The sequence below is a fragment of the Nycticebus coucang genome, chromosome 6 (genome assembly GCF_027406575.1).
Source record: "Nycticebus coucang isolate mNycCou1 chromosome 6, mNycCou1.pri, whole genome shotgun sequence".
Lineage (NCBI taxonomy): Eukaryota > Metazoa > Chordata > Mammalia > Primates > Lorisidae > Nycticebus > Nycticebus coucang.
This window is the reverse complement of record NC_069785.1, coordinates 13,481,796-13,770,153: the sequence shown is the minus strand read 5'-3', so window position 1 is coordinate 13,770,153 and position 288,358 is coordinate 13,481,796. Positions and strand designations below refer to the sequence as shown.

At 36.9% G+C, this 288,358-nt stretch overlaps 1 protein-coding gene across 2 annotated transcripts; it reads left to right on the top strand.

The window, feature by feature from the left end:
- The first annotated feature begins 55,096 nt into the window (after nt 1–55,096).
- Nucleotides 55,097–284,294, top strand: LRFN5 (leucine rich repeat and fibronectin type III domain containing 5). 2 transcript variants are annotated; one of them, XM_053595822.1, is made up of 6 exons: nt 55,097–56,742; nt 174,393–174,569; nt 267,173–268,577; nt 271,191–271,900; nt 278,350–278,393; nt 283,897–284,294. In XM_053595822.1, the coding sequence occupies exons 3-6, from the start codon at nt 267,193–267,195 to the stop codon at nt 283,912–283,914; spliced, it is 2,157 nt and encodes a 718-aa protein (XP_053451797.1). In that variant the 5' UTR covers nt 55,097–56,742; nt 174,393–174,569; nt 267,173–267,192; the 3' UTR covers nt 283,915–284,294. The 2 variants fall into 2 exon arrangements, with proteins under 2 accessions (XP_053451797.1, XP_053451798.1); XM_053595823.1 differs by lacking the exon at nt 174,393–174,569.
- Nucleotides 284,295–288,358: the final 4,064 nt, after the last annotated feature.

Sequence of the window (288,358 nt, the reverse complement as noted above, 5' to 3'; positions counted from 1 at the left end):
CATCGTGATCAAAACAGCATGGTACTGGCACAAAAGCAGAGAAGTAGATGTCTGGAACAGAATAGAGAACGAAGAGATGGATCCAGCTACTTACCGTTATTTGATCTTTGACAAGCCAATTAAAAACATTCAGTGAGGAAAAGATTCCCTATTTAACAAATGGTGCTGGGTAAACTGGCTGGCAACCTGTAGAATATTGAAACTGGACCCACACCTTTCACCATTAACTAAGATAGACTCTCACTGGATAAAAGATTTAAACTTAAGACATGAAACTATAAAAATACTTGAAGAAAGTGCAGGGAAAACTCTTGAAGGAATCAGCCTGGGTGAATATTTTATGAGGAGGACTCCCCAGGCAATTGAAGCAGTATCAAAAATACACTACTGGGACCTGATCAAACTAAAAAGCTTCTGCACAGCCAAGAACATAGTGAGTAAAGCAAGCAGACAGCCCTCAGAATGGGAGAAAATATTTGCAGGTTATACCTCCGATAAAGGCTTAATAACCAGAATCCACAGAGAACTCAAACGTATTAACAAGAAAAGAACAAGTGATCCCATCTCAGGGTGGGCAAAGGACTTGAGGAGAAACTTCTCTAAAGAAGACCGACGCAAGATCTACAAACACATGAAAAAAAGCTCATCATCCTTAATCATCAGACAAATGCGAATCAAAACTACTCTGAGATATCACCTAACCCCAGTAAGAGTAGCCCACATAAAAAAATCCCAAAACCAGAAATGTTGGCGTCGATGTGGAGGAAAGGGCACACTTCTACACTGCTGGTGGGAATGCCCACTGATACGTTCCTTCTGGAAGGATGTTTCGGGAATACTTAGAGACCTAAAAATAGACCTGCCATTCGATCCTATAATTCCTTTACTAGGTTTATGCCCAGAAGACCAAAAGTCACAATATAACAAAGACATCTGTACCAGAATGTTTATTGCAGCCCAATTCATAATTGCTAAGTCATGGAAGAAGCCCAAGTGCCCATCGACCCTCGAATGGACTAGCAAATTGTGGCACATGTATACAATGGAATACTATGCAGCCTTAAAGAAAGATGGAGACTTTACCTCTTTCATGTTTACATGGATGGAGCTGGAACATATTCTTCTTAGCAGAGTATCTCAGGAATGGAAGAAAAAGTATCCAATGTACTCAGCACTACTGTGAAGCTAAATTATAGCTTTCACATGAAGACTGTAACCCAACTATAGCACAAGACTATGGGGAAAGGGCCAAGGAAGGGGAAGGGAGGGGAGAGGTTTTGGTGGAGGGAGGGTAATGGGTGGGGCCACATCTATGGTGCATCTTAGAATGGGTACAGGCGATTGCACTAATGTACACAGCTATTATTTAACAATAAAAAAAGAGTAAAAAAATAAAAATGATCAAAGTAAAAAACAAACAAAAAAAAAACCCACTCTCATAGTAACTTTACCTGGCATGTCGAGCCTACAGAACTGTGAGAAAATACATTTTTTTTTGTTATTTAAGCCACCCAATCAGTGGTATTTTGTTATAGCATCCTGGGCTGCCTAATACACTATTATTCCCATTTTATTAAGGCAGAAATGGGAGGATAGAGTAAGCCATTTTGCTAGTAAGTACAGATCTGAAATTCAAACTGTTTGACCACAAAGGCTGGACTTTCAACCAATCTGCTGAGCCCTCGTGGTAAGTAGGGGCTACCAACCGTCCTTCTGAGACTTCAGTGAAAGCACTTGAGCATGAGCTGATCAACAGCTTGGCAGGAAGCATCATATCTGAGAAAGTTATTTGAATAAGGTAGAGACCCTCAACTCTAAAGTTTTATCTTCAGGAATCTACATCGAGGTATGCAGATAACAGACTGGGTAATGATAAAAGACATATAGAGGAAGCAAGAAACATATTGTCTACAAAATATACTTTTACTTATAAAAACAATACAAGAGACTCATTGGAAAATAGTCCGTAATATAAAGACTGAAAGTGAACATTCTTTCTTATGTTGTCTTAGGCCTCAGAGTCAGTCATGCTTAAGTTTGATACAATTTCATAGCACTTTAATACCTGTCAGTTCATTAATTGTTTCTACTGAATTGGATTCCATTTGCTGTCTTTGCACAGCAATCTATTACAAACACTATTGCAACATTCCTTATTTAAACCTGCCAGATATTTTGTGAGCTGCTGTCTTGCATTGCATGTATTACATTATGTGATGTAATTTACTTAACCTGATCTCTCTCAATGGGCTTTCAGACTGTTTTCAATTTTTCCTGTTTTTTTTTTTTTTTTGTAGAGACAGAGTCTCACTTTATGGCCCTCAGTAGAGTGCCGTGGCCTCACACAGCTCACAGCAACCTCCAACTCCTGGGGCTTAAGTGATCCTCTTGCCTCAGCCTCCCGAGTAGCTGGGACTACAGCACCCGCCACAACGCCCCGCTATTTTTTGGTTGCAGTTTGGCCGGGGCCGGGTTTGAACCCGCCACCCTCGGTATATGGGGCTGGCGCCTTACCGACTGAGCCACAGGCGCTGCCCAATTTTTCCTTTTTTAAATTGATAAAACAAACTCTGGCTTTTAAGAACAATAAAGTACCTTTTAAAGTGTATGTACAAATCCATGCACACGTTTGCAAAATTCTATAGGGAATTTCGTGAAGATTTCAAAGTATAGGTTGTAGAGGGCCAAATGTTATACATACTTCAAATTGAGCTAGGAATTACCAAATCACCATCTAGAAACAAATCAATATTATGGCTCATTAACGGTGACTAAAGTGATGGTTTTCCTGGGCACCACTAAGTTGCATCAACCTTTTACATTTCCCAGTCTGTAGTAAGACAAGGACCATTTGCAAGAATGTATAATTGAAATAATTATTCTACTTTTTATTACAACTAAATTGACCTTTGTTTATAAAAAGGGGGGCATGAAGTGGAAAGTAAACCAAACCTCCTCTCCGAATTAATCTCTACTCATGGTCTTGACAGTCCCGTGTAACAAATGATCCTACCAGATGCTTTTCTACTTAGGATCCCCAGAACCACTTTAAACAGTGAAGGAGTAGTCAAATGAATAGATTTACAACATTGCATTCTACCACTTTTATATTGGTTGAATATAAAATATTTAGTTTCCGTTGTTTTCTCTTTTTTTCAAAACCATAATAAATATTCTTGTATACAACCACTTAGAGCACGTCTACAGAATAATGAGAGATTTTGAATGGGCAAATAAAGAAGGGCCCAGTGACTACAAACATAGAAATGTGCCACAATTAGACTCCACAAGTGTAAGGTTAGAAAATAATTAAGAACAAATGGACGGAAAACTGTGGTTGGTGCATGGCACGTGGAAAGTGGAACTTTGTTTGGCACCATGAGCTACAAAATGTGTCATTGTATTTTTTTCCTGAAAACAAGCTTTCAAGTGACTGGACGTCATTTCTCCTTTTTAGAGAATGTGGTTAAAGAAACTCATGAAAGAAAAACTGTGTTTTCGCAGACATTTCCACTTGTATGTATGACTGTCACTCAGATTGCCTGCACAGCATGCCAGAGGCTGACAGTTCTGCCTTGGATCACAGGCGAACTTTAGTGGAGCGAGTTTTGCATCCAGGCTGGCCAAGCCCAGAGCCTGCCCTCTTTGGCCTCATACTACACTACACTCAAGTGGAAAAATTGTCAACAAGGGAGACGATATTCTTAGAAGGTCTAACATTCTAACTGAACAAGCGTTGGTGAAAAGGCGGAAGCCCAGGTGTGCGAACCTGGGAGGATTCTTCCTACCCAGCTCCATCATGATGTCCTTTGATATGGAATTCCAGAGAACTGGACCTAAACATGGAACTCAAGAGGCCCATGAAAATATAGCAAATATTACATTTGCTGAATGTACGCAAAACTCTGAAAGCGCTATTCTGATCTGGAGAAGAAGGAGCATTACAAAAATTTTTAATAAATGTAGGACTACAATGCTATAAGTAAATTTATCCAATTAAAATTGGTCAAGTTTTACACATTCAATACATAGTCACTGAAATTTTGTTTTATCATTTTAAAAGGCTGTATGCATTTTATAACACTAAAGTAACAGTAGGAGTGGAGGACATTTTATTAATTTACTGGGAACTATACAATTTCCGGGATTGCTATCCTAAAAGAATAATACATAGAAACTTGAAAACAATTTAACACATAATTAGACCCCCAAATGAGGATATTTAAATATGGCTGTTGTTGATGAAACTAAACTAGACTAAACAAAAATCATTTAATGAAGAAATACTCCTTAGTCCACATAACATTCTGATCAATCACAGAATTGTTTTTAAATTTTTTTATTCAACCAAATCGAGTTCTTAATTATTGACTGTGCTTTAAGCACTCGCTGTGTGCTAGACATGCATTTTATTTGATAGAGCATACAATTACTAATTCCAAGTCTGCTACATTCCATCAAGTGAGGAGAGGAGAGGAGACTCATTCCAAGGGGGAAATGAGCATTAGGCGGCAGTACACACAGAAACATGACTGCAGATCTTTCACAGGCTCTCGGTGAAACGCACGTAACTGTATTTCATCTCAATGACTTTCCATAGGTGAATATCCAGTCCTACAAACCAATTCATAACATGATGCCACACTGTCGTTTTGCAAAGAAATGTATCGTAAAATTCATTTAAAGAAATGCACTCGCTAATGCATTTTAAAAAACAATTTATTTTAGAGACAGAGTGTCATTCTGTCGCCCTCAGTAGAATGCCGTGGCATCATGGCATCACAGCTCACAGCAACCTCCAACTGTTAGGCTTAGGCGATTCTCTTGCCTCAGCCTCCTGAGGAGCTGGGACTACAGGCACCCGCCACAATGCCGGCTATTTTTTGTTGCAGTTTAGCCGGGCGGGGTTTGAACCTGCCACCCTCAGGATATGGGGTCGGTGCCCTATTCCCTGAGCCATAAAGTGCTATTTTTTAAAGCACATAAAAAAGTAAGCAGAGTGGAATTGATGGGGCAGTTGAAAGCAAATCATGGTATTAATATAATGGTCTTTACTATATCTATCAAGCCAATTCTACAAACTGCCAGTCAGGAATAGGATTTCCATAAGCCTATAGAAGAAAATCTGTAATTTCAAGATAAGAAATGAATACCTTCTCCTTCTGCGAAATGATCAGAAGAAAGAGTTCTTTCTCCATGTTATAACTGTGAAATCATTCCTCTGGGTCCAGAGGCTATAAGCTTTCATCAGGAAATACTGTTTTATTTATTTTAGTTCCATCAAAATGTAGTGGAGTCCCGAGAAGCTGGTCTGTCTGTCATTTGACAGTGGTTGAGAACACAGATGTCAGCCTGCAGGGTCTGGGATCAGACACTTCATCAGCTGTGTGACTTCAGCAAATTCTTAGGAATTCGGTTCTTTTATCTGTTCTTCTCTTTCCTCACTATAATATATGGGTTGATGCTAATATTAATAAAAAATTCCTTCAAAGCCTTATGAAGATTATGAGTTAACCAATGCAAAGCTCCTAAAATAGCATCTAGAAGACGGTTGGTGCTGTAGGAAGACCAGCTGTTGTTATTAGTACTTTTTAAATATATAAAGAACAATTTTTCTGCTCTGCAAGCTCCAGGTCTAACACATGTTAGACTAGAAAGTACCAGGGAGAAGTATTTTGCAGCAGGGTCAGTGTTAGGATGGAGGTAGCTTCTGAGTGCCTCCTATCCTGTTTCACAGGCAGAGTGCTGGGCATCGCCGGGGATGTGTACGTGTGTGTGTTCTAAACCTTACAGACCTCCTCGTGCACATACTTGATTGCATTTCAGTTAGAGACATTTCCTAGTCGAAGTAATTTGCCCTTTACATTTTCTCTGTCTTAGATTTGATTAAACTTTGTTTTTCAAGGCTTTGGAAAGTTCCACATATAAAGCACTTACAGAATGCATACAGTCATCAGCTACCCATGGCTATCTAGCTGATTTAAAATGTGAACCTGGCAGAGATCGATACCCGTCTTTTGCCTTCCAATGTTAAAACATTATTTTTTTTATTACCATTGCCATCCATCTACAGACTTTCTGCAATCTACAAAAGATAAATACTTATAACATTTAATGTTAGAGACAATATTCATAAAAACCAAAATCTAACTGGCATTTTCAAAGTATTTGCTAGGAAGGCCACAATTGTACTAGACACAATTAACCTAATTTCTTTTTTTTTTTTTAATTAAATCATAGCTGTGTACATTGATATGATCATGGGGCATCATTCACTAGCTTCACAGACCGTTTGACACACTTTCATCACACTGGTTAACATAGCCTTCCTGGCATTCTCTCAGTTACTGTGCCAAGACACTTACATTCCACATTTACCAAGTTTCACATGTACCCTTGTAAGATGCACCGCTGGTGTAATACAATTAACCTAATTTCAAAAACTGTCTGGCATTTCATTAATAACTTTATAGTAGAGCAGTTGGTTAGATATTTAGGAGTGAGCTTGCCTCTGGATAAGTATCTCTGCTCTTGCTTTTAATTTTTATTTCATTCTAGAAAATAGAAATATTCATATTATTAAAATACACAACAGATAATGTATAGTGTTATTCAAAATTCTTAGGGTTTCAGGTTAGATATAGAGTACATCTAAAAATCTCAGATTAAAAATTATAAGGCACAAGTGCTATTCTGGCCAAGTATTCTCTCTCTAAACCCTTTGCAATCAAAATAATTTTTTTCTTTTTTGCAGTTTTTGGCTGGGGCTGGGCTTGAACCCACCACCCCTGGTATATAGGGCCAGCACCCTACTTCTTGAGCCACAGTCGCTGCCCACAATCAAAATAATTTTTATAGTCAATTACTTATCCTTCCTTTTAAATTGTCCTATTCTTTCTTTAGTAATAAAATCAACTCAGGCCCTGGCCATCAGACTCTCACAACACTGAAGACAGTTTTAACTGCTCCTAGACGTTAAAATTTCTCAATCTTTGAAAGAGTTGTGAGTGTAGAATACAGCAAATATCCATATCCATGAACATAGTGTAATTGCAGTTAAAACCAGAATCATGCCTAAAAATACAGTTAGCATGGAACCACACCATGCCCTTTGATAAATATAAGAGTGATAATTTTTATTATTTATTTATATATTTTGCAGTTTTGGGGGCTGGGTTTGAACCCACCACCTCTGGCATCTAAGGCCAGTGCCCTACTCCTTTGAGCCATAGGCACTGCCCCGATAATTATTTTTAAATTAAGAGATAAGTTTTTTAAAGTTTTTTTTTTTTTTTTCAATAATTATGATGGACTAGCTAGGAAATGACTCAAGAAGCACAAAGATGTGGGACCATACACTTAAACCAAATTCTCAGATCCGGTTCTCAGGTTGCTAAAGAGCAGATATTCATGCAGCTCCGAAGAGGTGAACAGTACCTGAGAAAAACTCTGGAGGAAAGATAAATTTCTAAATATAAAGGAATTAAAAGTTCTCTGTGCTTTAGAACTTGTAGAGATAGATTTATTTCACAGTTAATATTGACTTCTAAATTTTCTCCATATATCACTTTCAAAGAAAATGCCATAAGATAAAATATGGTATATATCCAGAAATGGAAGTTCAGGAATTGCATGGTCTTTATTCTGCAATAAAAACCATCCCACATCAACTCAGAACCTGGCTGCAGAGACATTAGGTATATCACCATTCTGCGTATCCCACAAGTGCTATGGAGAATAATAACAATTTTTTTTTTCAGCAGAAAACGCAAGAGTAAATAAAAATATTTTCCAGGAGAGTATAAAAAATATTTCTTCTTTATAGAATCTATATCCAAATATTTCTAGATGAGTGTGTGTGTGTATATATATATATATATAATTACACAACTTTAAACTGAAATGGTTATATATATATTGATCTTTATATATATTCCCAAAAATCTTGTTTAAACATAATATTTCTACAAGCTCAAAGTTCACAATTATGCATAATTGTATAAGGTGCATCCTTCTTTTGACCTGGAAGAATAGTAGAACAGAAAGATAATGGATTCTAAAGTCAAGGCAGACAGGTGCTCCTGTTCAGTTATTTAATTTTCTGAATGTTTTCTTTATTATACATGTATGTATTTATGTGTAACAGTATATAAGGCACTCATTGAGCACTAACTAACATACCATGTGCTATACCAAATGATATAGAGACATTTTATTCTTTTTTAAATTTTTTTAGAGACAGAGTCAATCTCACTTTATCGCCCTCGGTAGAGTGCTGTGACATCACAGCTCACAGCAAACTCCAACTCCTGGGCTTAGGCGATTCTCTTGCCTCAGCCTCCCGAGTAGCTGGGACTACAGGCTCCCACCACAACACCCAGCTACTTTTGGTTGCAGTTTGGCCAGGGCCGGTTCAAACCTGCCACCCTCAGTATATGGGTCCAGCACCCTACCCACTGAGCCACAGGTGCCACCCGATTTAAAGACATTTTTTAATGTTCACGGTAATCCAAAGAGATAGATACTATTATTACATCTGGCAGTAATGGATGGAGACAGGACCTGTGACGGGCAGATCGACACCAGAGTTCACGTGCTTAAGCAATGTGAGATTCTGCCTTCCTAAAACATAAAGGAAAGACCTTAAATTATAGAGGATTCCTGCTTTGTGGAGTCTTGAAGGCAGAGTTCAAATTGCATTCTGCTATTTATGTCTGTTCATTTTAATTCTTAAAACGGGTCTACATATTAGGTATTTTTCCCCATATGTTTTTACAGATGGAGGAATGAGACTTAGAGAAAGTAAGTAACTAACTTGGTGAAAAGCACATAACTAATTAAGCAAGTGGTTAACACCAGTGTCATCGGGAATGTTTTTGACTCCAAAGCCTGTGTTTGTTTCAATGCATTTTGTTGTCACTCATTTCATTATTTGATTTTCCTAACAATAATACATACTAGTCCTATTATATATTATTTATGCTCATCTATATTCTAAAATTAGTTCCTTATGACAAGCCATTGTCATTGGGACATCCTTGTGAACTAGCTGCCCTCACTTTGATATTTTTGACACATTAAGATAGTATTGATCTTAACCTTTCTTATCTGATCCTGTCTGCAGGTAGAGGAACATCAAGGTCAGACTTAATGGTTCTATAGCAGTCATTTGTTTTCCTAATCCTTATCCGAATGATACTTGGAAAACGTGAATGACTTAGGCAATGCCAAAAATGATGGCATTGCTATATGTTATTTGGAAGTATTTTTATTAGAAAAGGGTCTACACCATTTGAGATTTTTTAAGTGAGTTGGAGATTCATTTTAAATTAAAAAAATATGTATTTTAATTATTTATATGTTTCCCTTTTCCACCAAGGAATTATTTAAGACGACTTCAGAATGCTATTTTATATCTGTTAATAGACGATTTCTAGACTATATCTCCTTTCAAAAGTTGAATCAGTGATAACTAAAGCTGCCTTTTATTTAGGCATGGAATTACTCATGGCACTAACAGAAAAGAGATGGCCGACTCAAACAGGATCTTTTAAGGAGGACTTATTTGCAAACTACTAATTGCAAAGGCATGAGAAGAGTATGGGACAGGGGCTAAAACATTAATCTGATGCCCTCAGCACTCCCAGGCCTGAGTGGATAAAGGAGCATAGAGGTTACTGGAACAGGAAGGGTCAAGGGTTGTGTAGAAAATGGCACCTTTCATCTCTGGACACACTGGTCTAAGGTGACTGCAGAGGACATGGACAATGGGGAATTAATAATCTTTCCATTCTCCCCTTCTGCCTTTTAATATTATTTCAGTGTCTCATGTCACTGCTGTGAGTCCAGCTGTAAGTCAGAGGCCGGGGAGCCCACTGAGGTCAGCGCTATAGGTCAGCCTCGCACGGCAGAAAGCAAGACAGAGAAGGCTGGAGAGCAGTTCTACAGTCCAAATGGAAACAACCAATATACAAATTAACTAATTATATATTTTATATGCACTTTATAAAATCAACTAGAGTACTTCTCTATGCTGCTACAGAATATAAAAATTTTAGAATGGCGATAATTATGATTGATAATGGCTAATTATAACTATATGAACATATCATCTCCCAGTAAGAAAACAAGAGAGACTAAATTTTTTAAAAACTTGAAAGTCTACATTCATCTCATGTTAAAGTCATCCATCGAATGTGTAGTCTTGAACAATCAGATAACCTCTCGTTGCTTCAGTTCCTATTTAGAAAGGAAAGAAGAAAGTAGCAAATTGAATTAGGTCATCTGGCAAACCATGTTAAGTTCTGTGTTCTTTGTTTTTTTTAATGAAAATTTTTCCTAAGAAATTACTTCTATACAAACTTTTGTTAAGAAATTATTTCTATACATTGTGTTTCTAAGCACAGCAATTGTCTGCTTTCTGAATAACTGACAATCCTCTGTGTCATAAGCAACCATCATTATCCAACACCCAGAAATGTGGATACTACCCAAGCAGTTACCATGTCTTAATCACCTAATTCATTGCAAACTTCATTATTTGCTGCTCCTTGTCTCCAGGCTAACATTTTCTATCTACTCTTCTCAGTATTAATGGCGTAACCTTCTAAAATGAAACTGTGATCAGTTACTTTTCTACTTAAAGCCTTTTAATATCTTCCTAACAGATTGTACCCGGGCACGGGTGGCATGATTTGCCTTTTCTCACTTACTTCTTACCTCATCCCTCCTGTCACAGTCCTCAGCAAACACAGACCCCAGCTGTTCCCAAGCCGTTACTTAACACCTTGATGCTGCTGGGGCTTCTTGTGTTGGGTCTAACTGTGCCCTTCCCAGGGAATAGTTTTCTTTCTCTCCACCTCATCCCCATCTGGCAAATACAATAAAAAAGTCCCAAGTGTTCACCAGCTCCATGGATGCTCCTCCCCTTCTGTGGTATTATATTCTAGCATATTTTTTGTTAGTGTCTTTTCTGTTACTGGAATGTTAAACTCCTTAAGATCAGCAATTGTGACTGAGTATTCCTAGTGTGCATTAAAGAAGGTTAAAAAATATATATTGAATGGCAGAATTCCTAAAGGAACAAAATTCCATTAGGATAATTTTCTACTGTTTCCAACCTTTCGGTGTAGTCCTGAATCGGTCTTCATAAACATCATTGTTTTTGATACAATGAGAAGAGTATAAATGTTGAAAATAGAATAAATAATTGGTTGACTAATAGTGACATAGTTCTGACCTCATATACTGTTGTCCAACATTAAAAAAAATTAACATAAAATAACAGCACCTCTGATTCACCTCAGGCCATGTTTGTTTTCAGAATAAGATCAGGGTTTTGTCCATAATTTTACCATGTAACTGTTCTTTCACATTGACTAGCTGCCTCAAAGTTATTAGCTATTTGGGACAATAAATGCCCTTTTATGTTTAATAGGATGAAAGAATTTTTTTTTTGGGGGGCAATTTTTGGCCTGGGCTGGATTTGAACCCCCCACCTCTGGCATATGGGTCGGCACCCTACTCCACTGAGTCACAAGTGCCACCCACAATGAAAGAATTCTTTACTAACACTGTTCTATGCTACAATAACATAAGAATTAAAATACATAATTTGTGTTCACGATCTAAAAATTCATATTAAAAAAATCAAAATACGTGCTAGTTCAGTCTTTTAAATCTAGAGTCATTTAAAAAAATCAGCACTCAGTGAGAGGTAGCCTTTATCACCTCAAGTCATAATCCTTTTCCAACTAGAATTTTTTTCAGATTTTTGACTTAAAGATAGAATTTTGTGAACATTATATTCATTAATGTTCTTTTATTAAGTCCATCTTCCTTCAACCATGTATTTTGAAAGTAAAATGTGAAATCTATGCTGTTCTCATGGAGGGTTTTCTAAAAAAAAATGAAAGTATAATCATAACATTCACTTCACCCTAGAGAAAGGATTCTATAACAAGAAGTACAGCAAGCCGCCTTTACAATTCTTAAAGTTCAAGTATTTGCACAAGTTTGAAAAGAAACAAACGTGAAGAGAACTCTCTAGAGTATGAAAACTTGGAGAGGGCCCTACTTTAAAGCTGAGTGTTGAGGCCTTCTAACATAAACTGCGAATTAGTTTCAATTTTTATGTGGTCCATAATAGAAAGCATTGACCTGACTGATACACTGGAGAACAGCCCAGTTCAGAGAATGGAGTCACAAGGAAATGAGGGAATGTAGGCAGCAAAGCTGGGGAAAGGTCTTGTTCGAAACAGGAAGGGTTTTCCTTTCAGCCCTGATAGCAACGTATCGGCTATGACGCGATCTGGTGTGTTAATTTTGGGGGACAGAAGGCAAACAAAGTTTATTCACCTGTCTGATATCATACAGGAAATTTTATTGATTCAAGAGAGAGGTAAACCTTCCTACCTTCCTTCTATCACATCACATCTATTCATAAGGTGTGTCCCAAGACACATCATGTGTGAACGCGAAGGCACACACACCTGTTTAAGCAATTGACTGGGCATCCACGGCTAGCATGAGCCTTAGGGCAGACGCACAGTCAGCACTCAAACTCTCTGCTTTAAGACTATTTTTTAGAAAGGTGATCTTTGCTGCTCTCTGCACATTTATCTGGTTCACAACTTTAAAAAAAGGTTATATTAACATTAGAAAAAATATTAGTCCTGGTGTTAATCCTTATGTATACTGTAACTTATATGTAAAATAGAGATGCCCCCCTGAGGTTGGTTATTAGTGTTCTCCGGAATCTACACTGCTCACCAACAGCCCAAGATCTCAGGATCAGCTGAGGATGTAAACAAGGCTGGCGAGCAGGCAGCTCTTTGCTGGGAGCCGTCCACCTCCTCACATGGTTTGGCTTCTGAACTATTTCTCCCAGTCTCCATCAGACATTCCATTTCTTACTGAGCACAGTAGGTCCGAGTTGGGCCCTGCATTTTCATGTTATACAGTGACCATGAGTCTGCTAGTAATCGTTGTCTAGATCAGGGAGCTAAACGCAGATTCCACTGTTCCTGCCCAAACTCTGAGGCCCACCCCACAACTGGCATCAGCCCACCTGTGGGTATAAGCCTAAATGTTGCCGGGAGGACCCACACCACCACAGCAGTCCTGTCTCCCGTTCTGACACCCCTGTCCCCTTTGTCTGCCCTCAGTCACCTGCGTTACTCACATATCTAACCTAAGCACAGCTGTATCCATCTTCTCCCTTCCTTGTTTGGTACTCAGCTTCCCCTTATTTTCCATGGCCACAAACCACATTAAAATTTGTATTCTTTGCTTCTTTCTCTTGAGATATTACCTAACACAGATCCATTACTCAGCAAATACGTGTATTGGTGTCTGTCATTATTATTTTACTCTCATCTATTCCAAACCCCGGGAAGGCCCAGGGCTAGGATTTTCTCTGACATTAATTGCAGGTCCCGTGTAGCCTAGCTCAAGTTATTCTCCTAACATGAGAGTGTTGGAGTCGGGGAGGAAGGCTGACCTTGACCTTTTGTTTAAAAATTCTGATGATTTAATACTTATATGGAATTATCACTGGCATGGGAAGGTGCCATCCAGATGGTTCCTATAGATCCTGTGTTCTTTGTGAGCTGTTTGCCTTCCAGCATGATTTTCTATTCTTTACACAACTTCTAAAAACCTTTCATACATATTCCAAGCCCCAATGTTATTTTTCTTTGGGCTCCTAAAAATGCTTCACTCATATCGTCCCACACATGATGTGAGAGTGAAGAGAAACTTCCTCTTTCCCCACAAAAGTTCCCTGAAAAGTCAAGTGACAATTAAGGCAGATTAATAAGATGAAGAGATTTTCCCATGTGCCTGGGGAGAATCACAGAGCAATTATCTAATATTCCAAAGACATCTAGAAATTTTCATATCCTCCTTTTAGAGGGATGGGGGCAGTGATGAATAAAGGTAATTCTGTTTAAGGGCAATAAATGGTTACTAGAGAGAATGAATGGAAGGAAGAAAACAGATTTGCCTATAAATCAGGAGTGTCTAAACTTTTGGCTTCTCTAGGCCACATTGGAAGAAGAAGAATGGTCTTGGGCCACACATGAAGTATAGAAGCTAAGGAGGAAGGAAAAAGCTCCCTGCTTACTCTTCATGTTAACTGCTACCACACAGAAAGGAAACAAAGAGCTCGCCTAATAATCGTAATTACCCAGTGGCCTGTTCAAAGAGTCTTTTAAAAATTGTCGAGCAGGTCCCAAGTTTGTGATCACTAATACAGGAAATAGATGTACCTAAGTAATAAGGTGGGTTTGGGTTCTTTTGATTTTTTTTTTCTTGTAAAAGTGGGCAACATGAAACTAGTGGAATATTTGAGAAATTAATGCATCAATATCTGGTTCGATGGAAGTAGTTGCAATAATCAGTGAGTTCTCATGGTGCTCATCATATATTTTAGTTCTAATTTTACTCTTAATGTGCTTCATTCTTGAAGATAGTAGCAAAAGTAAATGCTGACAAAAAATGATAACATGAATAAGCAATGATTGTGAAGTAAAGAATTTATGTCTCTGTAAAAGTCCAGTAAAGAGTCACGATCAAATTTTCTTTAAGTTGAATGTCAGATTGCAGCCCTATGAATTCCATTTGAAAACTGGCAGGTAACACAATTATGTTGACCTAAAATGGAGTCACAAAAGTACCCGCATATTGATTATTCTCCCAGAAATCTTGAAATGTCTTTTTAAATTCTTGTAACAAATCAAAAAACAAGGCTGTGTATTTTGCGCTCTTCCTTGGACTGTGCTTACCCAATGTGTGTCAAAATGCATAAAATTGTTTGCCTTAATTTGGGCTTGCCATTAGTTTAGTTTCATTTGGAACATTGCTATGGTTTGAAACATTGTATTGATAAGTTGGTTTTCACTTAGATGCACACTTAATTAAATGAACAGTTAAATCTACTAAAAATTATAAATCTATAAGCCAGTTTTCTTCATCAAGTTCCAGCACAAATTTGGCTTTTGATACAATGAACAACTTGATAACATGTTGCAGATAATAAAATCTTTTTTAATATTTTGCCTCAACTTTGCCACCTTATTTCCAAAAGGGAAGTGATGTTTCCATAGTCAGCCTTGATACTTTTAAGAAATTCTTGGATCTGGCAATGATTCAATTTCCTCAGCCCTTGTGAAATTCAGTCTTTATCACAATTTGCATGATGTTATTCACTTTAAACTTCTGCACATAAATTTTCTCGATACAGTGAAATTTCAACAAACATGAGTTTTGGGCGGAATTGCATCATCTTCTGTTAATTTTACAGGTCTCTCTCTTTACCTACCCTAACTGGGGCATTATCAGCAATTATACCAGATATGTTGAAAATGGAGGAAGAAAATTGCTTTAATATATTTCTTACTACTTCATATAAATCTCTTGATTTACTTATGACTTTTAATGGCATTCAAGAAGCCAATTCTTCAGTGATATTAGATTCATTATCAATACTTTTAATACAAATGACAAGTTGAGTTGTAACCATGGCATAAATACTGTCACCCATCCCAAAGCATACAATTTAAAATTAACAGCTTTACTCTCAAAACTTCTTACTGTAGATTTTCCAGTTTTTTTTCCCATTTGCCTGGCTATAGTTCAGTAAGGCTAACTGATTTTAGAAATAGCTTTCTCTTTTCAGGGCAAATTATACTTGCCATGCTTTCCATATGTTGTTGAATAAACTCAACATCAGTAAATGGTTTTAATTTTTTTACTATTAAATATATTACCACATAATTAGCTTTTACAATGGAATATGTCTGAGTTGTAACATTTATTATTTTATTTTATTTTTACTTATTTATTTATTATTGTTAAATCATAGCTGTGTACATTAGTGCAATCAAGGGGTACAATGTGCCGGTTTCATACACAATCCGAAATATTCCCATCAAACTGTTCAACTTAACCTTCATGGCTTTTTCTTAGTTACTGTATGTAGACATTTGTATTCTGCATTTAGTAAGTTTCACCTGTACCCATTTTAAGATGCACCGTAGGTGTGGCCCCACCCATTACTCTCCCTCCACCATGACCTCCCCCCTCCCTTCCCCTTCCTTGGCCCTTTCCCCATATTCTTGTGCTATAGTTGGGTTATAGCCTTCATGTGAAAGCCATAATTTAGCTTCATAGTAGGGCTGAGTATATTGGATAATTTTTCTTCCATTCCTGAGATACTTTACTAAGAAGAATATGTTCCAGCTCCATCCATGTAAACATGAAAGAGGTAAAGTCTCCATCTTTCTTTAAGGCTGCATAATATTCCATGGTATACATGTACCACAATTTGCTGGTCCATTCGTGAGTCTATGGGCACTTGGGCTTCTTCCATGACTTGGCAATTATGAATTGGGCTGCAATAAACATTCTGGTACAGATGTCTTTGTTATATTGTGATTTTTGGTCTTCTGGGTATATATATATATATATATATATATATATATATATATATATATACACCTAGTAAAGGAATTATAGGATCAACTGGCAGGTCTATTTTTAGATCTCTAAGTATTCTCCAAGCATCCTTCCAAAAGGAATGTATTAGTGGGCATTCCCACCAGCAGTGTAGAAGTGTGCCCTTTTCTCCACATCCACGCCAACATCTCTGGTTTTGGGATTTTGTTATGTGGGCTACTCTTACTGGGGTTAGGTGATATCTCAAAGTGGTTTTGATTTGCATTTCTCTGATGATTAAGGGTGATGAGCTTTTTTTTCATATGTCTGTAGATCATGCGTCTGTCTTCTTTAGAGAAGTTTCTCTTCAAGTCCCTTGCCCAACCTGAGATGGGATTACTTGTTCTTTTCTTGCTAATACATTTGAGTTCTCTGTGGATTCTGGTTATTAAACCTTTATCAGAGGTATAACCTGCAAATATTTTCTCCCATTCTGAGGGCTGTCTGCTTGCTTTACTTACTATGTTCTTGGCTGTGCAGAAGCTTTTTAGTTTGATCAGGTCCCAGTAATGTATTTTTGATACTGCTTCAATTGCCTGGGGAGTCCTCCTCATAAAATATTCACCCAGGCTGATTCCTTCAAGATTTTTTCCTACACTTTCTTCAAGTATTTTTATAGTTTCATGTCTTAAGTTTAAATCTTTTATCCAGTGAGAGTCTATCTTAGTTAATGGTGAAAAGTGTGGGTCCAGTTTCAGTCCTTTATAGATTGCCAGCCAGTTTACCCAGCACCATTTGTTAAATAGGGAATCTTTTCCCCACTGAATGTTTTTAATTGGCTTGTCAAAGATCAAATGATGGTAAGTAGCTAGATTCATCTCTTGGTTCTCTATTCTGTTCCAGACATCTACTTCTCTGTTTTTGTGCAAATACCATGCTGTTTTGATCACTATCGATTTATAGTACAGTCTCAAGTCTGGTAGGGTGATTCCTCCGGCTTTGTTTTCATTTCTGAGTAATGTTTTGGCTATTTGAGGTTTTTTCTGATTCCATATAAAATGAAGTATTATTTTTTTCAAGATCTTTAAAATATGATGATGGAGCTTTAATAGGAATTGCGTTAAAATTATATATTACTTTGGGTAGTATAGACATTGTAACAATGTTGATTCTTCCCAGCCATGAGCATGGTATGTTTTTCCATTTGTTAACGTCTTTAGCTATTTCTTTTCTTAAAGTTTCATAGTTCTCTTTATAAAGATCTTTCATGTCCTTTGTTAGATAAACTCCCAAATATTTCATCTTCTTTGGCACTACTATGAAAAGAATAGAGTGCTTGACTGTTTTTCTGGCTTGGCTGTTGTTGGTATGTATGTGTTGCTGGATTCTGTTTGTTAGGATCTTTTTTTTGTTTGTTTGTTTTTTGGCCGGGGCTGGGTTTGAACCCACCACCTCTGGCATATAGGACCGGTGCCCTACTCCTATTGAATATTTTTGCATCAATATTCATTAGTGATATTGGTCTATAATTTTCTTTTCTTGTTGGGTCTTTCCCTGGTTTAGGGATCAAGGTGATGTTTGCTTCATAGAATGTGTTGGGTAATATTCCTTCTTCTTTTTTTTTTTTTTTTTTTGTAGAGACAGAGTCTCACTGTACCGCCCTCGGGTCGAGTGCCGTGGCGTCACACGGCTCACAGCAACCTCTAACTCTTGGGCTTATGCGATTCTCTTGCCTCAGCCTCCCGAGCAGCTGGGACTACAGGCGCCAGCCACAACGCCCGGCTACCTTCTTTTTCTGTATTTTGGAAGAGGTTTAGTAATGTAGGTAGTAGATCTTCTTTAAAGGTTTGGTAGAATTCTGACGTAAAGCCATCTGGTCCTGGGCTTTCTTTTTAGGGAGATTTTGTATAGTTGATGCTTTTTCAGAAGGCCTGTTCAACATTTCCACTTCGTTCTGGCTAAGTATTGGTAGGTGGTGTACTTCCAAGTATTGGTCGATTTTTTTTCAGATTTTCATATTTCTGAGAGTAAAGTTTCTTGTAATATTTGTTAAGGATTTTTTTAATTTCTGAGAGGTCTGTTCTTATTTCATCTTTACCATTTCTGATTGATGAAATTAGAGAGTTTACTCTTTTTTTTTCCCTGGTTAGGTTGGCCAAAGGTTTATCTATTTTATTGACCTTTTCAAAAAACCAACTTTTGCATTTATTGATCTGTTGTATAATTCTTTTGTTTTCAATTTCATTTAATTCTGCTCTGATTTTGGTTATTTCTTTTCTTCTGCTGGATTTGGGGATGGAATGTTCTTCCTTCTCCAGTTGCTTGAGATGTCCCATTAAATTTTTAGCTGCCTCTCTTTCCGTTTTCTTGAGGAAGGCTTGCAATGCGATAAATTTCCCTCTTAGGACTGCCTTTGCAGTATCCCAGAGGTTCTGATAATTCGTGTCTTCATTGTTGTTTTGTTCCAAAAATTTGGTGATTTCCTTCTTAATCTTGTCTATAACACATCTATCCTTCAGCATAAGTTTGTTTAGCTTCTGTGTTCTTGTATGGGTATGCAGATTCCTATTGTTATTGAGTTCAGCTTTTATTCTATGATGGTCTGAGAAGATACAAAGAATAATTTCTATTTTTTTAAATTTGCTAAAGTTAGATTTGTGACCTAGGATGTGGTCGATTTTGGAGTATGTTTCATGGGTTGATGAGAAGAATGTGTATTCAGTTTTGTTGGTATGAAATGTTCTGTAGATGTCTGTTAAGTCCACATGTTGAATGGTTAAGTTTAAATCTAAAATTTCTCTGCTTAGCTTCTTTTTGGAGGATCTATCCAGCACTGCTAAAAGGGTGTTAAAATCTCCAGCTACTATGGAACTGGAGGAAATCGAGTTGTTCATGTCTGTTAGAGTTTCTCTTATAAATTGATGTGCGTTCTGGTTGGGTGCATAAATATTAATAATTGAAATCTCATCATATTGAGTATTACCTTTAACAAATATGAAGTGCAATCCTTATCCTTCCTTATTTTGGTTGGTTTAAAGCCTATTGTGTCTGCAAATAGTATTGCAATGCCTGCTTTTTTCTGCTTTCCATTTGCCTGGAGTATAGATGACCATCCCTTCACCTTGAGTCTATATTTGTCTTTTAATGTAAGATGTGATTCTTGTATGCAGCAGATATCTGGCTTGAGTTTTTGTATCCAGTCAGCCAACCTGTGCCTCTTAGAGGACGATTTAAACCATTCACATTAATTGAGAATATTGATAAGCCTTTCGAGAGTCCAGTGGACATTTTTAATTCTTTTGTAACTGTAGAAGTTGGAATTTGATTAAAATTTTCTGGGTGGGTTTACTTTTGTGGTTGAGGATTATGCTGGTGTTTATGGAGGATAAGTCTGAGAATATCCTGCAGAGTTGGTTTATTTGTGGCAAATTTCTTCATGTGAATGTCATTAAAGTATTTAATTTCTCCATCATAAATGAAACTCAGTTTAGCTGGGTACAGGATCCTGGGTTGAAAGTTATTTTGTTTTAGGAGATTAAAAGTTGATGACCATCCTCTTCTAGCTTGAAAGGTTTCAGCAGAGAGATCTGCAGTTATTCTAATATTCTTGCCCTTGTAGGTGATGGTTTTCTTTTGTCTGGCTGCTTTTAGAATTTTCTCCTTTATATTAACTTTAGTGAAATTGATTATGATGTGTCTGGGGGATGTCTTATTTGGGTTGAGTCATGCTGGAGTTCTGAAACTGTCTGCTATCTGAGTTTCAGAATCTCTTGGCATGTCTGGAAAGTTCTCCTTCATAATCTCACAGAGAAGAGACTCTGTGCCTTGTGAAGCCACTTCGTCACTTTCAGGGATCTCTATAAGACAAATATTGGTTTGTTTGTTTTTTTTTTAATTATCTTAGAGCTTTCTGAGAGAGTGATCTGTTTTTGCATTCCATTTCTCTTCCTCTCTGAGAGTTTGGGAGCGTTCTAATGCTTTGTCTTGGATGTCAGAAATCCTTTCTTCTTCTTGCTCCATGAGGGATTCTACTGTGTTTCTCAGATCTTTGAGGGCTGCAACTTCTTGTCTCAGTGTGTCAAAATCTTTGGTCATTTGTTCTTTGAATTTGTTGAATTCTTGAGACATCTTTTGGGTTACTGCTTGGAATTCTAATTCGGTCTTATTTGCTATCCAGATTCTGAATTTGATTTCTGATATCTCAGCTATTTGTTTGTGCATGGGATCTTGTGCTGTGTCTGCCCTATTGATCCTTGGGGGAGTTGATCTAATCTGATTATTCATATTGCCAGAGTTTTTCTGTTGATTTTGCCTCATGATTATTTTTCACCATTGCCTCTGGCCATCCTCAGAGTTGGGGAGGTGTCTCTCCAAGATTAGACCCCAGTGAGATCACTCTATTGTTGCTGGATTTTTGTAGGGAGTGACCCTGTGAAGTTCCCCTGGGGCTGACCCAGCCAGAGAGTTTTGGTTGTGGGAGCAGCTCCGGTGTGCGACACCCCGGATCCAGCAAGGGCGGGGGATGGTGCACATAGTTCTGTGCCTGGAGCCCAGTGTCTTTGGCACAGAGGGCCCAAGGCTCTAGCAGTCTCTGGCCAGGAGAAGGGCTCCATGCAGAGGCAGGGAGAGCTCCAGAGGGCACGTGGCTACCAGAGTCCCTGGCCAGACAAGCGGGCAGGTGTGGAGGCAGGGAGGGTATAAGAGGGAGGATGCAGGGTTGCATGGCTCCTGGACTTCCTGGTCAGGACATGGGGAGGCCCTGCAGTGAGGTATCTGGTCCTGGTGCAGCTCTTACTGGGGTCCAGGGGGGCGGGCCCAACTCTTCCGGAGGTCTGGGAGGGTGCCAATTGCGGGTCCCGGCACAGCTCTGAGTTGTAACATTTAAAAAAACAATTCATTGAGAAGATGTTTTTCCAGTCCTGCTCTTTTGTTCGTGTGACACATTCCTTCGTATTCATAAAATTTGGCAGCATATTTTTGCATATCATATATGTTTAAAACATAGCCTTTGAAAACTTGCACAAACTCTCTAACAAATTAAACAAAGTGCTTTACTATTTGCCTTGACAAAAAGGTAATCATCTCTTTTCATTGAACAATATTCCTTTCTCAGTGATTTTTCTTTTGGGGAAGGGGGTTCTGTTTACTTCTCAGATGTTATATAAGCTATGCTAGGGATAAAAATAATAAGAGAGAAGGGACTATATTTTCTGAAAATTAATTGATAGGAACATAGAAAGCAAGGTTTGGGCCTTTCTCTACCTTGGCTGCCAGCGTGAAGTGGAGTGGAGTGGAGTGGAGCGGAGGGCTGGTTGTAAGGCATGGTAGTGAGTGACGTGAGAGGTTAGCTGAGGTGTGGAACTAATATGAATAAGAATAATTGATAATTTACCTGACTTCAGCATAACATTAAATGCCAAACATTGCCATGATAGTTTGAAATATTATTGGTAATCACTGCCTTGCCAAGTCACCATGAGTACATGGAACATATGATGGTGTCAGTGCACCTACCTGCACTTGGGAGATAACACAGCTGAAGCCACACTCCACTTTACAAGTGAAGCCAGGCAGCACCTGTGACTCAGTGAGTAGGGTGCCAGCCCCATCTACTGAGGGTGGCGGGTTCAAACCCGGCCCTGGCCAAACTGCAACCAAAAAATAGCCAGGCATTGTGGTGGGTCCCGGTAGTCCCAGCTACTCGGGAGGCTGAGGCAAGAGAATCGCCTAAGCCCAGGATCTGGAGGTTGCTGTGAACTGTGACTCCATAGCACTCTACCAAGGGCGATAAAGTGAGACTTTTCTCTACAAAAATAATAATAATAAATAAATGAATAAAAAATAAAAGTGAAGTCATGCATTTGTACAGAGTGTGAGCATGTGCAAGTGTTTATTTTACATAACATTGTAACACAATGCCATCTACAGAGTTCATTTTGGAGACCTGCATAATCAAGTTGCATTAAAAAAAATCAGAAAAACTTATCATGTTTTAAGTAAGTTTATGCTTTTGTGTTGGGCCACACTGATAGCCATCCTGGGCCACATGTAGCCTGCCGGTCGTGGGTTGGACACCCCTATGTAAATTAACCTGAGAGACAAGTATTATGTTTAAAATGGTCCAGGTCTGGTTATATTCTTCTTTCTTGCAAGATATTGAGATAACAGGGAGGGGAATGGAAGTCAATTGTTCTTTTGATGGGTCCATCTGGTTTCATGAAAATAGAGGGAAAAATCCCCTTGCAATACCTGTTGGACTCTAAGGACGTTTGATTCTAAACACTCTTCATAGGCCGGGTGCCGTGGTTCATGCCTGTAACCCTAGCACTCTGGGAGGCCAAGGCAGGTGAATCGCTACAGCTCTGGAGTTTGAGACCAGCCACAGGAAGAGTAAGACCCTGCCTCTACTAAAAATAGGAAAAACTAGCTCAGTATCATGGTGTGGTGGCCTGTAGTCTCAGCTACTCATGAGGCTGAGGCATGAGGATCACTCCAAACAGGAAGTTTGAGGCTGCTGTGAGCTATGACGCCACAGCACATTGCCCAGGACAACAGAGTGAGACTCTGTCTCAAACAAACAAAAACATACTTTTCATACCAAGAGTCGTATTTGGGGGTAAATTTCCTGAGGTCCTTCAGTGTTCGCCACTTTTGTGTCTGCCTTGGTCCCTAATTTTATTAGTTTCCTTGAGGACCTAGTCTATCTTTTATTTATTTATTTATTTATTTTTTTTTTTTATTGTTGGGGATTCATTGAGGGTACAGTAAGCCAGGTTACACTGATTGCAATTGTTAGGCAAAGTCCCTCTTGCAATCATGTCTTGCCCCCATAAAGTGTGACACACACCAAGGCCCCACCCCCCTCCCTCCTTCCCTCTTTCTGTTTCCCCCCCCATAACCATAATTGTCATTAATTGTCCTCATATCAAAATTAAGTACATAGGATTCATGCTTCTCCATTCTTGTGATGCTTTACTAAGAATAATGTCTTCCACTTCCATCCAGGTTAATACGAAGGATGTAAAGTCTCCATTTTTTTTAATGGCTGAATAGTATTCCATGGTATACATATACCACAGCTTGTTAATCCATTCCTGGGTTGGTGGGCATTTAGGCTGTTTCCACATTTTGGCGATTGTAAATTGAGCTGCAATAAACAGTCTAGTACAAGTGTCCTTATGATAAAAGGATTTCTTTCCTTCTGGGTAGATGCCCAGTAATGGGATTGCAGGATCAAATGGGAGGTCTAGCTTGAGTGCTTTGAGGTTTCTCCATACTTCCTTCCAGAAAGGTTGTACTAGTTTGCAGTCCCACCAGCAGTGTAAAAGTGTTCCCTTCTCTCCACATCCACGCCAGCATCTGCAGTTTTGAGATTTTGTGATGTGGGCCATTCTCACTGGGGTTAGATGATATCTCAGGGTTGTTTTGATTTTCATTTCTCTAATATATAGAGATGATGAACATTTTTTCATGTGTTAGCCATTAATCTGTCATCTTTAGAGAAAGTTCTATTCATATCTCTTGCCCATTGATATATGGGATTGTTGGCTTTTTTCATGTGGATTAATTTGAATTCTCTATAGATCCTAGTTATCAAGCTTTTGTCTGATTGAAAATATGCAAATATCCTTTCCCATTGTGTAGGTTGTCTCTTTGCTTTGGTTATTGTCTCCTTAGCTGTACAGAAGGTTTTCCATTTAATGAAGTCCCATTTGTTTATTTTTGTTGTTGTTGCAATTGCCATGGCAGTCTTCTTCATGAAGTCTTTCCACAGGCCAATCAATATCTTCCAGTGTTTTTCCTATGCTTTCTTGGAGGATTTTTATTGTTTCATGCCTTAAATTTAAGTCCTTTATCCATCTTGAATCAGTTTTTGTGAGTGGGGAAAGGTGTGGGTCCAGTTTCAGTCTTTTTCATGTAGATATCCAGTTCTCCCAACACCATTTATTGAATAGGGAGTCTTTCCCCCAAGGTATGTTCTTGTTTGGTTTATCAAAGATTAGGTGGTTGTAAAATGTTAGTTTCATTTCTTGGTTTTCAATTCAATTCCAAGTGTCTATGTCTCTGTTTTTGTGCCAGTACCATGCTGTCTTGACCACTATGGCTTTGTAGTACAGACTAAAATCTGGTATGCTGATGCCCCCAGCTTTATTTTTGTTACAGAGAACTGCCTTAGCTATATGGGGTTTTTTCCAGTTCCATACAAAACGCAGAATCATTTTTTCCAAATCTTGAAAGTACAATGTTGGTATTTTGATAGGAATGGCATTGAATAGGTAGATTGCTTTGGGAAGTATAGACATTTTAATGTTGATTCTTTCCATCCATGAGCATGGTATGTTCTTCCATTTGTTAATATCCTCTGCTATTTCCTTTCTGAGGATTTCATAGTTTTCTTTATAGAGGTCTTTCACCTCCTTCGTTAGGTATATTCCTAGGTATTTCATTTTCTTTGAAACTATGGTGAAGGGAGTTGTGTCCTTAATTAGCTTCTCATCTTGACTATTATTGGTGTACACAAAGGCTACTGACTTGTGGACATTGATTTTATATCCTGAAACATTACTGTATTTTTTGATGACTTCTAGGAGTCTTGTGGTTGAGTCTTTGGGGTTCTCTAAGTATAAGATCATGTCGTCAGCAAAGAGGGAGAGTTTGACCTCCTGTGCTCCCATTTGGATTCCCTTTATTTCCTTGTCTTGCCTAATTGTATTGGCTAGAACTTCCAGCACTACGTTGAATAGTAAAGGTGACAGAGGACAACCTTGTCTGCTTCCAGTTCTAAGAGGAAAAGCTTTCAGTTTTACTCCATTCAGTAAAATATTGGCTGTGGGTTTGTCATAGATAGCTTCAATCAGTTTTAGAAATGTGCCACCTATGCCTATACTCTTCAGTGTTCTAATTAGAAAAGGATGCTGGATTTTATCAAATGCTTTTTCTGCATCTATTGAGAGGATCACATGATCTTTATTTTTGCCTCTGTTAATATGGTGGATAACGTTTATAGACTTGCATATATTACACCAGCCTTGCATCCCTGGGATGAAGCCTACTTGATCATGATGAATGACTTTTTTGATGATAAGCTGTAATCTATTGGCTAGGATTTTGTTGAGAATTTTTGCATGTATGTTCATGAATGAGATTGGTCTGAAATTCTCCTTTTTGTTTGGGTCTTTTCCTGGTTTTGGTATCAGGGTGATGTTTGCTTCATAGAATGTGTTGGGGAAGATTCCTTCTTCCTCAATTTTTTGGAATAATTTCTGCAGTACAGGAATAAGCTCTTTCTTGAAGGTTTGATAGAATTCTGGAGTGAAGCCATCTGGACCAGGGCATTTTTTGGTTGCAAGATTTTTTATTGTTTATTTGATCTCAGTGCTTGAAATTGGTCTGTTCAGGAGCTCTATTCTTCCTGGTTGAGTCTAGGGAGAGGGTGTGATTCCAAATATTGATCCATTTCCTTCACATTGTCAAATTTCTGGGCATAGAGTTTCTGGTAGTATTCAGAGATGATCTCTTGTATCTCTGTGGGATCAGTTGTTATTTCCCCTTTATCATTTCTGATTGAGGTTACTAGAGATTTTACTTTTCTATTCCTCGTTAGTCTGGCCGATGGTTTATCTATTTTATTTATTTTTTCAAAAAACCAACTCCTTGTTTCATTAATTTTCTGAATGATTCTTTTGTTTTCAATTTCATTGATCTCTGATTTGATTTTGGATATTTCTTTTCTTCTACCGAGTTTAGGCTTAGATTGTTCTTCTTTTTCCAATTCCATAAGATCTCTTGTGAGATTGTTGATGTGCTTTCTTTCTGTTTTTCGAATGTAGGCATCTAAAGCGATGAATTTTCCTCTCAAAACTGCTTTTGCAGTATCCCACAGGTTTTGGTAGCTTGTGTCTTCATTGTTGTTATGCTCAAGGAAGTTAATGATTTCCTGTTTTATTTCTTCCTGCACCCATCTGTTATTCAACAGAAGATTGTTTAATTTCCATGCCTTTGGGTGGGGTCGAGCATTTTTGTTAGAGTTGAGTTCCAACTTTAGTGCCTTATGGTCTGAGAAGATACAAGGTAAAATTTCAATTTGATTGAAATTGATTCTGTTGATATTTCTTTTGTGTCCCAGGATATGATCAATTTTGGAGAATGTTCCATGGGGTGATGAGAAGAATGTATATTCTTTATCTTTGGGATGGCGTGTTCTATATGCATCTATCAAGCACAGTTGTTCTAGGGTCTCATTTAAATCTCTTATATCCTTGTTTAATTTCTGTTTAGAAGATCTGTCCAGCTCTGTAAGAGGAGTGTTAAGGTCCCCTGTTATTATGGTATTATCAGATATCATATTGCTCAGACTGAGTAAGGTCTGTTTCAAGAATCTGGGAGCATTTAAATTGGGTGCATAAATATTTAGAATTGAAATGTCTTCTTGTTGTATTTTTCCCTTGACCAATATAAAGTGACCATCTTTGTCTTTTTTGACTTTAGTTGCTTTAAATCCACATGTATCTGAAAATAAGATTGCAACTCCTCTTTTCTTCTGAATTCCATTTGCCTGAAAAATTGTCTTCCAACCCTTTGCTCGGAGCTTTAATTTGTCTTTTGAAGCCAGATGTGTTTCTTGCAGACAGCAAATAGATGTGTTGTGTTTTTTAATCCAGTCAACCAATCTATGTCTCTTCAGTGGGGAATTCAAGCCATTAACATTTATTGAGATAATTGATAAGTGTGGTAGTATTCTATTCGTCTTATTTGTTGAGAGTCCATTGCTTAGTTTTATCTTTTGCATCAGTGTGGAGGTTAGGTTCTGTCGTTTAATTTCTGAGTTCTTACTTTGCTGCTGATCCATTGTGGTGGTCAGTGTGCAGAACAGGTTGAAGTATTTCCTGTAGAGCTGGTCTTGTTGTGGCAAATTTCCTTAATGTTTGTATATCCATAAATGATTTGATTTCTTGGTCAATTTTGAAGCTTAGCTTAGCAGAGTACAGAATTCTGGGCTGGAAATTGTTCTGTTCAAGTAGATTAAAGGTAGATGACCATTGTCTTCTTGCTTGGAAAGTTTCATTAGAGAAGTCTGTGGTCACTCTGATGGATTTGCCCCTGTAGGTCAACTGGCGCTTACTCCTGGCAGCTTGCAGAATCTTTTCTTTTGTCTTTGGACAGGTTCATCACAATGTGTCTTGGAGAAGCTCGGTTAGAGTTGAGGCGACCTGGGGTTCGATAGCCCTCTGAAAGCAGTGTGTCAGAATCTTTGGTGATATTTGGGAAATTTTCTTTTATAATGTTCTCTAGTATGGCTTCCATTCCTCTGGGGCATTCTTCTTCCCCTTCTGGAATTCCTATAACTCATATGTTGGAACGCTTCATAAAGTCCCATAATTCTGACAGTGAACGTTCTGCTTTCTCTCTCTTCTTTTCTGCCTCTTTTACTATCTGAGTTATCTCAAAAACTTTGTCTTCTACCTCTGAAATTCTTTCTTCTGCATGGTCTAACCTGTTGCTGATACTTTCCATTGCATCTTTAAGTTCCCTAATTGACTGTTTCAGTTCCTTCAGCTCTGCTATATCCTTTTTATATTCTTCATATCATTCATCTCTTATTTGATTCTGTTTTTGGATTTCCTTTTGGTTATTTTCCACTTTATTTGCAGTTTCCTTCATTGTTTCCATCATTCGTTTCATTGTTTTCAACAGGTGTATTCTAAATTCCCCTTCTGTCATTCCTAACATTTCTTTATAGGTGGAATCATCTGCAGCAGCTACCTCATGGTCCCTTGGCGGGGTTGTTCTGGACTGGTTCTTCATGTTGCCTGGAGTTTTCTGCTGATTCTTCCTCATGAGTGATTTCTTTTATCTGTTTCCTTGCCCTAATTTTCCGTTCGCTTCCTCCTGCTCTTTAAGTTCTCATGCCTGTGGAAGTTGCGGGTGGGTTTAGACAGATTGAACACACGCGACCACTTGCCATTTTTCCACTGTTTTAGTCCTCCTCTTGGGGTCCAGAAGTCTCTCGCTGACTCCCTGTATCCTCTCAGGGGTGATGATAGGCAGATCCCACCAGCCAGTGATGCCTGGAGTCCTATCTCCCCAGACTCATGGTGCCCAGATGCAAGGAAGCTGTTACTCGGCTGCCATCTTGCTCCGCCTCCCCGACCTAATCTATCTTAAGAGATGAGAGTACATATCACACACATAAATACACATACTCATGTTTTCTTATTCATGAATGGGAATTTTTCTTTAAGTCAGAATACCTAGACAGAATATAAGTTAACACTCTATAGTAGGTTAAGTTAGATGAATAAACAAAGCCCAAAACTTAAAACTATATTAAAATAAAACCTTGCACGTTCATAAAAAATTTCTTCCAGCATAAGAACTGTTCAATTAAACTTTTTGATGGTAAAATTTATTCTTAGTGAAACCTCACCTACACGCTGTCTTTCCTACACATGCATTGGAGATAGCTATGCAGATAGCTATGCACCTGTTGAGTTATACAGAAAACCTGCAGGAAACAGAGTGCAAGTGCATGCAATTAAATACAAAAGATTAAAATAAAAAGTTTAGGCAGCTGTGGTTTCTGCTGTGATTTTACCCTTCCATGCTCCTGTACATCATATAACATGAGTGGGCAAAAATCGCATAATAGCCAATCATTAGCCTTATGCCTAAACTTAGATGATATACAATACGTGAACATCTGTGGCTATTCTGAACATACAGAATGATTAAGCCAAATGGAAAGATTATCACGTCATGTTTATGCATTTTGATAACTAGTGGCCTTGTGTTAGGCATGTCTGTGTCTCTGGAGAGCAGGTTCAGGCTCAGCCTTGTGGCAGCTCCTGCAGGTGCCAATCAGGAGAGCTGCTGGGACTAAAACTGCAGGGAAGCTGCAGCTGCTGGGAGATGATTTACATTATAGCTGCCTGTGGTGGCAGAACGGAATACAGACTGGATCGTAGATACAATATGTGACACTGGCAAGGCACCTGGACACCGTATTCATAATTTTCTTATGGTGGCACTGAGTCTTTTCATTCTAAATGGAAATAAAATCTTTAAATAATTAGTGACATGAAATTCACCCTATAACAAACTGGCTCATGGTGAACATTTCCACATTTCTTTGTAAATAGTGGTTACAATATGTATGTTGATTTGTCCTTAAATATAGATGTGCTCAGCATTTAAAATTAAGTAGTACTGCTCTGGGCAAAAACTAGAGGATAATTTTGAATTGTGTTTATGACAATGTGGATAAATGTTTGCTGCTTTTTTTCTGTTACCGTGTGTATATGGTCATGTTATTTAATTATAGTGAAGTAAATTTAAAGCCATTGATAAAACATTTTGTTTCATTTAAAGGTAAAAGTTAATCTCGTCTTGACATCATATATATATATGTATGTATGTGTATATATATAAATATATGTATATGTGTATATACATATATATATATCATAGCAGGAATGGTCTGAAAAAGGGTAGAAGTGTTTTATATTCTGTCTCTATAAAATTTTCCTCATTCTCTTTTTGGATTAAAACCTACATCCACTGTCTCAGGCCAGTGATCAGGAGGGGCAGGGAATGTCCTTTGTTCTTTGTATCACAGGCGATGGCTCAGTGGAACAATCCAGGCTGATGTCATGAGATTGTCTTTGCTGGAGATGAGATTGATAACAACCATCAACTGTAGTTAAGTAACAATACCCTGCAGCTGAAATCCTTCCCTTTACAAGCTCTATACTTCTGTTACAGAGAGGACCTTGGTAGTTTACAATAGGAGTCTGTCATTCTCCTTATTTGTTGTTAGAATAATAAAACCCTTTCCTTCTCTCCACACCAAGCATTCTCATTCTTCTGAAGTGGCCTTAGGGACAAGTGCTAAGTTTTTAGTTATGTACATATGTAACCCCACTTTGAGATTTTCCAATTTTTTGCTAAACCAATAGATACCTGTATGGCTTTACATGTAATTCCTGTCTCCTTGAAATGTATAAAACCAAATTATAACACAGCCACAGCAAGCCCAATAGATCAAGGCTTTTCGGATGTATTTTCAAGCCACAATCCAAATACTTGGCTCAGAATAAACCACTTTTAAATTATTTTATACAGTCGTGGTCTTTTCTATTGACATTATTGTTAGAGTATAAATTATAGATGATAATAAAATAATCTATCAAAGGAATTATTTCTTCATTAAGATAAATTTCGTCCTTAGAAATTAGGCTGATAATACAGACACGCGGTGTTATTTTCCAAGGGAAAGTGAGGAAGACCATGCAATACTGGTATTTGCCCCCAGGCTAAAAGAATTTCCTTTTCCTCTCCTTTGCTATATGTCAACAAATGTATTATTTCTTTAATCACCTATATATTATATTTTATTTTTTAAAATAAGTTAAAGTGTATTTAAGAAATAATGGGGAGGGCGGCGCCTGTGGCTCAGTCGGTAAGGTGCCGGCCCCATATACCGAGGGTGGCGGGTTCAAACCCGGCCCTGGCCAAACTGCAACCAAAAAATAGCCGGGCGTTGTGGCGGGCGCCTATAGTCCCAGCTACTCGGGAGGCTGAGGCAAGAGAATCGCTTAAGCCCCGGACTTGGAGGTTGCTGTGAGCTGTGTGAGGCCACGGCACTCTACTGAGGGCCATAAAGTGAGACTCTGTCTCTACAAAAAAAAGAAAAAAGAAATAATGGGGAAATATCCTAGTCCAAGACTATCTCGTGCCATCTGGCCTTCAAGCTCTTCCCTACCTTGTTGGATATTCTTCCTAAGTCTTTGAGACTAGCTGTTGAGAGTTTATAATTATGCAACATCTTCGACAGATACTATGTGTATAATAATTATTAGTATCGTGAATGTTTCTAGTTTCTATTACTGTCACTGAAAGGAAGTCAACCTCTGGTCCTCATCAGACTGTGGTCCAAAACACAGAAAATCTAAATGTATGACAGATTTTTAACCCATGCCTATTAATAAATATACCTGAAAATTCATGGTTGCTGACAAAAAAAAAAAAAGATTGTTGTTAACAGGATATATTTAGAATAATGTCTTTTAGATAATCAAGTTCCTGTTTTAGTTATTAAAATCTAATGTCATTAAGTTTTTGAGCACCAAAAGTAAAAATGAAATCAACCCCAGAATTTATGAAAGGAAGATTCCATTCTGCCAACTCGTGTAGCTGAGAGCACTCCTATCACAGACCATGTGAGCACCTTTACATGGTCATCAAACACAGAAATTCACTTCAGGTAGTAGAAGTATGAGGGAGGCATGAAATCTGCAAAGAAGAAAACAAAGAAATGGTACTGATTAAGAATGTGAAGCTGCCAGAAAGCTCTAGAGCTTGTCTCTATCCCTCCCTGAAGTTGCAACTTCTGCTTAAACAGCTGCCAAACAATAAGTTCTGAATGTATTTGTATTATGCGAAAGTGTGTGGCTAAGAAGTGAGTGCGAACCCATGGGTTATTCAGTTCAATGGTTGCTTAAATTCCTCTAGAATCTTAGTCATTATGTCAACTCTCCCATTTAAATTTGAGAATAAATTCCTTTATCTTGAATACATGGTGCATAGTTATTGCCCCCAAATTACTGCTCTTCCAGTTCCAGGAACACATCGTTGTTATGAAGAGCTGTGTGTCATTATGCAATTTCCTGCTCCAGTTTGTCCTTCTGAACATCACATTTGCTCCAGATTTTATTCCTCTCCCTTCGATTCTTAACATGGGTTCAATCCAGGTGCGTTATTGTATAACCTGAAGCAGGATTATGAACTAAATGTTTCATAGTTTAAAATCATTCGCTTCTCGGCTGAGACAAAGGGAGAAAGTCGCATGAGAATGTAGGATTCTATAAGACAAGCTGTTCATGCACTATATCCCAAAATATACCTGATAATAGCTGCATGTTCTATACATTCTTAACATGAGATTTTTATAAAAATGCGTACTTACAGATTGTTTCCTAAAGCTGTATTTGAGTTCTGTAAGTGCCGTTTTCTATATAAATATGTACAAGAAGGTGAATGGCTTTGCATATGTGTGCTCACATTCTAATTTGAACTATGTGAAAAGAAAATCATTTCTTAAGCTGAATGAATGTGTCCATTTTTTGGAGATTGTAAATAGTACTCTATGAATAGGAAGAGTTATAACAAGAATTGTGAAATTTTATGAAAATAGACACTCAAGCTCTGACACACTATGTTCACCTAGGGCTGAACTCGGACCCCATTTCATGAACCCAAACAGTCTCATAAACCAGCTTGATCACATGTTCCATCTAAGCTGCCACTCCCAGGGAGGGGTGGAATGCCCCACACAGGACTGCTTTCCTACACCAGGGCACTTTTAAAATTAAATTCTGCCCACAAGGCCCTGGTGCCACATGGCTGGGAGCTATTTTAGACATACCCTCCATCTCTCATAACTCCCCAACCCACAGCGTATATAAAAAGCTGTATATAAAACCCTAGACAGCCAAAATAGGCTGGCCCCTGGGGACACCCCCTCTCTTATCTCTGATGAAATCTGTCCTGTCACTGCCTCATGGTGGTCAGTGAACCCATTCCTCAAACATCCGAGACCAGAGAGAGTCTGGTAACAATACCAACTGCACAGTTTTTAATTCTTCATAAGTTATAACTTAAATTACACAATCTATTACATTTATCAATACTGCTGTAAGTAGAGTTTCTTACATACCCATGAATATATCCATGTTTTCTGCCTTAGAACCCATGATAGAGATAAATTACAGTCACTAGTAAACTTCAAATTCAATTTTCTGACTTATGTGCTGACTTATTTATTTAAAGAAAACAAATGTTTCCCATACCTGTTCCTTTATACATGCCTTAGTAAAAGTTTTAACCATAAACATATGACATGTAAGTTTCAACAGGACATGGAAAAGCTAAAAATGAAACTGCTTGGGAAGATGTTACATACTTGGGCGCAGGTTAAAAGTGAAAGTGTTCCATTTTTATGTACTTACTCTCTGCTGAAAGCACTAACTTCTGTGCATATGTAATAGCTGTAATATTCCAAGTTCAAAAATAAATGGTTTTCTTATAGATAGGTGACCAGCAATGCTTGTCAGTATGTTTGAACATTGAGAACAAAGAAAGAGGCTTCAAGGGAGGTGGGAGAAATCCCCGTCTGCTGAGTGAGGAAGTCTGGGGGCCAATAGAGACATTCTGGGGACGCTGAGCCAGCACTCAGCAGTTCTTGACAAAAAAGGGGAAAATATATAGCTATGAGGTAACCTAGGTAATCATTGACCCATGGATAAGGATGAACGTCCCTGGGGGCACAGAAAAACCAATGAAAGACTCACAGACAATTTCAAATAGAGAGAAAAAAGATATTTATCTCTTTACACTGCCTTTGGTCTCCATTTCTCTCTCCTCCCTTGGGAGAGGAACCCACTTCCTGCTTTCAAGCTTTCCTGTTGTTCTTAAATAAAATGCAGTTTTTGTTTGCTACTCTTTTCTTCTATCTGGTTTAACACACAATTGCATAAAGAAATGTTTTACAAACCTTTTAGTAGGTTCATAATGTATCAAACGTAGTTTGTGTAAAAATTGTATAAAAGAGAAGACATTACAACACATTGTTTTACACACTGTTGAAATTAATTCGGTTTATGTGATGTAGATTGTTTTTTAGTTGAGATAATATCATTACCAAGGTAATCACTAAGAAATGACTCAAAAATATGTAGTAAAAGAAATACCCAAAGTGTTAAAATATGAAAGATAAAAATGGCACAATTTAAACGACTAGATCTGGCTTGGCGCCTGTAGCACGGTGGTCACGGTGCCAGCCACATGCACTGAGAGTGGGCAGTTCGAACCCGGCCAGCTAAACAGCAATGACAACTGCAATAAGAAAAAAATAGCTGGACGTTGTGGCAGGTGCCTGTAGTCCCAGGTACTTGGGAGGCTGAGGCAAGAGAATCACTTAACTCCAAGAGTTTGAGGTTACTGTGAGTTGTGATGCCAAGGCACTCTATGGAGGGTGACATGGTGAGACTGTCTCCAAAAAAAAAAAAAAACAAAAACAAAAAAAAACTAGATCAATAATAACTGATTTAAAGTTCAACTGTAATAACAATGCTGTGAAATAATCACTTTACTATGTTATGTTTACTTTTTGATCTTAAAGCTTCACACAAGTTTCACAAAAGTTCACAGTTTTTACTACAATGTTAAAATAAATACGTGTACATAAATAAGTGCACACATTTATTTTAATTTAACATTGTATTAAAAACTGCTTTCGTCTCAAGTTTGGATTTAAAGTACAAGGTGGAAAATTTTTAAATGTTTTCTGGGTACAGTCATATTTTAGACATATGTAAACTGTTATTTTTTACTTTTTATATACAGTGAAAGATGTAGATGGATTCATAGCATGTGTTCATATATGTAAAACATATAAAATATTTTAAAATAATTGCTTATGATTTCATATTCAGCGAAAGTTAAAATCAAATCCAGTCATAAATATTTGCATACTCATGTGATTTAAAAAATCTATCAGTAATAAACATGATAATTCTTATTTTTTTAATCACCTTTTACTAATCTGAAAGCAGTTTAAAGAATTCTTTAACTGCAGAGTCTTACAAAGTATATTAATAAGCAAAAGTTGATGTACTTCAAGATACATTCCCCGTATGAAATGCTTTTGGTTTGTGGGCACACGCAAATTGTTTGGCGAAGTTATTCTCTCAGCACTCCCCTCACGCGGGGATTTGGGCAATGTTTGTTTTCACTAACAAGGAGAAAAATGAAAAAGCTATTTCAGAACCTGATTTGATTGCTTTGAAAATAAACACAAAGTGCTTTATTTTTTTGTGGCTTTGGGCTAATTACTCTTCCCTTCAAATACCTGTGTGTGTGTTTTTCCTTTTTCTATTTTCAGGGTAGATTTAATGGCTTATGGGGAAAAACTTGCTTAATTTACTTTTTCCTCGGGAAAGAAGTTTTCTGTACATCTTGTCTTACTTTCTGAAGTCTCGTTTTACTCTTTTCATGTTCAGGAATGAATAATGCATGTGACTTTTTTTTTCTTTATTCCTATGACTTTTTATTTTCTCAATAGTTTGTAACTTTCAAATGGTAGTGTGTAAGATCTGATTCCAGATGTGCTCCATCCTTAATGCAATTCTGCCTCTAAGAAAAACCGTCATTTCTGGAAAGCCATTACATAGGCTTATCCATTTATGATCAATTTCCTAACCTATAAAATAGAGAAGGAGGAAAGCCCTTTATTGATGAAAGCACTTTGAGTTAAAAAAAAAAAAGTTAAGGAATTTACATCAATAATTATAATGCCTTGAAAATAAAACATAGATACTTTCATACCATCAATAACTGTTAACTTTAACTTGGAAATATTTGTGTTCAAGTGATTTCATAAGTTATGTTTTTAAACAAAAGTAATAGTTAATGTTAATTGAACATTTGCTATATATCAAAAACCAATCTAGGCCCTTTGCATGTGACAATTTATTTAATACGTATAATGATCTCTTGTTAGTATTATCACTGTACATTACAGAAGAAGATAACTAAGGAAGAGAGGGTTTAAATAACCTCTTCTAGAATTTGAAACTCAAGCAACTTGATAGCAGAGCCTATAATTTAAATGTCTATGTTATTGTCAAATATAAAAAGTTTATCAATGAGAGGATTTCCTTTAGGATGAGTGTCAGCTAATGTTTGTCCTATACACAAAAGATAAGACCCATACTTAGCATTATAAATCATAATAAAGATACAGACATTTGCTTAGAATAATTGACTTTAGTGGAAGCCAGTGTTTCTCTAATTATTAAAGCTCTATTCATCATAAAGTAGTATTTGGGGCCATCATTCAGAAACAGATACTTTTTCAAACTTATTCTTATGGCTGGTTTATCCAAAAGTGGATATTAGAGACCTAAATATGAATTTTTTTTAAGTATTTACTTGGTGATTTAAATGCAAGGTAATCTAATCTTAAACAACTAAAAAGCAATGATTTTAAAGGCCTCAAGAAAATTTTAACACTATTGGGTTTTAATGAAAGCATGAAAAGTATCATTCTGTCAGATATATTAATAAAATAATACTGTGGTTGGTTTGGAAACCTTTCTGACTAAAGGGATAGTTTTAAACTATGAATAAATCTATACTTGTCCTAAAGGTTGTTTGAATAAAAATAACAACCAAGAGCCAAACACTTGACAATTAAGTTTGTGAACTTTCTACCTGCACGTATGTTGGCAACACTGTACCAACAACTTGGCGAAATTTCCCAGCCTTGGCTGATCCGTGTCTCACAGCTGCGTCCATGCGACTCTAGAGTCGAAGTGAAATTAGCACCGTGTTAGTCCAAGTTTATGGGGATAATGCTATGAAGAAAAGGGCAGAGTACACATGGATTAAATGTTTTTCTTAGGGGAGAGAAGCAAAACACCCCTAAATTGTGCACCAAAATTGTAAGCTGACTGTGAGAAGCATAGCAGACCAAGTAAACATCAATTGTGACTATTTTATATACGCATACACAAGGTATCATTACCCTGAACACCTTGGATAGATGTAATTTTCATTGGTCAACTTCATGTCATTGTAACTGTGGAGGAACACACAGGCGCTCACACATGAAGCTTTGCTTTATTTGTCCATAAAATGGATGAGTAAATATATATTTAATATTTACATTATCCTATGTGATTAACTTCCCATGTTAGATTTCTAGTACTCAGTAGACGTTTCAGACAGAACATCAAGGGAAAACACTGAGCCTTCCTTGAAAGCACTATTGTCATGCTCAGGGATGCAGGGAGAACATTTAAAAAATATAAATAAATTATACATAAAGATCAACATGATGGTCAGCCACTTTCCATCACTATGAGAGACCAAAAACTAACATTCTTATCACATTTCTTGACTACTATTTTCCTTCATATCATCTTCAAGAATTTTAAGTTACGTAATAGGTAGATGCTATTTATTCTCCCCATAGTTTTGAACACATAAGAGATCAACATTCATGGAACATTTTGATTATTGCTAGTTAACTGGATAACTTTTAGGTAATAATGCATACACCTTAATTTGTTAAACTATAGATTGGGGCACTAATATTCACTTTTCCTGCTTCAGAGAGTGTCTACTGATTCCAAGATAAAGCCAGAGAAAAATGGTTGTGTTCTGCAGAGAGTCTTTCTTCTTCACCTGTTTTCCCCGACGTACAACATGAGGTAATCACCAAAGTTCTTTGGGTAACAAATTCTCTTATATATGTAAGATGTGATTGGCCACCCATGGCTAGGTTTTCAACCTAGTTTAGAAAGACTTTGGGTTGGGTGGTATCTGTGGCTCAGTGAGTAGGGTGCCAGCCCCATATACCAAGGATGGCGGGTTCAAACCCAGCCCCGGCCAAACTGCAACAAAAAAACCCCAGGTGTTGTGGTGGGTGCCTGTAGTCCCAGCTACTCAGGAGGCTGAGGCAAGAGAATTGCTTAAGCCCAGGAGTTTGAGGTTGCTGTGAGCTGTGATGTCACCACACTCTAATGAGGGCGACAAAGTGAGACTCTGTCTTTAAAAAAGAAAGACAGACTTTGGGTTATAATGTATGTGACATCATTATTTTTGTTTCTCTCAAAATTTCCTATTGCATGATTAACATTTTAAGGAGTCTCGGTGTATGAAACACCTTTTGGGGGCAAGACACAATTCTAAGAGGCACTTTATCTAACAAATGCAATCAGTGTAACCTGGTTTCTTGCATTCTCAATGAATCCCCAACAATAAAAAAATTTAAAAAAAATGCCATTTCTGTTTCCCCAACTTGGATTGACTCAAGGTTAAGTTTGTGATGCGTCCTTCTTTTTCTCACTTACCCATAACAGGGATTAAGAGATTTGTTAAATCTATCAGGGCTTTTAAGGGGAGCATAACTAACAACAGAACACTTATTTTTAAAGAAACATTTTTAGTGCTATTCAGATACACACACTCCCTCTTATAAAGTCCAATAAATGTTAGTCTAAAAAGAGGATATTAAATAATATGTGTTGACATGGGGTGTCCCTAAAGTTCGCGTGCAATTTCAAATTTTATAGAAAGAATTGATACCTTACCTTAAGTGTATTACTAGTAAACCAAGATTTTATAGTTGTAGTAAATGAAGCACTTCTACAGACCTATTTCCACTAGACCCTAACCTTAGTTAAACTGTCATTTACAAAGGCTTGGGTCATCATTTTTACTACAAACAGCTTTAATCAAAGGAAAATGCTTGGAGGAACAGATTGGCCAGCGTTTTGTGTAATGCAACAGCTCCCCCATCTTACAGACAAAAGAATATAAACTGGAATTCTTTTTTTGATAAATAGTATTAACAATGACTATATGATTTTAGTCAATTATATTTATTTTCTAAACTTTTAGAAAGATAAGAAACCTTGCCGTGGATATATCCATTCCAAAATTATCCATTATGTCCATGTGATCTTTTAAGAAGGTAAGAATCCTTACAGGACACTGAAATAATATCTTAGTGACTAGGACATTTAAAACGCATCTTCTAAAGATGAATGAGTACATTACCATGGATATGCTAAGTTTATTAAATATGTTCTGGGAAAAAAATCCCTTTATAACACACTCAAATTCTACTTCCTGACAAGCCAACCCTGAGCCCTGACTAGAAATTTTAAAATTGCGTTTATCTGCTTAAATACGTTAAAGTGAGGTGGTTCAATTCAGTCTGGTTTAAAATTCTTATCTTTTGATCATTTTATAATGGAATTCAGAATTTGCCCTAAGATTAGTTTGATTCTATACTCAAACAAATATTTCTCATTGTTAGCCTTGCAAAAATAGTTTAAAAATTACTAAGCAATTTACTTCAGGTCTCCTTCATAATAATTATGCAAGTAATTCAATCTCCTAAAAGTTAGTTACTCAAAGCAACTTCAAATAAAGAATTTTTTTTCCCTGAATTTTCTGGAAAATTGCATCTGGATATATATATATATATTTGTAAAATTGTTTTATAGATAAATTAATTAAAAATTCTCAATCTTCAGCTACTCGGGAGGCTGAGGCAAGAGAATCGCTTAAGCCCAGGAGTTGGAGGTTGCTGTGAGCTGTGTGAGGCCACAGCACTCTACAGAGGGCCATAATGAGACTCTTGTCTCTACAAAAAAAAAAACAAACAACAAAAATTCTCAATCTTGAAAGTTTTATCAGCCCTATAGAGTTTTTCTGTATGTATCAGTACAAAACAAATAAAAATTGTAGGAATGCCAGTGAAAAAAACCTACACTACCTTTAACAGTATGATGATAAATAAATTAAAAGAGAGTTAAAGTATTTTTGATTTTATATTGTAGCTTCTCAGCTATGTCAAGCAGATTTAAAAACTCATCTTTTCATACCGTCAAAAATATAATTCTGCTTGGGAATGCGCCTTTCTCACCTGACCTGTGAACTTTAGCAGGGAAAGCACTGGTCAAGGCTGTTGAATGTTTAATGAACGGCCACCTGAGGACATTTTTAGAACCCTGTAGCCAGGATTGGGCACAGACGTACTTGTGGTCCAGGTGAAGCCGATGATGCACATTAATTCCAACCTCTCTATTCAGTGACCTCACATGGTAGCTAGAAATTGGTCAAGATTGGAATATTTCCACCAAGGAAACCAGCCTGGGTTATACATCTGAGCCTTCTCTGCTCTCTTTCCAAACATGCCCTTCAGGATAGTTGTTACAAATTTATCAGCACTCTATAGCCTGTAGTTTAGAAAACACCTTCTAGCACCAAGATTTCCTTTCTGCTGTACATTCTAGGGCAGGCGTCCTCAAACTGTGGCCCGCAGGCCACATGAAGCTGTGTGAATTGTATTTGTTCCTGTTTTGTTTTTTACTTCAAAATAAGATATGTGCAGTGTGCATAGGAATTTGTTCATAGTTTTTGTTTTTTTTTCTTAAACTGTAGTCCGGCCCTCCAATGGTCTGAGGGACAGTGAATTGGCCCCCTCTTTAAAAAGTTTGAGGATGCCTGTTTTAGGGAATACATCTCAAATGGCTGAGATCCTGTGCCTGGTAATCCCCTAGCTCTGTGATGCCAGCACAGACATCCATCCTAAAACTCTTGTTTTTGATTTTATATTTACTGTATCTAAATTGTTATAAAAATACATTCAGCAAATGAGAGCCATTATCTAAATATATGAATTCTGACCTGAAAATCCCATGATTTGTCATCTTCCATAAAATTAGTCATTGCCATACATAATTGATTCAATTGATTCTACAATTTTGTGAAATTCGTTTACAGAATGAAGAAAATTTTAAAACCAATGCAATAGTCTACCTTAAAGCCACAACATTATCTCATACCTTTGTGAATTGTATAGAACATTATATATAGAATATTAGAATGCTCTGCATATTTTAAACACTTTCCTTAAAAAAATAAACAACTAATTGAAAGGTACAAATACAACAAGAGTGGAAGGAAGGTGGAGAAAAATTAAAGAAAACAAAATAATATCTAAATACAGTGTGTGCTTATTAAAGTGCTTCGAAATTTAAAAATGTAGTGGCAGATTTGATGTAATTCCGTTTACAAATGTGCTTCAGCATTTAAACAAAATGAGTGTAAATTTTCTAATATTTGAATGAAATTAAGGTACGATTGGCATATCTGTTTTGCATCAGTTATTTTTTTGTTCTTTTTGTTTTTTGGCAGTTTTTGCCGGGGCTGGGTTTGAACCCACCACCTCTGGCATATGGCCCCGGGGCCCAACTCCTTTGAGCCACAGGCACTGCCTCATCAGTTGCTATTTTTAATATTTATTGTAGTTAAGTTGTAACCTTAAAAATGGTGGTTCACAAAATAAAGAAAACACAACTGACCTGGATGGAAAGGTTGTTAAAAACAGTTTCCTGAGCTCCAACCAGGAGTTTCTGACCCCATAGATCTGAGGTGGACCTAATAAACTACATTCCTAAAAAGATGCTATTTCGTGTATTACACTCTAAGAACAGCTGCTCTTAAAGTCTTCTAAGTACTGACTTTATCATGGCTGAGCACTTGACACTGACAAGTCACCCAAATCTTTGAAACACGAATCAAGATTTTATCTAATAACTTCAGCACCTTTTAGAACAATGGTTCTGAACCTGTGGGTCATGACCCCTGTGAGGGTCTCCTGTATATCAGATATTTACATTATGATTCATAACACTAGCAAAATTACAATTATGAAGTAACAACGAAAATAATTTTATGGTTGGGGGTCAGCACAACATGAGGAACTATATTAAAGGGCCGTGCCATTAGGAAAGTTGAGAACCACTGTTTTAGAAGTATAATTAAAATCTTATTGAGGTTATTACCCTCAACCAGTTGATCCACATAATGAAAACCACAAAGAGCTTAGATGTTCTAAAAATAAATTATTTTCTGAAATTCAGTAAGTCCAACATCCATTCTGAATTTGCTGTTTCTTATATTATAAAATAATTTTTTCCTAATGTTAATATTTCTTCATAAAGTATTTGCCCTTAAAATCAAAGTGTTTGTGTGGACAGAAGAACAACCTGTGTCTATCAAAATTCTAGAAAAAGTCGTGGTAGTTTTTGGTTGGAGAAAAGTCGAGGTATTCTCGAACTCTTTTTTCTTGTCATCCTTTTTTTTAGTTGAACGTTTATGTATGTTGTGTTTTATCATTTGTTTAGTTTTCAAAAAAAGTCACCCAAACTAGTTTGTTTACAGATTTCTTGCCTACCTTGTTATAATAATATTATAATAATATATTTACCACGGTCCTTTGTGCCTCAAAAGACAGACATTTATATATTCTTTACATCTCATCATTCTCAATTTAAATTAAAATATCAGAAAGAAGATCCAAACAATAAAAGTAAATATCTATGGAATAGGTCAGACAAGACTCACTTCTCAGAAAACATATCCAACTCTTTTTTTTTTTAGGATCTGGCTCTCATGGCTCTTTTCTGAGCCAGCTGCATTATTCCATCCCAGTGAAAGTACAAATAAATAGTCTCATTTCTTTTCTGGTGTTTGAAGTTGGGGCATAGATAGAATGTGGTATTAGTAGTGGGAGATGAATTAGGAAAAGTTATGTGAGATGGTCATATGTTGTAATGTTCTCTATTGGTGAAGCAGGAAAAATGCTGGTCTGAAGGAAAAGGCTAAGAAATCCAGTACAAAGGAAGCAGCAGGAATGAGACACTGTGCTCCTCAAGTAATGGAAAAGATGTAGAGATCAGTTGCCTTGTTTCCCTGTATCTCTTTAGTTATTTTGCATATCCTTTATTGGCATTACTAGAGAGAGTTCTACAGAATTTTAATGAATTCTGACTGAGTTGAGATATCTTGGAGGTCACCTAGCTTACTCTAATAGTGCACTAATGATCCATGAGCTCCCGTCGATACTAACTCCTTACCAACCCTTAGATGTGATCTTTTCACTCAATTCATACCATATCCTCTTCTCACATAAACTGCTGTAATTTCCTTTAGGTAGTCTCTTTTTTTCTTCACATTCATTCTTAGCCATCCTTCCATTTTCCATACTGATGCAGAAGCAATCCTTACACAACAGAAATTCATACCCATTGTTCTGCATATTTTACTAGCTCCCTGCTGTCTATCTGATGAGGTGAAATCCCTTAGCAAAGGATGTAAAGCACTCTATGTTCACAACTAGGCCAACCTCACATTATCCTGTGGGTTTATTGCCTTGTACTCTTGTATTTGGCTCATGTTATTCTTGCTGCCTAAAATACCCTTATCTATTTTGCTGCCTGTACCAATACTACTTATCTTTTAAGATCCAACTAAAGTGTCTACTTCCGTAAACCTTCCTTGACCTATCACATATTTGATCGTTACTTTCTTTACAGTATGCACACATATACTCACATACATATATATTATTCCACCTATTTCATTTACTTACTTAAAGGCCTTTCCTTCTTTTCCATAACATGAGCTCATTGTTGGTGGAAAACAACACTTCATTATTTATGAAGCACTGATTTGCTTGTTCTGATCTGCCTAAGCTTGTAAAGTTACGGGTGGAAACCAAGGTAGAGCTGGATTTCAGGATTCTAGTGAATGACTCTTGGGCTATATTTTAATCCATAATCTGATTTACTTCCTCTTTAAGAAAGAGTACAATTTTACAGTTGTTATAATGGATACTATACCTTGTTTAAATGTCAAGAAACTCATAAATTCTAAGTATTATTTAAATTAATGATTGTCTTTATAGTACTTCAAATTATGACACATTATTATGTTCTTAGAAGAATAATTCCTCCTCAAATTTCATAAATATTTCTTAAATTAATTACTTTTCTTTAAATGTGGGTGAATCTCTCCTCTTTACAACAAGGAACCTTATGAATCTTAATATGTTTGGAGAGCAGAAAGGACACAGTGTAGTCTAATTGATTTATTCCTTTCTCCTCTTCTGCACATAAAACGTGGAAAGTTAATTTGTAGTCTTCGGATATCAGGGTTTTAATTTTTAATTTAAAAATAGCAGTTGATATAGCTGAACTATAAATTCCTTTCTAACATTAGAGTTTTGCTCTTGGGAAATCCATGCATTTCCAAATATGAATAAAAGGCACAATTTGTAAAGTAATTGTTGCCAACCAGCATGGGCTTATATTAATATTTAAAGGGATATAGTACTCTTGTATAAGTATATATTAAAAATATATATTTATCATGCATTTATTTGACAGACCTGGAGCAGTTACTGTCTGCTGGTAAGATTTCTAAGACAGTTATGAAAGGAAAATGTCCTCACACATCTGTCTTATTGTGATTGAAGGAGAAAATACAGGTATTCCAGAAACATGGGGATGAGGGGAGATAATTTTCACAACTCAGAAATAACCTTTAAACAGAATAAAGCTTGTTTTATTTCAATAAAGTATCTACAACTTGAGTGTAAATATATCTATAAATTAATTTTCCCCTTACAAGGCTGCAAATATCACAAAGTATTTTTATTATAGTAACATACATATAAAAGTATAGGTGTTATACATTGGATTACTGACAAATACCAATTCTCTGATTCATATTTTAAGTAAATCAGAAATATAGTGAAACTAATTGTCAGATTGGATCAAGAAAGTACTTATTCAGCGGGAGTTGAGCTCCATAGATTGTATTCCAAAAATGGTTCACCATAAGTTCATGCAGATATGTATAAAGTCTGTAATAAAAGCATTACCAGAAAGGAAAATGGAACATATCATCAATTGTTTGTCATCATGATTGCTACATATAAAAGAACTCTTCTTGTCTTAGATTGCAGTTTCTCCAAGTCAGTTTCTATTTGCTTATTATACTGTTAGTAGATCCCAACAATGAAACACAAACACATTTTAAAAATAGTCCTTGATCAAACAAGCTGTTCTGTGTAAATTTTATGTATATAACCATATGACTCTATTGTATATTAGAAGAGGAGAAATTCAGGTATTTGAAATCATTACACACATCAAAAAAATGGTTAAAGAAAATCTGGCATATTATCTTATGCACTTCAACACTTAAGAGATGAAAGAAATAACTATGAAATTAAAAAAAACAAAAAGCAAAAAGTAAGGAAGGCTTTGCATTCACTGCATTAAAAAGTTATCACTTTACTTCAATGTTCCCTACATAGAATGTGAGACCCTGAATTTGCAGACTAGATCATAGTCGAAACTAAAGACATCCTTCAGTAAAATGTGAATGATGTTCACTCACTATTTTTTCAAAGTTAAACCACTTTCTTCAAATCCAGGGTTTATTTTTCCTGGGCTAGGCTTTCTACTACTGCCTTTCAATTTGAGCCTTTGCTTCCTAATGCCCCTTACAGCACAGACATGTTGCCCTGCGGGGGTGAAGGGGAAGTTTTCCCTTTGTCCTCTGAAGGTTGGCTGAAAGCACACAGAATTTATTCATGTGTACATGGCAGATTTTAGAATGAAGACACCAATATACAGGGGGAAATTTTCTGTTTTTATTCTTAGGTTTCCCAAAGAACGGATAGCCATGTAGACGTGTGATTGGACCAAAAGGATATGATTTAATGTTAATAATCTCAGTGTGGAAACCCAGCAAGGCCTGTCTGGATTTTTCTTGGGATTTCTGAGCACGCATTCCTTCCTTCTTGACATGGGGCGAGACACTCTCTGAAATGGGGGTCTTACGACTTTCGGTCAAACAATATAGGGCAAACCATTTCTTTATTGCCAGTTTTGACAGAGACATGAGGGGGGAAAGTTAGGGTAACATTTTTAGGTTTATGGCTGCCTTCCTTTATGGAAAAGGGACTGTGGTTTTATGACCAGGCAGGGGAGAATGGGACTGAGAGAAGGAAGGTGGAGAAAAACTTTTGCTTCTGAGGTTAGGATATTGTGTCCTGAGTCCCAGCACCACTAAAGCAAAAAAAAAAAAAAAAAAAAAATTTAAAGCAATGTATAGGTACACACAAACACACTGCAAATTAACCCTAGTGGGAGACATTTTGTACCTAAAAGTCAAAAGCGAAATACAATAAGGAAAGTAATTATGAGTTTATATGTTTCAAAAAAGGAAAAATATTTCAAAGAAAGTAAAATTAGCTTTCAAAGAGTAACTGCCACTTGAATGAACATTTGCTATGTGAGTGTAAAATTATCTTTCATATTTTTACAAAGAAGAATGTTTTTCCATTTACAAAAATTCTGCCAGATATCTCTTTTCTATACATTGTGTTTTCCTTCTTTAACATGTTCAGTATCACCATAAATTTCCACTGGAGCATTTTCTGCAAAAGCTTCCAGAAAACTCTTCCATAACTTATCAATGACTTCCTCTCCTACTTCTCCAATTCCAAGAAGAGATGTTCCTGTGTTTGCCTGTTTGGTGTTGGAAAACATGCACACATTTTGGCTATAAAAGGGTATTCTCTTACCAAGCATACATTAGAAGTTATTTAAATAACAAACACAGGAAAGAGGGTATAGTTTCTTACTGTAAAGATAGAACACAACAAGCCGAAATGAGTTCAGATGGTTGAGGAATCCATCTCATAATTCACTAGGAATTTTCTAAACAAATAAGTGAGTGTAGAAGGACTGAATCCAATCAAGGTCTCGAATATGAGGTTGCTAGATAAGGTGCTGCCTTCATCCAGTTCACGGCCTCAAACAAGGGTCTGTCTCCAAATTAGTAAAATTTGTACTTTTAAAATTTTAACATTTTAAAAGTTTAAACATTTAATGTTAAGTTTTAACATTTAAGACAAAGTTGAAATTAAAAACTGTATTTCACCATTCACCAAATTGAAAAACACTCCTAAAAGTGTTGAAAATCCCATTATAAGTCCCTGGGGGACTTAAATATAAATTATCCATTTATCACCCTCCTATTAAAAGGGTATAAAACAAATATATCTTTGGAATATATAATAATGATTTTGAAAATAGAGAATTAGTGTTTAAAGTTGAAATGTAAAAACCATTCCTAGTCAACACACAGAGAATTATTTATGTGGTTCTGAATAATTATTAATTTATAATTTGCCTAAAGTCATTGCTTTCCTCTCTTTCATTTTCTTTTCCTGACATAGTGTCCCTTTTGGCATGAAAGAAAACTAAAGAACAAGATTACAAGACTGGGAGGCCAGGGTGGGTGGATAGCTTAACCTCACGAGTTTGAGACCAGCCTGAGCAAGAGTGAGAACCCATCTGTACTAAAAATAGAAAAACTGAGGCAAGAGGATCGCTTGATCCCAAGAGTTAGAGGTTTCTGTGAGCTATGATGATGCCATGGCACTCTACCCAGGATGACAGGTTGAGACTCTGTCAAAAAAAGAATATATCTTAGTTGAAGTTGCCAATGTCAGGAAGTACCAAATGCTAAAATACAGTTTACGAAAGTAAATGAATGAATAAATACATAAATTTAATGTCAATATTTTCATACTTTTAGCTACATTTTCAACACAACAGAAAATGAGAATAGTCTTGAAAGATTTCTATCAGAAAATGTAGCAAATCCACAAATTTGTAAAATTATAAAAATTAATCAAAGCTCACCGCACATTTGAAAACTATACAGAAGGGCGGCGCCTGTGGCTCAGTGAGTAGGGCGCCGGCCCCATATGCCGAGGGTGGCAGGTTCGGACCCAGCCCCGGCCAAACTGCAACAGAAAAATAGCCGGGCGTTGTGGCGGGCGCCTGTAGTCCCAGCTACTCGGGAGGCTGAGGCAAGAGAATCGCTTAAGCCCAGGAGTTGGAGGTTGCTGTGAGCCGTGTGATGCCACGGCACTCTACCCGAGGGCGGTACAGTGAGACTCTGTCTCCACAAAAAAAAAAAAGAAAACTATACAGAAAAGATTGCAACCTCATATGATATTTCATGATGATTTATCAAGCAATTTTTTCTTCATTCTTAAATTCTGTTGACAATAAAACCACTATACAACATATACTACATTCTCACATTAAGCGTCTTAATGTTAATTTTTCAACAATATACTTTTTGGTTTTAAATGGTTCTTATTTTATAAAACTATTTAATGTTAAAACATGACAAACTACACACAAAAAGAGAAAATATTTTGTTTTTGCATGTCCAAGCAGAAAGTAAAGATACAACCGATAATTATAGTTTAAATTGGTAATTAATTAAGTTAAATTAATAACTGTGTGTAGACACCATCACCTTCAAGAAACTGGAAACATTTCATTGCATAGCAATATAATGCAATTAAAAAGAGTTTAAAACTAATTATATTTTCTACAAATATAAATGTTAATGAGTATTTAATACATTTGAGGGCACGTAATTTAACATCTATATTTAATGTTTCTATTTTTATTTTCATAATGCCCTACTTTTATTATCAACATATTTCTTAACTTTTCTAACAGTTAATATAATAGTTTCCCTGTTAAGCTCTAGCTACCTCAAGAATGGTGAAGATACTTAATATATACCAGCTAGTCTGAGAGGCGAGGACCAACTGGATGCAATTCAAGGAAGCTTCTTTGAATACTTTATTCTTAAAGCAGTTCTCTTAAAGGAGGAAGGTATTTAAGCATTTGTACAGAACTTCTAAGCAGCATTTTAAAGGTAAATGATATCTGAAGAAAGCAACGTGAATATTTGAAATTTTGCTAATCAATACCTCACCAAGATTATAGAGCATTTAATACAAACGAAAATAAAAATAGAAGTGTTTTATCTCAGGAAATTTTTGTGAGAAAGTTTTATTGATGAAAAAGTAGATTATTTTGAGAAACTAGGTTATTTGTAAAATAATATACTTCAGTGGAATTAGGCATTCATTATATGATTTGAAATAGACTAAATATGGTGTACTTTCTTCAGTTAGGTAGTTTATACAGACAGTTATGAAAACCGCTCAACCTCCCCTTAATCTGAGTATTCTAATTTCCATTTTATACTCATAAAATCGAAGGATTCAGACTAGAGTCAAAAGATTTCCATGAGTAACACAGTGCATCTCAGAACCAAGATTCAAGCCGGGGTCTGTTTTATTCCAAAATTTTGTTAAGTAATACCCCTCACCGCTTTTTGTACTGCAGTAAAGGATTTTGTCCAGGTATTTCACAGGCTACCTCACAAGGCAATTTGAATGAATGTGAAGCAATAGAGAAACTATTATCGGAGTTAATAGAAAGTGGTTCCAGATGTCTCACAAGAGAATATAATTGGGCTTGATCACAAAATGTAGTTGGTGAAGCAAAGTCAAGATCATAATATAAGGACTTGCTTGTTGCTCTAGTTACCACTACTGGACGGCAAGCTCTACCACCAGGGACAGAGGCCAGAGAGTTACGGTCATTTGGCCAGCCTTCTCTCCTCTCTGCCATTGCAGAACTCAGGTTATAACAAGGCATTCTAGGAGTTTCCACGGGATAAACAAAACTGTGAGCAGATAAAGGCCATTTTATGGAAAGAGCAGTTTGGGGGGCAAACAGTCAGAGAAAGAAATCTCTTTCATTACAGAAGTCACAGTCACGAAGAACTAAATAAATCCAACGGAACTTTAACAATAGAAGATTAAAGTGAAAAGACTTCAGTCAGTTAAAGAACTAGGAAGAGAATAGTTACAAAATATGAGTAAAAGAAGTGACAGTCACCCAGTTTCTTTTCTAAAAAGAAAATAACTGGTAAAGTGATATGAGAAGGCAAATTACCTAATCATGGTCTAGAAATCTACGTTTAAAAATAATTGTTCTAAAGGAAATTATCTGCTTTCATGTAGATAAAACTTATATATCATTTGTTTTCATGAAAATGTATCTTTAATAAAATAAATTGACATTAAGCTTCAGATCTAAATCTACCTTTTAATTTTTATTCATAACTGTGAAATGACTAAATCTATCTTATAGTAAATCCAGTCCTGTGGTCTCAACCATGGGAGAGTATCAAAGTACTGCCAACTTGTCGTCACCTGCCTGAAATACAGGGGTAAATTTTGAGAGAGAAATAAACTGTAGAAAACTGAATTGGTAAAACTAAAGCTAAAAAGCAAAAGTTAAGTATTTCTTCATTATGCTTTTAAATACATGTTGAAAAAGTTAAGTACATAGACTTTCAAATATCTGATTACTTACATGTAAAATGATTTGGTGTATTTACCAGAGCTCATAAACCAAGTCATTCCAACTTTTTGTTTTTAGATGGTTAATTCATGACTAGCTTCAGTTTAGAACAAAGTTTCAGTATCATGTGGAAATTATGAGATGGATTTCATGACCCCCTGAACTCATTGTGTTCTATTTTCATGCTAGGAAACTATGTCCTCTTTCCTGTAGTTGTTACTCAATAACTTCTAATTTATCCTTGGAAACAGAATACATACACACATGTACACACACACACACACATATACATATAAGTACATTTTTAAATGCTTCAAAGGTTAAAAAATAGATGTAAAAATAATGGTTTCATAACATTATAAAAATACAGAAAGAAAAGTATAAAAAATACTACCACACTTAACATTCAATCAAATATGCAATGTTAAGAATGAGGTATGTCTGCTTCCTGTACATTTAAACACATTTTTCTGGAAAGTCTACTTTTTAGAAATTAAGTTGCCTTCCTATCTCAAGGTAGGTAAGCTGATAATCACAGTTTAGTTTGAATTAGCCTGATATAATTTTTCCCTAGAAGCTTAATTATATCCACTTTGCGTCCCTAAATGAGAGTTCAGATGAGAAGAACAAATCATAATACGTAGCATTCTTCTCTGACTTAGCTGTTCCTTCATAGAACATTGCACTTTGGGGCTCTTGGGTAACTAAATAGAAACACCAGGTAAATATGGGGAGTTGTACCAGGATATATGGAAATAAGGGGAAAAAAAGATGGATGGTAATGAATGATACAATTTACCTCCTATTTTCAATATTGTTTAAGAACCATTCTTTCTCTACAGCAAGTTTATATCTGAAATAATTTATCTTTGAGCTCTCTCAGAAAGTCCTTGACTATGATATCTCTCAAAAAAACTGTGTGTCTAAAATTGAGCTTCTAATGTCATTTTTTTTCTTAGTAAAAAAGAAAAATTAACCACTTCCATCCATTAATTTCTTGGGTTTCTGGTACTAGTTTCAGTATTCATTAGGTAGACAGTGAGCTCTTAGTACACCATTATCATGATCCATACAGGTTAACCCTTACAACAAAGATACGGGAAGAAAATAAAATAAATGTTTTATATAAATCAGCAAAAAAAAAAAAAAATCAAACATTAACAAGAGAGAGTGTTTTCTGTAATTCAAAAGATTATTAAGTACTAAATACATTTGATTTTTTTTTTTTGGCCCAGTGAGAAATTTATTTACCATGTATGATACAGATAGGCTCTCTGGTTCAAGGTAAGTTGAATCATGGTATTGGTAAGATTTAGTTGCCGAAATGCACTGTACTCTAGGACTTCCTGGTCAGGTACAATGCCAGAAATATGCTCCTAAGACAAGCAGAAACTCTTTTTAAATTTCAGACTATGTGGGGTACATCTATGATAGTGACTAAAGAAAACTTAAAGATTTGGACTTCATTTATTCTGTTTAATCAGGTTTTTACAATCAGTTTTTAAAAATTATATATCTTCATTCAGAGACTTGTTTCTTCACACCGTGTTCCAGTTTTGAATTAACAGATAATTTACCATATTACATTATATTAATAAAAGAATGGAAGGCATATAACTCAATAGTGATTATCATCCAGAAAATTTGGAGATAAGACATTTCCAACATAAAATAAGCTTCTTAAAGTAGACATGAAACAAAAGAATGAAATACTTTTCAATGAAGTACCAACTTACTATGTCTTTCAATTCCCATAAATTAAAAGAAAAAACATAAGGCATGTAAATTAATAGTTAACACCATTTTTAAATGGAATAGATCATAATTTTCTTATCAGATTAGAAGTACAAATGCTAAATAACAATGTAAGCAAAAATTCAGGTTGCATTTTGATAAATATTTTAACTGCCAAACATTCACATTTCTATAAACTATCTGAAATTACTAAAAAATCTTTTTTTTTTTTTTAATACAGCCTTATTCTGAGAAACTTGGCAGTCTAACATTTAGTCGTTGGTCCTTAGAAAAAATGACCTGAAAGAGAAAGCTGAGATGATTTTTAAAGTGATTTGCCATAAACAGTAAATCTGGGGACACATTAAGAAAATCAAGGCAGATACTCTACTGAGAAAAAAAAAATCAATCTAATTTTTTATGAAAAAATACTTTTGAAATGTTAATGTATAAGGAAATAGTATCTTATTAGGAGCGTGTTTAAACTCTTAAAATATACCAACTTCAGAGTTGGCTAAAATCAACAAAAATAATTTAAATAAACTAGAAAATTTTCTTGGAAACATCCCAGTTTGGGAGCTTCCCCCCCGATGCGCACAGCAATACAATAAAAAGAACCGTATGTTCTTGTGCCCTTTGGGAAAAAATATCCCACCTGCTCCCTTAAAGTCTTGCCCCTTTCCACAGGGACAATCACACAAAACAGAGCTTTCTTCCTCCTCCTGTCTCTTTGAAAGTTGTAATCAGATTGGGTAGGCGGGAAAAGAAAAATCATGTGTCCTGAGAGTGAAAGGTTATCCAGCCTTAGGCGAGATTTTCTTTTTTCCCCCTAGAGATAGATGAAATGAAGGAGTAGAGGAAAGCACTTTCAAATACTTCAGGTAACTCAGGCCACACAGGAAGGCCAGAGAGAGGGCTTTTTTTTTTTTTTTTCTTTTTAAGCCTAGTAGGATTTTCAACATGAAGAAACATTGAAAAGTTATGTGCTGTTACTCTCCACATTAAGGAAGCATTGATTTCATTTTTCTCACACACACACACACTCACTGAGAGGGAGGGAGTGGGAGAGAGCAGACAAGCTAACCTTTTCTGAAACAGATGCTGTTTGAACTTGAACTCTGCTGTGTTTCCCAACCCTTCCTACAGCTGGCTAAGTGTCTCCCCTCCCTGCCTCTGTCTGAACACTACAAAAAAGAAAAATAGGAAAGGAAAAGGAAAGAAGGAGAGAGAGAAAGAGAGAGAGAGAGAGAACACTTCAGCTCAGCAAAGCAAGGTCTTTCTACTTCTCATTCAGTATCTCTCTATATACTTTGGTCCCCAGAGGGAACTGCAAAACCTTATCTCCTAGACTTTTAGTTGGTTCTTATCAGCTCAGCTGGAAAGAGTGGCAAGTGGGACAATCCTGAAAGAAAAAAAGAGTCACCCCCGCATCCTAAAGGACTTGGAAGTGCTCACTCAGATCTGTCTGTAGTCCTGGCTGGTGCAACTCCATCGCTCTCCAGTGAAGTCCCAGAAGCAACCAAGTTTAAAGTGGACGAGGATGGAAGCGCTTTCTCCTCCCCTGGAAGTCTGTGACCTCAGTTCGCTGCACATTCTCCCTGTGAACTTCTTGGAAAACCCAATTTTCTACATCGGGGGACAGACAGCTACAGGGAAAGCACTACGGGTTCTAGTGGAGACGCTCTTGGACTTCAGTGTCGTCCGCGGGCATGTTTGTTCGCCGTGTTCCTTTTATTTATTTGTGCCGGGAATTGCTGCTCAGTCTTCTTGATGCACGGGGGTTCGAGCCTCCAGCCCTGGAACTCGGATACTGCGCCTCCCGCGCTCCTGCGGAGACTCCGAAGCCCCGGACCCGGCAGCGCTGGCTGACTTGGAGAGAGGCTACGCAGCGGGAACGGCTGTCCCCAAGTGTTCCTCCAAAGCACAGCGGCCTGTCCGTGTGAGCGGATTCCTAAACCCGAGATTGACCGGGAGTGGTGTGTGAGCCAGCCAGAGGGAGGAGAGAGAGGAGGAGACGCGAGCAGTTTCCACCTACAGCACTTCCCGGACAGAAGCGGCGGTGTGGGTCCCTTTACGCAAGGGTGCACGTGTGCGCGTTCCGGTGAGCCTGTGCATGTGATCAAGTGTACAGCTGCCGACCAAAGCTTGCTTCTTAGCAAAATGAGACTGTGCCTTATCCGAGGAGGCCACCAGCAGGAGCCTTTGCCAAGTAGGCCAAGACGAGGCCCTTATTAGCTGCCTTGCTTTGCAACCCCTGACTCTTGCCTTCCTTTTGGGGACACAGTGGTATCTGAGACAGCCAGAATCATAGCTGAAAGGGGAAGTGTGTGCAGAGGCCCAAGGCCACGTGCTGGTGAACCGAGAAATGGAAGCAAAAGCGTTTCAAGGCTCCAGCAGAGAGGAACCGTGAGAGTTCACTCATGGGGTTTTTTCAAGCCTTTTCTTTACTTACCTGGATTTCACAGGCTGTACAGAGTGGGAATAGTGTAAGGGAGTTTTGGCGGAGTGTAAAACAAAACCAGGCGAGGACCCTGGCCAGATCCCTCTCTCTCAGGCCCAGTCTGGCCTCTCCTCCCTCCGACCTCTTTTCTGCTTCAACCCGTCCCCTGCGCAGTTGACCTCAGAGGCCAAGCCTGGCCTGTGACGACACCCTCTCTGCCCTTGGCGTACTAAAATGTGGCCAACGTCTGGTGCTGACCTGAGTTGATCCCCAGGTATAAATGTTCTTTTCAGAATTCGCTCCATGTGGTCAGTGAGCAGACCACCACCCACGACTGAGGGGGCCCAGGAAGCCGATCGGTAGTTCACTGCCTTAGATGTTCCAGCAGGTTAGAGCTAACGACTTTGCCCACTGCCTTTAAAGCAGCCGCAGCCACAGCCTGACCCAGCGACGCTTTACTCGGACGGGGGGGGGGGGGGGCGATCAGCACCTTCCTCTTCCGTAGGAAGCTGGGGCGCCCCTGAAAGTTCCCCTTCCTACTCTAGGTTTTCCTCCGTCTCCCCTCCCCCTGCCTGCAACACCCGTGCGCCGCCTCTGCCCGGGGATTCCCGGAGCTTTGCGGGTCCACTCCGCACGCCCCGGGTATATGGTTCCCAACACGTCTGGGGAGGAGGCGGCAGTCTGAGCGCAGCTCCGCTGCCCCAATCCGGGCCTCGTCTGACTCCCGGGGTCTCGTCTGACTCTCGGGGTCTGGGCGGCGCGGCCGCTCCCGTCACTGCGGCTAGGGCTGGGCTCACGGCCGCGCGCCCGCCGCCTCCTGATGCTGCAGAGCCGGGCGCCGGTCCTCGGGGCCAGCACGCGCCTCCACGGGGAGCCCGGCTTTGGGACGCGCCCGAGACGCTGCCACAGCCCGGGACCTCAGCTGCGGACCTAACGCCTGAACTGCGGACTCGCGGGGCGCTGCCGGCGGGCGGGGCGCTGTGCAGCGGCGCGCGGGGAGGTGGTGAGCGCGTGCAGAGCTGCCTGAGCCGGGGACGGGACGTGGGTGTGCGTGTGTGTGCCCGGGCGCGTGTGTGTTTGTGCGTGTTTCTCCTCCTTCCCGTGAGGATGTGAATGGTTTTGCAGCTGGCTGCTCCCTTAGGATTCTTGACTTTGGGGAGCTCGGGACTGTGAGTACATGCCACCCACATAATCCATTTTGCAAGGTTGGTTGTATCAGGGGAAAAAGCGCAACTGGACGGGGGTGGGGCAGACGCAGGAAACCTGGAAATACACACACTCGCAAGCTAGAGGAAGCATTGAAAGACTTGAAAAGACTTTGGTAACCTCCCTGCTGGCCCTTCCGTTTTCCGGAAAGCTCCTGGATACCTTTTCAAGTCATCTTGGCATCGCTCTGGTGTTTTGTAAGCCGCTTCCAGCTAGCTGCGTGTGTGCGCGCGTGTGTGTACGCGCGCGTCTATGTGATGCATTTGACTATCTTTTATTCAACTGCCCAGAAGCAAATGTGTTAACTTGGCGATGCCCTTCCATGCCCGGGTTCTGGAAGAGTGCGGAGGACGCCCAGACCTATTTTCCTGGCTGGATTCGGAGGGGCTGTCGGGCTGTGGACCCGGGTGTGTGGATCGCTTTACCCAGAGGCTTGGAAAACACCGATATTAACCTGCTTCCAGGTACATGGCAAGGTCAAGAGCGGGTCTTGCAGCTTTCTCGTTTCTGCGCATCTAGACCTTCCTGTCTTGGCCAGAAAGATATTTACGTTTCAGTGCACAGCATCTGAAGCCAGAAGTTCAGCCCTTCTAGCTGGTTTGCCATACAAACAAGGTAACGAGGAGAGGATTGCTTTTCAAACTGCTTAACAAAATCCCCGACTCTTCCTCAGCTCTTTTCCGGCTTCCTCCTCCCCACCAAAATGTCAACAGCTCTTGAATTACGTGGATTTGGGTTGGAGGAGAACTTGAAGGAAACGTGATTGACCAGCTATGAGAGAAGGCTCTCTCTGCTGCCCACGGTCTGGTGGACTTTAAAGCCAGCCGTGAGAAGAAACTGTTCCCTCCTGGCTTTCCCTCCCCGTGCGGAGCTGGGTGTGCATGTGCAAGTGTGAGTACAAGTGCGCGCGCGCCCGGTGCGAGTGTGCGTGTGAGAGTGCGTGTCTCTGAGTGTGCGTGCGTGGCCGCCCTGCCTCTGCCGGCTCCCCGGGCCCCGAGACGCGGGTTTCATGGGGCGATCGCCACGGATCCCCCACCCAGCGCGACCTGCGGGCAGCGGCGGCAGTGGCAGGAGTCGCCTCTCCAACTCCCTAGGATGCGGGTGCTGAGCTATGGCAAAGGGCAGAGAAGTGACGAACGAGCCCCGAGTGCGACCGTGAAAGCCACCTGGAGCCACCTTGCTGGAATTGTACCCGCGGGCAGAAAGTCTTCCTACGACCGCCTTTCCCCCTAGAGACACCAGGTAACAAGCAAAGGACTCCTTGCCTCACCCGGTTTCCGTCTCATCTGTTTCCAGGGTCTGATCTGCATTGCAGGCTACTTTACTTATTAATGTTTTGAAAATCATTAGGAAGGGCTGGGTATCCATGGGCGTCTGCTTGCTGATGTTGTAATGCCATTTCTAGTAGGTGGAAGATAAATTTATACCTGAGCACTTTTACCCAGTAGTGAAAGCTGAGGGAATAGGGATCTGCTCCACCCCAAGGATTTTTTTTAAGAGCTAGGCATGTTGAACCTGTCTGAAGATGCCCGGAGATTAACATTTCCTGTTTCCTTTAGGCTGTGGTTGTCATGGACCATTTGGTGTCCAGCCCTGTCCAGATTGTGCAGTGAGAGTGGGTGTTTGGTCCCACCCATCATTCCAGCCAGAGATCGTTATGACCCCTTTCTACTTCTGGCGCCAGGCTGTTTTCTTTTTTGTTGTTGTTGTGGACAAGCCTGCCAGATCCTTTTACTAGTTGTAAATTACGCATCTGGAGACTTTGACCCTAAATGGAGTTTTCTGGGGATTTGCTTCGAATGGAAAGGAATTCTTTGTCAGGGAGGGTGAGCTGTGGTGTTTAACTGCAAGGGTTTCCTTTCATGTAGAAAAATAAACCCATGAAAAAAGTCCTTTCTGTATCTGGGAGATGGATGCTAAAACCTTCACCACCACCCGGCACCATCCCCGCCGTGTTGGCTCCACTGCGGAGGAGAGCCTGTTTGTGCGGTTTGGTTTTGGTTTTTGGTTTTTAGTCTGTATAATAGGTATTTTTTGAAAATTCTTTTTAGTGCTTTGATTTACAAAAAGCAGGTTGGGTTTGTGACTGCCTCATTCACCTATTGGGTCTGATACTTTAAAATGGAGATTCCCCTGGGCAGTTGAGATAGAACGAATTCAGTTAACTTCCAAAGCCCCTTCCCCTCTCACCTGATTGCTCCCATTTCCTTTCCCGTCACCTCCGCATCCTCCAGCAAATTTCACTGTCTCTTAGAAGGCGTCAGGATTAACAAGATAAAGCACTTCCAAAGTAGTCTCATCAATGTTTTATTCCACAGTGCAGACAGGCTGAATAATTCAGCTCAGAGGGCTCCTTTGTCTCCCGCCGGCGAGCTGCCTGCTGGCTGCCCTGGGCGGAGGGTTCGGCCGGTCCAGCGCCGCGCGCCCTGCCCCTGGAGGTGATGGCTGAGGCTGCTGGCGGGGCGCGCGGGGTGGGTTGCCTCTTTGCTGAAGCCCCTTCAGAAGGGTAGGGGCGCTGCTTGGTTTTCCATCACTCGCTGCGTTTCTGTAGATATCCTTATGATGGCATTTGCAGACTTGGAGCTGCTCTCCGTGTGCCTGCGAGCTGACGTCCCCAACACCTCCTCTGAGTTTGGTCTTGGCTGCTGCTGCAGCCTTCGCAGGCTGGTGGTGCTACAAGGCCGTGTATGCAGCAGCCGGCTTGGGGGGCTGGGTTCTAACACTGCAGCTGCTGGGCTGCCTCTGACAGTTTCTCAGGGCAGGGTAGGAGAGCTCAGCGGCCCCCTGGCGTTTTGTGGGGGCCAGCCGAGATGGTCTCCCGGTAGGAGGGTAAGGAGCAAGGGAAGCTGGGGAGAGGCTTGTGGAGGGCGGTAATGTCCTGCACCTGCAGAATCCGCTCCCCCACCATGAATATTCAAGAACACAGACCACAAGCTGGCTACAAAAATGCATCAGTTTTGAAATGCTGCGTGATGTTTCAGGACTGACAGCCTGAAGCCGAGGATGTGTTTCCTGGATTCCTATTTGTTCTTCTTGTGTTCTTCCCTTTTGCTTTTCTGAATTTGATGGAGTCATTTATACCCTTTTGCCTCCAGCTGAAACATGCTGTGAAGTCAACTAACCTCCTTCCCCACCTCATGCCCAATAAGCTTGGAGGAGGAGGAGACAAGGGCCGCTCTTCACACACATTAGCTTTGTGGAGACTTCAGTGGAGAGCTACAGGCCCACCACAGTCTGCCCCTGAGGACTAAGCAAAAAAAAGGGGGGGCATTCCCTGGGTTAAAAATAAATAAATAAATAAATAAACATTTAAAAACATGAGAATTTGGGGGAAATTAAGAAAGGGGTTTCCTTTTATCATATCTTTTAAAGTATCTTTTAATAAATTCATTTGTAATTCACCTAACACTCGAAAAGTCCTAGACAGACATTTGTGTGTTCTAAATGTTTGACGAGGATACCCCTTTGTCCCACAAATAACCCCAGACTATTATTGCAATAGAGATATCACATTCATAATATTTATTAACAAATAACTCATACCTACCTAGAGTGTGCCCATGGAAGAAAGAATGCTGGAGATTATAGGTACTTGGAAAATAAGGTATTTTCCCCCTTCCCTGTCTCATTTCCCTTTCTTCTGGCCTTTTCCCACTAACAATTCAAGCAGATTAGGTCTTACTTTTGCACCCTCATCCTCAGAGAAGGCAAAACAAATGCATTAAAATGGATGAGGGATACTTAGAAGCCTAAGCATAGCCAATGGTGTGATTTGTGCTTAAAAATGCCATTCATTGGTGCAGATCTGAGTTATGTTAAATGTCATAATTAGAATTCCTAGCACAGGGGTTCCTTCATAGAAGTTACTCCAAAGAATGAAGATCTCTGCCACCCTTGATCTTCTCCCTTTTCTGGAGGGATGGAGGGTACAATTCAGTTTGGAGATAGGAGTCCACTGTCCTTGTTAAGCATTGTCCTTGAGCTGGCTTGGCTTACTGGCCTGGCTCACTGGTCTGTCTCAATGATGAGTTAAGACTGTTAGCTACTAATAAGAAGTTTCCCAGCAAAATCCATTTTCTTTGTAAGCACTCTTTTAAGTCGCTATTAGTAGAGGTGGAATAATAGGACATCTGTGGAAGCAGACATGAGCAGAGAGGTGCAAAGAAGTCATCATTTGATTGCTGTTCCTTGAGCCATTGTTTTAGGCATTTTTTTCTCTTTTTAAGAGGAACATGACCTTGAGCAACACCAGTGTTTTATTGTTCACACACCTCTTTCTTTCCCTCCAGCATGTAATGTGTGTATGTACAAACTCATGGACACATTTCATGTTTGAAATAGGAGATTCCTGTGCTTGTGTGTTTGGGAGGAATTCATCAATTCATCCCTGATTGATACTAGCCAAAGGTGATTTCTTCCCTTTTCTCAAGAGGGGATAGCAAGAATTGCAGTAGATTTTCCCACCCTGAGTCCCTCTTCTTCTATTTTTATGTTGTGTCGTTAAACGGATCCTGGGTGCTAACTGCATGTCCAGTTGTGGTGTTGGTGTTTAAATGATCATCATGTGTTACATCCTCTTTTCCTTGTTTCATAAATGACCATCATTTTCTTTTGTCCACTTAACCCAGTTGCTTCTTGCTGCTTAAAGCACTTTTGGTTTGGTAGTTTTGCTGAGTTTTCTTGCTGGTAAAATTGAGTTCTCGCTTTCTGCTCATACTATTGCTGTTGCTATGTGGTGGGGAATGCAGGGAATCAAAAGTGTTCCTGCCTCTACATATATGCCCCACAATAACTAATCAATTAGTTATTTAAAGATGCATTTATAATAAGTAAGATTACTAATAAGTAATTTTGCCAATTTTGAGGTTGGAAGAAAAAAAAAACTGTTTGAAACTCCCTGAAGGCTTCCCTGGCAAACATATTTGCTTATTCCAGTGATTTTTATTTTATGTTTACTAAAACATGTAGCATATTGGCATTGCCTTCCAAGTTTGTGTAAAGTATAATCAGTTCTAAGATTTATGTTTCATTGAAGAGTACAGATAGAAAGGTAGGCCTTCTAGATGTGAGATGACCCCCTTGCAGACATGACTCACATAATTTTGCTAAATCGTTCAGAGACACACAAGTACCTACTTTGAGTTCATGGTACCTGGAGTGTGAGACTTCTCCTCTTATTTATACAGCCCACATTTTCATTTCTGTGGCATCCTTCAATCACGGAGGATGATTTAGAACCCAAGGCAGTATAATTTGCCCATTACATGGTATGTGCATGGTGAAATTAAGAAGTATTATATTTATAATTATTGAAGCTATTCTGGTTTAGAGGTGAACCATCTTCATTATGCTCCATCAACATAAATTGTATGTTATTATGAAGACCCTAGTTTCATGTGATGATAGAGAGAAATACAAGAATTTAATTCAGAGATAGCGAATGCTACTTCTGAGCTATAACATCATTTAATCCTAATTAGGAAGTTGGTTAATGAGTGAAGGAAAATTACAATGAAATTGTATGGTTATATAAATGTGCTATCATTTTACTGACATCAAGTAAACTCCATGAAAGGCTTTACAAAACTACAAACTACATTGTAATATTTCTCAGAAATGGACTTTGATAGCCAATGTTTGTTGTGTGGTCACACTGGGAGGAAAATGCCAATTGATCAATTTGGGTCTTCTTAGAAAATTATATATATTTTTATATATTATATATATATGTATGTATTATATATGTATATGTACTTTATATATAGGCATATATTTTATATATATAAAAGAATGCTGTCACATCCTAAATCTCATATTGTTCTTAGATTTCTTTGTGGGGGTACACGAATACTTTATTGTATTAGAAGATCTTCTGATGAAATATTTTGAAATTTGTATTATAAACTTGTGAAGAACAACTGAAGATTTTTGATAGACTATTGAACCTGTTTTTGATTTTATAACAAAAATAATTCTAGAACAGAAGTAATAAGATAAATGATTCAAGGTGATAGGGTACATTGAACAGACTCTCAGAAAAGTTTCTAATTTTTTGCAGAAAGAATGAAAGGCAGCCAATTAGTTTGATGTGCACTCAATCAGAAATGATGTATTTAATCAGGGATGGAAATCAACAAGGTGCTGTTTATCTTAATCTATTTTCACTTTACCGTGTGCAGCATTTTTGAGGAAGTGCTGAAGAGCCTTGTGGGCAAACTTCAGTTGTAGTCTCTATTTTGATTTCTCATTTCTTGTCTTGAAGTAGGTTGTTCATGGGTCTTAGTAGTGTCACCTCCAAAGTTATATGATATTTGCATGAAAATGACTTACTGGTGGAGCATATCAGTATGTCACCACGAAACCTATCTTTCTCTTCTGTGCTTTAGAATTATAGGTTGTAATATTTTTCTTTTTCATTAGTTTTTATTTTTATTATTTTTACCCATGATGTGAATGTTGAATGACTTCTGTGCGATTGTTTTTATCGTATTCTGGCTTTTGTGTAGCAGCATTAAAGTCTGTACAATTATATGCAAACAGTGAGTAGTACCTTGAGTAGTGGATAAACTTTACTCCACAGGAATACATATGCTGATATCACTAAGATTCACAGACATTGTAATTTGAAATGCCACATTCAATGGAAAAAACCTGACATTAAATTTAAAATTTGAGGTTATTTATATACGTTACATTAGCAAACCTGCCGTGTGTTGACTGTTAAGCTTGGCAACTTTAATAGCATGGAACCAGGCATGGTGCTGACCTCAGGGAACTTATTTTCTTAATCACATGAAGGACATAAACATATTCATAGGTTTGAAAGTGTTTTATTATTTGACTTTTTGAATTCTATTTTCATGTCTTATGCTTTGCGGTAGGGGAAAGAAAAGAAATTAGGAAGATATCATGGCTGTGATTTTTGGGGCTGGTGTTATGAAGTAATCGGAAACGTGAACTTTGGGACCCCACACATCTGTGTGTGCCCTGTGCAAACTCAGAGTCTTTGAACCTTGCTGAGCTCTGGTGTTCTCACTTGTGAATGAGGCCACTGATATGACCTGAGAGGTAGGGCAGTCCGGAGATTTCGGTGATACGGTGCAGTAGGCACTTAGGATTATTACCATTGTCACCATCATCATCCTCACCTCCTCATTATTTACCTATTATGAGTGTGAAGAAAGATGTTCTAGAGGAAGTGATAATTGTATTCCTTCAGAGTCTGTGGTTGGGCTCATAGAACCTCAGGGTTTCAAGGAATGCCAAAGCTTATCCACACCAAGGGTCATAGATCAGTGACTTCAGAAACCAGGCAGAAGACATGAAATAGGCTAATCTGGCTGAGTTTAAGAAATCATAGGCTGTGGGATCTTTGATATACTGGAGGGGGCATGACTCACCAAAAGGCATTCAAATTTAAAGTCATTCCATGATGGACATAGAATTTGTGAAACTTTAAGTCCTCTCAACATCCTGAGATATATTCAATCTTAACATTTCTCTGAAGCATCTCTGCCAAGCAGTCAACTTGACTAAGCTTGGGTATCTTCAGTGATTCCAAAAATCACTCCATCTAAAGCAGATAATTACATTTATCTGTACATATCATAAGTTTTTTCTTTGGGGTTGAGCCCAAACTCTGGCATTCTGTAACTTCCTCCTTCCCTTCCTCTGTCCCTCCCTCCCTCCCTTCCTTCCTTCTTTCATTTTTAGAAACAAGGTCAACCTACATTGTCTGCTGTGGAATTCAGTATCTATTCACAGGTGCAGTCATCATAGTGCACTACAACCTGGAACTCCTGGGCTCCAGTGATCCTTCTGCTTCAGCCTCTGGGATAGCTGGGACTGTAGGCAAACAACCACCATCCCTGGCCTATAGCGCCCAATAAATTTTTACATGGGAGAAGGAAACACACCTTCTAAGTCTAATTCCTAATGATAGTACTTCAAGTATGTGAACTGAGTTTTTTGAGATCCCCACCCACAATGGTTCTGCTTATGATTAAACACATCCTGGACCTAAACTGTTTGGGGGCAGTTTTCTATAAGTCACGATCTCACACCCCTTTTACCTTTTGTGCTCAACAGGTTTTAGCTCTCCTTAGTCTTCATCACTGCCCTCTCCTCTGGGCAGGTTCTGGTTTGGTTGCCCCACTTTCACCAAAGTCAACAACTCCTGTCCACTGACTAATGTGGGGTTGAGCAGGGCCATCATTTCCTTGGAAAGCAGCTTCATTCTGTAAACTTCCATCTTGCACTCATGTTAGCCGTTACAATTTGATCAATGACTTCTTTCCTGATGAGCTCGAGCAGAACATTGGCATCCTTCACAAATACCTCTTCAAGATGCTGTTATTGGTCACTCAATTAAAAATATTTGATATTCTGACTCTGGACACTAATAAAGATACTTGAGACCACTTTCTCAAAATTCAAATCTTATGGTTTACTCATAATGACCAAATTACTTAATTCTTTTCCACTCCATTGTGAGAGAAAAGTAACATCCTTTTAATGTTGTTCTCCATTGTAAATAAGAAAAACATGGTAATGGAGCAACATGAGAAGAGTGAAGTTTCATCCTAAGATGATTGGCTGCATCAGTGGACTCTCTGATCTACACAGGAATGACTCAGGCCATTCTTTATAGCCTTTCACAAACATTTAGTCGACATCTAATGCGTACACTCTGCTAACCATTTCTACTTTGAGTCACAAGAGTCAAAATGACATAAATGCCACTCTGGAAAAGTTGTGATGTAGAATGGGAAACAAACATTCCTTTAGTCCTGAATCGGTCTTGATGACATTTGCGGCCAGATGAGATTGATTCCTAGAATATTTACTAAGTTAATTTGTGTTGCATTCTCCATCATTTAGTAAGACTGATAATTAGACTTCTTGCAGGTTCCCCAGAATCTTTATGAAGTTATCTAATTTCTTACAATGGGAAAAAATAATTTGAATACAGAAGGAAATGACAGTTGAACTTCTCTTAGCTGCCTTCTTGGCAGAACGAGCCTTTGTCAACATTATCCTTAATCTTAAATATTATTCTTTTTAGGCATGTTTAAAAATGATGATTAAAAGTTTTGAAAGTAAGGAGAATGCAAATAATTATCATGATGGACATACCAAGTCTAGATATAGTTAAATTTTTCTTACTAATGTCTTCATTATATATGTTAGTGATTGCAGAAGAAAGCTCTCAGGAACCAAATCATTTCATGTTTAAGGCAGTTTACGGTGATAATAAATTGTCTCCTTCTTTTTTTCTTTGTATTTTTGCTGTGTTTTTTTAATCTTCCTTGCTTTTAAATAGCTAACTTTTGTCAGTGAACCTGCTTTCCTTTGTAACTCACTGATAGGAACTTATTAACAAGGCAACAAAATTGTGAGATGTGTAGTAACACTGAGAACCTGAGCCTGAGTAAAACTGTAAGGCTTCATCCTCTGAGGAATGCACTTGAGATTTTGGCCTATGTATTTTATGCAAAAAGCACTAAAACATGCTGCTATCTTTTGGATAGTATCTGTTAGGTGATTGAGATCATCAGCTCACCATTTGAATTATTTTCTGAGGTGCTCTTTTCCTGGTATCGTTCATTTTTAGCTTTCTCTACTTCTTGGCAGCAACCCTAAGGTTCAGTTACTCATGATTATCTTCATTTTGTAGAGGAGCTTGTTGAAGTTCACGGCAGTTGATTTGGCTTGTCTGTGACTGTATAAAGAATAGACAATAGGGCTAGAATTCAAATCTAAATATTTTTTTTTACTCTAAAGAAGACAGTATGCCCACTATGCCCAGGAAATTTCCCTCTATTTCTACCTCTTACAGCTGTCTTATTATGTAAAAGGGTTTTTATCCTCCTTTAACAATGATGAGCATCCTAGGAATGTACATTATATTTTTAATTTATCATGTGCTTTTATGGTACTTTGTGTATATTTCCATAGATTATATCTGGAAGTTTATGAAAAGGGTTTATGGTTATCCATTAGGGGGATGATTCTGTAGCTGTTTTTAATGAGATAGTATTTGTCTCCTCAGTCTGGGATGTAAGTATATACTAAATCATTTAGATATACTAGCCTGTGCTATTTTGGGTGTTTTATTGTCTTTAATTCCCAATTCCCATCTGCAAAAGGGACTTTTAAGCCACTGAATTGGCAGGTATGCTACATGTGATTAATAAAACAAATGGCTCTTGTAGGGCTTTGTTTGGTTCAGAAGAATCAGAGCAAACTGCAATGTTAGGAGGGGTTGGACTCAGAGGCCACTCTGCCGTCATTCACACCCTGGGGTTTGTCTCACCAGGCTCCACCGTCCTCTCGCCTCTCATTGCTTTGCCGTGTTATTTGTGCAGACAGCTATTGCAGTCCTTAATAAGCGCTCCAGGCATTACTCCTCTTACCTCCTCCCTTTGGCACAGGGGCCAGAAAGAAGTCAAGTGACAATCTTCTTCCCTCAGCTTGAATCAGCATTCCCTTTTCTTTGATGATGGTTAATCAGAATCTGAGCTTGATTTTAGATGTACATATTGTCAGGAAATGTTTTTGCAGCTTTTCACATCAAGAATGGATGCTTTTTCCCTTCCCATTGAATCTGGACTCGTCTTGTTACTTGCTTAGAACAACAGGTGGAGCAGAGATGATGATACAGCTTCCAAGCCTACCCTCCAGAGACAACGTAGCTTTCACTCTCCCCCACATTGAAAAATGTTACCATCACCTGCAGAAGCTCTGTTCCTCTGCTGAGGACAAGTGCTCCAGCTGAGAGCCAGGGCCAGTGGCCAGACATACGGATGAGGTCACTTTAGACCATCTAGTTGCAATTTAGCCTGGAGATAATTATAGTACATGAGTGTTCCTGGTTGAGACCAGCAGAAGAACCACCCAGCTGAGTCCAGCCCAAATTGCTGAGCTATACATCACGAACAAATGAAAGGGTTGTTATTCTAAGCCACTAATTTACAGGGTAGGAATAGACACCCACCTTGAGTAATGGGACCTAGAGAGCCTCCATGCCTCCTTTTTTAAAGAAAACCCTGGCTCTCTTTTCTAACATACTTTTAACAAATATTTGTGAAATATATTGTATAGTTAAGCATGCTGCCCTTGATTCATGGATTCATGGATTTTTGAGGCATATTATTTTTTAAACCTTTGGAAGTGTTTGCTGATCTTTCAGCAGGTACCTTTCCTAGGATAATTCCTACCATGACTGAATGTTATTGACAAGTAAGTTTGATTAGCCTGTTTTAGAACGTAGTGACTGATTTACCACTTCTTAGAGACACTTCCCTGAATGTCATCCTTTTATGTTAGGGTGAAACCAGATGCTTTTCACCTAAAGCCCAAGAGAGAAGTTGGATTTATTCCACAAGTTGTATTTGGGCTTGGTTACTTCAGTGTGACATTTAGTCATTTTTCCAGGATTTCATTTACCCCTTATAATTGTATATTAGTGATTTATCTTTACTATTAATTTATTCTGTAAATTAACTCTAGATTGAAGCATTATTTTATTTTGAGACTTGATACACACCTCATTGTATTTAATAATGTTCTCATTTAAATATCAAATCACGAGAATTTGACATACGGTTACAGACCAGTGCCGGATGTAGCCCATGGCCAGTACAATAATGATTTTCTAACTTTCTGATTACTATTTATTGCCAATATTACATAATTAAAAACAAATATAGCTGACTTCAGTGTTTTGTGGGTTTTTTGTTTGTTTTGTTTTTGCTTTTTGTAAAGAAATATATTTATGAGAGTTCATGGGAATAAATGTCACATTCAACTAAATATTTTCTTCCTAAGTGTTTTGTAATTATAGATTTGAAAGCCTCTGTGTATTATATTAGAAATAAAATACTTCATTTAAGTTTTCTTTCTGATACTTTTCTCTGTGATTGTAGAGTGTAAGTAAGGTAATGTGTGTTGTGTTAATTATTTGAAATTTTTAGTAGTAATTTCTACCAGTAAATTCTAAAATAAGCAGATGTGATTCTATCCATTGCATGTGGCAATGCATATATGTTGCTACCCACACATACACACACAGATGCGCATGTGGTCTGACAATTACGTTCATGAACTCATCCCAGAATAAGTGCTTATATATTGTGTAGTGTTGACTATCACTACAGTTGCCTTCAAAGTACTCCCCTTGGGAAGCTATGCACCAATGCCAATACCTAGTTCACCCTTCAAAGCAATTTTTAAACTTTTTTTTTTTTTGCGGGGGGAGATATCCATCAGAGCTATCATTGTATGTCACACAAAACCCACCCAACAATAATGAACTCCAGTCAGCAAGATACCCCCACAAGTCAACACAAACATAACTGTAAGACACTGATGTACCAAGGTTATGAACCTTCCTGAGTTGTTTGTACAGTGCTACCAACATAGGCGAGCAGTGGAAAGTTTGCAAACTTAATTGTTAGACCTTGTATGATGAAAGCTCTGATGGTCATTTCAGAAAAAGAGTTCAACAATTGCTTTGAAGGGAGGACAAGATGCTGACATCAGTACACAGCTTCCCAAGGGGAGAACTTGGAAGTTGACTGCAGTGATACTGAGCAATGAGGTATATAGCACTTTTTCTAGGATGAGTTTGGAAATCTAACTCTCAGACCCCTTGTGTGTATGTGTGTGTGCTACATACAGTGCATGAAAATTGAGTTTCTTTGCATGCTGTGTATCAGTTTCCTTATCTTTAGAGTGGGGTTAATGTTGATGTCTATCTCAAAGGCTTGTTGTGAGGAATAAGTGGAATAATGTATTTCCAGCACTTCACACATTGGCGAATAATGAAATGAAATGACCGTTATTTTATATATTATATATATGTACTATGCATCACAAGTGTGAAAAATACAGTTGTTTGTAAAGGCTAACATATATATATATATATATATATATATAGCACAATTCTCTTTTGAAAATAATAACTATCTTCATATTTTATATATCAGACTCAGTAGATTATCAGCTTGCAAAACTCTTTCTTCTTTACTATGTTGAGACCGAACCGAAGGAATCTTCTAAGAAAATATCAAGGCAATACTTTTCTTCACAGATTTATCCAGAGGCTTTAAAAAAGTGAATTAAAAAGGGGCTATCTAACAGACCTGGAGTAGCTAAATGTCATTAAAACTGCTGGGATAATATTTTGAAAGGAACATCTCAAATAATGTGTTGCTTTTAGGACATGGTTAGAAGAAGTGATGGTTATTATTTTCATCATTTTTCTAATAGATAAGACCAGTCCAAGTTGTTTGGGGGTTTGAAGTTACATAATTTTGGAAATATTTTGAAGAAAAAATAATTTTAAATTACTGGAATGGGCCTATGTATACATGATTAGCTTTGTGGCAAACCTGCTTCTCTTATCCAGTACATGTTCAATGAATTGAGAAATGAGTATCTTTTTTGTTTGTTTGTTTGTTTGGGAAAATTGATCCTTTAGTTCTTTAGACTAATTTGTGGTAACTTTTTTATTTTCCATTTATGCTTATCTCTTTAATGATATTATTTGTTTGAATTTTAAATTGAAAATTAAAGTGACTGCCTAAGTAGCCATATGAGTATATGACTGTAGTGTTTATTATTTTAATGGGATCAAAATAAACAGATACATCCATATGTGTAAATGATCAAATTTTCCCACTGATGTTGGGGAAATCAAGTTCCTTCAATTCCAAATGTTGTCTATAGCATTACAATTTGAAAACATGGAACAAATAATTTTCTCTAAAGTGTCTATGTTAAAGAAAGAAAGCAGATTCAAAGCCAATTTAAAAATAAGACAGGAAGATTTTTTTTCAATAAAGTTTTATTTTTCCAAATACACAGTTGGTTGGTACTGTTCATGCATCTTCTTCAGCCATGGGGGCATTCTCCACCCTGGGCATTTCTGATGTCAGCTACCTGAGCTCTATGCTTTGAAACCAGCTTGAGAAATCCTTTACTAAAGAACATCTAAAGGGCTGCCCTGGCCACAGAACTTTGAATCTTTAGTCTCTCGGAGACCACAGCTAGGGTTATAGGCTTATAGTTGGGGACTTCCTTACAGAGTTTGTCATACGTGTCTTTTTCAAACAGACTGGGTTGCTGAGCTTGCCCCAAACTTTGCCTTTGGGCTACTTCTTCTGTTTGGTCTTGCTCCCAGATTTCTTCACTGGGTCTTCGCTGACTTTCTAGCATCTTTCTTCTTGTCTTCCTTGGGTGGGATTGCGAAGCATGAGCGGGGCTGCCACTATAGCAGTCTCGCAAAGATGTCAGACAAAAAAAAAAGCAAGATAGGAAATTTCGATGAAATAAATACATCAGTCTTGGTACAAAGCATGTATTCAGGAGGCGCTGGTTGAATCAACACATACGGTAATATTTAAATATTGGTTTTTGAAATGTGGTTAAAAAGCACTAAAATTTATTTATATGTAGTTTCTTTTTTATAATTACACATATATTGTTTACACTTTAATGTTAGATTTTGTAACATTTAGGGATACACAAAACAGAAAAGAATCATCTTTGAAATATGAAAAGAAAACTTTGAAAAATAATGTGTTATTATTCTGAAAATTTTTCTTGTTCTGTGTGTACCCGTATACCTGCTATAAAATACAGTGTTATTTTGGAAACAGCGGGAATCAGCTCTCTCAAACTAATTCAAAGCACATGATGAAACTTTCCTGGATGACGTAATCAGTAGTGTGGGATCATGGGCGCCTCGTGGATAGGATCTGTGCAAGCTAACTGTGGATAGAGTTAGTGCTCACGCTTGCCGAATTGGTGCTATCAATAATAATTTAAAGATCTGCTTTCCCATGGTAAGCCCGAATGGTAAGTTGACTATATAGCATTGCAAGGAGAAGTTGAGTTCTTCAGGTGAATACTATGTAAAAGAATGAGACAAATGGGGTGACAACACGGTCCCAAGCTTGTTAGAGCTCATGTTCTCTCACCAGCAGGTTACACTATGAGCATCTAGAGTTCAGGCTGGAAAATACGGCTGTATCACTTAGAATTCATTTAGTAGCCAGTGGAGAATACCACCCAAATTTTCTCAAGCATCAAAATAATTTCTTGGTTCACAAAAAAAGTAGCAGGTCTGTCTTCAGGCCTAGCTTGACTCAGCATCGGATGAGTTGAAGACCAAGATCTAACCTTCAGCTCCAATTCCTTTCCTTTCATTTCTTGCTTAGGTTTGGAACCTTGGATCTCTGTGGCTTCATGTCATGACAATGTGTTATGGTCGTAACAATACCAAGTGCAAAGGCAGGAGAAAGACCGTGAAAGAGAGGGAAGAAGAGAGACCCACGTGGAGGTGTGAAGGGAGAGAGAGAAAGAGAGAGAGAGAGAGAAAGCGGAGAAAGAACCTACTTTATGACAGTTCTAACAGGTCTTTTAATTGGTTCTTATAAGTAATAGTTATTAGACTTGTACCATTTTATTTATTTTTATTATTATTATCATTATTATTTTTTTTGCAGTTTCTGGCCTGGGCTGGGTTTGAACCCACCACCTCCGGCATATGGGACTGGCGCCCTACCCCTTTGAGACACAGGCGCAGCCCGATTTTAAATCTCTGAACTTGCTTTGAAGGAATAGGGGCAAGGCTCCTATTATTTATCCCTTCCTTCCCCCGTCTTCTCTTTCTATCCCTCCCTTCTGTCCTTTCTTTCAGAACTATTTTCTATGAGAATCTACTCTTCTCTCCTCCTTATGAATTTGAAAGCCAATAAAGCTTTAGTATAATTGTAATATTTTAGATTTATAATCAGTGTTTCCTGCTTTAAGATTTTTGGCGGCGCCTGTGGCTCAGCAGGTAGGGCGCTGGCCCCATATACCGAGGGTGGCGGGTTCAAACCCAGCCCCGGCCAAACTGCAACAAAAAAATAACCGGGTGTTGTGGCGGGCGCCTGTAGTCCCAGCTACTCTGGAGGCTGAGGCAAGAGAATCGCCTAAGCCCAAGGAGTTGGAGGTTGCTGTGAGCTGTGTGACGCCACGGCACTCTACCGAGGGTGATAAGGTGAGACTCTGTCTCTACAAAAAAAAAAAAAAAAAAAAAAAGATTTCTTACCAAGTTTTGTTACTGTAGGAGGAACACGTTGAAAATTGTCAAGCTATAGTCTTACTGTAAAATCTTTGAAATGAGTAGGCTAATAGATTTTTACTACAAATAAAATTGCATCCATCTGTTTTTTTCATTGAGCAGCTAATGCCTGTGATATTTGCATAAGCCAAGCTTTGTTTTACTGTAACAGAACAGTCAGAGGTCATATATGCACATGCAGATATCAACACTTTTGCTTAAGCTTATTTTTATCAACTACTAAATCTCTACTAATTTGCATGCTGTATATTGTAGTGTTCAAGTTTTTCATACTCTAAGAAAATTATGAATAAATTCTAAGCTAAAAGGTTGTGGAAATATAATCTTTTATTCGCTTTTTGATAAAGTACAATGCAGTAAAATTGTAGAAGGGAAAACGATAATGGCTGAATTTAAATAAAGTTTTTCTAAAACTCTTGCAGCCTCTTTTTCTCTTTGTGAAACAGAGTCATGCAAGTGCTGAATAATTATTGTGGCTTTTATATTCCTTATCATCTATTTCTTAATCTTTTGAGATACAGAATTCTCCATTGCGATGTACTCATTTCTAGGAGTCATGCTCTTTCTTGATAATGATAAATCTGTATTTTCTTATCAAATTCCTCTTTAACTTTTTATTATTGAATTTGAAGGGTCTAAGGATAATAAGGAACTCAGTTTTGAATGGGATAAGCCGTATTTTGTATTGCCTTTTGGAATAGGTTCAGATAGAGGAGGTAAGAAGCCTCTGGGGTGAACGGGGTGAGTCTGAGACTCTGAGTCAGCACTGGGTCAGCTCTGCTGTTAAAGCTCAGTGTTCTTTCCACCTGAAGGCTTGTTGCTTTTCCTTCAGGCGATAGCATCCTTGTAGTCATTGTTAAATAAAGAATCTTCCATTTGACAAATAAAACAGCCAAAATTAACTTCTTTGGGAATTTTGAAAACAAATTCTGTGTTTGAGTTCCTACAAAGTGGCATGCCAGCAAGTTATCAGACATACCCGTGTGTCACAGGAAACTCCACCCTAATGCAGTTACCTGTGGATAAACACTATATGAAGTGATTTTAGCACCAGTTTTAAGAAGACATTTCCAGTGTCTTTGCTTTTAAGATGTGTAAAGAAGTCAAAACAAAAGAAAACAAACAAAAAAGGCAAAATGTGGCCCTCTCTAGTCTGAACTGACAATGGGCAGTATCTACTTGTATTATTATTGTAGAATATTTCATTGTACTGGTCAGGCTTGTTAAAGTCTCATATTCTTTAATTTTTAGCTTCAAAACAGAGGGGATGAGAATCTGAAAGTTTCCTTTTCATAATAAATTTTTGTTTGGAGTACTCTAACATTTATTAACGAATAATGATCACATCACAGCTCAGCACTCCATTTGGGAGGAAGTTGGTGTAATGCAGTGTGGTTGACCAATGTTCCTGCCTCTCTGATGTAATGTGACTAGGTTAGTCAATTACGTATGCTCCTGAATTGTCAAGAAGGAAATGGTTCTTGGGTCTCAACATATAAGATAGTTTGATGTCAAATCCCTTGAGCTTCAGATAATCAGATTTTTGAAATACCTTTGCCCCTTACTTCCATATGGGTAACACATAATGCATTTATTTTACTAGATATGAATAATTTAGACTATTTTAATCTTTTAAGTATAACCCAAAACGTTGTACTTTTAATCATTTTTTAGTTAAAGTGGATTGAAATTTGAATGACTGGTTAATTTTTCTGCAGTTAATCCTTTTATGGAAGTATCATTGCTATTATTTAATTAAGATCAGCAATAGATTGCTCTATGAGCAGGGAGGATATACTGTAATGTAATAATGTGTTATTTGTAACCTCTTCAAATGATTCTTCAGAGGGGAAAATCATTGAGCTGGAAGGTTATCAGCAAAAATAGAATATAGCAACAGATATAAAAATAGCACTCCCGTCCCTGTCTTTTTCAATTTGAGCAGAGCATTTATTGTAGGATTCTGCATGGAATCTGAAAAGTGGTCTAAAGACTTTTAATTGAGATAAATCCTAGATTTTTGGAGCATAACCAGTGATGGACTAAAGTGATGTTTTGATTCAGCGATGTTGAATTATAAAATACCATTCCTCTGCATCAATGTTGGCAACCTTAGCTGAAGTACAGAGTCTGACTAAACCAACAATAGCAACTGAGAAGCAAAGAAACAAAAAACGGAATCACGCCATCCTTTTACATCAATTCCCTAGCCCTTCACACAAGAGCATGTGCCACCATCTAATTCAAGAATGTTTTCATTATCCCCAAAGAAATTTCATATCCAGGGGGCGGTGCCTATGGTCCAGTGGGTAGGATGCCAGCCCCATATACCCAGGGTGGCAGGTTCAAGCCCAGCCCCGGCAACAAAAAAATAGCCAGGCATTATGGCAGCACCTGTAGTCCCAGCTACTTGGGAGGCTGAGGCAAGAGAATCGCCTAAGCCCAGGAGTTGGAGGTTGCTGAGCTGTAACGCCACAGCACTCTACTGAGGGCAATAAAGTGAGACTCTGTGTCTACAAAAAAAGATACGAAACTCCATATCCGTTACAACTTATTCCCTATTAGCCCCTCTTAGGAGATTAATTTATAAGAAACAATAAGCAAAAGACAAAAAATATATACAAAAAAAAATCCTTAAAAACATCATTTTCCCAAGGGCTTTCTTATCTTTCAGATAATTAGACCAATGTCTTTGAAATATCTTTCCAAATATTTTTTTCGTCTGTGAATGGGTTTAATTTTGCCAGAGCCGTTTTTATCAGCAGCTATGAATTTGATCTAACATTATCCAACGTTATTTTCCTTGACTTCAGAAAATCCTAATTTTTATAAATGATGTTTCAGTTTCACTTTACTTATAGGTACACCTTATATTTGTAACACAAAAGTGATCATTAGAGAATTAAATATTCAGCTATCTCTATATCGATTTATCTGTCCTATTTATCTATTCTGGTGTTAAGTGGAGAGATATTTGAATGGTATAAATTGTATGCATGATTAGTTCACTACTGAATATTCCATTTTTTATTGCTTTAGGCACTCTTACAACATCAAAGATTTGAGTAAAGAATACTAAGAGCCCATTTCTATGTCACTTGAAATTATATACATACTTCCTCTTTTAAGAGAGAAACAATGAAATGTACTTAAGTTTTCCATTTGTGCAATTTATGATTGAGGATAATGTATAATAGAAATATATTTAATTGATGGCAGATAAGGAAATAACATTTTATTTGTATGTAGCATTCTAGTTTTTAGGTGGCATTTGATAAGTAATTTCAAAGTTGCTCAGTTAATTCCTTTTTTTTGTTTTCTTTTTCACCAGTTTTTGTGTTAACTTTTTCTGTTAATAAGTGGCTATCAACTCTAGGCAGAGACTGTTCTATAAGGGTGAAGCTAATCTGATCTTTCAACTGTGCATTCCTGAATCTTAACTATAATTTTAAATTTCTTTTGTCCTTCATTTCCTTTGAAGACTGTCTTAACTGTTTTCTCAATAAGCCATAGTGAACTCATTTATTAGAGTCGATAAAGGGAAAAGATTCTTCTCTGTAGGCTGGTCTTCTCTTTCTGTTGTCAGGTTTTGTATCTTTAACTCATTGATTCATTCATTTAACACATATTTATTGACAAAACTCTTTCTAGGTCAGAAATAATAGTGGGATCTAAAGACTCAGCAGTAAACAAGAGAAATATGGTTGTTGCCCTTGTTAAATATCCAGGTTAGGAGAAAATCATGGATTCAATGAAGTGAGCACCAGTTTTTTAGTGCTGGTAGTAGCATTAAAGATAGAGAGTGGCTTTGTACAGCTGAGGACTGTTATGGTACAGGAAGTGTAGTGTCCTGTACCAATGGGAAGGAAGGTCCCATTCTCTGGGTTCACCTCCCGGGTCTCCCGTTCAGCCCATACTACATCTAGTTCAATGATGGTGAATGGTAGACACCTCTTTCTCTGAGAGCTGCCATTCTGACTCTTGAACATTCTCATTTAGTGTGTAAAGTATTAAAATTAAATCAGTAGGCTACACTCATTACCAACTGTCTTCTTAAAAATAGATATTTATAGATCCTTAAAGGTGTTAAAGATGTGTGTCTCTATATTTGCAGAAAATTCTTACTACAGTTATTCATGAGGTCTGGGTCTTTTCCTACTTCTTATTTCATTTTGATAAGGTGGACTGCTACGGCTCAAGTGTTATGGCTGGGTTGAGAATGTTTTTGAAGAATATTCTTTATGAATGAAAACCTATTGCTCTGTGGTTGTTGCTTGTATTATTACCCCACAAAAGAAGAAGCCTGGGGTTTTACTGTTCGACCCACTTTGTGCTCACTTATTTGTGGGTTTTGCTTCTGTGTTGCTTTTTGGCTGTGGAAGAGTTTTCTATTACTTGTTTGTAGAATAATTGCACCGTTTTACACCAGCTCACTCTCTTTGGCACATTCAAAGATTCCTGAACTTTGTTTATGCTGTTTCTCTGAATGGAATTTCCTTATTGGATCATAGGTATAGATGAAACAAATGTTGTGCAAGCATTAATATTCTATTTGGAGTTTTCTAAACATACTAAACTATTCCATTTTATGGTTTCTTTGCTTCTGCTTTTCTATCTACTAAAATACCATTTTCCCTATACTTATTTCACAGAATTTTTGTAATCTCCGTTTGGGGAAGATTTTCTTTTTCCTTCAATGTTGAGGTTAGAATCACACATTTTTTTTTTTTTCTCTACTAATCTCAAATCATGTGTACTGGAGAGGCCACAGGTAGGTTTCAGTGTTTCTGGCAGAATATTTTCATAAGTTGCAGACACATTCAGTCCCAGGATCCGCATTATTATTTTTTTTTTTTTCCTGAGACGGAGTCTTCCTTTTTCTTGGTAGGGTGCTGTGGTATGTCAGAGTCATAACAAATAACAATCTCAAACTTTAGGGCTCAAGCGACCCTCTTGCCTTGACTTCCCAAGTTGCAGGGACTTACAGGTGCCCACCATAAGGCCAGGCTATTTTTAGAGATGGGGTCTCGCTCTTGCTCAGCTTGGTCTCAAACTCCTGGTCTCAAACTCTCACCCACCTTGGCCTCCCAGAGTGCTGAGATTACAGATGTAAGCCACCAAGCCAAGCCTCTATATATTAAAATTTATTTTTTATTTTGGTTAAAATATACATAGATAACTTACCATCTTTATTATTTTTTTTCGTTTTTTTATTGTTAAATCATAGCTGTGTACATTAGTGCAATTGCCTGTATCCATTCTAAGATGCACCATAGATGTGGCCCCACCAGTGTTCAGTGGTAATAAATAGCTGTCTATTTTACATTGCACATGAACTTTATGGATACCCTGTATATTTATATTCTTTTTTTTTTTTTTCCATTTATCTTTCATCTCTCTTCCTTTCACATCCTCTGGTAACCACCAGTCTACTCTTTACCTTCCTGAGAGCTACCTTTTTATCTCCCACATGTCAGTGCGAACACCTGGTATCTGTCTTACAGTGACTGGCTTACTTTACGCACTGACTTGAGGTCCATCCATGTGGCTGTAAAGAATAGGACTTCATTTTTTTTTTTTTATGGTGAATAATTGTTCATTGTGGATAGATATACATATATATCTACATCTCTATCTATATCTATATCTATATCACATCTCTATCTATATCACATCTCTATCTATATCACATTTTCTTTTCCATTCATCTTTTGATGGTTATTTAGGTTGATTCCGTATTTTAACTATTGCAAGTAGAGCTACAATACACACAGGAGTACAGGTATCTCTTTGATAGGTCGATTTCCTTTCCTTTGCATATGCAGAGCGTCCATAACGTTCATGTGCATAGTGGTCTGTTTTAAATTGCACATGAACTCTATGGACACCCTGTATACCCAGGGGTGGAATTGCTGGATCCTATGGTAGTAGTAATGTTAGTTTATGGAGAACCTTGATGCTGTTCCCCGTGGTGGCTGGTACCAATTTGCATCCCTGCCAGCAGTGTGTGAGTGTTCCCCTTTCTCCGTACCCTGCAGGTGTTCATACTGCTTGTTTGATCCATATACACAGAAGACATTGGAACTAGGGGCTGGTGATGCTTCAGGGTGGTGTTGGTTTGCATTTCTGTGATGCTTAGTGATTCCAAGCATTTATTCATATGCCTGTTGGCCATTCGCATGTCTTCTTTTGAGAAGTAATTTGTGTAGAAAATTTTGCTCATTTTTGATCAGATTAATAATTTTTTGCTGTAGCGTTGTTTGATGAGCAGATATTTTTCTGAGAATTTTTCATAATTGTACTTATATATTATGTTTAAATCTTGTTAATCTTTCTTCCACGTATACGTACTATTAGATGCTAATGTCTTGTTATATTTAATATTTATTTATTCTTTGTTCTAGTGCCTAGAATAGTGTTTGAAATGTTATCCAAATGAATCGCTCAATCATATGTAAAAGGAGTAATTACTATATAAAACACAGACAAGATTTTTCTCAGAGATTTTCCAAGTGCTGAATTGATAATTAAATGAAATATTTGCTACAGAATCATATTTGTAGAACTTTCCTCAGTAAAGAGCTACTTGGGGACAAGTAGGAAAGGAAAAACTTTCCTAAATTAAATGTTTAGAGCAATGACATCTTTCACGTACTTATCTTTCTGAATTGGCTGCTGGATCATGTAAATTCAGGAAATACTGTTAAAGCATATTGATTGAAAAGTATAATTTGAGTTATTAATCCTTTGCAGGGATTTCTGGAGGCCACTTTTGAGAGAAGCGTGGCCTTCAAGAACAGATCATTTTCATGCATTATAAAAAAAAATCAGTCCATGTTATTTACTTAGAATACAGAGATTATAATTCCATGTAGTGTATTACATACTATAAATCACTTATTTGCTGTTAATACAGATGTATATTAATAAAACATTGAGAAGAACCTCATTTCTTGAAGAGCATTGGAATTTAGCCTTAGATACTTTTGAGAGTACATGGATGGGAAGAGATATTACAGTAAGCTACCTTACTCATGTAAGACCCACCCCTGCCTCCATCATGTGGCATACCTTTCTCTACTCAGACTTTTTTGGGTCGCTTTTAAGTCATTTATGTCAAATTAGATATATTTTATATTCTCGAGAGTTTTCCCTCTGATTTCCATTTGCATTTATTCCTTCCCATTTTGCTGGGTGTCTTTTATATTAAAGGAATTTCCTTTTGATTCACTGACATTCGCTGGAAGACTTACAAATTATAATCTGTAGACCGTTTCTGATTTATCAAATGCTGGGGTGAATGAGTTTGGAATGGCTTATGTAAAGCTCTGGACTCTCTTCTCACAGTCCTTCCTCTTTCAATCCTTACTATACATTCCCACAAGATAAATCTTCCTAAAGTGCTTCACCCATGTAATTTCTGTACTCAGAAACCTGTGCAGGGGTCCTCAAACTGCGGCCCGGGGGCCACATGCAGCGGTGATTGTGTTTGTTTCCATTTTGTTTTTTCACTTCAAAATAAGGTATGTGCAGTGTGCATAGGAATTTGTTCATTGTTTTTTTTTTTTTTTTTTTTAATTATAGTCCAGCTCTCCAATGGTCTGAGGGACAGTAAACTGGCCCCCTGTTTAAAATGTTTGAGGACCCCTGCTTAGGGGGTCCCCATTGTTCAATTAATTTCAGATGTGTTCTCTGACATTCAGAGCCCCCCCAAACCCCAATATAATCCAGCCCCTCTCATCTAGTTGGAACTGTTTACAACATAGAATCTGCATTTATTTACAACATGGACTCCATTTTTTCTTACTCACTCCATTTTTTCTTACTCAGTGTAGTTTTCTGGGCTTGTTCTCTTTAGAACAGTTTCTCTTGTATAACTTCCTACTATTCAAATTCAGCTGGTCCTTCAGAGCTCATCTCAGACAACCCTGTCTGTCAGAAGGTTTTCCTAATTTATTTATTTAACAAATATTTATCTTCCAGGCATTAGGGAAGGGTAATGTGAAAGAAAAAAAAGATTCTAATTATTTGAGCTTGCTTTTTAGGTAAGGGACATAGGTAATAAATGAGAAAGAAATAGATAAGATAAACAATAAAATACAAAGACATTAAATATATAAAATAATATGTGCTATTGGAGGCACGTATTAAAAGTGAGCTAGGAAGTGTGGAGTTGAAGAGTGCTGACGTTTCATTGAGGGTAATTAGAAACATGTCATCCCAAACGGGAGACTTTTTCAAAGACAGACAACTGAAAAGGAGAATAAGTTGTGAAGATAATCTAGGAGGAGAACAAAGTCCGGAGGAAGAGTTCAAGAACCCTGGGGCAGAAGCGAACTTGGTGTGGTTATAAAATAGCCAACCAGCCTCGGAGAAATGAATGAGCAGGGGCAGTGACTGAGATGTCTGACGGAGTCAAGTTCACCGGCCAATCTAACAACTTTGGCTTTCAACATGAACGTGATTAGAAGCCAGAAGGGTTTTGAGAAGAGACCTGACCCGAAATAGCTTATTTTGAATAGACGGGAAAGACACAAAGGAGAATCAAGGGAGTACAGAAGGCTGTGCTGATTAAGATTTGGTGATGAATTGAACCAGGGTTCTGGTGGAGGAAATAATGACGTTCAGGGAAAGTTTTATAAAATAAGAAAAGTATATTTAAAGGTAGGTAAAAATCCACAAAGAAAAAGCCTGAGTAGCATTTTGGGAACTATTTCTTCATCTTATTACATCAGGTTTCTGTGCCAAGTTCTTTACCATGTTCTCTGTTGCCCATTATCATACTTACATATTGCATTTAAATCTTGTTTATCTTCCTTCCACATATATGTAGCATTAGACAGATGCTAATGTTTTTAAGGATGTGTTATATTTAATATTTATTTGTTTTTTTATCCTAGTGCCTAGAATAGTGTTTGAAATGTTATCAAAATTAATCATCAATAATATGTAAAAGGATTAATTGTGATATAAACTCAGATAATAGTTTTCTCAGAGATTTTCCATTTGCTCATTGATAATTCAGTGCAACATTTAAACCATATGATAATCCTATGATGTACAGGTGTTGTTACATTTTTATAGACGGGGAATTTGTGATACAGAAAGGTTGAGTTTTTTTTTTTTTTAGAATGTATATTTATCTATGTATCTATTTCAGATTAATATATGGGTACAAACGATTAGGTTCCCCGTGTCCTTTGTATAGAACAAAAGAAATGGCGGGGAATAAATATATCAGAATGTTAATAGTGATAAGATAATAGATGATTTTTTTGACTTTTATATTTATCTGCCTCTGTTTCAAGAAGAGATATTTGTTTTACCTTATTTAACTTTACTTATTTAAAAATTATTTTGACAAAGATATTAATTTTATAGTATAAAAAACTAAATATGAAAATTATGAATTTCACTTTACTATTTTTTTTTTTTTAGAGACAGAATTTCACTTTGTCACCCTTGATAGAGTGCCGTGGCGTCACAGCTCATAGCAACCTCCAGCTCTTGGGCTTAGGCGATTCTCTTGCCTTAGCCTCCCAGTAGCTGAGACCACAGGTGCCCACAACAATGCCTGGCTATTTTTTGTTGCCGTTTGGCTGGGGCTGGGTTTCAACCTGCCACCCTTGGTATATGGGGCCGGTGCTCTACCTACTGAGCCACAGGCGCTGCCTCACTTTACTGTTTTATAGTTGACAAAGTATAGGATTTGCAGGCAGCCCTCATTACAAGTTCTGTCACCTTGAGCAAGTAATTTAGCCTTCATGAACCCCACTGTATTCATCTGTAAACCAAAACCCCAAGTTTTTAAGCTTAGTTCAGGATGCAAATGGATAACAAAATGACCATTTTAGACACAATACCTGTTACATAATAGAGCATAATAATGGTAGATGTCCACATTATATAAATGCTCAGATTAATTGACTGAAGCAATATGACAAAATGCATAGTATTATATGACAGAAATAGCTGTGTATTATAACTAGAAAATTACTATAAAATGAATTTCAACTACTGACTTTGCTTAATGTCATAATTTCTCCATTCCCCAAAACAAGAGAACCTCTATGAGTCGACCACCCAAGAGTCTGTAACAAAGTGGTCAACTTACAGAGGCGTCAATAAGGAACGAGGCCTACTGTTCTGACAGGGACATGTGGTACGTGTCTGGTGTGAAAATTAGGTCAGCTTAAGGAGGTGGGCAGTGCAGGGAGGTGGTCGACTCTGGAGGGTCTACTGTATTACCACTAAAGGCTTTGGTGCTGGTTTGGGGGATGGCATTTATTTTCTCTTTATTTCATAATTAATTTGCATTCATTTCTTTGACTACTTATAAAATGTCTTACCAGGTATGTATAAATAGATTTGAATAATTATAAATCATCAGTACAGAATTAGTTTTAGTTACTGTCTTCACGTGGGCCAGTATTGTTTAGTGAAAAATTCCACCGACATCAGTTGCAAACAGACTTGACGCCAGTGCCTGTTTTGTCTCAATACAAGTTTCAGGATTGGGTCCAATTCCATAAAAATCATTGTAAGTATAGCATTACGTGCAATAATGTTATAAGTTTACATTAAGATATTCTTTTGCTCAATTATATTTTTTAAAACACCAGGCACAACTTTTTCTGTAATTTTTGTAAATGTTGTCCTCTCTAATTAGGAAATTTTCAAAAAATCATAATACAGAATTAGATTTTGTGCACAACTAAAATAACAGCATAGACCCTACCTTCTTTTCTTTTTTAGCAGTTTTGGCTGGGGCTGGGTTTGAACCCACCACCCCAGGTACATGGGGCTGGCGCCTTACTCCTTGAGCCAGGCACCGCCTGACCCTATTTTCTTAATACACAAATGTATGTATGTATGTTTTCCTGTGTCTTACCCCTAAGACTCAGTTGCATTTTTCCTAGTAAAGTGATTGAAGCAATAAAAAATAATGCTGTCTTTTGCAATATATTTGAAAAACATCAGTCCTACTAAATTATTATTGAATGATTTATATTGCCTATGTTGGCTTTATATCTATGCTCTGTTATTTCTGTTGCCTTTCATGTTTCTTCAAAGTCACAGAATATTTTACAGGACAGGAACTGTTAAAAATCTATATGTGTATATATATCATAAGATATATATGTGTATGTATATATCTCGCAGAATGTTTTTTGTGGTAAGACATTTATTGTTTACTCTGCGTTGTTTAGAAATATACCCTTGCGTTGTGCACATTAGTTGAGATCCTGTCAAATGATATCTATACACACACACAGATAATCCTTACTTTATAATGGGGCTGTACCCTGATATACTCATGGTAAGCTGAAAACCTCCTGTCAATAATGCATTTAATACTGCAATAAACCGATCATCAACTTGAAAAATGAACAAGAATAAATCTAGATGCTATTTAATGGGTCTCAATAAAACTACATAAAAATGAGTTCTGTGTGAAGGATATTCATCATCGTGAGTTCTACTACGCCTACTCAACTATAGATCAGTATGAATCACCAGTGATCCTATCTTTTCTTAAATTAGATCTTTCAGCATCTTCTTCTATATCGGAAGTCATACTTATTTTTGAATGGTACCCCAAAATGTCTCTCAGTTGGTAAGTTCTTCTAGTAGTGGAGTCATCCTGGGATGTCCTTCTGTCTAATGTAGTTTCATTAGAAACCCCCATGGAGTTTCTTGAAGGAATCAAGGCACATAGCTTAGTAGAGAGAAATAATATACTATATGGTACTCTTTGCTGGCCTGAGACCTTCTGTACTTCAACAGTGGAAACCAAACAGTAGAAAAGTATAATTTGGTAGCACAAGAAGAGTTTTGTAATTCTTCTGATAACACTATCTGTTTAGGTATAAATCCTGAAATTTTGAAATATGAAATGTTTCTCTAGCGTATGGTATATCTATAGATGGACTGTGAAAACTGTGTGTTCTCATGTATACTAAAGACACTGCTTAAATTGGTTCAAAGTGATCTAATTTCTTTTAAACTGTGGGATTTGGGTAGGTTTTCATTTTATTTTATTTTTTTGCAGTTTTTGGCTGGGGCTGGGTTTGAAGCCACCACCTCCAGCATATGGGGCCTGCGCCCTACTCCTTTGAACCACAGGCGCAGCCTGTATGTTTTCATTTTTATAAGTTTTAGTTGTGATTCCCTTTTTACATTGAAAATTATTTGGAACTGAGTTTTTTCATTTTCTATACACAAGGCATTAGAATTCTTCTTAAATGTAATGTGTAAGATGAGAAATGCAATATTATGGCCCTTTAAGAAAAACATTTCCCAACCATTTTTTTTTTTTAATGGCCCTCAGTAGAGGGCTGTGGCATCACAGCTCACAGCAACCTCCAACTCCTGGGCTTAGGCGATTCTCTTGCCTCAGCCTCCCGAGTAGCTGGGACTATAGGTGCCCACCACAATGCCTGGCTATTTTTTTGTTGCAGTTTGGTGGGGGCTGGGTTTGAACCTGCCACCCTTGGTATATGGGGCTGGTACCCTACCCAGTAAGCCACAGGTACCACCCCCAAATTCCCCAACCATTACAAGTTGTTCCCAAATGAGTATAAAGATAACATGTTAATATTTTTTATGATTTTAGAACTCAGAAGTTGTGTTTAATTTATGATGACACTGGAAACCATTACTCTCTAATAACTTGTTTTTTAAGGTCAAGAAACCATATTGAATTCTAAACAATGACTCAAATAGATTCTTCAAAATGAAGAAAAGTTAAGATATGCCATTTATTTTCTCAGGTATCCTAGTTTAATAATTTCTTTTAAAACTCATAAATAAAAAATAATAAAAAAATAAAACTCGTAAATATAATTTGTATATTCATAGGCCTGTGTATTCGATAGTATATATAATTTGTCAGAAACTTTACAAACTAAAGAACCTAACTACTTGTGTCAAGATTTTGAGTCTAGTTTTAGAAGTGAATATTAATTAATACATAGAGTCAAAAGTTGGAAATGTCTTAATTATTTCAAAAAACGTAATGATTTATCAGAGATTTGCCTGGATGTCACAATACACCATGTAGTAGGTGGGTGATTAAAAAGTAAGGAAGCCATAATCTTTGTTTTTAAGAAAACTTCAGTGTCTTTGAGAACTATGGCCAGCTTCTCTGTGATGCTGATTAAGCAGAATATAAAGTGTGCAGTACAAGCTCTACTCACGTGGTTGCCACCCTAACCACATGCTATATAAAGATGCCCCGTCCACAGGGGTGGCGGGACCTGGGCTTCTATACTCAGCTCGCAGAAATGATGTGAAACCTGAGGACCTTGGCATCTCTGGGATTTCTGCTGTTGATAGTGAGAACTTTGTTCATGTCACTATGTTTTAGTGTTACACTACGTATAGCTTGTTTCTCATAATCAAATGCCAGAAGGTTAGACACCAAGGTTGTCCCTACCAAGTGCTGTGAAATTATCCTTAGAATGTCATGGTGGCATCTCCATAGTGTTAATAGTCAATGCTATAGTTATCAGAGGGAAGCCCAAGGAATTCCTGCACATTAGCCCTCCACATTTTTGCTTAAATATATATTTGGGGAATGAGTGATGAGAGCAGTTTAGTGAAGCAATGTAGACAGTGAACACGTCATTTAAGATTCAAATTCACGTGTCTTGCTATGTGAGCAAAAGACGTTAAGACTATCTGGTACCCACCGATTTCTAGTTTGCAATTCTCCTTCATTGAGGTGTTAATTCTCCCTACCCAAATACTTATTTTATAAATGAAAAATCTTATTTCTTAAAAAAAAATTCTAACCAGCCTCAATTAATAGAAGCTAGGGTTAAAATCAATGTAACCTGAATTATAAAAGAGAACAGAAGGTTTTATAATGACATAGACTAAAATACCCAGTGAATAATCACATATAAGTTTAAATTTTATGTTTAGAAATGATGATAATTAAATATGTTAACATACATTAACGTTTTTAGAGTCTTTAAAATATGACTCTGAAAATGCATTGTCAGTGATAAAATAGGTGGTTGTGTCTCAATTACAGACAAATCATTTGTATACTTTTTTGGCATCTCCTAGAAACCTTTATGTTATTTTATTTAATCTTTGCAAGAATGCTGTGAAGTAGGAAACGTTGGTATCATTATCTTTATAGTAGAAATAAATTTGTTCAATAAATGTATTTTAAAAGTGTCAGAAATGGAACTAGAATCTTCTGACTTCTAGTATTATTTTGGTCCCTATTGAAATGCTGAAATATTTCTTCTTCCTTTTTTTTTTTTTTCCTAAGAATAGACCTCTTAAACATTTTCTCATTAGCAAGAATCAATTATAGCTCTGTTTTAACCAGATATCTTGTAGGGAACTGAGAACCCAGCAGTAATAAGATGGCTTTTGTCCTAAAAAATGGGCAGTGAGGTAAATACTTTTTATTTTTATTTTTTTAGAGACAGAGTCTCACTTTATTGCCCTTGGTAGAGTGCTATGGTGTCACAGCTCACAGCAACCTCCAGCTCTTGGGCTTAGGTGATTCTCTTGCCTCAGCCTCTGGAGTAGCTGGGACTACAGGAGCCCACCACAACGCCTGGCTGGTAAATAATTTTTATAGTCCACATCACACAGCAATCTGGAAATCATAGACACAAGAGATAATTTTTCTTTTAACTATAATATGATGCAGGGTTACTTTTTTTTTCTTACAATATTACTAATTAAGCAAAGAGAAGTTCGTGAGCCCAGGCCCACTTGCTTTATCTGCAGGGCTAAGTGGAGGGTCAGTCCCCCAGGAGCTAGAAATAGGCATCCCATCGTTGCCTGTTGCTGACTTGATGTGCAGCTCTGAGGAGATATCCACATAAAATAATGCTCGTAAAACTTGACCCACCTATCTCACAGGGTGGACATGAGAAAAAAATATGTTATTTTACAGGTAAAATGGGAATTGAGTGCAGGAGGACTGAAGAGAGACGGGCAAGGATGTTTAATTGTGGGCTGTGTGAAGGAATTACTATGAAATAAATAGACTTACTACACATAATAAAATGGCTGCATTGATGATAGCCAGCACATTCTTAAATTGGGGAATGGCAATATGGGTTTTGAATTGGGGTAGGGTATATCCCTAGGATCACAGGAAAAAGTATATCCGGGTAGATATCAGATATCAGAGGTGAAAACACACTTCCTGTTCTCTCTGAACACCCCGACATTCCAGATGAGCTTTGTCAGCACAGGCTCACAGGCTCACAGGCTAAGGTAGATGAAGTGGCTTTGGCTTAGGCTCTTCATCAATGTACAGATGCACTTTAATGTCAGACTGAGGGGTAAGTTATTGTTAGAAACCTACAATAATTCCAAAATTTTAGATCAATAATAGACATAAAAACACTGTATTTTTATGTAATTATACATAGAAACCAAACCTCTATGTTTGCATAAAAAATAACTGAAAATGTGTTCACACCCTCTAACTGTTTCTATCATGGCCTTTATTATTTTACATTGCTCTTCGAAGAAGCAACACACAGCAAAGGTTACAATACTGTGGCAGCAGTCATGTGGAGGACTCATAAAAAATTAAGTACCCTCCACATTTGCACAAGTAGGTCATTTCATTCTTAATTAAATTTATATATCGTAGTCCATGATTATCCTGTATTTGGATATTGGGTAAGTCTAAATCTTCCTTATCGTCAAGGCTATTGTATAACCATCTGCCACGCAGAATAGAAAAGTAGTCTTAACTTAAAAGATCATCCAAGAAGTTTCATTTATTTATTTATTTATTTATTTTTATTGTTGGGGATTCATTGAGGGTACAATAAGCCAGGTTATACTGATTGCAATTGTTAGGTAAAGTCCCTCTTGCAATCATGTCTTGCCCCCATGAAGTGTGACACACACCAAGGCCCCACCCCCCTCCCTCCTTCCCTCTTTCTGTTCCCCCCCCATAACCTTAATTGTCATTAATTGTCCTCATATCAAAATTGAGTACATAGGATTCATGCTTCTCCATTCTTGTGATGCTTTACTAAGAATAATGTCTTCCACTTCCATCCAGGTTAATACGAAGGATGTAAAGTCTCCATTTTTTTTTAATGGCTGAATAGTATTCCATGGTATACATATACCACAGCTTGTTAATCCATTCCTGGGTTGGTGGGCATTTAGGCTGTTTCCACATTTTGGCGATTGTAAATTGAGCTGTAATAAACAGTCTAGTACAAGTGTCCTTATAATAAAAGGATTTTTTTCCTTCTGGGTAGATGCCCAGTAATGGGATGGCAGGATCAACTGGGAGGTCTAGGTTGAGTGCTTTGAGGTTTCTCCATACTTCCTTCCAGAAAGGTTGTACTAGTTTGCAGTCCCACCAGCACTGTAAAAGTGTTCCCTTCTCTCCACATCCACGCCAGCATCTGCAGTTTTGAGATTTTGTGATGTGGGCCATTCTCACTGGGTTAGATGAAATCTCAGGGTTGTTTTGATTTGCATTTCTCTAATATATAGAGATGATGAACATTTTTTCATGTGTTTGTTAGCCATTCGTCTGTCATCTTTAGAGAAAGTTCTATTCATGTCTCTTGCCCATTGATATATGGGATTCTTAGTCAAATTTCACTGCTGACTATCATGTATTTTACAATTTTACAACCCACCTCTGCCTTGCATGCTTCTAGGATTCTCTACCCAAATGACTTAATTTTATATTTACTTGCCTATATCAGAAAAAAAAAAAAAAACACGAAAAGTTTCAAGTCTGCGTAGTTCCTAAAGTAATGCCCTGTGAATTCGATGTGGGACTACCTGGTGTTAGCATTTTAAGGATGAATATTTGAAGAAATGACACACAGAACTTTGTGTTTTTCCAAGATACAGGATGGCTCAACAAAGACAGATATTCACACTCTCTCAAGCGCAAATTCCATGAACTGTTGGCAGATACTACCCTCCCAATGTCAAACCACAGCACAGTAACTTGAGCCATATTTGATCCTTCCTGGAAACAGGACGATCTCTTTCAGGGTTATTTGGAAACATTATTCTGAAGGTCTGAGAAGAACCTTGATGGGTCATATGAAGTATGAACAGTATATCCAGTGGGATGTTGGAGCACTGTACAGAAGGGGAGAATGCATTTGCTAGTAGATTACATAAAATGGATGAAAGACATCAATTCGTATTTCTCTTTAATCAACATTAAGAAAAAATTATACCATTTTGATTAGTTAATGATTGGTTGGGAGCATTAGTATTTTGGTCAATTGAAGTTGCAAATTGTAGTTATTTTGTGATAATATATTTTTCAGTGTTCCAAAACACTCTTAGGACGGTAATAGCTTATTTTCTCGTTGCAATTTAATATCAGTACTTTTAGCATGGAATGGCAATGGCTTTCCTATAAATTTCTATATAGATATTTGCAGTTTGCTTGGGGGAAACGTCAACATGAAATGAACACCAAATTGCTCTTTAAATTCCACAAGTATATTGCTAAAGATCAGTGATGAGCTAAGTGAAATATTGACATAATTCATCGTGGCTTGATAGTATCTTTATGATTAATTAAAAGATTTTGAAAGGTAAAGGGTAATTGTATTACTTTTGAAAGGTGAAGGGTAATTGCACATCAGAAGGTGAAGATTTGAAACATTCGTTGTACCAATCAACCAACTTCCCTTTGTTTTCCTAGTGCAAAATGTTTTTCCTTGTTGAAAAGGAGTGCATCAGCGTAATAGACTCTTGAGCAAGAAAAATGTCTATTGACCATCATAGACTGCATTTCTGTACTACCTCGAAGTTATTGAAATTTTCCCTACACCATGCTCTGTTTCCGACTAGTAGATTCCTTTCATGTGTTACTTATTGATTTACAAATTTGGAGAGATGAAAAAATAATTGTCGTTGTGTAAAACACATGTAAGACCTTGCTGTCCCACTCTAATTTGCAGCTTTAAGAAAACATTACAAACATTATACTCAATTTAAGAGTTAACAGATGACCAAACTTAACTATCCTCCAACAATGTGCTGGAATAGATATGCATGCTGAATCATCTATATGACCATAAAGTAAAACCCGGTTAGGAAACATGTAGAGAAAATAGATTCTAGAGTGAAAGGTTGTTGTTATAACATGAATTCTAGTTTTTCTCAGATTTACCATATCATCCCTTTGCGTTTCACAGTTTCCATTTGGAAAATGGTGATAACTTTAGTCCTCATCTTGCTCGATGGATGTTACAAAAACAGAAGAGGCTGCATGTATAAATAGTCAGAAGAGCTTTCAAAGAAGGTTGCTTTTGCAGATTGAGGCAGTGTGCATGCTGTAGGTCAAATCTCCTGACCAAGGTGGCGCTTCCTCACTGTTACTAAGTTTCTTTCATTGTAAGGACAAACAAGGTAGGCTGTCGGCCAGAAGTCTTGGAGTATCATGAAGAATTGCACAGATCCTGGTTCCTGAGCCGTCTCTCCCTTCTTCCTGCCTTACGCCCTGGATCAAAGGAAGACAGCCGGGGATTAGTAGAAAGACAATTTACTTCCTAATTAATACACCTCCACTTGCCACTTCTAATCTCTCCTCTCTTTTCTTAACATCTGGAATTCTGTAGTAAAAGAGTAAGGAAAAGACATTGTTGTTTTACCTAAAATTGTATATAATATGACACTGATGCTTTCAGTGCTAAAGATGAGCGACGCATAGTTAGCTAGATTAAAGCACCAGTATTTAAATGTAAATAATTTGTTATACTTGTATAGTATTACTTCATACTTTATTGCCACAACTTACGCTATGTATCTTAGCAGAAGTAATAAGAAAGGATTAAGAGCTTTACATAATCAGTGTGAGACAGTCCCACTGAATGCAGTATTAAAAATACATCTTGAGTGATTTCTAATTCAAGAGCAAAATACAGATTGGGGGGAATCATGTGTATTTTTGACCCCCCAGATATTTTGTGGGTAAGCTAATTAAAGATCCCACAGGTATCAAATATGCAAATCCTTCATAAAATAAATCAAGAGAAAAAGGTATTGATAAAAAAATTCTTCATTCCATTTTATTTTTTTCAGAACAGTTTGAATAAAACATGGTTCGATGAAACCAGCACAAACTAAATAATCAAAACCAATGGGAATTTGAATACATATCAGTATAATTAAAGCAATAGACAGACATAGATATAAACAGGATGCTGTGAAAATATTAAGGTGGAAAAAATTGGAATGTTTTATTCTTTCTGGAGGTATTTTGGGACAATTCCCCCCCCCATACACACACACTTACACACATCTGTTCCAATTTGAAAATCAATTGTCTTTACCTGATTGAGTTAGTTCTGGAACTATCTCCAGTAACTCCCTATTATTCACTAACAAAAGGGAAAATTCATAACGTGATTTCTCATTCCTCCTTACCTGTCTTTCCTGGGCATTGTGTCTCCCTCCCCACTAGCTTGCACGCGTGCGCACACACACAGGTACACTCACGCACACGCACAGGCACACACTTTCGGTTCAAGGCTAGTTTTTATTGATGCTACAGTCTCAATGTGAGTCCTTACTGATAAAGGACCCTCCCTACTGAGAACCACTCTGGCCAAGGCCCAGTTTAATAATCGCCATCTATAACATGTGATATAAAAGTAAATTACCATTGTTGAAAGATGAAAAGTAATTAGATGGCTTTTCCTTTTTGAAGTCACTTTTGAAAAAAAAATGTGATGTTTTGTTTCTGATACTATTCATGGTTTCTTTATTTTGTAAACATCTGATAGTTTCAGGGCTAATAGATACTCTGAGATCAGGAAAATTCTGTAAAATGATTGTAGTAAGCATTGACAATTCAGGTAGTTCATGTGTGAATTAGAGATCCGGGTGGACTTAAAATCATGCATATTTCCAACACACATGCAGGCAGACTCCAAGTGTTATAAATTGGTCATTGGATCTCTTAAATAATGGCTTACATTATTTTTTGTTTGTTTGTTTATTTATTCTTTTTGAGACAGAGTCTCACTTTGTTGCTGTAGGCTGTTACAGGTCTGGCATCACAGCTTATGCAACCTCAAACTGCTGGGTTCAAGTGATTCTCCTGCCTCAGCCTCCCAAGTAGTTGGGACTACCGGCACCTGTCACAATGCCTGACTAATTTTCCTAGTTTTAATAGTGAAGACAAGGGTTGGGGAAGAGTCTTGCTCTTGCTCAGGCTAGTTTTAAGCTCCTATGCTTAAGCGATCCTCCCACTTTATCCTCCCAGAATCCTGGGAGAATCCTGGCTAAAGACATGTGTCTATCTTCTACAAAGAACAGAGGTCAGAGAATCTTAAAAATGAGAAGGGAGAAAATTTCAAAGATCATCTTTGACATTCCAAATTAAAGCATAATTTTTGTATGGTCTTCTAAAAGTAGCTGTCTCGTCGTCTTTTTTTGAACAACCACGGTAATGGAACTCCAGTGTAATGGTCATAATGGGTCAGAGTTTTTGCTGTGGACTGTCTGATCCCCCATTGCTAGTTCAGTGAGCTTAGCGTTTTTATGCTTCAGTTTCTTCCGCTGTAAAATGAAGTTAGTGTCATACTTATCTCACGGGATGGTTGGAGGGATTAACGTTGACCATGCGGGGGAAGTATGCGCCACACCTGAAACGAAACTTCAAGGGACTACTGGCAATAGTTATTACATGATTACATTCTCTCGGAGTGTGCTAAAATTTCTTTTCCTCAATATTTTAAGTCTCAACTAGAATCTTGTTACTTCTACATGTTAGAAAAGTTGAAGCCTTTTTGGTGGTATTGAAAAGCCCTGTCTTTCAAATGAGAGCCATTGAAGTGCTCAAGTAAACAGGTAACAGGTCTTTATTTTTGAGGCTTAAAATTATCGGCTATTTCATCTTTTCATACCCTGTGATTCATCATCCTGTTTGACTCTGGTATTTGAGCATGTGTTAATGATTCTCCAGAAATTGAATGCGATATTCCTGGTAGATTGAAGAGGCCGAGTCAGACAGTTTTGGTCCTTCTGGTATACTTTGCTTCTGCGGATGTAGACTCTGTTCTTATTATTTCGGGTGTATATTTTATTGTTATGTTGAATCACGTACACTTTGTGATTGCAGCAGCATCACTAAAATCAAGTTTGCTGTCAACTCAAAATCTAAAATGATATTTCAAAATTTTAAATTTATCTTAAGTTTTTTAATTAATACATAATAATCGCATATATTTATGGAGTACTCAGCAATGTTTTAATACATACACGGTGGTTAAATGAGTGTAATTAGCATATCCAATACCTCAAGTATTTTTCATTTCTTTATGCTGGGAACTTTTGATGTCCTCCTCATACGTAACTGAAACTCAGTATTACGATACCGTTAACTACAGCCATCCCACACCCACACTTATTCTTTTGATCTAACTGTAAGTGTATATTCTTTAAAGAAATGATTTCTATCCGTCCCTATGATTAGATACAGGTAAGCTGTGTTTGTTTCATCATGGGTATTTGTCTTAGTTTTCATGATTATTTTTAAGTCTTAGTGTAGAAATTTCCTTCTATTCTGATAACAATAATTTCACCCCTGATATCATTCTGTTGCCGGACTACAGCAGATGTTGTCTCAATTTCTTGTAGAGTATATTCAAAGTGGAAGGAGAAATGGGGCTCTCCCCAGACAAGGTAGAATAGAAGTCTCAGGGACACAAACTTCTTTTTTATGTCTCATTCCCAGGGATCACTCCTCCCTTCTGTCCCATAGCTAACTCCTAAAAGGCTTTTCTTGGTTTTAAGAAGATAATATCAAAGATCCTCCTATTAATTATTCTCTGATTAGCTAGCAGTGTCATTTTACTTTTATTTAAATTTTTTTTTTATTTTATGTTAATGTGTCCTCAATGGTATACATTTTTTTTTTTTCAATTTACTCCATAGGTATTGAACGTCTATATGGTACAAGAGAGCATTCCCTGCTATTAGGGGTATTTCATTACTCAAAAGCTCCTTTGAGCTCTGATACTTCAGATGAGTTGCTACTGCCGTTTTCTGGTGTGCAGGGATGATGGGAGAAGGCTTCGTAATAGTCTTCAAGTCTGAATTGGCTTGGAGTTGAGTCAATACAGGGTCTGTCTTGCATTTGGAATAGAGCCCAGCCTTTCTCCCCAGTGAAGGACGCCATTTCTGTGGACTCTACCCACATCATGATGTTCCTCTGTATCATTGAATAATTTTCTAAATTATTAGTGCTTAAAGGCATGAATCATTAAGAAAATACTTAAAGATTTCACTGTGTGAGCATGATTTTCATCATTATTATCATTAGTATTAATAATACAATAATTATTACTTCCAGGTTTGGAGGAGAAGGATGTGTTGGTGAAAAACAGTCTTTGAAATACAAGACACTCAAGGAGTATAAAGTCTGGGAAACCTAGATAAGTTTTCAAGATGAGGGAATGATCAAATGTGTCAGATTGTGTTGACTGACTGAATAAGATGACAACAGATCATTTATCATTGGCTTCTGCAAAATAAAGGTCTTTGGTGCTGTTGTTAACAAGAACTTTTTCATTTGAGCAATGGTTATTAGAGTACATAGTATAGTTAATGAAAAATGGAAGGTGATAGAGAGGAAACGGACAATGTGGATACCTTTGGAGAATTTTGCTACTATCGGAAAATTGGCAGTGGTTGTTGGAGGCAAAAATGTATTTCGGGAAGACACGGCTGTGTGTCTGAGGGTGTGGCTCAAAGGGGGCAATATTAGTTGGTTTTTTGAAATGAATTACCTAGTAAAAAGCAAGAAAGTAATGATACAATAGGGACTAAGGAATGCTGTAGGCAGAATTTCTCGTGCAGGCAAGAGCAGATGAGCTGCAGGACACAGATAAATTGGCCGTTGGTAGAAGTAGAAACACGTCTTCCAGGGTAACCTGGCAGGAGACAGTTTATGGAGTGTGCGGGTGTAAGTTAATTGGAGGAGTTACTGGTGAGCAAATGAAATGATTCTTATTTTATTTCTCTTTTTTTTTATGGATTAAGCAGTGGGTGCCAATGGTTGAAGATGGTGGGGTAGAGGGTATAGGAACGTTGAGGGTCACAGGCAGCTTAAAATAATCACCTTGTAGTATATGAAAGTGAATTTAATAGAGAAATGTAGTAATACTTTTTTTTTTTTTTTTGAGACAGTCTCACTATGTCACCCTTAGTAGAGGGCTGTGGTGTTACAGCTCACAGCAACCTCAAACTCTTTCTTGGGCTTAAGCAAGTCTCTTGCCTCAGCCTCGCGAATAGCTGGGACTACAGGCACCTGCCACAACGCCCAGCTATTTTTTTTTTTTTTTTGGTTGGAGTTGTCGTTGTTGTTTAGCAGGCCCAGCCTGGGCTGGAACCCGCCAGCCTCGGTGTATGTGGCTGGGGCCCTACTCACTGAAGCTACAGGCGCCGAGCCGAGAAATGTAGTAATACTTAATCCTAAGAGCAGTCTGGTACTGGGAAAGGATTCCTTGAACTGTATGACCACATGATGGGTACTGTTGAATAAACCGGAAACGCTCAGCTAGCAGGTCAAGTTTTTCTTCCGAGGGTAAAACAGGGGCACATTCACAGTCTGGATATAGGGAAGCAAGTTGCTGGACCATCAAATCCCAGCTGAATGAGAGAAACGTGAAGATTGAAAGGAGGTGATGAAACGTAAAATCTTGCTGTGGTACAGACCAGGCCTCAGTGAGATCAGAAAGCTGTTGAATGATAGTTTGGAAGTAAGAATTACAGTTGATAGATACAGTACACCATTCAATGCCAGGGTGTATTATATGATTATGTGCAGGTGTGCTCGGGAGAAAGGGAAGAAAAGATCTCTGAGGCAGAGGATCTACGGAAATGGAGCACGTCGACTCTGATGCAGCTAAGTGTGATGAGCTGTAATGGTGAGGACGGCAGAAGCTAAGGACAACTAGGAGGGATAGGGAATATATGGGATGGAGAAAAGGAGGGCTGTGCAAAAGGTCTGATGACATGGATTTTAAAGGAGCTGCTGTTTTTTATTTTATTTTATTTTATTTATTTATTTTTTTATTAAATCATAGCTGTGTACATTGATATGATCATGGGGCATCATTCACTAGCTTCACAGACTGTTTACCAAGTTTCACATATACCCTTGTTAGATGCACCGCTGGTGTCATCCCACCAATCCCCGTCCCTCTACCCACCTGCCCCCTCCCTCCCCTCCCTTTCCCCCTTCCCCTATTCTCAGGTTGTAACTGGGTTATAGCTTTCATGGAAGAAGCCCAGGTGCCCATCGATCCACGAATGGATTAATACATTGTGGTATGCGTACACCATGGAATATTATGCAGCCTTAAAGAAAGATGGAGACTTTACCTCTTTCATGTTTACGTGGATGGAGCTGGAACATATTCTTCTTAGTAAAGTATCTCAAGAATGGAAGAGAAAGTATGCAATGTACTCAGCCCTACTAGGAGCTGCTGTTTTGAAAGAGACAGGAGACACGGTTCCAAAATCAAGGAGGAGCAAACAGGATACTCACTCTTCCCCTGTGCTCTTGCCCTGCACTTACTTCCTGCCATCTCTCCACTAAACAGCCGAGAAGCTGGGAGGCTGAAAGGGATGGCATCAAGAAGAGCCAGGTGTCAGAGTAATAAGTATTAGTAAAATGAAGTGGAGCTTCAGAGAAAACACCCAGGACATCAGAGAGCAAGTTTAGAAGGGAATAATAATAGATTTGTGAGGGAAGGGATGAGAAATGTCCATGGTGCAATTACCTAGCTCAATATATATGGCAACCACACTGTGGTGGCCTTCCCAAACTATAAAGATTGGAATACTAAATGCTGTATATTGCTGAGGCAAATTTCCATGAGGTTTCTTGATGTGATCTAAATCCCATCATTTGGATGGGTTTGGGTTATACCCAAGTTTGACCTGAGTGAAGTGGAGGGAGACCCTGGGAGGAAAGCCGCCCTCATTCTGCTGGTGCAGGTGGTGATGGAGACAGTGTGGTTCTGGTGCTGGCATCTGTAACAGCAGTTCTGAATCCAGGCAGCTGGTTTCTTGATAGTGGAAAGGAGCTGTATCTCCTTTGATGTCCAAGTGTGAGGTATTATTTTTGAAAGCCTATCCTAGGCTCTGCCTCTTCATATACTATAATAAATGTTCTTTGCTTAAACTACCCAGAGTGAATTCTTTCCTTTCCACCTTATACTCAGCCCCTCTGCTCAGCCTCATAAAACACTGGCATGAAAAAATTAAAAATGACTTCAGAATGAACTGCTGCTACCATTGATGTATTACTGTGGAGAGGATGCTGGGTTTAGGGAGGGATTTTCATGCAGCACTTAAGAAATCCAACTCTTGCAATTAGGAGCAGAGATCAACATCGGCATGAAGATCAGTGTGCTGTTAGAGCAAGTGGCAGCGTTCTGCACGAGCGGCCTATCCGGTAATTTAACTTGTGGGACCACGTTCTCAAACTTGAAATATTTAGGAGAATCCCAATGGCAGGACATAATTGTGCACTGGACACCAATTCCATATCAATTATTAAATAATCTGCAAATCTAGCCACTGTTATTGGTACATTTTTGTATTAAGATTCTACCTGTGAAAATCAGTGTCAAACATGGAGAAAAGCCACATGGGCTGAATTGTGTGAGAGAAGAGTGTGGGGGAAGAAACCCACGTATTAACACAATGGGTCTGAAGCAACAAAATAGTTTTACTTCTTAAATGTTTTAGTGTTTTGAATGTTTTTAGAAAGTAGCCTTTTCCCAACTATTTCTGAAAATATTACCTGACAGAAAAATTAAATAAAACAATTTCCCACACACTTCTTACCTAGATTCACTAATTGCCAATATTGCCAAACTGGCTTCCTCCTCCTGTCTCTTTCTTACATAGACAAATAGACAGATCAGTATAGATGTAGGGCTTTTCTAATCCAGATAAGAGACTGAAGACATTATGACCTCAGACCCTGATACAGGAATGCCCGCCTAAGAACCAGGACATGCTCCTATAGAAAAAGACTAGTTTTCAATGAAAGAAACGCAACACTAATGTGATATTCTTACCTAAAATATAATGTAATCTACAGTCAAAAGCTATTAGTTGTCTAATAATATGCTTTATAGTGAATTTTAATCAAATCTTGGATTTAATTAGGAATCATGCATTGCATTTAATTGCCTGGATTACATTCTCCGTATTTTTCTATCTTTCTTTTTTTTTTTTTTTTTTAATAATATTGGCATTTTAGGAATCCAGATGGGTGTTTTGTAGAAAATTACTGATTTTATCTTTATCTGATCATTTTTCTATGATTGTATTCAAGTAGTATATTTTTGATAAGGTAACTACTCAGGTGATGCTACTCTCTGTGGAAGGACATTGCATTAGGGCCCCCTTGGCATCAGTTCCTCCCATTTTTCGTGCTCTCACATGTCATCATATCATTAGGTGGTGTTTCACTGATTTCTCCTTTAGAGGGATACCTTTGTCTTTGTTATTAATAAGGGGAACTAATGCTGGGCATTCCTGTAATCTTAGCACTCTGCCAGGCCAAAGCTGAAGGATCGCTTGAGCTCAAGAGTTGGAGACCAGTCTGAACAAGAGCAAGACTCCTATTTCTACCAAAAATAGGGTAAAATTAACCATGGCAACCTGTGCCTGTAGTCTCAGCTGCTCAGGAGACTGAGTCATGAAGATCACCTGAGCCCAGCCCAGGAGTTTAATGTTGCTGTGAGCTATGCTGACACCACTGCACTCTACTCAGGATGACCTGGGGGGGATAAGTAAGCTATGAGGTGTTATTTTAGAAATTTGTGAACTACTATTTTCCAACTTTTGAATTATTGAAGAACATTGCCTGAATAAGTATTACAATGTCAGGACAAAGTGGGCATTCTCTAATTCGATTCTTCCTACGTCATTCCTCCCCACACGCTAATTCCATCTCTCCTCTTTCTTACCTGCCACCTTCCTTGATTCCTTTATTTTTTTCTCTTCCTTCTTTTCTTCTTCCTCTTCTTCTTTTGTCTGTTTTCTTCTTTCCCTTTCGTCTGTGATTATCTCTGTTTACTCATGAAATCAAGATGTTATATCTACCATGATCCCAGTTTTATCTTTTTAATTCAATCAGGGCAAGCACAGTGTGGTAGGGCCTGCCAGGTACAGGACACATGTTGGGGTTCGAGGCCAATAACCCTACTTTGCAGAGTCAATTTGGAAAGAGAATGTAGAATGTTGCCCTGTGCACTATAGTTACTAAATATATACCGTACGTCCTCCTGACACAGCTCCATCCATGCTTAAACACTTTTTTACTTCTGCCACAAGGCTCACTCTGTCCTCTCTCCGTCCCATCCTTGTCATCAGGTATATCTCCAAGAACTCCATGTAACTCCTTTTCATGGAAATTGTATTTAATAATCAAAAGGAACTAGGGTTAATGGTGACTTTTTATTTTATTTTATTTTTTTTATTAAATCATAACTGTATACATCGATATGATCATGGGGCATCATACACTCGCTTCATAGACCATTTGGGTGACTTTTTTTAACAAAAGCATGATGAGGACAAGTAGACGATAAAGGAGAGTAGGGCATTTCTATGGAACTGCTGTGGTAGTACCTTGGGTATTTTTAGGTTACGGTTTTCTTTTTAGAGAGAGAGTTCTCACCACTGCAGAGTAGTTCAGTACCACATGGCCCAGGTACGCTCTGCCACTCTCTGCCTTTGTGATTCCCAGTAAGTTATTTTATCTCTGTATGTCACTGCCTCTGTTCCTTCATCTCTAAAGGAGATATCAAATAGTACCTAACTCTTCAGGTTGTTAACTCAATACTTTGTTCAACATACTTTTATTGAGTATTTGGTATATGTTAGACACTCGTAGCTATGTATAGAAAAACAGAGTCTGTCTAAGGAGCTTTGATCATCATGGAGAAAATAGACTCTCCTCCACTCCAAAACAAACACACAAAAAATATATGTGCAGCTCCTGGTAGGTTCCAGGAGAACATTAAGCTGGTTCACTGTGGGAAGCTGTTTTGTATAGACAAGTGAGAGAAATCAAACAGAGACATGAATCAGATTAGTGACTAAATCATGATAATACCTAAAAGAAGAATATTCTAGACAAGAAGACAGTGAATAGGCAGCCCCTAGGAAGAATAATGTGTGTAATAATTCAGGGTAATCAGCCAGGTTGGTGGGACTGTACGCAGGGGAGGCCTGGCTGAGTGGGAGGGATGAGGCCAGCGTGAAGGGTGTGAGGATGGGAAACCATTAGAAAGTTTTAAGAATATGGTGACACCGTATGGTTTAAAGACATCATTCTGATAGTGGTTTAGGAAACAGACTGAAGGGGGGCTGATTAGGAACAGGTAGAGGAATGAGGAGGCTGCTGCAAGGATCCTGGTGAGAAAGGACAGATGCGGCGAGGTAGGGCGCTGGAGAGAGGTGGTAGGATTCTACATGCATTTTGAAGCTAAAGACCACAAGATTTGTTCTGAGTTTACCTATAGAGTATAGTACAGGTGTCCTCAAACTGCGGCCCATGGGCCACATGAAGCGGTATGAATTGTATTTGTTCCCGTTTTGTATTTTACTTCAAAATAAGATATGTGCAGTGTGCACAAGAATTTGTTCATGGTTTTTTTCTTTTTTTTTTTTAACTATAGTCCGGCCCTCCAACGGTCTGAGGGAGAATGAATTGGCCCCCTGTTTAAAAAGTTTTAGGACCCCTGGTATAGGAGAATGAAAGAAATCAAGGATTATCACCAGTTTTGACCACTGTTGGTGGGACCTAGATAATAATTATCACAAGGACATTTGCACTAGAAAGTTTGTTGCAGCTCAGTTTACAATAGCCAAGACATGGAAGGAGCCCAAGTGCCCATCAACCCATGGTGGGGTATGTAGACCATGGAGTCCTATTTAGCCATAAAAAGAGAAAGACTTTTAATCTTTTATATCTACCTGGATGGGGTTGAAGCATTCTTCTTAGTAAAGGATCATAAGAATGGAAAAGCAAGTATCCAGTGTACTCATTGTTAATATGAAACCAATAGAAAAACACCTACACATCCACATGGGAGAAAAAAACACAAGTATATTCAAGTGGGGGAAGGGAGGAGAAAGGAGAAGAGTGGGGGGCTGGTAAGCTCTCACCGAAGAGTGGGGGGGCTGGTAAGCTCTCACCGAAGAGTGGGGGGGCTGGTAAGCTCTCACCGAAGAGTGGGGGGGGCTGGTAAGCTCTCACCGAAGAGTGGGGGAGCTGGTAAGCTCTCACTGAGGAGTGGGGGGGCTGGTAAGCTCTCACCGAAGAGTGGGGGAGCTGGTAAGCTCTCACCGAAGAGTGGGGGGGCTGGTAAGCTCTCACCGAAGAGTGGGGGGGCTGGTAAGCTCTCACCGAAGAGTGGGGGAGCTGGTAAGCTCTCACCGAAGAGTGGGGGGGCTGGTAAGCTCTCACCGAAGAGTGGGGGGGCTGGTAAGCTCTCACTGAATGTGCACAGTGTAAGGAAACACAGGACGCTCTCTGGGTGTAGGGCTCAACTACAACTTGAACTTTACCTTAGAATTGCAAACAGTGTAACAGAATCATTTATACATTCATATTAATCTGAATTTTTTTTTTTTTTTTTATAGAGACAGAGTCTCACTTTATGGCACTCGGTAGAGTGCCGTGGCCTCGCACAGCTCACAGCAACCTCCCAACTCCTGGGCTTAAGTGATTCTCTTGCCTCAGCCTCCCAAGTAGCTGGGACTACAGGCGCCCGCCACAACGCCCGGCCATTTTTTGGTTGCAGCTTGGCCCGGGCCGGGTTTGAACCCACCACCCTTGGTATATGGGGCCGGCGCCCTACCGACTGAGTCACAGGCACCGCCCATTAATCTGAAATTTTAAAAACAGAAAACAAAAGAATTACACAATTAATCCATATAAAGCATTTCATGCAGTATCCAACACAAAACAAGTGCTCAGGAAATGCTAGCATTTTTATATTTTTAAATGCCTATCCGTTTATTTTTCACTTTTCTTTCGTACCTTTATGTATTGGTTTAAACCTTTCTGACTTCTGAATTTAAGTTGACTGCTCCTGCAATACCATTTCTCTTCAGTGCTAACCATTTAGAGCCGTACGAATCTGAGTAACGCAGTCATCTTAGCGCCAATACCTTGAACTGGAATCAGTTCACTTACTGTGTTGCTAGGGGCAAATCACTAATCTCCCAATTTCATCTCCAACAAAATGAGCATAATGATATTTACATCCCAAGGCTATTATGAAAATTAAAGAATATCCAGATTCAAAAATGAAAGTCTCTACAAAGTCTGAGTTATTGCAATTTTTATTGTTGTCTCCGCTCCGAGAAGGCTCTTTATGCCAATCCTGGCCACTTAAAGGCATGAAAGAAGTGGATTTGAACACATTAGTCATTCACACTGAATTCTGTTCTTGTTTGGTAATATTTGAATGTTTTTATTGGTGAGATGTGTTTTTTATATTTCATAGTTTGGGATTTACTGAGACCTGAGCACATTGAATCACTCTTTAACGATTTAATGATTTCAATTCCTTGAGTCAGGATGAGTCTTGAGCTCAGGGCATGTGTGAGAGGGGGCACTTTACAATGTCTGTGTCTGCAGCATTCACCTTGACAGAGCTCCGTACCTGACTGCATTTTAGAAACTTCCATGGCATAGTTATCAAACACATTGTTAGTTTCTAATGCTCAGCAAATATCCTGTGTAATATTGTCTGAAATTTTAGAATGCATTTTCTTTTGGGGGAAGCCTTGATCATGTGGGAAGACTGAAAATGTGATTTTCAAAAATTATTTTATTTCCATTATTGTATTCTTATTAAGACTGATGGTGGGAAAAAACCCTGGCTGTCTTTCCTAAGCCAGATAGGAATCCGTAGTCCCCTCTGATATTAGTTCATCATTTTATAGCATTTACTACTCATAGACGGCTCTTTATGTGGACTCAGTTTAAACTAACAATTTTTATCTCAACCACTGAGTTGTGGTTCTTAGGCAGATATTATTCTTCCCAACTTACAGAAAATTGGATTAAACTAAGAAATACTAAGTCACAGGATCGTTTGTTTAATAAGTAAAGGAGACAAGAATATAACCTGGTTTTCAGCCTATCTCCCATCTCCTTTTTTTTTTTTTTGGACACAGGGTCTTACTTTTTTGCCCTGTGTAGAGTGTTATGGCAACGTAGTTCACAGCAACCTCAAACTGTTGGGCTCACGTGATCCTCTTGCCTCAGGCTCCCAAGTAGCTGGGACTACAGGCGCCCACCACAACACCTGCTGTTTTTAGAGACCTGGTAGCTCAAGCCTGAAATCCCAGCACTCTGGGAGTCTGAGACAGGTGGATTGCTTGAGCTCAGGAGTTTGATTCCCATCTACTTTTCTTTTTATTTTTTTATTTTTTATTAAATCATAGCTGTGTACATTAATGCAATCGTGGGGTACGATGTGTGCTGGTTTTATATACAATTTGAAACATTTTCATCACACTGGTTAACATAGCCTTCACGGCATTTTCTTAGTTATTGTGTTAAGACATTTATTCTATATTTAGCTACATCTCTGACCTACATTTTTTTGTATTATGAAATATTGGTTATTTAGGTACTAGGATTGCCTTTTAAAATGCTTTGGTATCAGGGCACTTTCATAATACTTAAAGTCATTTTAACCATTTAAGGATATAGAAATTGTTAGGCAATATTCTGGTTATATGATGAAAACAGATTTACCCATAGTCTTTTTAAAAACCTTGTTAGAAAGGCTTGAATTTGGTGATAGCTTAATAACCCTTCCCTCTTTCAGTAGCACCCAGTGGCGCTGTGGACGAGTATTACATATATTTGGCATGAGGAATAATCTTACTTTGTCTCACATAGAGACCAGTAATAAGAATTGGCTTGATAAGGTGAAAAAGGTTGTTGAAAACGAGACCGGATTAGAAAAAACAAAAACACCTATATTCTACCTATATTTATATTCTACCTATATTTATATTTCTTCAAGGCTTTGTCATTACATTAATCTATTGTCTACTTGTTTACAAAGCTCTAAATAATCAAAACTGTGATTAATTAAGGAACAAAAACTGAATTTTTAGAAAATACTATAGCTAAAAAAATCATTACTTTTTGAAGATCACATACTTAATGACTAAGTCACATTATAGGGATCAATAAATCATTTTGCATTCAATACAGGCATTAGCTTTTGTGTTTGCAATTTGAATAAGATATTGGAAACACATTTGTCAGGAAAATTTGACCTTGCAACAACATCAGACTAATTCTTCAGTGAAGGACTGGCGTTTTTATTCATAGGATTATAAAGGGAAAATTGAACTGTAATTTTAATTGATGCATTTCTGGTAAGTGTGTGATTGGCACTTATATCATCTTTTCTTCATCAGAACTTAATTATGCAACTTCGTCTTTCCAGGGAAAGTAGTCAATAACAATTCACTGATGCTTCAGGCATTCACTTCTCAATTTCTTGAAAGTAACCTTCATGAACTTGTACTACATTTTTCAAATTATTTTCCTTTCAATCAGTAGCATAGAATTCATGTGTGACATTTCAAAATTTCCTCAAACGTAACTCAGAGTGGTCTTTATAAAAGTTTTACTTGTGCAGCCAATGACATGCTCTGACCATATCACAAAATTAAACTGTATCTACTTTAAAACTCCTATTTCCCCAAATATCTGAATGTCTTCCAATGTTTTTCTCACGGCTTATTTTTCATTTTGAAAAAGGGGAAAGATATTTTATCAAGTCTGCACTTGATATGAAGGACCAGTGGTTATTACATTTTAATATGTGCATTCTTTTTTTATTAGCTAAACTGGTGATTATTAAACACAGATTTTAGGATCAAAGCCAGTTTATCTAATTTAGCAAATCTGTCCTTTACTTCACTCATTATCTCAGTAGTTAATTATTTTCTTCTGCTTCTCTGTGTATTGTGTGGTCCCATCTTTTGTTCTAAGCCCTCAGCTTCCTTCATTTCTTTTACAGCTAACTTTTACATCCTGCTTTATGCTTCGATTTCAGACCAGAACCACGCCAATGTAGGACCTTCCCATGAAAGCTATAACCCAGTTACAACCTGAGAATAGGGAGAAGAGGGAAAGGGAGGGGAGGGAGGGGGGAGGTAGGTGGAGAGAGGGGGATTAATGGGATTACACCTGCGGTGCATCTTACAAGGGAATATGTGAATCCTAGTAAATGTGGAATGTAAAGGTCTTAGCAAAATAACTAAGAAAAGGCCATGAAAGCTATGTTAACTAGTGTGATGAAAATGTGTCAAACGGTCTATGAACCAAGTGTATGATGCCCCATGATCATACTAATGTACACAGCTAAGATTTAATAAAAAAAAAAAAAGAAATGTTTGAACCTTTGCAAGGCATTAGTTGGATTTTTATTGTATCATGGTCCAGAGACTTGCCAGAATTTTCTGTGCATGTTCAGAAGGACAGATCACAAAGACCTCAGAGGATTTATCCTTTCCTTGTAGACAGTGCAGCAGTTTGTTTTTATTCCTATGTCTCTCCACTTACGCTGGATCAGTGCTTCTGAAATGCTAGATGAGTTCAAGTCTTGCAGTGCTTGTGAAGATGCTGATTATTATCCAAGCATTCAGATTCTATAGATACTGGTGTGATCTGGGGAACTACAGCGTTAACCAGAATTTCACGGGATTCTGAGGCATATGGCCCATGGCTTCTAATCTTCATATATAATGAGCTACTTAGAATGAGAAATTAAAGAAATTAAGATACTCATTCACGTTCTAACACCCATTAGTGATCTTCTCTATGTCACTGCAATTATACAGGGTGCCAAAAAATGTACACACGTTTGAAGAAATGTATACATTTGAAGGAAAGGAAAAAACTGTATTATAATTGTAATACTGAATATACAGGGTGGCTGTAAAGTTTGTATGCAATTTAAATAGTTACAACTAATACAAAATAGTTCACTTAGTTACAACTATTTAAATTGCACAAGAACTTTATGGCCATCCTATATGTACTGATAATGTTTGTTACCTTGGACCTTGTATCTCTTGTAATTGCCAAAGTCAAATGTGACTTCAGTGTTACACATTCAATACTTCTCTTCTTTCTTAAAATATGTATCCATTTTTTGGCACCCTCTGTATAAAAGCTCCATTTACTTGTATCTCTTGCACCCTTATGTAATTTTGTATCATTTTTATTTACTCCTGTGAGTTACAAAAGGTAGACACCAATTTCAGATGAGTCAGAAGAAAATTTACTTGTAAGTATATTACTAGTTCTTCCAAATTATTAAAACTAAAGAAAGAATCTTAGAGATAAAAGACATTGTAGATAATTTATCCTAACCCCCTTTTCTAAGTGAAACTAAAATTTCATCTTCTTAAAAGATGTGTTCATAAAAGATATGCTAATTATTAGTATTGTGACTCAGAGAAGACAGATCCCTTAAATCACTGTAAGAACTCTTACTATACAAGAAATATTTTTTTTTTATTAAATCATAACTGTATACATTGATATGATCATGGGGCATCATACACTCGCTTCATAAACCATTTGACACATTGTTATCACAGCGGTTAACATAGCCTTTCCGGCGTTATCTCAGTTACTGTGCCAAAACATTTACATTCTACATTTACCAAGTTTCACAAATACCCCTATAAGATGCACCACAGGTGTGATCCCACCGATCCCCCTCCCTCTACCCACCCCCTCCCCTTTCCCACTTCCCCCTGTTGTTAAGTTGTAGCTGGGTTATAGCTTTCATGTGAGAGTCCCAAATTAGTTTCATAGTAGGGCTGTGTACATTGGATACTTTTTCTTCCATTCTTGGGATACTTTACTAAGAAGAATATGTTCCAGCTCCATCCATGTAAACATGAAAGAGGTAAAGTCTCCATCTTTCTTTAAGGCTGCATAGTATTCCATGGTATACATATACCACAATTTATTAATCCATTCGTGGATCCATGGGCACTTGGGCTTTTTCCATGACTTAGCTATTATGAATTGGGCTGCAATAAACATTCTGGTACAAATATCTTTGTTATGTTGTGATTTTTGGTCTTCTGGGTATATGCCCAGTAGAGGAATTACAGGATTGAATGGCAGATCTATTTTTAGATCTCTGAGTGTTCTCCATATATCTTTCCAAAAGGAATGTATTAATTTGCATTCCCACCAGCAGTGCAGAAGTGTTCCCTTTTCTCCGCATCCACGCCAACATCTCTGGTCTTGAGATTTTGTGATATAGGCTAGTCTCATTGGAGTTAGATGATATCTCAAAGTAGTTTTGATTTGCATTTCTCTGATGATTAAAGATGATGAGCATTTTTTCATATGTCTGAAGGCCTTGTGCCTGTCTTCTTCAGAGAAGTTTCTCTTCAAATCCCTTGCCCAGCCTGCGATGGGATCCCTTGTTTTTTTCTTGCTGATGCGTTTGAGTTCTCTGTGGATTCTGGTTATTAGACCTTTGTCAGAGTTATACCCTGCAAATATCTTCTCCCATTCTGAGGGCTGTCTGCTTGCTCTGCTTACTGTGTTCTTAGCTGTGTAGAAGCTTTTTAGTTTGATCAAATCCCAGTAGTGTATTTTTGAAGCTGCTTCAATTGCCCGGGGGGTTCTCCTCATGAAATACTCACCCAGACCAATTTCTTCAAGGGTTTTCCCTGCATTCTCCTCTAGTATTTTTATAGTTTCATGTCTTAAGTTTAAATCTTTAATCCAATGAGAGTCTATCTTAGTTAATGGTGAAAGGTGTGGGTCCAATTTCAGTCTTCTGCAGGTTGCCAGCCAGTTCAGCCAGCACCATTTGTTAAATAGGGAATCTTTTCCCCACTGAATGTTTTTAATTGGCTTGTCAAAAATCAAATAATGGTAAGTAGCTGGATTCATCTCTTGGTTCTCTATTCTGTTCCAGATATCTACTTCTCTGTTTTTGTGCCAATACCATGCTGTTTTGATCACTATCGATTTGTAGTAAAGTCTGAGGTCTGGTAGTGTGATTCCTCCTGTTTTGTTTTTATTTCTGAGTAATGTCTTGGCTATTCGAGGTTTTTTCTGATTCCATATAAAACGAAGTAATGTTTTTTCAAGATCTTTAAAATATGACAGTGGAGCTTTAATAGGGAGTGCGTTGAAATTATATATTGCTTTGGGTAGTATGGACATTTTGATAATGTTGATTCTTCCCAGCCATGAGCACGGTATGTTTTTCCATGTGTTAACATTTTCAGCTATTTCTTTTCTTAGAGTTTCATAATTCTCTATATAGAGATCTTTCACGTCTTTTGTTAGGTAAATTCCCAAATATTTCATCTTCTTTGGCACTACTGTGAATGGGATAGAGTCCTTAACTGCTTTTTCAATTTGACTGTTGTTATACAAGAAATATTTTTCTGATTTTACGATTCCTGAGAATCACATAGGGTGCTTGTCAAAAGGAATATTCTTGGGTCTAAAAATATTGCTGTAGTAAGTAATGTATTAGACATTTGTCTTTTTAGCGTCCCTTAAAGGGTATTTGAATATAATTAAAGAGCACATTTTGTGAGATAAGGTACAATGTTCTGGTGGGAGGGTTGAAAAGTTAAGTAAAGAAATAATTATAACTAGCCTGAAATACTTAAGAAAAAACCATGTAGCCTGGTTCTAATAGATAAAGTCCCTACCATTCAAGAAGTCCAGTGGTCAGAGGGGGTGATGCGTAAGTAGATCAAACACCCACCGTGTGCTAGGGGGTGTGACGGGCGGCACAGGGAGAGGGGCCTCCAGGAGTGGAGAGGTCAGTGAAGCCATCAGGAACAGCATCCAGAGACTGTGACCCTAGTGGCAAGAACAGAATGTGGGAAAGGGAAAAAACGAAAACAACAAACCCAGCCAGGTGCTGTGGCTCCCACCTGCCTGTAATCTAAGCTCTCTGGGAGACTGGGGAGGGTGGATTGCTTGAATTCAGGGGTTAGAGACCAGCCTGAGAAAGAGGGAGACCCTTTCTACAAAAAATAGAAAAACTGAAGCAGGAGGATGGCGTGAGTCCAGGAATTTGAGGTTGCTGTGAGCAATGACGCCATGTCCTTCTACCCAGGATGGCAGAGTGAGACTTTGTGTCAAACAAAAAACCCCAAATCTAAGCCATCGCCAAAGTGTAAGGACAGAAAGTCTGATACAAGAGATTGTTAGCACCAATCCTAAGCCTTCGGTCAATACTCATCATTATTTGTGTTACTTATTTCAACAGTGGGCTGAGAAGGGAAGAGAATCCCATGACAGACATTGACAGGAGTGGGGGCTCTGAAGCTTCAGACCAAGCAGTGAGCAAACACCTGGGGTAGGAGATGTCTGTAGTTCCCTTTTGTGAACTCACTGATGACTGCCCTTGTGGGAGGGTCAGCTTTTACTAAGGCCCAGGCTGTGACCATCGGGAACATGAAATTTCAAAGAAGGATCTTCAAAAGTGTGCAATATTGCAGAAAGGTCAGGTATGGATGAGAGCTGAGAGCTCTCCTTCTGAGTTGATAGTTATTCATTCCTTACCACCTACTTTAGAATAATTTAGGAATGCTTATAAATATTCAAATCCCCACTTTCTAATTTGGGACTATTAAATTAAAATCTCTTGGGTATGTGGGTTAGAATCTCCTTTTAAAAAATACCTAGATTATTTTGCACACTGAAGCTTCAGAACCAGTGGAGTAGAGAGATGCATTTCCATTGGTTGGTTGCAGCCCTACCAAGGGCAAAGTTTTAAATAGTTCAAAGAAGGAGAAGTGCAGACAAAGCAAGTGTGGGAAGGTTTGTCATGAAGACAAGATAGGAACTGGGATGATATCTGGGAAGAGAACTCGCGATTCACGGCCAAGCGTCTGCTGTGGGCCAGGAGCAGCAGGTGGAAGAGAGGATCATCAGTTAGGAACAAGAGCTGTGCACGGGGCCAAGGAGAACATCAGCTGTCTGAACCCACGGGCACCTCTGCATTTGTGTATCACCACATGGCCTGTGAAAGACCTTCAGGGGCTTTTGACAACTGCTTCCTTTCCACTTGGTAAAGTTTGTAGAAATTCTGCATTTCACTGACTCTAACCTGGATAACACAAGGAAGGGAATTCAGATCCTGGAGCTACAGTTCCCAGTTGAACCAAGCTGACCAACAGCACCGTGCACCCATCACTTACCGTGCCAGCTGCCTCCTCTCTGTTGCATTTATGAGTTAGAAACGTTGCACGTGTGGTGTGATCGTGTCCCTTGGTAAGAACGTGAGGGTTGCCACGCCAGCCATGATGGTGGTTCCCTAGCTCTGCTGCTGCCATTAAAATTAGCATCTGTTGGGCGGCACCTGTGGCTCAGTCGGTAAGGCACCGGCCCCATATACCGAGGGTGGCGGGTTCAAACCTGGCCCCAGCCAAACTGCAACCAAAAAATAGCCGGCGTTGTGGCAGGCACCTGTAGTCCCAAATACTCGGGAGGCTGAGGCAAGAGAATCGCTTAAGCCCAGGAGTTGGAGGTTGCTGTGAGCTGGGTGAGGCCACGGCACTCTACCGAGGGCCATAAAGTGAGACTCTGTCTCTACAAAAAAAAAAAAAAAAAATTAGCATCTGTTGGCTGCATGGCATCTGCCTGAGATCTATGGAAACTGTTTACATGCAACTTAATGCTAATTTCATTTACATTGAAACACAAGAGGTGATAACCTGTTTTTTTTTTTTTTAGCATATCTTTCTGTTAAAAAAAAGAAAAAGTACTTACTAGTTTGTTAGGCGGAGGGGTATAGCTAAACCACTGCTCTGTTGAGTGTGAAACCAGGATTTCATTACTGGTGTGAACACATAATGGTAGGAAGAATGTTCTGAGTCTAAAGACGTGTTTACACCCTTTCCTTGTCTGAGAGGACTCATTGCGTACTTTGATGCTAACAGGTTAGACTTAGAGGTTAGCAGAAAGGCCAAAAGAACGTGGCAGCTCACCAGAGGCTGCGGGGAGGTGTGGTGAGAGTCTTTCAGGAGGGAAGGACTTGACAGGGCATGAGCTGTCTGCACTGGGGACGTGGGAGAGGCAAGCCTTCACCTCGCGTATCTATTAGGAACCTTTTGTTTAAGGATAAAGAGGAAATAGTAAGACCTATTTATTTGAAAAAAAAAAATGAGGGTGGATTATCTTGAGTGAAGTTTCACTTTCCCTTTTTAGGATATCATGTAAATATGTAAAGCAACTGCTTATGAAAATTGCCTCACTGTTTATTTTCTAGCATATCTTTGCAGGCTGTGCTCATGTGTGCATGGATACCCAAGTGATAACGTGGTGAAGAAATTTTTCTTATGCATTCTATAAACTGGTCTCTATCTTCATAAAAGGGAACATGGAACTGTGAACTTGGAATGACAAAACATGGGAAGGGTTGCTAGTTTCAGGAAAAAAAAAAGCTAAATATTATGATAATTGATGTAAAAACCAAATAAAGGATTCTTTGTAAATGAAAAATCTCCCATATAGGAGAGATGTAACTTGATCTATACACATTAAACACCAACAATACACTCACTTTGTGTTATAATCGTCAATGTGTTCGCAGTAGGAATCATAATAAAAATGTTTTTCGTTTTTCCTCCTCACCTCCCCCAGTTGCATTGTAGTCTTGCGTGTTATAAACACTGTGAAAATATCTTGCGCTTCACCTTCCATCCTTCTCAGAAACATAACTAAAAAATTAAGCTCCTCTTCCAAGTGTTTGCAAATCGTCTGTAGGTGAGACATGGGGGAGTTAAAATTAGAATAAGATTTTACTCTCATAGGCAGCTGCCAAATTTTATGAAGGGCGTTATACCTTTAATCTCAAATGCTATCGTGAAGAGCTAATGAATAAATTATATTTAAAAATGTAAAACTGTGCTATTTCCCTAACTATAAATGGTAACAGAGCATCCAGAACATGACTTAAAGCAGTTTTCAGTTGTTGGTACCATGGCTTCATGTGTTTTTTTCTACTGGCAATTTTTATTGATGGTACTTACTGCTAAGATCAATAAGCTCGAATCTCTCTGGTTTGACAATTACTAAAAAAAAATTCTTATGGCAGCATAGGGTGTGTTAGCACTTCAACGTTCTAAAATTTTCCCTTTAATCCAGTGACCTAAAGAGAAAATCATTAAAAGAAAATTATGCAAGGTACGTTAAATCACAAAATGATTGTTTTTCTACTGAAGTAGTCTTTTAGAAATTCTTTTCTGATTAGTTTCTTTCTCTTCTTGGGTGGGTATTGATTGAATTGAGATATGGCCCACACAAATCAATGCATAAGAAGGCAGGTTGTATGTGATGACAGTAATTCTGCCAAATGTCTGGTACCCAGGATTATAACTCTTCTAGCTAGTTAGCAGTTGGTATTTTTTCAGGTAGCTTGATTGCCTTCTTTGACTTAAAGTACTGCTTCTTTTCTTCAAACTATACATTTTCCTTGTTCTATCATATTAGATGTGTTCACGTCTAGAAAGCTTGAAAATGTTCATTCTTAAATTTCCCTTCTTTTTCGGACTTTTGTGTAGGTAACAGAGGGTCTCAGATGTCTTATGCTGTCTGGTTTTCAATATTGTTTGATGCAGGAAGGTCCTTGTGGCAATGAGAGAGCTGTGATCTGCTGCAATGTGTTCTGATGGAGAAATTTTTTGCTTATGAAGGCTAAAGAAAACAAAGGGAAAAAGAACAGCAAATTAGAAATTAGAAACTTCTCCAGGGGCCTAAAGAGTGGGGGATGAGAGAGAACATACAGGGAATTTATAAAACAACATACGCCAGCACCTCCAGACTTAGCCACCTCCCTATGTTGACCACCTCCGTAAGCTCACCTGATGTGCCCCACACGTCCTCCATAGAAGTTCCTTATGTGGACCACCTCTGTATGTTTACCATTGGGTGGAATTAGAAATGTCTACCTACCCTAGATCCAGTGCAGAAAATACACCTGGGTATTTCCTTTACTTGTTCCGTGGCGAGATGGTATTAATTATTAGTCTGTGAAAACACAGTTTATTTAGGTAGGAAATGACAAACGTCACAGTGGAAATAGAGACATCATACAAGGCAGACATATTTGGGATTTTCTGCGGAAAGGCAACGAAACTCTGCTTAATTTTGCTTAGTTTTCTGTCTCTCTTTGCTCTGAAGTTTGTGACATAAACACATAGTTTCTTTTATGAAAAGCAGTAGTGCATACAGATGGCTTGCACCATACCTGCAGGAAAACAGAGTATTTCTTACAAATACCCACTTTAGTTTTAATGTTTAGAACTGATACATGTTGTTCACTTAAGTTACAAACTGCTGTTCTAGTTTTTATGATATAGTCAGCTAGTCCTAATTGGGATTTAAATCTGATTCTATTACTGTGTTAAAATTTATTTACCTCTTGTGTCTTATATTCTATTATTCTGAATATTTCATAAAATTGAAGTCACCAACTTTGTTATTAAGAAATACTCTGTGTTAGTGTTACATGTTTGGTTGTATTTCTGTTCATAGATATTTCATTTTAAATGAAGATACTTATTACAGAGAGAATTTATTGCTCAAAATTTAACTAAAGTTTTCTTTTGTTTGCACAAAAATCTGTATTACTAACAGATTGACTTGAAATTGTATTGAATTGAATCTGCATTACTAACAAATTGAATTGAAACCCTCTGAATATATGACTTCTATCTTACTTTACGCAAATTTATCTAGCTACCTTGGAAATAAAACTGATCAATGATGTGTTTTGTTTGTCCTTCTGATTTTCCTTATTATGTTGTGTTCCTGGAGAATTATTAAGGTTAGAAGACATTAATAATCATTTGGAAGATTTTCACAATTTCAGAATCTCAAGAAGTTGTAGCCATAAGTGGGACCTTTTTCCCCATGTTTCATCAATGGAAACAGGTGCAGGGTGTTTGAAGGATCTTACACTGGACCACACTGCTCAGCAAAGACGCTGTCTTAGCATTTTGCACTCTTGATGAGTATTTCAAATCATCATCACTACTCCTGCTTAAAGGCAAAATAAATAGTACCATGTAGTCTTCTTTTTCTTCTATAATTTCTCAAAGCAATTTTTAACTAGGAGTGTGAATGTTTGCAAAGGAAAACTGCAGGGTAGTTCATTTTGAACTGATGAAAAAAATTATTACTGAATTCCTTCTGAGATCTCAATGGTATAGCTTAGGGATTGTCCAGATGACAAGCAAGAAGGCCAGAAAAAATTCTTATTTCTGGCAAAACTTTTCCCTGGAAAAGAAGGCTCTTTGCGTGGACATTTTGACCGTCACTTACACGTCAGGATTGGCGTCTGTCCTAGACCCCTGCAGCCAACCTAGTGGTAAAGCTGCTGTTTTTCCTTTTGTTGTTGTGTAACTGGATCATTACTGGCTGGAGCAAATTATTGAATCCCTTGTGCCAAACTCTGTCACTTATAAAAGGGAGGTAATGATAGTATCTTACCCATGTGGTTACTTGAAGAATAAATGAGGTGATATAAGTGAGACGCTTAGAAAAATGCTTGGGAGATGGTGATTTCTTTGTACATACAGCTGTTAATAGCAGGATTCCTTCTTACAGTTTACATCAGCTTCCATTAAGCAATTTCATGATGTACGTTTAACTCTTCATTTTTATTATAGATCAGAATATCATTAAAGACATCCTCTTTTATGATTATTTTATAATTTACATTAAACATTTTTAGGACAACTTACGAAAGAGATTTATATATCCAATTTCAAGAACTTGAATTAACTTGCTTTCAATACTCAATTTTTACCCCAAGTTCCCTACTCTTTATCCTTGGGCAATTAAATATTTGTATTTTTTTCTTTTTTCCTCCTCATATATTGTTCCACCCCTCCTAATCCACAGTATTAAAGTAAAAAAATCCTAAATCAGCAGGGTCTACTTTAAATACTTTAGGATTTTTCGAGACAGAATACTCTCCCAAAGGCTGTTTCTCATATCATCTTGTAAGAGAACACCTTTTCATGTAATTCACCTTCTATACTAGCATTCGTGAGTCTCAGATGAAATGTAAACCTTTTATATTCGATGTCTTTACCAGATACCAAGCAAAGTGTACATAAGGATCAGGTATGGTAAAGTTTAATTAAGTCAAAACACTATGAACTTATCTTTATCCACTGATTTTATCTGTTGAATATAGCTCTGTCTGATTTTTATACATCTCAATATTCGATGTATATGTAAATATAAATATATATGCACATATACCTTAATAATGCTCATTTATAAGCAATTATGCTGTGTATACAGAAGAGAAGAAAAAAATCGGAAAATCATGATGAATAATCTTGGCAGCTATGTAATACGTAATTGTGTTCATGGACCCAAATGACTAGTTTGTACACACTGTTATCCAAGAAGGGGTGGCCAGATGGCAAAAGAGGGGGATCCATCTCCACCCGTACACCAACATGAATAGGTAAAACATTCTTAATATTACATCTTAACAATATAGAATGAAAACCTAAGAACATTTATGGTCTTAAAATGGAAAATTTTTTTAATGACCGTACTCTAAATCTGGACCCAATATAATGAACAGTTACATTAAAACAATGGTTTACTTTAGAAAGATGGGGAATATTATTTGCAACTCAAAATAGCTAAGAACTAATATTACGAAGATTTTTCTAGAAATAATGAATAGAACAAAAAGTAACCCGACAAGGTACGGCAAATGTAATGAAAGAAGATGATAAAATGGCTTTCTCGTGTAAAAACTATGTCCAGCATCAGGATTTTAGTTAAGAACATAAAACAGCACTAATTGAATTGTGTTTTTATCAAGTGGATTGACGATCTACAAGTTTAACAGACACTATTGGTGTGGCTGCTAACAGCAAAATGTCTTAACACTCTCAGGAGTTGCATGGTGGTATGTAAATTGTATATCCCATATGTAGGATAACTTTGAAACAAATATACATTTTAAGAAGACCTCATATTTTGACCCAGCCATTTCTTCTTTGAAGTATTTATTACCCTTCTAGTGGCATATGCATAAAATAATGTTTACACCAAATTTTTCAACTAGTATTATTGTAATAGCAGGAACAACTTAAATTTCTATAGTGTTTCGTGGTTGTATGAATTAAGATGTCCATATAATGGAAAGCTCTCAACTCTAATAATTAAGAAAAAAGTTAGGGAAGCTCTTTATTCAGAAATGGGAAAAGGCATCGGGGTATGTTGTTAAGTGAAGAAAAGTCATTTTTCTATACAGTATGTAAAATAATAAAAAAAACAAAATGGAAAAATGTAACCTGGGGAAAAATGTAAATACATAGAAAACCTCTGGATGAAAACCTCTGCATGTTAGAGGTGATATGCATGAACATGGGGCCCGGGTGTGTGAAGGTAGAGATGAGAAGAAAGCTTTTCACTGAAAAATTTTCGTATAGTTTTGGTATATGAATAGCTTAAGTGTGTTACCTATTGAAAAATAAATAAATTGAATCACAAAAAGTTTCATTAAGGACATCTCCTTTTGAAAAATTCAGAATAAATGATGTTTCTATATCTTACCTTTCAAGGCACTTGTAATAATATGAGTTTCATGCATTCTATGGACCTTGAATCCTCTGAAATTTATTTTTTTGAAATTCATCTTTGGTTGTATCTAGTTGAGCTATAAAATCATAATTCTTCTCTGAAATAGGCTCAGAGTTTATCCGTCATTTTTATTTTAATAGATGACATAGTAAGACCCAGCAAGATTGCATTTACATAATATGAGAAAATAAGGTAATGGGAAAAAAACAGACTACATTTTCTATTTTCTAACCTTTGGCCATTATTCCTTTAATGATTGTAAATTCTATTCCATTGCACTACCATTTATTATTTGTTCTATTTTATTTTTAAAAGCTTCTATTTTAGTGTTTTATAAAAACCTCCAGCGAGCCTTTCTTCAAGGACAAAACTGTTAGCAAAATAGAACATGAGAATTTTAAATGGAGAAATATTAATATATAGTTTTAGGGCACATGATAATATCTAATAAAGGATACATTAATATCTTTTTTATATTAGACTTCAAAGGTCATCTTTTGAAAGGGAAATTAATTTTCTAATATGATAATTCTTTGAAAATAGAATGTCTATGGTTTTTGACAAAGTTATGCAAATAAATTAATATTAAAAAGAAATTTTCTAGTTTAAAAGAAATCAAGTTTTCTGTATTTGACAGTTGACTAAAATTAGAAGATGGGCTATATTTTATAAAGTTGAAAATTATGGGAAACTAATAATTACTTTAGTCTAAAATTAAAGAGCAACTAAATAGCATTTTTCTCTTCTGAACAGTTATCTTTTTTCTCACTTCTAACAATGCCCTGGTTGGCTGCTCTGGTATCTTGGAATCAGCTGTTGTAGCTCGTCGTCTGTTCACGTCAGTCTCTCTTCGGGCAGTTAATCCTTCGCTGGTGCATTGCAGTACTTCTGTAGCAATTCTCTTACCTCTCTTTGAGATGGTTAAATAAGTCTTTCTAAAACATCACTTTATGGTATCACTTTCAAGCTCAAGACCTTCTAATAGTTTACAATTATGCGCAAGATACACCTCAAACTTCATAGCCAAATTGTGATTCAAAAGCTGTTTATTCAGCATCTGTCTGTGTGCAAGTGCTCTCTGTACTTCCATTCTCTATTCTTCGGAGTTCCCTCCTTGTAAGCCAGAGGTTTACTCCAGTTCCAGTTCTGACCCTGCTAGGTGACCTAATGTCACTACTTATTTCCTAGACGCTTCAGACTCCTTATTTGTAAAATTGGAATAATAAACATGCTTAACTCACTAGATGTTGGTAGGATTCCATGAGGATAACATACATAAAACACTTTGGAATTATGCCTGGCATACAGGACGCAGTCTATAAATATTAGCAGTGAAGATTGTGTTTGATTGCTCCGTTAGAGTCCTCTGTCCCTCAGCTGTCAGATTCCATTCCTCCTCCTCTCCATTTATTTAAATGCTATCTTTCTTTACATCATAGTCTAAGTTCCTTCTTTCTGATACATATCTCTGTGCTTTCCAACCAGGTATCTAATAGTCTTGGACTGAAAATTCCACTTAGCTCTGAATCAAATACTTCTGAGCAGTACACACCATTTTTTTTTTTTTTTTTTTTTTTTTTTTTGTAGAGACAGAGTCTCACTGTACGGCCCTCGGGTAGAGTGCCGTGGCGTCACACGGCTCACAGCAGCCTCTAACTCTTGGGCTTACGCGATTCTCTTGCCTCAGCCTCCCGAGCAGCTGGGACTACAGGCGCCGCCACAACGCCCGGCCACACCATGTTTTAATGATTCAATTCCATCTAATGAGTGGGTATTCAGGTTTTCTTTTTTTTCTCACAAATAGGCAATTAGAATAGGCAATGCTGCAAATTTCTCACATGTTCTGTCCCCATCTCATGGACTGAATTTGGAAGAACTTAATCGATTATCATTTTGGCAACTTTAATGTCTTTCTGATTTTACATAAAACACATTGGCTATTCCTTGAATTCCAGAATCCTTGCCCTGGGATGTTTGTGTGGACTTCAGAAGGCCCATAAAGCCTCTGAAATTGTCTATAGAATTTGAGGTATGAACAAATATGTATTTTCTTCAGAATAGAGAATGGATGCCAAGAATATTAGGAACCATTTTTAATAAATTAATATTAATGTTACTGTTTTTATCAGTGCCTCTTAATATGTATGCATCAAACTAAGAATATTCAGTTCAATCAACAGTGCATATTTCATCAGATTCTAAAATGTGTCTTGTTTTTCTTGTATTCCATGCTTTCAGCGAGAGATTGTCTATATTATATGGGATAAACACATGAGATGTTTGACCAAATAAAATTAGTGTTTAAAAAAGTGAATGGTGCTTTGTTGACTTCCAACATAATGGAGTAAGGGAGATGGCACACCACTCTCCAGCAGGACAGTAATTTAACCAGTGAAAATTATATGAAAAGAAATAAACTTGTGGAAATCACACTAAGGGCATATAGCAACCAGGGAAACATCCATTTAGGAAAAAATCTGTATCTTTGTGAGAACCAAGAAAGGGAACTTCTGTTTCCCCCACATCTCGTCTTGGGCTACGGTTTAGCCCGTGGAGGGGCAGGCCCATAGTGTTTCTTGCCACCCGTTAGCCTGGTATTACAGGAGCTGTACTTAGATGCCCCTTCAAGAATGGAGCCTCCATTTCTCTGTTTAGTCTCCTGAAGGCCCCTTCCCCAAACTCCTAGGGCAGAAATTCCATACTAGGAGTAGCAAGCTGAGATCAAGAATATCTGTTCTTTACACTTCAAATTTACACAATAATAGAAGTCTAAATAAAAATAGCATAGCAAGACACACAAAATGAGAAATATCAGAAAATAAAAAATATTATTCTCTGAAAACACCATGATGACATAACAAAAAATCCTGATCAAATTTAAAAGCTTCTGCATAACCAGAGGAATAATCAACAGAGCAAATGGTCAACCTGCAGAATGGGAGGAAGTATCTACAAGCCATACATCCAATAGAGAACTCAAGCATATCAGCAAGAATAAAGTCAACCCTGCTAAAGAGTAGGTAGGAGACATGAGCTGAGATTTAATAGACAGATGACCAATAAACATGTGGAAAATGGTAATGTCGCTGATCGTCAGGACAATGAGAATGAAAACCTCAGTGAGACAGCACTTTACTCATGTCAGCGTGACTTTTATTAAAAAGCCACACACAATAGATGCTGGAGTGGATGCAGGGAGAAGGGGACCCTTGTGCACTAATGGTGGGGCTGCAAATTAGTACAACCTCAACAGAAAACAGGAGGAGACACATCAAAGAACTAAAGTAGACCAGCAGTCCCACTCCTGGGTATCTGTCCAAAGGAGAATAAGTTGTTTTATCAACACAGGTCCTTTGCAACAATATGGATTGAAGACCATTATCCTAAGTGAAGTATCCAATGAATGGAAAAATAAACATCTGATGTTTTCATTGGCGAGTTGGAAATAATTGGTGAGCACACACATACATTGAGGGATGTAAAACGCAGCCAAGATCAAGCAGGGGAATGGGGACCAGAGGAGATGGTCAAAAACCCTACTTAATGAGGACAAGGAGTGGGCACACTTACAACCATGACTCTGGCAGGTAATCAGAAAATACTTAAACTCTTACAATACTTTGAGTGAAAAATGCTTCCATCAGAAAGGCATCAACAATCTCATTTCACATTTTTAGAAACAAGAAAAAGAAGAAAAACTCAAAGCTAACTCAAAGCTAGCAGAAGAACAAAAAAAAAAAAAAAAGCAAAGCTCAGAGCACAACCAAAATAAATGGAATAAAAATACAAAAAATCAAGAAACAAAGGTTAGCTCTTTGGAAAGGTCAACAAAATGGATAGAGCACTGGCTAGATGAATCTGAAATTGAAGTGAAAGGACTCAAGAAAGCTCAATCAGAAAGCAAAGAGGGGACATTCAATTGATGCAACGGTGACACAAAACTTATGTGCTACTATGAAAACTTCTATACGTAGGTGTACAGACTTTAGAGGAAATGGATAAATTTTTGGAAACGTGTAACCTTTCAAGCCTGCGTTGTTATTAGAAACAAATAGAAATCCAGAATACACCATTGATGAGTAGTGAGATTGAAGTAGTAAAAAACAAATAACAACAAAAAAACTCCCAGCAACTAAAAACCTCAGCTCATGTGGATTCACAGCTGAATTCTACCAGACTTACAAAAAACTGATGTCTCTTGTACTGAAACTAACCCGTAATACCAAGAAGGAGGGAATTGAGTTTGAGAGGATATTAAAAAAAAAAAAATCTGTCGTGATCTAGTGTGTTTTATCCTAGGGGTGCCAAGATGACTGTATATTTTTTCTTTGTAGTATTAATATGATGACACACACTAATTTTAAAATTTGTTATTTTAGTTGACAAATGATAATTGTATTATATTTTTGGAATATAATGTGATGTTTCCAATACATCAATGAGTAAATCAAACCTATTAACATATTCTGAAACTTGCTATTTTTGTGGTGATAGATTTGAAATGTATCCTCTTAGTTATTTTGAAATATCCAATAGAGGTGTACTGACTATCCTCACCCTGTGCTATAGATCTCAGAGCTCATCCCGCTGAAGCGTTGTGTTTTTTGTTCATTAACTCCCCATTGCTAATGCTCCCCAATCTCTCAGCCTGTAGTAACAACGTACTTTCCTATCTCACTGAAAGTCCACATCAAACATTTCCTGCTGGAAAGGATTTACCATTCATATAAATGAGATCACCTGTTTGACCTTTTGAACCTGCCTTATTTCACTATGTATAATGCCCTATAGCTTATCTGTGTCATCCCAAACAACACCATTTTGTTCTTTATTATGACTGCATCATATTTTGTTACATTTTAGTTTGTATTCAAGCATACCTTGATTTATTGCATTTCACTTTACCGTGCTTTGCAGATACCGTTCTTTATAAATTGAAAGTTTGTGACGACTCTGCCTGGATAAAGTACATTGTGCTATTTTTCCAATAGCATCTGATTATTTCATGTATCTGGGACATATTGGGGGTAATTCTGGCAACATTTCAGATGTCATTATTATATCTGTGATGGGGATTTTTGATCACTGATCTTTGATGCTGCTGTTGTGATTGGGGCACCGTGAACCACACCTACACAAGATGAATGATGTGATAAATGTGTTCTAACTGTGCCACCAACTGGCTGTTCCTTCTGTCTCTGTCCATCTCCTTGGTCTCTTTACTTCCCCCAAATGTTAAAATTAGGCCAACTAATAACCCTACAATTGTCCCTCAGTGTTGACATGAAAGGAAGAATTGTGCGGCTCTCACTATAAAAGAAAAGCTGGTGATGATGACACCATGTTGCCAACTGAGGGAGGCCACGGAGCAGACCCCTTGTGGCAGTTGACCTTGAAGGTCATTGTAAATCCTACTCCAGGGAACACAAGCAGGTACAAAAATGCAAGAGTCTTATTGCTGATGTGCAGAAAGTTTTAGTGTTCTGGGTAGACCATCAACATTCTTTCAATCCAAAGTCTAATGCAGAGAAAATCTCTAAAGTACTTAAACTCTGTAAAAGAGTGAGAGAGGAGAAGCAGCAGCAGGAAGAAAGTTCCAAGGTAGTACAGGCTGGTGCATAAGTTGTAAGGAAAGAAACCATTTCTCTAAGATAGAAGTGCCAAGTGCAGCGGTGAGGGTAAAAACTGCAGACTGTTATGCAGCAGATCTGGCTAAGATAATCAGTGAAGGTGGCTGCACTAAAGAACACATTTTAAATATAAATGACACAGCCTTCTAGTGGAAAAATATGCCATCTAGGACTGCTAGAGAGGAGAAGTCAGCACCAGGTTTCAAAGCATCAAAGGATACACAGATTCCCTTTCAGGGTTCATGCAGCAGGTAACTTTGAGTTGAAGCCAGTCCAGTACTTCTTTCTTAACATTCCAGAAAATCCTAAGAATCTTAAGAATTATGCTAAATATACTTGGCCTGTGCTCTGAACATTGGGCAACAAAGCCTGGATGGCAGCCTATCTGTTTATAGTGTGATTTACTTAATAGTTGAGACCTACTGATCAGGGAAAAAAAAAAAAGTTTCCTTTCAAAATATTACTGCCCATTGACAAAGCACCTGGTCACCTAAGAGCTTCAGTGATGAACAAGGAGATGATGAGGTTTTCACGCCTGCAAACGCAGAATCCGTTCTGCAGCGCAGGGAGCAAGGACTAATTTCAACCTTCCAGTCTAATTATTTATGGTTATTTAAGAAATACATTTTGTAAGGCTATAGATGTCATAGAGAGTAATTCCTTCAAAGGATCTGGACAATGTAAAGTGAAGACCTTCTAGAAAGGATTCCAGTGAAAATATTGGGAGGAGGTAAGAGAGATTTGAGAGAAGCTGATTCCAACCCCTGTGGATCGTGTTGAGGGGTTCAGCACTTTGGTGGAGGAAGTAACTGCAGATGGGGTGGAAATATGAAGAGAATTAGAATTAGAAGGACAACCTAAAGATGTGACTGAATTGCTGCAATATCGCAATGAAACTTGAATGGCAAGAGCCGCTTTTTATGGATGAACAAAGAAAGTGGTCTCTTTAGATGGAAACTATTCCAAGCGAAGGTGCCGCGAATATTATTGAAATGGCAACAAACGCCCACTCCGATCAGTGTTATTACATGCAAGAGAAGACTTTCCATAATCACAAAGTTTATAATTCAGGTTATCATTGGTATTTTTTGCAATATTTTTTTTCCAAGGGAGTTAAATGAGCCTTTATTAGAATGTTGTAGCAGTTGTATTTGAAAGCATCAGCCTTACAAAAGAAGGATTTTAAATTAATGTCCCTAATGGCATCAATGGAAAAACTAGGGCTGGAGCTGAACAGGGTACCAACTCCATCCTTGTTTTTTAGTTAAGGTAAGTACCTTGTTCTTTTAGTCATAAAGCTCTTACAAACTAAATGAGAGTATAGTATGGTGTAAGAATAACTTCTATACCATCAAGAAACCAGAATATTTGTGAGTCCCTTTGTTGTGATATTCACTTAATTGTTTTATTGCTTCAAGGTATGCCTGTACATAAAAGATATTTTTTATTCATTCTTGTTTTGATAACACTTAGGGTAATTCCATCTCTTGCCTATGGTGAATAACGCTGCGATGCGTGTGAGCCTGCAGACAGCCCTTTACCACGTTGATTTTGATGTCTTTGACTACGTTCCCAGAAGTGGTATTGCTAGACCCTATGACAATGCTGATTTTACTCTTTTGTGGAACTGCTGTACCATTTTCCCTAATAGATGTACTAATTTATATTCCCACCAATGTTGTGCATGGGTTCAGCCTCCCTGCATCCTAGCCAACACTGGTTATGTTTCATGTCTGGGGAAAAGCTGTTCTAATAGGGGTGAGATGATTTAATTTCTCTGGTGATTAGTGATTCTGGAATTTTTCACGAAGTTGTTGACGATATGTATGTCGTCTGGAGAAGTGACTGGCCCAGTACTGGGTCTATTTTTTAATTAGGTTATTTGTTTTCTAATAGCATATGTATGCTAGTATTCTCCCTTGTATTCTTCAAGTAAACCACACAATCACATTGCTATATTATAGTTATTAATATTTGTTCACTGTCTTTATATCTTTCAAGTTTTAGTCTAACATTTTGATTTTAGTAGTATTTGTATTAGGTTTTGGTGTCAGTGGTATGATCTCCTATAATTTTTTCCTTTTTTTCTCCTTCCTTCCTTTCCTTACCTTCCTTCTTTCTTTTTTTCTTCTTTTGACAGAGCCTCCCTCTGTTGCCCCAGCTTAGAGTGCCCTAGAATGCTGTGGCCTCAGACTATCTCACAGCAACCTCAAACTCCTGAGATCAAGTGATCCTCCTGCCTCACTCTCCAGTTGCCGAGACCACAGGCACCCCCCGCCGCAATGCCCAGCTCCTTTTTCTACTTTTTTTTTTTTAGAGACAGGGCATTGCTCTTGTTCAGGCTGATCTCTAGCTCTTGAGCTCCAGGGATTCTCCCCCACCTTGGCCTCCCAGAGTGTTAGGATTCCAGGGATGCGCCACTGCATGTTGCCTCTAAAACTTTTTAAGTATCTCTTTAATATTTTCTAATATAGTTTTTAAAAGCACTGTATTCTTTCCTATAGGTTTGATTGATAAATTCACATATGATGCCATCTGGGCACAGAATTATAATTGTAAAAAATTTTTTTCATTCTTTCCCAGAGTTTATCAACTGTACTAGCATTTTTCACAAAATTAATTTTTTTTAATATTTCTCTTACACTCTTGTCTCAAAACAAATATATTGTTATTATTTTTGCTTTAAGATGTCAACAGTCTCTTAAGATTATTCCAGTGAGAAGTGCGAGTCTTATTTGGTTGCATTATCCTACAGTTACTAAGAAACATGTTTTAAAATAGGCCGTAATGGTCAGGATTTATCGATTTCTCCTTTGACTTCTGTCAGTTGTGCTTGGATATTTTGAGGCTACATTATCTGAAACATTTTCACAATTTTTGCATGGCTTGTCTGTATTGACTCACCACTGTTACATCTTCTTCTTTCTCTCTGTTACGGATCTTTTTCTTATACAATATTTCACTGATATTATGTAGCTTAACTGCTTTTATTTGGGAAGGAGAGTGTGTTTTGTTTTCACCCATTTATTTTTAACTTTTCCATAACTTTCTACTCAAGATATGACTATTATAAAGAAAATAGCAGGGTTTAAAAGAGGGTCACAATTTTTGTATTTTAAATAAAATGATAGTCTTTATATTTTGTGTAATTGACAATATATTTAAAAATTTATTTTATATCCTAGACCTTGTGTGCTATTAAAATATTTTCAGCAATTAAAAACATGGGAGTTTTACTATAGAATTAGTCTATGTCATGGATGGAGGCAGGGAATGAAGTCAGAGAAACCGGCGCCTGTGGCTCAAGGAGTAGGGCGCCGGTCCCATGTGCCGGAGGTGGCGGGTTCAAACCTGTCCCCAGCCAAAAACCACAAAAAAAAAAAAAAAAGTAAAAGAAATTACTACAATTAACATAATTTGAGATGTTTATATCCTGGAAAGTTGTAGAGACTGAGAGAAAAAAAATAACGGAATTGTGAGAATGAGAAGACTATTCTTAGGCATTTATTTTCAAAATGGAGAGGTAAGGGACAAATTTAAGAAATATGTAAATCCACAGAAGTATATGAAAAATGTAGAGAGGGAATCAGAGATTTTAGGAAAACCTGGATATGTTACATTCTGAAATTCTACCTTTTGGATTAGGGGTTAACACCGACAAATGTTACAGAATCTTAAGGTGTGGTCCTGGGAGCAGCACCACTGGCTCCCTTGGGACCTTGTTAGAAATGAGGAAGGCTCATGCACTGTGCCAGACGCACTATACCAGATTTTACGTTAAAAAAACTACCAAGTGGTACTTTCTGCACATTAAAGTTGAATAATGTATGAGACATTCGAATCATCTGTGGAGCCTTTAGGAATTCCATTGCCTAGCCCTAGACCATGCTCTGCACCAAACTGGAGTCTGCAGGTTTGGCCGCTGGGCTTCACTGTGCTTAGAGCTCCCCAGCTGGTTCTCCTGTGCAGCCAAGGTTGACATCCAGCACTCCAGGCATATGGCAGACAGCAAGACTGAACTTGACACTTAAGAACAAGAACACATGAGGATTTTAGAGACCACACAGGAGTATTTGTTTTGCCTTTGAGAGAGAACCATTTGTCTTTTATGAATTCATTTTATCTGTTATATTTTTATTTTTATTTTTATTTTATATTTTAAAATTTTATTCAGCAAATACTATTTATTAAAGACATACCTCTTCAGATACCGCTAGAAGGGTAGGATTAATCCTCTCCAACTGACTGGCATTTTCTGTCTGAAGTACGTGCGTTAGGGGCCAACAGGCAAAGCTTAGTGGATCAGTGGTAATTATCTGTAGAGAATTGATGTGCGAATAAGTTGTAAGAAAATTTGCTGTAACTATTCAGAAATTGGGTGGCCAGGACTCATCAGAAGAGTAAATTATGTCAGGGACAGAAAAGTGATAAAGTCGGTTCGTAGAAATAAAACCAGATAAACCAACAAATTTATGAGAGTCAAGTTGCAGTGCCTTTGAGAAAACACAAAACAGGAAAAAGCAGCTGACGGCCTTGCCAAATTTTCTTTTCTATTTTTACCACCACAGACGTGAGAAGAACTTGATTAGTGCTTCTCAAACATTAATGTACAGAGGAATTATCTAGGGAATTTTAGTAAAATGAAGATTCTGACCTCGTGGGTTTCTGTAGGACGCCTGACATTATGCTTTTTAGATAAGCGTTCAGGTCATGAAATGCTGGTGTGAGGCCACGTTTGCAGCCAGGAGGACCTGGAGCTCAGCTGTGTGATATACGCAGAGCGAATATCCTCTTTAAAGCAAACCTGCTCATGAATCTTCCTCAGTTGGCTGGGTAACTGCTCGCCATCCACATAAGGAGACCACTTTTGAAATTCAGATGAGACTGAAATAAAGTGAAAGAGCAACATGTTAAAAAATATGCTGAGGAGGCCAGGCGCGGTGACTCACGCCTGTAATCCCAGTGCTCTGGGAGGCCGAGGTGGGCGGATTGCCTGAGCTCACAGGTTTGAGATCAACCTGAGCCAGAGCGAGACCTCGTCTCTAAAAATAACCAGGTGTTGTGGCGGACGCCTGTAGTCCCAGCTACTTGGGAGGCTGAGGCAAGAGAATCTCTTGAGCCCAAGAGTTTGAAGTTGCTGTGAGTTATGACAACACAGCACTCTAACAAGGGTGACAAAGTGAGATTCCATCTCCAAAAAAAAAAATATGTTGGAGGAGTTTTGGGGAGAGGGTTCTGTAGTTCATAAAGATAAGAGACTATCTGAGGAAGAATGTGATTAATATTTTAAAAGGTCAATAGAACTTTTAAGCTTAGGGAGTATAGTACGACTCGTGCCTCCAGCCATTTTTGATCCTAACTCAGCATAAAATTCTATGTGTATCCCAAATACTTCATCATGCGTCATGTGACGTGAAGACTGTGTAGAAGAGAGTGTTACAGGGAACAAGGTTCTGGAGTCAACACCAGGTACTAATCAGGCAGTGGCATGACTGCTCATGAAGATATAACGAGGAGTGAAATTGAAAGTGGGGATATTCAGGGAGCACTTACGGAAATAAAATAAGAGCATTAGTGTTGGAAGTAAACCGTGGAGAGAGAAAAAGGATCATTTTTGTTTGTTCCAAGGGTAAAAATCAAAAACTGAATGGGCACAGTGTATTAGAGGTGCTTCCTCTTATGGGAAAAGGAAGGAAAATATCTGTCAAAAATGAGACAAAGATTTACAACGCAGGAAAAAAGAATCAGGCATTAAGAGCTCCTATTTGCTCCTAGATATGCGAATTTGTGGTGGGCTTGGTGGATGACACTGGTGCTGGCTGTTGCTGTCTCTGCAGCCTGGGTAAGGTGATGGAGAAGTAATTGTGCACAGTGAGCAAGGGACTGGTGACTACCATTGATGGCACCAAAACCCTAATTACTGGGAGGAGCAAGGTTTGCATGGAATTGGCCAACCCTCCATGTTAGGGGAAACGGGTACCTAGAAATGAACAAATGAGCTAAATGAATTAGAGGACACTTTAGTTTGACATTTTTGATGAATGTAAAGAGGAAGATGAATTACTCGCATGGTAAATTATTTAAAAACTTATTTAAAAAATTGTTCAACAAATTTAAAAATGAATTATTTGTGTGACCTGCCAGTGAGACAATAGTTGAAATTTCGTGATTGAGATAATGGTATATGATGGTAAGTTACAAGGCCTGATTATATGAGGCATCAATGATCAATGCAGAGTGAATAAGATCATAAACAGCACAAGAAGGAAAGTACTTTAGAAACAGAATGCTAGGAGATGCCACAGTATGATTGCTGGAGTTAATATGGATGTCTGTAAGTGTGAGGCGGAAAAAACAAACATGTACACTGGCTTGTGAGCTAGTTTGAGAAAGAGATCATGGACCCTAGTTTTGCACATTTGGAAAGAGATATATTATTTAATTGCAATATCATAGAATAATAGGATTGGGAAGGAGCTTGGAGCTAATACAGTCCAATGCTATAATTTATAGATATAACAGAGGCTCATAATCAGGGGACAAGTTACTTCTCTTAGAAACACCTACCTTGTAGATTCGGACCAGGTGGTTGACGTCTCTTATCCTTGGTGGTGGTAAAATGGTAGCTTGATGGTGACTGTGACCATAGTGGTATAGGTGTACATGACCAAAGCTTATTAAATATGAAAACTGTGATCCTAGCTAATGATAAATGAATAGGTAAGTGAATGTTTGGTTCTAATTCCCCTCTAGAATGTTAGCTCCATAAGGGCAGTGTTTTTTTTTTTTTTTTTTTTCTTTTGCCAGTTTTTGGCAGGGTCTGGGTTTGAACCCACCACCTCCAGCATATGGGGCCAGCGCCCTACTCCTTTGAGCCACAGGCACCAACCCTTGTTTTTTCTCTTGTATTTTCTGATATATCTCTGATTGAGTTTCTGGTATATCTCATTATGCAGCTGCTTAATAAAGACATTTTTAAAATTTAGAATTTGTTGATCAGCCAGGTGCTGTTGTGGAACTGTGACTCTACTGGGGAATGATGTTTTATAGAACATTTATCACTTCAAGTGTTAACTAAGTATTGATGGAAAATCAAACTAGGTAACAGTTCCTGAGCTCATTTTATGAACCTCATGCTATATATACATTATTTTTTAGACTTACAACAGCTCTTAAGTGTGTGTAGTTATTATTATAATATCAGGAACATAAACTTGTATTTAAACTGTCAATTTCCTACTGCTAGAGTTCAGGCCAGGAATACGTGGTGAACTTTTCTGGCAGATTTTACAAAAAAGATCATTTCTATGCTAAAGAAATGGGAGAGAATGCCTCTCAAAACAAACAAACTAAAAAAAAAAGATGTGAGTCCAAAGTGGGTTCATCACAAACCTTTAATCATTAAATGAGAGTTTCTTCTTTGGTAGATGAAACCTCTCCCCAGCACACTTGCATGGGTCCATGTGAACTCTGTAGCCAGAGAAAAGTACTGTTGAAATAAATGATATTAATACACAGAACAGTGAATAATGTGATGGGAGGAGAAACTCTTCCAACCACTTCAACACAGATCACCATGATGATTGATCATTGAGCGGGCTGAGGGTGACAATGATAGCACCATGGACAGAGGAGGAAAAAGTTGACCTTAGCACTGTCTGAAAGTTGTGACCTTTCAGATTTGGCCCATGAGCCAACAGCATCAGTGTATAGTCATTTAGAACATGTACGTTAACAAGCCTCCCACCCTAAAGTTAAGAAGGGCTCAGCCAAGCTGTTAGTTGAAGCCGACCCTCCTGGAGCAGGGGTAATATCAGGGAGAACAGAGTTCCTGAGTAGACATGATTTGGATCCTATACTGACTCCGGAGAGGCCTACAAACTCTATGTGAGCATTTCAGGGAGAATTTAAGTGAAATCTTGGTAGTTGGTTAACATGACTCTATTTGTAAACATAAGTATGTAAGCTTAGAGATATAGGGGTTTTTCCATTGTACAAATTGAAGACACCCAGATTCAGCGAAGTTAAGTAACTTACCCAAGGTGACACAGGCAGAGTCTGTGTTCTTTCCACCCTACTGCCGATAGATAGATGCTGGTAAAAACACTACCAATATTTTTAATTATTTTATTATTTTTTAAAGAATCAGTGGACTTTAATAATGAATACTGCCAATATTTTTTACTTTCTTTTTATTTTTTTTTTTTAGTTTCAGATTACTATGGAGGAACAAACGATTAGGTTTCCTTGTTTGCCTTTATTGGGTAAAGTTCACATTGTTCTTGAGCCCTTCACCAATATTTTAAATGAAAAGTCCTTCAGGCTGGCAAGAAGTAGGCCCTCATCACCTTCTCTGCCTTCCTCAGGAGCCAGGAGAGACATAGAGCCTCTTCTTAACTGGCACTCTGGCAAGATGGATGTTTAGGAAATGTCAGGTTTCCCCCAAAATAAGAAAGGGGAGATGGAAGGTGAGAAAAAAATCAGTGGTGGAAAAGACTCATTTGATTTGGCATGTCTCTGAAATAGACTGAGTGAATTTGAAATGAGAGTGCCAGAGAGAGGGTTCCAGGGCACATCCCAGAATCACAGCAGAACGTTGGAGGATTGAGTAGAGGTGCAGGGAAAGAGTCAGCCTGGTGAAGTGACCAACAGGGATGAGGGCCAGGTGGAGGGAGGGGGGGTGGCAGGTTGATGATTCAGCAGGAAGTCAGATGCCTCATACTTAGCTGTACATTACGTCTCTGCGAAACCACTGGTGTGATACGTGGTATACTCCCCAGTTCTAATTACAAATAGAGTAACTTCTATTCAAGGTTCCAATGTGTTTTATAAGCATAATCACGTTAATTTCCACGACACGCTGGAGATGTGGTTACACAATACTACCTAAAAAGTACAGTTTTCTTTTTCTCAGTTGAGAAGGAGAAAGAACTTGGTGAATCAGTACCCACCCCCTCCCAGGCTAAAATAGTTCCAAGTATATTTTTGTGGTTCCTTTGTAAGACAGCTTTCTTTTTGAACAAAGGTACTCCTATATCAGTTTCAAATTCTGGTACCTGACTGAATTAGTGGAAGATCATTTGGGATCTCCTGGTACGATTAAAAGAAGTAAGAAGACTGCCGTGTAGCTATCAGAGTCTGACGAAAGTGTCTATATTTATCCACACATGGAACATAAGTGTTTAATTAATTAGCAATTAAACAATTTAGTGATTTTAATGACTTCAGTTAATTTCTTCCGATCATTTTAATACAGTGATATTTGATGATGGATTGATTTATATACCTCATGCATATGTTATGGTGACAAATTTAGTAGAATTAATGTTTTCTTCAGAAATAGCTCCTTTTGGAAGAGAAAGTTTCTATAAACAATCATGGGACAGTTTCCTTTTTGTTCACTGATAATTGAAACATTCTCGGTTCCCATGAGGTAAAGATATTTTCCCTGCTTGTAGAAAACTGCATTAGTTATTAGGCTATGATGATTTTCTGTTTTCTTTTTAGACTTATTTCGTGGTACAGGATGACCTTCAGAACAATGACAGTTAACGTGTGTGTGTGTGTGTGTGTGTGTGTGTGTGTGTGGTGTTTTCCAGCTAAAGTGTTTTCTCTTAACGAAGGCTGTAGCACACAGCAGTTTTTCCTCCTTGTCATTTTTCCTTCGGGAGAATGACTATTTATAAATAATTGTCTAGAATACTGCGCACATTTCTCATAGTAAATGTCCCAGATTTGATGATCATTTTATGGTTAAACCCCTTTGAAAAATCAGCACATTTCCTTCTCCAAAGATGATACTGCCAGCTGGTACAATAGATGTCAAGGAGTTTGATCAGCATTATTATGACAGTTTCATATCTCACCTTGATAGTGTGTTCTTTGGAGGATTTGACTTTTGTTTATTTTCATTTAATGGCACTTAAGGCTCACGCTAACAGTGTCAAGTTCAACGTAACAATGGAGGTTCCTCCGAAATCTGTGTCTGCTTTGCTTATCACCCTAATCTAAGGAGCACTGTTGTTTAGTCCAGAACTTGTTTCCCTGGAAATGTGACCTTTTATATTTTGGATTCAGAGAGACCATGTCTCCACAGGAAGAGACTGTAGCACAATCATGTTTTAAAACAAGTGTATGGGCTTACAGTGACCAAAATAGACCTTCACGCATGGCTGCTAGATTGTGTGTTTCTTTGAATTTAAATGAGTGTTCTCTTATTCTTTAAATATATTTCTCTAAATGCGGAGTGCATCTTTTGATGTCAGTAGCCAGAGCTGTAGTTTGGGGACTCGTTTGTCACTTCCAGAGTAGTCACTTGATTTCTCTGTTTTTCCCCCATATTGCCTGTTTTTCTCAGAACATTATTTCTGGTTTCATATTGCTTGTGCGTAGCCGTCAATGAGAATTTCGCCTGTTGTCTAGACTTACTGCTAGATTGTTATGTGTGTGTGAGAGAGAAAGAGAGAGCGATTCAAAGTCTCACTGTATCGCCCACGTGGAGTTGCGTGTGGTGGCTACTCACAGGTGTGATCGGAGCACACTGTAGTCTTAATCTCCCAGGCTCACGTCATTTTCCCACCTCAGCCTCTAAGTAGGTGGAGCTACAGGTGTGCACCACCATGCCTCACTAGACTTAGACTTGACGTAATTTTCCTATCCCTATGTCCAAAATATATTGTCACCCATTGTAGCATTGCTAGGGGTGTTTCTTACCCTTTGCATTTTTTTTAAAGTAAAGGATCATACCATTATAGTCCCCTGGTTATGTACTCAGAGGTTATAGGAAATCTCTTCTAAAAATATTTGGGAGAGGAAATAAAGAAGACACCTATTATGTTAGTTGGAGTATATGACACATTTCTGGAGAAATAAGCTTACTGTAAGTGAGTAATTATATTTCTTGATTCTATCTGCCCATAATTCAAATGCTGTTAAAGAATAAAGGGTAAATATGGGATGTGTTTTGTTGAGGTGATGTCTGTGGGCCAATCAGCTGTTAATGCGTTACCTATTAACTATGAGGATACATTATTATGTGGCTTGATGAGTTCACTTGTTTATTTCTACAAGCATTTAATGTTTCTAGAAGCATCTAGAAGAATTTAATAAATGATACATTTACAAAAATGTATCATTTTTCAAAAGGAGAAAGCATTTTTTCTTATAAATTAGCTAATATAATTGCAAATGAGCCTCAAAATCTGTTCTGTGAAAATACAAAAACAAAAATCCACAAATAACACACACTACCATATGCAGCAGCTGTGGCCTCAGTCGCTTTTTGGGCGACAGCAAAGATACAATGCCACATAAATATGAATGCCATTATAGCTGCCAGTTCCCAAAGCATCTTCTGTATCATAAAAATTCTTGAGGTAACTAAGGTCACATTTTTTTTTTTTTTTCAATTTCAGGTTAATGTGAGGGTATAAATAACCCGGTCATAATATTTGAATTTGTTAGGTAGAGTCCGTTTTCTAGGTGTGTCCCTGGCCCAAAAGGGGTGTCATACACCCCTGCATTGTGCCCATTAAGTGGGAGCACACCAATCCCTGCCCTTGTTCCCTTTACCCTAACTTGAATTGAAATGCGTTTTTCTCCCATGTGGGGTGTGTATTAGATTGTCTACTGGCTTCATATTAATACTGAGTAAATTAGATACTTTCTTTTCTTGTGATACTTTACTGAGAAGAATGTGTTGAACTTCATCCAGGTTAATAGAAAAGATGTAACATTGCCAGCTTTTTCATGGCTGAGTAGTATTCCATGGTGTACACATACCACAGTTTGTTCGTCCATTCCTTAGTTTCTGGGCAGTTAGGTTGTTTCCACATCTTGGCAGTTGTAATTTGAGCTGTGATAAACAATCTAGTACAGCCTCATATAGTGTTTTTGGAAAGAACTTTGGAGAATCTTCAAAAAATTCAAATTAGACTTCCCATTTGGCCCTGCAATCCCACTACTAGGCATCTACCCTGAAGATAAGATATTTTATCATAAGGTAATCTTTAAATTAGGTAAATTTATCATAAGGTAAATTTAAAATTACCTTTTGAAATTTACCTTCATCATAAAGAAAATTTAAAATTTTGAAAGTGTTTAGGAATGACACTACTTACAATTTGAAGTAATGGATTATACATGAAATAGCATGTCATTTTGTGTCATAAACTAATATATTTTGCCATCATTTTTAATAACTATTAGCATTTTGTGATTATTCCTACAGCACTAGTATACTTTGGTTTATTCCTTTAAAATAAATCTGATAATAATTTATTGATCTGTACATTCATTAGTATGACTTATGCTGTTTCATTTGAATTTTACTACTACAAACATGCTATAAAAGAAAGATCCTGTATTTTACCCTAAAATCCTTTTTTTCTGCATAAGTGGGGTAGATTCCCCCAAGGGGACGTTTTATCTCAAAAGTTCTTTTCATATTGTCAGTTTGTTTTCTAAAAGGCCTATTAAAACCCCCATTCCTTTAGCTATACATGAATATCCCCTCTCATCCAGGCTACGTGTTCTTATTAGTGCTCATTTAATTTTATATCAGCTGGATATTCCCTAATATCTCAGGGTTAATGTGAGTTTGGGCATTTATATATATATATATATGTGTGTGTGTGTGTGTGTGTGTGTGTGTGTGTGTATATATATGTGTTGGCTAATGGTTTTGCTTTTATATGAATGTTCTCTTTTTGGTAGAGTTAATTTCAGCAGCATTAAACAAAATACTCAAAATAATAAAATATTAAACCATATAGAAGGATTGTTCTCTTTGTTATAAACACATCTAGAGCTTGGCACCGCATGTGTTGGTGGCTTTCTGGTGTGACCTGGATCCTGGGTCCACTCTGTGCTCCGCCACACTTAGGATGTCCTGCGTGGTCCACAATGATGGGCAAGAACTTCAGCCAATAAATCCAGTCACACACCTCGGAGACAGGAAGAGTTGTTCCCTTCCTTTAAATTAAATCTTCCTTAAATGCACGTGAGTTCTGTGTGACTAAATTGCATTGACTTAAAGTTAGTACTGTCACACTAGAATTACAAGGAAAACAGGAGTCACAACAAAATATATCTTTATTTACAAAATATTTCTTACAAAATTTTACAACAAGGTGATCAACTTGTAAGGAATATTTTACAAATGTTTTATAAGGATAATTTTACCCCTGGGTATGGTGGCTGTTGGGACACCCTGTAGTTTGTGAAATGTGGCATTTTATGTTGTTAGCTGAACATCTGCCTTAAAATCAGGTTTCTGCTACTAAGGAAGAAGACAATACCTGTTTGGAGGCCACAGGCGTTTTCTGCCACCCTCATCCCCTTCCTATATTACTTGTGGATTATTTGTGTTCTCCATTACATTTTGGGGACTCCCTGACACTTACGCTTCAAATTCAAATATCGGCCAAGTATGTCCTTTGTCTGTTAACCTTAAGATATAAACTTTTTGCATAAAAGTTTCATTTTCATACAGTTAAATATGTTTTGCTCCTGTGAGGCTTATTTTCTGCTTAAGAACTCCTCCAAATGCACATGATGATATGATTTTTCTAAGGTGATATATTGCTTTACTTTGCACATTTAAATATTTAACCAATATGGGCCTACTTTTATAAGTAATGTGAAGAAGGAACCTAAATTGAGTTTCTTCTGTATGGATATTAGGAGCGTCTGCATCAACAAATGGTGAAGTTCATCACACTTCCTCGCTACATTACCACCCTTGCCACTTACTTTACTTTCATATAGACTTAGTGCTGTTATAAAATATACTTCTGGGGCGGCGCCTGTGGCTCAAGGAGTAGGGCACCGGTCCCATATGCCGGAGGTGGTGGGTTCAAACCCAGCCCTGGCCAAAAAAAAATAAAAAATAAAAATAAAATATACTTCTGGATTTATATTCTTCATCTATTTTCAATACTAACTTGAATTAATAATATTCAGGGGTTATCAAGCTAGAATGCACAGACAATCCGGCCCACTGCTTGTTATTGTAAATAAAGTTTTATTGGGACCCCAACAGATGATTCCTTTGCATATCACTCTTGCTAGAGTCCAATGGTTGTCACAGAGACTGTTCAGCAACAAAGCCTAAAATATTAACTGTCCATTTACATAAATTTTTTTTGGCCCTTAAGTGATTAATCAATTAGGGTATTTCTTAATCAAATTCACAGATATTCAAACACTAAATACCTGCTGTTTAAATATCTATACACACTAACTATTTTGAACAATAAGCAGGATGACATATAAATGTTGCTACATATTATACTTTTAAAAAAATCATCAAAACTTACTTTTGACAATAGAACCAACTGTGGATTAATTAGAGCAATGTGTATCAAATAAATATTTCATATTAGATCTCAGTAAATTTGGTGGAAAAAAATGAAAAACACAAGATTTCAGAAAGTTGTTACTTGGCTGGGTGTGGTGACTCATGTCTGTGGGCAGAACACTTCAGCAGCTTTACGCCCCAAGCCAAAACATAGTACTTGACACATAACGGTCATATAAAAATTATTGCTAAATTAATATAATACTCCTTCAATTGCTTCTAAATTATCCCTGGTTAACAATATGAGATTTTTATTTTCCTTTTGGGATAGTGAATTAGCAATGTTTCATTATAATAGAAATTTGGTTTAGATCCTTTATTTTGAATTTAAATTAGACTTACAAGGTAGGAATTGAAGTAAAATCTAATATACCAATGTTTTCTACACACTGCAAAATAAGGCAAGACTTTCCGATCTAAACCAAGGAAAGGTCAGAAATCCAATTCTCCCTCTGTAATCTTTTTTTTTTTTTTTTTGCAGTTTTTGGCTGGGGCTGGGTTTGAACCCGCCATCTCCGACATATGGGACCGGCACCCTACTCCTTGGAGCCACAGGCACTGCCCATCTCTGTGCTCGTTTTTAATCTCCTCTCTTAAGAGAATTGCATCACATCCTGTCTCCCATTAGCTTTCATTTGCAGGTGGACATTGTTCTTCCAGCTGTAAGAGTTTTCAGTTTTCTTAGTGGGTTAGTCCATTTTCTGCTGCTGTAACACAATACCACAGGATGGATTATTTATAACAAAAGTGAGTTTATTTGGCTAACAGTTCTGGAATTGGCAATTACATAAGCATGGTGCCAGGCAAGCATCAGGCAAGGGCCTTCATGCTGACTCAGAACATGGCAGAGGATTAGACAGTGCCTGATACAAGACAGAAGATCAAGTCAGTCTTGTCTGATTACTAGCCCGCTCCTGTGACAGCCGTCTAATCAGTTCCCCCTCCCAGTACTGTCCCACTGGCAACTGTTTTGGAAGTGACATTCCAACCTCCACCCTCTGGTTTCTGTCAGATTTTCTTCTTGTTTCTCTTCTGGAATTCTTCATCCCGCACAGAGTCCTTGTTCTGGTGGGATTACTTTTCCGTGTCCTCGTTACTACTGTTATTTCAACTTCTGTTTTCCATCCAATTCATGTATTTTCTAAACCATATCCTCCTCTCCTGTATTCTTGTTGCTTCTGCAAATGACACAGTCTCACGGTATCAATGAGCTTTGTGTGTCCGTTTTTTGTGAGTGTTCATTCTAACCTCATAGGTTAGTGTTTTAAGGGTCCACGTCTAGAAATAAACAGGGAAAAATGGCAAAGACACTACCTAGAAGTTCTGGGTTGTTGTGGTTGCCCTGCCGCCTCCAAACGCAGCCCCAGCTGGATCTTTTTGTCTTTAGTTGTAACCTTAGCAATGGCTCAGATAGGCTTGGACAGGTCAATGCATATTGAAGACAGAGCTCCTGGACACATGAGGGAAAGAATATTTCTTCTGTTTAAAAATGAACTAAGATAGATAATTTTTTAAATTTCTTTCTAGATATGAAGCCCCAAACAGGCAACTTTAAATTCATTGATGTCTACATGGCAAAGAACCAGCTTTAGATTAAAACTAAACCTGTACACTAGGGGAGTGTTAGAAAACTTGAGTCCACGGTAACATTCCCGAGCCCCTGGCCTCTGCAGAAGCCCATCCTCACCACAGCTTCTGCTTATGCTAACCAACAATATTTTTTATTATTTTAAGCCAACGTAAGTTGCGTTTTCCATTACTTACAGCCAGGTCCATTTTAAAGGTTTTATTAGCCTTTGTTAAGTGTCTGTACTGTGCCAAATCCTGAGGCTGACATTTTGCAAAATTTATGAGCCTAGTATATCTTGTTTGAAAGCAAGTTATCTCAATCTCAGCCATCCTACAAATTCTCCAAAACTATTGCAATTTAAAGTATCACTAGGATAAGTCATCACTGAGCTTATTGAAATTATCCAGCCATATCATTAAATGTCATATTTTGGGCCTATCTTCTGATTTGTTTGACATGGATGAAGAAGGACAAAGAAGTAAGTCTTTAGCTAGCAACAGGCAAAAACTGCTAGTTATTGTAACCATATTAAGCCTTTACATCTATTTACGTATATTGCATATTTTTAAAACTGTAACATAAGATGCTTAATTTTTAGCATTCACACATTTGGAATTGGTTTCACAAGCCACGTATGCACAGGAAAGCTGCCCTCGTCACATGAAGTAGACGGGACAGTTGACTCCCTATCATCCATCTCATCTCTTCCCGATTGCATATTCATTTAAGTGATTGGCCAAAACTTCACAACTGGGATTGAACTAAATGGTAGTAATCCATCCTGCTGTCTTTTTAGCTAATGGTTCAGAAACCATTCTCTAAAGTTTAGCTATTGACATCCTGCTGGTGCCAGCTCCTGCTTTCTGGGTGAATGTGTGAGTCCGTAGGAGCCCAGACACTGGAGGAAAGCTATTTGTCATGGTGAGAGAGAGGGGTTCCCCTTCTCTCCTGCTGCAAACAGAAATGAGGAAACTGGTGCCAGGGGAAGCCACCCCACAATGGTACAAAGAAACAGCCTTAACAGTCACACCCCAGTGGTAGGAAGGCCTGACCCCACTGCGGTTTTATTGTTGAATATTTACATTTGCAGGGAGTGTGTGTTCACCATTTATGACTTTTTTTTTTTTGAAACAGAGTCTCACTTTGCCACCCTCAGTAGAGTGCCATGAGGTCATAGCTCACAGCAACCTCAAACTCTTGGGTTCGAGCAATTCTCTTGACTCAGCCTTCCAGAAAGCTAGGACTACAGGCACTGGCCACAGTGCCCAGCTGTTTTAGAGAATGGGGTCTTGTTCGTGCTCAGGCTGAGCTTGAATCTCCTGAGCTCAAGCAATCCACCCGCCTCAACCTCCCTGAGTGCTGGTAGTACAGACATGAGCCACCATGCCCAACCGTTAATGACTTTTGGTTTTAGATCCTTCCCCACCAATCTGTGACAGTTTCGCATATCAGCACTTCATATTTTTCTTATTGGCAGCAACAAACTGTGTACTCTTTTCCAGAAAAAGCTGACATTCTATGCTTTTCTAAGTGTATTCCATAGCAAAGTTAGTAAGCAGTGTATTTGTGTTTGGTGACATCAAGGTATGTATGCCCAAAAATACAGAATAGCTAATCATTCTGTAAATCCATTTATGTCAAGCAATGGCTTATTTTCTCATGGATACAGACACAAGTAATGACAAAGGCAATGTAATTTGTTGGTAGCTGAGACAGAGGAGGAAATGATAGTGTCGTATTTTGAAGGAAATGATAAGGACATTTTCATTAATTCAAATAGTGAACCAGAAGAATTTGTACAGGTGGGATGAGAAATTATTCATTCTGAGGAAAAGAGTAAAGAGGAGGAAGATAATAATGATGGAAGAGAAAAAAATGCAAAACATGGAGCCCAAGAGAGGAAGCCCATGACCAGTTGTAACAATAGAGCAGCCTACGGCTCAGATGATGCTCAGATTGTGGCACCATCGGGAATGCTGTAGAATTCACAGCTGGCAAAGGATCAGGGGCAGTGACAATCAGCTAATATTTTGAGGACTTAGCGAGGAATACACTTGGGAATAGAACTCAAAACTTCATTGGATGCTTTCTAACTCTTTAATGATAATAAAAATGTGGGTGTAATTATCAAGTTTACAAACCAGAAACTCCATCTAATCAAAGACCTGTGTAAAGTTGTCTCCATCCAAAATGCTGGAGATTTCCTAGAAGAAGAAATGTTGATACTAACTGGAATTCTTCTAAACTGTGGTGTGTATGGCAAAATAAGGACAATATCCATAATCTTTTCAGTGAGGAGAATTTTTCAGTTTATGGTGATACATTCTCAGAACACACAATGCGTCTCCTACTGAAATGGCTACGTTTTGATGCTGCCGCCACATGTGAGGCTGGCAGACAGCAGGGTAAGTTTGCTGCAGCCAAAGAGCTTTGGAATACGGTTATAAATAAGGCCTCGTTTTACTGCAGTCCTCACGAGTCTGTCAGTGGACGAGGGATTGGTGTCTTTCCATGGGCGTTGCCCATGCAGACTTCACACACAGACCAAACCTGGGAAGTCTGGACCTGCAGTAAGCCTTTTGCGGGATTCTTCTACAAACTACTGTTTTGCAGCAGAGCTATTTCCTGGGAAATCAGAGACCCTTCCGAGAAATTACAATAGTGGCTTCGAGATTGTAAAAAGATTGGTTCAGGACTGTAGTTTGGATAGTTGAGAAGAAATATTACCCTGGACAGAAAGTTTTCCCCCATTGTCCTGGATTTCAACTTGCTTCAAAAGAATATAACCATAGTTGGTACTGTTCACAATGATGAAAGGCATTTGTCTCTAAATCTCAGGCCAGAATCAATGAAAAACTGTCCATCTGGTACAGTAAGATTTGCCTTCTCTCCCTATGTGACTTTAGTAAGTTATATTCCAAGTTCAGGAAAGGTAGTTACAGTACTTTGCACCTCGCATAAAGATATGAAGTTGGCAAAGAACAATGCCAGTGTAATCTACTTTATCATTACTGCTAAAACAGCTGCTGACACTCCTGGTCAGCGCTCGAGAACAGATTCCCTCTGCTGCAAAGTTGGCCTTGGCTCCTGGTGATTTTCTTCAACATCACTGACACTGCCGTGTATAATTCCTGTGCTACTTTTAGGGAAAGAAATAGCCGCTCGTAGCAACTTCATTTGAAGAAACAAGTGGGAAGAAAATACTTCTTGTAAGATTTGGCATGACAGCTCTGTGCATAAAACATAAGAAGGAGTCCTCCAAATGTGCAGTCTCCACAAAAAATATACAAAGGCCATGAACCTTAGTGGACACCAATGCAATCAAGGACAAGGCGACGTGACAAGAACGGTTCATGCCCAAGAAAAATGAAGAGTTAGGATACAAGCAGTGAAAAATTTGCCCAAACTGGCAGCTGCTACCTTTGTCCTTGTGTGAAGGCTTGCAATAAAGGCAGCAAACACATCTGTTTCAGCTACACATCAAAAGAAGAAAACATAGTGAAAATACAGAGAATGTTGCTAGTTACTTGTACGATGATATGTAAAACATAGAGGTTTTTTTGCAAAATTATAGCACTATTTATTCTGGGGTCAGTAACTGATGCCCCGTTGGTGTTCACAGGATACCAAGTTGGCGTCAGTATATACGACTGCCAAACTCTCTAGACTACAGAGTTTCAGAACAGAAGCAGCCAGGGTCTTTCATGACTTTTCTGAATTACCCTTTATCTAGAATTCTAGAATTAGGAACCTGCAGAATCCTTTCTCTGTAATCATCAAAAAAAGAGCCCCATCTGCTAGCATGAGTTCTTTTCATTATTTACTCTCATCCTGACATGTCGTCTTCAAATCATTTAAAAGGGGCTGGAGTATTTGTTTATTAAAATATATCATCTTAAGCCGGGCGTTGTGGCGGGCGCCTGTAGTCCCAGCTGCTCGGGAGGCTGAGGCAAGAGAATCACGTAAGCACAAGAGTTAGAGGTTGCTGTGAGCTGTGTGACGCCACGGCACTCTACCCGAGGGCGGTACAGTGAGATTCTGTCTCTACAAAAAAAAAAAAATAATAATAATATATCATCTTAGCTACTTCTCATAGGCCTTTCCATTTCAGTAGAAGTAGTCGATTTTCAGTGAGTGATTTACTGTTTAAACTGAAAACTCCTTAAATATACGATTTTTAAAGATATGAAAATGCTACAGGAGCCCAGCATCCTTTTCTATTTGTATTCTGTGGTATTTCAATGTCTTTTGTACATACGTATATTTTAAGAACTTATTGTTGAAATGATCCTATTATTATAGGAGCTATTATTTCAAGTCACCCACATAAAACCTGTATTCCTTAGTACTGTTTTTATTCTTGCCACCCCTAAATCTACTTAGTAATCTTATAACCTTCAATTTACCTCTAACGCAACATTACTATATTTTGGAAAGTGACTTGTGTTTCTGACATAGCTTAACTCATTTTTGTCTTTCCTTCCTTTAAGATTTTTGTTTACATATCTACATAAAGAGAAGGTAAAAGATAAACAAACCAAAGCAAAAAATTATGCCAAAACAAACAAAAGAGTTGCTGAAACTTTTTAGCAAAATTCTATGTAAAAATGTCAGATTCCATATCTTAAAGAGAAACTACCATTATGAGAAAAAAATGTTTATTATAAAATTGTATAATAAGTGATTTTCAGACATTGAAAGGTGTTTATAATTAGAAACATTTAGCATGAATGAAATAGTCTTTCAAGTTTGAACAGTATGGATTTTGAGGCCACCAAATTTATAAACTAAAAACCTTTGAAATAGATTAATACATTTAAGGAACTACCAAGTTGTTGGCCGAGGAACAGCTTCCCTGAAACTGGGCACCATGAGTCTGGGGAGATAACACTCCAGGCATCTCTGGCTGGGGGGATCTGCCTATAATCATCCCCTTGAGGATACAGGGAGTCAGCGAGACAAAAACAGTGGAAAACTGGCAAGTGGTTCAATCGGTCTAATCCCGCCAGCAGCTGTAAGTACAGCAGCAGTGAGACTGCAAACTGGAAAGGCCTTACCTGTGAACTGTTGAGGTGTTTTTTGGACTTGGCACTCAGTTGAACGGCCTTGAGGAGAGCTTGAGCAGGAGTGCGGAGAACTTTAGGCATTGCTAGGGCCCCAGACTGAGCCGCTGAGCCAGACGGAGCTAATAGTATTTGGCTATGGGCCGCAAGGAGCCATTGTGAGAGAACTGCCCCAACAAGCTCCACCCTCAGGGTCGCAGAGCAAGGATTGGGTGGGAGCTAGTAACCTAGTGACTGAGCAACCTAAAGGCAGGGACTGAGCCGCCTTACAGCCTTAACCATCAGGGGCAGAGTGAGACCGGTTTTGGCACACTGGGTAAGTGGATAGCCACTTCAGCAGTGATCCCAGTGACAAGCACTTTCCTGGGAAAGCTTCTGCTTAACCAAGTTTAGAAGTTTAAAGTGCCTTTTAAGAGGGCTGAAGAGAGATTTAGAGTCTCCACCCTGTGGAGTTTGAGAAATTAGCAGATACCTCCAGTCATATCAGCATTGTGATAAACGTCTCATACCCCCAGAAGATCACCTGTGGCCCAGACAATATTCAACAAGATATATATACTACTTTGTTTTTGGTTGTTTTTTTGTTGTTGTTGTTTGTTTTTTCTTTGATTATTTTGTTGTTTTGTGTTTTCATTTCAACCTTTTCCATACATATTCTTTTCTTTTTTTTCTTTCTTTACTTTCTCCATTTTTCTAGTTTAAATATAGCTTTCCATTGCGCCTCTTTCAATAATTAGAACTTCACTTCTGCTAGTGTTTCTACCCCTATTATTTGGTTTTTCACCCAATTTTATCCCGTAAAGTTTTCTGTTTGCTTGTTTTGGTCTGATTTATAGCATTTTTGTCTTTCCTCTCTACTTGGTGGAGGTGGGGTACTGTGTCCAGTCAGGCTAGCAAAGAGTTACTGACCTCAAGGGAACCACCCAATCAGGCACCCCCAGAGGTTAGGGTTTTTTTAAGATTGTGTCAAAGTACTGTACTGTACACCTAGATCACTCTGTCTTCCTCTTTCTGTGCCTGTCTTCTTTTTGTCAATATTCCCTTTTACCCACCCCCTCTCCTTTCTCCTTTTTCTTTTCTTTTCTTTCCTCTTTCTTTCTTTTTATTTATTTTATCCCTTCTGGCTCTTCAACCTTCTCATCCTTCTGGTCCTGTACCAAAAGGACTCATCGAAACCTTAGTCCACAGGCATGGGCACTTAAAGAGCAAGAGGAAGTAAAAGGGAAATTAGGGCAAGGAAACAGATAAAAGAAATCACTCATGAAAAAGAATCAGCAGGAAACTCCTGGCAACATGAAGAACCAGTCAAGAGCAACCCCTCCAAAGGACCATGAGGTAGCTACTGCAAGGATTCCACCTATGAAGAAATGTTACGAATGGGAATTTAGAATACACATGATGAAAACAATGAAGGAAATAATGGAAACAATGAAGGAAATTGATAATAAAATGGAAAATAACCAAAAGGAATTCCAAAAACAGAATCAAATAAGAGATGAATGATATGAAGAATATAGAAAAATATAGCAGAGCTGAAGGAACAGAAACAGTCAATTAGGGAACTTAAAGATGCGATGGAAAGTATCAGCAACAGGTTACACCATGCAGAAGAAAGAATTTCGGAGGTAGAGGACAAAGTTCTTGAGATAACTCAGATAGTTAAAGAGGCAGAAAAGAAGAGAGAGAAAGCAGAACATTCACTATCAGAATTATGTGACTTTATGAAGCATTCCAACATACGAGTTATAGGAATCCCAGAAGGGGAAGAAGAAGGCCCCAGAGGAATGGAAGCCATACTAGAGAATATTACAAATGAAAATTTCCAAAATATCATCAAAGAGTCTGACATACTGCTTTCAGAGGGATATCGGACCCCAGGTCACCTCAAGTCTAACTGAGTTTCTCCAGGACACATTGTGATGAACCTGTCCAAAGTCAAGACAAAAGAAAAGATTCTGCAAGCTGCCAGGAATAAGCAGTTGACCAACAGGGGCAAATCCATCAGAGTGACCGCAGACTTCTCTAATGAAACTTTCCAAGCAAGAAGACAATGGTCATCTACCTTTAATCTACTTAAACAGAACAATTTCCAGCCCAGAATTCTACACCCTGATAAGCTAAGCTTTAAAATTGATGGAGAAATCAAATCATTTATGGATATACAAACATTGAGGAAGTTCACCACAACAAGACCAGCTCTACAGGAAATACTTCAACCCATTCTACACACTGACCATTACAATGGATCAACAGCAAAGTAAGAACTCAGAAATTAAAGGACAGAACCTATCTTCCACACTGGTGCAAAAGATAAAACTAAGCAATGGACTCTCACAAAATAAGATGAATAGAACACTACCAGACTTATCAATTATCTCAATAGATGTTAACGGCTTGAATACCCCACTGAAGAGACATAGATTGGCTGACTGAATTAAAAAACACAAACCATCCATTTTCTGTCTGCAAGAAACCCACCTGGCTTCAAAAGACAAATTAAAACTCTGAGTCAAGGGTTGGAAGACAAATTTTCAGACAAATGGAATTCAGAAGAGAAGAGGAGTTGCAATCTTATTTTCAGATACATGTGGATTTAAAGCAACTAAAGTCAAAAAAGACAAAGATGGTCACTTTATACTGGTCAAGGGAAAATTACAACAAGAAGATGTTTCAATTCTAAATATTTATGCACCCAATTTAAATGCTCCCAGATTCTTGAAACAGACCTTACTCAGTCTGAGCAATATGATATCCATAATACCGTAATAACAGGGGACTTTAACACTACTCTTACATAGCTGGACAGATCCTCTAAACAGAAATTAAACAAAGATATAAGAGATTTAAATGAGACCCTCGAAAAACTGTGCTTCATAGACGCATATAGAACACTCCATCCCGAAGATAAAGAACATACATTCTTCTCATCACCCCATGGAATATTCTCCAAAATTGATCATATCCTGGGACACAAAACAAATATCAACAGAATCAAAAGAATTGAAATTTTACCTTGTATCTTCTCAGACCATAAGGCACTAAAGGTGGAACTCAACTCTAACAAAAATGTTCGACCCCACACAAAGGCATGGAAATTAAACAGTCTTCTGTTGAATAACAGATGGGTGCAGGAAGAAATAAAACAGGAAATCATTAACTTCCTTAAGCATAACAACAATGAAGATACAAGCTACCAAAATCTGTGGGATACTGCAAAAGCAGTTTTGAGAGGAAAATTTATCACTTTACATGCCTACATTTAAAAAACAGTGCATCAACAAACTCACAGCCATCTTATGTAATTGGGAAAAGAAGAACAATCTAAGCCTAAAACCAATAGAAGAAAAGAAATATTCAAAATCAAATCAGAGATCAATGAAATTGAAAACAAAAGAATCATTCAGAAAATTAATGAAACAGGGAGTTGGTTTTTCGAAAAAATAAATAAAATAGATAAACCATTGGCCAGACAAACGAGAAATAGGAAAGTAAAATCTCTAGTAACCTCAATCAGAAATGATAAAGGGGAAATAACAACTGATGCCACAGAGATACAAGAAATTATCTCTGAATACTACCAGAAACTCTATGCCTAGATATTTGACAATGTGAAGGAAAAGGATCAATATTTGGAATCACAATCTCTCCCTAGACTTAGCCAGGAAGAAATAGAGCTCCTGAACAGAGCAATTTCAAGCACTGAGATTACAACAAAAAAAATGCTCTGGTCCAGATGGCTTCACACCAGAATTCTATCAAACCTTCAAGGAAGAGCTTATTCCTGTACTGCAGAAATTATTTCAAAAATTTGAGGAGGAATGAATCCTCCCCAACACATTCTATAAAGCCAACATCACCCTGACACCAAAACCAGGAAAAGATCCAACCAAAAAGGAGAATTTCAGACCAATTTCACTCATGAATATAGATGCAAAAATTCTCAACAAAATGCTTGCCAATAGATTATAGCTTATCATCAAAAAAGTCATACATCATGATCAAGTAGGTTTCATCCCAGGGATTCCAGGCTGGTTTAACATATGCAAGTCCATAAACTTTATCCACCATATTAACAGAAGCAAAAATAAAGATCATATGATCCTCTCAATAGATGCAGAGAAAGCATTTGATAAAATCCAGCATCCTTTTCTAATTAGAACACTGAAGAGTACAGGTATAGGTGGCACATTTCTAAAACTGATCGAAGCTATCTATGACAAACCCACAGCTAATATTTTACTGAATGGACTAAAACTGAAAGCTTTTCCTCTTAGAATTGGAACCAAACAAGGTTTTCCTCTGTCACCTTTACTATTCAACATAGTGCTGGAAGTTCTAGCCAATACAATTAGGCAAGACAAGGAAATAAAGGGAATCCAAATGGGAGCAGAGGAGGTCAAGCTCTCCCTCTTTGCTGACGACATGATCTTATACTCAGAGAATCCCAAAGACTCAACGACAAGACTCCTAGAATTCATAAAAAAATACAGTAATATTTCAGGATATAAAATCAATGTCCACAAGTTAGTAGCCTTTGTATACACCAGTAACAGTCAAGATGAGAGCTAATTAAGGACACAACTCCCTTCACCATAGTTTCAAAGAAAATGAAATACCTAGGAATATACCTAACGAAGGAAGTGAAGGACCTCTATAAAGAAAACTATGAAATCCTCAGAAAGGAAATAGCATAGGATATTAACAAATGGAAGAACATACCATGCTCATGGATGGGAAGAATCAACATTGTTAAAATGTCTATACTTCCGAAAGCAATCTACCTATTCAATGCCATTCCTATTAAAATACCAACATCGTACTTTCAAGATTTGGCAAAAATGATTCTGCATTTTGTATGGAACCAGAAAAAACCCTGTGTAGCTAAGGTAGTTCTTAGTAATAAAAATAAATCTGGGGGTATCACCATACCAGATTTTAGTCTGTACTACAAAGCCATAGTGGTCAAGTCAGCATGATACTGGCAAAAAATATTGACATAGACACTTGGAATTGAATAGTAATCCAGGAAATGAAACCAACATCTTCCAACCACCTAATCTTTCATAAACCAAACAAGAACATACCTTGGGGGAAAGACTCCCTATTCAACAAATGGTGTTGGCAGAACTGGATATCCACATGTAAAAGACTGAAACTGGACCCACACCTTTCCCCACTCACAAAAATTGATTCTAGATGGATAAAGGACTTAAATTTAAGGCATGAAACAATAAAAATTCTCAAAGAAAGCATAGGAAAAACACTGGAAGATATTGGCCTGGGGAAAGACTTCATGAAGAAGACTGCCATGGAAATTGCAACAACAACAAAGTAAACAAATGGGACTTAATTAAACTAAAAAGCTTCTGTACAGCTAAGGAGACAACAACCAAAGCAAAGAGACAACCTACACAATGGGAAAGGATATTTGCATATTTTGAATCGGACAAAAGCTTGATAACTAGGATCTATAGAGGACTCAAATTAATCCACATGAATAAAGCCAACAATCCCATATATCAATGGGCAAGAGACATGAATAGAACCTTCTCTAAAGAAGACAGATGAATGGCTAACAAACAAAAGAAAAAATGTTCATCATCCCTATCTATTAGAGAAATGCAAATCAAAACCACCCTGAGATACCATCTAACCCTGGCGAGAATGGCCCACATCACAAAATCTCAAAACTGCAGATGCTGGTGTGGATGTGGAGAGAAGGGAACACTTTTACACTGCTGGTGGGACTGCAAACTAGTACAATCTTTTTGGAAGGAAGTATGGAGAAACCTCAAGGCACTCAAACTAGACCTCCCATTTGATCCTGCAATCCCATTACTGGGCATCTACCCAGAAGGAAAAAAAAATCCTTTTATCATAAGGACACTTGTACTAGACTGTCTATTGCAGCTCAATTTACAGTCACCAAAATGTGGAAACAGCCTAAATGCCCACCAACCCAGGAATGGATTAACAAGCTGTGGTATATGTATACCACGGAATACTATTCAGCCATTATAAAAATGGAGACTTTACATCCTTCGTATTAACCTGGATGGAAGTGGAAGACATTATTCTTAGTAAAGCATCACAAGAATGGAGAAGCATGAATCCTATGTACTCAATTTTGATATGAGGACAAATAATGACAATTAAGGTCATGGTGGGGGTGGGGGAAGGGGAGAGCAGAGAGAGGGAAAGAGGGAGGGGGTGGGGCCTTGGTGTGTGCCACACCTTTTGGGGGCAAGACATGATTGCAAGAGGGACTTTACCTAACAAATGCAATCAGTGTAACCTGGCTTATTGTACCCTCAATGAATCCCCAGCAGTAAAAAAAAAAGTTTAAAAAAATAATAAAAAAAATTTCTAAAACCAAATAAAGCCTGGGGAAAAAAAGAAATAGATTAATACATTTGTGTTTAATTACTAGATAATGCTTTTAGCTAAATATATTTTAGTACATCACACTGAAGCCTGAAATAATACGCAGTTGAATTTAAAAATAATGTTAATAATCTTATGTGGGTAGATCTATATTAGTTAAAAGTCAAGGCCACACATAATAAATGACAGTTGTTTTAAGTAGCAAAATGGCCAATATAATTATTTTTCTTATGTCTTTGTGTAATATAATGAAACATCATAGTGACTTCTATGTAAAGTTTCCTTTATAACGTTGAGAATAGATGTAATCCAAGTAAATGTGATTAAGAAATTTAAAAATTCTGAGCACACTTACGGAAATGTTTTACTATTAATATGCAATATAACATAATGAACTAAACCTATAATTTTATTAAATATGATGACTAATTCTCATCTCTACATGTTTCTATCTTTACATATAATCATGTTTCTATCTTTACATATGATTATGTTTCTATCTTTACATATAATCACCCACCACATGAACATCATGTCATTTCTAAGGAATCTCAGATTCCTGGGGAGAAGATTACGCGTGATCTCACATTCACATTTCCTGCTCCCTGAGATTTCTATTTTACGTATCAATGATCATTAGTACCTTTCAAAAGCCCTGTAGATTTTGAAGTCCTATTTTACCTTATTTTTTCTCTAATTTGACAGAGGATTTTTTTTTAACAGATCTGAATTATTAGTTTTCCTGATCCTCTTTGAAACCCACAGTCAGGGCTTCCAATAAAATATGCAGTCTTGCGATTAATCAGTTTTGCCTTGAGGCTTTGTAATTCTCCTTTTCTGTTTCTTAGTAAATAGGAGTCCAGGACTGGTAATGGCTTTATTGGCGTTTTACATTCATTACTTTATGTAAGATTTATTACCACTATAACAAGGTGCCTAGAGTTAGTATGCACATATCAGCTAGGACAAACTGGAGCCTAAAGGGCGTCCTTACCATATTCAGGTGAGATTGTTACTGAGAGACAGAATCAGGATAGAAGCTGGGGTGCACCTGACTTTGGAGCCCATGCTTTAACTATTGTGCGTTGCCAGTCGTTTGCTTGCACAGCTTCGTCCATCATTTGGGGATAGTTGACGTTTCACTACAACTTGATTGCCAAGGTTCATCCTTTGTATCACGCTGTGGTTAGGTCAGGCCTAAGGAGATAGCTGTCTGTCTCTTTAACCCCTTACCAGATACTGTCCACTGTCTGGCATGTGAGAACTGCTGTGGTTATCTATGTCAAAGCTGAAAGCCAGCAAGCGATCCTATTTCTTTCTCAGTTACTGTGCCATACTTTGGGGGGCAAAACGTTTCTTCATACCTCTCTTATGCTTAACCAAATCTGTTTGCCATGAGTAAACATTGGCCTGGATTTCCGTAAACTGGCACATTTATGCAATTATTTCAGAATGCTTCTGTTCAAATAATACTTTTAGTCTCCTTTGAACCACGTTGCTTTACTTCTTGAAATCTTTTAAGATTCTCTAGGGAACACGTGTCTTTTTTATAATACATCGAGGTTCCGAATGCTGCAGACATGCTGTTTTCTTTTATGGAGTAATCAGTGTTTACTTTTAAATCCCAAATTTTATATTCCTTTGCGTTGTCTTGTGCTTTGTGTTGGAAAATGGTATTTTCCATTGTTCGCTTAACTCCTAAATAGAAAATTATGATCCAGTTCGTTAGTATTCTATTCTCATCGGCTATTTAATGGGCTAAGTTTTCTTGAATTTCTAGGCAGAAACTAGTTACTAAAAAATGCTTGCTGTGGGCAGTGCCTGTGGCTCAAAGGAGTAGGGCGGCAGCCCCACATACTGGAGGTGGCAGGTTCAAACCCAGCCCTGGCCAAAAACTGCAAAAAAAATACTTGCTGTTGTTGGCCCGGTACAGAGGCTCATGCAATCCTAGCTCTGTAGGAAGCTGAGGCAGGAGGATTAGTTGAGGTCTGGTGTTCAAGACCAGCATCAGCATGAGTGGGACCCCATTTCTACAAATACATTTGAAAATTAGCTGAGCATTGTGATGGGTACCTGTATTTTCAGTTGTTCAGAAGACCAAGGCAAGAAGACCATTTGAGCCCAGTCGTTTGAGGGTATAATGAGCTAAGATGATACCCCTGCACTCTAGCCTGGAGGACAGAGGGAGACTCCGTCTCAAAAAATAAACAAAACAAAACAACCCTCTTCTTAGAAACTCAAGTGTGTAGTAATAGGTATGATCGATAATCATAATGTTAATTGGACAAAAAGGAATCACATTACTTAAGAGGCGGTCTTGCAGTTGACTGTAACTGTAGGACGGTTACTGTTTATATTTGGAGCTAAAAAGTAGGAGATGCAGTTTTTACTTCCCTGAGTTTTTTTCCAGTTTCTGTGCTCTGCAATCTACTGTCTTGTAAATTTGGATGCGTGGAACTTTCATCATTGCTGTCTCTCCTATAAAGTGCCTTAATTTTTCTTTTTCAATCAAAAGTTTTCTTTGCTAAGTTATAGTGTGGTGGAAATTAACCTCTATTAAATATAAATAAATTCTATGAATGCTGACTCTCATTAACCTGCAGGAGAGCCAGTATCACAGGTGCATCCTCTCAGAACATTCTACAGATAATAACCAAAATTTTACATATAATGCACTGATGTCCCTGAAGACATTATGAAGTTGAAACCAAACACTGACACACTTTTGACATTGCACAGGAACTGTAGTCTGCTCTGCCGAGTCATAATGAGTAAAGGTTCATTCATATTTTCATCTCTTTTGACTTCTTAATGGAAATTGGAGACATCAGTCTCTCACCTTTCAAAAGTTCTTTAGCTTGCGAAACTCCATCATCTCTGTCATATTGCTCTATTATTTACTTTCTTCCTTATAGGAGTTTCAAAATTATAATGTATATTTATTATAGTTAAACTACTGAATTGTATAAAGACACACAAACAGTAATATGGAAGATATTTTAATAGAAAGTTGATAGTTGTGCAGTAAAAAGCCTAACTCAACATGTTTGCCTGAGCAATAAATGATATAAATCTCAATGTGAAAAAAACAAAACATTGCAAGTATGGGTGTGAATATATATATATATATATATATATATATATAAACATTTTATTTAAAATTATTTATTTCGTTTTTAGTTTCTTCACCACTTTTTCCCTTTAGTTTTTCACTTTTAACATGGATGTTGTTCCAACACAGGGTTGTAACATCTTGGTATTTTATGAAATTTACATTCTGTGTGATTATTCAGTGCTTATATACAAGTAAGATGCTTCCAGTTTGAAGTGGAAACTCCATTTGGCCCATCACAGTGAAAGACTTCTTACTAATTCCTTATTTGAGGCTAATGACTTTATATATACATGGGAGAAGATAATGTTAATGTAAACTACCTTAAAAGTTGTTTGTGAGTTACAACGGCGAATTGTTTATTGGTGACTTTCTACATTTAATATTGGTATCACAGCTCTAAACATACAAAATCAGCAATTGAGGTAAAACAGCCAAATTCAAGAAGTATGGTATAACAAAAACTATTAGAAAACATAAAAGCAAACAATATCAACAAACATTTAAAAAACATTTGAACTTGAGCTTGAAAAGTATGGGTTTGAGTTCTGGCAGTGTCTTTGGCTTCATATGTGACTTTAAGCCTTTTACTCACTGTACTTATGCAATACTCCAATTGTGAAAGTTGTGTGAATCTTGGGCAGTGCTTGGAGATAGTGGGAGGTGGGGGCTGACCAAATAATCTCAAATACAATTGCTCTCACATTTGAGGACAAATTATCTGGAAAGGCCCATTGCAGATGGAACTGAATTTTATATTTCTGGGTAGTATAAAGATGTTTATGTTCTAATGATATCAGGAGTCGATATTTACCAGGGAAAAGTAACTAATTCAAAGAGAAAAATGAAAGAAAATCATTTACCCTTTTTATATATTTGCTTAGGATTGATTGCTAAAAGCTTGTTTTAAAACATTAAAACAAGCTTTCTTTTTACAAGTCTGTTCACTGAGGAACACTCAAAGATTGTTTTATTTGTGCAGACTTAGAGTGTACAAGTGAAGTTTTGTTACGTGAATACATAGCATTGTGGTGAAGTCTCAGGCATTACTGTCACCAACATCCAGTGGTTGGCATGTACACTGTACTTACTAAGTGCTTTCTCGTCCTCCAACCCTCTCCGACCCTCCCACTTTTCCAGGTCTCTGATGTCTATTACTCCACGTTCAACACTCATGTGTACATGTAGCTCCCACTCAGAGGGTGAGGACATTTCGTATATGACTTTTAGTTTCTGAATCATTTCCCTTAGAAGAATGGCCTCCAGTTCCATCCGTGTTGCTGCAAAAGACATGATCGCATTCATTTTTAGGGTTAGCTAATATTCCATCATATGTGCATACATCACGGTTTCTTTATGCCGCAATCCACTCATGGGCACTTAGGTTGATTGCACATCTCTGCCAGTGCTTAAGAAACAGCCAAGCGTGGGCATCTTCTTGATAGAATGATGTCTTTTCCTTTGATTGGACACCCCTAGTGGGATTGCTGTATAACGCTAATTCTGCCTTCAGATTGGTGAGAAATCTCCATCCTCTTTTCCATAGAGGTTGCACTAATTGACGTTCCCACAAACAACATTCCAGCACTCCCTTTTCTCTGCATCCTCATCAACATCTACTTTTTTTTTTGACCTTTTAATATTAGCCATTTTGACTTGTGTAAGGTATTATCTCATTGATGTTTTAATTTACATTTCTCTAATGATTAGTGATGTTGAGCATTATTTATTTATATATATATATACATACACATATATATATATATATATATATATATATTTTTTTTTTTTTACCATTAAACCTCTTGTAACATTTAGGGTTTACTGAGAACATGACAAGTCTTTTTTGAAGGAAAACATCTAAATTCATGCTGACATTTTCTGCAGTTTTTTTTCCTGGATCTGTTTCCAAAGAAAATCATGTTCTTCTCCTTTAATTACACAAAAATTATATTAGAACTTGCCTAAGGGACTGTTTTTAAAATAAAATTCAGGTACAGTGTGTGCTGTTTTCAAGACACTGTAAGAACATAGGCTCATGCTTATATCCAGGTCTGTACTAATAAAGTGGGAAAATTCTGGTGGTGATATTGGCAATATCACTCCTGTGTGTGTGACTTTTATAAAACAGTACAGTAAGGGCTGTACTTCACTTTGGGCAATCTTCCATTAGTTAATTTATTGGAATAAAGTTGTATGGTCAGCAACTGCTAGAAGCACATGCAGACATAATTAGTTGCATATTGCTTCTTTTTGAAGAAGGTACAAATAAAATGGGCTGTAATACCTCTTTGAGAGTTCACACTAATGCTTTTCAAGGATCTATAATCCAGAGGAAAAGAAAAAACTAAATATAATTGCTCAGCAAAAAAAAAAAAAAATTCTGTTTGAACCACATATAGAGAGATCATCTTAAAAAGCCCAAAGACTGAAGGATAAGGAGATCTGTTCATCCATTTCTAAAGATGACAAAAACTTTCAGTTATGAAAAATAAAAAAAATTGAAACATCTATCTTTTGATGAACAGAATAGAAGTGCATGATTCTTACAGATGTTTGTACATCCTTTAACTCTCTAACTTTCTTTCTAGTTAAGAATTATAAGTTTGTCTACTCTTCTTTTTCTCTTAATTCTTCATCATTAGGAGTTTCCATTAAGTCTACTGAATAAGTTGGGAAATTTTCCAAATTTTATAGCTGTCTTCTATCTTGAAGCCAAAACATTTTATAAGTCTCTTGGTTCCAATGTTCTTAACTCAGTTGAGTGTCTGTGCATTTTAGATGAGAGACATTTTTATCACTTTGACAAAAATGGCATCTTTAATTTTAATGGCGCCATCAAAAATTGATCAAGTATGTTGTTTTTGTGAGGTCTTTTAAAAATGAGCTTGCCAACCTTAAAGACCCATGCATTTTTTTTCTTAAAATCTTCCCCTAAGCCCAAAACAGGAATTAACTATTTATTCACAGATGGCATGTTTTTATAAAATAAATCTGACTTGAAGTTTGAAGCTCAGAAGAAGGGTTTCCAATAATAAACTCATTTTTTGATATCCTTCCATCCCAGTCAAACCCTCAAAATATGTATTACTTGTCATCTTTTTTGCAATCATGGTTTCATATTAACAAAGAATATTAATTTGAGTGACAAGACTTTTGTAATGTTAATAATGTCTTAGGTTTGTTAAAACATTCTCAAACATGTCTTGATCCCTTAAATAGCTATATAGAAGACATTTCTCATGGATTTTTTTTTAAATCTTTGCACCCCTGTTTTAGAATGAATAGGTATAAGTTAATGAGTGTAATATTCATTTTTTTTAAAAGATTTTTTATATTTAGTAATGATTTTGGAGTCTTAGGAATTTTAAAACATTTTGATTATTATGGGAAAATTTAAGAAATTGCCTGTAGCAGCTGCCCATCCCCCGAGCATAGTCCTGGAGCAGCTCGCACACACTGTGGGGGAACCAGGTCAAGCTAAAAGGACCCCATCTTCCAAGCAGCAGAATCTGTGCTCTGATGATTGATTGCTGCTTCTGATCTCAGAGGAGCAGCCAGGCAGCAAACACTATTGTTTCACCAAATCCCATTGTGGCAAGACCCGTCCCTTCTGGCTGAGGTGACTTCAAGGGGTGTCTTCAAGACGTTGGTGCCTTTTCCCACCTTTATTTTTGCCCTTTTCCTCTTTTAGGAGTAAGACATTGATAAACTAAGATATTCAAAAGAAATCACACGACATATATGTAGGAAATCTGAAATTCACCACACATGACATGGGCAATTTACAAGTGCATGTAAGACCTTAAAAGACCTTAAATGTATGTTTCAGGTTGATTCTATGATACAAATAAACTATATGTGATATTGTTTGTCTATCTGTATCACAGAATCAACTTAAAATATACAAACCCCTCTCTATGTATCTATATCTATTTCCAAAATCAAACCAAAATGTAACACAACAGAACAAACACTAGGACAAAAGAGGGAATCTGATCTTCCAGGGTTACTACATTATTAAATAAATATCTAGTTTTTAACAACAAAACCATTAAGTATATAAATAAATAAGAAAAAATTGGGAAATAAACAGTCTCTGATAAAGACCTGGCAGTGGATGTAATAGAAAAATATCTTTAAAATGCTCAGAAAACAAAGAAATTCATGGACAAAGTAAAGACAGTTTCATGTGAACAAAATGGAAACGCCACTGAAGTGATAGAAAAGCTAAAAGGAAATCAAAAATAAATTTTGGTGCTGTAAAGTACAACAGAAAAAATAATTTCACTAGAACCATTTATTGGCAGATTTCAATAGGCAGGATAAAGAATCATCAAACTTAAAGATAATATAGTGGAAATTATCAAGTCTTACTAACTAGAACAACAAAAAAGATTGAAGGAAGACCTGACATGGTGGCTCATGCCTTAATTCTAGCACTTTGGGAGGCAGAGGTAGGAGGATCACTTGAACTACAGAATTCCATGCCAGCATGAACAAGAATGAGAGCTCATATCTACAAAAAAACAAAAAGAAAGAAAAGAAAAGAGAAAAAGAAGAAGAAAGAAAGAAGAAAAAAAATTAGCTAGACGTGGGGTAGTCCCAGATACTTGGAAGCTAAGGCAAGAGGATCACTTGAGCCATGAGTTTGAGGTTGCTGTGACCTGGGCTGATGCCACAGGACTCTAGACTGGCAACAGACTGAGACTCCTCTGTCTCAAAAAAAAAAAAAAAAAGAGAAGAAAAAAGAGAAGACTTATGAACACTGAACAGAGTCCTCAAGGAGATTAGCACACATATTTTAGTGTTCCAAAGACAGACAGAGAGAGAAAGGAGCAAAGATAATATCTGGAGAAATACATGACTGACAGCTTTTCACATTTGGGTGCCAGAAAACTTTACATATATTTTAAGAGATCTTTATCTATTTCCAAAATCAAACCAAGTAAAGAGATCCTTTTGTAAGTAAAATTGATCATTTCCAAAATGTGTATGAATTTCAGCTCAAATGGATGTGTGTGGCATATCTGGGTACGCCTGACCAGTAATGGTAGGTACCTTTAGTTCAATCTTGGAATTTTTGTTTCATCTCATATTAATATGAGGGTACAGATGTTTACGTTACGTTGTTTTCTTTTCTAAGGTAAAGTTCCAGTTGTAGTTGAGTCCTTCACTCAGAGGCCGCGCTGAACCCCCTCAGACTGTACACATTAGGAGAATCCGCCAGTCACCCTCCCTCCGCCCCGTCCCTGTCCATCCTCTCTCCTCCTCTTCACTAGACTATACTTGTGGTTTTCTTTCCTGTGGGCATATAGTTGTTCATGTATTGGTTTCATATTAGATTGAGTACATTGGTACTTGTTTTTCCATTCTTGTGATTCTTTGCTAAGAAGAATGTGTTCCACCGCCATCCAGGTAAACACAAAAGATGTAAAGTCTCCATCTTTTCTTATGATTGAATAGTACTCCATAGTGTACTATGGATTTGTTAATCCATTCATGGGTTGAGGTCCTTCTGCATCGTGGCAATTGCGAATTGAGCTGCAATAAACATTCTAGTACAAATGTCCTTGTGTTAAAATGATTTTTTTTTCCTTTTGGATAGATACCAGGAATGAGATCAAATGGATAGTCAACTTTTAGTTCTTTGCAAATTCTCCATATGCTTTTATTAGTTTCAATCCCACCAGCAGTGTAAAAGTGTTCTTTTCTCTCCACATCCACGCCAGCATATGCACTTTCTGATTTTGTTTTGTGGGCTAATCTCACTGGAGTTAGGTGATATCTTAGAGTAATTTTTTTTTTTTTTTTGAGACAGAGTGTCTCTTGCCTTGGGCAGAGTACTGTGGAATCATAACTCACAACAGCCAGGAAGTTTTCCTATTTTTAGCAGAAACAGGATTTCTCTTGTTTAGGCTGGTCTGGAACTCCTGAGCTCAAACAATTCAGCTGCCTCATCCTCCCAGAGTGGTGGAATTACAGGCGTGAGCCACGACACCCGGTTTCAGTCCTAAAAAATTAATACATAAATAACATCTCTTAAAATATGTATACTTTGACAAACTCTGTTTAAACACCTAAGAGGCTCAGTAAACTCTCAAAAAGATAAACTCAAAGAGAAATGCACTTAGACACATTATAGTGTTAATTTAAAAAAAAAAAAAACAAAGAATTTTGAAAGCTGCAAGCCATAAGCTTACTTGTTGCATCCAAGGATCCTTATCATAAACTTTGGAGGCCACAAGGCAATGGGCGGATACATTCAAAGCGCTAAAAAATCACAAACAAACAAATAACCTATCAAGCAAGAATCCAGTGTCTCACAAAATTGTCCTTAAAAAGGTAAGGGAGAGGTCGGTGCCTGTGGCTCAAAGGAGTGGGGTGCTGGCCTCATATGCCGGAGGTGGCGGGTTCAACCCCAGCCCCTGCCAAAAACTGCAAAAAAAAAAAGTAAGGGAGAAATCAATATATTCCCTGATTAGGAAAAAAAAAAAAAAGCTTATGAAAGATGTTACCATGTTACCCTTAGACTTGCCTGCAGAAGTGAGTTTCTCTAGATTCTCTGGATTCTGTACCTCAGTGTGACTCCTAGGTTGGGAGTCAGCCAGGAGACTACACTGGGAAACAATCATGACCCTCTATCCCAGTTTAACACGTCGAGTGTGAGAGGCCTGGGGAAAGGCACACATGGATTCCTGTGCCAAGGCAGCCGCTGAGTCAGTGCAGCTACTTTGACTTCTCAGAAACCTTTTATTGATCTCAAACACAAAGTGCAGATGCAAAGTGAATAGGTGCCAAAATTGTAATAGGATTACAAGCCCCCAGGGCAGTTGTGTGCAGAGGAAACAGCTAGGTGATCAGAAACATGGGGTACCCCTGCTGATGATGCATTCAGAAAAGGGAGAGGGGAAAATAGGTTTCATTCCAACAGGACAAGCAAGCCAGGTTCTCTAATCGAAGTGCCCATCGGAGGTCAAAGCATTCGGCCCTTCTATTCTTTTTTTATATTTCTTTATCATGCTATAATTTTCTTTTTACCCCTTTTTTTTAAATTAAGTCTCTTGTACGTACATCATAAATACATTTATGCCGTTTTCATTGTGTTGATTCTTTGTACAAATTGGAGTGCTTACATCATACTAATCAGCATAGCTTTCACCTCATTTACCCAATTATAGCATTAGGACATTTGTGTTCTACACATGATAGAACCAACTTGTACTTGTAATGTGCTCCATAGGTGTGGTCCCCCTACTATCCCTCCCACCCCCTCCCCTCCCCTCTCCCTCCCTTCCCTCCTTCATCCTAGGCTAAAGTTGTGTTTCATTTTTATATGCAAGTGTGAGTGATTATAAATTGGTTTCACAGTAGTACTGAGGACATTGATACTTTTTTTTCCATTCCTGAGATACTTTACCAAGAAGAATATTTTCCAGCTCCATCCATGTAAACATAAAGGAGGTAAAGTCTCCATTTTTTTTTACTGCTGCATAGTATTCCATGGTATACATATACCACAATTTATTAATCCATTCATGGGTGAGCACTTGGGCTTCTTCCATGACTTGGCAATTATGAATTGAATGCAGTGAACAATCTGATGCAAATATCTTTATTGCCAAATGATTTTTGGTCCTTTGGATATACACCTAGAGGAGGAATTGCAGGATCAAATGGCAGGTCTACATTTAGTTCGCTGAGTGTTCTCCAAACTTCCTTCCAAAAGGAACACACTAGCTTGCATTCCCACCAGCAGTGCAGAAGGTGGGAATGCAAGCATTCAGCCCTTCTAACAGGGTTAGCCCCCTGCCTGCTGATTCTCCTTCCTCAGGGATGGTCTTAGCAACTTTGTCCTGTCTGGGGCTCCTTTGGGCTCCTTTCATCTTGGGTGGTCTGGCTGAGCCCCCAGGGATGACACCTCTGCCTGCTTTCTCCTGGAAGCGGAGCACCTATATAACTCTCATGTGTCTTTTTATGTGTGTGTCCCTTGAGCTTCCTGGAGCTGGATTTCTGATTTCTTTCTCAGACTTAGAATTTTTCTAAACTACAGTTTAGCCCAGATGGACCTAAGATATTGGCTGAATGTTCCAACCAACAGTGACAGAATACACCTGCTCTCAAGTGCACGGGAAACATTCTCCACAGTAGGATAAGTGTTCAGCCACAAAGCAATTCTGAACAAATTTAAGAATATTAAAATAATATTGAGCATCTTTACTGAACACAATGGTAGAATCTTAGAAAACTCAGTTATGCATGGAAATTAAACCAAATCATTCAGAACAACCAAGGAATAAAAGGAGAAATGAAAAGAAAACTTTAAAAAATGTTTTGAGACAAACAAAAATGGAAACACCACATCCTAAGATTTACAGCAGCAGTTCTCAACCTGTGGGTCACAACTCAAAGGAACTGTATTAAAGGGCTAAGGCATTAGGAAGGTTGAGAACCACTGACTTACAGAATACAGCCAAAGCATTCCTTAGAGGGAAGTTTGTAACAGTAGTCATTCAAATCAAGAAGGAGGAAGAGGGCCTGGGGGAGCTCCCCAGTAAACAACCTAACATTGCATCTCAAGGAAACAGAAGAGAATGAAATAGGTTCAAATTTCACACAAGGAAGGCAATAATAAAGATCAGAGCAGAAATAAACAAAATAGGGACTAGAAAAACAATAGAATAGACAAGTTCACGAAAACTTAAAGTTGTTTTTTTTTTTTTTAAAGATAAATTGGAAAAAACATTAAGGTAGACCAACCAAAAGAGAAGATGCAAGTAAACCATATCAGAAATGAAAGACCCAGAGAAATAAAAAGACCCACAAGAGATTATTATGAATAAATTTATACTCATTAACATCCTAGACAAAACAGAAATAGAAAAACTGAACAGACCAATAATAAGGAGATCGAATCAATAACTTTCCCATCAAAAAAATGCACTGGACCTGATGGTTTCACTAATGAATTCTACCAAACATGTAAAGGACTACTAATAATTCTTCCCAAACTTATGAAAAATGGAACAGGAGGGAATGCTCCTTAACTCATTCTGTGAGGCAAGTATGACCCTGATACCAAAGTCAGACAAAGACACTATAGGTAAGAATACTGCAGACTACAATCACTGATGAATATTGATGCGGAAAACCGCAGAGAGTTACTAGCAAACTGAATCCAGCAGCATGTTAAAGTAATTATATAAAATGACTGATGTCAAGGATGTCCAACTTTTGCTTCTCTGAGCAATATTGGAAGAGGAAGAATTTTCTTGGGCTACACATTAACTACACAAACATTAACAAAAGCTAATGAGAAAAAAAAGTCCATGCATAATTTTTACAATATTTGACCCCACAGATTACCAAAAAAGTTCTCACATGATCCACATGTGGCCTGCAGGCCAGCAGGCTGGACACGCCTGAAAGTTCCAACAAGTAAAAATTATTAGTGTCATGCAGCATACCAACAGAATGAAGAAAAGAATTTCACTATCATCTCAGGTAATGCCAAAAAATATTGGTTAAAATTCAAAATCTTTTCATAATCAAAATCTCAACAAACTACTTCAATATGATAAAAGCCTTAAATGAGAAAATACACACAGCGTGTGAGAGAGAGAGAACATCAGATCAGCAGCAAAAGACCAAGGGCAGCTTTTCCTTTAATATCAGGAACAGGGCACTTCACCATTGCCACTTCCAGTCAACAGAGTAGTAGACACCTTTGCCAGAGCAATTAGGCAAGAAAAACAAGTAAAAAGCATCAGAGTTGGAAAGAAAGAAGCAAGATGATCTCTGTTTTCAGATAAGATCTTTTAAGATCTTTCCACAATATCTCTGTACCTTAGAGATATTGTGAAAAGGAAACTTAAAACTACTAAACAAAGTTAGCAAAATGGAAAGATGTACTGGTAAGATACAAAGAAGATTGCATTTTGTCCACTAATAATCTGAAATATTAATAAAAGATTTCATGTATAATAGCCTCAAAAAGAATGAAATAAGAATCAACTTAACTGAAGAAAGACTCACAGAGTGAATTTACAAAACATTTGTGGAAGAAATTAATGAAGACATATGGGAAAATTCTCTGTATTCATAACTGGAAGACTTAGTATTATTAAGATTGAATAATACCCCAAAGTGATCTAAAATTTTTCATTCCCTACCAAAATTACAATGATTTCCATTTTTGAAGTAAAAAAAAAAAAAAAATCTAAAAATTTATCCCTTGAATATCCAAAATAATCCTAGAAAAAAAAAACCAAAGATGGGGTATTTTTACTTACTGATTTTAAAACTTACTAGAAAGGAGTAGTCATCAAAGGTGTATGGAACTGGCATATGACAGATGTAGACACCAATAAAAGGGAATAGAGAATTCAGAAGCAAACTCTTGCATGTATGGTCAAATGATTTTTGACAGTGGAGCCAAAACCATTCAATGTAGAAAGAACTGTATTTTTAAAAATGGTCCTGGGAACTCTAGATTTCCCGTGCAAAAGAAGAAAGTTGGAACCTTACATATCATTATATACAAAATTAACTTATAACGTATTTGAAGGCCTAAATAGAAGATGTAAAACTTGTAAAACTATAAAGCTGTTAAAATAAAACATTGTGCAGAAATGTTTACAACATTGGATTTAGTGATGATTTCATGGATATGAGACGAAAGGCATAGGCAAAACAAGAAAAAATAAACACATTTGACTTTAGTTTAAAAAAAATGTGTGTTGAAAGATACTACAACTAGCATGAAAAGGCAACTCTTAGAATGGGACTGATTTTTCTAATTATGTTTATAAGTTATTAATAACTTGAGTATATAGAGAGAACTCCTAAAACTAAGTAACAAAGAAATGAGTTGAGTCAAAAAGGAAAAAAGCCTTGAATGGACATTCTCCATAAAAAATGTACAGATGTTTAATACCTGGATGATAAAATGCCTAACCTCACTAATCCTTATAGACAAGCAAATCAAAACTACAAGGAAATACTACCTCACAATCGTTAAGATAATTCCTCTAAAAAAACAGGGAACAGTAAACATTGGAGAGGATGTGAGGAAATTGAAGCCTTTGTGTACTCGGTTGTGTTGGTGGAAACATAAAATGAAAATTTTACAGATATTGTAGAAAATAACATGATGGTTCCTCAAAAAAATAAAAAAGGAAATTGATTTATTGGATGATTCAGCAATTCCACTTCTGAGTATAAAAATGGAAAGAACAGAAAGAATATCAGAATGATATTATAATATCCACGTGCATAACAGCAGTGTTTGCGAAGTTAAAAGGCAAAAACCACCAAATGTCTACCAACTGATGATTGGTTAAGCCAATGTGAAAGATGCGTACAATGAAGTATTATTCAGCATGAAAAGGGAAGAAATATGGGATATGCTGGAATGTGGATGCATGCTGATTATGTTACACTAAATAAAATAAGCCACTCACAAAAGGTCAAATGTAGGATTCCACTTATATGCATCACTTAGAATAGTTATAATCATAAAATGAGATGGTAGAAGAGTGCCTGGGCTGGGAAAAGGGAGAATAGCGAATTCCTATGTACTAGTTACATATAATGAAAAGTGTTCTGGAAATGGATGGGATGGTGGTGGCACAATAATATAAATGCGGGTGATCCCCTGAAATTGTATACTTAAATACTGTAAAGACTGTAAATTTTATACTATGTTTATTTTCACAACAGTTTAAAAAATTATAGAGGAAAGTACTTGATTTAATATGTGTGGAGCTTGTTGTACAAGAAATGGCCCTATACTTACGGGCTGTGCATGTGATCCTAGAATTTTGTATGGGACACATAATTTGATCTACATTTAATAAAGATGATCATTGTGGTAGCGGGAAAAATGAAGATATGGATGGCAGTCTGAAGTTTAAGAGAATGGCCCCAGCATCTGGCGGGGGTCATTCCATGGTGGGAGGGCAGGAAGGGGGGAGTGAGCATCCAAGGCAAAGAATAATTATTGTTTTAATGAAATCTGGAACCAGCCCTTTTAATTAATAACCTACTCTCACAAAAATGACATTTATTCATTTATAAGTGTCATCTTCGTGACATAACCTCCTCTTAATGGCCCTGCCTTTTAACACTGTCGCCATGGCAATTAAGTTTCCAGCACATGAACTTTGGAGAACATAGTGAAGCCACAGCAATAGAGGCTGTGTCGGGTTGTCTTGTGATAAGACTGGGTGAAGCACAGAGTCCATTTGTGGAGCTGCTATATTAATGCATGTAAGAGGTAGTGACATACTGAAATATATTAAAGATAGAAGAATGTGCAACAGAACCAGAGGATATTAAAGGTACTGTATGAACAGAATCTCATTAATCAGATGAGCAAATTTTCATCCTCGGGGTGAGTGTTCATGAGCACGAAATCATTGCTACAATTAAGAATAGGATACCTGTTGCAGGTTGGAAATCAAGTACATATTTTAATAAAATAATCCCAAAAAAGATAACTTCACTGTCAGTAGGAAGACATGCACATTTTGAAACTGAATCTCCAACTTTCATTTCTATATTAAAATATATTTTCTGTTTTGCTCATTCATGTTGATATGTTGACATACATTTAAGAATATATTACCCTTAGCTACAAAATTAAAAAAATGCGTAAGCGATTTAACAATTGTTCCTTGTGATTTCCACTTCTATTTATTCCTTGTTGTTTAGACGTATAGAATGTTATCAGTCTATTCTTTCTTGATACTGTCACTTGGTTGCAATTTTTGTCCCCCAGTTTTCCTATGAATCATGAAAACAGAGTACAATGAAAATAGACTTACAAGAACTCTGAAAATCTATAGTATGTTCTTTTACCTGCCACTAAATAGAAGCATGGTTTTGTGTGAGTTATTGAGCCTTAGAAATGATTTAAGAGATCAGTAGACTGCTCAGTAGACTATTTTGAAGGTACACTAAGGAATGTGAATTTGAAGGTACACTAAGGAATGAATATGGTAAAATACACATTATACAATATTAAAAATGGGCTTTTATTTTGTTCCCATCTCAGTTACCACCTGTGAAGAGCCATTTGGATATGGCGCGTAATCACTTTAAAGAAGGAATCAAATTGTGCTCTTGCTTAGAAACTTGAAGTTCATAGAGTTAATAGCACTTATGGGAAAATTCATGTATGCACACTTTTAGAGTTATAAAGGAAGCTGCAGTTCTCTTGGTCAAATATCAGAGTACAAATTAGAACATCTTGGGAAAACAACCCCCCACAAATGTATATTTCCCTTTGCTCCCATGCACATGTGAATTAGTTTAGGAATGAATTCCTTCTGGATGTGTTCAAAGAGATGGGGTGTCAATTTTTAAATGTTTACTATGTCATAAAGTCATTTTCTATACATACATGTATCTGTGTATTTAATCTCTTTAGAAGAAGTCTCTCCAGGCAGATCCATATTCTGAGGTTACAGGAAGCCAGTTTTCCTTTGAGCAATGGCCAGTCTCGACCTGAGTGCTTTACTGGAGGCAGTCCCGTGGGTCCAGTATTGGACAGGATCCTCATGGCCATTCCCCTCCAGTGTTAATTCCCACACAAGAATATTATCTTTGATACTCGTATAGAATGAATCTATCAGGGAACAGTTAGCTTACTTAGCTTACTGCCCCCAAGGTGGCCCATACTTATATACAGTTGTCCAAAGAGGACATTCTGAATGTGAAATTAGAACCTCCATGCAACTCGTATCCCTCACTTCAAATCATGCTCTTAATTGGTATTTGAATATTGTCTTATCCCTTTCCTATGCTGAAATTTCTAGGGTATTCTTTAAAAAATACACTTTTATTGCAAAGGCTGGAATTAGCCCTACTTTCAGAATGGGAGACACTGTATTCCAGAGGTGTCTTGATAAGGTCCCCAAATAACACAATGCAACTATTAAACAAATGAAGTTGCAGCCCTGAAACTGTTGATCTGTAAGAATCGTAAAGACAATTTATCCCTTACGTGTGTTTCATATAAATGGCTTTTAAAGAAATATCCTTTGCCTGCGCTTTAATAGTTAATTTTCTGGATCTAAGTCTCCATACTTTTGGCTTTATTATATCTCATTTTGACAGTCATGTTCATCCATTAAACCTATAGAGACATTTTGAACTTCCAGTTTTGTGTCAGTCACAGATTCATAGATTAACAAGGGCAGTTTCTTCCGTCCCACCCCCCCACTTTTATTTTTTTTAAAGTCCGTGTTAAAATACCGAATGAGAAAAGACCAAGGATGGCAGGGTCACTGTTGAATGAAATAACATATTTGAAAGTGCTTTGCAAACACTATTTTGTATTCATCGTCATTTCTGCCTCCTTCCTTTGGACTTTTAAAAATGACACTTCATAATCTGACCTTATGGAGAATTCCTCCTGTACAGTCTTCCTGGTTTACTTAATTTTCTTTCCAATGACCTGTTTGTCATCAAAGTCATGTTTAATTATACCACACAACTTTTAGTTGTAGAACATTCTGTCTCTCTCTTTTTAAGTCATCTTCCCTTTTACAAACTTTCTCTGCAGGAGATAACTTCTCTGGGGTTTTATAGTATATAGTTTCCTTCATTTGCAGTTAAAAATTCTTCAATGCGTATTTCTTGAGTACCCATTGTATGAAGTGAGTGTGTTAGATGCTGCAGGGCTTATGATTATTTATAGGAGCTTATGGATCAATGAAATATCTAAGGCACAGACGTACTAGTAAAGTGGCAAATTTAAAATTGATCTCTTGCTTCTAAATTCTTAGTTCTTCTCTGTCATTTTAATTTGTCACAGTCAAGGTGTTTTTAAGTCCCCCCATCAAAATGAGTACTTCTTTTTCTGCTTGATATTTTTCGTGTCTATATTACCTTTTAGCATGTCTGCAGTGGTTCCAAACTCCCATTCTCTGTGTGGTTTTGGTTTCTCCGAGACCATTCCAAAATCTTTTAACCCACTCACTAGGGATCTAATTTCCAGTTGCTCACAGTTGCCTAGGACTTACAGCCTGATGTTTAACCTATGGAATTTAATATGCACTAGTGTTCTTACAGTGTCCAGTGTCCAGCAGGTTTTCTCCCTCTCTCGACATACATGTATGCATATATACACTGAAATAAATGTGTCTCTACATATGTGTGTATAGAAAGACATAGATACCTCTCTGTCTATATCTGTATTAATATAGTCTATATATATTTCTGCAGTGTCCCAGCACACCCTCCTGTGGATATGCTACTTAGGAATATCGACCTCATATATAGATGGATAACATGTATATTTATATGCCTGTGTGTGAGTTCTGTCTACTTATACAACACATACGATTTGATTTGTAATTGTGCATTTTAGGTAGATTTATATTTGAGATACTTCATTAGGCATTTTTATCAGAGCTTAAAACGATGAATTCAAAAATAGAGAAATCACAACCACCACAATAAAGATGCCAAATGACTTCCATCTACACACTACTGAGCCTTTATCTCTGACTCTTAAATGTTCTCACCGTCCTCAAGCACCAGAAACTCACATTGCATTTTATTGTACTGGCTAATGAGATTCATCAGGGAAGAGCAGAGAGACTCTCCTCACCACCAGCCCGCAGGACCCTCAGGCCTGGGTCAGTGTACCACACCATGCTCCTGGTGCAAACCTAATCTCTTTCCCTATAGTCATGCCACTGACACGGCCAAATCAAGCAGCAATTCTGTACTTTTCATTGACTAATGGCCTGAAATTAGTCCCCTAGTTTTTCTGTGAGACGCACTTAGAACAAACGTGGTTTGATAAGACCAAATAAGTCGCTACAACTATTAAATTTGTTCTAGATATTCCTTTTCTAGTGGAGGGCTAAGGTTGCAAGCTTGCAATTATTGACCCATAAATGTCACCTCAAGTCACGTTCTGTAGATTTTCCTGCAGCCTGGGGAGTAACACAGAGCGATTCCTGTAGCCTGTACATACTTCCTGCCAGTGGTAACATCTTGCATAACCGTCGTACAATATTGCCTCCAAGAAACTGACTTTCATATGGGCCATGGACCTTGTTAAGATTTTTTATCAATTTTGCATATAATTGTGTGTGTTTATAATTACTTTTCTAAATTTTCTCAAATACGTAACTACGTATGAGCACAGGTAATTGCCGATCAGTTCTATCCCTAATCCCTCCTGCTGCCTGTCTATGGGCACACCCATTTCTCTCTTCCATCCTTCATCCTTATCTATTATATTTAAAGTTCAAGGAAGAAAATAATCATATATTACTTATATAATTACTATTCATAAATAAATGGGACCTGTACTTTCTCACCTGAATAGTAAAAATCTGCCATAAGTCAGAATTGTGAAGGGAGAATATAATGTAATCTACCTGTTGTGAAATTCTCTTTAAATGTGTTCTTAAAAGAGTGCATGTTTAGGAAATATACAGTATAAGGATTTATTTGTGAAATAATTTCTGATTGAAGATGCAAGAGAGAAGGTTATGGAGCAAAGGAAAGGAAGAGAGAAGAAAGGGAGGGAAGAAAGAAGAAAGAGAGATTAGAGACAGGGGAGGGAGGAGGCCCAGAGGAGGAGAAAGAAAGAAGGTGAGAACTGGCAGAAAGGGTCTAAGCGAGGGGATCGCATCCGGGGGAAATGGTTAGCAATCAGAGGGAGATAAAATATGTAAGAAGACTCTAGCAGCATGGAGTTTGCAAATATCTGAAAATCAGCTGGAACAACGTCCCCTGTAAGCACCAATGCTGGTTTGGACTAATTTTAAAACTTAATACCTCCTCCTGGTATGAACCTTAGTTGGCACTCTACAGGAAGGCATAAAAATGGGCCAAAAATCACAGTAAACTGGGTTGAAAGATAGAAGTTTTCGATTTATAGAGAACGTGCGTGGGCACGTGTGCACACTCACACAGGTACGAGCATGTGTGTAATACACCCATGTTCACAGTGACGTGGTAATGCAGGAATCATCGTAATCGTTTCAACAGTAAGAGAGAAATACTTCGACGTAAATAGTTAAGACTCACTGGAGAAAAAGGGAGAGAGGGAAGGAAGGAGCAAGAGGGTAGGAAGGAAGGAAGGAAGGACATGGGGGAAGACAGGGGGAAAAGTAGACAGTGAGTGGAAAAAGAAGGGAACCCTGCATGTGGATACATGGAGCTAAGTGGTCAGTGTATTAAACAATAGGCACTTAATAACATATCTCTTTTAATTGAGCACAATCATTGCCACGGATATACACAAACATGCCTGCTGGTTTAACCATCAAATCTGTCTACTTACTCTGCCCAAACCACTAAGAGTAACAAGAAACTATGTTTTATTTAATTCTGTATTTAAAATAATGGAGCAGGGCCGACGTGTATTCTTAACACAGACCATGAGCTAACAAAGGAAAAGTCAAAGGACCAGCAGACAACCATCTTCTCATTTCACCAAGGAAGGAAGGTGTGCCAGGCTAGGTTGTATTTTGGAAAAGAAATATATTTACAGAACTTTGATTTTCAAAGAAATTTAGAGAAAAAGTTTAGCAGAATATATTTAAATTGTGACTTTGTTATTTGAATTATTTTTGTGACTATTTTGGATTGTTATGATTCTATCACTTGATAAAATACTAGTTATGCTAGTAAAAATAATTTCATAGTTCCACGCTGTTCCTTAGAAACTTACTTTACATTTATTTTTTTTTTTATTTTTGCACCCTCTATCTAATAGCAGAAATTTTGTATAGTCAGATTGTTATAACACATTTTACTTTTCACTAAATCAGTTGTTAATTTAGTATCTTCTTTTTAATGGTGAAAAGTCATTGTTTTAATCATCATTATGAAATTTAGTGAATGAGTCAGTTCTTTAAAAACAATGCAAAGCTAATACCCTCTGTACCTACCTTCTGTTCTCCACAAAGGAAAACCCTTCACCTTGGTTTGTAGCTTACTGAAATATAGCATCACTTATAGTTATTTTTTGTGAGTTGTTAACAGGAAATTACAAATGCAGTAATAAAATTTTTAGGTCACTAAGATTTATGTTTTATTTAACTGCTGAACTGTTGCTATAAGAGGAAAGGAATGATTACTTGTTCTCATTTCCAATGTGACATTTACATGAAGCAATAAATGCTCCAGGGGTGCATAAATGTATTTGTCATACGATCCCAGATGTGTATAACAATTTGTAAACATTTTCCTATTGCCAAAGATATGGTACTTCACTTTTATCAAATAACGAAGACCCATCTTCATAGTCAGTGCCTATAACTTAATTTTTAAAATAGGTTTAACAGTCCTAGTGATGAGGAAAGCATGTTTTAGTAATAGCGTTTTTTTGAATTTCTGAATATTTATGCTTTAAAAATGAATTAATATGGAATAATTTTCAATTTTATTCTGATTCTGGTCCAAATTATTTTTCACATTATTTATATTATTGAAATAACATTTCTTAGATTATAAACTAATTTTTGGAATAGTCCACTAAAGATCATAGCTATGTTTCTATATAATTATTAAATAAATGATTAAATGAATTACAGTGAGACCATATGATTCAATTAATCATATATTTAGAAATAACTGACTATTTGCATCTTGTAGGTCAAACATTTGGATAACTAAATGCTTATTTTTACTCATTTCAACAAAAGCTAAACATACATAAAGATAAATGCATAAAAACTCCCTCCATATTATTTATTTTATATCATTAAACATATGTGAAAGAATGAATGATGATACTATTTGATGAAATCATAATTGTTCAAATGTTGTGGACATTTAAAATGAGGGGAATACTTTGGATGACAGATGCCTTCAAATATTTCAAGGGGTTCCTTAGTTTTCAAAGGGTAAAAATGTAGGGCAGCCTAAATTTTAAATAGAATATTATATGAGGACACTTATATCTTGAAATAATCACAAGTTTTTGTAATAAATATATGCTATATATTATATAACTATATTTTAACACATATTTATTGTATATTATATTTAAATATATTTATAATATATAATATCTACATTTCATTTTAATTTTTATTTATTTATTTATTTTTGAGACAGAGTCTCACTACGTCACCCTTGGTAGAGTGCCGTGGCATTGCAGCTCACAGCAACCTCCAACTCTTGGGCTTAAGTGTTTCTCTTGCCTCAGCCTCCCAAGTAGCTAGGACTGCAGGCACCTGCCACAACGCCCAGCTATTTTTGTTGTTGTTGTTGCTGTTATTATTGTTTATCTGGCCCGGGCCGGGTTCTAACCTGCCAGCCTGGGTGTATGTGGCCAGTGCCCTACCCACTAAGCTACAGGCACCATCCTACATTTCATTTTAAAAGGGAAAAGTGAGTAATGTGGTCATAGCTGTGTTTCCAACTCAGTTCTATAAAGCTTTGAAGTCCTGAACTTGTTGGTAGTAAGGCTGTTATCAAGGTACATGTTCAGGCAACTGATGAGCATTTACTAAAGACCCCGTATATAAGAAAGTACCAGTGGGTGCTAGAGGAGGAGTTGATTCTCACTTTAAAAATGTATTCTCTAATAACTTCCAGAGTTTATCCCATGTTTCCTGCGTTATTTCAGAGTTTAGCACTGGAATTCAAAATAATTGTTAGAGGAAGAACGATTTCCTGGGAATTGTGCCTAAACAAGAGCCATTGCCAAATTGTCTTAATTAAGACTTTGTAAGATGGCCAACGTTATGACAATTTCTATGAGACTGAGAAACTGACCAACATGGATGGAATGTTTAATTTCATTAAATAGGAGAATATTTTTATAATAATACCAGAGAATTATAGTATTAGGATCTCAACTCTGAAAACTCCTCCCTTGAGAATTGCCTAGACAAAAACATACGGAACTCAGAAAATAGCGCTAGAGTCTATTCTGAAATCCTGTAATGGTTCTCTGAAATCTTCACTTACATCATGAGATATAAAACATCTCCTAGAGTACGATAGACCTGGCATTACCACTTACTACCTGTATAACCTTGCCTAATATTAGTTGACCTTTCTCTGTCTTTTTTTTATAGCAGTAATAATACAGGGTTGTGTATTTACGCCATTTGATTCTTGGTGAGGTAACACATTTTTAGTGGTGGCCAGCACATAGTAAGGGCTGAATAAGTTGTTATTACAAAAGGAAATGTTGTTCCCATTAAAAAGTGATACATGAATACAGAGAAAACAACTTCTCCTGGAGAGCTGGAATTTATTTAGTGTTTTGCCATTTACTGTGTGTTTTGTGTTAAAATAAAGACATGGAAATGCTGTTGATGATAAATACATTTGCTGAGGGAGTTCAGATAATATTTATGTTTTGTTACCAAAATGCAATCAATGTAAAAATTGATTTAAGATATTTATGGAATTAAATAAATAAAAGGCAAACAATAGCCATATCAGAGTGCTCCGCGTACGATTGATTTACATTTGCATGTGTGCACCTGTACGTGGTATATCCCAGTTATTCTATACTTCTAAAAGAAGCATTTTTGTTTTATAATAAATATAAATTTTAGAAAGAGATAGGATTGGTGACAAATTTACGGAAAAAATTGAAATATACATACTGTAATTTACTTGTATTCAATTATATAATTAATGTGGGCATAAAATTTTACTATTTCTGAAAATTTGCATTTTAAATTAGGCAACCATATAAATTTTCTTTTTAAATAAGTTTCTAATTATTGGGTATTCTAGGACAATACACTTACCCTCTTAAATTGTGGCTTTATCGGATCATTCAGATACTTTTGCAAATGGAGGTGGCAGAAATAGTAAAGGAAACCCAAGTCATTGTTATATTATCTTGTATTTGTTTTTTATTGCTATGCTTTGGAATTGTATTATTCCTTGTTTTTTTTTTTTTTGTTTGTTTGTTTTTGTAGAGACAGAGTCTCACTGTACCGCCCTCGGTAGAGTGCCGTGGCATCACACAGCTCACAGCAACCTCCAACTGCTGGGCTTAAGCGATTCTCTTGCCTCAGCCTCCCGAGTAGCTGGGACTACAGGTGCCTGCCACGATGCCCGGCTATTTTTTGGTTGCAGTTCGGCCGGGGCCGGCTTTGAACCCACCACCCTCGGTATATGGGGCCGGCACCTTACCATCTGAGCCACAGGCGCGGCCCTGGAATTGTATTATTCCTTTTGTTTTCTTCTGCAGACAAAATAAGTCATAGTGAAAGTAAAATTGCAATACTTTTATTCAAATCAAGAACATTTTAAAAAATTCAGACTATGTCTGCATTAAAAATGTTAGTAGTTGAATTGCAAATGGTACTATTATATACATTTTAGAGGAGAGAAAGATAAACATTATGTCTCATAGAGTCAAGTCAGTTATAATTTAGATTGACATTAGAACACCCAGAAAGAAGCAGAAATCAGCAATTTTCTGACATTAAGTTAAAATACAAATGGAATGTGTGTGTATTTTCTTCAGAGACGTGTTGCAATATTGTCCATTGAATAACTGAATAATATACGTCATGACATAAGGCAATATGACATAAGATGGTCAGCTCCAGAATCATTCACTGTCGTACCCTGAGGGTCATGTGCCTGGTGGAGAGTAGGTGACGGTTAAATGTATGTTTTTAACATTAGACTGCAAGCTGAATTAATTGAAATAGGATGAAAATTGAACTATGTAGCTTATTATTGTTCAAATTATCTTCACTCTGAAATAAGAAAACTCTTTCTGAAAATGAAATACAGAATGCTGACATATTTTTTTGAAGCACAGCATGTGGCACATTCCACTGGAGAGTTTTGTTAGGCAAGTCTCTTTAAATTATATTGAGTGATAGTCCTGTTACAGTTTGAGATTAATGACCCAGTTAACATTAACTATACTTCTCAAAGAGACTTCATAGGCATTTTTTGACATACCCCCTTTTTTTTGCTTGCTTCCTTTGAAGAGTCCCTGTAACCATTCAGCCAGGTGTTGAGAAGATTTGTAGTACTGAGCACCTTCCTTCGACCCCATCCTCCGTCGGAACCAGCTTTGGAGATGCTTTCACCCTGTCCATCTTCTGCAGCAGCCAGCCAGAGTGCTGACTCCTTCACAGCAGTAAGGAACTCTTCAGGCTCCAGAAGTAAGTTGAGTGCTTCTCATTCGATTATCACTGGTGGGTTTACAAACACCTAGGGGAGGCTAACTAGAAATCTTGCAAACTAATCAGCACATTATACCCAATATTCATTGCTGACTATTTCCTTTCTGTTTTGAGTCGTATAATTCTGGAGACTTAAAGTCTACCACTTTGGGGGTTGATAACCTATATGGAATTTTCTGATGTATTTTTAAGGATTGTGTACCACACACATTGTCACTATTTAAATTTACAGCCTTTTGGCCTGGACAGAGAAGAGATTAAAATTATGATGTTTACAAAGGAGCAAACAAATTTCAGAATGACACAGTAATTGATCAAAGTTGTTTGGCTAATGAGTTATAAAAATAGAATAAAATTCCTGGTTCTTTAATTTTAAAAAAATTGAGTATTCTTCCCATGACTGTGATGGCCAGTTCTATGCGGATGGAACTGGGCTGAAATGAGAAAAAAACACTTTTCTGATTGGTTGGTTTGGGGAATAACCTTGTTGTTTGGGTCATTCAAGGATAGTTATATAGAAGCCTGTATATATGAATACTGGGAAAATTACAGAAAATGAAAATTATATTTAGGAAAATGAATTGAAATAAGGAGACAGAAAGAGTCTACAGATGGATAACATAATGAACTATATACCGCCCCCAAATAAATACCCAGTCATACACTTACCACTGGGCTTTTGAACTTCCAAATAAATTTTAAAAATTTAATTACTTACAGGATTATTTATGTGTATAGATCTGAAGGATAAAGGTAATTTCTTAGAAAAAAATTCAGGCTTTCCTGGTTTATGATCTTAGTGTTTTGCTATTTTTCTAGTTTACGTGCTTGATATGGTTTAAATTTGAAGTATTTCAGTTCTTCCTTTTCCTTTTCTTTTCCTTCTTCTTTTTTTTTTTCAACTTCTCCAAAATACTCAACATAGGTGACTCTTGTTATTCTTTGGCGTGTATTTATAACACAGTGTAATCACAGAGAAAATGGCTATTCATATAGAGAAAGAATTTGATATATTCTAGGTTGCCTCATAGTCATTGAATACTTGGCAATTGAAATTTTCTTGAAGGAAAATTGGAGATACTTAACCTCAGTTTTATTTTGCAACATATTAAAATGCCAGTATTCCTGCAACAGAAATGTTAAAATTATCCTTTAAAGTGTTCATTAAAAGAACATCAAAACTATTGTTAAGAATTTACTTCTGAAATCATGATGCTACAAGTTATGAAAGATTTAAATAAACAGCCAGTTTGATGTTGGAACTGTGCTCGAAGTTGTGTGAACAAACTACTTTTAAGACATAAACAAAAAAGGACATATCTAGCTTATAATGAAATTAATTTATTACAACTGTTGCTGTAGCATAAAATGGTATCTCAGTATGCAGAGGACAGATTGCAAATTATTATGTTAGTGATTGTTGTTTAATGTATGTTTTGTTGCCTCATATTCCTTTTGGACATGATTTATTCATTGATGTGAAGAATTGCTTTTATTGCTTAACTCCATGAACTTTTTATTAAATGAGGCGGCTTGCGGAAGGCATTCTTTTATGTTTCTTAAGGCAGTAGAGTGTTGGTTCTTGGTGCGCTCTTGGTTGAGGAGTAACCAGACACCCCCAAAGCAAGGCAAGTGTGAAGCAAAGTTTATTGAGAAGGAGAAAGGTATGTTTACAGAGCAAGATATAGGTTTACAGGGCAAGATATATTTGCCATATACAACAAACATTCCCCTTTGTCATGATAAAACAGGCCCTGGTCCTGGTTTGGGGTTCTGTTTCATAGTCTGGAGACCCTTCTTTAGGGTTCAGACATGACCTTGGACAACTTTCACAGACTGTTAACTAACAACGTGATAATTAGCTCTAAGTCACTTTCCAATCCTGTCGTGCTGTGCTGCTCCCCCCAATTCCTCCTTCTCCCAGGGTGGCAGATAATTGCACAGAACGGGGTGAAGGTTGCACAACTCTAACAGGGGGTAGCCTTTGTCCTTCTTCCCAGGTGGGGCAATCTCTTCAAGTAGCCCCAAAGCAGAGCACCCATTTTGCCCGTTCTCCATAGCAGAGCCAGAATTCTAATTATCTGTCTAACAAGAGCCCCTGTCTAAGGCAGAGGTGATCACAAACACTGTGAAATGCAGAAAGGAATAGGGTTTGTTTCTTTATGGGCCCTCTACAAGAAACCTCAGAGATTGTATCTGACCAAACAATTAATTAGCTAATTAATGCTATTTTTTCTACTGATGAGGCTTTTTCTGAATATAAGCATCTGGCTTTATGAAAATTGTTTGCAAAAAATATGTATATTTACTAACATAGTTCCCTAGTATATTTCCAAGAAACAAAGTACGTTCAAACACATTTTTATTTACTAATGGCTACAATCAAGGCCAAGGATTTATTTAATTAACCTGGCAATCAAAGGCTAAACAGAAATAATTTATATATTGAAAAAGACTCTTCAGAGTTAATGCTTGATTCAATTTTTAAATTACCAGTCCATTAGTCTGTGGAAGTATTGCCTCTTTTTCTATTTTTTTTTCCCCTGTTTGGAGTAACATTAGGCTGAAAGTCTTGCATAGAATTAATCACCCTGAAATAAAGAGGAAGTAAATACATTTCTAATTAGGTTCCTCAAATTTCAGCTAGCTCATTGAAAATTCATAGCACATCCATTAAAATCTCTTTATAAAATAAATGAAATATGGAAAACTTTCTTAGAATGAAACAGTGAATGGAGAAGCAGGGAAATAAGGAGCTAATGGAATCTCTGCGCATGATTAGGGCAGGACAGTTGGGGTTGTCATGGATGCTTCAATGGTTACTGTTCTCACTCTGGTATTTCCGATCAGTCTTGGCCGTAAAAGAGTATTTGTGTCTGTTTCTACTCTTCTTTCTCATTAGTCAAAGCCCCAGACAGATTTAAAAATACATAATGATGTCTGAATAGGAAATGTGCCTGTATGTGTATGCCTGTATAAATGCATGTGTCTGTGTGTGTTTATATGTGTGTGTGTGTATAAAGATGATTTAGTATATACATACGGCAATGACAGTCACTCTACAAAGCTAATATGCCTTCAAATATGAATGTATCCTTTTTAGTAAAGTAAGGAAATAAAAGTATCCAGTGTGCTCAATACTATTATTAAACCAATATATCATCACCTACACATTCATACAAATGATAAAACACAACTATAGTCCAGAAAAGAAGGGAGAAGAAGGCAAGGAGAGGGTAGAGGGGAAGACAGGAAGAGGGATGGTATTTGGTGGGACCTCACCTATTGGTACAATGCAATGGTCTATTTCAAAACTACCAGGAGTATAGTATAAATGTCTGACCACAACAAATAAGTAAGTGAGATGATGGCTATGTGAATCAGTTTGATTTAAGCATTCTACATTGTATACCAAATCAGCACATCACACCCCATAATTGTACACAGTTATGATTTAACAAAAAATAAATAAATAGGGGGGTGCCTGTGGCTCAGAGGAGTAGGGTGCAGGCCCCATATGCCAGAGATGGCGGGTTCAAACCTAGCCCCAGCCAAAATAAATAAATAAATAATAAATAAAATGTATCCTTAATGAAATAGATAATATTTAAAATACTTTTAAGTTTTCTTTAAGAGACTCCCCTATATTGAAGACTTGTTAATTCTCGCCTTTGATGATATTATTGGACAGTGGCTTGACTAGGTGCAGTAATAATGGCCAACATATTTTTGGTTGAAAAATTTCCAGTACTCTTTACTAAACATTAATTTATTTGATTCTTATACCATCTCTCTGAGGGAGTTTAAGTTATTTTTTTTATATTCCTTCATCCAGATAGCTATTTTTCATGTTTAACTTATTTATGTATATATTTATAGACTTGAAATAGCCCAGAATATGTGATACACAGAAACATACAGATAGAAAATCAAGGTCATGAACAGGACTAAAGCGATATGCTGACTCTGAATGCTTGCCTGGTTACATGAATAGAGTATCAGTTAGGTTCAATAACCCCAAATGGTAGAGCCAAGTAAACACGGAGAATTATGCCATGTTCATGTAATAAGAAAAGAATAGAAAGTTCTCAAAGAAGGAAAACAGCAGAATGACTTAAGCAAATTTATGTATTCACTACAGATCTTGCTAGTCAATTCTAAATTGATTTGTCTACTTACCTACATGCCCTAAATTTAACTTGTGGCTAACTAGCCTCTTGGTTTTCTCCCCAAATACATTTTTTGATTTCCGCGAGCTCAATATATGGCATCTCCATATGCCAGTAAAAAAGATGAATCATCTTCTCACCTTTGTTTTCTTCATTCCACAAATGAAATCTATCACCTACTCTGGTCACATTTACCTACCAAAGAAATCTCTTGAATTTATCTACTTTTCCCCATTTTACCCTCATTATCCTGGTCCCAGCTGCCATCTCTCCCTGGATGCCACATCTAGTGATGAACCTAATCTATGTCCCGTAGGTAACCGGAGAGATCTTTACCAAGTACAGAATTGGTATGTCAGATCCTTTCTAAAGACCACTGTTCTGAGAATAAACACACAGCTCTTCATCACAGCTCAGTGTTCAGGGCCTGTCTGTGCCCCAGCAGCTCACCACTCCTCATCCTTTTTGCCTGGTATCTCATCTCAATAGTCACTTTCCAAGCAAAGGTTTTCTTGGTCAACCAGCCCAATATTCTTCTCCTATCCTATGGTCTCATAGCATCATGTAAATGTATTTCCTTACAACTGTTTGTTTCTCTGTGCTGTTCTTTGGGTATTGTTGCCTTCCCTTACAGGTTAAGGTCCATGCCGATTTTAACACTGGAATCCCTTGAAATCTTTCTTAATTCTTTTGATACTATAAATATGGGCAAAATCTCTCTGAGTCTCTCTCTTTTTCTATGGATATGTATTTGGAGACAGACATTCCCTGTCTGTCATTCACAGACATTCACAGCCTTCCCACTGGGGTTAAGGGAGAAAAAAATACACCAAACAGGAAATGTAGGCACTGGAAAGTTACTGAATAAATCTGAATATATTTGCCTTTCTGCCAACTTCTCTCTCTCTTTTTCTTTCTCTTCCCTTTCTTTAGTTACTTACTGGACTGTTTGTCCAAAAACTGTCATGGCTTAGGCAATTAAGTTTCTGAAACTGACTTTACTGGCAAGAGACAGAACTAATGGCATAGCAATAGCAGTATGGACTTTTTTACTTCTATATTTATGGAGTTAAATGTGAAATCTGAATGTTTAGATATGACTGTTAAATCTAAAACATTGTTTGGCAAAATATAAGAAGCTTCTCTCTATAGCATGTAAAGTATGAACATTCTTTTGCTTTTATTTTAGAAAAGATTCCCTTAGAAAAGACATTAACTGGAGCAGAGTTCTGAGGTCTATCTATAGATCTCCTTATTTTTGCTTTTGCATTTTTTTTTGTCAAAGTTTGATTCTGTTTCATTGAAATGTATATTGGTTTCCCCACTGCCCCTGTTCTGTGTCTGTCTCCCCACCCCAGTTTCCACACCATTCTTTAGGGCTTTATTTGTTGGTAGGTGATGGCTTAACACCTTTGCTGTCATTAAGCTGGCACACATGGATGCAGCCAAAATGTTTGTTAAAAAAGTAGTTACAGGCTGGGTGTGTAATCCTAGAAGTCTGCCAGCAGTGTGGGTGGATTGCTTGAACTCAGGAGTTTGACACCAGCCTAAGAGGGAGACCCTGTCTCTAAATATGACCGGCTGTCAATGGTGGGTGCCTGTAGTTCTAGCTACTTTGGAGGCTTAGGCAAGAATATTTCTTGAGCTCAAGAGTTTGAGGTTGCTGTGAGCTGCCACTGCTGGGGTCTCATCCCGGGGGCAGGGTCCTTTAAGACCTGTGGAAACTGGTGGTGACTGATTGAAGAAATACAGAGTTAGAAACGATGGTAAAGAAAGAGACATGAGACACAGAATAGAATTAAAAGTGGGAACTCCAGGGTCCAGAGCCTGTTTGTGGGATTCTGGCAATGGCGCTGAGTGTTTGCTCTGCTCTGCTTTTATTGGAGTCTATTTGCCCAGAGGTTAAGATGAGGGAGGGAACAAAGATGCCAGCAGTTTCTGAGTGAGCATATCAGCTCCTGTTATTATTTAAAGGTTTGGCTAGCCTTGAGAAATCTGAAATCTGAATCTTATATTGGGAGAGCCTCTAGCTTGAGATCACACACACAGATTTCTAGGGAGGTGTTAAACTCTGCTAGTTCCCTGCGAAGTAAAACGCTACTGGCGTTAATCTCCTCTGAAAAATCGGTGGGAGGGAGGAATTTTCCTCCCGCCACAGAGGATCTACCTCTGTGATAAGGGATATAAGCTCTTCTGCCCATATATCAGGGCTCCAGCTACTCCTTTATCTCTGCCCCAGGCAAATGCTCATCTCCAAAGTGGGTATCTGCTTTGCCTGTTTAGTAGGGAGGAAATGGCCCAGTTAATGTATCTTTCTAGGTCTTTGCCATAGTCTCTTTCATGGCCATTATTCTCCTCAGAGTGCTCACAGACCCAGCAGGGTATTTTTAAGCTGTACCCCGACAGGCTAGAGTTTCAGAAAAGGCAAGAAGCTTGCTAGCAATGGCTAGCTTAAATGTAAACTAGCTGACTTTTCTTTGTTTCATCTCACTTGGCTTACTTTTTAATTTTCCTCTCTTTCTGGGGGTGCTTTCCCTTGCCAAGAATGGATCTTCAGTCCCCATTCTCCCAGAATGCCGTGGAAGTCTCCCAAGGGCAATGAAGTCAGACTCTGACTAAATAAATAAATAATAGTAGTTATAGACTAGTAGGGGAGGTAAAGGTAGTACAATGCAGAAAGTAACAATAAAGAAAATATACAAACATTCATGTGAATTCAGTGGAAAAAGAGGCTGCTTCCACCTGAGATAATACAAATATACTTTTTATGATGAGTAGAATTTGGTCTTCCTCGATAGGTTTCAGCGTTCAACCACTTGTGTTAATGAACTGATGTGATGTCTCTTTTAAGTAAAAATTTCAGAAACTAGGGAGACAATAGAATCTTTCCAAAAACCATTAAGTACTGACACCAAAACTAAAAATGTCTTCCCTGGTGGTACTTAATGTAGAAAGGTGTTTGTTCTCTCTGCCACTGTGAGGGTCAGCCCTGTGCATTGCTAACACTATCGTCCTTACTGTATGTGTCCTGGAAAGTGGTGTGTAAATCTTCTTTTTTATGAGATAATGATTAGTTTACATTTAGTACCAGGAGAGATTGAAGTAATTTGGACAGTACTTTTGGCAACCTCTTGGCAAACGACATTGGATTCATGGGAACAATCTAAATTGCAAAGCATTGTCTGAAAAACCCAATGGAAACAGTCTAATTTGCACCGACTCAACCGAAGGTTATCTCAGTTATGTGATGAATAAACTATTCTCACTGACCGTGCAATTGACCTTCCTTAGATCACTCTGGGCTACATTATAAAGTATTTTAGCACAGGCTGGATTTCACATTCTCATTTTGAGCCATCGTTCAACAATATTAAACAGAAAATGGGAAGATTTATAAGTGTATACAAAGGCCATCCATGGACCTCTTTAGAGAAAATTCATGATTTACCATGAGAAGAAATTCACAAACTGAAAGAATCCATGTACTGATCATCATCAATAGGAACACCAATTTAACATTACTCATGATTTATATTATGAAGAAAATAAAACACAATGGAATCTATTTTTGGAAATGGGGGGAAAATTATGCAAAAAAGACACCAAAGACTTTTAAGACATAGTGCTGCTAGCTGAAAGCATTGATAACATAAGAAAACCTAGAGACTTGATTTTGAAACACATTAACTCAGACGATATATTTAACTTTAACAAGTAAGTTTTCATACAGAGATATTCCATTCAAGAATGTTTATGACCCCCAGTTGGATTGGAGAAATTGTGACTGGTAGAAGATAAATAAAGCACATCTATTAGGAAAAGTAACATGCTGGTGACCTATGAGTCAGTGACAAATGATTACCTCTCCCGTCACCCCGATTACCAATGGTAACCTGGATGATGACTGTAACCTCACAGGTGGTGGCTTGATCCTCACTCATGTAATTCACCTCACCTTGGGCCTCTGAGAAGTATCCAAGGAGTTGCTGACTTAACACGAAAGCACATTTTTCTCTGTAGTGATTCAACAAAAGACCAGGCCCATTAGATTTGGCACCAGAAAGATTTGGTGTTGTTTTTGAGCAACAGTTTCTTTTCAGATGAGTGTTCCTGTTAAGACCAGACAGTCCTAAATTCATAATGAGAGCCTTGCTTTCTTTTTGATCACTTGCATGCAAATATGGATTACTGTGCCAAATCCTGAAGCCTTAATATGGTGCTTAATATCTGAAAAACAAATAACCTTTTAATACCTGCTTACTTATTTATGTCTTGAAGATGGAGTTCCATTACAGGCAAATGAGCACCTCTTAGATTATTTCAATACCTACCTAATGAGTCCAACATAGAAACCACCCACAACTGAAAGCATGTATTCATTACTCATGAACTGATGGAAAGCTAGTAAACTATTTTCATAACAAGAATTCTCTGTTTAAAAGATAGAACTGAAAGGGAAATACTGATAAAAATTATATGTAATTATAATATTTGTATTTTTTCTAGGTTATATTATGAGACATTTTTCAATTTTTCTTATATGCATCCTGCAATAAAAGAATATATGACCAAAAGAATATATGACCAATATGAGCTTTATTAAAGAATGTGTAATAATTATGGTGATAATGGAATGGTCTATGACATTCATGGATTTTCTTTATGTACCTATATATTAAGGTTCCAGCCTGGAATTTTATATGCTAGAATGAGTCACATATTAGGGAGTTCTAGTAAACCGTTCAACTGCTGAATCACTTCTTGGGTTGGTGATTCTCTGTCATAACGTGTATGTTGCTCTTATTAAAGTTATAGTGAGAATATTCAAATTTATGCATATTTTATGGAAAGATTTATGGTATTATAGCTAATTTCTAAGTGCTTGGGGACAAAATACATATGTATTATTCCTTATGCAGATGAACAAGGGTATTCATGTCAAAGGATCTATAATGCCCCAGTATGAGAAGTGATAAAAGATAAAGATAATCAGGAAAATTTCAAGTAAGAATCTTGTAGTCATTGAGTGAGTCTAGCTCATTCTTATCCAGTCTTGGTAGTGTCCTTTTAATTTACTTTTGTTACATGATACCAAGTGAACAATTACAACATTTTGTTTCTATATATTTTAGACTTAAGAGACTATTGCCTGTTCTAAAAAACTAGAGGAATATTTCATATAAATAGAAATTATTCTTTATGTTTTTGTTTGTGGAATGGTATTTCTTGAGTCACCTTCAGAAATAAGGTTCATATAATAATAACTTTGGTTTATTATGTCTTACCATATGAGAAACTCTAATTTAGTCTAAGTTAACAAAAAGAACAAACTTTCATGTAAACATTTTACAATACACTTTCATGCAACGTTCTCATGTGAGAAGAGCACACAAATGTCAGGTATTTACTTTAAAAACACATGTATCAAACATATTAGAAATAATAAGAATGGCAACCCCAAGGCACTGAAACTATTTCTGAGTAATGGGTAGTTACAGAGATATTTTATCTTGTTTCTGTCTTCGGTATTAACTGCATTTTGATTTGCTGCAATTTCTTGCAAATTTTTAATCTGCATTTGGGGCATATGGGAATTTCTACTTTACTATAAATTAACCAATATTTTATAATTATTCTGAATGAAAGGAATTGAAAGCAAGAATAAGCTTCATGATGTTCAGGCATGGTGGCTCACATCTGTAATTCTAGCACTCTGGGAAGCTGAGGTGAGTGGATTGCCTGAGCTCACAGCTTTGAGACCAGCCTGAGCAACAGTGAAAACTTGTCTCTAAAAAATAGCCAGGTGTTGGTGGCAGGAGCCTGTCATCCCAGATACTTGGGAGCCAGAGTCAAGGGAATTGCTTGAACCCAGGAGTTTGAGGTTGCTGAGAGCTATGATGCTCCAACACTCTACCAAGTGTGACAAAGTGAGACTCTTGTTTCAAAAAAAAAAAAAAAATGGGCTCAGCACCTGTAACACAGTAGTTATGGCACTGGCCACATACACCAAGGCTGGAGGTTTTGAAGCCAGCCCCAGCCTGCTAAACGACAAAGGCAACTACAACAAAAAAATAGCCAGATGTGGTTGGCGCCTGTAGTCACAGCTACTTGGGAGGCTAAGGCAAGAGAATCACATAAGCCCAAGAGTTTGAGGTTACTGTGAGCTATGATGCCATTGCACTCTACCAAGGGTAACATAGTGAAACTCTGTCTAAAAAAAAAAAAAAAAGAATAAAGTTCAAAGCAACTTTATTTAACATTATATGAAGTAATCTTTGATCACAAACCAAAATATATAATTTAATATCTTTTTTCATATATATATTTTATTATTATTAAATCATAGCTGTGTACATTAATGCGATCATAGGGCACCCATACACTGGTTTTATAGACCGTTTGACACATTTTCATCATAATGGTTAACATAGCCTTCCTGGCATTTTCTTAGTGATTGTGTTAAGACATTTACATTCTACATTTATTAAGTTTCACATACACCCTTGTAAGATGCACCTCAGGTGTAATCCCACCAATCACCCTCCCTCCATGCCCTCCCTTTCCTCCTTCCCCCTATTCTTAGGTTATAACTGGGTTATAGCTTTCATGTGAAAGCCATAAACTAGTTTCATAGTAGGGCTGAGTACATTGGATACTTTTTCTTCCATTCTTGAGATACTTTACTAAGAAGAATATGTTCCAGCTCCATCCATGTAAACATGAATGAGGTAAAGTCTCCATCTTTCTTTAAGGCTGCATAATATTCCATGGTATACATATACCACAATTTATTAATCCATTCATGGATCGATGGGCACTTGGGCTTTTTCCATGACTTAGCAATTATGAATTGGGCTGCAATAAACATTCTGGTACAAATATCTTTGTTATGATGTGATTTTTGGTCTTCTGGGATATACCTAGTAGAGGAATTAATAGGATTGAATGGCAGATCTATTTTTAGACCTCTAATTGTTCTCCAAAAATCTTTCCAAAAGGAATGTATTAATTTGCATTCCCACCAGCAGTGTAGAAGTGTCCCCTTTCTCCACATCCGCGCCAACATCTCTGGTCTTGGGATTTTGTGATATAGGCTAGTCTTATTGGAGTTAGATGATATCTCAAAGTAGTTTTGATTAGCATTTCTCTGATGATTAAAGATGATGACCATTTTTTCATATGTCTGTAGGCCGTGCACCTGTCTTCTTCAGAGAAGTTTCTGTTCAAGTCCCTTGCCCAGCCTGCAATGGGATCACTTGTTCTTTTCTTGCTTATATGTTTGAGTTCTCTGTGGATTCTGGTTATTAAACCTTTGTTGGAGACATAACCTACAAATATCTTCTCCCATTCTGAGGGCTGTTTGCTTGCTTTACTTACTGTGTTCTTGGCTGTGCAGAAGCTTTTTAGTTTGATCAGGTCCCAGTAGTGTATTTTTGAAGCTGCTTCAATTGCCCAGGGGGGTCCTCCTCATAAAATACTCGCCCAGGCCGATTTCTTCAAGTGTTTTCCCTGCACTCTCCTCTAGTATCTTTATAGTTTCATGTCTTAAGTTTAAATCTTTGATCCAGTGGGAGTCTATCTTAGTTAATGGTGAAAGGTGTGGGTCCAGTTTCAGTCTTCTGCAGGTTGCCAGCCAGTTTACCCAGCACCATTTGTTAAATAGGGAATCTTTTCCCCACTGAATGTTTTTAATTGGCTTGTCAAAGATCAAATAAGGGTAAGTAGCTGGATTCATGTCTTGGTTCTCTATTCTGTTCCAGATATCTACCTCTCTGTTTTTGTGCCAGTACCATGCTGTTTTGATCACTATCGATTTATAGTATAGTCTGAGGTCTGGTAGATTCCTCCTGCTTTGTTCCTGCTTTGTTTTTATTTCTGAGTAATGTCTTGGCCATTTGAGGTTTTTTCTGATTCCATATAAAACATTTTTAATTTGTGTCTAAACAGTAATGTTATTTGTTATCATTGTATCTTCCAAGCATCCTTTATGTCATCTTAATTTTAGTAGTTTGTAGTTGTCTTACAATTATATATTTGTGTGCGTATCTATGAAAATAACATTATTAAAATTTTGCTCATAATTTTTTTTCATATTTTAATTGAACAGGCTACGAGATCTATTACAATGGGAATGCACATAGTGATGGTGGCCATGCTATGTTTTCCTTGACTTTAAATAATACTTTTCATGTTTTTCCATAATGTTTGATGTTTGCTTTAAATCGTTTTATGGTAAGTAACAATTTGAGGTATATGCCCTGTGTTAAATTAAAGAAGTACGACTGAGTTTTTTTTTTTTTCTTCTTTGTAATGAACATTATATAGTTTGTATTGAAGTAGTGGGTTTTTTTTTATTTTATTTTATTTTAGTTTAGTTTTTTTAGAGACAGAGTCTCACTCTGTTGCCCTCAGTAGAGTGCCATGGCATCACAGCTCACACCAACCTCCAGCTCTTGGGCGTAGGCGATTCTCCTGCCTCAGGCTCCTGAGTAGCTGGGACTACAGGTGCCACCACAATGCCTGGTTATTTTTTGTTGCAGTTTGGCCAGAGCTGGGTTTGAACCCGCCACCCTCTGTATATGGGGTTATGCCCTGTTCACTGAGCCACAGGTGCTGCCCATTTTTTTTAATTATTATTTTTTTTTACTTCAAGGTATTAGGGGATACACATTCTATTTATATACTTTGGTTTTGTACAGAGTGGGTCAGAGCTGTAAGGGTCCTCTTCAACTCACAATTGCAAAGACATGAATTTTAACTTTTAGTAGGTCCTGGTGAAGTAACTCACCAAATCCTAATTGTGTTTCTGACTCTGCCTTTTCTTCCCAGTTGACATTTCAGTTAGCATTAAAGTTCTATTAAGGAGATTCATGAAATCATTTTCCTATAGGGCATGAAAAGGTATTTTTGAATACCTCAAGAGTTGATAATATTCAGTCTATCAGAACTCTCTCCAGGCTCAGAATAATGGCCTTTCTCTGCTCCTTCCAAGAAAAATGTGTTTGGCATATAAATATGAAATATTTTTAATAACTGAAAATAGCACAATTAATTGGATTCTTAGTCTGAATTGAGAAGTAAATAAGAAATGTAGTTATATAAATGAACAATTATGCATATATTTCATCACTGAGTAGAATTTTAAAATCGCATGCCTCTTCATTTATAATTGAAGGATGATGGGAAACGTAAAGATTTTCAAGTCATCTGAGCTCATGAGGGTGAGTAGTGGGAGCGGCTTATCTACCTTTTAGGTGGTAACTCATACCTGCAAGTCCTTCTGGGGGACTTTTCCAGGTCATATCGCTTGGTTTTATTCCCAAGTTTGTTTCTTAGATTCCCGTTGCTCTCTTTATTACTATTTACTCTCCTTGACAGGTTGTTACTATCATGGTGATGGCTTAAAGTTTTAGTGAAGAATACTGTGATCTTATTTTATTGCAACATATGAGAAAGTTTTCTAAAAGTCATAGACTTTTTAATTAATAACTACAATGGGAACAACTGGGAAACTGTTTCAATTCAAGAAACAACATTGTCACGATCCTTTTCAGCTTTTATCTTCTCTGTCCTCCTTTTTTGCTGAAGCCAAAAACCATAACGATCTAAGCTATGTAATCTTCACTTCTTTGTTATTGTTCATATTTTGCTTTCTTTTTTTTATTTATTTTATTTTATTTATTTATTATTTTTTGGCTGGGGCTGGGTTTGAACCTGCCACCTCCGGCATATGGGACCGGCGCCCTACTCCTTGAGCCACAGGCGCCACGATCAATATAGTTCGTTTTGTCAGGTTTTGAACTTAATAGGGATCATTAATACTGTACTTAGCATGCATGCTTCACTTGATAACAGTGGTTCTCAACCTTCCTAACGCTGCAAACCTTTAATACAGTCCAAAGGGATCACGACCCACAGGTTGAGAACCGCTGCTTAATAAGCTAGGGAGCTTAATATTGTGTATTGTAGATGTGTCTTTGTTGATACATGTAGTTACAAATTACGAATGGTAGTTGCTGTATAGTGATCTATAGCAGGGATATACCCTAATTTATTAATCTCTCTTCTTGATGGATGTTCAGGGTTGTTCAAGTTAAGTTCCTGCAGATAAAGTACATGTGAATCGTGCATGTGCACAGACTTCCACGTAGAAATCTTGTACATATTTTGTTAAATTTTCAGTCACTTACTAATTCCAGGATATATCTTTGGCCGTTCTCTGGGGTCGTCTATAATCTGTGGGTAAAGATAGTGTTATTTCCTCTCTCCTGATTTGTATAGATTTATTTCCTTTTCACGTCTTACTACCCTCGTTTGGACTTTCATTATACTGTTGAACAGGAATGAGATGGAACATTCCTACATCATCCCCCCCACAGTTATTGGCTGTTGTTACTTCAAGTATTTCTTCTAATCCTTTCTTTCTTTTTCTTTTGGTATTTCAGTTGCATATGTTTCACCTTTTGAAATTATCTCACCATTCTTAGATATCCTTTTCTTCTTTATTTCACCTTTTCACTCTTTTTTCCCCCAGGTGTTTTAAATGGGAAGTTTGTGTTGACATATCTTGAAGCTGACTGATTCTTTCCTAAGTTGTGTCCAGTCTGCTACTGAGTCCGACAAAGTCATTCATTTCTGTTACAGTATTTTTATTTCTGCCCTTCCTTTTATTCTTTCTCAGAGGCATCATCACTCTGTTGTTCATTCAAATGTCTTTTCTTGGTAGAGCCCTTGATGTATTGATCATTCACTGTTTTAAATTCTCTCTCTTTTTTTTTTTTTTGTGATTTTTTTGGCCGGGGCTGGGTTTGAACCCGCCACCTCTGGCATATGCGACCGGTGCCCTACTCCTTGAGCCACAGGCGCCGCCCTAAATTCTCTTTTTGATGATGGTGAAGTCTAAGTCATAGCTGAGTCTTGTAGATCTCATAATGCTTGCTTTGGCTCTCTACTTTTCTCACCTTTTGTCCTACTTTGTAATTTTTTGTTAAGCATCAGACTTGTTGCCTTGAGTAATAGAATTAAACAGACTTTTAATGTTGAAGATTGATAGTCTTATGGCTAGTGATGGCCTTTCTCTAATATTTGCCACAGCTGAAAGTTCCAGAGGCTGTAAATTCCTCCGGTGTCCTGGTTTTTGTCTCCCCTTGTAATGTTGGGCTTCTGTCAGTATTCCCCTCAGAAAGAGACTGTGTCGTGTTTTTGTTTTTTTTGTTTGTTTGTTTTTGTAGAGACAGAGTCTCACCTTACTGCCTTCAGTAGAGTGCCATGATGTACACAGGACTCACAGCAACCTCCAACTCCTGGGTTTAAGCGATTCTCTTGCCTCAGCCAAAAGAATCTCAAGCTACCCAAGTAGCTGGGACTACAGGTGCCCGCCACAACACCCGGCTATTTTTTGGTTGCAGTTCAGCCAAGGCCGGGTTTGAACCTGCCACCCTTAGGTATATGGGGCCCGCGCCTTACTCACTGAGCCACAGGCACCACCTGACTGTGTCGTGTTTTTCAGCTACATTAGCTAAAGCTGGAACCTGCTCTCATTATCTGGGCGCCCTATAGTAATGATGACCATGAGGTGAGGAAAGGGGAGGTCTTCCTCCATCTTGTGGCCGAGTCTGTCTGTTGACAAGCTGTATTTCTTGGCTGTGAATCACAAGTCTTCCTGTAGTGGTGGGGAGTTATTTATGTATTTAATTTTTTCTATTAGATGAATCAGGAAGGCCAGAATTGGCTCAAGAAGGTGGAAATCCTTTCTCAGAAGCACAAGTTCTGGTAAAATCTTTTCTTTTGGAGAGTGGAACTTGTCATGGGGAAAAGTCTGGATGTATTTCAAGAATGGTTACTTTTCTGCTCTCCTCACCAGAAACCTAGGGGGGTTTTCTTATCTCGGGGGCCAGGGTGGGTATATGGAGATAAAATACAAATACTGGGGGGAAGTCCTAGGAGTTTTTTACTCTCAGTCTCCCTACCTGTGTATGGCTCCAGAGCAGTTCTTGCTTCAGGCGAGTAGATGTCACCTGTGTCCCTCTGCGGGGGCCCGACTCTCTGGATTTCAAGGTGGCAGTCTCACTGCTTACTTCAATTTTTCCATGGGTCCAAGCAAGATCCCTGATTTTTCCTTCTGTTCAACTTTTGATTGTTGTAAAGCCTATAATGATAATGCCCATGTTTTTAACAAGTTCTACGGAGCTGAAACTATCCAATCAGTTTTAGTGAATCATTCTGGCTGACACTTAGAAATTTTAATTTTCATCTTGGTTAATAACTAATAAACGTTCATAACTTATTGTCCTTTTATTCTCATAAGTGTGGAGTTTCTTTAAGCCTTTTTGCCTGTTTTTATCAGATTTGTTTGTCCTTTTCTCACTTATTTATAGGATTTTTTTATGTATTCTCTGTGCAAATTCTGTTTCAAATAGGTGTGTTATACATACCACGTCTTACTCTGTGAATTGCCGTTTTGACTTCATAGTGGTAGTTTTTAGTCAAGATAGTTCCTTACTACTAATGGAGCATAATTTATCGATAGTTTTCCTATTTAATGATTTTTGTGTTTTGTATGAGATTTGAGCTGATGTAAACCTTGGACTTCAGCCCTTCTGAGGACTAGGTAGTTTATATTTGCTCTTTCAATGGATGTGGAAAGCATTCTTGATCTCAGTCAAAATTCTAGGATGTCGCTAAGGCTGCTCTGCCTGGAGAGACCCACACATTCTTCCTTCTCTCATTCACTTTGGTTTCACTACAGAATTTTCAATTATCTTCAGGGCTGTGGTGACTAAAAGGTCTGACTCACCTCTGTGCTCTCTCCTATTTTTTTTTTCTTCTCTGTTTTTCTGGAACTCGGTCACAAACTTTTACTATCTTGGTGATGTTCATATCAACACAAAGACAACACACCAGTTTTTAGGAGGATTGGTCCATGTTCAGCTAGGCAGTCATTGTCAAAAGCAAAAAATAACCCCACACTTGTACATCTTGATTTTGTATCCAGCAAATTCACTCTTTATATAAATTATGGATCTGTTGATTATGGGTCCTCTTGACTCTCAGGTATAAGGTGTCTGCATAAGGACAAATTTGTTTCATCCTCTTCAATTCTTATTAATTTTCATTTACTTCATTTTTCTTTCCTTTCTTTGACAGAAAATCTTTCAGTGCAATTATACATAGCGAGATAATGGTAGACATCCTTGTTTTTTATCCAAAGAGGAGGATATTAAATACTTCACTGTAATATATTGTGTATGCTGTTCTTCTTTAATCTTAATTTTATTCCTTATTCCTTTTATTCATCTGCTAAGATGAAAATAGTGATTTCATAATTTTTCACTTGCCTTGCATTCCTGGAATAAATCTTTATTGGCCGTTATATGATATCCTCTGTTATATTTTTAGTTTAGTTTTCTAATATTGGTGTAAGCTATTTGCATCTGTGTTTATGAGTCATTTTTCTTTAATTATGTTGTCTCCTATTCTCCACAATTACACTGCTACATAAAACAACGTGGGAGGTGTCATTTGTGTTGATGTTGTTTGTTTGTTTGTTTCATTTTCTAGAAGTGTTTGTGTAGTATTGAAATAATTGCTTCTTTGATAGCTTTGTAGAATTTGAAAGGGAAAATACCTAACCTTGGAATTTTCATTGCCGAGGGTTTGCGATGACTTTTTTCTACTTTTTTTGATCAGCAAACTAATCTTCCAATCCCATTTGTATTAGTCTTGAGGTACACACATTTTCTGAGAACTTGTACAAAGTACATTTTAGAACTTGTAATTTACTTGTGTATAATAAATATTATTATCCTAATATCTGCATTGTCTGTAGTAATGTTTCCATTTTTATTTCTTGTCTTGGATTACTCTTTGAGCCTTTCACCTCTTTTCTTCTTAATTTTACTGGTAATTTCTGACATGTTTGTATTTTTGACTTTTAAAGGTATAATTGTTGAATTTGTTTATATGTTCTCTGCAGTGTTTTCTATTCTATTAGTTTTATCTGTTATCGCTATCTTTTGGCTATTCCCATAACTTACTTTGGTTTTTTTCCTAACTATGTGAGGTGGATTTTTCTGCTAATTAGGATTCAACCTCCTTTTTAAATAATATACACATATAAGGATAATTTTGTTTCTTTTTAGAGCTGACTTGATTGTAATACATATTATTGATACATGATATTTAGTGAGCATTCAATTAAAATATTTTCTTATAAAATAAAAAGTTCAGGAATTAATCATTTAGGAGCACTTCTCATGATGAATTTATTTTTTTATTATTATTTTTTAATTTATTTATTTTTATTGTTAAATCATAGCCATGTACATTAGTGCAATCAAGGGGTACAATGTGCTGGTCTCATATACAATCTGAAATATTCTCATCAAACTGTTCAACGTAACCTTCATGGCATTTTCTTAGTTACTGTATGTAGGCGTTTATATTCTGCATTTAGTAATTTTCAAATTTAAAGCTTAATTTATTTTGTTCAGGAACCATGGTCTTAAAAATTCCAGATTCAAATGTGTTATACACTAGTTTATAATCAATTTTTTTAATGATCTCTTAATGCATTTTTTTTTTTTTTTTTTTTTTTGCCGGGGCTAGGTTTGAACCCGCCACCTCCGGCATATGGGACCGGCGCCCTACTCCTTGAGCCACAGGTGCCACCCTCTTAATGCATTTTTTAACTGTGTACCTTGTAAGTGTTGGGTGTCACCTACTGTATGTGTTTGTTAGATTCAGCTATTAAAGATGTGACTGAGTCTGCCATATACTTGTATTATTTTTTAGTCTATTAACAATGGAAAAAATATGTGTTAAAATTTTTAAGTATTGTTTTGGACTTACCTATTACCTCTTATAGAATATTATAACGAAAGTTTGCTTTGTATATTTTGTGGCTGTAGCCTTCAGTGATTGAACTTTTAAAATATGTTGCCTCCTAGATGAATTGATGAATTGATTTTAACATTATGAGCTAACACCATGGTGATGGGGTGACTTTGCTTCAAAATTACCACTTGATTGCCTCTTCTTTTGGAAACCTTTCTAACTTTACTGAAATTGTAGTATAGATTCTCAATATACTGTACGTTACACAATGAATGCCTCACCTGTAACTTTGAGGGAAGATGGTAAAATGTCTGTCATGCATCAATTTATCTAGAAATGCAGGTGACTAGTCAGAATGAGCAGAACATTGCAGACACAGTTACCTTCCTTTCTGTGGACATAATGGATTTACTTGTTTCTAAGGAGTGACCAATTGTGCCTAATGTTGAAGTGAGATCAGTACGTAGTAATTGGTAATAACGATTACCAATTTTTTCAACTTTTCCCATATGGTATATTTTGTCATAACTGACTGGCATTCATTTCACTTAATTTTGCCCCAAATATTTACTCAGTCCTAACATGGGAGGTAAACATTTTAAGACCAAATAATACTTAATACAATCTTCTTATTTTAAAATGTTTCCTGTTAGCAGTGTCATTGAATGGCTGCGTTCAGTTTATCACTGACAAAAAGGTCTTTGATGATACTGTGTTTCCATGAAGAGGCTTATTTTATCTCAATTTGCAGGTCAGACTGCAGAAAGAGGTGAGATAATCCTGAAAATTTATTTTAGATAAGCCTTTTGAATATCACTCTCAATAATAAGTGATTGCAGCTGAGTCTTTGAATAGAAGCATCATGGAAAACAACGCAGTTTCTTTAATTTGGCTGTCTACTATATTAACATAATTTATTCAGTTTTTATACTTTTGCAGAAAATATGATAAGGTGAATGTTCTTCACAATCATAAGCATGCCATGCCCACAAATTTGATACGAGTCAAAATACACTTTGTGTACTCAGGAATATAAAACTCTAGGAATTAATGCTTCTTCCACTCTTGAAATAGTTTTGCTACAGGAAAATTTCATACTATTTTAACTTTTGCCTACCTCATGTTTTGCTTTTTATTGTCTCTGATGCTTAAATATTCACTCAAGAGCCCCGTAAGGCCACTGGCTTCTGACAGGGTGGCACTACAATTTATTATCCAAAGTAGGACACTTTTTGCTGGAGAAATGCTATTATAATTCATTAATTGAAACAGTTTTCTGGGACTTACTCAGAGAAAATTATGACATACAGTCACACTACTTCTAATGAGAAGCAAAGAGAAAACACACTTGGAAAAAATAGCTACTTTTTAGCCAGAGATCTTTACTAAGTTTCTATCCTTGATATCCAGTTACTTTAGAGCACATCCACTGCCTTGGTTCTGCCTGTCTAAGTTCTTATTTAGTATTTATAAATGTGACTCGTATACTGTATTTATAAACGTGGCTCCCACCTGGACCAGATTCCTCCTGGCTGTCTACCCTCTGAAACATTGTTGACAGACACTTACTGCTACCATGACGGTTTATTCAAGTAATGAGCCTGCTAAAAATAATATAATAGTTCCCACAAGCTTTTAGGAGTTTTATTCTCTACATTGTGGGGCCTGAAAATGTACTCATTACTCTACACTTGATCCATAACCCCCCCTGACCATTTCCCCTTCATGAGTACATGCTGTGTTTAACAGTGCTGAGCTGGTCAGAATCCCTGCCTCTCAGATGATGATGATTCAGCACCTCCTGTGAGCCTGAAAATACAATTTTCATTCTTGTAATATATGTATGTATATGTAATATGTATATGTACACACACACCCACACACACGTATAGACACATGTGAGTTTTTCTTTTTTTTTTTTTATTGTTGGGGATTCCTTGAGGGTACAATAAGCCAGGTTACACTGATTGCAACACATGTGAGTTTTTCATTCTTGTAAAATAGTCTTCTTTCCTTTTGACTTACTTTCTACCATTCCTTTAAAACTCATTTCAAGCTTTGCCTCCTCTGAGACTTCTTTTCAGATTTGTTGACTTTGTACTTGTACATCCATCACAGGCTCCTCATAGTTTTGCCTTTGCAGTCATTCTACATCATTCTGAGAGATGCTCTATTTAGCTCCGCCCTTTACAGAACTCGAAGCTTTAAGAATGGGAGGAATTGTGTTTATCTGGCAGTACCTGCTCATTGTCTGCCACTGTCAGGGGTGACGGGAGGAAGTCAGCTTATGATTCGGTAAGTGTTGGGGGGATTAGACAAGCACAGCATGGAAACAGTTCACAGTGTCCTTAGAATTCAGGTTACAGACACCAGCCAGTTAAAGTACCTTCCTTGAAATAATTATTCTTGAAATATTGTACAGATAAAATAAATCTGTACACAGTGAATGATAAGTTTATGTAGTATATGATTAGTGTTAGTCAAAAATTTTAGAAATGCACTTTTCGTCTAGGAATTTCTCTGGAGTCAGTTAAGCTAAGCAGCATACTTAAAGAATAATTTACCACTGAGACGTGTATTTTGTTCAATATTTGTCATTTCTGTAACGTAGTCATATGTTCCCAAGATGCACAATTATTGAGAACTTTGGTTAAAAATACATGTGTGTGTACAAGCATATTTGTATGTGTACTTGTGTTATACAAGCTGTACATTCTAATTATGCACACACATAGGTTGGTATATATACTATATGTATCTTTATAAGTGCACTATCAATGTTTGTCCGCACAAAGGTTAAAATGGGTGTTTTCCAATACTGATTAAAATGTTCAGGCCTAGAAAACCGTCATTGGACTTACGTTGTATTCCTGAAAGGTACTTTCCATATTAGGACTTGACAAAATACAAATAATAGATAATTTTATTCTTGTATACAAAAATTAATTTAATAGTTACTTTCTAGACACACAAACTATTAAAAAGCTTTCAAAATTAAAAATATGTACATGTTTTTAAAATTCAGAATGTGCTGTGTATTTTGTGAATTCAAAAATCTTAGTAATGCTTTGGATATAAAGGCTTTCCTAATCAGCCATGGAGACTGATGTTGCAGTTTTATAGAAATTTTACGTTGATTGAAATAGTCAAGTGTGATTATTGTACAAAACGCACCAAAATATTAGGAAATATAAATCGTTCACACACTTATTAATTGTATATTACAACTGGTAAAATGTTGCTGCCGTGAGTGTTCGGTGTTCTGTTTTTTTAAGTTTATTGCATATGAATATGTATAGTAGCTAAGTAAATAAGTTTTCATTATCTTTTGCATAGAGTTTCATAATTTATGTATACATTGTGTAATATTGCCTCAAGATTTTTTTTTCTAAATGTTGGTAGTGTTTTATTTGCTTATACTTCAAGGAATTTAACCTTTGCTATATTTTTATAGTTGTATGTGATGAATAATAGATCACATAATTTTGTTTGCATTAATTAAGGCTCATCTTACTAAGTATTACTATATCATGGTTCATTAATTCTACAATACTATATGTTGTGGAATTCCACAAGAGCCTCTGGTCATATTGCTTCATTTAACAACCTCACAAACATCGTGGTATATTTCCCCTTCTGACTACCATGTTTATTTCTTTGAGTATGTTCAATAAGCAGACACTTCCACCACCACCACCACCCCAAAAAAAAAACAAAGAAAAAATAAAACACATACTCCCAATTATTTTTTTTTGCAATTAACTATATAGATAATAATTTCTTAGTACTTGTCTATCTTAAGTCATTAAAGATTTTGAGCATTTTTCTGATATTTGTTTACTATTTTTATTTCTTATTTTTTCCATTAATATCCTTTCTTTATCCTCTGGTCTTTTAGATTACCTTTCAATGTCTTAATATTTAGGTTTCACATCTTTAAGTTATTAATGATCATCAAAATAGTATAAAAATGTCAACATTGTTATTATTTTTTCAGATGATGTCCTCCAGACCTTTGTCTGGCCTGGCTTTATTGAACATAGACTGACTGTTCTCCCGGCCTGTTCCAAATTTTTATCCTCAAATCTCTCATAATTACTTACCTGGTTTGATTACTGAATCAATGCTTTTTCTTGGTCCCTAGGTTTTATTCTTGCTTGGATTAATCATTTTACAATAGCAATGCCGACTACTTTCCCGGAAAGTTTTTAGGGAGTAAATATTTGTGAATTCTTTCATGTCTGAAAATATTCTTACTTTATTTTGTAGTTTGACCTTCAAGCATTATTCCACTTCCCCTGAGCACATCAATACCCATGTGATATGGCTTCTTTTTTTCTACTCTAGAAACTTTGAGAATTTACGTTTCATTTATTCATATATCCATGAAGTAGTTGTTCAGGATGGCTGTGGTTCTGTGTCATGTATTTAGGACAGAGCAGAGAGCAAAATAGATAAACTTCCTGCTCTCAAATAGTTTACCATAAAGCTGAGAGAAGCTGGCTAGACAATTGCTAATGACTAGGTCCAGGAATATATCTTTTTACACTCATTTTGTTGGCATTCAACAAGCCCTTTCCATCAGAGAGGGTATGACCTTGAACAATAGGATTTTTATATTCATTTGAAATCACTTAATTTACTTCTATTTTCCTGAAATTTTGTCTTCCTGGGAATTAATCTCTTGTGATTTATCCCTTTAATCATGTTTTGTTCTAAAATGAGGCTCAGTGTATAGACTTTTCCACCTAATCCTATAGGTTTTCTTTTATTTTGAATATATGCTACACACTCACTGTTGTTTCTGACTCCTGACTCATCATAGTAATGTATTAATTTGTATCAATGTGTTATCCGTGTTAACCTCTCAGGCTACTCTGTGAGGATTTTAGGGGCCCATTGCCCTGATTGTTTCATTGTAATTACCTTTATTGCTTTCTTTGCTGTTGAACTTGGTTTCTGATTTTCCTTAGACCCAAAACACTTAGTTGCATGTTGAAATTTTAAGATAAAGTATATATAAATCCACTTGGGAGCCCTGTGCACGACCCCAGCTTACTGACTAGTGAACTTAGCGGGAGGGTAAGTACACAGTTTGCTGTTTGCTGCACTGAGCCCCGGGACTGTTGAACAAATATCAGAATATGAAGATCCTTTCTGTAGAGTGTAAATAACCAAAAAAAGCTGTTATAATTTTTCCAAGGGAGTTCATTATTATTACTTATTTTAGGAAAAGAATTTCCACTTTTTACCTGGGAATTTGGAGGTCACAGGTTGCCAACTGTTTCGTATACCATCAGGGTTGTGTGTCTTGAAGGGTGGAGGGCTGCACACTCCCAACCCAGACACAAACTTGCAACAGACACCACCATTGTCTACTCCACATTGCCCTTCTTTCCATCAGGCTGAACATTTCTAGTGACAACTTCTTTTTCTGGGGTGGGAAAGCTCTGCTTGCTCCCACCCCCCTGTTACTATCACCACTCCCTTCGTTACCTTCTATAACCCTCATTTATAGGTGTTGATTTTCTTCACTCTCTCTTTATCTTTCTGATATTTGTTAATGTATTTTTTCTCATGATGGTTTCAGACTTGTTTTTGTCATCATCGTGGATATATTTCTTTCCAACTTGATTGTCTATGGGTTACATGGGAGGGTAAGTGACGCTGGTAACTGTGTCCTAAGCATTCTGTGTATAAAAATGCATAATTGATTGAAAGAAGATCTCAGAATATAAATTAGAATCAAGGGAGAAGAAATGAAGGAAAGAAAGCATTCATTCATAATCAATTTTTTTGTAAGATATGAGAAGAAGTATTCCACTTAATACTAATAAGCAGACCTGTGATATCATATATAATTACCACCAGGTAAAGTTTCCAAGGACACTTCCAAAATTTGGTACCTTAATAACACACCATGTGGGTCTTTTAAAATTTTAAATTATATCACATTCTGTAATTATTTGTATATATGCCTTTATCTTTCTTAAATTGCAGGGTTTTAAATAGCAGGGCTTGTAACTGATTAATATTATTTCTTAAAATGCTGATAACAGAACAAAAAAAGGAAAATTATTAGCTAATGTCCTTAAATTAAAGCTTATTACTATAATATTATATTCTCTTAGTCCATAATTCTGGATTCTAGTTCATCAAGTATAAGTAAAGAAAAATTGTTAGAAGAAAGAAATTTATATTAACATATAAGCTATCTACCATTATGCTTTCTTTTTAATAAAATAGTACACTCTAATTATGACTTTTCAACGTATTTACTAGTAATTGAATAAATGTATGGTATTTTTAAAATTATATATATAAACAACTTTTATATGACACATATGTTGTTAATAGAGATACAGACAGAAGAAATAACATCACTGCATTCTTTTTTTTTTTTTACTAAAAAGACATTGAGACATAGTCTTATTGTATTCTCTAGGCTGAGGTGCAAGTTACTGTATCCTTGAATTTCTTTGCTCAAGTCATCCTCCTGTCTCAGCCTCTTTGGTAACTGGGACTACAGACACTTGCCACCATGTCAGAATAATAATTTTATATATTTTTAATAGGAATAAGGTCTCCTTAGGTTGCCCAGGCTGGTCTCCAACTCCTGGCCTCAAGACATCCTCTCACCTTATCTTTCCAACATACTTAGATTACAGACATCAGCCACAGTGCCCAGGGAACCACTTTCATTTAACAGGAGGTTAGTGGCACTCTGTGTACACAGGAGATGCAAACTAAAGTCAACAATCGATTAAACATTAAAAAATATACTTAATGTGCTTTTAAAATTAAACACAAATTTATTGTAAAGGAGAGAGAAACATACATAATAACAAGAATAACTCTAGATTCTGTGTCTTTTCTAATTCATACAAGATTCCCTTGGAGAAAAAATTATAGTATCATCTCAGAGAAAAATGTTAGAACTATCTGTGGTAGTGCCAAGGTGCTATGAGAGAAAACGCAGATTTCTCCTTTTAGATAGCATTTAAAGAACTCTTTAGAGAGCTCTAGAGAGCAAGGCCACATAGAAAAAAGAGGTAGTGTTTGAGCTCTGCTTGACTGATGAATCAAATATAAAGACTGGATGTACATATAAAGTGCTGTATTTATACTTTTCAATGATCCTCCAGCAAAGTAAATGTGACATCTGTCTTGGTGTTTAATGGCAGTATCACACTGTTTCTAATAGTATCAGATTTAGGTATGAATATTACATAATAAACAGGTGGAAAGATGTTAATGGAGTAGGGAAAAAAAGCTGATTTGGAACCTAATATAACTTACATTGTGTCTCCTGCACTTCACAATAAATGTTGTGTAAATTTGCAGAAAAATATTCAACCACTCAGCATCTTCATATTAAAAATGGAATAGCAGTCTTCCTTTAAAAATCGCTGTGGGATTAACCACGTGTATGTTTATAAATCATCAATATAGTTACCCTATTAATGATGGGGATGCCATTAAAGACTATGAAAATCTTGCAGATTTTTTCTTGGTCTTCCGTTCTGAGATTAATATGCATTAATAACGTAGAACTTGGAGCCATGGCACTCGTCTATAAGGAAACCAGCTGCTAGGTCATAGAGGACAGAGAGTGTATTGACAGTCGCTTGGGAGTCAAGGTTATCTGTGTTCCAGCGTGCTTTCATTTTTCTGGTTTTCTTCCATACTTCTTTTCTTCTCTACAAGGATCCTTGAGGACCTCGATTCTCACAGCATGTGCTCATTATCCTGGATGTTAGGGCACTCGAGGCACCATACAGACTGTGTTGAAGATGGTAAATAGTTTTAATCTCTCCCGCCAGTTTCCCATGGTTGGTAGTGGCCTAAATGGCTCTTCTGAGAATGAAAGAATGCTCTAAACCCTGCAGGAGGAAAGTCATGGCCACAGAGCGGGAAGGAGGAGCCGCGTTTTACCAGTTCCTCAGCATCCTCAAGTGGGTCCTCAGGCCCTGGAATGAGAGTGAAAACAAAAACTGAGGAGGGGTTGAAGAGAGGAGAAGGCTCGGGAGAATGGGCTCTGAATACCCAGAATGTGGAAATGGAAGGAGTCTTCCAATTCTTTGGAGTTATCCCTCAGCAGTGTCCAATTGTTAGCCATTGTCAGAGAACAAAAGCTAAAAAAGAACTAGACAATAATTAAAGCAGTTAAAAACAGAGATTATCCAGGGACTATTGCAGTGGGGGGAAAGAGACACAAGCGTAGAATGGGCCTCCCTTCAGAGGACAGCAGGGACAACAGGGTTTGTAGCCAAGGAGCAGGTTGGCCGGGGGAGAGGTTGGGAGGCAGATAATTGCCAAAAGGAAGTATCGGAAGTGGGAGGATTCTGGCTAAATGCCCCTGACAGGATTCCCGTGGAAGCGGGCCAGGTGATCATATATTCAGGGCAGAAGGTGAAGAATTTGATCCTATGGGGAGGGGGGATACTCGCTAAACTTAGCAGGATTCTTACTAAAATAGAGAAATGTGATGACAAATTCAGAAGCCCAAAGATTGACACCTAGTTGGAGGAAGGATTGAGGGAAACCGGATTAAAGTTCGATCAAGGAAGGAGTTTTCATCACAGTAACATAACTTAATAAGCTAGGACAAAATTTTCTTAGCCTGGGTTTTATCGTCCTTTAGTTCTACTTGCGAAATGAAAATCTTCACTTCTAGTTAAGAAAATTCTAGGCTAAAATCATAGTGCTGATTATATCCACAGGCAGTCTTTTTTTCTTTTTTACTTGTCTATAACTTTAGGTTCCAAAAATATCACTTACTCAAAGTTTATTTGCTAGAATGTGTAGGAAGTGGAGGGAATGTATCTAAGAAGCTATTAAAGACAAATTTTAACACATATTTTGGGGGTGTAAATCTTTCCTGTTTGTGTTCTTCCATTGTAGAAAATAAATTTAAAAGAGTATTTTGAGTTCTACTTAAAAATACAAGTTGTTTTTGTTTTGGTGTGAAGACAAAGTGAAGCTTTTAATTTATACCTCCCAAATAACAAAGAAATAACAAAAATTAATGTTGCAAAGAAATTATTGGTTTCCAAATAGTATGTAATTTTTCATCTGTAAACATCTATTTATTTAATAAATAAATAATTGATGAATTATCACCAGAAGAAATCATGTATTTCAGTACTTTTTTTAAAGGTTCCTTTGATATCCAACAGATGTACAGGTTTTTGTTTTTTTTTAATTTAAGTTTAATATATATTCTTTTTCAAAGCTATTGAATAAGCAATAATGGAACAGAGCATTGGCATGCATAAACTTTTAATTATGTTGTTTTATGATAGTTTTTGTTATACAAGATCTCAGTACATACCATTTCACATGAATGGATGAATGAATGACTTATTCTCTTCATTTATTTCTAATTTTTAATTGCCTTATAAATTTCTGAACGGAAACGGATATCAGCTTTATTTGGAAAAAGTCTTCAGGTTAGAAATATGCATTTGCTCTTTTTAAAATCATTGTTATATTAGCTATTACGTGTAGATATCTTGAGGCATCAGTTATGGTAATGGTTTCACTGCAGAAGGAGGCAGGATGGCGCTCGACGGATCGCGTGGCAGATGGAGGGTAGCATTGCTAAGATTAGCTACAGAAAAAAAGCAATAAATAGCATCTGTACTTTCAATTTAAATAAAAATTGGATTACAGCACAATTTTGTGCCTGCTTTGCTCCTGAAATAAGGGTTTTGATTTCAGCAAATGTCTGAGCCTTTTTTTTTTTTTTTTTTTTTTTAGTTAGAAGAAATGTTGGCTAGATTAATAATTACGGAAGTGAAAATTATCAGAAATATTAGATCATATTTGTATACTGGTTTATTACAAACACAGAGCAAATTACAGAAGGGATAGAGTATCAGTTCCACAGGTTTGGATAACTGAAAGCCCTCACAGTACCCCTCAGGATACATTCACGTAGGTTTTCTTTAAGTCCAGGATACAGGAAAATGATTTTTTCTTCAGATTATGAATCACCAAGGTCTGTGCATGGAACCTTGGTCTCATGAAACTCGAGTAGAGGCTTTCACTGGCATCTTTGCTCATGATCTTGCAGTCAGGCCTGGATGTGTAGCTAGTTAAGCCAGGTATAAGCCAGGTGTAAACTACCAGTGTATATATCCTTATACAATGTAGACAGGTTACTAAGAAAGTATCAAACTTCAGGCAGTGCATTATAAATCACTAGCTCATCTTGGCTTTACTTGGAATGTTAGGATGAGACTCTGGGAATCAGAGAGATAAGCGTGAAGATACTCCAATTAAATTGCAAGATAATCTTAAACAGCATTATTGCTAGATTAATAGGTATAGGTTATACCTGGACCATTCTGGGTATCTTGGGAACCTCTGATTTTGACTGCTTTAATTGTGTTCAGCATTCAGGGGATTCAGACATATGAACTATCTGTTCAGCCAAGGAGTTCACTGCTTTGTTAGGGAAAGGGGCTTGAATACATAAGATGAAAAATTTTATCAAGTAGCCAATTGCTCTTTTTTGCCCCCCTGTCCTTTTACTACTAGAGGAAAGGAAATTTGGTATGCTGGAGGAAACAAAGGTATTCCTAGAAATGATAGCACTTAAGATAGATCTTGATCAACTGAAAGCTTTGCTGTGATTATCTATGATAATGGTCAGTATTCTAGGTTTCATTAAATAATAAACAAAAGCGACTATTGTGTCTTTTATACCGTGAAAATGAACCCAGGTGCTGGTGGATAATGGAATTGGAACACACCATGATTAAAATTTGCCTATGGATTAGGACTGGGGATTCATTTACAATAAACTGAATTCCAGGGAGTATTCAAAAAGAATGATCTATGTAGGGCTTGGTTTTAGGAAACCTGATGTTTAGAAACCCTGGAGTTAAGGACTGGGCTTCAACTGCGCTGCCTGTACACACAAAGACAGGGTGTGTTGCCTGTTTGCTGTACGTGGACCTCGAAAAGCTTGATGATCTTATTGATGAAACTGTCGTGAGCCTACTGTTAGTCTGGACAGCTCCTCTTCCATGGAGACGAATCCTTCAAGGTAAAAACTCTAGAAGCCTGAGAATCTAGAACTTTTCCAAAGCCCCACCTAAACTTTTAGATTAAATGCCCCAAGTCTGTTACACATATATGCTGCTCTAAAGGAACAACTACTCCTTTTCTTTTTCTACTTACCATGCACTGCCCAGAAAAGACTCAAAATCTAAATATCATGGTTTTTGAAGGAATTCATACTATCTAATGGGTCAAAAGAGGAATCAATAGATTCTAATCCTTCTGAAAGATAACACAGGGGTCACGTTATCAAACCAGATTCCCTATCAGTGCTGTTGCAAATGGGAAATAATCTTTCATCCATGTACAAACTAGAGGTGAAGTACAAACGCTACTCTGGCATGTACGCAGCCCAACTGTGCTTGTTGGTCACGGACTCCTTATTCTTTCAGCCAGGTTTCAGCGTGGGACACAGCCACAGGCAAAATAGGATAACCCAACCAAACTGACTAAAAATAAGGGAACACACACAGAGCAGATGGTGGAGGAGAAAAACAAAATCAGTGAAAAGAAATTTCTGTTGCCATTAGGTTTAACTTCAAGAATCAGTGATACATGTGCTCGAGCTTAATTGGCCAATGAGGCACACTTCTTAGGCAAAGGCAACACAGATTAATTGGCCCGCCAAAGTAAATTATCTTCTAAATCTGTCTAGGAATAATTCTCAAAAGTGAGCATGTATCAACAATTTATTTAGTTCATTAATGAGGGAACCAGCAAGATGGTAAAACTGGTTCCTACTGTTCTGTGATGCTTCCTCTGGTCTGGTTTCACAGAGATTGCTTGCAATTAATATGCTGTTTACTTTTCATTTTGCATGAAAAAATGTGGTTTTAATACAGGGGGTCGTCAATAAAATTTGCCAAATAAAAATTGGTGTAATGAAATTATTCTTTGAATTATGTCCTTTTGAATAATATTCCATTTGGTATAGAGTGTCTATTTTCAAGGCGTAACATGAAAGTTGGAGTAGCCATGGAGAATTTCCTGAAGGCAGTTGTACCAAACAAAATCTAAGAATGGGTGATGATGTGAAGACATGGGGGCCACCTTCCAATCTGTTGGTGGATGAACAGTTCATTTAATGAAAACATAGCAGGTGCTGTAAAGTTAGAAGATCTGTGCTTGGTCTTCTCCGTGTCTGCTGTGCCCTTTCAGGGCGCTCAGCTAGTCTTGCTTACTCTGATACTCATCTCATTACTTCTAAATAGACAGAAGTAACCGTGGGCCACTGGTGACTGTCCCTTCTTGTACCTTACAGAGCCTGCTGCCTTAGGCGAACTTGGGCAAAGTAAGTAGAACACTACTCAAGGAACTTGCATATTCTTTTGGTCTTCAAAACAACTCTGACAGCATTCTAGCGTTCTTTTTTTTCTCTATCTTTTTTCTTTCTTTCTATTATTTTTTTTTTAGAGACAGAGTCTTACTTTGTCACCCTCAGTAGAGTGCTGTCGCATCACACAGCTCATAGCAACCTCCAACTCCTGGGCTTAGGTGATTCTCTTGCCTTAGCCTCCAGAGTAGCTGGGACTACAGGCACCTGCCACAACACCTGGCTACTTTTTGTTGCAATTTGGCCAGGGCCGGTGCAAACCCACCACCCTCAGTATATGAGGTTGGCACCCTACCCACTGAACCACAGGTGCCACTCCTCTGACAGCATTCTTAATCCTTGTGCAATACTTCTTGCCTTGTAACCACTAATTGTTAACCTTAGCCAGCGAACAAGACTCTACTAAGTTCCAATATAGGAAAAGATGAGCTCTGATTCTCTAGGTCCTGCAAAAATATGCTAGGTACTTTGACTCCAGTCTACCCCATCTACACCCATCTACACTGCCCAGTTTTCTCCTTAATTTGTTGCTGTAGGCAGTTTTAATTTCCCTCTGCAAACCACATACTCTAGAGGCAATTAATGAAAGAAACATCAGTGCATTTTGTTAATACACTCTTGGACCTATTTCTTCAGTATGATTCCTGGCCTCATTACATTAAGAGAAAATTTGTCTTCTTTCTGTGTCTGTCTTCATATCTCATGCTATTAATCACAACTCCATGCTGCTTTGCTATTTTTTTTTTTTTTTGTCACAACAACCCTACAGAAAAGCTATATCCAGTGAACATGACATGGACACACTGGGCATCATCTCTAGATAGGACACTTTCTGTGGACTACTTCTCAGATGGAATGACATTTAAGCTTCACTGAAAAGGAACAGAAAGTATTTCTAGTTAAGAGAAGGCAGAAGAGCATTTCAGATTAAAGGAACAGTATGTGAAAACATCCAATATGGGGAAGGAATGGATGACATTTAAAGAACTGAAGGAAGTCTGTTCCAGCAAGATCGTACATACATGTCTGTTACATCCAGTTGGTTGAAGGTGGATTTGAGATCAACTTGCACTAGGTCCTTAATGACTTTCCACCTGCTGGATCTCTTGATTTTGTTAAAGGTGTATTGAAGTCCCCAACTACCATAGTGAATTCATCTATTTCTCTTTGTCATTCTATTTTTTACTTTGATGCTCTGTTGTTAGGGTCATACATGTTAAAGATTATGTTTTCATGGAGAATTGATCCTTCATCATTATGTAATGACCTTCTTCATCCCTACTAACTTTCTTTGGTCTGAAGTTTATGCTGCCTTGAATTGATATGTAGTCTAGCTATTTTTGCATTCTTTAGATTAGTATAAGCATAGCATATTTTTCACATTTTTTTTAATTGTTGAGGATTCATTGAGGATATAAGATATGTCACACACTGAGGCCCCACATCTGCTTATTTTTAATCTATGTTTTTATATTTAAAGTGGAATTTTTGTAGACAACATATGATTGTGTCTTGTTTCTTGATCGTTAGGTGATTTTTGTCTTAATATTTGGTATATTTAGACCATTGATGTTCAATGTGAGTATGGTTATCATTGGATTAACATACATCACATTTGTTTTAGTTTTATATTTGTTTCCCTGATTCTTCTATTCTTTTTGTGCCTTTTGGAGTTTTATATGATTCCATTTTCTTTCCTTTATTATCACATCAGTTTTACTTTTCTTTTACATATTTTAGTGATTATCCTAGAGTTTTCAGTGTACATTTAAAATTCATTAGTTCACATCCTCTTTCAAGTAACACTAAGCCATGTCAAAGTATTGAGTTTTTTACAATAACAAAACAATCCTAATTCTTCTCCCTCACTCCTTGTATAGTTTCTGCCATTCCTGTCACCCATATAAAAACACATACAATTGAACAGACCTTTACTATCATTATTTCGTTTTTTCTGAGAATGAAATAAATTTCATTTATCTGGTGATATTCAACATTTTTTTTTCTATTTTTGGTGATTCATTGAGGGTACAGAAACCAGGTTACACTGATGGCATCATTATTTTGAAGAAAGTTATCTATTACCTCAATTAAGAACAAGAAAAAATAATGTTTTGATTTTACTTTGTCCAATACTATTTTTAAATGTAGATCCAAGTTTTTGCCCTTTTTTATTCTCCATCTCTTAAAAAGCATGTGTATGTTTTTTACATTTCCTTCAAGTCAGATCTCTGACAATAAATGTCTTGAAGTTATGTTTTCCAGAGAAAGTGATGAGTTTTTAAAAAAAAATTTACAGGATAATTCACAGGGTACAGATTTCTCTATATATTTTCCCTCTCTTTCAACACTGCAAATATTTCACTCAAACCTTTTTTGCTTTTATGTTTTTTTTTTTTTCTTTTTTGACACAGAATCGCACTCTGTTACCCTGGGTAGAGTGTCATGGCATCATAGCTCACAACAACCTTGAATTTTTGGGCTCAGCTTCCCAAGTAGTTAGGACTACAGACACCGGCCACAATGCCTGGCTAATTTTTCTATTTTTAATAGAGACCTGGGTGGGAGGTGGGGGGATAGCATGTCTGGCTTTTGACTATGTAGCTTGAAAATGATGTGCCTAGGTGTAGTTTTTTGGAGTTTGTCCTCTGCTGTGTTTTCTGAGCTTGATGGGTCTGTTTTTGTGTTGGCCCTTAATGGAGAAAATCTGTGTTACTATTATTTCAAATATTGCCCTTGTTTATTTTTCTCTTTCTAGAATTCCAATTATACATATGGTATATCACTTATAGTTGTCCCACAGTTCTTGGATATTTTGTTCTATTTTTTTCCTGTTCTTTTTCTCTTTGCTTTTCAGGGTTAGAAGTTTCCAGTGAGAGATCCTGATGCTCAGAGCTTTTATCCTCAGGTGTGTTCAGTCTTCCTTCCCATAAGCCCATCAAAGTGATTCTTTACTTCTATTATAGTGTTTTTGGTCTCCAGCTTTTCTGTTTGATTCTTTTTTAGAATTTGTTTTTTTTTTTTTTTTTTTGCTTACATGGTCCATCTTGTATGCTGTCAACTATATACGTTACCTCCCTGAGCATTGTAATCATAGTTGTTTTAAATCCCCAGCCTGAGAATCCCAATCTACTAGCCATATCTGAGTCTTATTCCCATACTTACTCTGTCTCTTCAAATGATATGTTTCCTTTTAGTAAAAATTGTAATTTTCCTTAATACCTGTACATGATGTCCTGGGTAAATAAAACTGCTATATTTGGACCTTTTGTAATGTGGTAAGGGGCAGCAGTCTGTAACCCTGTGAGTCAATCTCAGTGTTTTAGCCTGTGCTCTTGGACTGTGAACTTCACACCTGCTTATGAGTTTGCCTCCACCATTCTATGGAACAGGATGGGTAGAGTGGGCTGCAGTTAGGATTTTCCTTGCTCCAGATCAGTTAAAAGCTGATATCACCTTACGAGGTTAGGCTTTGGTTAGATTGTTTCTGCTGAGAGTGGACCTTCTGATAAGATGGAATACTTTGGCTGCTGGCATGTTTCAAAGTGGGTCTTACTTTTCTTTCTTCCACTGCTTGGAGAATCAGGAGATTTTTCTCTATTGTTCACTTAGAGAACCTGGACAGACTCCTGGAGGTAAAACTCACAGAAATACGAAGACCCCTCTCTTCTGAGTCCTTTGGGGTTTTTAACTCTCACAATTCATGCTGAGCCTCCATCAGTTCATCAGTTGTGGTTTGGGCTTCTCTGCCTCGGTACTAGTTGCCTATGCAGTGGTGACTGCCTGTGTCCCAGTGTGCTGCAGGTCTCTGCATCTACCTATACATCTCTCCAATCGGAGCGACTGTGGTTTGTCCTAGGCCCTCATCTTGCTGATGGGTGTAAGAAGGGTTGTTAAGTTTCATGTTGGTGCAGTATGTTCCTTGTTATCAGGAAGGAATGGAAACTTCCAGCTTCTTAGATGATGGACCAGAAGCCCGAAATTTGGTGACATTTTGATTCTAAGTACTTTTGTTATGGCTTAATTTTCCTCTGTTGATCTTGGGATCTTCCCATAAAATTTCATTTTTTAATTTTATCTACCATGAATTCTGTTACTTTTTTTCCAGCTTTATTTTTATACAAATTTAGGTTATTAATTCGTGAATTGAATTTAAGCCAGAAACAAAGCTCTCATATCTTGACAGGTGAAAGGAACATTGCCACTTCCTCCTGGCGGCCTTGGATGGAGGATTAGGAAGGCTTATTATTATTTTACGGACAGGCCAGGACTTTCATTTTGGTTTATTCACCTCACATCCCTCCTCCCAAGTGGTATGTTTCTTAAGTTTCAATGTTTCTTAAGTTCTCTGTGGTCTAGTTTCCCATATTGTTCTGATCCTCCAAGTCTATTGTGGCTACTTGTCATTTCAACCATAACAAATATGTAGAAATACCTTGTTTTCTATTGTTGTCCTTCAAAATATTGTTGTCTTTTTGGGTTAATTCCTCACTTTATCTCTTTGCCATAATTCTGGAATGATTTTGTGAGGTGGAATGTAAGGAGAGGAACTGGTTTTGAGAATTAACTCTAACCAACTCATACGTCATAACCCTTCTGCAATTTTCTAGTGAATTCTGAAAATTATTCAAATACCTCAAAACTGCCTTTTAAACTGAATTCCTCCATTTCTACCCATTTTCCATACTGGATGTTTTTATATGCTCTTCCTTTAATCTGAAATGTTCTCTTTCTTAACCAGAAATACTGTTTATCTTCCTTCATACAAAATATAAAGTGTCATTTTATTTGAAAACTGTTTCACAGTAAATATCTTATCTCTTGATTCATCACCCCCCACCCCAACAAACAATGTAGATGATGCCCAATCTCTCTTTTGGTCCAATATATGCACAAAAATAAGAAATAAATGTTTTACAAGCTATGTTATTGTAACAAGCTTATTATAAACTTATTGTAACAAGTTTATTTGTTATACAAATAAACTTTCACATAAATTACAAAGCAATGTGGTAATTAAAAGCATGAAATCAGATGGTAGGTTGCTTGAATTTGGTACTGCCTAGCCTTATGCCTCTGGACATGTTTAACTAAATGCATAATTTTTCTCGTCTACAAAATGAGAAAAATGACAGTACATAGTTACTAGGGTTTGCAAGAATGAAATTAGCCCATATACCCGAGGTATATTTATTTGACATGTTGCAAGATCTACACAAGTGTTGTTAAAAAAATAATTATGTTAATTCATGATGAGATAAAAAGATCACAGCCAACTTTGCAATTTTCTACCATCTCATAAGCAATTGCAGAAATATGAATGATCTCATTCAGCATTCTGAGATTAAAACATGTATAATCAGTGAAAAATTGCTTATATATGAATGCTAGAGATTTAAGATTTACCTCAAGTTTATTAGTGTTGAATAGCACACAGTGTGTTTCTCTCAGGTTCATGAGACAGGGTCATGGAGAGCTTTCTTTTTTATGTTAGCATACTGGCACTTTGTATAACATAAAAAACAAAAGCAGGGGTTTTAAAACATAAACTCAAGATGGCAATTCCTTCCTGGTCTGGACAAAAACAGTTCTATGCATTTATTTTTAATTTTCGAACACAAAAAAAATAGGCAATACTGGAATGTGAAGTTTAATGCATAAAAATAAAGATAGAAATGTCTTTTCAAAAAGTTATTGCCTGTATTGCTTGGAAACATTTATTTGGTCAGTATATAATTGCGTGAACTAGAGTAAACAATGAACTAGATACATTACAAAATAATAGAAGCAAAATGTATCAAAAAAACAAAAGAAAGGAAGGAAAAAATGAAGGACACATTCATTAAATCGTTACCTGGTTACCAGGCATCATCTGATTTTAACCTTACCTTCCAATAAATTCCAAAAGCTATGAAACAACACCATAGGTCAGCTATATGTTTTGTAAATTTAAATAAAATAAATGACATTTGAGTAAAGTCATTATATTCTTTCAAATTCAAAGTTCAAAACCTTAAAACCTTTGTTCTGACAATGCTCTATTTTGTTGTTGTTGTTGTTATTGTTTGTTTGTTTTTGAGACAGAGTCTCAAGCTGTTGCCCTGGCTAGAGTGCCGTGGCATCACAGCTCACAGCAACCTCCGACTCCTGAGCTTAAGCGATTCTCTTGCCTCAGCCTCCTGGGTAGCTGGAACTACAGGCGCCCACCACAGCACCCGGCTATTTTTAGGTTGCAGATGTCATTGTTGTTTAGGAAGCCGGGGCCTTGTTCGAACCCGCCAGCTCCGGTGTATGTGGCCGGGGCCCTAACCCTGAGCTACAGGCACCAAGCCTATATTTGTTTATAATAATTTTGTGAAATATAAAAAAATTTCATTTCTTATGTGTTTTTAAATTTAGGAGCTAGTTCTAGTTTACATTTTTCTGTTCTCCTACTTAACAATGAAAGGATCGTTCTTAATTTTGAGTATTTGGTTCATGTCATGAGGGGACTTTGCCTTTTTAAAGTAAAAGAAGTGAATATTGTTTTAACATGAAACTGAAGCCAGTCAAACAGTTAGGTCAGCGTTTTTCTAGTGATAATCTTTATTTCAGTAGAACGGACCATACATTTTAGCTGTTAGATTTAATGATACAGTTGATTTCCCTTATTTTTTTCATCCAAATATGACTTCTGCTTTGTTTGCTGTTATTATAGAATCTAATGAGGTGTGTTTCTGAAAGAAATAACTCTGATAGTTTAATAATTCAAATTTGGGGCAGTGCCTGTGGCTCAAAGGAGTAGGGCACTGGCCCCATATGCTGGAGGTGGTGGGTTCAAACCCAGCCCCAGCCAAACTGCAAAAAAAAAAAATAATAATAATTCAAATTTGAACAGATTATCTCTTTAGTATGCCTAGATTAGCTCAAAAGGGCAGTAGTGCTAATAAAATCCAGTTTATTTTCATCCTTCACAACTTCTACACTAAAGCAAACAGATCAGGTAATGGATGAAGAAATGTTACATTTAGAGTCCTGGATGCGTATTTCATCTTACGCCAAATAAATCAACCTCCATATCTTCTCTTTAGCTTCCCTTCTTCAAACAATGATACCTCAAGACACTTGGTTGAGTCTTTCCATCATCTTCATACCTCTTTTTTGAGGCTGGTCTAAATGATGTTCACTAACATTTAGCTGAATACTAATAGAGTGTGATAATTGATATATTCTAAACTATTTAGATCCAAGTATCCAGACCCTTATTCCACATACAAAATAAACGTTTCCTTAACAAGCTTATTTAAAATCAACATGTCCCTTCCTGGACTCATGTTTTTTCTTGGAAACCTGCTCCTTTGTCCACTTTTCCCTGTGAGTCATCTAACTTCTCAAATCAGAAACCTGGAAGCCATTTATGGGGACCATATCCATTCATATCTAATAAAGCATTAAGTCCTCTTGATTCTGCATCATAATTAACTCCAAATCTCTCCAAGTAACCTCCCACTTGACTGGCCACACCGGGATAGTCATGAACACAGCTGTTTCTCACTTTAAGTCGTTATATTGCTCCCTTTCCCCACTCCTAAATTAACTAACGGATCATTTTTCTTAAAGTTGAAAATGCTCACCACAGATTTAATTGTGCAATCTGTCCAGACTTATCTGATGCATTTTCCTTACAACAAGTACCAGATTCATGACCTCTTTTTAGCTGCTCTAACGCTGTACGTATTTCCTGACCCAGGGCCCCACCCATATCTTTTCTTGTACTCTTCCCTCTCATCAATCATCCTGTTTCCAGATTTTATGACTTCACCATTACTCATTTATTATCTTAGATTTCATTTTGTCAACAAAGCTTCTACATACTTCTCTGATAATAAAAATCACTCTCACTTGTTGATACTAAAGCACTCTGCTTGTTCTTTATATGAATCTTTTGCATAATTATATGCTTAATATTTGTCATCTCCATTCTACTCTGAACCCCATGAATTTAGAGATTAGCTCTGTAACAGAGACTGATTTTGTAAAAGTTTTCAATTATTATAGGTACATCATAATAGTTGTAAAAGTTTATAGTGTACATGTGATGCTTTGATATCAGCACACGGTGTGAATTAATCAAATAAGTGTAATTGGGTTTCCATTGCTTCAGAAATGTATCCTTTATGTGTGTTAAGAACATTCTAATCTCACTTGTTTAGTTATTTTAAAGTATACCGTGGCTTAGTATTGATTATCAACTTCATTGTGCCATCAAATATTGTTCATTCTAACGGTATTTTAGTACCCCGTAGCCATCGCTGCTGCTTCCCCTCTGCCCTTCCTAGCCGCTGGTAACCATCGTTTTACTCCCTGGGATCAATGATCTCTAAGATTTAGCTCCCGTGTATAAGGAAACATGTGAGATTGTCTCTATGTGCTTGGTTTAACCCCTTGTTCTGCAGCTTAATCCAAGTGGTGACAGATGGCAGGATTGTGTTCCTTTCTGTGGCTATAATATTACATTGTGTCTATGGGCCACAGTTCCGTTATCTATGATCTGTTAGCACACATTTAGGTTGATTTCAAATCTTAGGTATCCTGTAATAGCAATAAATATGGACGTGCAGATATCTTTTCAAAATGCTAAATTCCCTTCTTTTAGATCTATCCCTGGGTTATATGTTAGTTCTAGTTGTAGTTTTTTGAGGAATCTCTATACTGTTCTCCACGTTCCCTAATTTGCATCCCCACCAGCAATGTCCAAAGGTTTCCCTTTATCCACATCTTTGCCAGTAACCCTTCTCGCCTGGCTCTTTGATAAAAGCCATCGTAACTGGAGCACAATGACGTCTCCTGCTAGTTTTGATTTTCATTTCACTAATGACTAATGACGTTGAGCATTTTTTTCATAGGTCTTTTGCCCATTTACATAGACTCGTTTTGTAAAATTTTTCCCATTTCAATAATACAGAAACAAAACCCACAAATGAAATTTTGGAGAGAATTCTATTAAATTTCAATATTAGCAAAAAACAGCTGATATAATGAATACTAAATTGCCCACATAAGTCATATCTTTCCATTGATTTATTTTTAAAATATATTTCATGAAAATGTCTTCTTCATAAAATTTGATTGCTTATTTCAGACAAGTTGTCAACACTGCCAATATTTACCTGATATATCCTCTCTTCACAGCCCCTCGCAATCATTTCAAACTATCTCTATTCTCCATAAACTTTGTTTGTTTTTTTTATTAAATCATAGCTGTGTATATTAATGTGATCATGGGGCACCATACACTGGTTTCATAGACCATTTGACACATTTTCATCACACTGGTTAACATAGCCTTCCTGGCATTTTCTTAGTTATTGTGCTAAGATGTGAAACTTAGTAAATGTGGAATGTAAATGTAAATGTCCATAAACTTTGAAAGAGTAGCCCTGTTATATTTTATAACATGTTAACACATCACATTTGTAAGTTTTCATTTATTTGTGTTTTTATGATTACCATTTTTGGTGATAAATGACAACCATGATTTTGCCAAAAAATGTTCTATTCTGTTCCAGTACATAATGAAAATGACATTGAAATTCTCTTCCTTTTGAAAGTTAAAAAAAGCTTCCATGTAAAGTATGAAAAGTGTCAGTCACCTTAAAGGAGAGAGATGGTAAATAACATTTTCCAGGTGCAATTAGTGGTCATTTTCCTCTCGATTTTGCTCTACATTTTTTGAATTGTTACTGTCTTCCTGAAGAAAAATAAATTTCATTAGTGATTTCAAATATGTTAAGCTTTTTGTAAAAATTCCCTTTATTTAAGAACTATTTCTTTGTTTGAAATATTGTGTATTTGTGTGCATTTACTTATTTTGTTTTCTTATTTTCTTCCAAGTAAATTTTTCTTAAATTTCTTAATTATGCACTTTTTAAGTAATAATGTTTTAATTTCTGCTTTATTATTTGTAAATGTATTTGAAAATTTTAGATATTTATGAAATAGTTTATCTCATAAATTATATTTTTGTCCAAACAAATCTACTCAAATTGCTAGTTAGTATTTTATTCATTATTAATTATGAAACTATTTAGAACTTTGGATTCATCTTTAATTGTATCATTGACTACATAAATTGACTTTTGACTTTAACGTCCTTATTGTATGTATTTACCTTATATTCTGGAAAACGCAGATTTCATTTTTTTCCACACAGGGAGTCATTTATAATTTTTATTGACTTCTAAATCTTTGGTTTATATTTTTGGTATTGATAACTATATGATTTGAATTGCAGTAGAGTTATATATTCCACACATTTGTTTTGTTTTCTTTTAATATGGCAAATGTTTTATTTATGGATTATTCTATAATTAATATAGATAAAATAATATTCATATACTTTTATTTCTAATTTAGCTTTCAGAAACATAATTCTTGAAGTCAAAACTCAATCTGTTAAATTGTTTCGTAAAGATTTTTATGCGTTGTCTTTCTTATGTTTCTGATCGGCTTTGTCTTTGATTTTAATATTATAATACTTGTTATGTAGAATAGTACGGAAGTTTTGTCTTTAGTGTATCTCATATATTAATAAATGCAACCTTCTATTTCAGTCAGTATTAGAACAGGAAAACAAAAGTACTCTGAATTTTGAGGAATAAAGCATGTAGTAGTATTGGACTTAAAATCCAGAAACAGAACTTGTAAAGTCAGAGACTACTCACGAATTAGCCCTCCTGTCGCACCCCTGGGACTAGCGGATAAATCTGAGTTGCAAGGAATCTGGGATGCTGGGAAGGTGGATTCACCCGGGGGAGCCCTGAGAGCAGGTGTCCGAGACAGGCCTGGAGGGCTGCGACTGCGCCCTCTGGTGGCGGGTTGGCTGCTGAGCGATGTCAGCAGTTGGAGAGAACAGGCCTGAAGTGGGGAACAGGACCAGAATAGTCTGGAGCAGCCACACCCCTGAGCTGCCTCTTTCCTCATTTCACTAGCAGCGGTTCTCAACCTGTGGGTCTCGACCCTTTTGTAACAATGGAAATACATCCTCAACATCTCAAGGTTAAGAATCACTGCTACAGCACCCTGCAGAGAGTGGTAGCTGTAACTTCATTTCTTCATTCTCTCTCTCACATATATTTCCCTTTAGTCTTTTTCCCATACTGGGAAGTCTTAGAAACAGCTGCAGCTTACATACCTACATAATTTAACGCCACTATTGTCCTCCCTGGGTACCTTGGCACAGATGTCACTTTCTTAATCATATATTCCTTCTGAGTAAAGCGATAGAAAAACCATGCAACTATTTCTCATATTATTAAGAATATGTTAAGCTTCCTAAAGGCAATCAATACAAAGAGAACGTATGTCACTTTATCTGTGAATAATATACATTCTTTTTCTGAGTCACAGCACCCTCTGATAGATTGTTACTTAAGTACTGAAATATAATTTAATTACTATTAACATATTTATGAGTAGGAGGATGAGTGAAGGAAAACAATTGCTTAAGGATGATGTACACACTAGATACCCATCTACACATCTCACCCATAAATGTACAATGCAGTGTGCCAGGGTCCTGCCCCCACAACAGGGTCCTTTAAGACCTGTGGAAATGGTGGTGATCGACTGGGAAAAATGAAATTAAAAGTGGCGAAGAAAAAAGAGACAGAACACACAGAATAGAGTTTTCAAAGGTGGGTACAGGGGTCCACCACTAGCTTGTGGGACTTCAGCCAGTGGCCTTGAGTCTTTGTCTCACCCAGTTTTTTTATTTTAATTAAATCATAGCTGTGTACAATAATGCAATCATGAGGTACAATGTGCTGGTTTTATATACAGTTTGAAATATTTTCGTCGAACTGGTTAATATAGCCTTCAAGGCATTTTCCTAGTTAGTGAATTCAGACATTTATATTCTACATGTAGCAAGGGAGGGGAGGGGAGAGGAGAGGATGGATGGAGGGAGGGTAAATAGTGGGTCCTCACCTACAGTGTACCTTAGAAGGGTACAGGTGAAACCCAGTTTTTATTGAAAGCTGTTTTCTTATTTAGCTGAGGGGAGTAAGCTGAGGAAGGGAGTAAAAATGTCAGCTGTTTTTTTGAGTAAGCGTGTTAGTTCTTATTCTATCTATAATCATTAACTTTAAGGGCCTGGGCAGCCTTGAGAATTCCAGAACCTAAGCCTTGTGTGGGGGCAACCTCCTGTCTGTGGTCACACACACAGATTCCTTGGGGAGCAGGGTTGACCCCTCTAGTTTCTCTGTGGAGCAGACGTGGTGGCATCAGTCGTCCTCTGAAGAACTGGTGGAGAAGAGGAATGTTCTCCTTATCTCCACCCAGAGGGGGTTCACGCCATGGTTGGAGTGCAAGCCCTCCTGCACACATCTCAGGGCTCGAGCTGTCCCCTTGATCTCTGTCCTGGCCATAATACAAATTCCCACAATGGGTATTTGCTTTGACTGTTGACTGGGCAGGGGCGGCCTGGGTAATGTTCCTTCCCAGGCATTGTACGCAGCTTCTGCTACGGCCGTTGTTCTTCAAAGTGTGTGCAGACACAGCAAGGGTGTTTGTAAGCTATATCCCTTACAGGCCAGGCTTCCAGTGAAAGCAGAAATTGGCCAGACAAGTAATTTAACTGTTAGTTTAAAAGTAAGCTAGCTAAACTGTTTTTATTCCACCTTGCTTAGCATATTTCTCTGCTTTTCCCCTTTTCTGAGGGTGTTTGCCCTTGCCAAGAATGGGGTCTTCAGGCGCCATGCTTCCTGCAATAGTACATCCGTATACCATGTACACAGGCTTGCTACGCATAATATATAACTACACATGCGTAAAATACAGAGGGTGCAAAAATGTATGCACATTTTAAGGAAGGAAAAACTATTAAAATTGTAATACTCAAGTGACATTTGACTTCTGTAATTACAAGAGATACAAGATACAATATCAAGATGACAAACATTATCAGTATATATTAAGCATTACAATTTTAATACAGCATTTTCGTTTCTCAAAATGTGGATATATTTTTGGCACCCTCTGTATATAAATGTGTATTGATACAGAACGTGTGGCGTATACTTAGACACATGTATTTGTGCATCTGTATAAAAATGTCCACATATATTTGCATATGTATATGAGTATACACACGTGTCTACCCGCTTAGACTGTGTAAGTAGATTAACGAAGAAATATGTAATTATGAGTGTTGCTTCCTTAATTTGAACATGCACATCCACCCATACCTAGTTACATTTTCACATACTCCTCACAGTGTTCTTCTATTCTGTAACTACTCATAATGGTTTCAAGGTGGCATTTGCATCTTTCTCCTTCCAATGTATGTTCCATTTTTCTTTGCCCTTTTTTTAGCTAGCCCAAGGCAGGATAACCACATACCACAGATTGGGTGGCTTAGACAACAGGCATTTTTTTCTTGTGGTTATGGAATATAGAAAGGTCCAGATCAGGGTGCTGCTCGTGCAGTTCCCATCGAGGTCTCCCTCCCTGTCTCGCAGATGGCCACTTCCTCTCTGTGTCCTCACAAAGGGAAGGAAAAGCAACCTCAACCTTTTTTCTTTTCCTCTCCTTATTAAGCCACCAACCCTGTGACAGGAGCCTGTGATTTCATCTCACTCCAGTTACCTCCCAAAACCACAGTCTTCAAATACCATCCCTCTGGAGATTAGGACTTCATGATATTTTTGGAGGGGGCATGATTCAGTCTACAGAAGCCTTCATCATACTCCTCAGCTAGTTATGGGTTTTTGTCCAGTGAAATGACTCACATTACTGTATTCATTTTATTCTTGAACAACTTTTTGTCTCTACGTGGTCTGCAGCGTTGCTGGTCTTGCCTTATTTGATTGTTGCATTTTTCTATTGCTTAATCACAGAACATTAAAAGTACTGAGAGGAGCTCAAGAGTTACCCTCCGTTCCAGGTACACTCTTTTTATTTACATCTCATGGTACCAATGTCAATAAAAAGTCCCCTGAATGATCAAGATAATCATCGCCTGCTACGCACCTTGGTTCACTGGTATGAGCCGCACAAAGTGACCACTGGCAGTTTCATTTTCCAGTTTAATGAAAAGATTGCTGTGCCCCTAGGTGGAAATAGTCCTCCCTTCATAACAGAAATTTTAGACTAGCAAAGCTCAGAGTTGCAGTAACGAGAAACAAATTTTCACTGGAGGATTGTTAGGGGCAGGAATGAGATGAGCTGTTCACCTTTGCACAACACGATGCCTGGACTTGTTAATGCTTCTTGTCAGAGAAACAGCTTCATACATTGGTCCCTCTTCCAGAACACAGCTCAGAATATCGCATATCCTGGAAAGCGTATCAGTGGTGTTTTAATGCTACAGTCTTTGCTATCCATATTTGTGACTTTTTTCAAGACATAGTCTCACTCTGTTACTGTGAGTAACACTGTGAGTGTTGTTGCGTTATGGTTCACAGCAACTTCAAAGTCCTGGGTGCAAGCGATTCCTCCTGCGTAGCTGGGACTACAGGCATGCTAACTTTTCTATTTTTAGTAAAGATGGGGTCTCACTCTTGTGCGGGCTGGCCTCAAATTCCTGAGCTCAAGCAATCCACCTGCTTTGGCCTCCCAGAGTTCTAGGATTATAGGCGTGAGCCACCATGCTTGGCTCATATTTGTGATTTTGAATCAAGAACAAAGAAAATCTTACTTACCTCTTTGAGCAGGTTGTGTATATTCAGTTATTCACATTTGGCAAATACCCAACTTATTCATTTTTTTCTACCTTCTAAACTTGGTCAATTTTTTTTTTTTCAAATGATGGTCATCTAGTTTCTTTCTTCCCTCTCTATAAGTCTTCTTGTAGAGAGAGAATTGCTTGGATTTTCCAAGTTAGTCTCTTCTTTTGAAGTGCTCACTCTGAGCAGCCTTTGTCGGGTGCAATTTGTTAGTGTTTACTCATCATTAGGACTCTGACAGCTGACATCGACGTTAGTTCAACAACCTGTGAGGGGGTTAGTGTTCTAAATATGTTCACAACGTGTTTGCTGAGGTCGGGTAGGAGCACCCTGCTTTTCAGGGAAAGCAGAGAGAAGCACATCCCACCATGGCCTGCTCTTGCCTCCAGATCAGTCAGTGGGATTCCATAGAGGTGGGCTCCATTTTATCCAGAAAAAGATAGTATTTTGCATTCAGGAAGCATTAGAGATTTTAGGCCTCATTTTAGTCTCACTTCAGTGGCCAAAAAATCTTAAATGTCTTTTGCAAAAGTATCTTTAATCTGGTAAGTTCATTTTTCTATTTCATTGATATTTATTGGTTTATTCAATTACTCACTTAATTGCAGTTTAGTCATTTCTTTTGGTATTTCAGAGTGAAAAGAGTTCAACTCAAGGCCTCACATTACTGTATTCAATAAAATCTACATTTGCTTTTTGAACTTAACTGAAGTCAGGGCATAGATTCTTGTTAGCCTTCACCTGTCTTCCCATTCTGCTAAGATCTGCTGTTTACTAATTGCATATGTTTTTTCTTATTTTTTCTTTCACTTTAACATTTGATAAGCACACATTCTATGTCATCATTTCATTCCTTAGTCCCTTTAAGTGGCGTGAAAGGAGTAATACCTGAGGGTTTGTGTTCAAGACATTTCAGAAAAATTTGGGGAAAAAAAGTATCTAATAAAAAAGAATCCAAAAAGCTACAGAAACAAATTTTTAAATTGTTATTTATTGTTAATTCTTGAACATGGTAGCTTTTTACAAAAAAAATTAAAGCGAAGTCTAAGTTTATGTATATTGCAGTTTTAGTGTTTAAGTGTCATTCTGAGAAGGAAAAGAGAGTCTAGACCAGGATTATGAGACATAGGGAGCCCCATGCTTGCAAACCGGGAGGTGTAGTGGTGATTAATAGGGATGTGCTGCTGGATTTTACTACTTCTCTGTGCTTCTTTGCCCATTGGGTAAAATATATGGAGGGCCCCCATATTTTGCCTAAGGATAGTCAACAGGCATTTATACATCTGTGGTCTGAAGAAGTTAAATAGAAATTTATGTTTGGAAATAGAACACCTCTTCAAGGGCTTTAAAATCAAACAGGGCTGATGACTTTAAAATCAAACAGGGCTGAAAGTGTTCAAGGGAGCATTGAAATCTAATGGGTGCATAAATGGGGTAAAGAGAAAAAGATTTTGGAAGTAGACATGGAAATATTTGGAGTTTACATTAAGGTAATGATTCCAGATGAAGGTAATGTTTCATCCACAAATAGCATGCAAACCAAAAATAATCAGAAAGGATATAAAAGGCCCCTATGAATAAATTCCGCTTACTTGGAATTTGGGGGAAGGGAACTAGTGTACACATCCATGAGCTCAAACTTTACTTTCAGCTTTTGTAAATCGTCATGCTTTTATTATTCCTAGAACATGAGTATGTCAGGACAAATGGAGCACTATTGTTTGACAAAGTTTTCTAAAATACACCATTGATGGGCGGTGCCTGTGGCTCACTAGGTAGGGTACCAGCCCCATGTACTGAGGGTGGCGGGTTCGAACCCGGCCCTGGCCAAACTGCAACAAAAACTAGGCATTGTGGCTGTCACCTGTTGTCCCAGCTACTTGGGAGGCTGAGGCAAGAAAATCGCTCAAGCCCAGGAGTTGGAAGTTACTGTGAGCTGTGATGTCACAGCACTCTACTGAGGGCAACAGAGTGAGACTCTATCTCAAAAACAACAACAACAACAAAAAATCTACCATTGACAAATATGTTTTTCTTCATCGATATTAGCAAATAATGATTATAAACAACTGCAAAACAAAGCGAGCATATTTGAAATTCATGAATTAAAAGAAAACAGATACTTGCAGATATGTAAACATGTGCGTAGCATGGACATGTTTATGTCTCTGTACACATAGTGTGATTCTGTGTCTGTGTATACACACACATACATTTCTTACAATATATGCTCGTGGGTATTTGTTATAAGACGTTGAAGGAGCCTTCTGACTGTCTCTGATTTGGGGAGTAGGGCCCAATGCTGAGGATTAAAAAGAAACTAATTATATTCCTGTTCTGAAGTAATCCAGCAACAAGTGGGATCAAATCTTGCTGAGTTACTGCTGATAGAACCATGGGCCTTGCAGAGTGTGTAAAATCTTGTTCTGGGAGGGAGTTTCCTTCGTTCAGTATGACTATACTACTGCCCCTGAACAGACTTGCTCAGAGACGGGGATGCTGCTGGGAGAGGCATTCTGTCCTGCCGTGTTGGACAGCCCCCCCAACGCTTGCCGGGTATCTTCAGAGTCAGCAATATTCCCACTCAGCCCCTGTATTTCTGAGGAGGGAGCAGAGTAGTGGGAAGGGCACGAGGTGGGCACCACAGGGCGCAGCAGGCAGGGCGCTGTTGGAGGGCTGGACGGCTGAATTTCCTTTGTGCCTTGTGGTCAGCTGGGAAGTTGAGCAGGCTTGAGCAGTTTTGCTCATTTCCTGCTCCCCATCAGGAAGATGGTGCCAAGGAAAAGAAACCCAAGCAAGAACATCTGGAGAATTAACAGATGAAAAAACGTTGAGTCCTGCTAGTTTCCAAAATCGGGGAACTGGGAAGTTGGATCCCCTAAACAGACTTTGAAGAATCTTCACACGTTCCACAAAAGAACCAGTGATGGGAAGAATAACATCAACTGTCAAGTTGGGGTTAGTTAGAGGAATGTCTGCATCCTGCAGTTAAAACAAATCTGCATTTTTATCCAGCACATCTTCCCATCCTAGTGGTGAAGTGGTAGAACGTAGCGATAGGTTGGTGGAGAAAGACATGGGCAGAACCTATCTCCACCACACTTTTGGTCCCGTTGGTATGTCTAAGATGTGGGGTGGGGAGAGCTCTGAATCAGAAATGAAATTGCACTTTTAAACTGCAAGGACTAGATCTTATTAACTGGAAGCAACCTGTAAGTTGTAGAATCTCACCAAAGTAACAGCCCACTTTATAGATAAATTTACGTATGATAGTAAGTGGGATTGAAGTGTGGGGTAAAGATGGAGAAGTTAGAACAACAAAAAGGGAACCTGTAGTTTTTTTTATTTATTATGCCAGAAGCACATTATAAAACATTTATTGCCTTCATATACGACCTGTCTGTCATGTAGAGGAATTACTGTGTTTAAAGAGTTGCTGCTGTAAAATAGCTAAAGTAATTTATCTGGTAGTTTGTAAAATGATATTCAGCGTGGAAGCTTGTAATGCAAACCAAGGGAAGTTAACCGTTGATGTAATACTAAATTGTGTCTTACAGACTAATTTTTAACAAATTTACTCATTGTTGTGAATGTAGGAATTGTGTGCGCTTGTATAAAACATTAACATACAGACGTAACGCTCAGTATTTAGGAAAAACATCACCCATCTTTAAAGGATATAGTCCTAAATAGATGTGTTTTTTTACAACGTAAAGCACACTTAACGTTGTAAAAAGGAAATAATTGGGTGTGTATTTCTCATTGGTGCAATGTCAGTGTGATAGTGTGCTTCATTAAATCCATATACTCTATGATACTCTATTATTTTGTGTTATTTATTACTGAGATGAAACCAAAGAATGAATTTGATTCTGACAAATGTTCCCCTTTGATGGCTTTTTATATAGTACGTCAACTATTGTGATATTTTATTATTGTACATTTCATTTTGGAAAATATATGACTATGGCATTGGCAATACCTGGTGCCCCCCTAGCAAAGGAGACACTTAGAGTAGAACTGGATGGAATGTGTAAGAGCTACAATTCTATGACATCTCCTATCTTCTGTTCCTCCAGCACTTCCTATAGTACCTGCCAGCACCATTTCCTAACTATGACGTTGCTTCTAATCTCTGCATTTAAGGTTATGAACAGAGAAAACTTAGGCTAAAATGAGCAAAGGAGGAGCAATAATATTTATCATCTTCCTGGAAGATACGACTTCTGTCTCTTCCTGTTCTTAGGGGTTTGAAAGGAACTCAGCGAGTGAAGAAATAAAGATGAGAAAGTATAATTAAAGTACTTCTAGAAACAATATGGTGTTATTTTGACTGAGTCTTTAAACAATGATTGCCTTACGAATGAATGAATATTTAATATGTTTGTAAAGAAAGGAAAATTACCTTATCTTGGACTGATGTAAGAAATGTTGACTTCTAATGGATAGTGTTAAAAATATTGTTAGACATGAATGTGTAAGCTTCTTGTTTTGGCTTGTTGCCACTAAACATGGGACTAGAAACCATTATTCCTTTTAAGCAGGACAAAAGGAATATAAATTTGAAAATACTGCAGCCGTTCCTGCCCTCCCCTCCTTAGGAAAGTCCGGCTACTGGAGAAACTCATTTTCTTTGTGGTTATGTTGTTATTTCTTTGTTTTTCTGCATCTTCAGATTTATTTATTTTTTAATTTTTTTATCATTGGGGATTCATTGAGGGTACAAGAAACCAGATTACCCTGATTGCATTTGTTAGGCAAAGTCCCTCTTGCAATCGTGTCTTGCCCCCAAAAATCGTGTCTTGGCACACACCAAGACCCCACCATGCTGTCTTGATCACTATGGCTTTGTAGTACAGCCTAAAGTCTAGTATGGTGATGCCCCCAGCTTTGTTTTTATTACTAAGAACTGACTTAGCTATATGGGTGTGTTTTCTTCTGGCTCCATACAAAATGCAGAATCATTTTTTCCAAATCTTGAAAGTACAATGTTGGTATTTTAATAAGAATGGCATTGAAAAGATAGATTGCTTTGGGAAGTACAGACATTTTAACAATGTTGATTCTTCCCATCCATGAGCATGGTATGTTCCTCTATTTGTTAATGTCCTCTGCTATTTCCTTTCTGAGGATTTCATAATTTTCTTTATAGAGGTCCTTCACCTCCTTTGTTAGGTATATTCCTAGGTATTTCATTTTCTTTGAAGCTATAGTGAAGGGAGTTGTGTCCTGAATTAGCCTCTTATCTTGACTGTTATTGGCGTATACAAAGGCTACACTTGTGGACACTGATTTTATATCTTGAGACATTACTGTATTTTTTGATGACTTCCAAGAGTCTTGTGGTTGGGTCTTTGGGGCTCTCTAAGTATAAGATCATGTCAGCAAAGAGGGAGAGTTTGACCTCCTCTGCTCCCATTTGGATTCCCTTTATTTCCTTGTCTTGCCTAATTGTATTGGCTAGAACTTCCAGCACTACATTGAATAGTAAAGGTGACAGTGGACAACCTTGTCTGGTTCCAGTTCTAAGAGGAAAAGCTTTGAGTTTTACTCCATTCAGTAAAATATTGGCTGTGGGTTTGTCATAGATAGCTTCAATCAGTTTTAGAAATGTGCCACCTATGCCTATACTCTTCAGTGTTCTAATTAGAAAAGGATACTGGATTTTATCAAATGCTTTTTCTGCATCTATTGAGAGGATCATGTGATCTTTATTTTTGCCTCTGTTAATATGGTGGATAACGTTTATAGACTTGTGTATGTTAAACCAGCCTTGCATCCCTGGGATGAAGCCTACTTGATCATGATGAATGACTTTTTTGATGATAAGCTGTAATCTATTGGCTAGGATTTTGTTGAGAATTTTTGCATCTATATTCATGAGTGAGATTGGTCTAAAATTCTCCTTTTTGGTTGGGTCTTTTCCTGGTTTTGGTATCAGGGTGATGTTTGCTTCATAGAATGTGTTGGGGAAGATTCCTTCTTCCTCAATTTTTTGGAATAATTTCTGCAGGACAGGAATAAGCTCTTCCTTGAAGGTTTGATAGAATTCTGGTGTGAAGCCATCTGCACCAGGGCATTTTTTTGGTTGGAAGATTTTTTATTGTTTCTTTGATCTCAGTGCTTGAAATTGGTCTATTCAGAAGCTCTATGTCTTCCTGGCTAAGTCTAGGGAGAGGGTGTGATTCCAAATATTGATCCATTTCCTTCACGTTGTCCAATTTCTGGGCATAGAGTTTCTGGTAGTATTCAGAGATGATCTCTTGTATCTCTGTGGGATCAGTTGTTATTTCCCCTTTATCATTTCTGATTGAAGTTACTAGAGATTTTGCTTTTCTATTTCTAGTTAGTCTGGCCAATGGTTTATCTATTTTGTTTATTCTTTCAAAAAACCAACTCTTTGTTTCATTAATTTTCTGAATGATTCTTTTGTTTTCAATTTCATTGATCTCTGATTTAATTTTGGATATTTCTTTTCTTCTACTGAGTTTAGGCTTAGATTGTTCTTTTTCCAATTCCATAAGATCTCTTGTGAGATTGTTGATGTGCTCTCTTTCTGTTTTTCGAATGTAGGCATCTAAAGTGATAAATTTTCCTCTCAAAACTACTTTTGCAATGTCCCACAGGTTTTGGTAGCTTGTGTCTTTATTGTTCTTATGCTCAAGGAAGTTAATGATTTCCTGTTTTATTTCTTCCTGCACCCATCTGTCATTCAACAAAAGGTTGTTTAATTTCCATGCCTTTGGGTGGGGTTGAATGTTTATGTTAGAGTTGAGTTCCACCTTTAGTGTCTTGTGGTCTGAGAAGATACAAGGTAAAATTTCAATTCTTTTGATTCTGTTGAGATTTGTTTTATGTCCTAGGATATGATCAATTTTGGAGAATGTTCCATTGGACAATGAGAAGAATGTATATTCTTTATCTTTGGGATGGAGTATTCTATATGCATCTATCAAGCACAGTTGTTCCAGGGTCTCATTTAAATCTCTTATATCTTTGTTTAATTTCTGTTTAGAAGATCTGTCCAGCTCTATAAGAGGAGTGTTAAAGTCCTCTGTTATTATGGTATTATCAGATGTCATATTGCTCAGACTGAGTAAGGTCTGTTTCAAGAATCTGGGAGCATTTAAATTGGGTGCATAAATATTTAGAATTGAAATGTCTTCTTGTTGTATTTTTCCCTTGACCAATATAAAGTGACCATCTTTGTCTTTTTTGACTTTAGTTGCTTTAAATCCACATGTATCTGAAAATAAGATTGCTACTCCTCTTTTCTTCTGAATTCCATTTGCCTGAAAATTTGTCTTCCAACCCTTGACTCGGCGTTTTAATTTGTCTTTTGAAGCCAGGTGTGTTTCCTTCAGACAGCAAATGGATGGCTTGTGTTTTTTAATCTAGTCAGCCAATCTATGCCTCTCAGTGGGGAATTCAATCCATTAACATCTATTGAGATAATTGATAAGTGTGGTAGTGTTCTATTCATCTTATTTTGTGAGAGTCCATTGCTTAGTTTTACCTTTTGCATCAGTGTGGAGGTTTGGTTCTGTCCTTTAATTTCTGAGTTCTTACTTTGCTGTTGATCCATTGTGATGGTCAGTGTGTAGAACAGGTTGAAGTATTACCTGTAGAGTTAGTTTTGTTGTGGCTAATTTTCTCAATGTTTATATATCAGTAAATGATTTGATTTCTCTGTCAATTTTAAGGCTTAGCTTATCAGGATATAGAATTCTGGGCTGGAAATTGTTCTGTTTAAGTAGATTAAATGTAGATAAACATTGTCTTCTTGCATGAAAGATTCATTAGAGAAGTCTACAGTCACTGTGATGGATTTGCTTCTGTAGGTCAACTGGCAGTTCTGGCAGCTTGAAGAATCATTTCTTTTGTCTTGACTTTGGACAGGTCCATCACAATGTGTCTTGGAGAAGCTCAGATAGAGTTGAGGCGACCTGGGTTCTAATGTCTCTGAAAGGAGTGTGTCAGAATCATTGGTGATATTTGGGAAATTTTTATTTCTAGTATTCTCTAGTATGGTTTCCATTCCCCTGTGGCATTCTTCTTCCCCTTCTGGGATACCTATAACTCATATGTTTGAATGCTTCACAAAGTCCCATAATTCTGTCAGTGAACATTCTGCTTTGTCACTCTTCTTTTCTGCCTCTTTAACTATCTGAGTTATCTCAAGAACTTTGTCCTCTACCTCTGATTCTTTCTTCTGCATGGTCTAATCTGTTGTTGATACTTTCTATTGCATCTTTAACTTCCCTAATTGACTGCTTCAGTTCCTTCAGCTCTGCTATATCCTTTCTATATTCTTCATATTGTTCATCTCTTATTTGATTCTATTTTTGGATTTCCTTTTGGTTATTTTCCACTTTATCAGCAGTTTCCTTCATTGTTTCCATCATTTCCTTCATTGTTTTTATCATCTGTATTTGAAATTCCCTTTCTGTCATTTCTAACATTTCTTTATAGATGGAATCCTCTGCAGTAGCTACCTCATGGTCCCTTGGGGGTGTTGCTCTGGACTGGTTTTTTATGTTGCCAGGATTTTTCTTCTGATTCATTCTCATGAGTGATTTATTTTATCCGTTTCCTTGTCCTAATTTTCCTTTCACTTCCTCTTGCTCTTTAAGTTGCTGTGCCTCAGTTTCGATGAGTCCTTTTGGTATAGGACCAGACGGATAAGAAGGTTGAAGAGCAAGAAGGGAAAAAAGAAAGAAAAAGAAAAAAGATAAGGGAGAGGGAGTGGATAAAAGGGAATATTGACAAAAATAAAAGAGGCTAAGAAAGAGGGAGATGAAGCAATATAGGTGTATGGTAGGGTACTTTGACCCAACCTTAAAAAAAGTCCCAACCTCTGGGGGTGCTGGGTTGGGTGGTTCCCTTGAGGTCAGCAGCTCTTTGCTAGCCTCTTTGGACACAGAACCCCACGTCCACCAAGTAGAGAGAACAAAAATGCTATAAATAAAACCAAAACAAGCAAACAGAAAACATTACAGGATAAAATTGGGGGGAAACCAAATAATAGGGTAGAAACACTAAGAAAAATGAAGATCTAATTGTTGAAAAAGGCGACAATGGGAAATTATATTTAAACTAGAAAACTGAAGAAAGAAAAGAATGAAAGAAAAGAAAGGAAAAATCTATAGGGAAAATGTTGAAATTAAAATACAAATCAAACAAACAACAACACCAAAAAAAAACACAAAAAACAAAATAAAAAAAAAAAAGCAGTATGTATATCTTGCTGAATATTGTCTGGGCAGCAGGTGATCTTCTGGGGTATGAGATGTTAATCACAATGCTGATACGCCTGTATTAGATGGAGACTGGAGGCCTCTGTTGATTTCTCAAACCCCACAGCGTGGAGAGGCCAAATCTCTCCTCAGCCTCCTTAAAAGGCACTTTAAACTGCTAAACTTGGCTAAGCAGAAGCTTTCCCAGGAAAGCGCTTGTCATTTGGCTCACTCCTGAAGTGGCTATCCACTTACTCAGTGTGCCAAATCAGGTCTCACTCTGCCCCTGAGGGCTAAGGGTGTAAGGCATCTCAGTCCCTGCCTTTTGGCTGCTCAGTCACTAGATTACTTGCTTCCCTCAGATCCTTGCTTTGCTACTCTGAGGGTGGAGCTTGCCGGGGCACTTCTCCCACAATGGTTCCACGTGGCCCACAGCTGAAAACTATTAGCTCTGTCCTGCTCAGAGGCTCAGTCTTGGGCCCTAGATAACACTTAAAGTCTTCTGCATTCTTGCCCAAGTTCTCCCAAGGGAGTTCAACTGAGTGCCAAGTCCAAAAAAACCAAAATGAGTCACAGGTAAGGCCTTTCCAGTTTGCAGTTTCACTGCTGCTGTACTTACAGCTGCCAGCGGAATTAGACTGAACAAACACATGCAAACACTTGCCAGTTTTCCACTGCTTTTGTCCTCCTCCTAGAGTCCAGAAGTCTCTCGTTGACTCTCTGTGTCCTCAAAGGGATGTTTATGGGCAGATCCCACCAGCCAGAGATGCCTGGAGTCTTTTCTCCCCAGACTCACTGTGCCCCATTGCAAGGAAGCTGTTACTCAGATGCTCTGCATCTTCAGATTTCAATATTTCATTGTGCCTGTAGCCTATGAATATTTTTGGTGGTCTCAATTAATTCATTCTCTATACTACTTAACAGAGTTTTAAGTTTATACATTAGCATATTAAAGGTCTTCATAATTTTCAACATCTCAAATAGTTCTGTCAATGACAACTTTCTCTGTGTATATATATATATAAACAAAATAATTTTCAAGGAGGAAAACCAAGTGAATAAATTTACTGAGCAGATATGGGTATGATGTCCTCACCAAGTTTCTTTTGACTGTAAGAATATATATTTTTTATAGTTATTCATGAAAGATGAAACCCTCTCATATATATTTTGTCATTAATCAATATGTGTTTGATTCTTAAGATCATGTAAGATCAATTTCAGTAGCAACGATTGCATGATCTGTATGATATCTCTTTATTTCTACGTTTCCCCATGATATTTATCACCAGTCCTTACAACTTGGTAGCAACGCTCTTACGTTTCCCCCGGCAGTACTAAACCGTGTGTCCCATAGAGGCAAGTTCAGATATTTTTCCCCAGTATATGTGTTTTTGAAGGAAGGAGTACACGTTCAGGCTGAACATAAAGCAAATTGCTTTCTTACAATAACAATAGCTGTAAACTTTGTGGAGAAGAAATAGTTCAACTCACCAAAGCTATTTTTGTGCAGAGACCTTGAAAACGATCCGCTTTTTCTTCCTGATCCAAATGCCTTGTGAACTTTTTTCTATACCCTTGCTGAAGTCTTTCAATGGAACTCCCCTGGCTTCAGCTAATTTAATTCCTTATCAGTAGGTATTGTTAAAGCATGCTGTGTGCACAGTTTCATGGCTGTGATAGTCCAGAGGGGGAATAGCCGCAGAATCACCAAACCAAGGCAAGCATGCTGTTTCTGCTATAAATAGTCACATTACCCTGGCGTTCTGTTTCTTCTTAATTCTTCCTCTCTTTCATTCATCCGTATAATCTCAATCTGTAATTTTAATTTCATGACTACTCGGAAAGGTAATTTGGGTATGTGCATTAACTATGGAAAGCTGCTTGGAAAGGTGTATTAATTACAGAAGATATTTCTTGTTAGAGAGAAATATTTAGTAACCTATTAATTGATCTACCACATTCCAAAAGATGTAGAATAAAAAAAAAAAAAGAATCACCCTGGTAGGCTGATATCATAACCTTAAAAAGCTACAAAAAAATTATATGACTTTTTCCTGCCTTTGTTAAAATGTGTTAGTAAAGAATTGGAGCACCAAATATGTAAATTAATGAATAAACATCTCTATTTTTGTTGTTATGTAAAATAAACTATTATAAATACTATTACAGAAATTTATTTTGAATTATTTACAAAAAAGCTGTTCCTGAAGGACATTTAGGTAATGGTACCATGGAGTGACTTATGCTATTATTGAATCAAATCTATTAAATATTTTAGTGTAATTATATGCACAAAACATCAAAACTACAGATGAAAAATGTAAAATATTTTATTGATGCCTAAATGCAATTTAAATAGACTTTAACAATTACGAGAATTCTGGTGTAGCTCTCCCAGGCATAAGTTTCTTCTGTACATATCAATAATGAATATGCTTTTTCCCCCCACATCCCTTAAGTAGGGAAAGTTGTAGCCTTGCCACTGTATTATTTTCTAGACTAGCTAAGAGCCAAAAGTACCACATCCTTCAGAGGGCTGGGAGGCAATTCTAAGTAAACAATATTGTTCTTTAATATTTACACAATTATCTCTCATTGATATTAAATGATTTCATAATGTGGGATCTATTTGTTGTACAAAGCCTGAGATAGAATTATTCTTGGATTTAATTAAATGATGAATCTACTCAGTGAAGATGATTATTTTTATTTTTTGTTCTACAAATACACAGGATAAACGTATGTATTGCTGAATTTAGTAGTCAGAATTTGAATGTTTTTTCAAAACTTGTCGTATTCAAAATATCTTTATGTATGTCAGAAATTACAGTTAATCATAGTATATCTGTACCAATGTGGCCACAAAAACTTCTTTTCTTCCTCCACAGTGGCAAATATATAACTATATAAATAAAAGTAAGTATTATGTAATAAATAAATAGGAAAACAAAGTAAACCAATGACTCTATTTTTTAATACTTTGATATTCTTTACAGGCCATCCAGAAAATACATAAGGATGGCATTCTTTTTTTTTTTTTTTCTTTTTTTTGCAGTTTTGGTCGGGAGCGGGATTGAACCCGCCACCTCCGGCATATGGGACCAGCGCCCTACTCCTTTGAGCTACAGGTGCTGCCCAGGATGGTATTCTTTATTGCCTTAATAACAAAGCCTGAATATGAGAAAGGAGTTCCTGGAATTGTACTTGTACGATAGAGATGTAACATGGCTTCACCACATGGGGAGCTACTTCTAAAGTTACGGCTTTGAAGAAACACTGGCTTGTTTCTCCCGTTGAGGAAGTGCCTAAATCTCACTGACGTAAGGTAGCTGGTATGAGTATGCACACATGTGTTTCGATGGTCTGCGTTGTTCCGTGTCTAGTTTTTTTTACCACTCAATGCAGTATTTTAGAGATTGATTCATGCTTTGCATGTATCAATAATTCATCATTTTTATGGCTGTGTAACATTCCAACTGTATGAATATATTATAATTTCTTCCTGGTCCTGCGTGTTTTTTCTAGTTTTATTATGAATAAAGCTGCCTTGAACATGCTCACATAAATATTTCTATAGATTGATGTACTAATTTCTCATGAGTATTTGGAGTATATTCTTTTGGTCATAGAGTAAATGTATACATTGGAATGATCTCCTATCAGCCTATTGGCTGCTTAATAATAATTTAGGTATTTTATTTCAGGTTTTTAAATACATTATTAAAATTAAGTTATATAAACATACACTTAAATTAATAATATTAAACCGAAATGAATACATTTTCAAAATGTATTATCCCTAATTTGTTTACAATATTTTACTGTTATCCTTGATGTTGAGGTTTGTATGTATTTTTCTATCTGTGTGTGGAAACGCTGTCTAAAGGTACGCTATAGTATATTTTTTCCCCAACTTTCCAGTAAATGATTTGAGTGAAGAATCATGAATCTGAAATCAGGCATGGTGGGACTATTTATAACACAGACTTTGGTTATGAGCTAGAGGTATTATTTTTAGCTTGTTCAGACTCAAGGAAGTGATGTAGAAAATGTTCCTCGTGTAAGTTAAAAGTGTGTCATCCCTGTAGTGAACATTTAAAAAACTTGAAAAAATATTTCTCCAGTATTCAGAAACTCTGAGCTGAGTCGGTTGATCCGTTGTGCATATCATTGATGAGACAGTGATGGGCATCTTTGTTGTTTTACTTCTTTCTTGCTAGTTAAACAAAAATATCAAGAAATGCTTATCAGAGCAACACGTATTTAGTAGTTGCAACCACAGTTTGGACGGTATTTTAAAATTCACAGGTATTCTGTTAAAATATATTGGTTGTACGTAATTTACAACAAATGGAATTATGTATTTCATTAGTATTTCTACATTGAGTGCTACACATCCATCATGTCAATAAAATTTGTAATAAATGTACACATGCACTCCTAAGTATGAAATACACCCACACATTCATTCTTCAGAGAGTTAGCTGTTAAGTCTTTCCCACACTGCGCACCCTGTTAAAAAATGGGAAATTAGAAACTAACTGCTAAAGAGCTTTTTAAAAAGGAATGTATAAATGCTTTAACAGTTCCACATTCTCGCTAACATTTTTTATTGTCAGTGTTTTAACATTGCAGCCACTATAGTATTTTTGGTATGTTAATATAACTTTAAGCACGTTAACTCTGATTTCCAAGTTAACCTGATATAAATTAGGTTGAACATCTTTTTGTATGTTATTGACAATTTGATATATTTTCTGATAAAATATTTATTCACAACCTTTGCCCATTCAAACATTTTTATTATTTATGAGGGTTCTTTATATATTATGTATAGGATTTATTTTTACTTGTGCATATTATGAATATTTCTCCCCATCTGTAGCTTGCTAAAAACTTTCTTAATGGTATCTTTCACAAGTAGAACTTTTAATTGTAACAAAATGTTATTTATTAATATTAAGACTTAATGGTCATTGCCTTTTTACATACCATTTATACTATTGTCTACCCCTGTAGCATAAAAATAGCCTCCTATGTTGTCTTCTAGAAGCTTTGTGGAAGCTTCACATTTTAGGCAGTGATCCACTTTAAATCGGTCTTTGTGTAGGTTATAAGTAGCAGTCAAGATTTATTTGACTCTAAGAATAATACACTGGTACCACAGCATCATTTGCTGAAAAGACCTTCCCTATAAATTATCTTGGTACTTTCTTCCCAACATACATTTATTTTTCTATTTGTTTATTTACTTATTTTTATTTTTTTAAATATTATTATATCTGTGTGCATTAATGCAATTATAGGGTACAATGTGTTAGTTTTATATACAATTTGATATACTTTCATCAAACTGGTTAACATAGCGTTCACTGCATTTTCTTAGTTATTGTGTTAAGATATTTATATTCTACCCTTAGCATGCCACCTTCCTAGACTCAGCCAGAATGAAGTGGAAATGTTGAACAGGCCTATATCAAGCTCTGAAATAGCATCAACTATCCAAAATATCCCCAAAAAGAAATGTCTGGGACCAGATGGCTTCATATCAGAATTCTACCAAACCTTTAAAGAGGAATTAATACCTATATTACTTAACCTTTTCCAGAATATAGAAAAAGAAGCAATACTACCCAACACATTCTATGAAGAAAACATCACCTTGATCTCCAAACCAGAAAAAGACCCACCAGGAAAAGAAAATTATATTTACTTATTTTTATGTCATTAATATGTTCTTCCTCTGTTTCTAATTAATCTTCCATTGCTACCAATTGGTCAGGGACATGGAGGGACAAGTCAGATACTTATTTACTGAAATAAATTTGGATAGATCAAAGACAAAACTGTCAATACAGAATGCACCTATGTCTGAATCTGGGAGTCTGTGTTATGTGGTCACCTCCTGAGCATGGATTCCATAAACGGGAAGGAAGCAGAATGAATCATTAAGGAAAGATGTCACAGGTAAACACACACACATGTTCATAAAAATGTAACAGCATGGCAAATCAGCTATGGAAACATATTTGCTACAATGCCAGGTGAAGATGAAATCTTAAAAACATTGGTTATACAAATAGCTTCTACAAAGTAATAAATCCCACGAAAGTGAATCGATACTTCATCTAGGAGGAGAAACAGATGACCAGCTCATGAAAATATTTTGGCCATGTTAAGGAGAAATGCAAAGTATAACAATGTTGCGATTCAACGTTCGAATTAATGAATATTTCAAAATATATGATTCACAATTATTTTGAACTTGTGGTAAGATGGGCATTCTCATCAGTCATAGTTTAAAAATCATAAATAACATTTCCAAAGAGAATTTGGCAATACTAATAACGCATCCTTTACTGCTCAAACTGCCCTGGCACTGAATCCTATTTGAACAGAGCCATAATAGTACGTCGCAGTTTAGCACTCTGAAAAAGGTAGAATTTGTAGAATTCGCCAGTGTTCATGATTTAAGTACTACCCACCCTGGTCACTTTGAAGCTAGTAATAGTTTAACAGTCACAGAATTTCAGAATTATCTCTTGAAAGCTAATACAAGCCAGAACAAGGATTCTACTGCATGTAATCTTTTGTTTTTAATTTTTAAATAGCTGTAAACTTGAAAATAATAGAATAAATTAGAAATCTCTAAGGAAGGTCTAAATTATTTTGAGAATGAATTGATGTATTATTTATTTTCCACATTAAAAAATGTAAAATTCAAACTCTTTGGCTCTTGGGGGTTCAATTTATAAATATCAAGCCTAAAAACTTGCTCATATTTTAAAACAGAAATTCCGCTTTTTGGAAAGTATCCTCAGAAAAGAAAATGAACATACATGAATGTGACCGCTATTGAGCTCTTAAAAGTATTTCATTTTTTAAACAACTGTTGTGGAAAAAATATGAATAAATAATGTTGCAGTCAAATTATGGTTAAGGTAGAAAATGGATTAATTAGCATGTTTTACATATAATATTCTAAAATACTATTTAAAGGGCATGATAAAATTATTGCAGTACACATATTGTAAAAGAAGGCTACCAACAAGCATGTACAGTCCTTTATAGAAAATAATCTTGTGCATTTAACTTATTATATCTGCATTTGTTGTCTTATTCATCCAGTATACATATATTTATACCACATACAGATGTAATGTATATGAGTTCACTGTACCATATACATCTATATGGGCACATTTTACCTGTTGTAGCTTAGGAAAAGCATTCACATGTGTAAGGTTTATAATATCTTTTTTCTTTTTTTTACTTGTTTTTGTCACCTGTGAAGTATTCTTTCAATCTAAATGTAACGTCTGACAAATAAAAATGTCACGGAAGTACCTCTATCTGAACATATTATATAATGCAGGTTTTTACATCCTAAGTTTATAAAAGCACAACTTGCAACCAATAGTAATTTTTTTTTTTTTTAGTTCCAGCCATGAAACTAAGTTGGAAATATCAAAGATGGAGAGTGTTAAAATAGTTCAGATGCTCATATATGTAGCTAACTACTGTTAATTCACACATTCTTATATAAAACTGAAGTATTTAGCACCTCTTATCCCCAGCACTTCTGCAAATTACTGCTGATTAGGTAACAAACAAGAGGGGACATTGTCTCTGCATTCAGGAGCTAAAACTAATAGGAGAATTTGAATATTAAGGATGTAACATGTATTAAAAATAATTACTTCAGAAGGATAACCAATAGTAGTTGGAAGGCAGTCAAGAGCCTCCTCTATAACTGTTACAAAATTAGCAAGTTGTAAGAATGACCATGTGTCTCCCTGGCATGGCAGACAGTGTGTCTCCCTGGCAAGGCAATTATGCAATCTTGAAATCTAGCAAGTGCTTGATTGTATCCATATATGGGTAGCAGGTGTAAAAATTGGTACAACAATGCTAGAAAACTATTTTAGTTATTTACAAGGATGTGCATGCCATTTACACACTTTCCCATCTAGCATTTTTCACTTCTGGGTGGAAACACATGTTTGCATATATTCTCACCTCCTTGTCTCCCTGCTGGTCCTTGTACTCTCTCTACGCCCCCGATAAACTGCTGCTTTGTAAGAAACACCTCAAATGTCACCTTGTCACCTTCTCTGTGAGGATTCCCCCAGCCCTCCTGGTAGAATCACCTGCTTTTGCAGTGCTTTAGTGAAAGTTTGCTGGTGTCAATTTAGTTGGTGTGTTGACTCAAAGAAAAGTAATATTTTAAAATTTTAAATAGTTTTCCATCTATGCTCCCTTGGTAATTTCTAAATTACCTTATTTGTGTACCACTAAGGGAACATTATATTCTATTTGCTTAAGGGGGTTGAGAAGTTTCCGTAGAATGATGAATGAACTTTGTTAAGACAAGACTTCAGTTCGTAAAAAATACTTCATTTATCATACTGATTTTTCAGTTACTTTGACAACATAGCTCCACTACTTACCAAAATCGAACGGGGAGCCTTAGGAAGGGTAAAGGCAATTAACCCTGACCTACTTAGATTGTGATCTTTACTTCCAAGTACTGCATAGTATTTCTGACATGCTCATAAAATGCACTTATTAATGATTTGACTAATGGGTGATGATTAAAAGCAATAGGTAGCATAAAGATGGCATTGAGGTGCTGAGTAAAAATCCAGTTAAATAAATCTGCTTCAGAACCAAGTCAATTGTTTGAAGGACTTTTGCATCTCAGAAATATAGTCACTCTCAAAAAAAACTCTGTATTTAAGGAACAGTGTTAAGTCCTCTCACTTTTTATTAAAAACAGGTTATTAAAATATCTCAGAGTTGTAGATTTTATGGGATTATCAATCACACCAATCCATTTATTGTCACTAACGCAAGAACAAAAAAGAGTTAAGCGGAACATTTAATTTCTCTGTGATATAGCTGATATTTCCTTTATTTATTGAATTAATTTTAGTTTCAATGTTATTAATATTATCTTTATTCATCTCAGTCAGTTATAGGACCATCAGCTGGACATTATTTTTACAGTACAGGGTTGTGGAGTAGTCCTTTTTCTCATACATAGCACCCTTTTTATAAAAAGATGGCTTTCTGAAATTTACAATTTGAAAAAACAGTTCATAACTTTCGTATACCTTAAGCATAATTTTATTGTTTTAAGAAAATAATTATTACTAAAGAGTTATTAGATAACAACATCTAACATACCCTTGTAGTAAACAAGTGGGTGGGAGATGCGTCCATCATTTTTGCAAAAAGATTTAGGAATAATGAATATTCCTAAGTATTGCAGGTTCTGTATCATAATAGCATAAGAATTTGTCTTTCTTGCTCAAATGCAGTTAGTATAATTTCAGAAAGATGAGTTACTTTGTTGGCAACAATATTGTAGTGCACCATGTTTACTATTTTTTTCTTTTTTTTATAAAATGTTTTCCTAATAATTTATTATCCTAATATAATCGAAGTTCTAGTTTTATTTTCATTTTAAATTTTACAAAATAGTGATTGCTATTCTCATTAGATTGTGCTCTTTAAATTTAAATGATAACATTGGCCATCAACAATTTTTCCAGATAATTTTGTTTACATTTTTGTTTGTTTTTATAAGATGATCATTTATGATTGATTAACTTAAAACTCTTAAAATTTGTAATATGAGAACCATATTAAATACATATTTTATTTAGCTAACATAATCTAAAATTAACAAAATTTAATTATACTGAAACAAATGCTTAGAGACAAGAATTTTCCAACTAAAAATATTTTCTACAGATGCATTCACAAAGGCATATAAAGATACATGATCAAATATGTCAATCAAAAAATGGAATATTGTTTCCTTTTTTGTACTTATGATTTATTCATAAATTCAATAATTCCATATTGTATTTATGATTTATTCAAAATTCAATAATTAATACAGCATTAGAAGTATCAGCTGCTTCAAACCACAGAAGCAGACACCCAAAATTTTACATGTATTCATGCATAGGCAAATGTTGCAAGTAAGTAGCAGTCATTTACTTATTATTAAAATTTAAGTTTAAAAAGAACAACTTTACATGTAGATACTTTTTTTTATGTTTACTATTTCAAAGGAAAGTTATAATAATGCATTGTGCTAGGGTGTGTCTGCTGCCTATAATTAAATTGTGAAAATTGGCACCTAAATGCTTATGCTGTATATACTATATTTTGCATAAAACAATAAAACTAGAAAACAATTCTCATCAGGGACCTTTCAGAGCAGACTTACAATACTGACATATGAATTGCATTCTGGAAAACTTACTACTCAGGTTACACAGAAATTATTATAAATATGACTATTGCAGTTATAACATACTGATCTAAAGACAATTCTCATTTCAAATATGAAAGCTAAAAAGTAAAATGATGGGACTTTTTGTGTTACATATGATGTTTAGATTTTTCCATAAAATAATTATGCAAAGGTTCCCCAATATGGAAACACAACTTTGTGAAGAAAAAAACATGTCCAAAGGTACTTTTTTTATATATATAAATGAATTTAAATTAAAGAGGTACATTGATTAACATGGACACCTATGATGTTTGTTCATTTTTTTCATTCTCTAAAGCTGTTCATAACAAGGGTTATTTCATAAAAATAAATGTAATTATAATATTAAGTTTAATTTTCACAACCAGATTGGGTGTCTTAAAGTTCCAAAAGCCACAGCATAGCAACTTAAAAACATCAATTTATGTTACATACAAAGTTTATTAGAATTGTATGTTTCACTCCAAGCATTTGACACTTTCAGGGCCTTCCTGATAGAAAATAAAATTGATGGGCCTGTGGCACTTGAGAAAAGTCCAAAATTTGGATGTTTTCTTAATGATCAAGTTTTAACGTAATAACCATATCTAATGCTGTGTGCTTTGACAGTGGTAATCTTAAAGGCCTTGTTGTAAGTTAATTCAGGGGAAAAAAAAAGAATCTTGATGGAAGTCAGAATATCCTTTCTTTCCAGCTTACTTCCCTTTGTGTTTCCTTTCCTAGTGCAAATTATGACTATATCACTACTCTCCTAAATTTCTGTTTACTATAAATGATCATAATTAATATACACTTTTTCAATCTTCCTTTTATATATCATTGTTAATGCAGATAAAAGATAAATAAAGATATATCTATGGACAATATCAAGTTATACTAATTTTCTCCTAGGAGTTGGCAAATACCATACTCAAATGCGTCCATACGTCTACATTTTCCTTTTTGAATCAAGGATGCATGTAAAGGAATACATCTTTCTGATTCATCATCACCATCACTATTAATGCAAAATTATTAAAAAGCAATGAAAGATGAATTTTCTGCTTGCCGTACACATTATAACCCATCTTAGGGTGGTTAGGATATGTTAATATGTCTCTTACCATACAGGAACTATCTTTAATGCAAGCTTAAAACAAGAATCTGGACTTCATAGGCATAAAAAGTAGAGTCTGATATACTTACAAAGCCAATGTCATTGCATTACTGAGTTCACTATCTCCCAACTTGAGAATGGGGATGGTTTCAGTAAATATATATTTTTTAAATTACAGTCAATTTAAAGTTTTCAAATAAATTTCTTGCTACTAAGGTCTGACAATTAAGTTTGTGAATGTGCCACCAAGTGCTTACATTGCAGCACTGTACAAACAACTCGGTCAGGTGTCACAGCCTGGGTATATTAGGGACTCACAGCTGTGTTCACATCAATGTGTGGGGATGTCTTCCTGAGTGGTGCTCATTAATGTTGTTGAATGTTTTCTGTACCATTGTAAGAATGTTGCAATTTGAATTAGAGCAACAAACAAACATTCCATAACTTGCCAAGAGTGGAAGTGAAGTCAGGGGCATGTTAGTACAAGTTTGTAGGATAATTCCATGAAGAAAAAAGGAGTGTACAATTGGATCAAATGTTTTTCTGAGGGGAGAGGAAGCATCTCTGATAAAGAGCTCAGAGAGACCAGTAAAGAGCAGAACTGACAAAAACACTGCAAAAATCTATCAAAGTATGTGTCAAAATCATCAACTGACTATGAAAAGCATAGCAAACTAAGTAAATATTGATTGGGGAACAGGAAAATCTTGAATGAAAATCTTGGTATGAAAACTGTGTGGCTCTAGCATCACAGCAGTGCACCAGCTCACATGGCACCATCCGTTAAAAACTTTTTAGCCAGTAAACAAATAATACCCTCTCTACTCATCTGATCTGACTTCCAGTGACATTTTTCTTTACCTGAAGGTAAAGAAAATATCAAAAGGAATACATTTTGATGACATTCACATCAAGAGTAATATAACAACAGCTTTCATGACCAATCCAGAACAAGAGTTCCCAAATTGCTTTGAAGGGTAGAGTAGGCACTGACGTTGGTGCACAGCTTCCCAAGGGGAGTACTCTGAAGATGGCCACAGTGCTTTCAATGAGGTATATAGCACTTTATCTAGGATGAATCTGTGTATTTAATTGTCAGAGAAGGCATATTTTATTCATTAGTCAGTATGTCCAGTACAGCCTTAGAGCTAATTATCCTCAGTATCATTCTAGTACAATAAATGAAGTACTACTCTAGACAGTTCATAGGAAATTAAGCTACTTCAAGCAAAAGATAGCTAGGTATTGGTCTAGGAAAGTGATTGTGGAGATAAAGATAAATATGTGGATCTTGGTTATATTTGCATTTGCAAATCCAAATGATAGAATTGGAGATTTAACTCTAACCCTAAACTTTTTAGCACTTGAGATAAAGAATAGGGGTTATGGGGTTTCGTTGGTTAAACAGCACTTCCATTCTATATGGTCTGTTTGAGATACTTATTAAATACCCAGATATGGAAGTCAAGGGGCAGATGAACACCAGGTCTGGGACTGAGATGACAGCTCCGGACAAGAGATCTATTTGGAGGGGATAATACCACTATAGAAATTATTTAAATTTATGGGGATTGGTCAGATTACTCTTGGTAAGTATGTATATAATTAAGAATAAAAACTCAAAGAAGTATTGGATTCTGAAGGAACTCCAATGTTTGTATGCCAGGCAGAGGAGCAGGTGACAAGGATACTGATGACAGTAGTAAGAAAAAGAATAATAGCACCGTCTGTCACTTACTGCGTCCTTACTCTGAATCAATCAATATTCTAAGCATTTTATACTATTTTATTAATAGACAACTCATTTAATCCTGATGACCCCTTATGCTGTGTTCACATCATCACCTCTGTTTTGCAGGAGGAGACTAGAAAGGCATGGGGGAGGAAAGTTTCTTGACTGTGATGAAGAGTTTTTTGCTTGTTAGTTTAACCAAAAGGTGCTAAACCTTGTTTGTGTGTTACTGGAAATGACCTCAGAGAGAGAATAGGAAACTGCTGATGTAGGAAAGAAAGAGGATTAACCATTAAAGCTGTGCCATCAAGAATGCCAAAGGCAAGGAAATCTAGAATGCAAAATGCAAGAAAAGAAGTTTGTCTTTGAGGAAAATAGTGTAATTGGAACAAAAAAAAATGATGTGTAAATGTACAGCATGAGTCCATTATGAATGTAGAATTCGTATTGGAGAAGGTGAGGAGTTCTGTTACATTGCTTCCATTTGTCATTGTTTTTGCTGCTGTTTTCAAGGAGAATACCAAAGGTGACTGATTTGCAAAGAAGGCCTGAGTCTCTCGTAGGTTTTGCACTCAACACTTGTACAAATTCGCATCTGTAGTCCATAAAACTACATGAGCAGCATGCAAGCTCATGTATCTGGGGCACAAATTGTCTGTCTGCAGGACCTTTGACTCTGGGAAGCAGAATAAGAGATGGATGAGTTAAATATTCCAGGAGAAAGAAAGATAGAATTCTATTAAAACTCAAAAACATCAGCATTAAAATCCAGTAATCTTGAAAGGTTTTCTAGAGGAAACCATGTTTTAGCTGATACTCTTTGAATGAATGGAATTTTTAGGGGCAAAATTTTGGGGAAAAGATACGCCAGATGAAAATGACCAGGTGAGCAAAGGCACAGCCAGGAGTAATAAAGCTGATGTGGCTTAAATGTAGGATGAATAAAGTTATATGCAACTCCCACAAGATATTAAGGGCCGATGTAGAAGGGCCTTGATCATCATGCCATATACAGACTTATTCTGTAATACGTGGAGAGATGTGGGAGGGTTAGACGCAGTAGAGTGATGAAACAGTGTATTTGGAAGCAGAGAATGAGCTTCACTGTTCTGTAATTTGGAGTATATGATATTTAATACCGCTGAACTTATCTAGCTAGCTACCCTGGAGGCTGGCATACATTTTTCTTCTGTTATCTTTTCTTTTCCAAGCCTAGGGCAATGCTTGAGGACAATGCTCTTTTGCACAGTTGGGTAAGGATGTCCTAGATACAGGGGTGTATTTTTGACTCTTAAAATAATGGCTTAATATTTTAACCAATTAGCATCGTGGCACATTTCCACTTTAAAAATATATAACTCCAATGGAGTTCTTGTTCACCAAGAAAATTCTTGATGATCGCTGCTAGTAAGCCGAATAAACATTTCTATAAATGCTTAATTAGTCCTGCTGGCTTAAAATAATTTTTTGATTGCCCCCCAACAACCCAAACAAAATTCAGTAAAACAGATATTTTTGCCAAAAAAAAAAACTGTTCTACCTCTTGCGATCTAACCAAATAAAATAGTTATTTTATGAAATTACATATCACTGTGAACTAATTTTCCTAATGTATAGAGACCTGCTAGATACATACTAGATAAGTTTCAATAATAATTTTCTCATAGAAGTGTTTAGGAAATCGCCTCGTAGCTTCTTGAATCACCCTTTTCCCTATCCCGATAGCGAGGCATTTCCAGACTGTTGTTTATTTATTGTAAGGGAGTTCCCTTCATAATAGTATTTAACCAACATTGATATATTGGCATAGAAGGTACACTTTTTCTTTAACATCAATGAAAAGTAAAATCTTAGGAGAGTTTGCAAGAAAGGAATTGATGTTTATGCATTAAGCATCTCTCCTACCTGGTTTCTCAGCAATAAAACGAGTGGACTGGCTTTGTGCCACTACCATAGTTAGTGGTCTAGACATCAAAGAGAATCATTATTGATAAACCCATGACCCACATTTAGATGTTGCATGTGAGATTTTAACCGAATCAATTCATGCGTTTCACAGCGAGTTCTCAAATATATATTATCTATTAAATACTGTGCTATGTACGGGAGATAGAAATTTAAATAATGCATCACCTTTTCCGTCAAGGAGCTAAAGCCCTGCTAGGGCAGTAACAGGAGCGAGAAACCACGGGAGGTGCGTGCCCTTTTATGCTGGTGTTTCTGACAGTCACTTTCTGCCCATATATTGAACACATTGTGACCACCTAATACAGGTAAAGCACTAAACTTGTCCGCCTCTGCTCATGGATTTCCTAAGTACTGCACAATTCCTTCCTAATTATTAATGGGTCCTAATAATACATGACCTTTAGTGAATACTTGCTATGTGCAAAGCTTTATCTAATTAATTTACATGTAATATTTTAGTTTCACAGTTAATTGAACTGAGCGGTATTCCTGTTGTTACTTTATAGATAATATCTACAATGAATGGCTTTGTGACGTGCTCCAGGTCTCACAGCTTGCAGTGTCGGAGTCATAAAATGCAAATAATTAGCCTAGATCTCAGAATTCTAACTCCTTTAATTATACTATATCCCGGGAAACAAAAAAGAGACAGAAGCTACTACCTTTGTTATTTGTGTGGTGAAATACTTAGGAAATAAATGAAATTATGCAGAAGGCCCAGAAACTGCCTTGTCATGCTTTCTGCTTCCGCTTTGTGTGTGTGTGTGCGTGCGCACGTGTAAATCATTTTTGTCCACCACTAGGTTACCTAAGATTGGTGGCACTGCTACTTATAATTCTGATTTCACTGCTGTGTGCAACTCATCTTTTCTTTTCTTTTTTTTTATTAATATTAAATCATAGCTGTGTACATTAATGCGATCATGGGGCACCATACACTGGTTTTATAAACAGTTTGACAGAATGTTTATTGCAGCCCAATTCATAATTGCTAAGTCATGGAAAAAGCAACTCATCTTTTCATGCATTTGTTCAGAGCTCAGTCATTCTGACATCCCACATGTTCACACTGTGGTCAAACTTACACTAGGTGTGGTGACAAAAGGTGCATGGCACCTACATCCTGTGTTTGTTCTTCTCATAATTTGGAAAGAAACACATACCTGGAAGCAAATTATTATGCATTCTTGCAAGTTCTCTGCTAGAGGTCTTTAGAAAGGGTTATTAGAAGATAAGGAGGTGGCAATTTGCACTCAGTAGGAAAGGATGGTAGAGACCTTGGTAGTGATGAGGACATAAAGCTGCAACTTGATAGTTGATTATGCATTTTTCAAGGAGGCAAGGGAGAAGGGATAGTTCCACTAAGAATGAAAAGAAAGGGCTAGGTGCGGTGGCTCACGCCTGTAATCCTAGCACTCTGGTAGGTTGAGGAGGGTAGATTGGTTGAGCTTAGGAGTTTGAGACTAGCCTGAGCAAGAGCGAGACCCCATCTCTACTAAAAATAGAAAAACTAGCCTGAGGGTTGTGGTAGGTGCCTGTAGTCCCAGTTACTCAACAGACTGATGAAAGAGAATCACTTGAGCCCAAGAGTTTGAGGTTGCTGTGAGCTATGATGCCACAGCACTCCCCCGGGGTGACAGCATGAGGCTCTGTCACAAAGTGAATGAATGAATAAGGAAAGCAAGCTAAAACATGCAAACTACGGCCCTGGAAAAATAGGGAGTATAGAATTGAGCAATAGACTAGAAGATCTTTGCCATACATATAATGGTAAAACATTTATATCCAACTCATGTAAATAATCTCAATAAATCAATAGAAAAATAAAAAGCAATAAAATATGGCAAAGATTTGAACAAGCACTTTATTCACTGTAGGTGACTCTTAAAAGGCCAGTATTCATACGAAGGGATAATCAATCTTATTAGAGGTCAAGGAGACTCAGAATAACATTTCAGTACTACACCAGTACCCCCACACACCAAATGCACCTGCCTTGAAAACCATTGCAAATTCTAAGCATTGTGTGAAAATAGAGCACACAGGCATGCCCATAGCCTGTCAGCAAAGTGCACAATTATAGTTTGGCATTTTCTACTTAACATGGTGTGTATATGTTTGTATTATGATCTAGCTGTTCCATTCATGGTGTGAATTCAAGAGCAATGCATGTGTTTGGGTCCTAATATATGTCTATGTCCATGTGTATTTACACATATGTACACACATGTGTATTCACACATATGTACACACACACGTGTACATTCTGGGCCTCTCCTACCTTCCTCGTCTGGCTGAGGATCTTTGCTCCTCCTTGGGGTTTACAACCTTTACCCCCATCTCTGCTTCTTTCTTCCCATGGTGTTCCTTCCATGGGTCCTTAAAATTCTCCTCAATATAGTAACAAGTCAGATTGGATTAGGAATTTATCCCATTCAATTGCAATCTTTTCATAACTGATTATATCCACCATAACTCTGTCTCCAATTAAAGTCACAAAGGTTCATGGGGGGGGGCGATTTAGGAGCCCAATATACAACCTTTCAGAGAAACACAGTTCAACCCATAATAGAGTATTTACTCTATTGAAATTTCATGTAAATACTAACATATTTTGGTTAAATATATTATATTGACCTTGGCTTTCTCTTCCTCTAGTCTATTGTACCTGTTTCCCCCCTTTTCTCTCATCTCATTTTTGGTTAATTATTTTTTTTTCCTTAGAATAAGGAAAAGCTTCCCCCATCATTCTTATTTCTTTCCTGTGTTAGCTATTATGTTGTATTATATTTTATTTTTTAACATGTATTTTTAATTTATTACAGAATAATTAAATTAGTTACTTTGGCATTTTTCAGGCAGCAGACATGCAACAATTTTAAAACTTTTTCTCTGTTTGGATAGAATTTTACTTTTTTCTTGATTTTTTTTTTTAAATGATGTACCATCATTTTGGAACACTTTTCTTGAGATATAATTCGCATGCCATTGAATTTACTCACTTAAATTTACAATCCAGTGGGTTTTAATATATCCACAGAGTTGTACAAACATCCCCACAGTCTGCTTTTAGAACATTGTTGTCACCTGATTAAAAACATCTCATACTCACTGGCAGTCACTGTCCATGCCCCATCCCCAATCCCAGAGAACCAGCACTCTACTTTCTGTCTCTGAGTATTTGTACGTTCTTGACATTTGCATACTAATGGAATCATATGTGGTCTTTTATCACTGGCTTCTTTAATTTAGAATAATCATTTGAAAGTTTATGTTGTAATCTGTATCAGCGCTTCATTCTTTTGATTGTCAAGTAATATGCTATTATGTGAACATTAACCATCTCGTTATTATGCCCCTCAGCTGATAGACATGTGGACAGTTTCCACTTTTGCCTTTACAAATAATTCTCCTCCCATAAGTTTTGTGCACATTTTTGTATCGACAAGTTTTAATTTCTCTGGAAAATAATTAAGAGTGAAATTACAAGGTCCTGTGGTAACTATATAGGCCGCATTTTAAACATTACATTTAACCTTTTGCAAAGTGACTGCACATTTTTGCAATCTGTATGAGGGTAGGACTTTTCCACATGGTCGTATACACTTGTTATTTTCTTTCTTTCTGACTGTAATCATTCTGGTGTCTGCAAAGTGGTATCTCATTATTGATTTGATTTTTAAAAATTAAGCATCTTTTCATGTGTTTATTGACAATTTGTGTAATTTATTTGGGGAAATATCTATTTATTCAAATTGATTGCCCAATACAATGTTGGCCTTTTATTATTAAATTATAAGAGTTATTTATATATTCTGGATGCCAATCCTGTACATGACGAACTTTTCATTTTTTTGTTGGCATATTTACCTCGATGTACAACAGTTTTTAATTTTGATGACATCCAATTTAGCCATTTTATTTCATTATTTTGGATTCAGTGTCATCTTTAGGGTTAGCTGTCATGTCTAAGAAATTATTCTACCATCCAAGGTCACAAGATTTTGCCTCTGTTTTATCTCTACGTTGTATGAAGTTTGGTCTTAAATATAAATGTACGATTTAAATTTTGTATATGGCATAAAAAGTACATTCATTCTTTTCAATTAACCTTTCTTTCTGCCTGGGACTTCTGACAACAATGGATAGTGTTAACAGGATTTTTTTCTTTCTTTCTTTCTTTCTTTATGTTTTTTTGTAGAGACAGAGTCTCACTGTACTGCCCTTGGGTAGAGTGCCGTGGTGTCACACGGCTCACAGCAACCTCTAACTCTTGGGCTTACGCGATTCTCTTGCCTCAGCCTCCTGAGCAGCTGGGACTACAGTGTTAACAGGATTTTTTAAGCGCTAAGAGAACAGAAGGGTAATACACTTGAAGGAGTTTCTCATCTGTCATAGGCTCAGGGAGGATATGGTTGAGACTAAGTTCAGGTAATCATTGTAATGGTTGTAAAGTTATTGCTACTATTAAATTTTCTACTCTTGCCTGTCTTAAAACAAGATAAGTTCCCTAGCAGAGAAGACATTTCACTCCAAGTCGTAGTATATGTAACTTAGCCCAAGGATCTCTAAAGCACACAAATAAACTGTGTGAGCAGGTGCCCCTCTGCCATCGTACCTGCTCTTATTATGCGGTCAGCTCCTTTCCTCTCGCCCACCCTGATAGCCCTGGGTAGAATTTCATGTTATTATGCAAGAGAGCAGAAAAAACCCTCTGCATTTCATTTGGATTTTATCATTACATTATTTACATGGAACAATCAAGATGAAATGGAAAAGCTCCTGTATTGAACCACTCACAGAATTTAAAGTCATCACTTCATTAACAAGTGACATTTCAGTCTGTGGTCTCTGATGCCCAGGCCGGGTGATGGAGCAGGGCCGGTGCTGGTCCATGGCCTGTTGGAAACTGGGCAGCACAGCAGGAGTGGAGTGGCAGGTGAGTGTTTGCAGCGGCCCCTGTCACTCACATCACTGCCTGCAGTGACATCAGGTCTCAGATTCTCATAGGAACAGGAACTCTGCTGTAAAGTGCACGTGCACAAGATCTGGGGTGCATGCTGCTTGGGAGAATCTAACGTCCCCACCCTCACCCTCGTCCGAGGAAAATTGTCTTCCACGAAACCAGTCACTGGTGCTGAAAAGGGTGGGACCACTGATGTAAGTGAGAAACTGAATGTAACTGGTTTTAACACATGGTTGACTTAATTGCTAAAAAACGATAGACAGACATCTAACCATGTTATCTCTTAAAGGATCTATTAGCAATCTTATGTAATGAATTCAGGATCTGACCTAGATCACATTTAGATGGAAAATATTAGATTATATATTATACGTAAGAACCAAGTGCTCTTATTTACGTAGCTGTCAATACAATTTGCCTTATATACTGAGATGTAGTCTCCAAATCACAAAGATCTCCTAAAAGTACGTTGACAAGATTATTGCCATAGCCTTTAATTATATAAATTACTTGAAGACTGGTCTTTTTACATCCATAAAGAAGTTCAATAAGGATATGAGACTATTTTCAATGGAGGTGATATACCATACCATTTAGAAACATAGGCTCTGGGTTCAAACATATATGCATTTGAAATCATAGTTATAGTTCTTAAAGGCACTATGACTCTTAATGACTTCCTTAAACTTTAAGTTTAATAATATAATAATACATAGTAGTGCCATTTTAATGTCATTTAAAATATTTTAGACATGTATGCACCTCATGTATATGCACACTTGGTGGAAATAAAAATTTAGGCCAAAAAGCTCCAACTTAAAAAATAGATATCTGTGTTTTTATGTAAATCAAAATCTCTATATTTCAACTTATTTTTACCTGATTTTTCAATCCTTTCCATTTTTTATCCAGAACATCAACTAATATTTTGGTCAGGACAAGGTGACAAGTCGTTAATGTCAGTACACGTGGGTGTTGGCGTTTCCCATGTACCTGCCCATCACCCCAGCTGATTCTCACGTGACCTCAGATCTCTCCGTTGTCATCTGCTCAGACATTCTATCCTGAGCAGATTCCTGCCTTTGGGTTCAGTGATAAAATGATAACTCACCGCAGTCAGACCTTTCATATGTGTCAGTTCTCCCCTTCCCTTCCTCCTCCCCTCCCCGCTTCCTTCCTCATCACGTGCTCCTGGCTATATTGATTCATTTCTTCTTTATCGCTGCCATAATTGCAAAAAGAACATTTGTGAGGCAAAGGGTCTTCCAAGAATACGGATGGGCGGTGAAGAGAAGATCTCCTCAATTCCTGAAACCCATGAAAGCCTTTGCTATGATTTTTTCTTTATATTCACGTGCTATCCATGTATACACACTTGTCATTGTCCTCTTTTTTTGTCATCATATTCTAGCATGGAAACAAAAATAAAAACAAAAAACCAAAAAAGCAACACCAAGCTCAGTGTGGATAGGGTTCATTAAAAAAGTCTTTTTCAAGACCTAGGCCTTCAAAAGCATGTGAGGTACACATTAATTCTGCCTTATTTCTTTTGCATTTTCTTTTTGCTGTCTGCCTGCTAAATAGGAGATGTCACATTTCTAAACAAGAGATGAGGGCAAAGAATGAGCCATGAAATATACAGAAAGTGATTAAAAGACTGTAGAAAAACAAGCAAAAAATAACCTCATGGAGTAAAGTAGTAAAGTATGATGCTCCCTCAAGCATGGCACAGACAAAAATAACACAATGAATAAATGTCGCCAGACCATTAATGGCTCTTATAAATCAGTTCTTTAAAAGTGGCTTCAAAGGACACAGAGAAATGAGCCCCTGAGAACCTATGGACCTGTGCCATGTGGGACTGCCGTGGAGTGTGGTGAGCACACACTGCCCTCCACCTCTCCTTCATCACCTTAGTGGTGTCTGCCTGTTGGAAATGGGAAGAAACATTTGAATAAAGACCATTATTATTCACTGGGACATTTTGATTATTTACTCAATATTTTAGTAATTTTAAACATTTTTTGTATGTGTGAAATATAACTTTCATAATGAAAAGTGCATAGGGTTTGGCGTGGTGGCTCATGGCTGTAATCTTAGCATTCTGAGAGGCCAAAGTGAAGGATTACTTGATCTCAGGAGTTCAAGAACAGCCTGAGCAAGAGCAAGACCCCGTATCTAAAAAAACAGTGGGGCCTGTGGCAGGCCCTTGTCGTCCCAGCTACTTGGGAGGCTGAGGCAAGAGAATTACATGAACCCGAGAGTTTGAGATTGCTGTGTGCTATGACGCCACGGCACTCTACCAAGGGTAACAAAGTGAGACTGTGTCTCAAAAAAATAAAATGAAATAAAAGGAAGAAAAGTGCATAAAACACACACTTGCAATATGACGTGCTTATGAAATGAATGCTGTGTAGACTACTTCTCAGGTAGGAAATTAAACATGCCAGTACCCCCAGACCCTGCTTCCTGTGGAGACCACATCCCATCCATTCCCTGCCAAATAAAACTTTATGTTAATCACTTGACTTGCTTTTATTTGTGGTTACATCACCTTTTGCATTTTCCGTTGGTTTTGAATGTCATACATACCTAAATGGAGTAGAATGTATCATTGGCGTCTCTCTTCTTTTGTCAGTGTTACACTTGGGACTAACACTTTGCTACCTGGAGCAGCAGCCACTCATTTTCATTGTTTTATAGTATTTCCTTGTTAATTGTAATTGACATTTTCATTTTACTCTGGGTAGAAAACGTGGTTGTTTATGGTTAAGGGTTATTAAAAACAGTGCTGGGGAAAACACCTTCCTTCCTTACATCTCCTAGGCCCATATACAACACCACAGGTCTGTTAGGGAGTCTCTGTTTTCATAACTGGCAAAAGCTCTCAGGGAAAAATTCTCTTGGCGAAGTAAGCTTACCTTTGTGGGATCTTACACTGGTACCCCTCATTGTGTTATCTTTGTACAGGGTTTTAAAAGCCTTTCATTAGTATTTCATTCTGTTTAAAAGAGATTCCAAGTTATCTACCCCAACATTAACAAAATAAAAATTCTATCAAGTGTTATATTTAGTTTTAGTTTTATACATACTTGTAATTATAGCGCACATCTCATTTTATAGTTCACTTTAAATACAAATATAGGTATGTATATTACTTTTCTATGATTATGAAATTAACTGAATTTCAAACAGTGCACAGTATACATCCAATATCTCCACTTTTCCATGAATTAGAGGTCTGGGCACATCTTCGCTAAATATTCTGCCAATGGCGGGGATAAAGGTGTTGGTCTGATTGAGCCTTCATTTGGAGGCTTTAATAGGGAAGAACTCACAGGTTGTTGGTAAAATTCATTTCCTCACTGCTGTAGAATCCTGACACTTCTTCCTCAAACTCAACAACGAATGAGAGAGAGTCTCTGCTGCTTGGAGTCTCATGCTTCAAGGATTGGTTGGACATTTTTCTAAAAGACTCACCCAATATGCCATTCTCTCAGAATAGCTTATTTTTTATTAACTCAAAAATCAAATAATTGAGTGTCTTGTATCTACAAAATCACTTCATCATTGCCACTTAATAATATTGGTTAGAAGCAAGTTATAGCTTTACCCACACTACACTTCATGGGTGAAGATTACACAAGATTATACCAGGGAATAGGAATGACAGGGATGTCTTAGAATTGAGATGACTATGCACAGTAACACATACTTTCTCATTATTTTTAACTCTCACGTATTTTTCTGAATGGTATTGTATTCCATCTGATCAAGATACCGTAATTCACTTGCATGCTAGATTGTCAGTATGTTTTCAGATTGTATTTTTCTATTTTTACAACTTTAACAACTCTAGTATTGTCTGAAAAATAATGTGGACCTCATTTGTCTCACCCAAAAGTCAGCAGTTTTTGGAAACTGTAAAACATGTGGGGTGAGTGGATTATTAAAAATTGATCTGGTTCTATTTCCAAAACCCTAGAGATAAATAGTATATACTATATTTATCTCCTTTAAAAAAAATGTTTGTGTCAGTAGCCTTGGCAATTGGCAACTGAAAAATAATCATTATCCAAAAAATCGTTATATTGTATAATAATAAACAACAGTGGGAAAACTCAAATTTAGACAATAGAGTGTTATCAAAAATTTAACATGACATATTACTGTCTGCAAACTAGCCATATCCATTACATCCTTCAAGGTTTGTATTCTCACAGATTTTTTTTTTTTTTTGAGACAGAGTCTCCCTATGTTGATCTCAGTAGAGTGCTGCACCATCACAGCTCACAGCAACCTCCAAATCTTGGGCTCAAGCAATTCTCTAGCCTTACCAAGTAGCTGGAACTATAGTAGCCCACCACAATGCCTGGCTATTTTTTTGTTGTTGTTGTAATTGTCATTGTTGGTTGGCAGGCTTGGGTCGGGTTCCAACCTGCCAGCTTAGGTGTATGTGGCCGGCTCCCTAACCGCTGAGCTATAGGCGCCAAGCCTCTCACAGATCTTAATACCAGTATCTTGTTTATTTCAGTATTTCTCCACCCGTGATCTAAACAGGACAGACAATTTCAAAAATAGATTATTCAATGTCAAATTCATTATCATTTCTCCTGATATCCAGACCTTTTTCCCCTTATATTTCAAATTCTTGTTAATACCCTATTTCCCCAAAAATAAGACAGTGTCTTATTTTAAGGTGTGCTCCCAAAGATGTGCTAGGTCTTATTTTCAGGGGACGTCTTATCTTTCCTGTAAGTAGGTCTTATTTTCGGGGAAATGGGTTATTGCCCCATCCACACTTTTACCTTTTCCAAAACTGAGAAAGTTGCCCAACATTTGGGCTTACCCCACACACTTAACCAATGATCAAGTCTGAAACCTATTTTTATATTACATTCTATAGTCAGGGAATATCTATATTTGACTCAATAGCTAATTATTTATAAAATTTTCTTTGGTTAACTTGATAATAATTAATAAAATTTCCTAACTAACTTACTATCAAGACTTACTTTAGGGATTGAATGGCTAGGGCTAACCCTGCTCACTGATAGATGAAAAGTGTATATTAACTATGTTTACCCACTTTGATCATCACAAAATATTTGTTTTTAACTATTTTGTTATAGCTTAGAGTAATACCTGTCAACAAGCTGTCTATTAATAGAGAACTTTTATGGTTATGACTTACTGTTAACACGGGTAATTTAGTATGAATAGAATCTAAGTCAGGGTTAAACATTTTTTTGTGATTTTATACAAAATATGTACATACACTTGAAAAAATCTATCTGAAGTATCTATAGTCATACAAACTTGAATATACATGACGTTTCTTTCTAGTCCTTTTGGCATATTTGTATTTAGTACTTTTACATGTATATTTGAAAAATCATACTGTAGCCAGTCGAGATTCGTTTGTTTATGAATAGAAGAGATTTGTCTTTTTTTGTCCATTTTAATAACGTTGAAAGAATTTATTCAATATATTTAAAAATTGTTCCCACATCTTCTATTCTCAAACTCTCAGTTTTAACAAATTTCCTAGGTCATGGTCTCAACACTGTCTGCTGCTTGAGAGAGATTGATTTCAGTGATATGAAAGCTTCCATATGGTATTAGTTTGTCAAAATATTTCTGTAGGAGTACTGCCGGAACTTTCCACCCGCACACATATTTAGTATTTAAACCTTCAGCAAAATTCATTTTTCTCCTTCTATGTATCTGTCTTTATTTTCCTGTTTTTTGTTTTTCAGCTTTGCTGAATCTCAGCTACTCAATTAGATTATCTGTTGCAAATAGTTAAGGTGTTTTAATGCCCGCAGTAATATCAAGAAAAAGTCTAACCTCCATCTTTGTGATGAATTATCCTTGTTTCTAAATGCCTGCATCCTGTCATTCATCTCTGAGCTCATGATCATCCTTTCTGAGTGTGCTTCCCTAAGTGCTATGACAACGGCACACTAGGGCCAGTATAACCACAGGAACTACGGTTACAAGCAATGTTACATACCTTACGGACACTGAGCTACAAGGGATTGTGTGACATCTCAACATCTCAGAGATTGACCTTTCAGAATTTCAAGGAAAATGGGGGTGAAGTACTCAATCATTTACTGTATTGGAAACACTCACGATAACATTGACATTCGTATTGTAACTTTTATTTACAACCTTTATCATGCCCTTTCAAGTTGTCATAAATCAAGGTGAATTCTGGAGAGGGAGCGGCCATATTCATGGAAATTGGAACAAAACAGGGTCTTCTACTACACTGAGATAGGAGGATGGTGACTTCATTGCATTTCACATCTGTGACAGTGTTCCATGTGTAGACCTAACCTCTCCCCTGTGTCCCCAGAAACTGGATTATCCTGCTGTGAGAAGCAGTAGAACCTGAGACATGAATCCCAAGTTCGGGTCTTAGATGCCTAATGACGTCTTTAGACCTGCACTGACATTCATATTCCTTATCAGTGACGTGGAACATAAGCTCTTTTTACCCTGGTGCTTCATGCTTCCCATAAGGCCTGGACATGTTGGGACAGACTTCTGCAGGTGGGACATTAATGTGGAGCAACAGCGTGACAGCACAGCAAGTGAGATCATCTTTATCTGCCAGAACACTTACCTCTGCTTATTTACGTAGAAGCCACCATTTTACACAGAATATTGCCTCTTTCTGTCTTTTCTCCAGTCCTCTCTCCTCTTCCACACAGTGCATTTAATTCAGTTTTTTTTTTGTTGTTGTTGTTGTTGTTGTTGGGGATGCATTGAGGTTACAATAAGCCAGGTTACACTGATTGCAATTGTTAGGCAAAGTCCCTCTTGCAATCATGTCTTGCCCCCATAAAGTGTGACACACACCAAGGCCCCACCCCCCTCCCTCCTTCCCTCTTTCTGCTTTCCCTCCCCCCATAACCTTAATTGTCATTAATTGTCCTCATATCAAAATTAAGTACATAGGATTCATGCTTCTCCATTCTTGTGATGCTTTACTAAGAATAATGTCTTCCACTTCCATCCAGGTTAATACAAAGGATGTAAAGTCTCCATTTTTTTTAATGGCTGAATAGTATTCCATGGTATACATATACCACGGCTTGTTAATCCATTCCTGGGTTGGTGGGCATTTAGGCTGTTACCACATGTTGGCGATTGTAAATTGAGCTGCAATAAACAGTCTAGTACAAGTGTCCTTATGATAAAAGGATTTTTTTCCTTCTGGTTAGATGCCCAGTAATGGGATTGCAGGATCAAATGGGAGGTCTAGGTTGAGTGCTTTGAGGTTTCTCCATACTTCCTTCCAGAAAGGTTGTACTCATTTAATTCAGTTTTATCAAGCAAGGGGTCTGACTAGCCCTTGTTTCATAGCACTTTTAAAAGCTGCATCTTGGGAAACTCACCTTTTAGTACAAAGTGGATTATCGAGTTATTTGTCAAGACAGATAACCATCTACTCCCCAGATTCATTATACTTACCCTTAGAGCAGTGGTGCTCAATGTCTCTAATGCCATGGCCCTTTCATACAGTTCCTGCGGGTCGAGACCCATAGGTTGAGAACTGCTGTCTTAGAGGCACCACTGGCCTAATTAAAGTTTTAAATATACATCACTTTTCTGTATACATCACTCCCTCCTTTCCAAATATTTCCTGCTTACTTTTGAGCATTCATAAAGAGAGCTCACAATCAGTGGAAATTAATTTCAGAGAACCATTTGACACCTGTGCCAGCTGACTCAGCCCTAACTGCTGTGGTTCCTTGACTGCGGGGAATCTTCACACAGCCTCGTAGTCCTGGGCTGCTCTCGGTGGCCTTTTCTCCTCAAGCTATTTTCTTCTGCAAGAGAGAAAACTTTCGCCTTCACTGCTTCTAGTAGTACATATTCTCAGGGTCCATGAATTCTTAAAAACAATATAGTCTTGGGCATTGTCTGTGGCTCAAAGGAGTAGGGCACCAACCCCATATGCCAGAGATGGTGGGTTCAAACCCAGCTCCAGACAAAAACTGCAGCAAAAAAAGTATATAGTCTCTGGTAGGGAGACTTTCTAGTAGGCAAAGGTAAGTGACAACCCAACCAGTACCGATGAGAGAATCCTGAGACCTTTTTATATACAAAATACAAAAAACACTTTTCTTTCTATGAAGTGGGATTTAAATACTTAAAACAATTGGCATTCTGTATTAAAGCATTCAGGTGACTTTAATCATGTCTCGACATACCAAAGAAAAATGAAGGACTTGTTGCTAAATGTAATGTTTTAGTTGTCTTCTTAATATTTTTAAGTCTTTACCATAATAATCAGTCAGCATATTTTATAAGCAATTCAATTATGAAGAGAGACCAAGAAAATAAATGAGCAGTTGACTAGATGAATTTAAAGAGTCATTGTAAGAATTAACAATCTTTTTTGTGAAAGTGCTATGTAATCAGAAAAACACAGTATAAATAATATTTGCCACTACCAATCTATCACTTTAGGAAAAGCATGGGCTTGCAAAATAGATTTATCTCTTTAGTAAACCTATCTTTTTGTGTACCTTATGTATAATCTTGGAGGAGTTTCTTACATTTGACTTTATCTTATATAATGAGAATAAAAATTACTATTTACAGTTGAGTGAGGATTAAATAAGATTTGATATAATATGTATGTGATAGTACAAGCCCATTTTAGCTTTCTAATATTGCCACGATCCCACCCACACGGCAGGGTTCTTTAAGACCCGTGGAGCTAGCTGCAATCAACTGAAGAAATGTAAAGGTAGAAACCACAAGAGACAACCAGACAAGATACACAGAATAGAATTTTCAAAGTTGGGAGCATAGGGGACCACCACCTGTTTGTGGGGTTCCAGTGAGTGGCCCGGAGTGTTTGTTCCACTCAGATTTTATTGAATTCTGTTTGCTTGTTAGCCCAGAGGGTAGCTGAGGAAGGGAGCAAAGATGCCAGCAGTTTCTCTGACCAAGTGTATCAGCTTCTATTATTTCTATAATCATTAACTTTAAGAGTCTGAGCAGTCTTGAGAAATCTGGAACCTGAGCCTGTGTAGGGGCAGCCTCCTGTGGTCACACACACAGTTACCTAGGAGGGTGTTAATCCCCACTAGTTCACTGTGAAGTAAAACTCCACTGGCATTAATCTCCTCTGAAGGATCAGTGGGAACAAGGAAGTTCCCGCTCCTCTCCACCACAGTGGGTCTTCCTCTCTGATAAGGGATATAAGACCTCCTACCCTTATTTTAGGGCTCGAGCTGTTCCCTTGATTTCTGCCCTGGCCAAATACAAATCTCCACAATGGGCAGGAGACAGCCTAGTTAATGTTTCCTGCTAGGCCTTGCACACAGCTTCCTCTGTGGCCATGATTCCTTCAGTGTTCAGAGATACAGCAGGTGTGTTTGCAAGCTGTATCCCCCACAGACCAGGCTTCTAGGAAAAGCAGGAAACTTGCTCAGATAAAAAATTAAGCAGCTGGTTTAAAAGTAAACTAGCTGACTTTTCTTTATTCTGCCTTCCTCAGCTTATTTCTTTATTTTTCCCTTTTTATGGGGGTGTTTTCCCTTGCTAAGAATGGGATCTTTAGTCCCAATTCTGCCTGCATCATATAAGCTAATAATATTAATATGTATTTTTTTTTTTTTAGAGACATTTTATCACCCTCGCTAGAGTGCTGTGGTGTCACAGCTCACAACAACCTCCAATTCCTGAGCTTAGGCAATTCTCTTGCCTCAGCCTCCTGAGTAGATGGGACGACAGATGCCCTCCACAATGCCTGGCTATTTCTTGTTGCAGTTTGGCTGGGGCTGCATTCGAACTCACCACCCTCAGTATAGGGGGCTGGTGCGCTACTCACTGAGTCACAGGTGCCACCCTAAATAAACATTTTTAAAGACATTTAAAAAAATCTCTGTATATAGACATCACCTCAGTTTTATAAAGCCTGGAGTTATTGAAACTTTTGTACATCTGAAAGTTAAGAGGGAACATGGCAAGTTTTCTACTCTGAGAATTGGTTTATTATAAGTTATCACAATCTCAATCTTAGTTTCCTCATCTAGAAAATAAACAGACCATTACTTCCTTTATGTTTACCTATGTTCCATGAAGGGTACATTTTCTTTTTTTTTTTTTTTTTTATAATTTTATTTTTTTTTATTGTTGGGGATTCATTGAGGGTACAATAAGCCAGGTTACTCTGACTGCAATTGTTAGGTAAAGTCCCCCTTGCAATCAGAAGGGTACATTTTCAATCATTTACATTGTTTACATAATTGGCCACTTATCTGTAGTCAATTTATATAAATAATACTAATGTATTCACATTTAAATGCATGTATGTTATACACCCTTAGAGACCAAAAATTCCAGGTTGCTATATTAAGAACTCACACAGCTATTTGAACTTATACATGTAAATATCAAAAGGTATTCTAAGTACAAACTTTCTCAGTCTACCATCTGTTTTAATTGTGTATACACTTTTTCTTTATAGATTTTCAACCTAAGTTTATTAGGTTCCAGAAAAGTACTTGGTAAATGTTGAAGGCGCCAATTACATCTTTCTCAAAAAGTAATGAAAGAATGAATGGCTGAATTTCAAGAATTTATTATGTTAAATGTGATTAGTAATTTTACTAGTGACTATTACAATCAAGGACCAAAAGATAATTGATATACATAATACATGTCATATTTTGAGGCTTGCACTTAACAGGTTCAATTATAATATCCTCAGTATGTGTTTTAATGGAGAATGGAACATCGTAGTGTCTCTCTGGAAAAACAATTGGCACACAAACTAAAATATTTGAAATAAAACTATGAAGTGCATTTCACTGCCTAAGGTATATTGTAAAATATCCTCCCCAATACTGTAACCATTTCGGCATCTTCTGAAATAACCCATTAGCATCAATAGGTATTACTGTTGGTCCTTAAGGATTCGCCTGGGCAAAAGGGCCACTGAGTGAAAGGACAGAGTTCTGCTGAACGATGGTGAGGCAGCTCCAGAGGAGCCCCATAGCTTTCCTTTAACTCAACATATAAATAGCTACCATATTGGTTTCTGCAGAGAGTACATTATGCTCTCAGTTGGTTGTAAAATCCAAATTTGCTTTTATATTCCATCCTGGTTGCCCAGTAAATACTGATTCTCTTGAGTGGATCTTATGTAATAGCCATGAGCTGAATGATGGATGCAATGCTGGAAAATCATTTTCTAGTTTGTGTGCGATAGACTCTGCTTTATTTATAAATGTGTCACCTTGTGTCTGAAAGGAATTTACTTCAAAGAACATATAATTTAGAAATGGGTAAATATAGAAAGAGCTGCAACTGTATCACTCTTTGCTGAGTGACAGCCCCACTCAAAGATTTAATAAAAACCTATCTGTGTTGCTTATGTTTAATAATTTAGAGAAACAAAAGACAGATTATGACTGAAACAGTTTTACTTAACTAGATAAATATAAGGATGTTGTGTTTGATGATATTTATTACTTTTTAAATTATTAATTCCAGAAAACATGGCAACTAGTCTTTAGTTCACCTTATTATTTTCAAGTAGTTATGTGTCCATTTAACACATATGTCAAGGATTAGTTAATATTTGTAGAAAGTGAAAACTATGCCTCTTTACATGAACCTTTATCTCCAATCTTTTACAAATTTTGAAATCTTCTTGTTATCCTAATAACTTCAGAAAGCTCATTAAAATAATTTATATGCTGGTTTTCATTACTCAGAGGTCTCCAATAGAAATTAAACGTAGAGTTGAGCGATCCATATTTTACTCTTCACTTACTTTCTAAATCATTGTATCCTGAAGGATGTGTATATATCGCCGTATGATAAAAAGCAAATCAGGTTATGAAATAGAAAATGACGATACGTGTTTCTAAAACATGGGTGAGCTCTAATTAACTACAGATGAGGTGCAATTTTATATGTTCTTCCTTTTAAACTAGTATTTGGAAAATAATGAAAAGCCCCTATTCCCTTCTGGAAAAATTAGTCACCTTTTAATTATTATTGAAATGTTGCAAGAACAGTAAGAGTTTCTTCATACTTTTTCCTCAAATTCCCAAATAGTCAAATTTACCATATTTGCTCCCCCCCACCTCCTTTTTTTTTTAGAGACAGAGTCTCACTATGTTGCCCTTGAGGAGCACTGTGGTGTCACAGGTCACAGCAACTTCCAGCTCTTGGGCTTAGGTGATTCTCTTGCCTCAGCCTCCTGAGTAGCTGGGACAACAGGCACCCGCCAAAATGCCTGGCTATTTTTTGTTGCAGTTTGGCCAGGGCTGGGTTTGAACCCACCACCCTCAGTATAATGGGGCTGGTACCCTACCCACTGAGCCACAGGTGCTGCCCAGATTCCCCTTTTTTTATCTTCTTTTCTCTCTCTCTCACATACATGCAGTATATATTTAATTAGATATAATTACATGTTTAAATTATATGTGATTTATTATGTACTATATTTTATATTATAATAGATATATAAATCAAACTCTTGATATGGGATTACCTTTATTGCAAGATTTTTATTTTGAATTCATTTTATTTGATGAATATGCTATTTTTATATCTTTTATGTTTTCTTTCCTCTGTGTTTTCTTGTGTTAGTAATTTGATAATTTGTATTTTATGATGAATGTGGGCATTTCCTCTAAGTTGTTGAGTTAATTGGCATACTGGGATTTTTACTGATGTCTCATTTTTATTCTCATTGGTAATTTTTTCTTTTTTTTTTTTTTTAATTATCTTGCTGGGATAGGTCAATGTTATCAACCTTTTCTAAAACCCAACTTTTGATTTTGCGTATTTTTTTCTATTATTTGATTTCTGCTCTTATGTCCATAAGTTCTTTTTTCTGTTTTGTTTGGGTTTAATTTGCTTTTTATTTTTTGCTAGCTTTTTATATATTATATTTTCATAACTGATTTCAAAGCATATTTTATTTCAGTCTGATTCACCATAAAAACATAGACACACCACTTTTTATGACATGAGATGTTGCACTTTGTTTTATTTTCATTCATCTGAAAACATTAGCTTTTTTTCTTGTGATTTCTTTTTTTTAATGCATATGATTTTTAACTTCCAAACAGCCTCGTGTTTCTTAGATATTTTGCTTTCATTTGTTTATAATGAAATGTAGTGTGGTCAGAGAATATGTTTAGTATGATTTAAATTAAAAGCTTTCGAGAATTAAGGTCGGTTATACAGACTATCTTAGTAAAATTCTGTGAGCACAGAAATTATATGTATTCTGTATTTCTTTTTTTTTTTTTTTTGTGGTTTTTTTGGCCAGGGCTGGATTTGAACCCGCCACCTCCGGCATATGGGACCAGTGCCCTACTCCTTGAGCCACAGGCACCGCCCTATTCTGTATTTCATAAAGTTGTGTTACATAACTATAAGTTGAACTGGGTTGGTTAAAAGTGTTGTGGTTCTGGGCAAATCTTTTCTAGCTGTTGCTCTCATTTTTTGTCAGTTTATTCTATCAGTTAATGAAAGGGAAGAGTTTGCATCTACAATTATAATTGTGGATTTAAAAAAAAACCCTCCCTTTTGTTCCGCCATGTGCTTGCTGTATTTCCAAGTTGTTGTTAAATGCATGGACACTGGATGTTTTCATAGTGAATTCATTTTTCTCTATACAATGCCTCTGTTTATGTCTGGTATATCCTTTGCCTTCCTCTAATTTATAGGCAAGCCCAATTTTTTTTATGCTCAGTGTTTTCATTACTTATTTTTTTTATGCCTTTAACAATTTCAGTTGTCCATGTCTTTTATTTCCAAAGTTTTTCTTTTGCAGTTTTTGGCCAGTTTGAACCCGCCACCTCTGGCATGTGGGGCCAGCGCCCTACTCCTTTGAGCCATAGGAACTGCCCAAATGATTTTTTTTTTTAAATGATTTATATAGGACCTGGCCATTTTAGGCAAACTAACAATTTTTTGCCTTTAATTTTACATTCCATTTATGTTTAAGGTTTTTGATATAGGATTAAAGCTACCATCTTGGTATTGATTTTATATTTTCCCAAAAGGTCCATCATCTCTATTCTTTTTATATGGGTAAACTTCTTTCATTATGCCTTACCTAAGATAATTTTTTTTAGACTTTGTTTACCTGTGAATATTTTTAAGCTCATTTTAAAGGATAGTTTTGTTAGTTATAAAATTCTTTGTGACAGATTATTTTCTTTTTTTATTTATGTATTTTAAATATGTTGTTCAATTTTTTGGCCTTAATTGTGAATTCAGAAGCAGTTTGTGTGGCTATTTTTTATATAAGTATTATCTTTTTAATGGTTTTTCTCTTTATATTTAGCAGTCGACATCTGGATGTAATTGCTTTTGTGTTTATTGCTCTATTGATATTTTTAGATCATTAATGTCAACAAATTTCTAATATTTTCAGCTGTTATCACCTCTAATATTTATTTTAACCCATTATCCCTTTCCTTTTAGGAATCCAATCATGATTATTTAAGTACTTTCCCTGGAATTTCCGACTTCCTATTCTGTTCTTTTAGGTTTTTTTATTTGTCTGAGTTTAGACTTTTTTCTGTTAATTTGTCTTCAAGTTCACTGTCACTTTTTTTCTGCAGTGTACCCTCTTCTGTTATGTACATTTAATGATTTCTTTATATTTCAGAGCATTCGTATTTTAAAAATTGTTTCCACATCTCTGCTACTCCAGCTACTCAGGAGGCTGAAGCAGGAGTATCCCTTAAGTTCAAGGGTTCATGACCTAAGAAATGTAATGAGACCCTCGTCTCTAATTTACTAGTCAGGCCTGGTGGCTTGAGCCTGTAGTTGTAGGTACTCAGGAGTCTGAGGTGGGAGGATCACAGGATTTCAAGGCTGTAGTGAGCTATGACTGCAGCACTGCACTCCAGCCTGGGGAGCAGAGCAAGGGTCATCTTGTGTGTGTGCACGTATTGTATACACTTACCTGCGGATATACCACCTTCACCGTTCTCCATCCATTTTTAAAGATTTGTTGCCTCCATCTGATTTTATTTTCCTATAGCCTAAAGTGAACATCCTTTACATTTCCTTTAGCACAAGTCTAGCAGTAATAAAACCTTTGTTTCCTTTAAAAAGTTTTTACCTTATTTTCATCTTCTATGAAATGTCACTCCACCTAGGATGAGGCGTCTCCCTTCCGTCTTGCATTATCTCCAGACCTTTGCATCCTCTTCCACCTCCTTCTATTTACAAAGGGAAGTCAGCAAGGAGGCAGCAGCCCCTTCCCTGTTGTTCATTTACTGTATTGACCTCTGCCCTATTCCCGTGACTGCTTCTAAGGCAGCTTTTCCCTAGTTACCAGCAGTTTGATTATGGTGTCTTGGTGTGATTTCCTTATGTTGAGTTTGGTTTGTGTTATAGACTAGTATTCTTTATATAACATTTGGAAAATTGTCTTTATTTTTCAAATACATTTCTTCCTCACTGCCGTCCGTGCACACTGCAATTGTATGTGTGTGCGCACTGAGTGTACCTGTGTGTGCGCACTGAGTGTACCTGTGTGTGTGCACGCTGAGTGTACCTGTGTGTGTGCATGCTGAGTGTACATGCACGCGTGCTGAGTGTACCTGTTTGTGTGCGTGCTGAGGGCACGTGTGCTTGTCTGGGTTTAACTTCTGAATATTTTTCCACAGGTCACTCCCTGGATTTTTGTTCCCTTCCCTTTCATCCCTTTTCTCCATGTTTGGAGGTGGTTGGTTCCTATGACCCTGTCTCCACCTCCATAGAATCCTGGGGTTCTGGCTTCATGAACTCTCTCCTCTCTGATACTCTGCCCCACTAATTCAGGCCACCTGAGTCCATTCTCCAGCCTCCATCGCTTCAGTTTCACAGGACGATTCACACTGGGCCTTGTTCCCCTCCCTCTGCTGTGGTTGGAAAGAGTTTCCAGGAATGAACACAGGGTTCACTGTCCTAAGGATTACATGTCTGGGTTCGATTGGTTCCAATACCTAATAACTGTGTTTTACATACTTCACTTTTGCCATTGTTTGTCGTGGAAAAGCTTGTTCAATACTCATCATGAACAGAAGATTTTATCTATATTCACTGAAAAAGATAATTCTTAATTACAACCACATTTAATATAGTATAACATAGGCATATATGATTCACTGTTACAAAAATTATGCTCTATATAGAAAACTAGGCACAATGTTTCTGGTAAAATTCCACATCTCACATTTATATTCAAATAAAATTTGAGTGATTTTCACAGTGATTTACCCTCCTGGTGTTTAAGATTTCATGCAATGCATGAGAACTTTAGTCACATATGTAGTGTTTCTATTTTTTGAAGATGGATTTCAATAGCATATACTCAAGATCCAATTGCAAAATGAAATTATCAAAGTGTTTTCAAAATTAAATTTGGGTGAATATGCATTAAGATTTTGAGGGAAAGAAAACAGAATGTGGTATCTTGTTGAAATACTTGAGTATTTTGATGATGCTTTCCATAAATTATCTTCAAAATCCACATTTATAACGAGTACAATATTCTAACATAGGGAACTTGATGCTCTCGTGGGCAAGTTTTCAGCCTTATTATTTTTGAGCATAAGTTACTACCTTTCCAGTTAGAATGTGAAAGTTAAACTATGTCGAGTTAGTTTGTAAAGATGAAAAAATTAATCAATACTTAATTGCCTTGAAGGTTTATTGCTCAAGGTTAACTCAACAGCAAATACTGTCCTTTACTGTTTCTGTATAGGCTACTGGATTGAAGTACTTGTAAATCTTTAAATATGCCTCTTGTAGTATGAACTTCATTATAAAAAGAATGCCATTCAGGCTTTAGGGGACCACTGAAACCACTAGTCTAAGTTGGATGTCACCTTTTTCATATACCCATGGAGTTCCCTGGAATGTTTCAAAAATGGCACTTAAAGAATTATTATATTGTTTTTACTCTTTTGTTTTTACAATTTCATCTTAAATCCTATGAAGCCATGAATGATATATTATTCATCCCTAGTACCGATTAGTAAAGAGTGAATATAAATACTCATTTTCTATGTAAACAAAAATATTTCCATATTCAAAATTACATTGAAATCTTATTCTTCTAGGAATAGCAACATTGATTAAATGATTGGATGCTAACATTATGTTTTGTGTCTTCTCTTACAGGCTCTTAAATCTGATTTACAATGGAAAAATTTCTTTTTTATTTGCTTTTCATTGGCATAGCAGTGAAAGCTCAGATCTGTCCAAAGCGTTGTGTCTGTCAAATTTTGTCTCCTAATCTTGCAACCCTTTGTGCCAAGAAAGGGCTTTTATTTGTTCCACCAAACATTGACAGAAGAACTGTGGAACTGCGGCTGGCAGACAATTTTGTTACAAATATTAAAAGGAAAGATTTTGCCAACATGACCAGCTTGGTGGACCTGACTCTATCCAGGAATACAATAAGTTTCATTACACCTCATGCATTTGCTGACCTACGGAATTTGAGGGCTTTGCATTTGAATAGCAACAGGTTGACTAAAATTACGAATGATATGTTCAGTGGTCTTTCTAATCTCCATCATTTGATATTGAACAACAATCAGCTGACTTTAATTTCTTCTACAGCATTTGATGATGTATTTGCCCTTGAGGAGCTGGATCTGTCCTATAATAATCTAGAAACCATTCCTTGGGACGCCGTGGAGAAGATGGTTAGCCTGCACACCCTGAGTCTGGACCACAATATGATCGACAACATTCCTAAGGGGACTTTCTCCCACTTGCACAAGATGACTCGGTTAGATGTGACTTCCAACAAATTGCAAAAGCTACCACCTGACCCTCTCTTTCAGCGAGCTCAGGTACTAGCCACCTCAGGAATCATAAGCCCATCTACTTTTGCATTAAGTTTCGGTGGAAACCCTTTGCATTGCAATTGTGAATTGTTGTGGTTGAGGCGACTGTCCAGAGAAGATGACCTAGAGACCTGTGCTTCTCCTGCACTTTTAACTGGCCGCTATTTTTGGTCAATTCCTGAGGAAGAGTTCTTGTGTGAGCCCCCTCTCATTACTCGTCACACACACGAAATGAGAGTCTTGGAGGGTCAGAGGGCAACACTGAGGTGCAAAGCCAGGGGAGACCCTGAACCTGCAATTCACTGGATTTCTCCTGAAGGGAAGCTGATTTCCAATGCAACAAGATCTCTGGTCTATGATAATGGAACCCTGGACATTCTCATAACAACTGTTAAGGATACAGGTGCTTTTACCTGCATTGCTTCCAATCCGGCAGGGGAAGCAACCCAGACCGTGGATCTGCATATAATTAAGCTCCCCCACTTACTAAACAGTACGAACCATATCCACGAGCCTGATCCTGGTTCTTCAGATATCTCAACTTCTACCAAGTCAGGGTCGAACACTAGCAGCAGTAACGGTGATACGAAAATGAGCCAGGATAAAATTGTGGTGGCAGAGGCAACATCCTCAACAGCACTGCTTAAATTCAATTTTCAAAGAAATATCCCTGGGATACGTATGTTTCAAATCCAGTACAATGGTACTTACGATGACACCCTTGTTTACAGGTAAGAAAAAAAGCAACTTTGTGTACTTGCCAGGCATCTTCATGTAGAGCTTGTTACTGGACCACCCATATTTTTTTAATTGACAATGCTTCTGTGTTGTAATTATAGTACTCCATTTTTTTAAGGTGGATAATGTAAGGTTTTTAAGAGGTGGTGAATGTGTGTGGGGAAATACTTTGGTGTTTTCAGAGCAGTCAAATTTGTAGTTAATATTATGTTTACTTACGTTTTGTTCCCCTCATCTGAGAGATGTGACTATCAGAGAACAAGACTGACTTGTTTTAAAAATTCAAAAACATACCAGAACTTACACAGCCACGTGAGTGTTCTTTCCTTCAAGGAAGTCACGGTGGGAAGCTATTCCATATCCTATGATGCTGCCATTGCTCAAAGCAGTTTTGGAATTATCTTAGAACCTTCATCATACTATTTTGAATATCCTCATTGGTGGCAAATCTTCGTCTTTTGAGGGTGAATTTGAATTTTGGAAACAAGCAAAAGCCATTTGGAGTCAAGTCTTGTGAATAAGGTGGGTGATCAAGATGGGTATTGCCATTTGTGGTTAAAAATAGGATGTAACTATAAAATAACGAGACTGATTTTTCTGAGTGATTGAGGGGTGTGTGTGTGTGTGTGTGTGTGTGTGTGTGTGTGTTTTGTCTCTGGTTCTTAAGACAGTTCCAAGAAAAAGTTTACAAATATTTTGAGCAGTGAAAGTGTCACGGGAGTTAAGTATGTCATCTCCTTTCCAGGCAAGAATAATTATGTACAATTTGCATCTGCTAAAGAATTTCTGGTATGTTTTTCTAAAGTTCAGCCTCCTTGATTTATAGTCACATCTTGTCCAATTTTCAGTTGGAAATACACATTTTTACTCCTTTATATAATTTCAAAATACACATTTTTACTCCTTCATATAATTTCATTTGTGATAGATTATTATTACCCCTAGGAAATGAGGCAAAATCATGGTTTTGATTTTTTTTTTTTTGTCTTTAAGCTTTTTGGAAATCAGATCAAATCAGTTCATATATATTCGCAGGTGAATTCTTGACTATAATTTGATTCCACTTATGTAAATGAGAGTAATTAAAAAAAAAAATAAGCATGGGCTAGTAGGAAAAAACAAAACTTTCCTAGCTAGCCATACGACCAATCCTAGGTAAGGTTCAGAGGTTTAATTTTCTCATTGTTACCAGGAAGAGATTAGACTAAGTGGTTTCTAATAATCCTCTTATCGTTACATATATGGAGACATAGCCTGTAATACATGTATATTAGTGTGAAGAGGTTTCCTTTCATCCTAGCAGGCTCTTAGTGTAACCCCAGAGGTATTAAACCCTCACCTTTCGGGAGCCCCTGGACTGGATTATCTATATAGCACATCAGCTCTGTGAAATCAGTCAGGTTTTATTTTCCAGATATGAAGATTTCAAGGCTGCCACGATAGTAAATTCTTTGTGACCTTGTGGAAATTAATTGAATCCACAACCTTCACTTTTGTCATACTTAAAATAGTGACAATGCCTGTCTCATAAGGTCACTGTAAACATTAAATTTTAACGTATTTAAAGTTCTTAGGAATACCTGGAATTTATCACGCACTTGCCGAATGGTGGTGATTTCAGTCCTGATTGTAAACTCTGAACTGAACGTCTCCTGGTAAATCTAGAACATCTTGTTTAGGTTCTATAACAGATGAGTATTGCTAAATTTTGAAATATGTACAATTCACTTTCAGGGATGAAAATGTGGTTTTGAGTCTTGTTTTTTCCCCAAAATTAATTTTCATTTAGGTCATGTTTAGTTGCAACTGAAAACAAAAGTTAGTGGAGAACAGCCATCCACAGTACACGCAACACTTTTAGAATATAATGATTCAGACTTTGTAACCTTTAGAAGATGTGCTCTGATGAACATTTGCATTAATACACAATGGGACAAGGGATTTGTACTCTGGTCAACAACCGTTCAAATATCCAAGATCATACGACTCATATAGTTTTATCATCTTCATTTATATATGAAAGTATACTTGGGGACCAAGTGTTGAAGGCATTAGAAAGGGATGAGATATGTAAATAAAACATTTTAATCTTATTAATTCAAGGTAGATTTAGTGGATACTATTTCACACCAGCTTAATGCTGATTTGGGGAATAAATGCTCTAAAACGCGTTTCCATTCTGATCTCCAAGATGATCATCAGCGTCTTCCACTCCTTCAAATTGGCTTTTAATCATCGAGGGGCCACAAGTGCTAAGTGGATTTGTTTAGGAGTCAGATATTGTCACAGTCACACTTTTCAAAAGCAATTTGTCAAAAACAATTTTTTAGCAGTGGCTTTTACTTGGAGTCCTGCTTTGCCAGGCCGTGTAATTAGTAAGCTTGTCAAGGCACGCTGCAGGTACCATTAATATAATGCAGACTCCAACGATGGCATTTAGCCATTTTAACAGGGTAGATATAAGATTAGATCATTTCCCATATTTCCTATCTGTTATGAATGTGCTTGTCTTAACAAATACTAAAATGGGGTTGAGCTGGAGGCGTGATGACTTGGTGTGTCCATGTTTGACTGTAAATATTAATGCAAATCCCATTGTCCTTCAGGATGATTCCTCCTACGAGCAAAACCTTTCTGGTCAATAATCTGGCTGCTGGAACTATGTATGACTTGTGTGTCTTGGCCATATATGACGATGGCATCACTTCCCTCACGGCCACCAGAGTTGTTGGCTGCATCCAGTTTACGACAGAACAGGATTATGTGCGGTGCCATTTCATGCAGTCACAGTTTTTGGGAGGCACCATGATTATTATCATTGGTGGAATCATTGTAGCTTCTGTGCTGGTTTTCATCATCATTCTAATGATTCGGTATAAGGTTTGCAACAATAATGGGCAACACAAGGTCACCAAGGTCAGCAACGTTTATTCTCAAACTAACGGGGCTCAAATACAAGGCTGCAGCGTCACACTGACCCAGTCTGTGTCCAAACAAGCCGTGGGCCCTGACGAAAGCGCCCAGGGTAAAGCAGCCAGTGACAGCGCCATCCAATCCTCAGAAACTTGTTTGAGTCAGGACTCCTCCTCCACTACCTCTGCTTTGCCGCCTTCTTGGACTTCAAGCACTTCTGTGTCCCAAAAGCAGAAGAGAAAGACGAGCACAAAGCCAAGCACCGAACCACAGAGTGAAGCGGTCACAAGTGTCGAGTCCCAAAACACTAACAGGAACAACTCAACTGCACTGCAGCTAGCTAGCCGACCTCCTGACTTCACCCCCGAGGGGCCCACACCCCAAAGAGCACACACACAGCCAAGTAAGTTTCTCACTTTGCCTGCTGAGGGAGCCAGAGCAAGACACAGGTACTCCCTCGATGGAGAATTAAAAGAATACTATTGTTATATTAACTCACTGAACACATGTGGACTGTTTTCTAAAAGAAGCATGTCTATGAATGGGATGTTAATTCAGTCTGACAGCTGGGATGGTCATAGTGGAAAAGCAACTCTTTCACATTCTGAGTGGATATTGGAAAGCTCTGTGTAATTTATTATTTCTCTGAAATGAAAAATCATTCTGAGAACTCATATAGGGAATTGGAATTTGCAATTCCAGCCTTGTCTCTCTGATATATGGCTAGTAGAGCCCAGATTGTGTATAAACCTTCCAGGATATACATTTCAGCACATGCACATACATATTGGAAGGTGACATAAATAAAGTGGTTAAGGGGGAAGAAAAGCATGGCAGAGCAGCAGTGCCTTTCCCTTGTTCTAGAACCAACTTCTGGGTTCTGCAACAGCAGATCACAAAATGAAAGGGGAAATAAATTCTTACACAAAAAATGATATTTCTCCAACTTTACAAAGAACCACCTATGGGTAATTGGTATTTTTTAATGAGTAGACTGAACATTTTCTTCCAATGGCAATGATGTTGCCCGTGTTTTTAGGAAAATGTTGTAGAGGGTAACCTCATGTTGTTGTTATTCAAAATAAAGTAGTCCATTAGTATGCCCAGACAATAATAAAATAAGCATCCTTGTAAACAACATCCTCGGTCCAGGTGCCTTAATAGTTCTAAGATATTTCTCTTCTGTGATACAGTTTTTTTCAGTGGAAAGAAAAAAATTGTATTCATTTTGCATTTAGCAAATGTTCCAATCAGTTTTAAGTCACAGACTGCAATCCCATATGCATCTACTTGGGCATATGAAAGTGTTTGCATTCATTTAATGCACATTTACTGAATGAATGGATTTTATATTACTCTTAATGCAAGTTAAAGAAGGAAACAAAAATACAAGATTTCCCTTATATCAAAGGGGGTATTTATTTTTATCATCAAGTAAAAGTAAAAAAAAATTCTAATGGCGTTCTCATTATGTTTATAAGTCATACAAGCTCATTGCTTATTAACCAGCTACTGTTTTTTTTTTTATTATTTTTTGGCACTATACTTCTGCGTTTGAATTTTTTTTCTTAAAGTAAATGCACTTATTATTCTAACCAAAATCTGTGATAAATTTAGTTAAAAATCAGGCATCTCAGAGAGAATGTATTATTTTGAAAAAGGATTTTAAAATTAGAAAACTATTGTTTCTTGCTGATATGGCATTCTTGGTAATTCACTGAAATCGAGGTTTATAGATAACTGTTTTCTGTCTCCTTGCTGAAAACTTAATTATATGCTGGCTTGGTTTTTTAATGAAGATCCATTGATGGGGCTAATGTGAAGGGTGTTTGTTTTGTTTGGAGAACTTAGACCTGTTACCTTACACAAAAGAACATGAAATTCAGCCATACTAAGATGGGTACTTTACTATCTTGTGTAAATTATTCCCTGGGACTAAGTTAAACACACAGTAAAAGTATATTAACTCTTTCATATCACTTGAAATACCACTTAAAACATAGGAGATGTATCATGATGTCATTTAATAGAGTGTAAGATTAACGCAGTCAATGGTTACTTTCAGTCTCAAAAAAAAAAAAAAAGAAAAATTACCCAATGGGCTTTCATTATCTTAAGCATTTACTAAATCGCTTCTCTGCTCTGCTTTACTTTCTGAAGTTTGCTTATCACATTTGTAAAGATTCATCAACCATCATTGTTCAGGTCTCTAGTTTTTGTGAGGAATAAATGAGATCACACGTGTAGTAGTTTGTGAAATCCAAGCACTACTCAAAGTGATGTGTGTTTTCAACACTATAACTGTAATAATGTTCTAATCCCAACTAAATATTTTCAATTAACGTCAATTGCATATTTCCTCACCAGGTGCTGATAGTCAAAAGCATATTACTTTTCCCCTTCCTAGACTTATTAGTACAGTATTAAAAAATCTTGAACATACAAAAGCTTTCAAGATTTAAAGCTTCAAGAAATGTATCCACAGAGAAAGAATTTCTGGTATTATGAAGGTTGTGATCAAAGATAAACTGAGTTCACACAACATAGAGAACATCGTAGCTAATCTACTCCAGTCTATTCATGAAATAATTTTGTATTTTGTTTGTTAAAATCAATGCCCTGTGTATGTTCTTAAAGAGACTGCAATTAAATATCTTTTATTTTTCATAAATATTTACCACTCTATGATGTCTAATCATGTGAAATTTATTTTGTTTGACTAAAGCCATTGAAAATAATTTTTTATTGACTTTATCAGGCCAGTTTCCAGGTATTTAAACCAAATGTTTAAAGACTTGTTCTTTAAAATGATAGGTAGGTGAATTTCTGACCTGTGTTTATCTGTTTAAAAGTTAATAATTTGAGAGAACAAACGATAGTATTATTAAGAAGGTCAAGTGGTTTTTTTGTTTATTTGTTTGTTTGGAGACAGTCTCACTTTGTTGCCCCTGGGTAGAGTGCCAAGGTATCATAGCAACATATTATAGCAACCTCAGACTCTCGGGCCCAAGAGATTGTCTTGCCTCAGCCTCCCGTAGTTGGGACAACAGGAGCCCACTACAACATCTGGCTATTTTTAGAGACAGGGGCTCTCTCTGGCTCAGGCTGGTCTGGAACCTATTAGCTCAGGCAATCCACCCACCTTGGCCTCCCAAAGTGCTGGGATTACAGGCCTGAACCACCGTGCCCAGCTGGTCAAGTGGTTTTTGTGTTTGTTTATAAATATATGAGGATTTTTTTCCATAGAGCAGTTGCAGTATGAAATGACAAAAATAAATCTATGGGAGAATTGGGGATGATGTTACCTATTATAATGTCTGAAACATAGTATTTGTTAAGGTGAGTGAATGAGTAAATGGATAAATAAATAAATGGGGCCCGAGAGAAAGATACAGAAATGAGAATTTTGATTAATTTGCAAAATAGAGATTTATGACCTAGGTATTATATTACAAGCTAGAAATACTCTGCTCTTTTCTTATTTTTCTTTCTGCCATTCGTTGGAATCCTCATTTAATCAGCCAAATGTTAATCTAAGTGATCTATAGTATGTGGTTTGCTGTTGCTTGTTGCTGACGTATGCAGATTATATATATCATTTTTTCTTTCTTGCTCTTAATTTCCTTTTCCCTTTCAGCCATATTAAGTTATGATTTCGGCATGTTCAATGTAAAAATTGACTAATCATAGATTTGTCATTAAGCATGTTTTAATATGTATTTTCTTCAAACATTTAAAAAATAATATATGTTCTTGTACTGTTTTTGTTCCTTTTGAATTACTGTTCCCTAATTTAACATACCAAACTACTTACTGTTTATTACAGGAGCATCATAAATGGATAATCAAGCATCTAAAGCTATCTCAAAATTGTAAGAAGCAGCAAATTTTAGTTTGGTGGATATTGTTTATTTTTATTCTAAAAGTTCACAAATACACAAGTATTGCAAGTATAATTTAAATCAGATGCAGTAACACCCACATTGCAGCTAATTCTTTCATTTAATAATGGAGTCAGTAGAGTTTGCAGTAAGCTATTTTGTCTTTAAACAGTGGATTTTACTGGGTTTGTAAATATATATTATTTTTAAAGGTTTTAGAACATAAATTTTGATGTATTCTGACAAATCTCTAAACATAGCAAGTCTACTCTTTGAAAGATGCATATTTTCTCCATAATTTAACAAATAATTTAAAATTTAAATGTATTCAATTTATATATGGGAATTTATTTATCTTCTTTTTTTTGGTGAATTATTTTCTCTCCAATTGAAATCATTCATAAAGTACTTGTTTCCAAAATAAATTTCATTTATTTAATTCAGTTATATTCTGAGAAGAAACTATTTCCAAAGTTCACATTGCCTTTTAGTTCCTAAATTTAACAATTTCTCTTGCATTTATTGACAATAATAAACAATCCTTGAAGTGTCAAGAGTTAAAAAAAATTCGTAAACGTATAAGCATCTTCTTGTAGGTAGAGTTGTGCAAATGAGCACTTCCTTCAAAGAAGACAGCAGATACAAGTTCATTGTCACTATGGCCTGGTTGATTTCTAACTGAATTTTATAACGCTAAGAAAATAATGGTCATGTATATTAGGCAAAAGAAAAACTGTCGACTGTCCTGCCCTTGTTAACTCTTCCTTGTATCTCAAGAAGAGTGAAATTGCCTTAAATATAGATGCCTTTGCTGTGAGCTCATTTAAGTGTCTTAGGGAAGAGACTTCAGCATAGAGGTGGATTTTATGTGCAAGTGATTATTTTTATCCTCCTAGATTGATAATAAAACGAACAATTTATCCTTTGATGATAGTTATAATAATTAAATGTATGAAAAAATATGTCATTTTCAAAATGCCGTCGAGATAAAATGGCAGAACTAAAACCAATAACAGGATTTTTAAAAATTTCAAAGGACAAATTACTCAGTTCTCTCCTTCCCATGCTAGATAGATTTACTCTGGGATTATAAATATAATTTGTTTTTGAGATCTTTGTCTTTTTCTCTTTTATTTAGTTACTTAAAATTTTTTTATCACAGAAATCAATCCTAGTAGCAGATATCTAACATAAAGAGAAGTAAACATGAGTCATCCTAAAAATGTGGTTTTATTTAAAGTAAGATATAAATAACAGTTTTTTGGTTTTTTTTTTTTTTTTTGGCCAGGGCTGGGTTTGAACCCACCACCTCTGGCATACGGGGCCAGCATCTTACCCCTTTGAGCCACAGGCGCCACCCATAAATAACAGTTTTTATCTGGGAATATATTTAAGTGTTCAATGATCTCACTAAGGTAATGTTAATGCATTTGCAATTTTATCAAATTAGGCAAATACTGTAGTCAGCAGACCATTGTCTTCAGATTACGTTCAACTATTACAAAGTCTAAACATAGGATATAAAGTTAACATGGAATAACATATGTACTATATAAGTACATGTACTATATAGCTATCTATATATTCATAGGATCAATCCATTAAAATGAACATTTTGTGTCCAACAATCCAGATTATAATTAACGTAAGAGTTCTGTTTAAATGGATGGGCTGTCAGAGAACTTTTCCCAGAAAACCTATAAAATTGTACTTCTTAATGATCAAATAACAAGGAAATCTAATATCTCTAGTACAAATTCATTTTTGTTTCTATTGCCTAATGATAACCATCTCTACAACCTGACACAACTCATCTGTTTATTTTAAATTACTGTTATGTTCATGGATTTTAAAAACAAAACCAAACTATTTTCCAATACATTCAGGAGAAAGCCAAGAAGGGCCCTTCATTTAAAGTAATTGTGTTTGGAAGTGGTTGTATCCTTAATCTTATCGGACACATAGGCTATGGAGATACTGTGGTTTGTGCTAGAATATGTCTAATCAAAGAAGAATGTGGGTAAAGGCAGAGTTTATGAAATACACCGTGTTGGCTGTATTATAATGTAATTCCCTCATCGTTTTTTCCTGCGATGTAAGCCTGTCTTATTATTGCTTCCCCATAAAATCTAATCTCTAGAGGCAATTGTAAACTTACATGACTATTTACACTGGAGATTTCGTAAAAAAAATATTCTTTCCTGGAGTCATCACATCCATCTGTGAACCCTGTAAGTCAATTATCCCTTAGATACCTAATTTCCTCTTAACTCTGTATCACTTCTAAATGATTAGAAATATTTGCATAAGAAAAGAACACTTCGGAAAGCAAAAGACTGTGTAAGCTCGTGGAATGGTATTAAGCATGTATAGGCAAGTGGAACTTACATACAGACATTTAAAAGCCGACTGTTTATATTTAGAATGTTATCGTTTCACATAACGGTGAATGGGTACTTGGTAAAACATGCCACGTCTTGGGGAATGAGTATTGGACGATGATTATTACTAGTGGCGACTTTATACTCCATGCAGTGAAGATGGTTAAGCTGTATGTTGTGCTGCGGTTTGTTTGTCCCTTGATGTATTTTTTTCCATGTTAATCGTATGAAACCATATAGCTGAAATGTCAACTGTATGTAGGGAAAATAGCCAGAAACCTGATTAACTTATTTTAATGCTGGCAGGAATGGAATATTCCATACTGAAAACCACTCATTTTGGTTACTAGAATGGTATTTTTAAAAATTTTACTCTTACCTAGTCTATATCAGGGAGTAGCCATAGAAAACTAGAAATACCAGAAAAGCGAATGGCAAGTAACCCAAGAACTGGTAAGTCAAGAAAAAGTTTGGACAAATCTTTGTTAATTCTTGGTAAGGCAGCTTACCATGATTTCATTAATAAATGATTTAGAATCTGTTTCTTAAAAAAAATGAATTGTTGATGACACTTAAAATTTTATTCCCAGATGCTTTGCTGACTAATGTTGACCAGAATGTCCAGGAGACACAGGTGAGATTCTTATTACCTGTTACATACCTCGATACTTAAGTGGTTATATTTCTTTGCAAATAAATTTGTAATTTTTGTTTTGCTAGTTTATGTAGCTTGTTGAAATTTTCATTTAAAACATACTTGGAATACTTGACAGTGCGGACTGAGGTTACGTTGGGTTAAGTGGAAGTTCAATTTCTAAATTTAGACATACTCAGGTTAATAAAACATTTCTGAATTGTATAAGTAATAAAAGTAATGACAAGTGGGACGTTGGGGTCATTCTTATAGCCATATATGAAATAATGAGCATTTAAAACTATTTCCAAACAAGAAGATAGTAGCTTGCTAATAATATATTTAATCCTGTCCTTGACCTCAGCATCCTAATAGAAGCTGAAATGATGCATTATGCCTCATTGGAAATGGATGAGCAGAAGTGTCTTGCTGTTATCTAAAATGAATGAAGTCTCTTTAAAATGGAGCAAAAGACTACACATGAAATATTCATAGTATTCCTTTTGTCAGCACCAATTACTCTTCTTGAGTGTTTTTTTTTTTTTTTTTGGAAGTTTCAAATCAGTATTTGATTCCTGCATTTTAATTGGATGGGAAAGTGTGTTTCCAGAGCAGAGCAGCACTTTAGCAATCTGTTCAAACAGCTGGAAGCATCAGCCATTTGCTTGAGGTTTAGCACACACAAAAAAAATTCTGCTTTTAACAGTTCTAAAAAGGACCATTGATTTATTTGTTGGTAGGTAAAAATAGGATCTTGTATTTTAACATTCCATATTTAAAAAAAAAATAACTTCCTCCCTCTTTCAGGATCTTCCCTAATGAATTCCATAGCCAAATCAAGAAAAGAAATGTTTTTATACATCATTTCTTTACTGAATTTAGGAGCCCATTCTTACATTGCAAAGAAGGAACAGATGGCTCTCTGAAAACAATAACACAGTATCTGGCACACGTTTTGTGTTCTGTTGTGTGTACTGAATTGACTTGCGTGAAGGTGCCTTACCACCATCACCACCCTCTTTTTTTCTCTCTTAATCTTTTTTTTTTTTTTTTTTTTTTTTTTTTTTGTAGAGACAGAGTCTCACTGTACCGCCCTCGGGTAGAGTGCTGTGGCCTCACACAGCTCACAGCAACCTCCAACGCCTGGGCTTAAGCGATTCTCCTGCCTCAGCCTCCCGAGCAGCTGGGACTACAGGCGCCCGCCACAACGCCCGGCTATTCTCTCTTAATCTTAACCTCTATCTCTTCCTCCCTCTCTGTTCCCCTTTTCTATCTCTCCTTCACTTCTGAAAATTCATTGGCCATGTGACTTTAGATGCCCAGCTGAGCTGAAATTTAGCATACCTTCAAAGAGGAATTAGGAGGTAGATGATTAATCTATCAGTAGCAAAATCCAGAATGGTACCAAGTGTTACATTGAAATTTGAAGGCAAGAGATTCCAACATCTTAAGACCTTTTTCAATAGCCAATTAAAAACAATTTCCCAAATATTTACATGTGTGAGTCATATTATATATTATTATGCTTATGTATTTACTTCACCACATTATGAGAAGTAGAATTTAGAGAAAAGTAATCTCTTTGGGAGTCTTTATTACTAGAGATGGCAGTACCAGATTTGCCAATGTGATCAAAATGGACGACATTTAATAATGACTTTTTATACTAAAGAAATCAGCAATAATCATGGAAAATGTGGAAAGCATAGTTGAAAGTAAAAATGTAAACCAATCATTATCCACCACCGTCCTACAAATACTAGTGTCCGGATGCATAATCACTCAAGGATTAGCTCCTTCAATATGTAATAAATTAGTATGTGTTTTTGTATCCTTTGCATTAAATTCACATAGACTCATGCTGAGTCTCACTTTCGCTAATATTTTTAATGAAACTAATGAATGTGTCATAACATCATCGAAAAATTCCTTTTATACTTGAGCTGAGTTTCTCTTCCTTCTGTAAACATGAGCAAGAAAAACAAATCCACAAAGAATAATTTTAATAAAATATAATGGCAACACATTGTTCACTCTTTAGCTACCTCCATGCTACCTTTCCGTTACCAGATTTCAGATTAAATTCTGAATAATAATAATAACAAAATCATAACATTTTAATCACACTAAAATGAATCAAAAGCGAGGGCGAATGAAGAGTCATTCATTGATAAAATCAGGGACAATTACTATGTACATAAAATAGTCCTTACATATAAATTAATGTTATGTCTGGCAGAAAATTTTATCCTTAAAATAATCATAGTAAAACATTAGATGCATCATGGTTAGCAGTTGAGATAGAAAGAGTAGACTAGAGCTGTGCCTGTGGCTCAGTGGGTAGGGTGCCAGCCCCATGTACCAAGGGTGACACGTTCAAACCCGGCCCCGGCCAGCTAAAACAGCAATGACAACTGCAACAAAAAGAAAAAGGGAAAAGCCGGGCATTGTGATAGGCACCTGTAGTCCCAGCTACTCAGGAGGCTGAGGCAAGAGAATCGCGTAAGCCCAACAGTTAGAGGTTGCTGTGAGCTGTGATGCTGAGGGTGACATAGAGAGACTCTGTCTCAAAAAATAAAAAAATAAAAAAGAAAGAGTAGACTAGTTTGCATTTATATTGAAAGTGCCTTAAATGAAATTTCTTAAGAAATGCTTTGTGTAGTCACACCAATATGAAGGCATAATCTGCATGTGTGTAGAGAGACGCGCAAGAATCAGGACGTTCTGTGATTGTGAACAGCGGGCTTTCCCAGAATCCCTTCCTGATTTTAGTAAGTTTGACTTATGATTATTCTATTTAATATCAATCAGGAATTCAAAATTTATTATAAAAGTTCTGCTGCAGAGGTGCTAACCTTGAAACTAGTATAGTCCTTTTAGATAAACTATTAATAGTAATACCCCAATTAACAAAATGTTAATGCTGAATATAAATAAACGGCAAAATTTATAAACTATGAGAAAACACAAGTCAGGAAAGTATTTTAATCTTTTTTCCGAGTGACAATGACACTATAAAGGATTTGCTTCCACGCCCTGGGTCTTCTATGAAAATTCCTCTCAAGTGAATTTTTTGACCCACGTGGAAAACATTTCACTATTTTATGATAATTAAAGCACACTTCTTGACATATTTATTTGAACGCTACACCAAATCCAAAAAAAGTAAGGAGAACCGTCATGTAAGCAGTGACCTTTAGAAATCATTTTCTTCGTATTTAGACATCCTAGCAATAGAAGATCAAAATCTTCATAGTTCTTAATTTCATTCAGAATAAAAGCAGTGATAAACATTTCCCCACAACCCACTCAAGATCAATACTTTTTTTTCCTTCTCCTACTGTTGAGGAAGCTTGCGTTCCCTCTGTTTTTTTCTTCTCCTATTGTTGAGGAAGCTTGCATTCCTTCTGTTTTTTAGTAGTATTAAGACTGTTCCAGTGTTTTGAATAATACCTTTTCACTGCTCAATGAGAACTATTACCAAATCCTCGTGTTGATTAATTTTAGTTTTTGTAACATTTTATTATCACTATTAGTCTATTTCATTTTTATCTTTGCAGTGATTTTGTAATTGGTATTTTATGTGTATATATTTATGGAACTCTTACTTTAAGAGTTTTCCTATTGATAAGTAAACTAAAAAGTACGGTTTTGAATGTCCCACCCAATGCCAATTTTTATTTGGATTCTTAAGATGTCATCGTACATTCAGGGCACACAGACTTCCCTCATACTTCAAAAATATTTGCTATGTCTTCAAAATTGACAGCATTTATATAAATCTATTTTGACTACCAAAGATAGTATAGGATTTAAAAAAAAATAATTTCATAGTTTGTTAACAATGCTTTTATATAATATAAAATTCAATCAAAACTTCTTAAAATATGTACACTTACAAAATCATTAGCTTGATATTAAATTAAAGTTTGTTATCCTGGAAGGATTTATTATTTACAAAGTCAAACTAGTTATATTGTCAATATTTTCTCCTTTAGGTGTCTTGACTATTTTGCCATTTATTACTTTTTGTAATCTGAAATTTGGCATAATAAACTTACTTTTTTATCAAAGGATATATTAAGAGTAAAGAGGAAAAAGATTATTGATATCCAATTTTACCAATATGACCTCTGTTAAGAAACGAGTAAAGAAGAATTCAGTGATATATACCATTAGTTTTTAAGGTGATTTTGCAATGTTTTCTTAGTATATCCCACAAAAAGTATGAAAGTGATATCTATATTTTAGTATTCTCCAAGGTAATTATTTATTTCAATAAATAGGATATAAAGTGGCCCTTTAAAAACTTCAGTAATGGAGTCTGACCCTTATTGATTTTCAAAAATTATCATTTGTGTCCCAATTAACTTTACTCATTCAGATTAAAGGTAGTTTGAAATACATTCTTGGATAATACCCCTATGATGTTTTACCTACATTGATCACAAAAAGTTATCAAAATACCTTTAATATATTTCAATAACTAATCACAAGTAATCCAGATGTTTTCTACATCAGCATTTTGATGTAGAATATTAAGGAAACTAAAAATCTATATTTCATTCATGACTCATTTGTGCCATAAAATTTATAACCCACAAACCAAAAGTTTAATCATGTACTTGCTTTTGAATGGAAAAAAGAAAAAATATTTCAATTTCATATATATGAAAAATTATATTTCTAAAAAAATAATTTTCATCGTTGTCAAGAATAGAATTTATGGAAATATATTAAACCCATGAAGACCAAGAACCCATATTAGAGGACAGTTTTTTCACAGTTTGATATAGAAATGTTTTCATGAAATAGTTTTTATATTATTTTCTTTTCAAAATCTTAAGTTAGCCATGGAGTGCCTATGCTTATGAATTATTATAAGTTTTTAAAATATATTTTATTTGTTCTATGGGTGAAGAAGACCTAATTAGTAAAGATGAATAATATTTACTATTAGTAAATATATAATTACATTTTTCTAAAATTTTATTATTTGAAATTCCTAATATTGTATATAAAAAATCTAAAGTTTGCTTAGATTTTAGTAGTGTTGAACATTTGTGATCTAAGATGCTCACATTTTAAAACCTAGTATGAATGTTTAAAAAATAAATCGCATGTGTACTGAATAAAATTATTGTTTGTTCTCTCTTACCTTGAACGTATAAATGTGACAACCAAAGCAGGGGAATATGTAATTCCACATGTAGCTTTGACTTATATAATTAACTAGGGTCATATCCTTAGATTCCTTTTGAAAGTAATTTTTTTTTAAATATTCATCCATTTGAAGTAACTAAGCATAATTTTACATACTGATATGCATGTTTAGATGTTTTTCAGCGGTGTATTTTTACTTTATGGCAAGAACCTCCTGTTTGGGTGCGTAGAGTTCGGTATCTTCCAGACCCTCAGTGCTGTGCTCTTATTAGCCATGTGTTTTCTTCCCCTTTTCTGTTCTTTTTCTTTTTTTTTTCTTCTGTTTCTCCTTTCATTTCAGAGACTGGAGTTAATCTGAGGAGTGCCACTTCTTCTCTCTCTCTTGAAAAAATTGCCACTGATATTTTTACTGGATAAAATTAAAAAAAAAAAGTTTCAATTCACAAAGGCTGATTGTCGAACTGGTGTCCTAAAAGAAAGTGTCGCGGGAGCTGCGGTGCAAGTCTCTGATACTGGCGAAACTGGCTCTATCAGACCATGGTTCATCCTCTTTTCAAACCAAATTTTTTTCCTTTGGCCTACAAGTAATTTTTTTTTTTTTTTAATGAAAGAAAATAAAAGCCTACATTGGCATCAAGTTCTGTATCAACCCATCTTACAGTTGCCATAAATGATTTAACAGACTGTAGAATCTTGAATAATCTATATCACTTTAACAAATAAATGTTTTACTATGAAGAAATTTGCACATTGCCTGATTTCTGGAGACAGCTATTGCTTCAAATATGAAGGGTGAAGTGATTATTGCAAGTACTAATAATACTGTTTTGCCTTTAGGTAGTGCAGGGATTACAAATTGCTTTATAGTATAGAAATTACTTCTTCCATGACTAGGTACACCCAATGCTGCAGAAGAGCAGTCCGGCTTTTTAAACAAATTCATGGCAATTTTATGTCTTAAGGTATGACAGAGAGAGAGTGATCAGGGCTCTATGCTAGTGGGACTCCAAAAAGATTGAGGTGGGTATGTTGTAATTAATCCAATTAATTTGTTGCTTTTCTACAGAGCCAGACTGAAACAGGTTTTGATAATTCCAGGTCTTACGTTATGTTGTAAGTGTCTACTTCTCCAACTTTGCAGGATTCGAGGGGGGAGGAAAATCATACCTTTGATTTATCACCAGCATATACAGAACTGAGGTATCATTAGTGGCTAATATATTTTAAATGTCCTATTTAAGCACTATCCAACTTTTACTTGTAGGAGTTGCTCTTGGGGTGAGGTGTGTGAATTAAGCCAGTTACTTTCCCCTTCTACTTTTCCATATTGTTCTGGGGTAGACAGTAGCATAAAGTTTGAAAGTGCATGTAAATTATCACTATCTATGGCACAGGAAATAAGTTCAGGGAAAATATCATAGGTAGCATGGTTATTGGTAAGGGAATCAACTTCTCTAAAAATATTGAAGATTATATTTCTTTCTTTTTTTTTTTTTGTAGAGACAGAGTCTCACTTTATGGCCCTCGGGTAGAGTGCCGTGGCGTCACACGGCTCACAGCAACCTCCAACTCTTGGGCTTCAGCAATTCTCTTGCCTCAGCCTCCCGAGCAGCTGGGACTACAGGCGCCCGCCACAACGCCCGGCTATTTTTTGGTTGCAGTTTGGCCGGGGCTGGGTTTGAACCTGCCACCCTCGGCATATGGGGCTGGCGCCCTACTCACTGAGCCACAGGCGCCGCCCTGAAGATTATATTTCTATTCCTTGACAATTCTAGTAGTTAGCATTGAAAGCAATAAGTATTTCAATTTTTAAAAATATATATATTAATGGTTTAACCCAAAGAAGCTAGAAAACTGCTTGCCTTTGAAGAAATTTAGGTTAATTGGTAGCCAGTCCACATTTCTTGTACTGCAGAGGATTTAGAATGTTAGGCGATAAAGTGCATTAACAAGGGGACATGCATGATTGTGTGTGCTCACACGCATGCACATCCTCACCTCCAGACACACGAATTTCCAGACACCCAAAACATAAGACTGAAACAGAAGTTAACGTGTTTGACTTGCAATTTTGTAGTTAATTTGTGAAATTGGACCATTTGCCTACTTCTCTGTTTCTTGACAACTTTATGCCCTGAAACAATCTGCTTATGGATGTGTGGGCGTATCACACAAATACTTACGATGACAAAAATGAGCCAGATTGAACACTAACACGTAGCCGCTCAGAATCCCTACCTATGTCTAACTTTCCTCCTCAAACGCAGTACCATACTGAGAGTCAGGAATAGTAACGGCTTCAGGGATCTCAGCACAGGGTAACATATTAAGGTTGCTAATTTTCTTCCAGGACATTATCCTCTTCACCCCACCCCTTTGGGGCTTAATCTTTCTTTTACCGACAATAAACACAGTGTCTGTAGCCTGATCTGGCTTCTACTTCATGTCTCCAGGATAGTCACAGTATTGTTTCCTAATAAACAGATTTGTTTTGTGTATTAGAACAAAAACTTAACCACTTCAAGTTTTCACCCTACATCGCTACCCGTGAAATGTCCATTTCTGCAGGCATTCAAGCAGCATCCCTCAGACACTCGTATCCTATGTAGTTTCTCTTTTGTAAATGAGAAATGAGTCACAGTCTGTCATTCACAAGGTATCTGATAATTGATTATTTTTTGGAATGTTATTTATATTAAGATGATTGAGAGTAGAGAGGTGTGTACCCATAATTAGATGAAGATTAAGGATGATTTATAAACAAAATTTTAACAAAAATTGAGTAAACAATGTTTTGAAAATAGGTGGGAATGATTTTAGTTAACAGTATGTTAATTTTGCGGAGTATTTATAATGTACAAGAATGACCTAATGGATGGTCTCACTGATAACGTAAATGGACAGAGTGAAAACCACTTATTATTCCTGTCACATTTCTGTGGAATTTTGGAAGTAATGTGGGATCTAAAAATACATAACTGGGGCGGCACCTGTGGCTCAAGGAGTAGGGCACCAGTCCCATATGCCAGAGGTGACGGGTTCAAACCCAGCCCTGGCCAAAAACCAAAATAAATAAATAAATAAAAATACATAACTAAGAATGCCTCCATCTTATGACACAACTTGCACATAGAATGTTTTGAATCACATGAAGGACATTCAAAAAAAATCCAGGGAAAAGAGTTTTGAATGTGGCATAAATACACTCGAGAGGGATGAAAGTGGGCTGAAAATTAAGTTCTTATTTTGAAAAATCTATAAATTTTTTTAAAATTCATAACCGTATGTAAAACTGAAGATCAGTATGGAAATTGTGTTATTAGTTAAAAGGAATAATTTATAATTAAAGTGATGCTTTGATATCTTTTATATTTTATGTATAATTTAGTAGCTCTCAGATTGGTTTTTTACAAGTTTCAATTGTCCATTAAATTACATAACATCCCATTTCATATTTATGCAATGTTTTAGGATACATTTTTTATTATTTTTTATAAAATACATTTATAAACCCAGATTATTTCTTCTCTCACCCTGTTTTATTTATGCAAGGAACTTATTTAACTTGTAGCTCTTTTATTTTTATTTCCAAAATGTATTTATACTGACATTTCTTAGAACTCCTATTGAAATACTGTGTGCATGTGTTTATCAAGGCTTATGAAAGGATTTTAAATTGCAAATGAGGTGCAATATGTTACAGACAACCAAAGTCCCTAGCACATGATTGTTTTATTTAACATAAAAATGCAATATAGTTGAAATGAAAACTACTTACACTTCATCTTCTTAAAAGAATTTTGTCAAAAATATGTAAACTTTGACATTTTAACCATTTTTATATATATGTCAAAGGCATTAATTACATTCACATGTTTGTACAGTCTATTCTAACTACTTCTACAAAAACCATTTTAAATTTTTTCATCATTTTAACACAAACTCTATACCCATGTAGCCATAATACTCATTTTCACACTCCTAGACTTTGATAAATTGTAACCTATATTTTTTTCTTTAAGAATTTGTCAGTTATAGATTTTGAACATAAGCAAAATCGTACATTATTTGCCCTCTTTCTAGCTTCTTCATTTATGGTGACATATGCAAGGTGCACTTATGATGAAGCGTGACTCAGAACTTCATTTCTTTTTTGGTGGAATAACATTCTCTCTCTCGCCCCCCCCCTTCCCATCTTCCTTTCTCTTCCTCTCTCATCTGTTTCTCTCTCTCTTCCTTTTGAGAGAGAATATTGTTTGATGTTTATCCACCCATCTTTTGAGGGACACGTGTTATTTCTGTCTTTTGCGCACTGTGAATAATGTTGCAGTGAACACTGGTGTACAAGCATCTGTTTGAGTTCCAGTTTATGATTCTTTAGAGTATCTGTCTAGGAGGAGAATTCCTAGGTCATAGGACAGGTTTAGTTAGGAGATTTTTATTGAGTTTTTGAGGAACTGCTAACCTGCTTTCTACTGTAGCTGCACAATTTTGCATTCTCTCCAGTAACTTGTGAGGGTGTTCGTCTTCCAGTGTCTGTGAATTGTAGGTGTAAAGTAGCTCATTGGTGATTAATTTTCATTTTCCTAATGACTAAGGATATTGAGCATTGTTTTATGTGCTTATCAATCATTTGTATATCTTTTTTCCCCTTTTATTTTCTCTGTTTAAAATCAAACAGAAAACAAACTTCAATTCTGTTATACACTAACATCTTCAACGTACATCGTTTGTACAAGAGAAAGATGAAGAACAAAGATGGGTTTGCTGAGATCCAAGCATATATGAGTGAGAGCATCTCT

Coding starts and splice junctions, on each gene's coding strand:
- LRFN5 (XM_053595823.1), top strand. CDS start 267,193: ATGGAAAAATTTCTTTTTTATTTGCTTTTCATTGGCATAGCAGTGAAA. Junction 268,578..271,190: donor GATGACACCCTTGTTTACAG/GTAAGAAAAAAA, acceptor ATTGTCCTTCAG/GATGATTCCTCCTACGAGCA. Junction 271,901..278,349: donor AAGAGCACACACACAGCCAA/GTAAGTTTCTCA, acceptor TTTTATTCCCAG/ATGCTTTGCTGACTAATGTT.